This window comes from Cladophialophora psammophila, assembly GCF_000585535.1.
Source record: "Cladophialophora psammophila CBS 110553 chromosome Unknown aczJe-supercont1.12, whole genome shotgun sequence".
Taxonomy (NCBI): Eukaryota; Fungi; Ascomycota; class Eurotiomycetes; order Chaetothyriales; family Herpotrichiellaceae; genus Cladophialophora; species Cladophialophora psammophila.
Window position 1 is genome coordinate 171,162 of NW_006912933.1, and position 230,457 is coordinate 401,618.

The 230,457-nt window shown below is 51.9% G+C and overlaps 75 protein-coding genes across 75 annotated transcripts; 27 read left to right on the top strand and 48 right to left on the bottom strand.

Moving 5' to 3' along the window:
- Window positions 1-225: 225 nt before the first annotated feature.
- On the bottom strand, window positions 226-2,094 carry A1O5_07741 (uncharacterized protein; the record flags this gene model as incomplete). The annotated part of the gene is made up of 2 exons (XM_007748330.1): window positions 226-965; window positions 1,026-2,094. 2 exons carry the CDS (start codon window positions 2,092-2,094, stop codon window positions 226-228), a joined length of 1,809 nt encoding a protein of 602 aa, XP_007746520.1.
- Window positions 2,095-3,083: 989 nt separating this feature from the next.
- Window positions 3,084-5,177, bottom strand: A1O5_07742 (uncharacterized protein; the record flags this gene model as incomplete). Its single annotated transcript, XM_007748331.1, has 7 exons — window positions 3,084-3,199; window positions 3,299-3,593; window positions 3,674-3,811; window positions 3,865-3,914; window positions 3,970-4,509; window positions 4,579-4,810; window positions 4,908-5,177. 7 exons carry the CDS (start codon window positions 5,175-5,177, stop codon window positions 3,084-3,086), a joined length of 1,641 nt encoding a protein of 546 aa, XP_007746521.1.
- A 718-nt stretch (window positions 5,178-5,895) lies between these two features.
- A1O5_07743 (uncharacterized protein) lies at window positions 5,896-7,311 on the bottom strand (the record flags this gene model as incomplete). Its single annotated transcript, XM_007748332.1, has 1 exon — window positions 5,896-7,311. The coding sequence occupies one exon, from the start codon at window positions 7,309-7,311 to the stop codon at window positions 5,896-5,898; it is 1,416 nt and encodes a 471-aa protein (XP_007746522.1).
- A 1,646-nt stretch (window positions 7,312-8,957) lies between these two features.
- A1O5_07744 (uncharacterized protein) lies at window positions 8,958-10,426 on the top strand (the record flags this gene model as incomplete). The annotated part of the gene is made up of 2 exons (XM_007748333.1): window positions 8,958-9,597; window positions 9,663-10,426. The coding sequence occupies 2 exons, from the start codon at window positions 8,958-8,960 to the stop codon at window positions 10,424-10,426; spliced, it is 1,404 nt and encodes a 467-aa protein (XP_007746523.1).
- Window positions 10,427-11,071: 645 nt separating this feature from the next.
- A1O5_07745 (uncharacterized protein) lies at window positions 11,072-12,683 on the bottom strand (the record flags this gene model as incomplete). The annotated part of the gene is made up of 4 exons (XM_007748334.1): window positions 11,072-11,804; window positions 11,871-12,001; window positions 12,052-12,344; window positions 12,401-12,683. The coding sequence occupies 4 exons, from the start codon at window positions 12,681-12,683 to the stop codon at window positions 11,072-11,074; spliced, it is 1,440 nt and encodes a 479-aa protein (XP_007746524.1).
- Window positions 12,684-14,368: 1,685 nt separating this feature from the next.
- On the bottom strand, window positions 14,369-15,795 carry A1O5_07746 (uncharacterized protein; the record flags this gene model as incomplete). Its single annotated transcript, XM_007748335.1, has 5 exons — window positions 14,369-14,391; window positions 14,417-14,731; window positions 14,837-15,106; window positions 15,159-15,373; window positions 15,422-15,795. 5 exons carry the CDS (start codon window positions 15,793-15,795, stop codon window positions 14,369-14,371), a joined length of 1,197 nt encoding a protein of 398 aa, XP_007746525.1.
- A 1,647-nt stretch (window positions 15,796-17,442) lies between these two features.
- Window positions 17,443-19,968, bottom strand: A1O5_07747 (uncharacterized protein; the record flags this gene model as incomplete). Its single annotated transcript, XM_007748336.1, has 3 exons — window positions 17,443-19,278; window positions 19,325-19,799; window positions 19,853-19,968. 3 exons carry the CDS (start codon window positions 19,966-19,968, stop codon window positions 17,443-17,445), a joined length of 2,427 nt encoding a protein of 808 aa, XP_007746526.1.
- A 73-nt stretch (window positions 19,969-20,041) lies between these two features.
- Window positions 20,042-20,368, bottom strand: A1O5_07748 (uncharacterized protein; the record flags this gene model as incomplete). Its single annotated transcript, XM_007748337.1, has 1 exon — window positions 20,042-20,368. One exon carries the CDS (start codon window positions 20,366-20,368, stop codon window positions 20,042-20,044), a length of 327 nt encoding a protein of 108 aa, XP_007746527.1.
- A 5,161-nt stretch (window positions 20,369-25,529) lies between these two features.
- On the bottom strand, window positions 25,530-30,869 carry A1O5_07749 (uncharacterized protein; the record flags this gene model as incomplete). Its single annotated transcript, XM_007748338.1, has 9 exons — window positions 25,530-26,312; window positions 26,369-26,753; window positions 26,835-27,458; window positions 27,511-28,120; window positions 28,174-28,218; window positions 29,022-29,249; window positions 29,317-29,938; window positions 29,989-30,346; window positions 30,397-30,869. The coding sequence occupies 9 exons, from the start codon at window positions 30,867-30,869 to the stop codon at window positions 25,530-25,532; spliced, it is 4,128 nt and encodes a 1,375-aa protein (XP_007746528.1).
- A 1,432-nt stretch (window positions 30,870-32,301) lies between these two features.
- A1O5_07750 (uncharacterized protein) lies at window positions 32,302-33,300 on the top strand (the record flags this gene model as incomplete). Its single annotated transcript, XM_007748339.1, has 1 exon — window positions 32,302-33,300. One exon carries the CDS (start codon window positions 32,302-32,304, stop codon window positions 33,298-33,300), a length of 999 nt encoding a protein of 332 aa, XP_007746529.1.
- A 176-nt stretch (window positions 33,301-33,476) lies between these two features.
- Window positions 33,477-34,589, bottom strand: A1O5_07751 (uncharacterized protein; the record flags this gene model as incomplete). Its single annotated transcript, XM_007748340.1, has 2 exons — window positions 33,477-34,183; window positions 34,244-34,589. 2 exons carry the CDS (start codon window positions 34,587-34,589, stop codon window positions 33,477-33,479), a joined length of 1,053 nt encoding a protein of 350 aa, XP_007746530.1.
- Window positions 34,590-35,476: 887 nt separating this feature from the next.
- A1O5_07752 (carbonate dehydratase) lies at window positions 35,477-36,134 on the bottom strand (the record flags this gene model as incomplete). The annotated part of the gene is made up of 3 exons (XM_007748341.1): window positions 35,477-35,657; window positions 35,706-35,857; window positions 35,955-36,134. 3 exons carry the CDS (start codon window positions 36,132-36,134, stop codon window positions 35,477-35,479), a joined length of 513 nt encoding a protein of 170 aa, XP_007746531.1.
- A 2,876-nt stretch (window positions 36,135-39,010) lies between these two features.
- A1O5_07753 (ATPase) lies at window positions 39,011-43,437 on the bottom strand (the record flags this gene model as incomplete). The annotated part of the gene is made up of 3 exons (XM_007748342.1): window positions 39,011-39,363; window positions 39,453-41,637; window positions 41,710-43,437. The coding sequence occupies 3 exons, from the start codon at window positions 43,435-43,437 to the stop codon at window positions 39,011-39,013; spliced, it is 4,266 nt and encodes a 1,421-aa protein (XP_007746532.1).
- Window positions 43,438-44,922: 1,485 nt separating this feature from the next.
- A1O5_07754 (uncharacterized protein) lies at window positions 44,923-46,429 on the top strand (the record flags this gene model as incomplete). Its single annotated transcript, XM_007748343.1, has 3 exons — window positions 44,923-45,291; window positions 45,350-46,083; window positions 46,165-46,429. 3 exons carry the CDS (start codon window positions 44,923-44,925, stop codon window positions 46,427-46,429), a joined length of 1,368 nt encoding a protein of 455 aa, XP_007746533.1.
- Window positions 46,430-46,707: 278 nt separating this feature from the next.
- A1O5_07755 (uncharacterized protein) lies at window positions 46,708-48,405 on the bottom strand (the record flags this gene model as incomplete). The annotated part of the gene is made up of 2 exons (XM_007748344.1): window positions 46,708-47,870; window positions 47,958-48,405. 2 exons carry the CDS (start codon window positions 48,403-48,405, stop codon window positions 46,708-46,710), a joined length of 1,611 nt encoding a protein of 536 aa, XP_007746534.1.
- A 1,186-nt stretch (window positions 48,406-49,591) lies between these two features.
- On the bottom strand, window positions 49,592-51,149 carry A1O5_07757 (succinyl-CoA ligase [GDP-forming] subunit beta, mitochondrial; the record flags this gene model as incomplete). Its single annotated transcript, XM_007748345.1, has 5 exons — window positions 49,592-49,726; window positions 49,797-50,136; window positions 50,184-50,729; window positions 50,787-50,886; window positions 50,945-51,149. 5 exons carry the CDS (start codon window positions 51,147-51,149, stop codon window positions 49,592-49,594), a joined length of 1,326 nt encoding a protein of 441 aa, XP_007746535.1.
- Window positions 51,150-54,222: 3,073 nt separating this feature from the next.
- Window positions 54,223-57,477, bottom strand: A1O5_07758 (uncharacterized protein; the record flags this gene model as incomplete). The annotated part of the gene is made up of 4 exons (XM_007748346.1): window positions 54,223-54,903; window positions 54,967-55,512; window positions 55,579-56,057; window positions 56,112-57,477. 4 exons carry the CDS (start codon window positions 57,475-57,477, stop codon window positions 54,223-54,225), a joined length of 3,072 nt encoding a protein of 1,023 aa, XP_007746536.1.
- Window positions 57,478-58,102: 625 nt separating this feature from the next.
- A1O5_07759 (uncharacterized protein) lies at window positions 58,103-58,996 on the top strand (the record flags this gene model as incomplete). Its single annotated transcript, XM_007748347.1, has 1 exon — window positions 58,103-58,996. The coding sequence occupies one exon, from the start codon at window positions 58,103-58,105 to the stop codon at window positions 58,994-58,996; it is 894 nt and encodes a 297-aa protein (XP_007746537.1).
- A 1,951-nt stretch (window positions 58,997-60,947) lies between these two features.
- On the top strand, window positions 60,948-65,288 carry A1O5_07760 (uncharacterized protein; the record flags this gene model as incomplete). Its single annotated transcript, XM_007748348.1, has 2 exons — window positions 60,948-64,907; window positions 64,989-65,288. 2 exons carry the CDS (start codon window positions 60,948-60,950, stop codon window positions 65,286-65,288), a joined length of 4,260 nt encoding a protein of 1,419 aa, XP_007746538.1.
- A 1,535-nt stretch (window positions 65,289-66,823) lies between these two features.
- A1O5_07761 (uncharacterized protein) lies at window positions 66,824-69,069 on the bottom strand (the record flags this gene model as incomplete). Its single annotated transcript, XM_007748349.1, has 7 exons — window positions 66,824-67,014; window positions 67,069-67,584; window positions 67,633-67,898; window positions 67,954-68,391; window positions 68,448-68,786; window positions 68,837-68,943; window positions 69,001-69,069. The coding sequence occupies 7 exons, from the start codon at window positions 69,067-69,069 to the stop codon at window positions 66,824-66,826; spliced, it is 1,926 nt and encodes a 641-aa protein (XP_007746539.1).
- A 453-nt stretch (window positions 69,070-69,522) lies between these two features.
- Window positions 69,523-71,322, top strand: A1O5_07762 (uncharacterized protein; the record flags this gene model as incomplete). The annotated part of the gene is made up of 3 exons (XM_007748350.1): window positions 69,523-69,730; window positions 69,781-70,278; window positions 70,325-71,322. 3 exons carry the CDS (start codon window positions 69,523-69,525, stop codon window positions 71,320-71,322), a joined length of 1,704 nt encoding a protein of 567 aa, XP_007746540.1.
- Window positions 71,323-73,279: 1,957 nt separating this feature from the next.
- On the bottom strand, window positions 73,280-75,466 carry A1O5_07763 (uncharacterized protein; the record flags this gene model as incomplete). The annotated part of the gene is made up of 1 exon (XM_007748351.1): window positions 73,280-75,466. The coding sequence occupies one exon, from the start codon at window positions 75,464-75,466 to the stop codon at window positions 73,280-73,282; it is 2,187 nt and encodes a 728-aa protein (XP_007746541.1).
- A 609-nt stretch (window positions 75,467-76,075) lies between these two features.
- A1O5_07764 (uncharacterized protein) lies at window positions 76,076-77,665 on the bottom strand (the record flags this gene model as incomplete). Its single annotated transcript, XM_007748352.1, has 1 exon — window positions 76,076-77,665. One exon carries the CDS (start codon window positions 77,663-77,665, stop codon window positions 76,076-76,078), a length of 1,590 nt encoding a protein of 529 aa, XP_007746542.1.
- A 3,645-nt stretch (window positions 77,666-81,310) lies between these two features.
- Window positions 81,311-83,092, top strand: A1O5_07765 (uncharacterized protein; the record flags this gene model as incomplete). The annotated part of the gene is made up of 1 exon (XM_007748353.1): window positions 81,311-83,092. The coding sequence occupies one exon, from the start codon at window positions 81,311-81,313 to the stop codon at window positions 83,090-83,092; it is 1,782 nt and encodes a 593-aa protein (XP_007746543.1).
- A 581-nt stretch (window positions 83,093-83,673) lies between these two features.
- On the bottom strand, window positions 83,674-84,525 carry A1O5_07766 (uncharacterized protein; the record flags this gene model as incomplete). Its single annotated transcript, XM_007748354.1, has 1 exon — window positions 83,674-84,525. One exon carries the CDS (start codon window positions 84,523-84,525, stop codon window positions 83,674-83,676), a length of 852 nt encoding a protein of 283 aa, XP_007746544.1.
- A 1,450-nt stretch (window positions 84,526-85,975) lies between these two features.
- Window positions 85,976-87,157, top strand: A1O5_07767 (uncharacterized protein; the record flags this gene model as incomplete). The annotated part of the gene is made up of 2 exons (XM_007748355.1): window positions 85,976-86,107; window positions 86,210-87,157. 2 exons carry the CDS (start codon window positions 85,976-85,978, stop codon window positions 87,155-87,157), a joined length of 1,080 nt encoding a protein of 359 aa, XP_007746545.1.
- Window positions 87,158-87,312: 155 nt separating this feature from the next.
- On the bottom strand, window positions 87,313-88,698 carry A1O5_07768 (uncharacterized protein; the record flags this gene model as incomplete). The annotated part of the gene is made up of 1 exon (XM_007748356.1): window positions 87,313-88,698. The coding sequence occupies one exon, from the start codon at window positions 88,696-88,698 to the stop codon at window positions 87,313-87,315; it is 1,386 nt and encodes a 461-aa protein (XP_007746546.1).
- A 2,011-nt stretch (window positions 88,699-90,709) lies between these two features.
- Window positions 90,710-91,489, top strand: A1O5_07769 (uncharacterized protein; the record flags this gene model as incomplete). Its single annotated transcript, XM_007748357.1, has 1 exon — window positions 90,710-91,489. The coding sequence occupies one exon, from the start codon at window positions 90,710-90,712 to the stop codon at window positions 91,487-91,489; it is 780 nt and encodes a 259-aa protein (XP_007746547.1).
- A 1,934-nt stretch (window positions 91,490-93,423) lies between these two features.
- On the bottom strand, window positions 93,424-94,851 carry A1O5_07770 (uncharacterized protein; the record flags this gene model as incomplete). The annotated part of the gene is made up of 1 exon (XM_007748358.1): window positions 93,424-94,851. The coding sequence occupies one exon, from the start codon at window positions 94,849-94,851 to the stop codon at window positions 93,424-93,426; it is 1,428 nt and encodes a 475-aa protein (XP_007746548.1).
- Window positions 94,852-98,903: 4,052 nt separating this feature from the next.
- A1O5_07771 (uncharacterized protein) lies at window positions 98,904-99,503 on the bottom strand (the record flags this gene model as incomplete). The annotated part of the gene is made up of 1 exon (XM_007748359.1): window positions 98,904-99,503. One exon carries the CDS (start codon window positions 99,501-99,503, stop codon window positions 98,904-98,906), a length of 600 nt encoding a protein of 199 aa, XP_007746549.1.
- Window positions 99,504-100,684: 1,181 nt separating this feature from the next.
- Window positions 100,685-104,225, bottom strand: A1O5_07772 (potassium/sodium efflux P-type ATPase, fungal-type; the record flags this gene model as incomplete). Its single annotated transcript, XM_007748360.1, has 5 exons — window positions 100,685-100,957; window positions 101,050-101,817; window positions 101,880-103,370; window positions 103,489-103,681; window positions 103,732-104,225. 5 exons carry the CDS (start codon window positions 104,223-104,225, stop codon window positions 100,685-100,687), a joined length of 3,219 nt encoding a protein of 1,072 aa, XP_007746550.1.
- Window positions 104,226-105,955: 1,730 nt separating this feature from the next.
- A1O5_07773 (uncharacterized protein) lies at window positions 105,956-106,468 on the bottom strand (the record flags this gene model as incomplete). Its single annotated transcript, XM_007748361.1, has 1 exon — window positions 105,956-106,468. One exon carries the CDS (start codon window positions 106,466-106,468, stop codon window positions 105,956-105,958), a length of 513 nt encoding a protein of 170 aa, XP_007746551.1.
- Window positions 106,469-106,618: 150 nt separating this feature from the next.
- On the bottom strand, window positions 106,619-107,193 carry A1O5_07774 (uncharacterized protein; the record flags this gene model as incomplete). The annotated part of the gene is made up of 2 exons (XM_007748362.1): window positions 106,619-107,112; window positions 107,178-107,193. 2 exons carry the CDS (start codon window positions 107,191-107,193, stop codon window positions 106,619-106,621), a joined length of 510 nt encoding a protein of 169 aa, XP_007746552.1.
- Window positions 107,194-108,177: 984 nt separating this feature from the next.
- On the top strand, window positions 108,178-109,949 carry A1O5_07775 (serine/threonine-protein phosphatase 2B catalytic subunit; the record flags this gene model as incomplete). Its single annotated transcript, XM_007748363.1, has 4 exons — window positions 108,178-108,295; window positions 108,345-108,676; window positions 108,732-108,989; window positions 109,044-109,949. The coding sequence occupies 4 exons, from the start codon at window positions 108,178-108,180 to the stop codon at window positions 109,947-109,949; spliced, it is 1,614 nt and encodes a 537-aa protein (XP_007746553.1).
- Window positions 109,950-111,163: 1,214 nt separating this feature from the next.
- A1O5_07776 (uncharacterized protein) lies at window positions 111,164-115,371 on the top strand (the record flags this gene model as incomplete). The annotated part of the gene is made up of 2 exons (XM_007748364.1): window positions 111,164-114,008; window positions 114,116-115,371. The coding sequence occupies 2 exons, from the start codon at window positions 111,164-111,166 to the stop codon at window positions 115,369-115,371; spliced, it is 4,101 nt and encodes a 1,366-aa protein (XP_007746554.1).
- A 3,494-nt stretch (window positions 115,372-118,865) lies between these two features.
- Window positions 118,866-120,302, bottom strand: A1O5_07777 (uncharacterized protein; the record flags this gene model as incomplete). The annotated part of the gene is made up of 1 exon (XM_007748365.1): window positions 118,866-120,302. The coding sequence occupies one exon, from the start codon at window positions 120,300-120,302 to the stop codon at window positions 118,866-118,868; it is 1,437 nt and encodes a 478-aa protein (XP_007746555.1).
- A 386-nt stretch (window positions 120,303-120,688) lies between these two features.
- A1O5_07778 (uncharacterized protein) lies at window positions 120,689-121,587 on the top strand (the record flags this gene model as incomplete). The annotated part of the gene is made up of 2 exons (XM_007748366.1): window positions 120,689-120,706; window positions 120,757-121,587. The coding sequence occupies 2 exons, from the start codon at window positions 120,689-120,691 to the stop codon at window positions 121,585-121,587; spliced, it is 849 nt and encodes a 282-aa protein (XP_007746556.1).
- A 138-nt stretch (window positions 121,588-121,725) lies between these two features.
- Window positions 121,726-122,733, bottom strand: A1O5_07779 (uncharacterized protein; the record flags this gene model as incomplete). Its single annotated transcript, XM_007748367.1, has 2 exons — window positions 121,726-122,389; window positions 122,447-122,733. The coding sequence occupies 2 exons, from the start codon at window positions 122,731-122,733 to the stop codon at window positions 121,726-121,728; spliced, it is 951 nt and encodes a 316-aa protein (XP_007746557.1).
- A 3,820-nt stretch (window positions 122,734-126,553) lies between these two features.
- On the top strand, window positions 126,554-136,137 carry A1O5_07780 (uncharacterized protein; the record flags this gene model as incomplete). The annotated part of the gene is made up of 3 exons (XM_007748368.1): window positions 126,554-126,860; window positions 126,912-134,738; window positions 134,786-136,137. 3 exons carry the CDS (start codon window positions 126,554-126,556, stop codon window positions 136,135-136,137), a joined length of 9,486 nt encoding a protein of 3,161 aa, XP_007746558.1.
- A 331-nt stretch (window positions 136,138-136,468) lies between these two features.
- Window positions 136,469-138,112, top strand: A1O5_07781 (glutamyl-tRNA synthetase; the record flags this gene model as incomplete). The annotated part of the gene is made up of 1 exon (XM_007748369.1): window positions 136,469-138,112. One exon carries the CDS (start codon window positions 136,469-136,471, stop codon window positions 138,110-138,112), a length of 1,644 nt encoding a protein of 547 aa, XP_007746559.1.
- An 842-nt stretch (window positions 138,113-138,954) lies between these two features.
- A1O5_07782 (uncharacterized protein) lies at window positions 138,955-140,844 on the bottom strand (the record flags this gene model as incomplete). The annotated part of the gene is made up of 4 exons (XM_007748370.1): window positions 138,955-140,053; window positions 140,136-140,299; window positions 140,348-140,734; window positions 140,809-140,844. 4 exons carry the CDS (start codon window positions 140,842-140,844, stop codon window positions 138,955-138,957), a joined length of 1,686 nt encoding a protein of 561 aa, XP_007746560.1.
- Window positions 140,845-141,740: 896 nt separating this feature from the next.
- Window positions 141,741-142,945, top strand: A1O5_07783 (cysteine synthase; the record flags this gene model as incomplete). The annotated part of the gene is made up of 2 exons (XM_007748371.1): window positions 141,741-141,873; window positions 141,930-142,945. 2 exons carry the CDS (start codon window positions 141,741-141,743, stop codon window positions 142,943-142,945), a joined length of 1,149 nt encoding a protein of 382 aa, XP_007746561.1.
- Window positions 142,946-143,302: 357 nt separating this feature from the next.
- On the bottom strand, window positions 143,303-143,940 carry A1O5_07784 (uncharacterized protein; the record flags this gene model as incomplete). Its single annotated transcript, XM_007748372.1, has 2 exons — window positions 143,303-143,627; window positions 143,738-143,940. 2 exons carry the CDS (start codon window positions 143,938-143,940, stop codon window positions 143,303-143,305), a joined length of 528 nt encoding a protein of 175 aa, XP_007746562.1.
- A 1,140-nt stretch (window positions 143,941-145,080) lies between these two features.
- On the bottom strand, window positions 145,081-146,153 carry A1O5_07785 (mitochondrial DNA replication protein YHM2; the record flags this gene model as incomplete). The annotated part of the gene is made up of 3 exons (XM_007748373.1): window positions 145,081-145,135; window positions 145,191-145,863; window positions 145,931-146,153. The coding sequence occupies 3 exons, from the start codon at window positions 146,151-146,153 to the stop codon at window positions 145,081-145,083; spliced, it is 951 nt and encodes a 316-aa protein (XP_007746563.1).
- Window positions 146,154-147,102: 949 nt separating this feature from the next.
- On the bottom strand, window positions 147,103-148,620 carry A1O5_07786 (citrate synthase, mitochondrial; the record flags this gene model as incomplete). Its single annotated transcript, XM_007748374.1, has 3 exons — window positions 147,103-147,291; window positions 147,343-148,458; window positions 148,519-148,620. 3 exons carry the CDS (start codon window positions 148,618-148,620, stop codon window positions 147,103-147,105), a joined length of 1,407 nt encoding a protein of 468 aa, XP_007746564.1.
- A 957-nt stretch (window positions 148,621-149,577) lies between these two features.
- A1O5_07787 (uncharacterized protein) lies at window positions 149,578-152,018 on the top strand (the record flags this gene model as incomplete). Its single annotated transcript, XM_007748375.1, has 6 exons — window positions 149,578-149,697; window positions 149,755-150,000; window positions 150,150-150,261; window positions 150,305-151,431; window positions 151,495-151,699; window positions 151,750-152,018. 6 exons carry the CDS (start codon window positions 149,578-149,580, stop codon window positions 152,016-152,018), a joined length of 2,079 nt encoding a protein of 692 aa, XP_007746565.1.
- A 1,103-nt stretch (window positions 152,019-153,121) lies between these two features.
- On the top strand, window positions 153,122-156,174 carry A1O5_07788 (plasma membrane ATPase; the record flags this gene model as incomplete). Its single annotated transcript, XM_007748376.1, has 2 exons — window positions 153,122-153,550; window positions 153,622-156,174. The coding sequence occupies 2 exons, from the start codon at window positions 153,122-153,124 to the stop codon at window positions 156,172-156,174; spliced, it is 2,982 nt and encodes a 993-aa protein (XP_007746566.1).
- A 1,730-nt stretch (window positions 156,175-157,904) lies between these two features.
- Window positions 157,905-159,301, top strand: A1O5_07789 (uncharacterized protein; the record flags this gene model as incomplete). Its single annotated transcript, XM_007748377.1, has 2 exons — window positions 157,905-158,818; window positions 158,881-159,301. The coding sequence occupies 2 exons, from the start codon at window positions 157,905-157,907 to the stop codon at window positions 159,299-159,301; spliced, it is 1,335 nt and encodes a 444-aa protein (XP_007746567.1).
- A 989-nt stretch (window positions 159,302-160,290) lies between these two features.
- A1O5_07790 (uncharacterized protein) lies at window positions 160,291-161,109 on the bottom strand (the record flags this gene model as incomplete). The annotated part of the gene is made up of 1 exon (XM_007748378.1): window positions 160,291-161,109. One exon carries the CDS (start codon window positions 161,107-161,109, stop codon window positions 160,291-160,293), a length of 819 nt encoding a protein of 272 aa, XP_007746568.1.
- Window positions 161,110-161,896: 787 nt separating this feature from the next.
- On the bottom strand, window positions 161,897-163,856 carry A1O5_07791 (uncharacterized protein; the record flags this gene model as incomplete). Its single annotated transcript, XM_007748379.1, has 6 exons — window positions 161,897-162,112; window positions 162,223-162,522; window positions 162,579-162,758; window positions 162,816-163,434; window positions 163,486-163,581; window positions 163,639-163,856. 6 exons carry the CDS (start codon window positions 163,854-163,856, stop codon window positions 161,897-161,899), a joined length of 1,629 nt encoding a protein of 542 aa, XP_007746569.1.
- A 540-nt stretch (window positions 163,857-164,396) lies between these two features.
- On the bottom strand, window positions 164,397-165,461 carry A1O5_07792 (uncharacterized protein; the record flags this gene model as incomplete). Its single annotated transcript, XM_007748380.1, has 5 exons — window positions 164,397-164,508; window positions 164,563-164,998; window positions 165,049-165,091; window positions 165,141-165,218; window positions 165,282-165,461. 5 exons carry the CDS (start codon window positions 165,459-165,461, stop codon window positions 164,397-164,399), a joined length of 849 nt encoding a protein of 282 aa, XP_007746570.1.
- An 829-nt stretch (window positions 165,462-166,290) lies between these two features.
- Window positions 166,291-167,186, top strand: A1O5_07793 (uncharacterized protein; the record flags this gene model as incomplete). Its single annotated transcript, XM_007748381.1, has 2 exons — window positions 166,291-166,701; window positions 166,812-167,186. 2 exons carry the CDS (start codon window positions 166,291-166,293, stop codon window positions 167,184-167,186), a joined length of 786 nt encoding a protein of 261 aa, XP_007746571.1.
- A 1,314-nt stretch (window positions 167,187-168,500) lies between these two features.
- A1O5_07794 (uncharacterized protein) lies at window positions 168,501-169,059 on the top strand (the record flags this gene model as incomplete). The annotated part of the gene is made up of 2 exons (XM_007748382.1): window positions 168,501-168,522; window positions 168,584-169,059. The coding sequence occupies 2 exons, from the start codon at window positions 168,501-168,503 to the stop codon at window positions 169,057-169,059; spliced, it is 498 nt and encodes a 165-aa protein (XP_007746572.1).
- A 1,077-nt stretch (window positions 169,060-170,136) lies between these two features.
- On the bottom strand, window positions 170,137-173,403 carry A1O5_07795 (uncharacterized protein; the record flags this gene model as incomplete). Its single annotated transcript, XM_007748383.1, has 1 exon — window positions 170,137-173,403. One exon carries the CDS (start codon window positions 173,401-173,403, stop codon window positions 170,137-170,139), a length of 3,267 nt encoding a protein of 1,088 aa, XP_007746573.1.
- A 953-nt stretch (window positions 173,404-174,356) lies between these two features.
- A1O5_07796 (uncharacterized protein) lies at window positions 174,357-175,381 on the bottom strand (the record flags this gene model as incomplete). Its single annotated transcript, XM_007748384.1, has 2 exons — window positions 174,357-174,602; window positions 174,674-175,381. The coding sequence occupies 2 exons, from the start codon at window positions 175,379-175,381 to the stop codon at window positions 174,357-174,359; spliced, it is 954 nt and encodes a 317-aa protein (XP_007746574.1).
- A 522-nt stretch (window positions 175,382-175,903) lies between these two features.
- A1O5_07797 (aromatic-L-amino-acid decarboxylase) lies at window positions 175,904-177,558 on the bottom strand (the record flags this gene model as incomplete). The annotated part of the gene is made up of 2 exons (XM_007748385.1): window positions 175,904-177,468; window positions 177,510-177,558. The coding sequence occupies 2 exons, from the start codon at window positions 177,556-177,558 to the stop codon at window positions 175,904-175,906; spliced, it is 1,614 nt and encodes a 537-aa protein (XP_007746575.1).
- A 771-nt stretch (window positions 177,559-178,329) lies between these two features.
- On the bottom strand, window positions 178,330-179,562 carry A1O5_07798 (mitochondrial trans-2-enoyl-CoA reductase; the record flags this gene model as incomplete). Its single annotated transcript, XM_007748386.1, has 1 exon — window positions 178,330-179,562. One exon carries the CDS (start codon window positions 179,560-179,562, stop codon window positions 178,330-178,332), a length of 1,233 nt encoding a protein of 410 aa, XP_007746576.1.
- Window positions 179,563-179,968: 406 nt separating this feature from the next.
- On the top strand, window positions 179,969-181,202 carry A1O5_07799 (uncharacterized protein; the record flags this gene model as incomplete). Its single annotated transcript, XM_007748387.1, has 2 exons — window positions 179,969-179,986; window positions 180,039-181,202. The coding sequence occupies 2 exons, from the start codon at window positions 179,969-179,971 to the stop codon at window positions 181,200-181,202; spliced, it is 1,182 nt and encodes a 393-aa protein (XP_007746577.1).
- A 206-nt stretch (window positions 181,203-181,408) lies between these two features.
- On the top strand, window positions 181,409-183,493 carry A1O5_07800 (uncharacterized protein; the record flags this gene model as incomplete). Its single annotated transcript, XM_007748388.1, has 1 exon — window positions 181,409-183,493. The coding sequence occupies one exon, from the start codon at window positions 181,409-181,411 to the stop codon at window positions 183,491-183,493; it is 2,085 nt and encodes a 694-aa protein (XP_007746578.1).
- A 60-nt stretch (window positions 183,494-183,553) lies between these two features.
- Window positions 183,554-184,623, bottom strand: A1O5_07801 (uncharacterized protein; the record flags this gene model as incomplete). Its single annotated transcript, XM_007748389.1, has 2 exons — window positions 183,554-184,259; window positions 184,355-184,623. 2 exons carry the CDS (start codon window positions 184,621-184,623, stop codon window positions 183,554-183,556), a joined length of 975 nt encoding a protein of 324 aa, XP_007746579.1.
- Window positions 184,624-185,130: 507 nt separating this feature from the next.
- A1O5_07802 (oxidoreductase) lies at window positions 185,131-186,775 on the bottom strand (the record flags this gene model as incomplete). Its single annotated transcript, XM_007748390.1, has 6 exons — window positions 185,131-185,266; window positions 185,365-185,790; window positions 185,899-186,146; window positions 186,255-186,335; window positions 186,502-186,572; window positions 186,664-186,775. 6 exons carry the CDS (start codon window positions 186,773-186,775, stop codon window positions 185,131-185,133), a joined length of 1,074 nt encoding a protein of 357 aa, XP_007746580.1.
- A 780-nt stretch (window positions 186,776-187,555) lies between these two features.
- A1O5_07803 (uncharacterized protein) lies at window positions 187,556-188,359 on the top strand (the record flags this gene model as incomplete). The annotated part of the gene is made up of 1 exon (XM_007748391.1): window positions 187,556-188,359. One exon carries the CDS (start codon window positions 187,556-187,558, stop codon window positions 188,357-188,359), a length of 804 nt encoding a protein of 267 aa, XP_007746581.1.
- A 330-nt stretch (window positions 188,360-188,689) lies between these two features.
- Window positions 188,690-193,538, bottom strand: A1O5_07804 (uncharacterized protein; the record flags this gene model as incomplete). Its single annotated transcript, XM_007748392.1, has 2 exons — window positions 188,690-189,223; window positions 189,291-193,538. The coding sequence occupies 2 exons, from the start codon at window positions 193,536-193,538 to the stop codon at window positions 188,690-188,692; spliced, it is 4,782 nt and encodes a 1,593-aa protein (XP_007746582.1).
- A 4,962-nt stretch (window positions 193,539-198,500) lies between these two features.
- A1O5_07805 (carboxypeptidase D) lies at window positions 198,501-200,497 on the bottom strand (the record flags this gene model as incomplete). The annotated part of the gene is made up of 5 exons (XM_007748393.1): window positions 198,501-199,534; window positions 199,586-199,708; window positions 199,765-199,861; window positions 199,918-200,042; window positions 200,122-200,497. 5 exons carry the CDS (start codon window positions 200,495-200,497, stop codon window positions 198,501-198,503), a joined length of 1,755 nt encoding a protein of 584 aa, XP_007746583.1.
- A 1,711-nt stretch (window positions 200,498-202,208) lies between these two features.
- A1O5_07806 (uncharacterized protein) lies at window positions 202,209-204,790 on the bottom strand (the record flags this gene model as incomplete). Its single annotated transcript, XM_007748394.1, has 2 exons — window positions 202,209-204,322; window positions 204,379-204,790. 2 exons carry the CDS (start codon window positions 204,788-204,790, stop codon window positions 202,209-202,211), a joined length of 2,526 nt encoding a protein of 841 aa, XP_007746584.1.
- A 1,790-nt stretch (window positions 204,791-206,580) lies between these two features.
- On the bottom strand, window positions 206,581-208,006 carry A1O5_07807 (dihydroflavonol-4-reductase; the record flags this gene model as incomplete). The annotated part of the gene is made up of 3 exons (XM_007748395.1): window positions 206,581-207,034; window positions 207,095-207,644; window positions 207,769-208,006. 3 exons carry the CDS (start codon window positions 208,004-208,006, stop codon window positions 206,581-206,583), a joined length of 1,242 nt encoding a protein of 413 aa, XP_007746585.1.
- Window positions 208,007-208,451: 445 nt separating this feature from the next.
- Window positions 208,452-210,379, top strand: A1O5_07808 (uncharacterized protein; the record flags this gene model as incomplete). Its single annotated transcript, XM_007748396.1, has 5 exons — window positions 208,452-208,550; window positions 208,603-208,677; window positions 208,732-209,096; window positions 209,197-209,599; window positions 209,654-210,379. 5 exons carry the CDS (start codon window positions 208,452-208,454, stop codon window positions 210,377-210,379), a joined length of 1,668 nt encoding a protein of 555 aa, XP_007746586.1.
- A 1,190-nt stretch (window positions 210,380-211,569) lies between these two features.
- Window positions 211,570-211,809, top strand: A1O5_07809 (uncharacterized protein; the record flags this gene model as incomplete). Its single annotated transcript, XM_007748397.1, has 1 exon — window positions 211,570-211,809. One exon carries the CDS (start codon window positions 211,570-211,572, stop codon window positions 211,807-211,809), a length of 240 nt encoding a protein of 79 aa, XP_007746587.1.
- Window positions 211,810-212,384: 575 nt separating this feature from the next.
- On the top strand, window positions 212,385-214,601 carry A1O5_07810 (uncharacterized protein; the record flags this gene model as incomplete). The annotated part of the gene is made up of 1 exon (XM_007748398.1): window positions 212,385-214,601. The coding sequence occupies one exon, from the start codon at window positions 212,385-212,387 to the stop codon at window positions 214,599-214,601; it is 2,217 nt and encodes a 738-aa protein (XP_007746588.1).
- A 226-nt stretch (window positions 214,602-214,827) lies between these two features.
- On the bottom strand, window positions 214,828-216,673 carry A1O5_07811 (uncharacterized protein; the record flags this gene model as incomplete). The annotated part of the gene is made up of 3 exons (XM_007748399.1): window positions 214,828-215,578; window positions 215,616-216,462; window positions 216,517-216,673. 3 exons carry the CDS (start codon window positions 216,671-216,673, stop codon window positions 214,828-214,830), a joined length of 1,755 nt encoding a protein of 584 aa, XP_007746589.1.
- Window positions 216,674-217,073: 400 nt separating this feature from the next.
- A1O5_07812 (uncharacterized protein) lies at window positions 217,074-217,728 on the bottom strand (the record flags this gene model as incomplete). Its single annotated transcript, XM_007748400.1, has 2 exons — window positions 217,074-217,365; window positions 217,418-217,728. The coding sequence occupies 2 exons, from the start codon at window positions 217,726-217,728 to the stop codon at window positions 217,074-217,076; spliced, it is 603 nt and encodes a 200-aa protein (XP_007746590.1).
- Window positions 217,729-219,045: 1,317 nt separating this feature from the next.
- A1O5_07813 (uncharacterized protein) lies at window positions 219,046-220,792 on the bottom strand (the record flags this gene model as incomplete). Its single annotated transcript, XM_007748401.1, has 3 exons — window positions 219,046-220,286; window positions 220,342-220,647; window positions 220,720-220,792. The coding sequence occupies 3 exons, from the start codon at window positions 220,790-220,792 to the stop codon at window positions 219,046-219,048; spliced, it is 1,620 nt and encodes a 539-aa protein (XP_007746591.1).
- Window positions 220,793-222,398: 1,606 nt separating this feature from the next.
- Window positions 222,399-223,940, bottom strand: A1O5_07814 (uncharacterized protein; the record flags this gene model as incomplete). The annotated part of the gene is made up of 1 exon (XM_007748402.1): window positions 222,399-223,940. One exon carries the CDS (start codon window positions 223,938-223,940, stop codon window positions 222,399-222,401), a length of 1,542 nt encoding a protein of 513 aa, XP_007746592.1.
- A 454-nt stretch (window positions 223,941-224,394) lies between these two features.
- Window positions 224,395-225,273, top strand: A1O5_07815 (uncharacterized protein; the record flags this gene model as incomplete). Its single annotated transcript, XM_007748403.1, has 2 exons — window positions 224,395-224,776; window positions 224,846-225,273. The coding sequence occupies 2 exons, from the start codon at window positions 224,395-224,397 to the stop codon at window positions 225,271-225,273; spliced, it is 810 nt and encodes a 269-aa protein (XP_007746593.1).
- Window positions 225,274-225,984: 711 nt separating this feature from the next.
- A1O5_07816 (uncharacterized protein) lies at window positions 225,985-227,944 on the bottom strand (the record flags this gene model as incomplete). Its single annotated transcript, XM_007748404.1, has 2 exons — window positions 225,985-227,618; window positions 227,671-227,944. 2 exons carry the CDS (start codon window positions 227,942-227,944, stop codon window positions 225,985-225,987), a joined length of 1,908 nt encoding a protein of 635 aa, XP_007746594.1.
- Window positions 227,945-230,457: the final 2,513 nt, after the last annotated feature.

Here is a 230,457-nt window from a genome sequence, read left to right on the forward strand (position 1 = left end):
AAGAAGAAGAAGAAGAAGAAGAAGAAGAAGAAGAAGAAGAAGAAGAAGAAGAAGAAGAAGAAGAAGAAGAAGAAGAAGAAGAAGAAGAAGAAGAAAACAGAAGAGAAACAAAACAGGGACAGAGGAGAATGAGGAACAACAGGGCAAGCGGTGAGGAGTTTGAAGGCTATCCATACGAGATGGTGACATGTCCGCCATGAGCATCGAACAGCGTGCCAGCCTCCCTCACAGCTTGGCCCTTCCTAGAGCCTCAATCACCTCTTTTGCTCCTCGTTCGCCAGATCGCAACGCACCGTCCATATACCCTTTCCATTCATAGGCAGTCTCGGTCCCCACGAAATGGACTTTCCCATGCGTCGTCCTCAGAGCATGGCTGTACTTTGTCATGATTCCCGGTGGCGCAGCCGGACATGGACAGCCTTGCGCCCACTGATCACTTGCCCACTCGTGTTCTGTGACCGCGACTGGCTCTGGGACGTCGACATAGGGTCCGAAGACACGCTTGATGTGGGCCAAGATCGCGCTGAACCTCTCCTGTTGCGAAAGGAGAGAACCCTTCCGACCGAAATCACCATTGGTAAAGCACGTCAGGGAGAATTGCCCTTTCTCGTCGTTGCTGGAGTCGCGGCAAGTGGTGATAGGACCGATGAAGGACATGATGGCTCCGGACAAGCCTTTCTTGCGCCACCAAGGCTCCGAGTACATGACCAAGACCTTCAGCGTATATCCATGCACGTTGTTGTTTCCGAGCTCGACCTTGGCAGCAGGTAAGGGAGGGTCGAAGGCGATCTCTTTATACAGAACCGTTGGCACAGAGACGATGACTCGTTGGCACCTGAAGTCTCCCCGGCCCGCCGAGACGTAGATTCCATTTGGATTTTGTGATATGCGCCGAACAGGTGAGTTCAGGACGATTGAATCTGGCTCCATCAAACTTGACAGACCGAGTGACAATGACTGGGTTCCTGTCCGCCCAAAATGTAAGTGCATCACTCAACCGATTTCATCACATCGGCTTTGCTCACCTCTCATGAACCGAAGATACTGCCCGCCATGTTTGAAATCGGATCTCATCTGGAGCAAACCACCGCCACTCTTGCAGTAGTCCAAGAAATAGAGCGCACTTAGCTCAGACGGTTCCAGCCCCAGCATTGCCCTCGTCCACAGCGTCACAGTCGCAAGCGCGGTCTCGGATTTGGTCTCCGACTGACACCATTCTTCCAAGGTGACGTTGTCAAACCGTCCGCTTGAACCAACCGGGTCCCGAATATCCACCTGCTGACACAGCTTCTCAAAAAATTCGCGGATGTACACCATGCTCTCAATCCCCTTCGGCTCGGGCGCGTTGGTTGGAGTTCCGCCGTAGGGAAACAGTCCTGTACCGCCGCTGAGATCCTCCTGAATGATATCGCCGACAGTGTTTTGGACCACGAGCTCCAGACCAAGCGACTTTGCCAGAGCGTACGCCTTGGCTTGATTCGTGTCGTTGATCCAAGCGGCACCGACGTCAATGAATTTCTCCTGGCCCAACGGATCGACGGACCAGGTCTTTCCACCGACGCGATCTCGAGCCTCGACAACCACGCACGACACCCCGGCCTTTTGCAGGTCATAGGCTGCCTGCAGACCGCTCAAACCAGCGCCCACGACGACCACTTCCACGGTCCTGAGAGGCTCCTGCCTGACAGCAGCATAGGCCTCAATCTCGAATTTAAAGTCGGGATCCGCCAGGGCGGGGACGGGCACCAGCGTCGTCGCAGGCCGATGCCCGTTCAAGAATGCCTTCAGGTGCTTCGCATGACGACGGTTCGCGGGGTCGTAGTCGACAATGTAGTAGACCAGCTTGAACACGTCCGTGACTTTGGCGCCGGCGGCCTCGAGGCAGCGGCCTAGGTTTTTCATGGCCAGTGCGATCTGCTCGTCGATGTCCTTGGGCACGACCCGGTTGTGGTCGGCGCCGACCTGCCCGGCCGTCGCGACGATGCGGCATGGTCCGCTGGAGGAAGCGACGTGCGAGAAGATCGGGCGAGAATCGAATGTCCTGTGGGGATCGAGTGTTTGCACGCTCGGCGCAGTCTTGGGGTCAGGAGCCATACTCCGCGATTTGATTGACGAGACAGTCCCTTTGCTTCTTTCTCGTTTCGTTTTTCTTCTCTCAGTGGTCCTTGGGATCAACACTTCTTTTATTGGATTGGCTTCTTTCGTTTCCTTTTCTTGCTGCGACAGAAACCCTCCGCTTGAACCGCACCGAGGCCTTGGATATGTATTATATAATTGGTGATCCTCGGATTTCGACGGCCGTCGTGGAGCAGCTTGTTCGACTGCTCTCTGACTTGTTTGCTTGCCCGCTTGTCTGCCTGTGTGTCCGCCCCCAGCAGCAGCTATGTATATGTATGGATGTATGCACGTATATACGCAAGTACGATTCCGGATTCAAGCCCGGCCGTCTTTTCTTTCAGAGTCACATTCACGCGCCCGCTTCACCGCCGGCTGAAGCCCCTCCTGTTACGAGGTACGGGGGAATAATACGCTCGACCTGTGCGGAGATGTGCATCCAAGCCCTATTGTTGACTAGTGAAAAGAGGAGGATGAGGAGGGCGGCCCTCCATCTCCGGTGGAATATCTGCGCGCCCTGGTAATCCTATTGAATCACACGCAAGCGCCTGATCGGGCAAGAGAGTTCGGCGGCGGCGATTGGTCAGCCTGGGCGCATTCAGCTGTACCCAGAAGCGCGGTGATGGGCGGAGGACGACGAAAGTCTGCCGTTTCGGGACGTGTTGCGCGGAACAAAGCGTGATATGCATGCTTAGAGCAGCCGGTGAGCACGTATGCATGTATGTACGTATACGATCTCCGAAATTCATACACTGTGCTTTCTGAGACGGAGGTTCTCCAGAATGGCACACCAGGAGAGGGGGGGCGCCCAATGTCCACTCGAGTTATGGAAAGGTCTAAGCAATTGTAGACGAGGCTAGTATTGCAAATTTTGTATGTCCCATCCGTGACTCTCCACGGATCAGAAATCCGGCACCGGCGAGAATTTAGTGCAATGAAACGGACAGCCTTAGGGATAGTGATCTGTGTCACCCGTTGCAGACTTGGTCGATCGCCTCCGCCACCGCTATGAGTTCTTCGTCGCTGAATTGCGGCCGCACCAGCTGTATCGTGATGGGCTGGTTCTTCCAGCGTTCGGGGTCATCTGTTCAAAGCAAAAAAACAAAAAAAAGAGTCGTGAGAACCGGGAATGCGCATAATCAACCTTTTTCGGGTGAGTTGGGGGTGGGATGTTAAAACTTACAAATTTCCCAGTTCATCCTGTCAAAGACATTGTCCTTCGGCACGTAAGCGGCGTCCTTCTTATCCTTGTCCAGATCGACGCGCATCTTCTTCAATGGGAGGACAATGCTCGGATAGTCGAGGAGGTTCCAGAGGCTGAAGTACCCCCACCAGACCGGAAAGCCGTGTGGGAAGCTCGCAGAGGGGGCACAGGGACAGATCAAGCAGTCGATTGGACGGCCGGTGCTTGTTTCGGACTTTGTGTTGTACCATGCCTCTGCGAACTGGTATTTCCATTCTGCCTGTTGCGTGTTGAGCTGAGGGGGGTTTATTATCAGCTGTGGTTCGGGATGGTTGTAGAGCAATAAATGACCAAAAAATGATGGGTTGATAATACCTTGAACAATTCCGGCACGGTCAAGGCTTTGATATTAAAGGTCTCCAGATACCACTTGAATGTGGGATAAAGTGGTTCCCCAGACGATGCGACCAGATCAATAGTCTCCTTTGCCCCGGTCTGGAACCATAATCGCCACTGTTGACGCGTCAGTGGACAGTATATCGTAGAACACAGACGCAGAAACATACGGTGGCTTGTGCGACTTCCCAGCAATCAAATGGTGGTTTGAATTCGATCACTACCCCCAGTCAGAAGGGCTGGTGTGATATGACAAGACGTCATTGAGTTCATACCTTCGTGGCCGGCGGCTCGCAAGTTTTCCGCAGTCTCTTGTAGCGCTCTTGCAATTGGCGGTTGTGGAGTCACGCACCCATCTGTTGCCAACAATCCAACGCAGAGTCTCTCTTTATTCGCAGGGAGTTGCTTCCAAGGCATTCGCACAGCAGTGGGTTCAAATGGCAGGCCGTAATGAGTGAGTAGGATCTCGGCTGCGAGCTTGACATCAGCCATGCTGTGACAGTTCGGCCCTGAAGAGACCTTGATAGAGATCTGTCCCGGCGCCGCTGTTCCCATGCCCCTTTTTGCTGTCCTTTCGGCAGTGGGTCTCATAGCGTAAAGTCCATTAAAGGTCCCTGGTGCACGAATACTGCCACCGATGTCGGTTGATGGGCAAAACGGCGCTCCTCTCATGGCCACCAGGCTTCCATCCCCGCCGGAAGAGCCGCCAGCAGAGAAATTCCTGTTGAACGGGTTCATTGTGCGACCCCAAAGATTGCTCCATGTTTCCAGGAACATCCCGGTCTGCGGCATCGTCGTCCGAACGAAGAAGACAGCTGTTACAGTTATAGAAAAAAGTATTAGCAGTCATTCACTAATATGTGCAGCTGAGTCGGAATGTTCACCTCCGGCATTCCTTAACATTTGCACAATCGATGCATCAAACGTGCACCTGTTGTCGTTCCATGCCACGTAGCCCATGGTCAGGTTCTTATCTTTCATGTGAAAGATGTCCTTGATGCCCACAGGCAATCCATGCAGAGGCCCAACTGGTGTACCAGTCTTGGCCAGGAGATCGTCCAGTTCTTTTGCTCGTGCTAGAGCCTCTTCGGGGAAGAAAGCTGTCAGGCAGTTTACCTAGAGTAGTCGTCAACAACAGACCTCAAACCGCATCAGCAGCATCAGGCTCGAGATTTAGTCGATCATGTTTGAAGCCAGCCTCCACAGCACTTACACACTGATGCGCAATCGCCGCTCTTGCGCAGAAGGCTTCAGTTACCTCTACAGAGGACAATCGCGCATCTTTCAGTTGGGCTACGAGCTCGCTGGCCGTCTGCTCTGTGATCGAGAGCTGTTTCTCCGTGAGCAGTCCACACGTCCTCGGAATCGCACGAACGTCTGTCACAGAAGGATCGACGGACTCGGGCAGACGCCATCTCGAGGGTATTGAGTTCAAAAGATTTGCCTGGGCATTTGACGCGATGACTTGCCAGTTTTCAGCCATTATGATGTCGGGGGAAGACGGAGTGCTCGCACTTAGGCAAACTGAGTTCAAACCTTTTGAAAGAAGCGCTGATGCGTTGTCTTCAGAACACAGCTCATCTTTTAAGTCCTGTCCGTGCATAGGAGTAGCAGAAAACGACAAATAGCAGGTGTACTTCAATGCGGGGACGCGTTCTAATCAGCCACCGGATATCGATTATCGCGGATATCCGCCTTCGCAAGCGCATCTGCACAGTGGTTGTCGTGCGCAAATGGGGTTGTAGGAGTGTGTGGCCCGTCATCTTGTTGAAAGGGGACAAGTCGCAAGGCCATGAGGGGTGGATGAAGGTCTTGCAGGGGATGGATGATAAAGGGAAACGTCTCGAGGTCTGTTGCCTCGGGTCTGGGCTGGGGGTCGGATCAATATCTATCCGTGTTCGTGATTTCTGTCAAAATACATAGCTACTCCATAATAGATTACTCGTCTCGTCGTGAATAAAAAACTTATCAGCCAAATGCGGCTGAAGCATAGAGGGTGAGCAGAGGCTGCTTTGATCTGAGATTTGATCGAGCCTCATTCAGCATATTTGAAACGCAGGAAGCTAATCTGGTTGCGCTGCATTAGTTGTATCCTCTTTTGGTCAATTCGGAGGTGAAAGGCAAGAGGAGACGATGGCCGCAATGGCTTAATTGGGCCTGTACTGTAAGTCTATCGGGGCATGGAGATACAGGATGACATGTCAAGCACTCCACCTTCGCAATGTCTCGTCCTCCTCCAGTGCCCGCATATCTCGCTCATTCAGCATGATAGCAACCTCGATTCTCTCCATAGCCTGCCTATCTAAAGTATCCTCCGGCCTACGTCTCGGTAAGCCAAGTACCATACCGTCAATATAAGGCAAATATGGGATCCTGGCGAAGCGCGGCTTGCCCCCTAAACTGGGCCCGAAGTCGCAATCGTACATCCCTAAGTTTGCCCAGCTTGTATATCCCAGGTCCAAATGGAACGAGTTCCACCCGGGCCCGACATCTTCAACGTCGGCGAGTTGATCGGCAAACGCCACAACCTCGCCGACATGGGTGGCAGTCACCGCGGATGTCGCTGCGGCAATGGCGCTGATAACTGGTGCCATGAGCGATAGCTCGGCGGCGGCAGGGTTGGCCATGGCATTTCCAGCGATGCTTTCTAGCATGGTAGCAGGAAACTCGACCACCTTGAGCATAGTCACATTGCCCAAGTATGACCTGTTCGACACGGCGGGTCTGACCCTCGAGCGCGCATTAATGGCAAAGCCAAGCTTCGAGGTGGCAGAGCCTGCCACAGTTGCGAGGCCATCGTGGCGCATGCGTTCGAGCCGAATACGCGTGATGGAGAGCCACAGGGCAGCGCCCAAGATATTGTTGACCGTTAGGAACTTGGCCTGGACCGAACTGCTCATGGCCTTCTTCGCCTCCTGCAACTTGGCACTTGAAAAGGCAAAGATCTTCGCGGCACATTTGACTGGGTGGCCAGAGACATTGGTCGGCACAGACGACGGAGCCGAGCTCAGAGATCGAAGGCTATATTCCGGATGTCGAAGGAGAAGCTCCTCAAGTGTAGCTTTCGGCTCGGTCCTGGCGAAATCACCGCTGGCATCCCGTAGCCAGGACTCCCTGTAGTAGAGTTCTCCGGGATCGAACGACGTCTTGTCATCGGCACGTTTCGGCTCGTCTCTCATGCAGTCACCCCAAAGCTTGAGGAACATGCCCATTCCTGCCCCGTCCATGACGACGTGATGAGCGCACAGACATAGTATGAGCCCCCCTCCCAGGCGTGTAGCTCCGATCACGAGGACCGGGGCTCTTGTCCCCGGGATCTGGTAGTTGATGAACGCTGGTACAGGGCTGAGGCGCTCTTGGAAGACCGAGAGCGGCGCATTGTCCATCTTCAGCGCCTCGAAACTTGGTAGGGACTCTGGAGCGGGTGTCTCGACCAGGGCTGGCGGCGGGTCCAGAGACGACCATGATAGCGACAGCTGGTTGCGCGGATGGCCGCCGTCCAGCGACTTATGAACAGAGCCCCTGAGAAATGGAAGGAGGGAGGTGGCCTTGACTAAGCTCTCGTTCAGCTTTCTCACGGCGCTCTCATATTGGTCTGTTTCGTAGACAAGAAACATGGTGGTGTATATCCTTGGCATCAGCTGGTCGACTGGAGACAGCCTGCAGGACCCATCATGATATGACTGCGACATATCAGCGGGATTGTGCAACTGAATGAAATGGGCTTCAAGGTTCAGATGGACTGGTTTGTCAAGGACAATGGAGGCACATTCGATGGACAGGACGCAGTCCGGTCTATTTCTATGTTTTCGACATCCGATATTTGTCGGGACTAATCGCGTTCTGTCCCCATTTGCGGAGTACCTACGTACTCATCCTAGGCTGAAAACGTTGAGCATCACTTGCATCCGGGGCCGAGAAGAAATGATATGGGTCAGAATTCGAGCAGGCAGCAGGAACTAATACTCCCTGGCATAAAAGGCATGAAGCAACGGCGCCTATTCACCTCAGCGTCAGTGCAACAAGGGGCGCCCGTAACCTCGAAAGTCTTATGGACACTGTTTGGAGACATGACGAATTGGTCCAGGCATCATTTATAAATTGGGGGAATGTTTGCGTGGCCGATGTTAGTTAAAGCTTGGCTACCAAGTCCATGGTGAGCGCGGCTGAGCCGAGGGCCGGGACCTAATCTGGCTCCGTTTACCCAAATAATACCTAGATTACTCGAGAGCAAAAAACCTAATTCCTACATCAGTTTGATCCTAGAGGGTGAGCGGAGGCCGCTGTAGCCGGGGCTTCTACTGAGCCATTAGCCGACTGTCCCTGAGTGCTCCCGGAGTGCCCCTCTGAGCACCCTCCCTAAGTACTCTCTAAGTAATACACCGGAGACCAAACCAGGCCCATATTAATGGGTTACACTTACTTCTCGGCGAGGTTTTGTTTCAGACGGGCGTTAGGGAACCCAGGAGACTACCTGCCCTTAACGCTGCTGCCTAAATTCTTGTAAGGACGGGCTATAATTATATAGGATCAAGAATATGTATTGTCATGCAGGGACTGACACAATCCTGTAAGGGCTTTTTTGAGGATCACCATCTGACACTACGCCGCCTTCTAAGTTTGAATGCTACATTAGCTATATAGAGCGGCGGACAATAAATACGGTGGCTCATCTAGCACTACTGGGTAGATAGTAGTGTGTACTGATCGACTTCGATACAGGTTTAATGATGGGGCCAACATTTCCGTTGCAGGTTGGAGGTGCGAAATTACTATTATTATTAATTACCAGGGTTGGGCATTTCGCTTCCGCATTGGGACAGTTACCCAGAACGGCATGGTCTACGCTTCGCAGATCTGTGCCCTTGACAAAGCACATTGCATCCAGATCTGTCCATCCCAACGCAGACATATTGAATTCGCAGCATCAGGCCACGTAAACAGGCTGAAAAGAGTCGGGAATCTCTTGCCCAGTTTGAAATTCGAGCCTCTACGAGCGCGGCGGTGGACTATTTGCCAAGGCCCACTCGCCTACCCTTTCAACGTTGACTTGGTCGCTCCGATCCTTCGAGCGGATTTCGATCCATAAAACCTGAGAGCTACATAAGATGATAAGACGCCCCAACAGCTGGAAGGTTGCAGGTTATCGAAACTCCGTCAACTGCATGTGATACCACTCTCAATGGCGAGTCATATCCGCGATGGCAATCCGGCGCCCCCCACAAACCCGACACCATGCGTCTCTTCTCCGCGCTACCGATCAATGAAAGACATTGATGTGGTGGTGGTAGGTGCAGGGCTCAGTGGTCTGCAGGCTGCCACCGATGTGCAGAATGCTGGCCTTTCCTGCGTCGTGCTTGAAGCCAAAGACCGTGTAGGCGGCAAAACACTCTCGACTACGGTCGAGCATGGTCCTGGCGTGCTGGATCTGGGAGCTGCTTGGATCAATGATCGAACACAGCACAAGATGTACGCTCTTTTCAAGAAATTCGGACTCGACCCAATCATCCAGCGGATGGAAGGAGACGAAGTATTTCGCATGAGCGCCAAGGACCCTTCGTTCAGGACACAATGGCCAGGTTTGCCGGCTGTGGAGGAAGTGCAACGGGCGATGTTCGACAAGATTGCCAATAATATGGACGCGGATTGCAAGTCAATCGACCTCCACGATTCCACTGCAAACAGCCACGTCAAAGACATTTCGCTCGGGGAATACTTCCGTCAAAAAGGCACAGATGGATTTGCCCTTGGATTTTGGACTGCTTGGATTCACGACTTGACCGGCACTGACCCTAACGACATTGGACTGGTCTATTGGCTAGATTATGTTAAGAGCGCCGGCGGCATTGAAAGTCTGTTGAGTGACGGGCCGAATGGTGCGCAGTATATGACGAACAGACACGGTATGCTCATTTTTTTCTGATTAGCGGAAAAGATCATGTACAGAGGCTAACAATAGATGTGACAGGAAACCAAACAATCTCCAAGCGCCTAGCGGAGAATCTCAAACCAAGCAGCGTATATCTGAATTGTCCTGTCAATGGCATCGTCCAGACGAGCACCGGAGCAATCATCGAAACCTTGTTCGGGGAAGCCTTTCGCGCTCGGAAAGTCCTCGTCTCCGTCCCAACACCTTTATATCGCCACATCAAGTTTTCGCCACCTCTACCGGCAGACAAGCAAGAGTACGCGGACTCCGTCCACCTTGGGCCGTATTGCAAATGTATCTTGATCTATTCAAGCCCCTGGTGGCGCGAGGCAGGCTTGAACGGATCGTTCATCGATCTGTCAGGCCCTGTAGTGTTCTCGCGTGACGTGTCGTCAGATGCGGACGAGATGTATGCTATCTCGTGTCTCATCGGTGGCGGGTATGCTCATGAATGGTCGCGGCTGCCCGTGTCCCGTCGGGTCAGCGCTGTCAAGGACCAGTTGGCAACTATGATAGGCCCCGAGCACGGAGAGAGGGTCTACGACACGATCCAAACCATCGAAAAAGCCTGGGCTAAAGAGCCGTTCATCGAGGGAGTCCCGTGCCCGATGCCGGCCCCTGGTGGCATCTGGCCGCGGCTGGGGAACGCACTGCGAAGGCCTTTTGGGAATGTGCATTTTATCGGCACGGAGACCGCCATTGAATGGAAGGGGTATATGGAGGGTGCGGTTCGTGCTGGTGAGCGAGGCGCTATTGAAGTGGTTGCGGATCTCCAGGCTGCAGACGGGAGAAGGCTGCTGTGAGACAGAACGAATACATAGTATCAGGCTTGCGAGATCGCCACCAAGTTAGCCGTCGTCGTCGTGGGTGTCCAGTTTGATTGCCCGCGCCAACGGCGCCATTTGCATCCGCAAATTGCTCAGTTCGCTTTGTACGTTTTGGGCTTGATATCGTAGTTTGGTATCATCTATTTGTTTTGCGTGAAAGACACAAACCACTCCTTGGAGGCAGACGAGATGGTGCCAAAACACGTCGAGGTAAGAGATTCTGGCACATGACTTGGTGGAGCAGCGCATGGAGAATGATGCAGACCTCGAGCCAAGACGTTTGTTACAGGCTGCAGCGGAAGCACGGTGCTGAGAGTGATTGATTGATGGCTAAGGTCTATGAGCTGCTCGGTCCCAGAGTCGAGCGAGCTTTTCACAATTGGAACTTAACTTTTGATATTACTCCTTTCATCAGGATTCCGAGCGCGTAGGGTGAAATACAGACAGGCCGTGCTTTTGCAGCAAAAAATATTGAGATTAGTGACCGTCACCTTCCTCATGAGGCAAGCCACTTTGGCGCCCAAGGCGAGATGTGTATATGATACGTTGGAAGAAGTCTGGACATCCCAAATGTCTGGATGGCGGTACCAGTGCACACAGGATCAGATCAGTATAGAGAGGTTAGCCAAAGCAAATCCGCATCTGGAGCGAGTGCCGCGACTCGGTTGAGCCCTTCTTGTCCACTATTTGGCCCCACCACACATATTCGGGGCCGTGGTCCTTTTGGGCTGTCCAGACTTCTTCGAGCAGTGGAATCATGGCGCCAAACATGTAGTATCGAGTCCGTTCATTCCACAAAGAGCATAGCACTCTGATCTTATTCTGGGCGGAGAGATCTGTCAATTCGCAACCTGCAAAGAAAAGGGGCAGTAGAGCCTGTCTGGCAACAAATTGGTCGTCGCGGCATGCACAGGCGTGATCCATGATGACTCTGGCGCGGTTGATTACCCGCATAGGAGGTGTGTCGCCCGGTTCCCACCGAAAGACACGGTAGATGTAGAGGAGAAGACCATTCCGCCATGCTTCGGAACAATGCATGCAATCCATGTCTTGATGCATACTCTCTTCATTGTCAAACGCTGTGTCGGACGGCGTATGACTCCAAGCTTCGAGCGACTGCTCGATCTCTGAGACGAGGCTGCTGTCGAACACAACCCAGCGCATCGACGCAGATTTCTGCTTTTCTGCTGCCACGTGTGCTAATTGGATTAGCGAGACCACGAGGCTTTGTGGACAGCCGCACAATCCGAAAAACGTCCAGCTTCGATCGTCACAGCAAGCCAGAACTGACTCGAAATATTCGTACGGAAAGACACATGGCGTTCTGTTGACCAAGCTTATCACGGCATCCCACCTGGAGAATCGATCGTCAGCCGCAGTACGACAAGGATGTGGAGGACGCTTAGAGTTTTCAACACACCACGTGAGGAGTGCCACCTGAACCACAGTTCTAGGATTCTTAGTCCACGCTACTGTGCCGCCACCGATTTCCAGAATGCTGTATGCGCCAGTCAGGTGCGCCGTCCAGCTTCCGAGGAGGGAATAGGCTTCCTGCCGTGACTCGTTAGTCTAGCTACTCGGTGCGCAGTAGGGCTACTCACATCCAGCGAGAACAAGATCACAATGGTGTCGAGCAAGGAAGAGCTCATCGGGGCGACGCTGTCACTGTTGAGAGCCCGACGGAACAATTGGAGCGCGATTCGACCGTGATCAAGGACTGTTTCCGAAAGCTGATCTCCGTTGCCACTCGAAGACGAATTGTCGATATGATGACACGACAAGGCTAGCACGGCATGCAGCAAGTATCCAGACCTTTGCACAGCCGCCGTGCGGTAGCGGAACGGATTCAAGGGCAAGTCCAACGTCAATGGGATGACACAGAACTCGTTATTGTCTGGCTCTCGTCAATGTGGATTTAGTAGAATAGCAAGAAGCGCTAGATATACGCACATCGTTCGAATATAGGTTCCAGCCGCTGGAACTGACCGTGGTATAGGACGCTTGGGGGCATGGTGTGAAGGAAATGGGATGACGATGCCTGTAGGTCTCTGTATGTTGAAGTAGATGGGCCACCCGAGAACGGTAGACTCGGGACGCCATCAAAAACGTCAAGCTCGTCTGAAATAACGGGCAGCATGGCCTGATAGCTCAAGTGCTCCTTGGGCGGTGTCGCACAGTGGCTCTGTTCTTCAGCATTGTTGGAACCAGATTGCGACTCCGCGCTTGCATCCATCTTGTTCGGATACCAGGGTGTCTGGTCCACATCGAAGAAAGTTGATTCATCGAGATTTGAAAGCTCTGGTTGGTCCGTGTCGTCGTGGTCTTTACGTGCTCCCTCTTCTGCCGGGCCTGTCCAGCTTTTAATCAGTTTCAACCCGCCACCACCCACGACTATCCTCGGAAGGGGAGGAGAAAGGAGGGAGGAGACTGACTCGGACAGAGGAGGGCGGTTCTGGGCTTTGATGGCAAATAGAGCCCGGCGTTGCTGGCAGCCCGTGCTGGTGGGTGAGATGTCGATGTGAGAGCCGACCCATTATCTTCTGTCAAATCTGCCGGATGCTCGTTGATGAACTCGAACTGACGTGCAACCGACGAGTCTGCGGATGCGTGCCAACGTAACCTGCGCGTGATGGACTTCTTGACGGGCTTTCTGTGAGTAGAGAACCCTGGCTGCCAGGACAGCTGCATTGCAAACCCGCCACAGATCTTGCCTGACCTCTGGCAATTCTCGCAGCGGGGCCATGCTTTGTCGCATTTCCGCCGCCGTGCCACGCATGTATGGCAGTCATTTCTGGCCAGTCTTGGTGGGCGACCTTTGCGAGATGTTGAAGGGCCATAATCCATCACGGTGTCGATCAGCGCAGGAAAGATGAGGTTATCGCGGGCTCTGGAAGCGAAACCTCTCAGGCGCTAGGCAGCGTGTGGCCTTGGCGACGAGCAGCGGGCCAGCGGGCAATCAGGGTCAGAGTCATGCCTACCCAGTACTGGGTACCCAGTGGCCGCTGCACTGAATGACAGTTGGCCGGGGCGACGCGGGCACAGGCACCGAACAGGCCATTACGACGAAAGCTGGGCTTGACTCTCAACAGGAAGCAGCCCTGGGTGAGGACTGATTAATTTGCTTTAGGCTCAAAACTATCGACGTTGACTCGACCTTGGTCGTCGGCAATATTGTGCAATCCCTTTCGATCACCATTGTCGCCAATGGCCAAGGATGTCTAAAAAAAAAAAAAAAAAAGAAAGCTCTTCAAACGAATGAATTCGCTGAGTTCCAGTGTTGTGCAAAGCCCAGGACATCACGGTTGGGGTTTGACACTCAAGTCCGAACATGATTCTCACTCCCTCTTCACCAGTTTGTGGCCCTGTTCGTGGACGGACCCTTCAAGCTCAACCCCCGAAATTGTTGACATATGTTCGGAGTGTCGATGATGGAGAATCTCATGGTGAATTTGATTCTGTAGCTGAAGGTTCACTTTGGGACCTTTATATACATGTCGTTGCCACAAATACCAGGCTATAAGAATATAGGCAGTGATGGCAACGATCACCACGCTTTAGACATGTCAGAAGATCGAATCAACCAGGATTCCTTGTACGCGTCCACCAGGCAATCAAGAGAGAGAATGCTACAGGAAAAGGCCACACTCACCTCACCCAGTTCATGTTCGTAGTCGTGACCGGCCTCGTGATAGGGATGCAGGCTACCACGTCCAGAAAGAGACACCACACACATGCAACTATGTTGACGACGATGCCCCATTTCCCTAGGTTGAGATGCCTTTCGGGGAGAACTACGGCACGCCCTCTCCAGGCAAGGATTCCCTGAGGAATCACGTAGGATGTCATCATGAAGACGATATTGGCGCCCACCATAGATGCAAAGGCGGTTGATGATCCAAGAAAAATTAGGCCGTATAACTAAGATTTCGTCAGCGTCGAATCTAGACGTTAGTCGCCGGGATATACTCGCCATGGTGAAGACAGCGGAGAGAACGGCTGCATTCAGAGGCATCTGGAAGCGAGGGGACACCTGAGACCACCAACGAGATCCAGGAAAGGCATTGTCTCGCGATGCCGCCCAAATCTGACGACTGGAGCCGGCGATATTGGCAGTTGCACAGCCAAACATACACAGTGCGAAGGCCGCCAGAAGCGCAATTGTCGCAGCCTTGCTTCCCGTGGCTTGATAGTAAATCTCGATCAAAGGGAGTCCGCTCGGCGGAGCGATGACTCTTTCCACATCGACAGTGACAAATAGACAAGCAAGCGCAAACGGCCATGCTGGGGAGACGGTCAACCATCAGAAATGTCGGGCAGCATAAGGGAGACTTACTCGTGATTAACCCGATGAACACAGGCATGACCTTTGCTCATTAAGTGGTCAACGTATTTGAGGAAAATAAGAACCACTTACGATGACCTTGGGAACGTTGACCATAGGGTTCGGTATCTCCTCCGCCAGGTGAGCGCCGGCATCAGTGCCCATAAAGCCGTACGCATTGTTCAATAGGCATAATATAAAAAGGAGCCCTTTGTTGTCCCAACCGGTAGAATTGGTGGTGTCTCCGAACACCCAGGAGGCTTTCTGAAAGTTGGGAGCAGCGCAGGCAAGGATTGCGATAATAGTTGCGAGAAGTGATGCCAGTGAAAAGTAGACTGCAACAATCTCAACGGAGCCATCATTTGCTGGGTAGTCACTCGTACTTACGGAAGAATTTAGAAAATAGCGGCACGAATCGACTACCGAATACATTGATTGCCACGGCCAGCCAGAGGACTGCCGTATAAAGAAGCCACTGATGCCATGGGTGAATGGTGTATTCTGGAATGGATATCTTCACCATAGCCAAGATCATTGCCGCGATAAAGTTGGCCACGCTGGCGTTCCCAAGCCACCAGCCAGCTGTACTGACACAGGCAGAACTAAGGGTGTATGAGTGAGGAAATTGACGAATCTGGGGCATAACTCACACATAAGAAGCAAAGGGCGCCCACTCAGGGGCTGCGACGCGAAATGACCAGTAATACTGGGCTCCCGAATTGGGATAAGCAGAAGAGAGCTCTGCCATACCCAGTGACACGATCCAACTCATAGTAGCCGCAATGATGAGCGTCCAAAGTACTCCAGAGGCAGAAAATTCAGCAAGGCCTGTACCAATAGCGCTTCCAAAGCCATTCCAGCTAGCTGTAAGAGCGAAAGAGAGCGAGAGGAGTGATAACAATGAAAATCGTCGCGGCATGGCGCGTTTGTAGCCCTGAGCTTCGAGCTCAAGGTCGTCTGTATTGTTTTCTCTGTGCATGGTGTTTGCTTTGTCCATGCCGTCTTCTGTTGTTATGTTGGACATGGGGGGAGGTAGGACGCCCGCATTGACCTGAAAGTGTCCCTGTTTGAGGAACAAGGAAGTTTCACTGCGCGAGTTGCTACCCCAGATCTTGAGCCCGGAGGACGATTAAGAACATTCTACAGAGAGCTTTTTGGATGAAGATGCATGATGCCAAGTGGTAAACGAATGCTCAACAGAACAATTGGGTGGCAACCCCCATTTCCACAGAACCACCCAAATAGGCAACGGACTAAAAAGGGCAAGTGTGTCAATGCGGTAAGTTAATGATAATAGGGTCTCAAAAGCCAAATGTTTGATCTAGATTGGCATCGCCAGAAGAATGGCCAATCACATTGGGTTATTATTCCCAAGTAGTAGACGATCGAACAGTCGTCCCGATCGTCTCGCATAAAAATTGCACGCCTTCAAAGTTCTACGGTGAACTTTGCGATCCCAATTTCCACTCTTCCCTTGACAATGTCCACCACACCGTCTTCCATGGTGGTTAGTGGTAACCCGGGCATGGATTTGAAGATATTCCAGACGTGTCTTACGTTCAAAACCGAGCTTGACGTGGAAAATTCATTCCTGATGTTATCGGGCTGTGTTCACAGCAGGTAAGCATGTCAAGCTGGGATGGACGGGCGCCTCGTGTGTTGCACACTCATCAACAGAAGATGAGATGAAACAAGGAGTGAATCAGCAGGACGCAAGCAGGTGGAAAGCAGCCGTTGTTACAAGAACGAATATGTTATGCCATCAGCCGGTCTTTCCTAAGCTAGGTTGACTTTGAAAGTCCCATGGCTCTTCGACACCGAAAGGGAAAAGATATTAGACATCCGCTCAAGCCCCGACTGATGATTCAGGCGGACTAACTTGTATCGCGGAGACTGGATATGGTCATTAACCGTTGATTCGTCGGAACATTTGCATCTCTGATCATGGTTACAAGCATTTTCGAATGATTGCCCTTGCTCTTTTTCTCACAGAGTAGAATACCTTCCCAGGAGATAATGAGTAAACGAGTTCACGTCTACAAACTCAATAACTGCGGACTAATACCGGAGTTGGAAAAGAAAGATTTGAAGATCACTAGGAAGAGGCCAGGAGGGTCTTGTTTAAGCTCTATTACAGACGCAGAAGAAGCTGCGGAAGACTCGATCCACTTATACGATCTGCCCAATCTTCCGCACCAGAAGATTTCCTGTCGTGCAAAGATGTTGTCCGAACTCATCTACGAGAATGGACGATTGATTTGAATGTCTCGGCTTTTCGCAATCACATGGAGGCAATTCGAGGCAATTCGAGGCAATTTCGCAAGCTCGATGGATGTTGAGTGTTTCATTTTAAGCTACATATGAGAGTTTGTCCAGCTGTACATTTCCACCAAAAGATAAAGGCATCCTACTCTATGAACCCGATAGAAGACTTATTCATTGTTGGCAATGAAATCGAAGCCGTTATGATCATATCCGACATAATGACTTAGGTCTCCATCAGGAGGAAACAAGGATGGTCCGACTCAGCGTAACAAAATCCACAACTAGAGAGAGCAACCAAAGCAGCCAGTACAATAGAAAATGATCGTCAGCATAGTCAGAGCGCAAGCCCAACCTTGTCAGCACCATGGTAAGCCGTGCATCTCATAAAGACCGAGCACGTCCGAATTCAAATTTCATCTAGTCGACGCTTGCGATTTGTTGGTCCTGTTGCAATGACTTCAATGCCGCTGTCTGACGATGGACGAGCTCGTCTTTCCATGTCATCACCTGCATCATCGATGACTATGACTCGTTGTGGATCGGCGTAATGCTGGACAGTGGATGGTGAGATCGATGCAGAAGAGTCGGCTGGAAGACCTTTCCATGCTGCTACTCGCTCTTTGAGGGGAGCCAGTCTATCCTTGAGCTCAGGGAATTCGTTCTGAGGTGAAAGACCCGTTTGAAAGGCCAAAACAAGGCAACGGAGAGTCTGACCGAAGTCATATGTCTTGCTCAATTTTTTGATGCCGTCAAGTGTCTTGGAAAAGGTATACGGCCACTTGACGTGGGGGTATGCGAGGGCTTTGCATTTCTCTTTAATCCAGTCTGGAACACTGTTGAGACCACCGTTTGTGTCCATTGATTCAATCAACTGATATTGCGTCGAGACATGTTCCAAAATCTCGAGGCCGTGTCGTAACTCTTCAGTCCCCTCACACTTTGTATCACGGAAATTATACTCTTCCAAGCGGACATTGAAGAATGTGCGTAGTGTGTCCCGACAGACTTCCAGTGGAGGAGTATCAAAGAAGAAAAGACAGTACCGGGCCAGGTCATGTTTTTCGCCGTTCTTAGTTTCAGCATCAACTCCCTCCACGAGTACAGCATCGAATTCCCTAATCATTTCCCGGGTTTCTCTCGACCAAGTCACTGGTCCCGAGCGGGTCGCTTTGATTTCGTGCTTAGTGGACTGTTGGGAAACGCGCAGAAAGCTCTCAGCCGGCTCGGCCATCCCAATCTTCAACAGCTTGTACATTTTCCTAGGCAGTATTGCTGGACTCGCACTAGCTGGCCTTTGAAATGTCGTCAAGAATGGAGTAAAGTAGCGGACAACTCCATACTCAGTTTGGCATGCTGGGAAACTGGATACATCGCCTTGTGGCCTCCTTCGAGATCCAGAATACAGCTGAGATCTGGCAATGGCAGCCGCGAAACACTGTCGAACCGATGAGAATCGCAAACTTCTGAGCAGATCCACAACCCGTTCTGTATGTATCTCGGGGCAATTTGCGATGTCCAGATACGGAGGGCGAGGACCGAAATTTGCTCTCACTTGTAGAGCTCGCAACGCATCGTGAGCTATTGCAATGTATGTCAGGGAGTGAACCTGATTCCACAGGTCAAATTTGACCATTCCACGGGTATCGCCATCCGTGAGGTAAGAGTCCACGGCAAAGGATGTTAGAAATCGCTGTTCCGGGTTCTGAAAAGTGTATGGTTCTCGATCCTGGCCCGTCCATAACTTTTCAACAGCGTTAAGACAGTCTGCAGTGACAGACCATGTCCCTATGCCGCTTATCGCCCTCCACAGTTGCCTCGCAAGCTGTCTTGCACTTTCCTTGGTGTTCATTTTGCTTAGAATCTGGTCGAGGTTTTCCAAAGTAACATGTAAAGCCAAGACTTTGTGTGTCATATATCTAGCATCACGGAGCGCAAGATTTCCGTGGTCGAAGAAAGTTAGTAGGTGAGGAACATCGAAAGGCTCAATCTGCTCGATGTAGTTAGCTATTGCAGGTTCATCGATATCGTCACCGAATATGCCAGGAAAATCATTGTAGGTGCTGCCGACATCCGTATCTGCAAGCAGACTTTGGGAGGCATTCGTGGCCAAAGACAGCAATCTATTGATGATGTCTCTGCGGTATACATCGCGCGCCCAATCGAATATGTAATCAATAATTAAAAGTAGGCGAAGTGCTTCTTGTGGCCAGGTGATGTTTCCGTGCCATAATTGCAGTATGCGCTGAACGTAGTTAATCTCAGGTCTTACGGCTTGGGGGACAACTCACGTAGTTTGGTCCAGAATCTTTGTTCGTTTCTTCCACGTAGGCGCCTGAAACGCGCCATTCCTCTCCTTTATATGCCAAGTACCAAACCAGTGGCTTCATCCCGTATTGTTGGTTTTCACTTGTGGCCCGCGCAAGATCGCGCTGGAGCTGAAGCAAGTTACGAATTGCGAATCCAGACTGTAAGTCAATCTTGGAGAACGTGTCTGCACTTTTTTCCGACTTGGCCTCCAGGATTAGGAATGGAAATAGAAGTGGTATGCTTCCTTTAAGCGAAGTCATTCTGGCTGATTCGCCGACCAATTTGCCCATTGGACCTATCGTTTCTTTCAGAATCCTGTCCAATCTTGTCGTGACTCTGAGCCCCATCACACGATCGGGACGTTTCCCTTGCCGGAGGATCTTGTCGATTTTCTCCTCGTATTGAATCTCCACATCTGCTCGATCATCAAACAGGGGATTCAGGCCATTGTCAATTCTGCACTCGGGTTAGGTTACATGTTTGAGATTTCAATCTAGGTGGGCACTTACCTGTCTTCGCCTCGATTGCGCGGCCAGCATGAGCATGCTGTCCGCTTTTTCTGCCTGGTTTCCAGATCTTCTAATATGCCGTCAGGGGTAGTCACAGCGACTTGGATTTCGGACATCCAGAGACGTGCGCGACATTCAGGGCGAAACACACAGTTAGCATTGGGCGTACCCTTTGCGTGACCTTGTTGCTTACCAAGCAACCTCGATGCCGAATCGGGCGATGACAGCCGGTTCAACAAGCAAACGCCAACCAGCCTCGTTTTTATCCTGTTCGAGACATCGACGAGCCTTCGCGCTGAGGAAGTTGGCGTGTTGGAGAATGACTTGTCTCCAGGGTTTTTGGTCGGATTCGATAGTAATGTTTGCGCGATATTCATCAAGATTAGTGCCTCCGAGGGCCCTAATATCCTGAAAATAAGCTTCAGGGCCTGGAGCTTGGGACTGGTTGAGATCGAAGAACACATTAGATTCTCTCAAAAGTTTACGCCTTTCGATTTCCTCAGCAACCTTCGCCATTTGCGTAGTAACAAAGAAGACCGAGGATTCGAGAATTTGGTGAATAAGAGCAGATGATTCATTTTCTCGTTGTTGCAGCGGACGATGAAACGTTCCAACTATTAATAACTCGTAGCTGATACGAATCTGGCTAGTCAGGAGCGCCTGTTGAGCTGGCTCTCATAACTGCGGCGGCCTCTGTCCACTGTCCGAGGTACCCAGTATAGCCCCAGGCCCATAATGGACAACCCTTGGCGTTGAGAAGATGAGTGACAAGGGTTGTCGAGCGAGACTCTGAGGAACTCTAGGTAGATGGTTGAAGGATCAACAACAACAACAACAGCACGCTTATTCACCTCGTCTGTCTTCTATGTATGTAAGTCTCACTAAGAACATTTCATGGCCTCAATACCGAAAGCCGGGTTCCCTTGTGGCGCGGAATAAGCCAACAATCCTGTTGTACACAGAATGAGAATGGATCTCTCTGCTTGATTGTGTTCTGTCCCCCTGGCTATTCAGAGAGACTCTGCCTGTTTATATATACATTGGCCTGTAACCTGAAGAGCATTCCTGAAACCTCCTATTCCGTCGCCATCCTATCACAGGTCTGCGAGAACAACGAGGTTGAGGTAGTTTTCGCAGTTGGTGAAACGCCTAGCGTCTTAGGTAGTTTGCCACAGTGGCGCTCTCGCGACCCTGTCAACAAATCCCGAGTACAATATGCGGCTAAAACTGGATATCTAAGGCCGTGCGAAGTTCCTAGTTCGAAGGCAGGTCCAGAACGACATCAACGCCTCGTGGCTTGTTTGGCAACCATAGGCACGACCTTCGAAATCATTGCTGACAAGTAAGCTAGTTGGCGGAGACGAGGGAAGCCACAGCAGCCAATGTCGGCCCGCTGTCAAAGAGAAATTCCAAGAACAAGCCAACTCCCCAGTCCAGACTCCGGACAGAAGATCGATGGACAAGACACAGATCCTATGGACAGGAGGCCCTAGGATGTTCACACGCGGGAGATGTGGAAGGACGAGGGCGCATGAAAACGCTGAAAGTCATGACTCTCGGATCTCACAGGTCGATGCCGAGAGAACAGGGCTCAATATGTTTGCCTTGAATGAAGATTCCTCTGCGGGGGTGGCAAGGGGTCAGACGCTGGAGATGATTTTGCTGGGGAGGATGGCTCCATCCTGTGCAAAGTCTAGTGGAAGCCATCCTTGATCCTCTACGTCGCTCCTTGCCCCCAGCCCTTCATGCCGACCTGCACTATCTGCTTGGGATCTCATCAATGCTTCATGGCATTTCCCCTCAGTCCACGATGGTGTTGTTCGACCGTATCTATCCAGTGACTTCACATCAAGATCTGCTCTATCGATCAGCAGTTTAACTGATAGTTTATGCCCCATTCTTGCTGCCCATGGTAATGGAGTCTGTCAGTAAGTCACCCTTTGTGGTTGGATGAATGGGCTACAAGGTCTCTTCGGTCGAAATGGGAGAGTGAAAGATTAATATGCGGCAACTCAAGGCGGTGTGGCACGAACCTCGAGCCGTGAACGCGTCCCCCCATGGCAGCTAGCACCGAAGTCGTCAACCTGCTGGTAGTCTCACAGCCCAGGCAAGGTCTCGAGGGGCACCGTGCTGAACTTCCTACTTTGAAAGCGGAACTGGCATGGCGAAAATCTAGCAATCGCACATCTACCGGTCGAAGCTGCCTAAGGGAAAGTATTCGGCGCATCTTCATTACGAGACCGACGAATCGAAGTCAGGCTGTATTGGACTCCTAGCCAGAGCACGTACCAACGCGAGGTGCGACCCTCTGTCACTCTCGATGAAGCAACGAAGTGGGGGTGGTTAGTTCCGCAAAACACCTCCATTGGCTCTGAACACCACAACACATACATCACATAACGGTACGGGTTGACCGCCACGGAGATATATCCACTGGACCTGACACATCGCAGTCATGACTCCACCAGATCTAGCGTCTGTGTCGCAAACCGATTCCAAAGATGGTGGGCATCCTGTAATTCGCATCCTGCGGTCCTTGGAAAACCCGGGGGATTTCCCTTTCGCTTACGTCTCGAAATGTGTCCGATTTCCGCGGTCCCTCCATCCCGTCCGGCATCGACTCTCGCTAACCAACTAGCCAGTACACAACTCCGCTTTTTCAGCTCGTCTCGAGGAAATTCAACCAGGGCCACGTTGGACGAGAAATCGAGTTTCCTTCCGCGGAGGCCTCTCGAGTCACAAGACGGTTTCAAACAACAAACTCAGAAGTCACAAGGAGCGGGGAGGAGGGGGAAAGAATTTGGATTCCACAAGTTCGGGTGGAGGAGTGTGTAATTAGTACGTTGTTGATGGCCACTACATCCCCGGACGTCCAAGAACTGTCTGTGGGAGACAACATTTCCTATTTGCAGCCCATACAAGCTTGTGACCTGAGGCAATTGATCAGGTGGGTAAGTACCGTAGCGGAAATCAACTGGAACTATCCAACGACTTTCCCGCCTCCTTGCGTTTGACCGATAGCAAGAGATCGAGCATAGCAATGCATTGGAAGGAATAGAGGAGGGAATTGTCATCAGGAACCCGTTGATGGAGGAATTGGGTAGGAGATACACTATTTCTTTTCGTCAAGTATCGAGATACATGGACTTTCAAAATGGTTGATGCCTTTGCAAGACAGTACTAGAGACTCGTTGTTCGTAGAATTCGATATCAATCGAGGCCTCCTTTTAAAACACGTCGCTCACTTCCGTAGATGCTGCCATATACACTGGTCGTGAGATTACTACCCCTCTTTGCAATCATTTCGTGGGTTTCGTGTCTTGTCAGATAAAAAATGTGAGCTGAGATGCTGGACTCGTCCTCCTTGTGCTCTGCTTCAATCAAAAATAGTTGACTGCGCTGTTCTCTTGGCGCGAGAGTGGTTTTACCTTTCTCGTTATGGCAAGTAGTATTGATATGCAATGGCGACCTATGCAATATACGGAGGGCAATCTGTTTCGAGAAGTCTTCTGAGCATCTGACGATTGTCTGCGCTGTAGAGTATCTGAACGGGTAAAGTAAGTCGGAAGGTACAACGGTATGGTGCGGCTATGCGGATTTGTAGATCGACTTTGTATCGGCGAGAAACCAAGGAGGATCCGAAACTTGGAATTGGATACCTCAGTGGCGCAAATCTGAGAGTCAACTGGGCTTCTCCTTTCCATCGTGTTGCGATTTCCGAGGCGCCGTTGTCTCCTATGCCACGTATTAGATGGATGAAGGCCAAGTTCTGCTGCTGTGTGCACCCACCACGTAATGTAGAGAGAGCTTTGCTCCATTTTGAGAACTGTACCACAGCTTGAGCCTTATCGCAAACTCCGTAAATGCGACATAGTGTCCTCGAAGATGAGAGGTCTCTCAGTGTCGGAGCACTCTCTCGCGGATCATTGGATATAAAAGTTGAGAAGATCAAAGATCCGGTGCAACGACTGTTGACCTTGGCCCTGGGCTCTTCTCTCAAGCTCCTCGTCGAATCAGCCATCTCCGTCAAGCATAAAGAGGTTGAAAAGACGAGGCCATCTGTAAGCTGACCTAAAACAAGAGGCGCGGGCTGAGCGGCTTCGATCTGTAAACCTCCTGTGCGACAAACGCCCGGAAACCATCGCCGTGGGCTTCTGGACCTTGCCAAACAGTACTCGTCGGGAAAATCTGCAACACAAACGGGCGGCGGGATGTCCAGGGTAGGAATGATCTTGATAGAGCGAGTGCAGCTGGCCAAAACTTTGTCATGGCTGAGAGCCTGTACACGGAGGGTGTAAGAAACATTACATTCCCCTTGACAACGCGGCTGCAGCACTGGATGCCGTTTTCCAGTCTCGAAACGAGGGAGAGAAGCCGGCAGATCTCGAAGGAATCCAAGATTCTGCCCTAAAAGTTCTGATTGGAGGCTCTTGGGTATGTCGAAATGGAAGAAACACTTTGGTGTGCTCTTTCTTTGCTCCTCAGTCCCGATGAAATCTGTGGCTCTCTTGACGTCGTCTAGCTGCAAGAGCTGTGGCCGAGATCAGCACCCGAAGGCGAGGCAATTTTCATGAATGTGCCAACCGTACTTTTTGTGCCCTCTGAAGGATGGTGTCAGAATACCAATCCAAGCAACGGATGGTATTGACCAAGACACCTGGTTCTGTAAGCAGCTCAATGCATTCCCAAGGAGCTTAACCCACCCTCCAGCGAGATTTTGAAAGTTTCGAATCTGACATCTGTCGGCTCCGTCACGGAGATATAGCCATCAATCCCTGCGTCACCCAGAAAGTAGGGATCTTTGCTTGCATTAATGGTGAGCCCGTTGAGAAATGTCACTTCCATAGATAGGGTGATGCCAGTGGGCAGCATTCGCTCCCCAAAGAGTTGTGAGATTGTCGAGAATGTTGCGGACAAGCATAGACATGGACTTCTCCGGTCCATTTGGGCCGTTTATATGGTCCCGGAAAGGATGGCTGAACCTCTGTGCCACAAACTATCTAGTCGTATTCGGCCTTGGGAGCTGTCAGTAAACAGGCTCTCCTCGCGCCTAGATTCGAGCCAGTAGACTTCCTGGGAGAAACCACAAATATGGACCAACTAGATCAGCAGGAGGCTTCCCGCGGCACATCCTCTCCCGAAACCCCAGAATTCCTGCTTTTGGTTCGATCTAAAGGGACCATGAATATGCGGAGAAGAGACTACACAGCTGGCAAGCTACCATCTGCATGGCCCCTTTGCGCGGAACAAACGGGAAGTGGTCATTTTGGAGTGGAGTTGTCCACATCCCCTTGGTGGGCATTTGTATCAGGCCGCGGTTCGTATCTTCAATTATTGCAGCATCATCTCATGTCACTTAGTTTACACTAGTCTTTGTCTCAAGAGTCAGCTAGACCTTGGCACATAAAAATAACGCACCCGAAACAATGTTCCCCGGACACAGCAAATGCTCTGTGCCCAGCGATATCTGGCCCCTCCCTCATTGTATTGCTAAAGTCGATCTACTAGAGTTCCACTAAAACGAACCTGTAACCATCTTCGATGGACAACTGGCTCGGTCAGTCATCTCGGGGAGAATTTCAATATTTGGGTGTGAACTTCGCGGTGGCCGTCCACCATATCTTCCATTATTCCTAGTCTCTCTTCATTTTTGTCACCTTGGAAAGTTATCCGCCGCTCACTCACAGCAACGGAAACCGGTGTCCATTTTATTAACCTGAACGTCTCCCTCAAATTGACATCTCCTCTGCCATGGTGCCCCGGCTTCGCCGAAACCCTGCTCCTCAGCAACGTTAATATCTCGCATCGTTGACTTTTGTCCGATTTGCCCTGTGAACGGCTCTGCGGAGGGCTGCCCAGGAAAGTTGTCCAAGGAAACCTCCCCCCAGCCACTATTTTCGACTCTACTGATGTCGAACGCCGGCCAAGTGGCCGGATTAAGAGAGGGGCCGGAACCGATCGTGAAATCAACTTCCTCTGCGACTGCGCTCTCATCTACCAGAAACGCAGCAGTGGAGTCGGGAAAAAATGGCTGTTTCTGTTCCTGAGTAGAGTAGGGCGTTTGGAGATTCCAATTCGCAGGGTGTGCAAAGCTGCTTCGAGGAGCAGTGGGCATGGGAGAGTCCATGTAAGAGGGTGGGGGTAGCTGAGCGGCCTCAAAGCTGAAGTCTCTTGCTGGCATGAAACTTCTTCCAGGAGTAGTTGCGCCAGCGTCGTATGGATAAAAATTTGAGCTTGATGCGCATTCCTCGTCCCTAAGAGCTCCTGGGCGATATCCTGATTTTAGTTGGCCCGTACCGGTGAAGCCTGTAAACTCTGGTCTTGGAGGATAGTCGTGGACAGCGTTCTCTGTCGCTCCTTCTGGGCCTGTATACATGGTCACCGGCTTTGCAGCTTCACTCGTTCTTCCTCTGTCTTCTCCGTTCTCGCATAGTTTCTTACCAAGGAGCTCAAATAGCACCTGCGGCAGTTACAGTCATTAGAAAATGTGTCTACGAGGGTCTAGTGTAGTCTTACCTCCAGCGCTTTGCTGCATCTTGCAGCCGCTATGCTTCGTTGGCCCAACTCGGATAGAATATCTCGACCAATTTCGGCATCTCTGAGAACCCCAGAAACGCCTTCGTCTCGGGCCCGTTCCCAGGCATAGGAGATCAACGAGATAACGGCGAAGAACGTAGAATAGATTGTAAACCAGTAGGGGCCATTAAGCATATCCGCTTTCTTCATGTTCTTCATACCAATGATCACGTCGTGACTGGCATATAAGCATGCCATTGCATAGGTATAGGCTCGTGCATCCGACTGATTTCTCATTGCATGGTGAGAGAAGCTCAGCAAAAAGGGCCGGTAGAGAATTAGTCGCGCGTGTGCGTAGGCGATGTACAGAAGCTCTCTTTGAATCCTAAATCAATGCATCTTGTACTTTAGCACTGGCCAGTAACCAGAGGACAATATTGTAGAACCCTTGAACTCATGCGCTTACCTGAGAGGCTTCAGAATTCTGTCGTTGTCGTTGGAGAGCTCCCATGGTAGGTTTACCCACCACAGTTTTAGTTCGTACTCAACCTCACACACTCTTCGGTAGCTCACTCGGTATTCACCGGGTCGGTTGGCACCGTTGGCTAAGCCAACACTCCCATGACGCACAGGGTATACATATCTCAAGATCTTAGCCAAAATCTGAACCAGCCTAGTATGTGCATTTACAGCTGTTATTGCCGGCAGTTGCTGGACCTGGCACACCATGATTCCATGCGGAGCTATGCACATGTCGTCGACTTCTTGAGGCATCTCTTGGTCGATGTCTTCTTCGTTGATCGCCGGCGGCAAGCCTAGAATCGCACAGATGTATGTCTCCATGTTTCGCACAGCCCAGAAGACACGTTTACGAGTTTCCTGCTCGACTGGATCGAGAACGCTTGGTAAAGACCGGTGGAGGCCTATTTGTAGAGACGCTGCTACCGCCGCAGCGATGTATGAATGACACGCAGACATCTTTCCTGAACAGTGTAAGAAATATATCACGCACAACAGTGCTTGAAGAGAGTTGAGCTCGCGACAGTCAGAGATGTCAATAAGACCCCTGGCGGCCGCCAAATATTGTGTTCTTCACAGGTAAGCAGCAGCCTCAATATACTGGTCTCGGTCGAGGAGCATACCCTTCATGAATTGCAATTGTAGAATTCAAATCAACAGATTTGCTTCTCAGAAAGAGCCAACCTAAAGCCAGCACTGAGTACACCAGCGCACGAGGCCTCGCGTCTTGGATGCCGTAGTTCTCGGGTTCTGTCTCGTACATCCAGTCAAACAGTTGACTGAATGTGGGTCGGTGGATGAACGAAAGGACCGCACACCCATGACCAAGAGCGCAATCGACAAGTTTTTGTGCCGTTCCCTTCGGCGGCAGTAGAGCGATTCCTGGTTCAAGAGGTGGAGAAGGACTTTTGGGAGACCACGGAACGCTCTGGAGGGGAGTGAACACCGCACCATCTTCAGCGTCTGTGGCACCTTGTTCAACAAAACGCTCTCCAAGGCCTTGGAGAAAGACAGGACCTGATGAGTGACCGTGGTAGCCCCATCCACCCCCGTCATCGAGGCAGAGCCGGCCAGTGGCTGTAAGAATTGTCTCCAGAGAATCTTCATCATCTTGATCGGCTCTTCGAGCTGGATGTTCTGAGAAAGACAGCCCTGTGTCGCCTGATCCCACTGAGCGAGAATTTCCACCAGCCAGAAGCTGGTCTCGTATGGTAACATGAATATTTGGATCGTCTAAATTGTGAGTAGGAAAAAGGAAATGGAAAAGATGCTCTAGCCTCCGAGACTTGATTTGAAGTTCCTCATAGCGATTTCGTCCGGGTATTCTCCATCTGTTCGACGAGTATTCATACGTACACTCTATCAGTTTAGTTCAGTGAGTAAAGCACGCCTTGTGACGGATTCTAGATGGCGCATACCGAGGCCGTCCACTGTACATAGGGAACATGGTTGGTCGCCATTGCATTTTGATTTCCTCCGCCGACACTTGTCGCATGCCCGTGTAACGCGAGTTCTCTTGGTGGTATTCATAGGGAAAGGCTGCTCCAGCTGCTAGTGTGGCAGAGTAATGAAGCATTGCATGTTGGCGGGACGCTCATATTTCTGTGACGGCCGCAGAAGCTCCTCAAGTAGTTCCTTAGGACCATCACGAACGAGATCGATGAGCGATTGGCAAGCTCCCGACCCCGCAAGTTTACCAATATTTTTACCTAAAGGATAGTTCTGCTGCAAGGCCCAGCCCACTGACGACACCATCTTGGTCACCGCCGATTCATTTGCTTTCGTGCCCGTAGGAATTACACACTGACAAGGCATAGTCATCATCGATAGGTGTCGCTTGTGATCCGAAAATTTCTCATCGACTCCCCGGTTAAGTTTGTTTTTATTTCTGGGGCAAGTGGTAATGGCACAAGCTGGCGGGACATTCGCCTGTCGAAGTGCCAGAAACTGCCAAGGCGCGGGAGACCTTTGCAATGAGGAACTACGAAGGACGGTGAGAGTCAAAGTTTGGTTTGCTTAATGTCTCTTCGGCTTTATTGGCTCCTACAGATCATGCCGCCATCCTCGCCGATCCCATCTTGTGTCGGAGAAGCGCCTGTGACATTCCACAGCTCGTTACCTACGCATGGCTTACACCAGAATATGCCCTTGGGATCGTATTGCTTCTTTAGAGCCAAGAGTCGCGGGTAGTTGGAGCCCCAGAAGGTGGTTTGCCAATTGGGCTCGGTTGGGTCAGCTTCGTTGACATATGCACCGGTATACGGATCGAGGACGCGCAGAGCTTCGATGGCGCTGTTGCGTAGTTCGTTCGTTACAGAGGTCTTTTGAGTCTGGTTCAAGGGCGTCCAATTTCGGTACGTAACTTTAGGGGAACACGGACTGTAGTCAGTACGAAGCGCCGGAGTCGTGGAAGGAAATTATGTACTTACCGAAATGAATATAGGTATTGTTTCGCCACGCGGGACATACTGAGTTGTTTCCACCTGGGATTTTAGCATTTCGAACACCTTGGCCGGCAACGAGATGGTTAAGCAGTGTCCAGGTGCCGTTTGAGGCCACGCGTAGAGCATTATTCAGTGATGTTTGGTTGCCAGTAAGAGCGCCACGGGTCAGAAGGCGTGAACCCAAACGTTCTGATGGTCCAACAGCCTCAGGCTGGTTAGTCATCCAGAATTTGGTGAAATCCGAGATTGGGATGGTGTAATTTGAAACAAAGACCTCGTCACTCCAATTTGTAGTGTTGATCTTGGTGATGACCGGGTCCATGACAGTGGTTGCCTGTGCTGGTGTTTTGTTTGGGAAGAAGTATCCACCGAAAATCATGCCGGCTTGATTGGGAGGATTTGAAGCATAATATGGCACGAAATAGTGATAGCCGTTGGCTCCTTTGTCGGATAATTTAGGCACTTGCGATGTGAAATATGTAGAAATCGACCAAAAAGTGTCGCTGTTGCTGGTTGTGTTGAACCAAAATATCGTAAGGCTGCCAGGAAGTGTCGGATATACCTTCATGGTTACGCTGATGAGAACACCGAAAGTCGAGCCTCCTCCCTATGATTTTGGTCAGAATTCTCTCCGGGATATTTCTAAGCCTAGCTTACCCCTCGCATAGCCCAGAACAAATCGGGATGTGAATTTTCATTGACGGTGAGGAACTTGCCGTCCGGAGTGACCACTTCCATTTCAAGAACTTGATCGGCTCCGAGTCCATATGTAGAGCTTATTGGGGAATGGCCACCTCCAAGGACCCATCCACCGATACCAACCGACATGTCACCGCCTGCAATAACTGTAAGGTTATGTTTTGCTACTGCTTGGTAAACTTCAAACATCCTGGATCCAGCGGCAATCTTGACAGAGCCAACTCCACCATAAGGTAGAGCTCGGGTGTCACTAGTGTTCACTGAGATACCCACGATTTTGTGGGTCCAGATGGACAAGGACTGTCCACCAGAGGACCTATATCAGTCAGTATCATGATATTGGAAAGAAAAGTCTTTCATTCTCACCTGGACAGGAGATCATGACCAGTTCCTTTGACTATCAATCGCACGCCTGTGTTTGAGGCAAATTTCACCGCTGCCTGTACATCAGAGGCGTTGGTGGCGTGTACAACATATGACGGGTAAGCAGCTGCTGAGCAAGGTGCCAGAGGTGACGGCAGACATCCATCGTCATTGTAGTCAACGGAGATGGGATTGTTAGCATGAAAGTTCGAGTCCGTCCATTGGGAAAGCACAAAAGCACATGTGGCGTTGTTGAACAATGTATTTTCCGGATGACAGACAGATCCAGGAGGGACGTCCGCAAAAAGCTTGCCAGACACCGTTTTATTCAGTTCTTGCCATGCGGACTGTGCAGGCCAGTTTGTTGACGAAGGAACTGGTTTGCAATATGTAGAAGGGGCAGCAAGGGCTTGCTGCAGTGAGACAAAGAGCAGCAAGAGCGCCATGAGATAAGCCCAAGATAGAGGAGGGCTCATCGTGAAAAGGTACGCTTCAGGCGTAAGATAGACTTATGAGACCAAGAGTTTCAAAGCAAATCATGGCTGTTGCGGGAGTAGGAAGTTTGCCTGAGCTGCGGTTTATATAGTCGACAGAAGTTGTCTTCATCCACAGGGTAAGATGGGCTTTTGACATCGCCAAAAGAAGCGGCCAATCTCAGTCATTCTCTTTAGGGCAAATCCGAATACGTGACGAGATTCTGCCTTGCAGGTTCAAACGACATGGGTGTCGCGAGGAACTCAAGTGCCATGAATCTGGACAAATGGCCGTCGACTCAGCTATTGTTTCCGAACATGGCGATTCCCTCTCATCACCCTGTTGGCCTGCCTTAATTGTGCTGGTGACATTTAGAAGAAAAAGATGATGAAGTTCATCTGTCGATGTTCGCACAATGGGCCGAAAAGCGTAAAGTGCCAATGTCTTAGGCGAGGAAGGATCCTTCCCCTCAAAAGCTCGACGTTTAGAGTTAGATACCTCTGGCCTAGCTAGTATTTAGCATCAATGCGTTAGGTATAACTGGAGTCCAGCCCAGATCAAGGCTGACTCCGATTCTGCCTCGCCACACGTGGAAGGTAGATATTGATCAACTCTAACGTCACCGAAGCACCCATGCATGCATTCCTCAAGTTCGGTATCCCGTTCTCGCGGATGATAGGAACAGGCCTCTGATTTCCTGGCTTTCGATGCGGGTACCATACCCGGGATCATGGGTATCATCCGAACCCGGCAGGACTAGTCACACAAGTGCCGGTCAGCCACTTTCGTGGCCCTGTTGCAGCAATACGGTCTGCTATGAAGCTCATATCAGGGTTGAGGCTGCAGATGTTTCTCTCAAAGCAGGTATAGGTGGTACTAGATAGATATCTGCATTGGGCAGTCCCCTACGAGGTGCCGAGTACTTCGTACTAAGGATGGCATGCCTGGCGAGGCTGGTACCTGGTGAGCCGGATTCAAAAGTAAGTGGCACAGTCTGACAAAGTAGAGTGATGTGTATTGGATCGAAGACACCCTTCATTGACAGCAAGTATATTGTTTACCTTTAATAATGGCGATAACTCTGTCTTTCATCCTACAGTGTTAGTTACATTCTGTATAGAGACCGCTTCAACGTGATCGAGCAGTCTTGAAACATATATTTCGGATCAGGTTCTGGTATCGCCCTCGCCGCCTTTATTTCAGATAGCAGAGCACAGGGTAAAGGCCACGAGGCTGCGCCTTGTTCTCCCCAGGGCTATGGTCACGTGTCAACGGAAAAGGAAAGGAAGCCGATCCCCAATCAAGCCACCAGCCAGACCAGGTTTCTCCGCACCTCCCTCCATCGAGAAATTTGGTAGCCGTGCGCACAATGATCTCTACAGAAATGCTCTTCCTCTGATGTCAAGTCCTTTGCCCCTGAAGGAGACGAGAAAGATGGCTTCTGCGACGCCGGCGTCATTGTCGGCTACGCTGCAGACATCAATTGTCCTTTGCCAGCGATTCGCTGCATCACTCGCCCCAAATTCGCCGTTTGAAGTGCCTGAAAGCGACTCAACCGCACCTTCTCCCTTGATCCTTTTACATGCTGCCGCGACGACTCTCAGGGCGCAAGTGACCAAGTTGTCGCTATTAGCAATTACGCCTCCGTTCACCGCGACCGCCGTGACCACATGTCTCCTCCCATTAAACGAATCAATCCTCACTTCGCTAGTCACAGCCGCACTGCTAACGACACCCGACCAGACTATACCGTCTTTCTCTGCCGAGTGCCGCAATCTGGCTGCCGCAGCACTCCGTGATATGCAAACTCTCCTGCGACTCCTAGAGGCACGGAGTCAAACGGAGAAGCCCACAGCCGAACTTGAGGAAAGAGAAAAGAAAGGCTTTACAGAAGCCGCTGGCAAGATCTGGGACGACTGCGATAAACTCATTCCCTTGGCTACCGAGGGCGTTGCCGGATATGTCGTGCGGAAGTCGAACCAGTGGCTCGACCTCATGAAAGATGCGGTGAAGGAATTGGAAGATTGGGATCCCGAGGATGATATCGATGGCCACGACCCGTTCGGCATCAACCTCAGTGATCACGATGAATCTGATGACGCCAATGACGAAGACCGTCACAACGATCGAGTCGCCATATCTGCAGGCGTCAAAGAACAAGCACTCAAAGTTTTGAACCGCATTCCGCAAAGCATTCACGTCGTCATTAAGCAAAGGCTCGAGAAGATTCCAACGGCCCAAGCCACCACGGCCAGCCGCAGGTCTGACTTGGACACGCTTCTCAGACAATTCCGTAGTATTTCTGAACTTATCGACGAATCTGCCGAAGGCATGTATCTGGGAGACCTTGAATTATGTCTCAAGAAGGCAGGCGAAGCTCGGGCGCTTACCATTGAGGTGGTGGAATCGGTACTGCACCGATCTCAGAGGTGAATAAAACGACAACAGCGGCAATGGAGACCAAGGAAGATAGATACGTCCAACGAGCACTTGAATGGATTCGACAGGTCGACCCCGGTGGATATTCGAAGAATCAAACGTGACGCGTTCTCGTCAACAGTGAAACCGTCATTGCGATCGAATACTATTTCTCGCTACATTTCAATGTTTCATGTCAATCTCTGTGTCAATGGCAACCTTTCTGACGACCAGGTCTTCCTCTCAACCTCCAGTACCCTCCTCGCCCATCCGACCGTGATGCATGTCCAAATGACTGCCCACACCGTGGGAGCGCCCCAGCCAATACCATAGGCAATGTCATCACTCGTGAGGTATATGGCCACAATTAGCACTGCGCCGATAACAATTGCGGGGATGGACCAGAACCAGAGCAAGTGCATCAGCAGCGCTCGAAAACGGGGAGAAGCATGGTATCTAACTAGAGCGGCCGTGCGAAAATCCTTCCCCCCTTTTCCGTCCACAGCACAGATGTCCTCGAACAGGCAGAATGTGAGCGGTGGACAGACTGAGTTCTTCACATGTGAACTGAGCCGGAAGTATCTTAGCGTCCAATGATGGTGAGCGGCCCAGCCGTTGACAACCAGTATCACGCCGGTCACAATCATTCCGACCGGCATGGGAAGCGCTAAAGCTCGGACTGAAGGATAATGCGGAATGCTGAAAATGATCAAAATGATCATCATGACTGTGAAAGGCGTCATCAGAACGTATTGGGTGCTGTCGAATCCCCAAAACCGCGGACTGCCAAACAATGGCCGATATTGATCACTTGATCGTATTAACCGCCAGCTTCGAACTGCAAACTCATAGCCAGTGACGAAGCCAAACAAACTTGTGATGATGGCAAAGTAGATCCCTATTAATGCAGGTCAGTTGCTCCGTCCTCTAGAATGTCGATCACACAATCGCAGCTTACCAGATCTCATGTTGGTGCCTTTACTCAGCCCGTAGTACAGCGCGATCGGAAGAAAACAACATTCTGCAAGGACCAAAACTGTGAAGATTGACACGGACAGTGTATGGTGTCGCACATCGAACGGCAATGGAGGCGGCTCGTCGAGACTTTTCCAGCCGTCCCCACAGATTAGTGCATTGAACTGCTCTAAAGCAAGATGGTCCGGAGGCGTTGTGGTGGTGGTGGTGGTGGTGGTGGTCGAAGTTTCAGAGGTTCGCTGTTCAACAGGTTTCACATCACCACCACAACCGGAAGACTTCTGAGATGGGCGCTCTTCCTGAGTCTTTTCGGTGGTCCTGTTCGCCATCGTTCTACAGTCGGACAAGAGGGCTTTGAGCAACTCGCGCAGGTGCTGTTTATGTTGTAGTCACGTTGCCTTGCGCTTCAACGAGGTAAAGCAGGAAGTCGGTTGAGGAACAGTCAACGATATATCCTTTCGACTTTCGGCTTCGAGCAGACACTGAGCGATGCAAACTCCAGCATCGAGTTTCTTGGTTCGAGGCGCAGCAGGTGTGCTCGCAGGGGTTCGTCATGGACTTGTGGCGGATTTCACGAAGCAATCGAGCGACGGACCAATCGCATCCAGGCTATTGGCGATGGGTAAGCAGCTGGGCAGGAAGACCACGTCAACACTCGCCCGATCGCGCAACACCCTCGTCGCCATTCGCTGCAAATAAAGTGGCCCAATTCGGCATTTGGGCCTAGAATCTGGCGACAACTTGCCACCGGTCTTTGGACCGGAACCACAATTCTCCGTATATATATGCACATGACCTGACCTCGCGTATGCTCCTGGTTGACTTGCCAACACGAGAGCGGAATGCACCGGAAGGACCCGGCCAAGATGGGTTCCAGCGAGGCTGGAACTGCAGGAACGAGGTTCCTGAAGGAATCATTTTACTCCTTGCAGGCGACAACGGAATGAAAGTTGGCCCGACTTTATGTTTCACCGCTCTAAATTCCTTCCTCTCAGAATATTGGCGCCATCCGCATGAAGTTTTTATATTACGCATATCGACATTCTCCCGAAGTCAAGAAGGAGCGTGAGGTTCGCAAGTAAAGCATATTCCTGGAACTATCTCAACCTCGTAGCGATGGCGAGTGTGAGCATTCTCGCCTGATACGTTGCGCAATTCGTCGAAACGACTGTCGTTTCTTCGATTCTGTGGCTTTACTTGTCTGTCAAGACGGACTTCAGGCAACTCTAACAGTCTTGCCGGTCTCTACCTGATAAATCCAACCGCTGATGGTAATGTCGTTTGGCACCAGTTTGCTGTCGCTGAGATACTGCACGTCCTTCTTTACCGCCCCTTCCAGGTCTGAGAAGGGAAGAAAGTCCGGCTGGCGGGATTTGAGCTCGGCCAAGGCATCAGATCTGCATCTTGTGAGTGACGGTTCTCTCTCAGGCTTGTGGTTTCTCTACCCCAGGTTCTTCTCAACCAACCCATAGGCATCTTCATTCGTGAATGTCAGCATCCCGCATCCAGTGTGCTTGACAAGGACAATCTCTCGAGTGCCCAGAAGCTGCTCGGATATGATGATACTCCGCAATGCATCGTGCGCGGACGCTCCTGCCTATCATGAGCATTAGCGCCTATGTTCACCGTCGCCAACTTCATTGTCCGTCTGTTGATGGTACAAGACAGTTATCATTGAACCATGAGTGTCTCACATTCCGAATCACATGAGCATCTCCAAGGTCAATACCGAATGCTTGCGCCGGATCGATTCGAGCATCCATGCAAGTCAACACAAGATATTTCTTGGCTGGTGGAAGCGCGAGGTGCCCCTGCGTGAACAAGGAGGAGTATGCCTCGGAGGCTGATTCGACATTCTTCTGGATCGCGGACATGTTGGCTGTACTCCCTGTAGTGTGCTCTCTTTAATCGGTTACCTGGGACTGGAACACTGCTAGTGGGTGCTGCCAGACCAGAATCTCTGCTCAAGATCCAAGAAAAGCGGAATTCTCATGGATTATATGAAGGATAAGGCCAAAAGATGCCGCGGGAGGGGTAAGGTGCTTCTTGCCTTCGTTCTTGAGCCCATCATCTCAACATGGCGATGACGTGCTCGCTCGAGAGGAAGAACTAGGACCAATCCCAAGGCGCCTGTTTCTTACTTGGATGAAGAACCCATCGGGTACCGGAGGCGCGGGCCTTCGGCCTTCTTCCGTGCTTTCCTCGGGCTACCATTCGTTGCTCAGATGTTTATTTCCCAGAAGGAAATCTTGATGCTGAACATCTCTTCGAACCAATTGGTAACAAGCTCCACATTGGAATCAATTGGGGCCACCATGTTTCCCGCCATCGAAATGCGCTTGGTTTTCAACGTTGGCAGTGCTCAGGCCGACAGGAACGTTGTGGCTGATGCTACAATGGCCGGACATCATATCCTCAACTAGCCACCAACATCCATTCATCTTCTGAAAGTCCTAGGTATGTGCTATCGTGAACACCGACTTCACGATACCAAAAATTACCCACCCGTCGTGCTCAGCGAGACACGTGAGATTCCGAGAACGGATCCTTTGACGTCCAGCCCTTCATACTGAAGGGGTGGACTTGTCCTCGAGCCGGAGAGAGAGTGTTCCCTATGACGCTCCTTGGGTCCATTGTTGGTAAAGTTGTAATGAATCGACTATGCGATGCTTTGGATCGATATCGCTTATAGGCCCAGGATAATCACGCCCCTGGAGAAACAGGCCCTGGCCTCTCCAATGAACCAGTCTATCCGATGAGTATGGGTCAGGCTACCCACACTCGGGCGTCCCCTTTCATGTGGGTTTCAATCATACAATTTCCCCCCGGTGAGTCCAACAGCGGCATTCAAGAGGCAGACAGTGATATTCGTATCGTCAAGCGTGCAGTGCAGATCCCCATCAACGATATGTATATATATATAAATATAAATATCCATCGGAAGATCGAAGGGTTATCCAAGAGCCTCTCCGGTGAAATCTAGATCAAAGATTCAGCCTTATCCGGTTGAAGTAACGGCTTGGCTAGATACGCTGGGTATGAAGCACCTTGGTGGCGTTTGCTCTGAGAAACCGACAACTCGGCTAGACGCGGATTCGAAATCTCGTATTGTGCCAACCGTCCCGGAGTCTAGACCACAGTCAAAGTCTTGGTAGCTCATCCAGCTTGTGACAGGGATAGTACACCCCTTCGAAATCTTTTCGTCCTTTCGTGCGGGTGACCATGTGTGCTGCCGGTCAAACAGTGTTTGATCTGTTTGTCGTCGATGCAGAACCCGCCTGGGAGAGAACATATCAAAGCATTTGCGAGAGGAGCGCTTCACGATGTTGAAACTTTTGGTGGGAAATCAATCGTCGTTGGCCACGCCAGGAGAAGTCGTGTTCATCAGCGCCCCTCGCGAGGTACATTTATTCAACAAGGTCGAAGATCAGCCGAGAGTGGTATAGAGTCTCCATTGCTCCCTTCCTCCTGGCGGGAACACAGGGATTCCGCACAATAAAGAAACTTGTTTACGCAACTCCACCATTTTCTGCCATAGCCAGAGAAATGACAGCTTTTAGCCACCTGGAGAACTAGAACCGATGGGCAATTACAATAGTACAGCATATCTAGCCCAGTTCATGCTTCCTTTCCCCAACATCCTTTCCAAATGCGGCCCGTGATGTTGATTGTGTTTATTGATGACAGCTCCGGCATGCACAGGGCCGCATCTAAAAGGACGGCCAAAAAAAACCCCCTCACCCAATGCGCGAGACAACGTATCTATCGGGCGGTCGCATACGAAGCAGCCTTTTCGTCGAGTTCCTCGGCAGCAGCCCCGGGTCGAAGAGAGGCCTAAGCCCAGGTCTGGGGGCGGTTTTGTGCCCATTTGATTCTATCTCTTTTTGCTCTGCTCTGTTTCTCTATTTCTGCTTCTAAACCGCCAAAGAAGAGCGAAACAGGATTATTGCCGGCATCACTTTTTGGATTTCGAGTTTGGCCAAACACTTCATACCAACGGTAGCAGCATCTGAATCGAAGGAGTGGTATTCACAGTCCCAAAAAAGCAGCATAGCGCCGAGATGGTGCTTCAAATGGCGAGAGAAAAGGAAAGGAGAAGAAAAATGATAAAATGCCCGTAGTAATATCCATCTTCTCACCCTTGTCCGAGCCTAACATCAAGCCCTCCGATTTCTCCGCTTCCGGGTCCAAATTCAAACCCAATGATTGCCCTTTCTTCTAATATACCATACAAGCAAGCGAATTCCTTTTCAGACAGCAGTGAGATTCTTCACGTCTGTCTCTGTCACTGACATAGCTTCGGGGCTGGTGCTTGCTTCGTGCCTAGCGACGAGACCTGGATGAACTTCTTGGTATCACTTCTGTTTTGATCGATAGAGGGCACACGCTTTTGAGAAAATGCGCTCTTGGGCAGGGAAAGAAAATTTTGAAAAAAAAAAAAAAAAAAAAAAAAAGAAATTTTGAAAAAAAAAAAAAAAAAAAAAAAAAAAGGTGTCTCGCAAAAATGAAGAAGAGGGAATATTTTAGGCTGCTCCTCTTGATTCTACATGTTATGCTCAACGGCAATCTAGAAAATTTAGTCCCTCGAATTCCCACGCCGAAACCGATTCTATTTAATCCGGCTGGTCGACTCTCAAAGCTTACCCATCACGCCTGTGAACGGTATTTTATGTAAACAGATTCACACACAACCGTGAACCTGATCAAGCTAAAAACGGCCATCGCAGCATGCAATGGCAGAGATTTCACATTACTCGCCGGCTTTCTTGCTCTGCTTTGTCCTGAGTTTCAGACAAAGGTACACCAACGCGTACGAGCTTATCGCAAATAGAACCACAATGGCAGCGTCTCGCCAACCGTCGTATTCATGTTTCAGGTTGATTGTGTACAGGTAGTCGGCGCCGGTCCGGTACTCGCAAACCTTGCAGTTGTTGCGATCCTCTGGGTTCGTGAGGTTGGCTAGCATTCCGGCCGGGCTTGTCAGATAGTCTGAGAGGTACTCGCCGCAGGTGGCATTGCCGGGCGTGTCAAAGACGGCAAACTCCTTGCCCGTGCAGGATACCCTAGTGTCCCAGACATTGAAAACTAGTAGGCCACCCATCACTATAGTATTTCATAGCCTTCCCGTTAGTCACATGGTGCATTAAAAATAACAAGTGCCTGCCATGGAAAATGAAAGAGTCTGCACTTACAGTAATTGAATAGGTTCAGCCAATAGATCCAATATCTCCAAAAGGCCTGGATTTGGCCATAAGGGACTAGGACGCCACAGAAAGCGACCAGCGTTCCGATCAGGAGAGGGTTGACGAGCGAAGCAAAGACCGCGTTCGGGGCGTAGGCGGCGATAAACTGACCAATTCCCGTATATACAAATTCGTAGAATAACATGATGAAGAAAGTGCCTCCGGCGCTGTTGCTGTTGTTGGGAAAGCCGACCGTGTAGTACCAGCAGACGAAGTAGAGAACCGCACAGATGCAAAGGTAGGGGATCTCTGAAACTATCAACGCAGTAACGAAGGCGATCCAGCTGTACATTTTCGATTTCTTTTCGCGCGTTTCGAAGATGTCCCGCCGCTCAATGAAGAGTGGTTGTAGTTGGTTGATGACTCCTGGCGCCACGAAGATGAAGTTGAAGATGGTGAAGAGCTTGAGTTGAAGGTCTCCGACGCCCTCACCGACCATCCAGAACGAGAAGCCGTTGAATAAAGCAGATCCGATGTGTAGTGCGATCTTGTTGTTCACATAGTCAGTGTTGCGGTACAAGGAAAGATTCAGGCGCTGAGTGACGATTTTGATCTGCGACCACAGCGGAAGGGCAAATTCAAAGCCATCATCCTGTGTTCCGGAAGGTGTGTTGACAGCTTCGCTGATAATGGTTTCTAGTTCCCTTGATACACTCTGATGTTCGGCCGAATCTAGCCAAACTTGGGCCCAGTCGCGGCCCTGGGACAGATGCCCAGAGACGACATCTATCATATGCTCGGCTGGATTGGATTCCGGCGGACAAGGGGCTCCATATCGACGGAAATAGTCTTTGACAATTGCACCATTCTCACCGATGTCTCCAAAGTACACCGTCTTGCCGCCCTTGGCCAATAGGAGAAGTGTATCAAATTGGGCAAACAATTGAGCAGATGGTTGATGAATTGTCACTAAGACGGCTTGCCCAACATCTGCCAGCTTGCGAAGGAATCGAACTGTGTTGTAAGCAGATTGTCCGTCGAGGCCCGACGTAGGCTCGTCCAGAAAGATCAGAATGCTCGGTTTGGCCACGAGTTCGACGCCGATAGTTACTCGTTTTCTTTGCTCGATGGACAGTCCAGCACCAGGGAGCCCGATCAAAGTATTTTCGATATCGTGGAGCTCCAGTAAATCAACAATGATGTCGACATATTTCAACTTTTCCTCCCTGGAAACGTGCCTGGACTGTCGAATCAGAGCCGAAAACTCCAGTGCTTCTCGTACCGTAGCGTAAGGTTCGTGAACATCAAGTTGTTCGCAATAGCCAGCAGATCGCTGAAATGAAACCGGGAGAGGTCTTCCGTCGACAAGAATCGACCCTTCGATGGTGCCTTCGGTTTTACGTTGGGCTAGGACATCGAGCAAGGTAGTTTTGCCAGCACCTGAAGAACCCATCAGCGCTCCAAGCATTCCTGGTTTGACCCAACCTTGTATATTGTCAAGAAGCTTGAGATCTCCGTGGGATGTGTGGACCGTATAAGAGAGATTTCTCCAAGTGAAAATCGAGCTGTTTTGGATCAGGCCCTCGCTTTTTGGTGGTGCGTCTTCCTCTGCAGCTCTGAGAGAGGAGCCGGAGCTGGTTATCTGTTTTTCTGACTTCTGAGACTCTTCATCTTCCAGCAAATGGCGGACTTTGTGGACGTTTTCTCGCGGAATGAGGAAGTTGCTGCCTTGTTCAGAACTTGCTTTCCACCTCATCGTGCAAATAACAGTGATTCCTACGAAGAGCGCCCACCATGCCCAGACAATGCCAAAGTTTCGCCAAAGATGGGTATGATCATAAGAGAGCGAGCGCAGATAAGCATCGCCGGTAACAGACGTATCCCCCCGAGTTGCGCCTCCAACACCAGCACACGACTGGTATTGGCTATTGGCATAGCCCGGACCAGCTGGAACAAGGTTTGTTCCGACGCAAGGGATGATTTTGCCGTGGAATTCATTTCCCAATAGACTCTCGAAGGCATAGGCTAATGGGTCGATCCAGAAAATCCAGACAAACCAAGGGTGCATGTCTGGTTTCACGATCATGTATCCAACATACATTATCAGCGCCGCAACAAGAAATCCGGATACTTTCGAGGCACCATCAAAGGTTCTGAACGCTGCCCCTATCGATCTGAACACGGCAGTCATACACTACAAATAAGTTAGTGGTCTTCGCTTGATGTTTCTTCCTGTCAGAATTGCCAGAAATAGGGGTGTTATTACCATTGTCGCAGAAAATACCACAACCCAGAAAATGAAGAACTTCCCAGCCGAAGCGGAAAGCCCGACCATCCAGTAAAGTATGACAGAAAGTGAAGTCACCTGGAAGATAAGCGGAGGGATGTCTGCAGCAATCTGAGCTATGCAGAAAGCAGCTGGGTGATACAGAGCGAAGTATTTGTGTTTCGCCAGGACCGGTCGCCCAACAAACGAGTCAGTCACTTCGGACATAGCTAACAAGCTATTGTACAGTAGGGCGAAAAATATGGCGCCGCCTTTGAGGAAGAGGCCGGCGGAATTGTCGGGTGCATTGTAGAATAAAGAGCCTGCAATGAGAGCTTGAACAATGGTGGATGCCTGTTTAATGATGAATGTGGCCTTGTCTCCCCACATGTTTTGGTATTGCCGAATTACGCAGGCCTTTACCTGTGTCAGGAAGCCGGTGGTCAAAGGGCTGTTGCGAGCAAGTTGTTTATCTTTTTCGAAGATGACGGACTCCCGGAATGCCAGGGTATCTGCCTCCGCCGTAGATGTCGACGGGTACTCATATTCTGCCGCCATGTGCTCGTACAAAGTAGAAGCCTCATAGTGCTTGAGGAGCTCGTCGGCGTTTCGAGGAAACTTCTCCTCGTAGCCATGGCGGATCTGTCGCTCAGTGGGAACGGTAACGCCTGTCAGGAAATCTGCAACATTCGCTCCTTCTGGGCAGATAAACCCTAGATTTTCCATGAACGGCTTGGCTTCCCTCATCGGCCCATAGAACACCTGCTTTCCTTGATCGAGAACCAAGACTTTGTCGAAGAGATTGTAAATGGCATTTCCTGCTTGGTAGAGGGTGACAATCGAGGTGAGGCCGAGAACGTCCGTCATGGTGCGAATGGCTTTGGTATATTCAAGGGCAGTGCTTGCGTCAAGTCCTCTTGTACTATTGTCCCAGCAGTAGACTGCTGCGCGCGTAGCCAGACATTCGATGATGGACACTCGCTTCCTTTCCCCTCCAGACACACCCCGAACATATTCATTGCCAACTTTGGTGTCTGAGGTATGGGAGATGCTCATGGATTCCAGAAGAAAGTCCTTGAACTGTTTTTGATATTCTTGTCGCGAATGCAGCCCACTCGGGAGGTGGAAGGGGATCTTCAACCGGGTTGCAAAATCAATTGTTTGCCCAACCGTAAGCGTAGGATAGAAGAGTTCCTCTTCGGTGTTGATGACAATCTGACCTCGATATTGCTTGGCGGCCTTATGATCCATGGATCCATACCAGACATCTCCCGAAATGGACTTGTATCCTGCTCTTTTGTTCGCTAGCATCTTGAGCAAGGTTGTACACCCAGAGCCAGGCCGCCCTAGAACGAGAAGCATCTCTCCAGGCTTGACGCAGCCATGGGATCCATGCAGGATGGTCTTGAGCAGTGGTTTTCGGCGAGATTCTTTCAAAGTCTGGAGGACATTGTACTGGGAGAAGGAGTTTTCGTGGATGCTGGCGTCTGAGCTGAGGACTTGTACGTTCAGATTACACCAGGTCACTCCCAATCTCTTCTCTTTGCCACCAGAAGCTAGGTCCCGTTGGTGAAAGTCCTTGACTTGGCTGGCCAGCTCCCAATCCTCGTCAGTAGAGTGGCTGGTACTGGCATCGTCTTCACGTTTTTCAAACTCTGTTAAAGTCAGATTCGAGTCTTTGGGAGCAGCAGCAGCTGGTTTGTCTGAAGTGATGTCGTCGGTGCCCATCTTGGCCAAAATCGGGGCTATAAGAGCATGGCCGCGAGGAAAACATGAAGCTGCGGGCTTTGGTTATATAGGAAATCGCTCCTTTTTCCCATGAGCAGTTGACTCGAGATATTCTCGCAATTACGGCCGGCCTCGCCGCCTGATGACACAATTGAGTTGTGCACAGGGCCCACCGATGGAACAGAGATGCCTTGACTGGAGCCCAGAGCTGGTAGTTGAGACGGAGCATTTTCGAGATAAGGCTGCGGCTGCAGCTGCGGGCATTGACTCGGGAGGTAATGGCATCCAACTCCGGCCGATGGCATTGTATGAGTCTATGGCGGGACAAAGGATATCCGAGGAAATGGACCTATCACCCGCGGTCATGGCGTTGCCAATACTATTGTTGCGTTGCGGATGGACATTTAGCTCTGAAGGCAAGTGGATTGATCATGGAGCCATTTCGGGCTCAATTTCAACCTGGTTCCGAGACGCCGATGACTAAGCGGCAAGGCTGGTGCCAGCGAACCAGGCACCGTCACGGTTTTGATAGGGTTTGTCAGATGTTACATGGTTCAAGACCTTACGATCTGCTTGCGAATCAGGTCCATTGACATGTGCCCTCCATCACCACTCCCCTATTGCGGTCCGAAGTTCTGGATCAGTGTGTCAAGACGTGCGCTGAGTCATTCTACTTACACAGCCAGCCACATACTCTCCCACAAAAAGCGCCGGCTCTGAGCGCAACGAGAAGCTCAGTACACAACATGTCCGAGCTGCAGAGTGTCGAATCTCTATCGTCAGAACCTAGTGCCAGGAGCCAGCGCAGGGTTCGCGCCTGCGACTCGTGCCATATGAAAAAGGTGCTCAGTCCCGCCCATATTCAAAGCCTGTGGATCCCGTTCAGGGAGCTGATCGAAATTCCGGCCAGATCAAATGCGATGGCGCCAAACCCCAGTGCAACTGGTGTATGCACCACGATATACCCTGTGTCTTTGCGAGGATGCATAAGATCAGGCGCCGAACCGAGGCCTCCAGGTACCAGGCTCCCCTTTCCTTGAGCAAGCCACTAAATCATGTCGGCCAGTTTGGCTAATCGACATACGACAGGAGGTTACGCGAGAGAAACCTTGTGCAGCGCATGGAACGAATAGAGAATTTGCTTAACGAGAACATCGCAAGACTCGAAGGTATCCAGTTTCATCATGATGCCACACATATCCTCACTTGCGTACAGGAACGCCATCCCTAGATCCACTACCACCAACAGCAGGCTCAAATTCAGACGACCATGCTGAGGTGAAGCCTCCGAAGAACGTATCCGTCGGTCGAATCTATTCCATTGGTTACAGGCTTGGTGACATCAACCTGTTCCATGGAGTCCCCTTTCTTTCATTGGAGGGTCAGCGCTGGATCGGATTTCGAACTGAGGAGAGCGCTACCGTGCCCGAACTGGGCGATTCTCAACGCCCCCTCTGGCAAAACCAACTAGGAGCGTGGCCTAGCATGAACGGCCGTGATTTTACACTCCATGAACACATGCCAAAACTGCCCCCAAGAACTCATGTTGAGCAATACTTTGACGCTTACCGCAACTCACCCGTTTCTAGCATCTTCCCCATTGCCGATCCTGTCTTGTTTCCGATTGTGGTCGGCAAAGCTTATGGGGAAAACGGCAAAGACCGCGTTGAGGTCGCCACAGCGAAGGCATGCGTATTTTCCTTCTTAGCATTTGTGTCGGCTATTTCCAATCCCGACGATGGCGCATTTCCTGTTATCGACATTGAAGAGTGCTTGATGGGAGCCGAAATACTTTTTCCGGATATTCTAAATGCGAGAGCACGGACTGAGGTAGTGGACGCTATGATCATGCTGGTGCGTTCAGCCTCCACATCCCTGAAGCCTGCGCTGACCGTTTCTTGGGTGTCAACAGGCCGTCTACCAGTTCACGCATGGTCATGTTCAGACAGCAGACATTGTACTGACACTTGCATCGAGATTCCTCTACATGCTGGGGGCGCACCTCTATCCCGGCGAGGAAGTCGATGGCCTTCCGACGAAATCACCAAATCTTGAAATCAGAACAAAACTCCACCAACGTGAGATGTTCTGGCTCTGTTACACCCTCGATAGAGAGATCACATTCAGAACTGGTCGACCTCCGATCATAAGCGACACGTCCTGCGATCTCGTGTTCCCCAAGTACTACTCGAGACAGAATGCAGACGGCTTCAGAGGCCTTACCAGGTTGCCGGGCGATCTCGGCTTAAGCCTCATCAAGTCAAAGGCCTACGAAAAGCTCTATTCGCCACATGCCTTGCGAAAACCCGACGCCGAAATTCTCAAGGACATCCGTGAGCTCGACGACCTGCTTGAAAACTGGAGGCAATCATTGGCTTCGGAAACTCGACCACCGCTCTCGTTTGCCCAGGAGGCCAAACAATTGCCGACCAAGGGCCTGACCATTCCCTCGTTCATGTTGCGACTAGAATACCACCACTGCATCACCACAATCCACCAAGCCAGCAGCCGCTGCCGTAATTGGTCTCACGACCGGTTGATAAACGAAGGGCTGAGTTCGAGTCTAGACCTCGCTTTAGAAGCAAGCCGCTCCTTGCTTTCCTATTTGCATTTTGCAGAACACCTCCTGGTGCCCAATCTTTTCTGGTGAGTATTTGTGTGTGCCACGACTTCGTTTTCCCACTTCTACATATGGCCCCCATTTATTAACAAACAATTCCAACCCAGGATCGTCATATTCTATCCCATTTCGGCGGTGTTGACGCTATTCTGCAACATCCTGCTCAATCCCGCCTCCCGGTCTGCTTCCACCGACGCCCAGAGCTTGCGGGAAGTCCTCGAGTTTGTCGAGACGTTTTTACATCGCGCCCAGGTTTTTGATCGCCATCTCCAGCACATGAAGAGGTTGAACGAATTTATTGCCGAGCTTGTGGAAATGGCCGGAAGCGCCATCGAACAGGCGCGACGGTCGCCAGAATGCAACACGCCATAAATTTCGCAAGTGAGGACGTTCACAAGAATGCCTCCAAGCAGGGTCTGATCCCAATCGACGTGGTCATTACCAGAATGGTTTGCGATGCTTCCCTGGAGATTGATGTCCAGAGTTCTGTCTCATGACGTGAGGTGAGTCTCCAAAGACAATAAAGCGAAGGAAAGCTAACCAATCCACGCAATGAAGGTCGGTCAATGAGCCAATCACTGGTATTTTCGAGATGCCCGTGGGCTGGGATCATGCATTCTCCTCGTCGTCGCATTACCAACACGATATGTCTATTCCCCATCACGATTTTCATCGGCAATCCGAGTCCCCCCGTCGTTCAGCATGGGCGGGATCTCCTTGTTCAGCAGCGTCGTCACACTGGTATCTGAGTCCTCCATCCTAGCTTTGAACCCACCTTCCGACTTATCCTCTCCCCTCTCGGGCCATAAGATCTGTTTATTCACGATTGCCCGTATCATAAACCCAACGACAACAAACCACACAATGATCAACAGGGCCGTCATGACGCAACCAATAACTCGGATAGCGTCGACATCGAATGCCTCGGCCACAGCAAAGGTCGCCGTGGTGAGAGCCGTTTGGGGGAAGATGAAGCTAAACCAGGTCATGGCGAAAGGCATACGGTGCTTTTCTCGCAAACAATCCACATTAGAGACTAGGCTGACAAAGAAGAACCACCATGCCAGACCCCAGAGCCAGAGACACATCCAGGTGGCCACCAACTTCAAGATTTGGGCGGCAAGCACACCTGGCACATCCATAAATGTGGACGTGGGAGAGGAAGCAATAACCCGATGCAGATCGTTGGCCATGCCGATAGTCCCACTGACTGTGAAGGCGGAAGGGCCGACCGAGACGAACATGCCTGGTCGAAGTGGCTCGGCGGGCAGTTTCTGCGTCATAAGCCGGTATACAAAGGCCGAGTAGATAGTTAGCGAGACGAGGAAGCCAATGCCTTGAATCGTGAAACCTCCGACCAGGATGCGAATCGCCTGCTTCGAGCTCAGTGCCTTGGTGGCTATGTTTGCGGCGTGGGGACCGATGATCAGCAAAGGATACGCAGGAAAAATCCATATCGGAGTCATTCTGGCGATGGTAAAGGTCTGAGTGGACCAGAGAACGAGGTAGATGATAATGCTCAAGACAATGGCCAGGCCGCAGTCGAACCAGTACAGGATCAAAACGGTACGGTTGAGCCAGAGTCCGACATAACCAGACCCGTATTGGACGATGTTGATCAAGATGGTGCCAAAGGAGACAGCGAAGGCCGGCACGAAAAGTGATTCGGTGGGATGGGTGAAGCTCGCCCGGAAGGTCCAGGGGTACAGCGTGAATCGCGTGATGATCATGGCCCAAATGACGATGTATAGGACAATGTTGAGTAAGAAGATTGCAACACCGATCGCATAGAGACCGTGAAATCGGTACGGCACTGTTGTTCAGGATCTGCGTCAGAGAAATTGCGTTTCAGGCTAGGTACTGGAAAATTGCGCCAAAAAAAAGGGGGGGGGGACCATACCGGCGTGGAGGACATTGGCGATACCCCCAGTCGCCATTGTAAGGGTGAACCACGCCCAAGTGACATGCTTCATGCGTTGCGACCAGGAGAGGACCTTCGGGTGGTCATCCAGCATACCCTCGGCCTTGCCTTTCTCCGCGTCCTCTCCGTTTGCCGCCGCCGTAGTTTGTGAATCCTTCCATGGTGGCTCACTCGAAGTTTCAGGCGGGGACACATTATTGAAGTAGTTTCTCGATCGATTAGCGCGGTGCTCTGGGTCTTCCACGATAGGTGTCCGCCAACCATCTTGGGCGTAGGGTGACCTTGCCTCTGCTGCGCCTGGATATGTATCATAATCGCCATGATAGCGCTGGTTGATGGGGCGAGCGCGCGGCATCATAGATCCATAAGGCTGGGTTGGTGGAATGGCGACAGAGGAAGGCCGTGAAAGGCGAGGTGAAGGAGACATCTCGACTTTGTTCATGTCTCAGCTGGGTTATACTTTTCCTGCCTGGACCCCACCAGTTGCGCAAGGAAGAGGACGGCGCATCAGGGTGCCAGATAGTCCATGAGCTTGCGGAGAGATCTGCGTTCATCGGCAAACATGGTCGACGACATCCATAACCCAAACGCAGGAGGCAGCAGCACTGAGGCCGCAGCTTCGCTTCGAAACCGAGATATTGAACAGAACGGAAAGAGGATATTGTCGCTTGCCATCTGGGGGAAGTACCGGCTTTAGTAATTCACTGTTTTTTTGGCGTGAAGAGCAAATTGGAATCCTGTTGCCGTGTTTCCGCGTCTTTTGCGGCCACGGTCATCGTTGTGAGCGTGTTGCTGCAGTGTACTGGGTAGATCTTGTGTCGTAGTGCCAAATCTCGGACAGAGCGGCTCGGAAGAGGGCCGATTACGCTATCGTTGCGGTAATCTGTCTGGCGCAAAGCGATTTGAAAATCTATATTGCACTGCGGCAAATTTATTTAGAATTTGAGTGCGAGTGCTCACACTCCATTTCCAGTGAAACAATGCTCGGGCCAATGGTCTAGTTGGTATGATATTCGCTTCGCATCAAACGCCATTTCATTACAAATGGCTGAAAAATGTGACTGTGAAAGGTCCGGGGTTCAATTCCCCGTTGGTCCAGTGAAAATTTTTGGTCTTCTTTCAGTTGGCATTGAAGTAGGCGTAGTGATTTTTTTGGGTACGGTACGGAAGCCTCGGAGAGAATGGAAGGAAAGAAAACTGATTGGCAGAGTCCTCATCCTTGACTACATGCCGACGGAAAGAGCGGACTGGGCCGTTGGTCCGTTGTCATGGCGGAAAATAGACGGATAGAATGGCAATTGAGAAAGGACGTGAGCACAGTGGAATCGGCCAAAAAGAGGTAACCAAAACCCACTAGCTCATCTCGTAATTGAACAGTACCATCTATTTCACAGGGAATGCGTCCCAGGAGGCCACAGTCGAGGGCAAATGGTAGAAAAGAAACCCATCTTGGACGAAAGGGATGATAATACTTGTACAGGTAGGTCGACTGGTGCACAACGGTATATCGTTGAATGGCGCACCAAGGGAGTTACAAACATGTCCCTCCTGCTACGCGCGAAACCCTGAGTGATTATCAACCATTTCGACCACCGAAGCCGACTATTGGGGACTCAGATACCGAGGGTAAACTCCACGCCCACATCAATGTCCCGTGCCATTTTGACAATTTTGGATAGGTCTACTACCTTCTCCGCTGCGCCTTGTAGGTCGGTGATGGAGAAGATCTTGAGGCCTGAATTGTTGACCTGTTTCATGGCGGGTTAGCTGTGGTGACCACACCCCTGAGCGCCCCTGAGCGCCACGGAGACGACTTACCAAATCAGCTGCTTCTTTCATGTTGGTGCCCTGCAAACGACACACGATTGGTAACCTCAAGTTCATCTGTTGTACAACGTGGATCAAGCCCGAGGCGATAGCATCACACCTGACAATACCGCCAAAGATATTGACAAATATGGCTGTCACTTTCGGATCGTTGGTGATCAGCTCGAAAGCAGATCTGATGGCTTCTGGGGTAGCACCACCACCGACATCCAAAAAGTTTGCGGGCGAGCCACCGTTGATCTTGATGATATCCATTGTAGCCATGGCTAGGCCGGCGCCATTTACAAGACACCCAATGTCACCGTCCAGTTTGATGAAGTTCAGACCGTACCTGTGACCATGTAAGCAGACGTTGTGCACTGGGCTAAGATGACATACTCTGCAGCCTTCACCTCATCAGGATCCTCCTGGGATGTATCTCTCCAGCTGAAGATTTCCTTCTGCCTGAATTCGGCGTTGTCATCGAAGCCCAGCTTGGCGTCCATGGCCAACACCTGATGGTCGCTAGTTTCGCTGAGTGGGTTGATTTCAATCTGAGTGGCATCCTTCTCCATGAAAATTTGATACAGCCTTTGAATTGTGTTCTTCGCGTCTTCAATGCACTGTTCGCTGAAACCAAGCTTGGTCGCAATGTTCCGCGCAATGTCGTCTGTCACTCCCTTGTTGATATCAACAGGTGTCGTGATGATGGCATCAGGAGTCTCCTTGGCTACGGTCTCGATGTCCATGCCACCTTGGGATGACGCAACAATGACTGGCGACTGAGTCGAGCGATCCATGAGGATGGCCAGGTAAAATTCCCGGCGGGCAAATTTGCGTTCGCAGATGTAGACAGAGTTGCAAATGCGTCCTCGGGCACCCGTCTGCTTTGTGATGAGCTTGTGCCCAATCATTTGACTTGCGAACATCTTTGCTTCGGTGGGACTGGTTCATGCGTCAGTCAACCCTGATCATGGCTCAATGGCGGTCCGGCGAGCATACGAGTAAATCACCCTCACTCCGCCCTTCAAGCCATTGTCAAAGGTACCTTTACCTCGACCACCTGCGAGGACTTGGGCTTTAATCACCATATCATCTCCATCTGCAAAATCCACGTCAGTGTTGTGCACGCTTCGAAGTCCCCCATTGTTTATGCGAACCGATCTTCTTTGCAATAACCTCGGCTTCTTCTGCTGTTCGAGCGACCTCTCCGTAAGGGACTCCGACGCCATAGGTTCTGAGTAAATTGGCAGCTCGATATTCGTGGATGCTGAGGTGCCTCAACTGTTGTTGTTGGACTGAGGTCCGCACCGGGGTATCCTGCCGCTCCCTGTTAGAACACCTTGTAGCCGCCAATTGAAGCATTGGGGACGTACTCTGACAGCCTTCAAGGCCAGGCCCAAGCTGCGGCGACCCAATCTGTACATCTTGCCCACAAGTTTGGAAAAGAGTGACTCTGGGATGAGGGACGAAGCGAGAAATGGACCAGATACAGCGTTACAGATGTCGCAGCTTCACAATCAGGGTTTCGGAGCTGATTGGTGGCTTGGGAGCAACTCTAGCCGAGCACAGCCACAAATGTGCCACACAGCAATTCCACCCGACCAGCTCTTGGCGGCAAAAGACGAGGTAAGTCGGCACCGAGCGCACCTCGATCCTCACCCGACCCGCGCCGCTTTTAAACACCACTCACCTTCTCACCTTTCGCTCACCTTCCACTCACCCACGACCAGCCTCTTCCCTGCTCGACAATGACTTCTGCTCCTACGCCAGACCAGGATGCCGCGTTGGTGGGCGAGTACAAGTAGGTTCCCTATTTTTTTTGGGCACTCGAAGCGGGTTCGCCGTTCCTGTCCTTTCGACTTGCTTTCCACCCGTTGCGTATCTCCTGCCCCGTTCCCCTCTGTCTGCAAAATGGGCCTTCCTCTCAGTGCGAGATCTTAGGAGGCCTTTCACAGATGTCCGTTTCTTTCCCACTCTACGTTACACCATTTGTCCTTTTACCTCGTTCTTGGACAGTCTCACGGTTACCGGATCTGTATCAACCATCCATTTGCCCTCGCTAGGATGGCTCGTGTACGAAAACCACCTACGGCAGACGAGCTTAGAGCTCGAGCTTCGGCTAGAGGTTACAAAAGAGGTACGCACAAAGAGAAGGACAAGCTTCTGATTTCTTTGCAACGAAGGATCACGGGAAAACAGAAACTCCTGAGTCCAACGCACTGGTCAAGCTTTCACATACACCAGTGTATTCGCACAGTTGACCAGTATGTTCGCGCAGTTGACCAATGTTTTCGCCCGGACCAGTGTATTTGCATTAGTAACAGTTGGCCAGTGTATTTCCACGGTCAACTAGTGTAGCCATAGCATTGTTACTACTTTAAGAAGGCTGGAAGTATATAGTCGTGCTCTGCACCCACTTCTATAGTCTTCGTGGTCAACTTCGTTATCAATTCCATACCTACCTTTGGAATAGTTCGCTCAGTATAATGACCCTTTACGACTGATCCACTGATACTAGTTCCCTCCTCTCGGAACCCTGAGGTCCCGCGGCAAGACATCTTGGAGCGAGCCTAAAAATGTCGTCATCCTTCGGTTGTCGCAGCAATTTAGTCAGGCACTCTTTGCAAAAGCCGTGACCACACATACCCACGACATTTTTGAAGCTGTCCAAGCAGACGTCGCACCGCAGACGGTGGACGTTTTCCAAATGCTCACGCGCAGCTTGGTTGGGCTCAAATCCGCCAGTTCCAAACCCCTTCGTGTTGTTCTCACGAACGCTTCACCAATCCCCCGTGGAAGCGGAGGGTAGACAGTCCAAGTTCTAGACCCCAAGGACAAGAAGCTCAGGCTGGGGCAGCTTGTGCTCACACGTACATAGAGTCATGCACAAACGCGAATATGGTAATGAGGTACTATACTTAGTACGGTGGAAAGCTTGCTGGACTCCGGAGAGTCATATTGTCTACAAGGATTGGATTCCCGCATCGCTGGAAGCGAAGAAGAATCAGCATTGTCGACAGAGCGAACGGTTAGGGGGTTCTTTCGAAGACAGAAAGAAGAAGTATGAGAAGATGATGTTCGTCGTTGATCTTGAATGACGAGAGAGTATGCAGGCACTGCTGTATGCCTTGCTGCAGTCAGACTGAGGGAAGCTTCTGAATCGGCGCGGTATACTTTTCGCGGGCCGTTTGGCGCACCGTGAGAACTCGGATATATGTTGTATGTCTGACGGCAATTCATTCTTTTTTATAGTATGTGATCTAAAGTGAGAGAATTCGTGCAAAGAAGGGAGTCTGTTTGAGCCTGACGGGGCAATTTGTGCACCCACCAGAAGGCGTGGACTTAAGCGGAGCGGAAAATACAAACCCTTCCGCGATGGATATAGACCATAGATCATCCCACGCTTTTCAGAATACAAGGATACATACAGTCACCTATCGGCATGCCGGATGGAAGCGACTCTTTGTGCTCCGTACACTCTATCGAATGTTACCTAGATCTGAATCAATGGAGAACTGTCTCTATACTTCTTGCTCTTACGAGCTAGAATTTTGAAATATTTTTCACATAGAATCAACCGCGACAAACCCATCAAGTAAGATGAGCCTTGAACCAAAAGGGTCAACTTTGAAGTTAAGTAATTAGGTCATTCTGGTATCACAACTGCATACGTACCTACTAGGTAGGTATGTCTACAGGAGGTCATTCCTCATCCTCACACTCAGTCCCGTATTCCTAGTGATACCATATATACCACGTATACACGCACCAGCCACCAAGTTTAAACCCGGTAGTTTCACAATGTCCACGGAAGACTCGGCGGCATGGTCATACTAGCATTCAGATGTTTTAATTGGACACCTCGGAGAAAAGGATCCCTGTCGCGATAGGTTTTAAACATTCGTCGCGAATATTACGTTCTTATACATTCTTAGTGCTCTCTCTCGTTGCCTCTTATCCACTTCCCGCTGGCACTACCTGAATTATGCCACCTTGGAGGGTGGAGGCCCAGTCATATCCTGTAGTCTGCACTCCATACGGGGTACGGAATGTATAAAAGCCGTGCCCGTAAGTTAAAAGGTTATTCTTAGAAAGTTTCTTTGGAATATATCTAGCTTTGTCTCCTAGCCTAGTCTGGCTTGTGCTTATAGCGCCGAGAAGGCACCTACTACCCCACCTACCCCCTGTAACAAGTCAGCCTTGCTCAGCCTCGCGAATTTTCATTGTTCGTGGTGATGTACTCCGTAACATGTGACAATGCTTTGAAAACGCTGTAGTGCTTTTTTGAATCTGGCATCTTTTCTAAGTGTGTAAGAGTCGATAGGTTTTATATCAGATGATTTCCTTTTCTTTCTTTCTCCGGAACTTCACAGCCTACAACAACTACTTATGAAACCTCCCAACCCTGACAACAATCTTGATTCTTGGTGTTTTGTTAGTGTTTATTTATCAAATTCCGAGCCATCGCCGCCACCGCCGACCACTTGACCTTGTTAAAGTGACTGTTTTCAATCTTCTGTGCCGCCGGATCAAACTGGTGCCAAATCTCGATAAAGAACTGGTCGTTTACTCCTATGTTCTCAAACGCATTCTTCATCACCTCGAGAGATTTGAGCTTCTCATAGTCCTTGACCGTCAGGGCTGTGGGTGTCGGCTCCTCCTCGTTCGCGTGCGTACAGATGGCGGCCAGCTGAACGCAATACAAGATCAGTCCCGCTAGTCCAGCAGCCAATGCGGTGGCGATCGAGGACCCATCGAGTATACAGTGACTGTCTTTCATCTGGAGACCGGCACTGACGTAATGTTTGACCTTGACGCCGGGGAGGAGGAAGTCAAAGTCCACGGATTTCCTGTCGCCCACCCACTTGGAGGACCGTTCGGCTGCGTCGGCCGCACCGATACGGATGATCTTGTCGCGGCAATAGTAGCTTGGGTAGCTGTCCTTTTTGGTGTCTCCTGCGTCAGCCGCGGAACAGAACATGAGGATATGGTTGTTGAACGCCTCCCCCACCGCATCTTCGAGACTCTTTCGAGTTTCTTCGTCGTCATCCTTTGGTTGTAGCGACCATGACATTGATATTATGTCAACATGATGAGCGATGGCAAGTTTGATGGCCTACACAAGTCATATGTTACTCATTGATTACCTCACAATGGTGGAAAGAATACTTGCCTCCACAGCGGTTTCGGATTTGATGCTGAGCTTATTTCCGCTTTCAGAGAAGTGAGATTCCAAGCGGAAAATGTAAAGCTTCACGAGGGGAAACACTTGCTGTACCAATGAGGCCATTGCAGTGCCGTGGCCTGAGCTGCTGAACCAATAGGGGTGCTGTCTGTTTTCTTCCTGATATAGCGTTTGTCCACCCACGACATTGCCCCTGAGCTGGAGCTGGGAGATATCGGCTCCGTCGTCGATTATTGCAATTTTGATGTCTTGTTTAAGTTGTGGGGGGATTTTCTTGTCGTCCGTGTTCGGATGAGGCATATTGATAATGACCTCGGCGAACTGCTTCATGGACTCGATCCACCTGTGTGGTTCAGCTTCGGTATCATCTCCAGTTCTACTAGGCGGCATTATTTCTCCCCGTTTCAAATACCGCTGGTCATCAACTACGCGGACCTTGATCTTCTTTTCTCGAGTGTAGGTCTCAAGTCTCTGCTGGAATTTCTTGATATTCTCACTTTGTCGACTCGTCCGTCCATCTTTCTGTTTCATTCGAGGTTTCTGTTAGTGTGTCCACACCGAAACACTGCAAAGCAGAGCCATTACCAGTATAGGATGCAAATAAACATTTGTGAGGTGATCCAAAGCTGCAAGACCACTTTGTTCGCTCCATCCTCGAAGAACGGCGTTACTCCCACCCCAGTAAAGATGCACTTTTTCCAATTGGGTGCCAACACATCCGATGGTTTCGGGGCATAGATCCAACTTTTTCCAGTCAAGCTCTTCCACACCTAATCCGTTCAAGACTTCTTCGATCGTCTCGTCATCATGGGCTGGCAGTGGGCCTGACTGCGGAAGGTCATCAACAATGACCCGGAGGACTTGCTTTACTCCTCTTCCTCTCAGCCAACGGAGGAAGAATACAGCATCTCTTCGTCCCGGGCCAGCGACAGACTTTGCTTCGTTGTCGTCGAGATCGACCTTGATGTGAGGAATGGCGACATACTGCAAGATATTGTTAAAATGCACATGGTTGAAGGTTATTTTGAAATCTTTGGCGACAATCTCCTCCGGGGCTTCAAAATATTCGAAACATATCTGCTTGTCTGCAATCACAGTCAGAGTCTACCCTGATAACTTTGGTGGTGTCCGACTCGTACCGTCAACGTTCCTGCCATAAAGAATCTTGGAAGCTTGTGCAGGACTTCTGTTGCGCAGGCAATAGAGCTCCAGCATCCGTTTCATTTCGTCCGCACTTTCCTCAGTGACCAATGTTGTGCTGGTGATGGAGCCCCTCCTCTCTTTGAATGGAATTGACTGAGATAAAAGCGGATGCGCCTGGATTCCCCCTCCCGTCCTAAGAGCTGTGTCTAACACCTTGGGTCTCAGCAGTAGCTTGTCCATGGATTTCAGCGTGCTACTGCTATCAGCTTGCAGTGAAGCCATAGGACCGGCAGTTGGAACGACCGAGCTTCTAGGTTGGTCAATTTCCAGCGATGGTTGCGTTTTCTTGGGCTGCCCGACATTGTATATGGTTGGCATCTCAAGACTCGGGAGTTTCGATGCGCCCGTACCAGAGTCGATACCCAGAGGGCTCGAAGTCACGTTGTCGATCACGTCGCCTCTAATTGCCAACTTCTGTAGTCCAGTATCTGGCTGAATGTTTCCATGTAGGAAAGGCTGGCTAGCTTGGAACTCATCCTGGGGTTGAGTCGGGAACTCATCCTGGGGTTGAGTCGGGAACTCATCCTGTGCACGTGGCTGGGCCTCGTGCCGAGTCGATACGTGATACTGGTAAGGCGACATTCTTTTCGGACCAGCTGTGACACAATCAAGAGCCTTGCCTTCACGTTCAAGAAGCTTTTGGACGATTTGAACTTGGTCTTTGGTGCAGTTTTTGAATGCAACAGCATGGTGAAGTGGAGTATATCCCCTTTCATCCTGGCTCCTCAGCGTACTTCTCGAGGCGTGATCGACCATTAAGCTGATTGCTTTAACGTAGTATTTCAACTCAGGAGAGGCAAGCTTGAACGCCGCATGCAAACAGTTTCCAGTGTCATCGGAGGTGACACGTAAGAAATTGTCGAGATCCCAGCCTTTTTGAGCACAGATGTAATCGCCGACGTGGAACAACCAGATGTAGTTTTTTCGAGATATTGCAGCATGAAATGGTGTCCTCTTATAGTCATCCTGCCAGGATAGGATATCGGAATCTTCGTTAATAAGCATGAACGAAAGGAGGAGGCAGTCTCTACTGGCGGAACTGTAGGCAAGCAAGTGGAGAAGCGACTTGTTGTCCTCAGCATTCAACAACCATTGGCCGCCATTCTCTTTCCGAAACCTTCGCCGGTTCGCCTCGTCACCAAGATTGAGCTTGTTCGACCTTGCGCGTTCAACAATATCGTCGAATATTGCTCTAATCTCCTTCTGTTCTCCCGGTAAATCGAGGTAGTCTCCGATGACAAACTCACCCTCATCATCTTGATTGTCGTCAATTTGTGAACGTTGTGTCGAAGTGTGCTCCATTTCGATAAACAAGTGAGCCAAGCCTCTTGAATAGATTAGAAATATCAACGGTAATATATATAAGAACGCGGCCACCGTAGGAGACGCGTGTTGGTGATGAGAATGGTGGTCTAAATAAGAGAGGAATTCTTACCGCCCACCCCTCGAGAAGCATTCAGAGAGTTCGCTTCCGGAGTTCTTGTTTCTTCTTGACCTATTCAGCCTCGTCCTCACGCGTGCATGCGATAAAAAACTCTCATGACCATATCAGACGATTCTCACAAGAATGAGCTGTTCCGATGGCCATTGAACCTCTCCCTCCATGTTCATAATGAGCAAACCGTCAGACCATCCACCATGCAAGGGCACTTCGGGAAATAAACAGGCACACGCCAAGTAATAACTGCTGTTTTTACGAGGTTATCGCGTGCGGACACGACTCTGAATCACACCACGGCTAGCAAGCGAGATCCGCTAGACCTTCTATCCTGTGTGACAATAAACGTATGCCGCCCTCATCCACCGGACAATCACAAGCTCTATATCTGGGTTAAACTTGAAAAGTGATCGAAATCCTACCTCGAGGATTGTTTTCTCTATCAACTTACACACAGGGCGATACCACTGCTTTGTTAAATTTTCCAAAATGCCTATAACTAGCGGGATGGATAAAAACACAATACTGCCCAGTTTTTCGGTCGACCTTGTATGGGACACCGATGACAAAGACAACATCTTTCATTCAAAGCATCCTTTGCCGGGTCCAACACAGCCCAAAGAATGGTTTTGCGAACCGGGTCATGTTCAAATGTCTTGCGAATGCATTGATGTCGTCCACGGAGTCCTGGATCCTGAGACAAAAGAGTTGGCAACCCTGATCGTTCTTGACTTCCGCTTTGACGCCCGCAAGCTATCTCGACGAATTGCTGAGGCGGATGTATTCATCGAGTTCTGTGCAAAAGAAGAGGGGGACAACGGACCTGAGGTTTTACGAATAGCACCAGATGGAAACTGGACACTCCTCCCGACCGAAGCAACGAAAGACGTGGACACCTATGTCAATTTAAATCTACCAATACCCCTCTACGCTGCGCACGCAGGTTTTGAGGCCGGATGCAAGCGCTCTATTCACCAGACCCTCACCAGTGGTATGAACGTTATCGGTTCCTGCGAGGTCAGGGATCGGTCCTGGCTTCCTCATAATTGCGCACACTGGACGCTTCTCGAAAATCCGGCAGTCAAATCTGGGATACCAGTGTTCTTGAGATCAGCAATACTGCTGAAAAGAGACCACATGGAGCCTTTCCGGTGCACCGCCCGAGTCAAGGCAAAGGTCGACCTGATCAGCTCCTTCGAGCGACTTTTCGGCGTCATCGGCAAAGCAGGAAACAAACACCCCATTTCTTTCGACCCACGGATCAGAGCAGGCAATAATATGCGGCCGGTTGACATGGAGCACAATCTAGGCGGTCTGAACTTGTTGGATCTGGCAGATGTCACATCAGTGACTGTCTTCGGCAGTGCTCACAAAGATATATAGAGGTGATGGGGGACGGAAAGTCAATGGTCGGAGGACAAATGTGGCTTGCATGGCTTCGCATATTTCATCCAGTGGCTGGCGATTGCGAGGGCTGATTTCAGCCACCAGGTGAAACCCATCACGCGGTGGCGTTCAAGACCTCGTCAGTTCTCGTCGTACCACATCGTAAGAGTAGTTGAATAGTTTCAGGTAGATGTACTGTATTTACAATCTGCTTTCCGCAACATCTAGCCGCCTCATACGTGTGTTCCTCAACACTTCTTATCCTTTCCACCTTCAGCCCATATACTCGGGACTTGAGCTGCGTTAGCATACTTGTTTACGACGATCCACGATGCCGCTTCCATTGGTGATGGTGGATGGGGAGGCCATACCCCGCCCCAATTCTGACTTGACCGGTGTCAAATATGACACGGAGACATTCGATGGCGAGGGCGATCACGATGTCTATGGCCTGAAGATCTTAGAACAGCCGAAATCTCAGGTACCAGAACTCGAGTAAGCGAAATCAGCCTTCTATCTCAGAGAAATAGAAGCATTGTCTTTAACGCTAGTTCTGAAAGCATTATTGCCGTACATGGCCTATGTGCCGGCTCTGAGTCTTCTTGGCTAGAGTCCTCCCAGAATAACGATGAGAGAAAAGGTTGGTTGAACTACAGATTATTCAAGAGGTTCCCACGGTCTAGAATATTCTTCTATCGCTACAATCAAATGGCATTCCGAGACACCACGTCTTTCAATCTCCTTTTAGAGGACTTAGCCCTGAGGCTGCTAAGCGAACTAAATCAGCTCCGGCCTCACAGGGATTCGGTACGTTGACCTTATAGAAGGAAAGTCCGAGTACCGGATTTTGACAGATCTTGTCGGAAGGATGATCATCTGCGACCTATCATATTCATGGGACATGATATTGGTGGCATCATTATCAAGAAAGTAAGCGATATTTACACTCCAAGCACGGGAATATACTGACAAGGAGACAGGCGTTGATCATGGCAACATGCAGACGTCCTTATTTATCCCAATACGGAGGCATCGGGCTCTCTTGTCGGCTTGTCGTAAGTTTCCAGACTAAATTTTTCTCAAATGTCTTTGTAATATTGACCATGCCGACTTGCAAAGGTCTTCTTTGGTTGTCCGCACCGTTGCAAGTCCCCAGAAAGCCTGCAAGAGTCGATAATGAGGCTTCTTTTGGAAGCTGACATACATCAAAATCTGCTTGATCGGTCCAGATTATGGGCACGGGCTATCATCCAGACTAGCGGAGCCTTCAGGGACACCAAGTTAATCCTACGCTCGGGCATTTTCAATATTCACTCTGAGTCCGGAGGAGAGAAGGTGGCGGTAAGTTTGACGTATGCAGAGTACAAGGGGACGCATCAAAGCTACACCGTCATGGTTGTTCCACTTTTTATTGTTGGGATTGATACTAATTTCACCAAGCAGCTCTTCGATAAATACATGAGTACCTGCAGCGTCCCCTTTCACAACCGCATAGGCACCAAAGAGGCACACAAAAGTCTTCCAGCTGTCATGAAAGATGACAAAGCTTTCGCCGAACTGGTGGCAGAAATAGACAAGCATTACTTCAGTGAGTCTATATCCTTTGCTACATGTGTACCCATCTTGACACGATGGGAAAACAGCTCGGAAAATCAATGCATCATCAATTTCTATCTTTCTTCTTTTCAGTTCTGCGAACGAACGAATCCAAATTCCAACGCCACGTAGGGACCGATCACTGTTTTTACCCATTCACAAAAGAGTCGAAGAATGGCAAGTCCGAGGAAACTCGCCAATCTTTCATATCTCTGGTTCTTCGGTTGTTTCTGAATGTACTGACGACCTCTTTTATCATCTGGAGAACCTGGGGGACGACTCCGGCGTCCACCGGGAACCGATATGGTTCAAATTCTATGTTGGCGACTTCCGATACAATAGTACAGTGGCCATGTTGAATTCGTTTGTCGTTCAGCTCTGGTCGCAAATGCAAGACTTAGACAGCAGCCTCAGTGACGCCATCTCATCTGGATCATTGTTCAAGGCCTGGACCAAACATGATCTATGGCGACTATTCCATGTCTTTCTAACACGACAAGGTATGTATCGACACACATTCATCGTCAACCATCTTGAGCAAGCCGAGGATGGCGGGAGGTGGTTTCTTGACAAACTACGGGAGTTGTCGGATACTTCAGAATGGCCGTTCAAGTTTATCATCCTAAGTTCTCCTCATGAATGCCTCGAGGCAGCGCTGAAAGACTATGAGGGTATGAATCTCGACTTGCTCATCCAGGGTTCTGCGATATCAGGTCACCGCGAAAACGGACTCATGGTTGAAGAGCAACACGTGCATGTCCCTTTAGAAACAGAGAATGCAGAGTCGATGCCGTGTAATGATATCGGAATGCAAGACGGCGCCACAAACTATGTGAGATCCCCTCCGGGCCGAGCCACTCCACCACGGGCCGGTTGGTCAACCGAAAAGCTTATTCTATCACGCTCTAAGACCGACACCGCTCAAGCGTATCTGGACTCCATATCTGAGGAATGGCGTGCCTGGACTCGCGACATCCTACACCTCGTTTTGTTTGCACGGAGATCGCTTACCCCTTTGGAGCTCGGCGATGCACTGTCCATTCGTCTCAAGCTCAATAACAACTCGACAAAGACCTACCCTTGCTCCGATCTGGAGAGAAGCCTGGGCGATTATTTCAAGGACATTCTTGTCATCGCCGACGATGAAGTTCACTTCATTCACCAATCCCTCAGAGATTGTCTTACAACCTCACTTACTTCCAGCAACGACAAATGGTACAGTATCAGCCCAAGTGATGCGAATCGGGAGATTTTTGACCTTTGTTTCCATTGTATCGGTACTCGGCCGCATACGCAAATTGATATCAGCTTCAGCGGTTCGTCGGCGGTGAACTATGTCATTCCACCCGACAGGTCAGCTTTTCAGTCATATGCTGCAAAGCATTGGCCGGCACACTTCAATGAAGTCCAAGCTGACCGTCATCCACTCTGGTCCGCTCAAGCAGTTAAGAAAATCATGGATCTCTTTGAAGACATGGAGACCTTTCGATGGCTCTCTCAACATTATTGGCACACTTCAAACCCCTTCCTGAGGCCTGACTGCTCGTTTTTAAGTCCACTGCCGATTGCCTCAGCCCTGGGCTTATGCGTAGTGGTAACTTACATGCTGGAGAGGGAGCGGCAGTCATCATTTTTTGAGACGGACTGCGGCCTGGCTCTCGTGGAAGCGGCAAGGTGCGGCCATATGGATGTAGCTATGCTCCTTGTCAAAGCTTGTGTTCCATCTTTGCCAGTCCTCCAGGAATCTGTTCTGAGAGCCGCATATGGCGACCATGAGACTCTCGCACAATACCTCTTTACGCAAACGAAGATACGTGGGCCGGTTCAATGGAGCCCTGAAATCCTGCAAAGGGTGGCATACCTGGGATTTGCTGAGATGGTGAAGAGTCTTTGCGAGTCTGGGCCAGACATCCACATACCTATCGGCCGTCTAACATCGCCACTATATCTGGCAGCCGTCAACAACCAAGTCGAAGTAATCAATCTTCTGCTAGACCATGGCGCCGATATCGAGGTCGCGGACGAAACCGGCCTAACGCCATTAGGAGGAGCATGTCTTTCCGGTCAAGACGAGGCGGTAAGAGCGCTTCTTGCTCACGGCGCCAGACTAGATGCCAGAGATTCCTCCCACAACCGACCACTTGAAATTGCAAGCATGCTTGGATTCCATAAAGTCGTCCAAACGTTGATCAACAGCGGTGCAGAGCTAGGTCCTGACAGGGAAACCCCCAGACCGGGACTGGTTAGTGCTGCTGCCTACGGATTTGAGAAGTGCGTGCGAGAACTGCTAGACGCCGGTGCGGACCCGAACAGGGAAGGCCCTTACGGAAATGCACTGGTATACGCGGTCGACGATGGCAAAATTAGCTTATGCAAACTCCTGATCGAAAGGGGCGCAAAGGTTAATGGGACTAACCCAAAGTTCCCGATTCTGAATGTTGGGGTGACACAAGACAGCATTGAGATGGTGAGACTTCTGGTGGAATCCGGAGCTGACATTGAAATCGAGGATGACGATGGTGAGTCGCCACTCACTCTTGCAGCCGGATTAGAGTCGAAGACCATCACAGAATACCTGCTGGATCATGGGGCCGACGTTAATCACGCAAATAAGTGGGGAGAGACGGCATTATTTATTGCTGCAAGAGAATGCAGGACGGAGACTGTGCGGGCCCTTCTCAACGTACATGATGTGGATGTCAACACCGCTAGAGTGAAACATTCCTACGCACCCATTCATTCGGGTGTGGACTCGGTGGAAATAATCGACATGTTGCTGGAGAAAAACGCCAACATAAATGCGATGTCTGGAAGTGGGACGCCCTTGTACCTGGCTTCCAAACACGACTTGAAAGAGACCGTGGAATGCCTCTTGTCGCACGGCGCTAACACCGAGATCGAATGCGATCTAGTGGATGATACACTCTGCAGGACGGCATTGTCGATTGCCGTAGAATTTGGAAACACAAGCTCCATTCGGCTTCTTCTCGATGCAGGCGCTAACATAAACAAACCTATGCAAGACGGGGTTTCGGCTCTTGCTGCTGCGATGCACATAGGCAACGAGGACGTCCTGAAAATGTTACTTGAATATCAGCCACGGTTAGATGCTATCGATTTACGGCACAACACAGCACTCATCATGATGAAAGACAGCACCCCCCTGTCAATGGTGAAGCGACTTGTCAGGCGCGGAGCCAACCTAGAAATTGCAAACGACTTTGGGATTACACCACTGAGCAGAGCCATATTTTTAGGCCGAGCCGACATCGTGCGGTATCTACTACTCAAGCACGCAAGGGTTGATGTCCATCTCCCGAACAGCGGAAGCCTACTCCACGTAGCCTGTCGCAGCGGCAACCTGGAGATTGTGAAGATGATGACGGAGCACCGCCTTGATGTCAATGAAATATGTGACGAACGTGGCGGTACGCCACTGCAGTCGGCATTCCTTGGACTTTGGTATAAGCCTGTCGCATCACAAATGGAAATTATCGACTTCCTTGTCCACGAGAAGAAAGTGGACTTGAACGCGAATGGTGGGTTCTACGGTTACGCTTTGAACGTTGCTTGTGCTATTGCCCCTGCAGAGACAATTAACATGCTCCTGGAAAAAGGAGCTCGACTCGATGTGGAGGATTTGATGGGACGCCATCCTATACACTTTGCATCGTTACGTCCATTGGAATTTCTCTTGACACTCATCAGACAAAATGCCGATATATCTGCAATGGACAGAGTGGATAGGACAGCTCTCCATTGGGCAATTATTGGAGGGCACGTCGAGGTCGTTCGCAGTCTACTGGAAATGTCAAATATTGGTGTCAATTCTCGAGATAAGGACAACTGGACACCTCTGCTTTGGGCATTGAAAAATTCGGGTCAGTGGATATTTCATCAAGTGACGGAAACAAAGAGTGAAGCGTCCACCCCGGGTTCCAAGTCAGACGCTGAATCGCAAAGAAGAAAGTATAACGAGGCCCAAGAGGTAATGGAGAGGCTTTGGGTGCTACATAAACCGAACAAGTCAGGATTGCATGTTGGAGAAAACGGCAGCGCTCAAGAGCAGATTGTACGGCTTCTTCTGAGTCATGGGGCCAAGGAATCAGTATATGGCTATTTTCGAGGTCAGAGGTGGTCGGCAGTGGCGATCGCGATGTACCATGGAGCGTCAGACCGAATATTAGGCCTCATTGCTCCAGATCCGACATATACCTCCAAAAAGAAAACGGTCCATTCCAGTGGTTACCGCATCCAACACTCGGCGCGCAAAGCGAAAAAACAGGACATATGGTGTGATTCGTGTCTTCTTGTAAGTGCAACCCCAACATTCCGCGATATATTCTGTTATTGGATTTCCCTCCGGGCAAATGAACTAACTTTTGAACGTTAGGAAGTCTGGGGACATTGGTATCACTGTAACAAATGCTTTGACTTTGATTTGTGCTCCAAGTGTTACGGCTGTCGTAGCGATTTGCATCCCGGTCACACATTTTTGGAAAAAGGCGACGAGTTTGACGAGACTAGCGATGAGGCAGATGAACTTCGAGGCGGTATTGGGGTTGACCAAAAGACTGGAGAGGTGTCGAGTCTGTCGGACGTGGGCGGGGAAGGTGTTGAGGAACTGACAGGGAGTATGATGAAAGCTATAGTAAATTCAGACTCTGTCGCTGATGAGGAAAAGAAGATATAAGAGACGGAACGGAAGGGAGTAAACATAGAAGTGAAAGAAGAATTAAAAGGTCGAAGTGATGGGTAATGGGGGTCCGGAGGCTCGTGCGACCAGCTGTTAGAGCTGCTACCGTATCGCCTCAACTAGTGAGCTAGGAGGAAGGGAAGTTATTTAGTTATATATTGTAACAAGGCGAGGTGGCTGTGCTGTGATGGGCTGTGCTGGGCTGGTAGAGCGGTGGCAGGGAGGAAAAGTTGTCTAGTCACATGTCAAACCTAAATGGGCTGGTAGAGAAGGGGGTGCGGAACAGTTTACAGTGCTGGCAGTGTGCCATTCATTACAGTTTGAGCAGAGTATCATGAATTCTATGGCTTTTTGGCGCCGTCTACCTAATTCCTAAGTGTTTTATCAGTCCTGTCCTGTTCCTCGATGCTGCCGCTGTGCTAGGTGTTCGTAGCCCTAGCCGCTGCCCCTCTGGGTGGTGTTGGTGGTGGTGTTGTTTTGTCAGTATCAACCAGAAACGCGTTCTCGATTCCCGATCTGCTGGACAGGCCTCTGTGCGTTGTTGCACGTGCACGCCGAACCCTGAAGTGCTCTGTTACAATACAGCTCAGAAGCATGGTAGGGATGGATCCCCAGCGTCGTATAACATGTCCCGGGCCATCGGCTGCAAACCTCGAGATTCTGTGAAGCGCCCTTGAGATTCATCGTGGTCAACATGATCTTCAAACATCCGACCGCTTCTGCCCTTTCCAAGACTTGGTCGAAGTCCTCGCCATGCTGTTTCTTGCCTCTGTAGATACCCTGGAATTCATTTGCCGTGTATGTGACTGCAATCTGATTTCGAGGTCTATTAGCTACGTTTTTGAGCCAGGAAATTATCCTTACGTCTGCAAAGCGGTACCTTGTAATCTGCTGAGAGACAGTCTGATTTCGCCCCTAGTCCGTACCGGTATGTGTTAGGAAGGAGAAAGAGACGTCGCCGGCTGGTAAGCAATTGAGGAATCAGGCGGAATGAAAACAGCCCGGTCTGGCAAATGAGTGCCAATGACACTGCAGAGTCCTAATACTGCGACATCTGTACGCCTTTCGACCAAATCAGGGTCTGCTATGACATGTCATTCACTAGTGGCGAGGATCCGTCCCAGTCCTGAAGCTTCATCGAGTTGGAGTAGATCCGATATAAAAATTTTGGCGCCATAGCTGTGAAGCTTCGGCCATTACCGCAGGGCTTAATCACCATTGATGGTTAACCGTCATCCCGAGCGGGACTGGTCCAGGCGCCGCATCCCGGTAGCTCAACCTAAATAACTCGGCTTGACACAGAATGCCCCTTGATTCAGGAGTACGAACGAGGCCGAACGAGACATGGCGCGGTGGATATATATATATATATATATATATATGGGTGTGCGTGCCAGCGAAGTGTCAAAGACATGGTTGAGACGATTCGTTCTTCCGGATGAAGGTTACCATAGCTACTCACCACTCTGCCAGTCGGAAAAGGATTTGTTTGATATTCAATCATTGCTTTCAAGCCAACGACTTCTCATATTTTATTGTGTCATGGTCGGTTCATCATTGCCTCCTCTCATCCAGCCGTCATACAAAAATTCGTCAAAGATCGGCCATTGAAAGTCCTGGAAAACGGTGTCTGGTGACCACCCGATACCCATCATCATGTTAACTGAGTCTGTACCTGGTGAGTTCCAGATGACGGGTTTAGCAGTCGTGTTAGCCTTTTCGTCTTCCAAATCTGTCAGCGATGGGGATCAAAAGCCAGTGACGATATACAATATACCTTCAACTCCCTCATACGGATTTGGCTGGCCTCCGAATTCTTGTCGCCACAACCAGAAACAGTCAAAGGTCACACTCACTCCAAGTCTGTTTCGACAACGGAGCCATAGACTATCGGGGGTGCCATCGGGTTGTTTGATGACCACCTTACTTGTCCATAATTGTGACAAGATCATCGTCGCCCTTGCCGATATATCGTCTGACCTAACACTTTGTCTCTTGTTCAGATTGATGGCGGAGAAATAACACCTTTGCCCTCGCTTTAAGTCTAGCGATTCGCGGACATGAGACTTTCCAATGCGGAGTATAATGAAAGCCGAGAGATTCCAGTTCATGTTGATATTTGTCGAGCCATACTCAGCCATTCCTTGCTCCTGATCGAGTTCTGTAGCGAGCTCGATCAGGGCACAAGCAAATCCGTACATGTTGATAAGGTCCTCGTTTTCGATGTTCGATGAGGGCGCAATCAAGCGGCAGGCTGAGACTTGTAATTCGGCAATTAGGAGCGCGAATTGATCTGGAACAGCTTAGTAGAGGTCACAGATGCAATGGGATGTCAACGAACCAAGTTTTGAAGGACATCCCACACTTAACACAGCCAATTTCGAGAGGCAAGCATTGATCGTAGGTCCAAGCATCATGTTACGCTCATCTGGCCTTTTGGACAAGGCATCCCGATCGATTTGTAAAATGGCCTCACTGACCATCTGGTTTAATTTCCTCTGAAACCGTACCGGCGGAGATAATGTGTCTAGTGGATTTTGTTTGTAGCCTTCATGGCAATAAGTGTCTGCTAATACCAAGGGCGGCAAGCCTCGTGCATTATTGACTCTTAATTCAAGTCGTTAGCTTTTCCCGAGAACTCTGTTCACTTCTTCCTTCTCACCTTTGGCAGGTATATAGACACATCGACCACAGTCTGGTCCGGAAGCTTCTCTGCTGACTGTCATATTTGAGCGGCACTCGAGTAAAGTCCTGAACAGAGCCATAAACGTGAAGGCCAACGTTTATTGCAAGCTGTATCATGGCGCCCGCTAGTTGCGGGGTAATATCCTTCTGCAACGTATCTATAGGCATTTGCCATGTGCAGAGAAGTACAAGAGCCTGTATCGTCGGTAAAACTCTCTCAAGCGAGAAAATTGCTCCTTTTGCTAGGTCCAAGACTTTGGGAGCGAGAAGGAGGATCAAGGTTGGATCCTTCGAATACCTTCTTGAACCAATGACAACTATAGTCCAAAATAGAAATGGGGAAGCTGCATGGCAGTCATTCGGGTGCAGTTTATTGTCAAAAATTGGCAGGTATGGTAAGTTCTTCTCAAAAAACCTAGGTGTCCTGTAAGGGTGCGATTGGTCTAGGGCAAATTTGAGTTATTCACTCACAATCCGAAGCATTCATCAATGTCTTGCGCATCAACAGCCAGATCTTGAATAGTTTGCGACCGGGTGGCGGCGGATTGGGCACTGGCAGATGGGATACCACCACCATTTGTAACTGGCCCTGGAGGAGCGGGGACACTTGTCGAAGCATCTAACGAGTGAGGGTTGAAACTGGAGAGCTGAGCTGTCGCGAGTGCTCCCGTCGATGTTGGTGCGCTTTGGAAACTCAGAAGTCTCCCAGGAAGTAGATTGTCCGTGGATTGCGACTGAACTTTCTGTCCAGGCGTACTAGTCCCGACTTGCTTCTTCAATTGATCTAGCTCGGCTTGCAGTTCGGACTTTCTGTTCGACGAGATCAGCACAAGTCCGTTAGCCGCGCGCAGTTGACATACGTGCGTCGTTTCACCCGTTTGAAGTTCTTGGAGACAACACAATCCAATTTAAACCGTTTGCACCGCGAGCATGGCTGTGTGTAGTCTTTCGAGGCGTCGCATCGAAGCTAGCTGCTAGTTACTCTCAGATCGGCACATAGAGCAGGGTTGAACAAATCGCGGACCTTTTGCTGGCGACATTCCGTGCAGGCTCTGATTCTTGTGCCTTTTATTTCCTCCGAAGCATTGCCCATGTTGTACTCCTTAAGAGAGATGGATATGCAGGTGGGATGGCAATTGAAATGACCTGTCAGCAAATACAGACTTCGCTGCTCGGCCTACCAAGACAACAAGTAAAACCACAGTCTCGGTCATCGAGGTAAAATGGAGTGCCACAAAGGGCTTGAGTAAGGGGTCTAACTCATTGACCTTTTCCTTCAACCATTCCAAGGAGCACAACAACTGCGTGGCGTCAAGACATCGGGTATTGGAGGTCGGCGAGTTCCTTGTTGGTGCCAAAAGCAGCATCAGGAATTCAGGTGTCGTGCCAAGATATTCACGTGACCGATGCCCATGGGGCTAGCTTCCTCGCTTCCACCTGCGGCCTTCTGAACTTCGTTTGCTTCAATCTTCCATCCAACTCACAACCTCGTCAACGGTGGCCGCACGCACGCAGACCGGCCTCCTCTTCCTCAAGCCGACCTCTGATGCGTATCGGTCGGGGCCACCGTGACTATAGGGACATTACCCTCAAAGCACAAGTCCGGGCCATTCTGCGGCGCTCACAGAACTCCGCGCATTTCGGGAACCCGTATATTTCGCTTCACGATCAAATCCGCCTGCAAGATGCCGTCTTCAAGCAGGCAGCGCGGCTAGATAGCCTGCACAAGAGCACAAAAGCCTGGCGAAACTTCTGTGAGTTGGACAAGAAGCTGGCGCAACCAGAGATTTAATACGTGAAAAAGACAGGTTGAAATCTGCAAATCATGGGTTCACGGTAGCTGTCAAAGATAACATAGTCACCGCAACGTTACCGACAACATGTGCGTCCAGAATCCTCAAAGGATTCTGTCCACCGGAAAATGCCACCGTCACCAAGTTACTTGAAAAAGCAGGAATGGTTCTAGTTGCAAAGACCAATATGGACGAGTTTGGCATGGGTTCGCACTCTACCCATTCCGCCTACGGCCCCGTGGTCAACGGTGGGTCGGTAAAGAGGGATCATCTGTCAGTTGGTGGAAGCTCCGGCGGAAGTGCGCTTGCTGTCGCCAAGGATCTGGCTCATATCGGGATCGGTACCGACACTGGAGGCTCCGTCAGACTGCCTGCAGCTTATATGAGCCTTGTCGGATTCAAACCATCGTATGGGATGATATCTCGTACAGGGGTAATCCCCTATGCAAACTCCCTGGATACCGTCGGAATCCTCGCCAAATCAGCCATTGACGTTAGGTTGACATTCGGTCAGTAAGTTTCTGCAACTCGGGTTTCTTTTACTTACTGGTGCAGACCTTCTGCAGCGGTCAGATTTCTCAGATCCAACCTGCTTGGGTTTGTCGTCTCGAGAGCGAGTCAGAGCTGCAAAGCATAAGAGAAGACGAGTCGTTCTTGCTTCCAAACTGTTTGTCACAAGAGTCCCTTCTTCAAGGCGATTGCTGGAAGTACAAGGCCTAGCTTCTGCGGCGTCAAGAAGAAGAAATCTTGCTGTCACGACGTCACAAAAGTACCATACCCGACGAATAGGGGTGCCTCTGGAGTACAATATTGACGAGATGCATCCCCTGGTCCGCTGGGCTTGGACGGCAACTCTGAGCCATTTGCAAAACGTGTACAAGTTCGAAATTGTGCCCATTTCCCTTCCATCTACAAAGCATGCACTTTCAGCTTACTATGTCCTGGCGCCGGCAGAGGCTTCTTCAAACCTCGCAAAATATGATGGTGTCCGTTATGGCCGGAAACGCACTGCCTCTGCAGATGCAGACGGCGGTCCACTTTATTCGGCATATCGATATGACAACTTTGGACCTGAGGTTCGGAGGAGAATCCTGCTAGGAACCTACACCTTGAGCGCGGGGGCAATCGACAATTATTTTATCCAGGCTCAAAAAGTCCGCAGGCTGGTACAACAAGACTTTGACGCGGTTTTCAGAATGCCAAATCCTTTCCGTGACAATACTGAGGCAAACATTCACGGCGTGGATGTGATTATTGTCCCTACCGCTCCAAGTCCACCGCCATATATAGAAAGCCTGAAATCTTCTAGACCTGTGGAACGATATATGAACGACGTTTTCACAGTGCCAGCAAGTCTAGCAGGTCTTCCTGCAATATCGGTTCCTGCCCCAGCTCATCCTGATCATCCTTGGAATCCTGAAGTGGCTGTTGGCATGCAAGTCATTGGGCAATACGGCGACGACTTTGGGGTCATCTACTTCGCACAGAATTTTTTGTCAAACTTCCACCGGAAAGACATGAGACGGACAATGGAAACCAAGATATTGAGCTAGGAATAATGCACGACTGCTACGGTTTTTGGTCGATGCGATGATCACGCGTCCAAGACGAAGTCGCTCAGTTGATCTTAGGTCCCAGCCTTTCACAGCAGCAGGCTTCAATTCGGCCTTTGACATTGTCGACACGCAATTCGTTCAGACTTCAACCCATGATACTTAGATTTACGTGCCATAATCACTGATCTTTTACTACCGACACCTCGCTCAACTCGCCCGCACTAAGACGTCTTCGCAAAATAATGTATATATCATGCTGACTGTGGCTGCACGACATCTCAACCGTTATGGCCTTCCTCGTCTCGACTTGACAGACACAACATGAGACAAAATGGTCTAATCCACCGAGTGTCACCCCTCAATGGTACGCTATCTGCTTAAGCCACGTGTTCTCTGGCGCACATGGATCCCAAACCAGGCACATATCTGTGCCACGGTACAACGCCGTCCACCTAAGCCTGAGCCGAGACATAGAAGAAAGGATCGACCAATTCCAAAGAATGCTTGCGTGGGGCGGCAGATAGCCCGGCTTGAGTCCCCATAAGGAGCCCCCTACCGGTCAGTCAGGGCGAAGTGGATCTTCGAGACATCAGAGAGATCATCAACTTCTCGGCGATCTAAGGTGTCGCGCGGATAGAAAGGCGGCCAAGTTTACCATGGGATGAACTAGGGACCTAGCCTTCCAATGGACAGGTCAGACAGTGGGCCCATGGGCCAGATCCACACCCAACAGCAGAGTCTCAACCACTCACATGCACTTGTCTCCCGCACTTCCTCGTCGGTAAAGGACTCAAACGCTTGATGGCCCTCCGACGGCAGGAACAGTTCACACAATACGCAATCGACTTTTGCATGCCAATCCTGGGCGTGGAAGATCTCATGCTACGTCTCCTCTGCTCTACAGATCCTACACAACGTGCAGCTCTTTACGAGTATTATAAAAGGTATCAAGTCAATCATAACACGGGATGCAGAAATCCTTGCAAAAGATGACTCTGGGAAAAGATGACAAATTAGACATGCACGGATCTCATATCCATGGCAGGGAACACGAGATCCGAACCCGTCCACCTGGCCAAGGTGATAACGATGTGGAAATGGTACCGAGCGTGCGAAGGTAGAAGCTGGTCCGTACACCCGGACTCTGTCACATCGGGGACCTATGATAAGACCGTCTAAGGATCAAAATCTTTCGGTAAAACGCTCTAAGCCAGAGAGGAAGTCGGCATCGGAACGGTGACACCAGGTGAGCATGTCGCAAATCCTGGTGGCGAGGCTACTTTGGAGATCGGTGCTGTGCAGCAGGCGATCAATGACATTATCATGGCTACTACTACTGGACGTGGAGATCTTCTAAAGACCAACACGAAAAAAGACCCCGTTATGTGTCTCAACTCTGGTGTCACTACAAAACAATTGGAAGTTTAATAGACACCGTCGAGCTTTTCGTGAGCAAACTCCTGTCGGAGCTGAAAAATCCCCCGGCGCCGCAACGTCATTCTTTCCACCACAACTCCAAAACGTACAGTGAAACACCTACCCTTTGCTAGGTCAGGAGAGTTAGACGCATAATTCTGGAAGGCAGACGTTGATATCGAAGAAGTTTGCTCAGCCTGTGAGGCAGTTGAAGGCCACAAAATCTAGGAGCCGTGCCAGCTATAGGTATTCATCATAAGGTCAGATCATGCGGACTTACCGACCGAGGACAAGACGAAGAGGGCAGAAATGAGAAGCGGCGTTTCATTCTCAAGAAAACCACCACAACCTGAAGGGGTTAGAAGATAAACACTAAGAGAGAATACGTCCATGGGGAGATGTTGAAAGGGAAAGCAAAGCGCCATATACATGTGTCATGGTATAGATAAAGCCTTTCAAAATGCCCGCCGATATACAATATATACCTCACCCTCCCCCTTGTTCCGGTTCTACATGAGGACAATGATTCCATACGATCTCAACTCCGTCTCAAGACCTCCCAGAGCCCGATGGGATCGACCATGATGGTCCACCCGTCCGGATTCCCATCCATATTATTACTGTCCTCCCCCTGTGCACGGCCAGCGGCGACCGCCACACCGGACCATTTCTCCCCCTGATCACCCCTCTTGCACGCGGGATGGACGCTCGTCTCCTGCAGGCCCTGGTGCGTGCACATCTTGCCCAGCCCCACGAGCGCCAACTGGTTTCCACACCCCGTGGTCCAGGTGCGTCGCGCGATCAGCGTCACGTCCAGCCCCGCGAACTGGCACAGCAAGTCGCCCGGCCGCGCGTCCGTGCAGGCGAACCCGATCCGCGCGGGCTCGATGCCCGCCGAAGGGTTCGATTCGATGATGATTCGCGGCCTGCTCAAGGAGGGGTTGTGGTGCAGGCGCTTGTCGTGCGCGTGCAAGAGGATGTGTGGTATGGCGATAGGGATCGGGATAGGGATGGGGCTTGTGGAGTCTAGTGCGTCGGCGCTAGATTCGGTTCCTGCGACGGGGGCGGGAGGATTTGGAGATGGGGAAGAAGGAGGAGTAGAGGAAGTCGAGTAGTTGTACAAATGTGACATCTCTTCGCTGTGGGAGGCGGCGTGGATGACGTTCTCGATCAGATCCGCAGGGAGAGGCGCGCGGATGTAGGTTGTCCCTACCCCTATCCCCGTTCCCGTGCCTGTCCCGGGTGCCGAGGACGACGAAGTAGTTGTCGTTATCGTTGTCGAACTAGAGCTTTTCTGCGTTCTCCCGGTCGACGGTCTGGACGTCTTCTTCCGCACTTCATGCCCGACGTACTTCGCCCAGTCCACTTGCTCGAGCCGCTGACGCAAGTCGCGGATGCTGGTCCATCCGGGGAGGACTTCGTCGATGAAGTTGACGTAGTCCGGAACCAGCGGGAACGTCAGGTCGCGGAGTCTCCGCGTCAGCAGGCTGGCTCCCTGGTAATGATGGCCGGGCTTCTGTATGGCTTGCAACGCCATGTAGCTCTCCACGTCGGCCTGGGTGATGCCCAGTGCGCGCTGGGCCAGAAAGATGGCCTGCATGGGTGATCTCGACCGCGGCGGCAGTTGTGATGATGTCCGCTGCTGCATTAGATAGCTGAAGACCTCGAAGTAGACCTCAAGGATATGTTTTGAATAGTCCGGTTGCGGACCGCGATAAGAACCCGGCGGTGCCTCGGGATCGTCGCCGCAGTCGCCAGCGATGCCCAAGATGCCGTAGACCTTGTCGCGGCGCTCCGCGCACTTGGAGTCGTAGAACTCCAGAAGCAGGTCCTCGAGCGTCGACGCCGTGTGCGAAATGCGGCGCGACGTGAGCCGGAAGGGGATTGTTTGCGTGAACTGCTGCACGAAGGCCGGTATTGGAGGTGGCGCCGTCTGTGATTGTGAAGTGGTGATCGAGCGCACGGTGCGGACAATGTCCTCAAAGTCGACCCAGTCGAGATTGGCCGTGCCGCAGAGGACTTGGACCCGGCTCGCTCGGACAAACTCCTGAATAATCCAAGTACGCGTCCAGTATGTGCCCTTGCAGAGTTCGAGAAGGTTGGCCCAGCGCTGTTCGTAGGCGTCGACAAAGTACTTTGCGCTGAAAGCGGCTGCCGCCGACGACGCTGACGGGTCCGGCATCTTCTGATGCTGGTGTTTCCTGCAAAATGCGGCCATCTCGCTGATGAACTCCATACTCCGGGCCTGTCTCCTGTCCTCGGACGGCAGGCCCAGCCACACAAAGGTGAGGACGGCCTTCTCGTAGATCTCGGACATGCGCTGGACGTGGAAGTTCCGTTCCTCCAGATTCTCCTGGTCGATACATAGCGCGTCGACCCAGAGGAAGCGCGACTCCCCCCGCTGGCGCAGATGGTACAGCAAGTTCCACAGGTTCACCCGCACACGGAACGGACGCCCGTTGACCCGGATCTGCCGAGTGTATGTCTCCATCACCGCCGCCGCTGGGGGATTTGTGCTGCTGCGGTGGTGTCTAAGGTTGCTGGCATTCGGGTTGGGGCCCCAGGTATATGAGATGGCCGCGTAAGGGGGGCGCCGGTGGATGGCGTACTGGGTGATCCGGAGACTGATCACATCCTTCTTCGTACCGCCCTGGATCTGCAGGAGACGCATGAAGTTGCCGTATAGTTTGAGGCGCTCATGGCGGAACTCGTCAGTGAGGTTCATTTTCTTTTCTCTCTTTTCTTTTTCTTCTCGTTTGGTCCTTTCTTCTTCTTTTTTCCCTGCTTCCTGTCGACTGCTGTCGGTGGCTGTACTGATATTCAGAAACTCGTTAAAGGGTCGAAACCCATAGCATCCGTCTATAGAAACACCCGAAGCGTATGAATACGTCCGGTCAGACAGAAGAGCTGGTCCCAAAGCTCCAGTGGGAGTCCGTAAGCATCAAGGTTGGCAGTCCATTGGGGGCGACTATGCATGTAGATGTGTATAAATGTGATTGAGCGAGCAACATACGCTGATGGCACTGCGAGCAGCGGCGGCGTCTAAATCACCAACAACCAGATTAATGGCCTGGGATTCTATTTCTTCGACAGGTGACAATATTCAAGGGGTTGTATATTTCTCTGAAGGTTTTACAGAAACGTTTCAAGTTGGACGAGAATAAAAACAAGAACCTCGAGGCTCACGTGACCATGTTTGGGGTCTAATAGTTGAGCAATGGCAAGCAGAGAGTGAATCGAAACTCTTTCGGAATGTTTCGGGATTTCATTCATCTTTGTTCATATCTCATTCAAGGGCTCCTGCTGTTCATTTCGTCTCCGAGTCGCATTATCATCAGGCTGTCATGTCCATAGTGTCGTCCCCATCATCTCGCTTCTCGAGGGCATCAACCTGCATCTCGCCATCACCCTGTCCATTTGCACCAGCCCGGTTCCTACCAGCCAGCAACTCGCGCCGGACTTCCGGTCCAATGTCCTTATGGCCTCTGACCAGCAGCAAGTCTAGGAGCGCTTCTCGCTGATCCTCCGTAATTTCATTCCGATATGTCTGCGCAAATATCAAGAGGCTCTGATGCCACAAAACGGGCAATTTGGCTTCTTTGGATCCCAACGCCTCTTGATCCTGTCCTCTTGAGGCTCTAAATCGCAGGAAGTGAAACACTAGGCCGTCCACAACTTTATATGGCAGCGCATATTTCTTCGCAAGCAAGACGCGGATGAAAATGTTCGCGGCACCGGCGGCTTCGCTATTCACGTTTGCTGTTTGTTCAGCCGAGATCTCGCACAGCCGCAACAGCGCGGCGGCAGAATGGAGCACAGGGATCTTTATCTTGGCCAGCACGGACGAGATGATGTGCGCCTCACGCAGCGTACAACCTGACTGGACCAGCGGAAACAAGAACCCCTTGAAGAATGCAGAAGGTCGATAAAAGGCAGCTTTGAGGGCATTGTAGAGATGGACATTGAGTTTCTTGGTTTCTTGAATGTCCTCTCTTACGCGGTCGAGGAGGACAGTTTCGCAAAAGTGCTGTCCCGTGGCCGCCGGGGCCGAGATGAAAATCTTTGTCGCGCGGTAGACAGCGTGTGGAGTCCAATTCTCCGGTCTGGTGATGGAGAGAAGATCTGGCCATTGTGGCAGGGTTGGGAGGACTTTGAAAGGTTTAGGAAGAGGACCGGATTTGTACCGCGACAAGAGTTGGGCGACCTTTGTAAATGTGTCGACGACTTTCATGGGAATTTCCACAGCATCTTCCATGGGGCCGCCGCCTATGAATGGTTGGGGCTGTTCAGCGGAGCGAGGTGCTTCCAACGCCTCTTTCTCAGCGATACGTTGCAGAATCAGGTCCGCAAGATTCGTCGATGGACCTTCGCCTTCCTCTTCTTCCTCCGCTTCCCCATCAGCTCGTGGTGGCTGCTTTCTGTGCCTCTCATTTGATACCAATTTGTCTCCCGTGGTTAGACTTGCTATTGATGGTGCAAAGTCGGCCAGTTCTTCGCCGTCTTGAAGGAACCTTTTGTATACCGCCATCTCCTCCGGATCCATGTCGTCTTCGGGAGCTACTGCGTCGTCGTCTTCCGGTATCCATTCCTCCTCGTCATCAAACCGATTCTGCACTTCCGCTTTTCCGTTCTCTTCCTCGTCGTCTCCAGCAAACCTGGAGTCGAAGCCGAATGCCCCATTCGTGGGGGATGTGAAATTTGAGCCGGTTGCCCGACTTTCTGCTGCGTCTTCATCTGCAAGGTCTTGAGATATTGCTAGAATCTTTCGCGAGGATCGAGAATCAACGTAGCCGTCGCCTTGTGTGTGTTCATCCGACCTTGACTTCCTCTTTCCCGTGATTGATTTGGTTCGAAGTCTACCACCAGAGGCAGTGATGTCGTCTTCGAGAGGAACATGTCGGCGAGTTGTAGCTGATTTGGACATTTTGATGAGCCTCACTGGTGTACCTTCAAAGGGCAGGGATAGGGATTGGCGAGGTCGAAGACGCGGTGCAGACTGTGGTCGGGCACAAATGCACGAAAACAAAAAATTATTTTGATGCTGGCAGATCATGGTGCGGACGGGAAATTTTACGCGGGGTTGCGATTAGTCATCCTCGGTAAATATTGCAGCATTCAGCGTTCCTCTATATCCATACTGGGTACCGAGTACTTCTTGCGCAATACAACCTCACCGCAAGATAGCGAACAGTTCTCGATCATCATAGAGTAAAATCAATTCTTACGGCAGCTTCCGTGCAGTACTAAATGGACAGAAGCCGCAGATGTTGCTATTGTCCTTGGCGCAGTAGGTCGTCCACAACAAAGCTGGTGATGATCTCTCTACGCGAGAATCCATCATGACCGTCTCAGTCTGAGACGAAGTATTCGATCTGGAGATTGTCCCAGAGGCGAGCAGTTTTCTAAGACCAGACAATAGCGGAGACAGTGAGCTCTTTAACGGGCTTTGCTGAGTTGAGACATCAGAGGCTTCAACACGATGGTCCCGACTCGTCTTCAACACAATGAACCAGGCTGCTATTACTTTCAACCCCGGTGAGCCAAAGTGAATCAAGTTTGATCCCGCCATGCCTCCAAGGATTTCGGCGCATCCGGATCTCTCAGCCGGAAAGTCAGATTTCAAGTATGTCTCCCTTCAGCCGTCCTCCGAAGCGAAATCGATATTTGGATGCTTCACAGGGTAAGTATGATCATATGGGATAAAGCAGCAGCTCGGCCAAGTCATTGTAGTCACCCTGACTGTCCAAACAATTGGGCGTCCCACACGGCGGTGAGAACTATCCTTTGGAGGGCGACATCAACCGCATATAACGCACATCCTCTTGGGGAAGTCACGTCCGAGCTTCCAATAACAACGAAGTTCCACCGACCTGTGTAAATGAGTATTGGTTTATACGAAATGTCAGTCACCCAGCAACCAAGGCGATTGACATACAATTTCCACAGGGACTCGACGGCGAGAGGACGGCAATTGGAAGAGGCCCTGGCAACAGAAGAGGTTCGCTCACCGCTAACCCGCTATCGACGCCGTTGGAGGCATGGGTTAAGCGAGAGACTCAGGAGTAACGGTGGTACAAGGTTCGAGGGCACATGGTCAGATTGGCAATGCGGCCAAGCCGAGGATATACCCACGGCTAAGGTGGGATGGGCACAGGCCAGGAGGAGGGGGGAGAGAGCGTGTGGAGGAGGATGTGGGTTCGCACATCGGTCTGTATCGGTTCGTGGTTGACGTGCAGATGGACGGAGATCAGGAGGAAGTGAGATGATGGCGTTCAGACAAATGCCAAATGGCTGAAGAGAGAGATGCCGGCGTCCGCAGTCAGAAGTTCGGCGACTGTCAATCAAACAATGCCAACGAACGACTTGGGATCGACCATGCTTGTGGATCACCGTGGTGTTTGTGTTGTGTTGTGTTGTGTTTTCTTTTTTTTTTTTCTTCCCTCCTATCCTTTTATTTTTCATGTGCAGAAGAAGGATGCACGGTGCCGTACCTCGCTCGGTTTCAGGTCTAAGATCGCTCTGCAGGGTCGAGAGATGATTGGTGACATGCAAGAGCTGGGAGGAACGGGAACGGTTGATCTGAAGAAGGTCTGGATTTGGCCAGAGGCCTTTTTATCTCGGGGGCGCGTGGACGCAGCAGCAATAGCAGTCACCGGAGCGCGAACTAGCCCCAACGGCCTTTTGACTAAGCTTAACCTTAACTACCTAGGTACCTACTTGTTAGACTCCAGGGGGGGGGCTAGCGCTGTCTGGCTACTCTCTTAACTAACCCGGCAAACTCCGGGCCTGTGTGGTGCCTGTAGGGTGTCTTCCCATTGCACGCGGCGCAGCTTCCTCCAGCGCCGATTCACTGGCTTGAGGCTTAATAATTTGTTAGTCGTGGTTATCAAGTCGTGCAATTGACTTGTTTCCCTCCAACCAGCCGCCGCCATTTGCGGTTTCCCTGCGAAATGCGCTTTTGGCAGGTCTTTTCCCTTCGCCCTTTCGCATTGCATATTCGCGTCTGCGTTTGCAACCCTAATCAATGATGGATGATTAATTACCTAACGAGCTATGTACCTACCTCGTACCTAGTAGCTTTTTCTTGCTCCCTGGCTGCTCTGGAAAACAGATCCCCTCTCCCCCCCTGTCCAACAGATCTCCCATACGAGTACAGTACCGAGTATAGAACCCCGTATTCGTTGTGAGGAGGAGAGGAATAATAAGGATCATCATCTGATGCCTGCATCAACCATCAACTATCAGCCATCAAGTATCCTCTTGGCCCCTTCGATTCCTCCGTCTTGTCTCCTTCTCTTTCTCCTTTTCCTTTTCCTTTCCCCTCTTTACTCGTAAGCGCCATTACTTGCATCCTTCATTGCCTATCAACCACCCGAGTACGAGGTACCGCGTCTTCATTCCTGTCGCCGCCACCGCCGCCGTCCTTCTCCCATCTGCCATCCTCGTCCCATCTCACCCCCTGGTCACCCGCAATCCCTGCCTGACACAAATCCGGCCCCTCCGTATCCAGCAAGGAAACGAAACTCTGATCAAATCCACATTATTCATCCCTCTGTTGCCTCCTCGTCGGATACCGAGCATTGTCCACTGCTGCTCTGGAATCGATCACTTCTCCCCTCCCTCCTCCTCCTCCTCCTCCTCCACCACCACCATCTCTCGCCAATCCCACCCCGATCTCTAGGTTAAATCCTCTTAAACCCTTGGTGCTGTCAGTTTTACCGGCAGTCCCGTCCTCGCCGTGATCGTCCGGTCTCAAAAGGCGCATTCGCAATCATCCCAAAAAGAAAAAGCATATCTCACCAATTAATTTCCAGGCCCGTGTCGTGGCCAACCCTTCTTTTCTCACAGTTCCGCTCTCCTTCCTCTTCCTCGTTGTCGCAACGTTTCAAAGTCGACTGCGAACACCCCCTGGCTCTATATAACACACTCAACCGAGTCGACCATCTCACAGCTAAATGCGCTTTAGTCGCGGTTACCTTAACAACCCTTGTACGCCCCCCGCGATCGCATTTTCTTCTGCCGGCAGTCCGCGAAGCCCCCTAAACAGCGCTGTGAACCTCCTCCCTTTTTCAGACATCTCTTCTAGAAAGCGCATCCTCCGTTCCCGAGAGCCGCAATCATCTTCCCATCCATCTTGCCATCTCCAACTTCAGACCTTCCCACCTCCAACTCTTGTCCACCCTCCATCCTGCAAAACACCCCCCCCCCCTTTGGCAGCCATACATTCCGATCCGACATCCCAACCAGCTCACGTCAATAACTGTTTATCGACTCGGCAACCCTTCGTGAAACATCCCCTGGCTCCCGAAATTCACCTGTGCCCATCTGCTAGACCGCCAGCCTCGAGAGAGTATCGACCCACGGCCACCACCACAGCCAGCGCCCTCCCATTACCTTCTCTACCTCCTCCCCCTCCTCCTCCTCCAATGTGTGGACCGCTCCACACTCGGTGCAAGATATTGATGCCTTGCATGACTTCAAAATAGGACCTCCGTCAACGTCCACACGCGCGCCGCCTTTTCCACTCGGCCTCTCGACGCCACGGAAGACCGGTGCTTAAAGAAGCATCATGAGTACCCTTTTTCAACCCGCTCTCAGAAATCCTTTCGGCTCTCCTATCGAACCTTCACCGAGACCTCGATCAATGGCTATTCTGCCTCAAAGCGCCACTAATAATCACCCCTCGCCGAAGTCGACCCAGGAAGACTCCATCATGACCTCTCCCGCACCCCCGAACATGGGACCTCCAGGGGCAGGAGGGAGTCCCGAGGTGGAACAAGGACAGAGCAACAGTATCTCGAATGGGAATCGGGAACATGTCTCCCTGGGTGCAAATAGCAGTACCGCGGCGGGCGCTGTGGGAGCTTCTCAGGGACCAAAAGTGGTGCAAACAGCTTTCATCCACAAGCTATACAGTATGCTGGAGGATAAGAGCATTCAACACCTCATTTCCTGGTCCAACACCAACGAGAGTTTTGTCATGTCCCCGTCGAACGAATTTTCAAAGGTCCTGGCCCAGTACTTTAAACACACAAACATCTCCTCCTTTGTCCGGCAGTTGAACATGTATGGCTTTCACAAGGTCAGCGATGTTTTCCACACCGGATCTCCCGAATCCGCCCTTTGGGAGTTCAAGCACGGAAACGGCAACTTCAAGAAAGGCGACCTGATGGGACTGCGGGAAATCAAAAGGCGCGCTTCGCGACACACATTGATACATCGAGACTCATTCTCCAATGCCAAACCAGGCGTGTCTCAACCCGGGACCCCAGCCGAGGTCATGCCGGACGCGGACCAGCGTCTTGCGGGCCTCGAACAGGCCTTCTATGATGTGCACGCCAGATTACAAAGGACCGAAGACAACTACGCACTGATGAGCTCGAGATGTCAAGCACTGACCGAAGGACTGGTTCGATGCCATCAATGGATCCACAATCTCACGAGCGCCGTCCAGACAATGTCATCCCCTGAATCAGCACTGTATGCCGATATCGCCGGGTTGCAAAAGGAGATCGCCCGCCAGCTCGAATACGTACGCGCTCTGGAGGCTCCCCAAGACTCATTGCAAAATGGGAGACAGCCGTTCTATCCCGGCGGTTCCACGCTGGAACCGCCGCTTTCTCCACGGGGATTTAATTATCCAGACAGCCGAAGATCCTCCATCCAGATCGAGTCGCAACATGTGGGATTACGTCCTCCTGTCCCGCCGATACCACCTCAATTTTCTTCCTCCTCCCCGCGGCGCTTTGGGTCGATCAGCATCCCACATGTCTCTCCCGGATTCAGTCGTCCGGCCCTCCCAACACAGCCGCCGCCGGGCGTGCATCCATTGGCATCGGTGGTGACACCGCCACCGCTGAACTTGGCCCGGAGGCACACGTCAGCTGATATTCGAGAACACGGCTGGCCGCCTGCCAATGGCAATGGGAATGGGAATGGTTCCCCTTATGCTTCTGGACAATCATCTGTACAGTGGCAGCCGTCTTCACCACAGCAGCCCCCTCAGGCTGCCGGGGACCAACAAATTCGTGATCAACTGGCTCAATACGAGATCAACGGTCCGAAAAGGACCCCCGCGGTGAACCAGCCGAGCCAGCCGACACCGCCACTCACCTCCAGCTCCGAGGCTCCGCCTACGGGCCTCGGGGTCGAAAACGTGCCATGGCCATTGGGAGGGAGCAAATTTCCGCGCCCAAACTTCGAGCTGCATTCCGCCCCGGCCACGCGGAGAGGCAGTATGGCGACCTTGCACTCGTTGCTGAACCCCGCTGAGACCGCAGAGCAAGAGAACGAAGATGAAGGGCCTGGTCAAGGTCGAGATGACGACCGGAAACGGAAACGACTGACATGACTTGAAAAAAAGTTGCCATTTTCTTTCACTCGCCTGGATCACTCTCTATCGGAGCTCGGGGTTAAAAAAATTCGGCTGGACAATTGAATGAAAGGCGATATGTTCACATACCGGGTCCTTACGCTGTACATACCGACCAGGAAAATGGATGGTAATTGATCGGAGTCCATATTTGACCGGGAGTTTGGAAAGACGCTCGTTTGGCTTAGCGAGATGGTTGTGGAATACATTCTGGCGGCCTTTTCATCGGCGCTGCACATTTCAAACAGTAGAGATCGGGAGCTTGAAATAGTTTCTGAGGCACGGACGATTGAGAGCGTGACAAGCAGCTTCAGGATCTCAAGTCATTTTTATCAGATGGTCGAAAGTTGTCTGGGAGCGCTCTCAACCAGTTCGCTGGTGTGCTTTCGGCTGAGCGCCCGGAAGCTCTCCAGGGCTGGTGAAGCACAATGAGACTGCCCCGGATATCTGCTCGCATTTGCAGGGGGGGACGTCGACGTTGGAACTGAGGTGATATACTAAAGTCCGAATCCGGGGCTTCACAATGCAGATACGATCTCTCGAGCGCTTGTCGTATTTCGTTACCCCGGTTTGGTCTCAACCAGGCCCGTTCCTTTTCCCTTATTCTTGTTTTTCTTCTTTTGTTTCTTCGCGGCTCGAGAGGCGAGGAGCTCGTCTAGGTAACTGCCAGTTCCACGTTTTTTGTTTGCTTTCGATTGCGCCACATGGACCATATCGGGTTCAGTAACAGGGTCAGCGCGATCAGGTTCTGCAACTGCTACGTGCGACCCATTGGGAGCAGAGTTGGCGCCAACCTCTCCATGCGAATGTGCTGTTTTCCCCGCGTGGTCTATTTGCCGTTGCGCTTTCATAGCCTCGCCACTCCTGGACGCTACTTGCCGCAGATTTGTGGCATTCCTCTTCCCCTTGCCGAGGCCCGAGCGGGATTCTTCCTCGTCCGAATCTCCCTCGCGATTTACACGTCTCGGTGCCCGTAGCGGTGGTCTCGGTCGGGCGGTCGTTGCACTGTGAGTACCTGCATTGCCATTGGCGACTCGCCCACGATGGTGACTGGGGAGCAACTGCCTCCTCAAAAAAGCCACCGCTGGATCGGTGGCGGCGGATCCGGGCGTTGAGGTCGATTCTGTGGTGGTGGCGGCGCGATATCCCACCCCCGCTGTCTCGGAGTACACGTCTTTATTCCGCAAAAACTCCCTTTCGAGATCTTGTTCTTCTTTGTCCTTGTCGTAGTCTTCGTCTTCATCTTGCCCATCGTCATTTGCGGGCGCGGCGCGGAGCCATGATTTCGCCAGCTGCGCGGCCTCGGCGTGCAAGAGGAGGGCCGTGTTTGTAGCGATATCAGCTTCCGATGCACCTGTTGTTGCTTTGGCTTTCATTCTCGACGGTGCGGCGGCGCCTTTCGAAAGGGCCATTGGGGCGTCTCTCTCTCTCTCTCTCTCTCTCTCTCTGTGTGTGTGTGTGTGTGTGTGTGTGCCGTCGGTGTCGGATGTTTATACACTAGGTGAAATGTTAGCTTTGCGGATGGCGGATGCGGGATGTTGGAGAGGGCGCAGAACGCGGAAGGTGAACCGATGTGTTTTGGGGGAATCAGCCTTGTCAACCTTGTCAACTTTGCGCCTTCTCTTTTGAAGCTAACAGTACCTCGAATTCAGGCTCAACTGCAAATACTATGAAATATATCGTTCGGTGGTACAATGACTATCGCAGTGAAAGAAAGGATTCTCCTGGATCTGAGACAGTGGCAAGCTCTAGATTTCAACAGGCTAGGCTGCGGAGGCACCAGAGTGCTCTTCCTCGGTCACGGATGACCATGTCGACTCGCTTGACCTGGCTAAGCTTCGTATGGTGATCCAGGAGGCAGATCTTTTTGGCTAGGAGCTGCTCCCTTGGAACCAAGAAAGGATTGGAGAGAATATTCGTCGGTCAGCGAATGCCTCCGGGTGGATGTCACCTTCGCTGCGAGGACAACATATATCATTCCGGCCGCGATGAAAGCAATGGACATCGTGCAACTCCGCGAAGTGACAGTTGAGTACCGGAGTTTGTTTCCCTTCTGTGGTCCAACAGTTAATCCATGTCAACACTGATCGATGAGGCAATCTCGTGGTCGGATAGGAAATGATATCGAGTTCCTCTTAACGACAAACATCCCCCAGCAAGACCGGACCACCCATCCAACTACCTCGTAACCTTGAGCCCAACTTCGACAACCTCGCACTGAATCTCATAATACCTTCTCACAGCCTCCATAGCGCAATCACCGAGTCTTATTAGATCGTCTGTAGCTGCTCTGACAACTCTGACGACTCTCGCGTTCTGGTTTGGCAAGCTGCTGAACATCAAGCAGCCGTACATGATCGAGATAGGCATGCCATCGGACTAACTAGCTTAAAGAGAGAGCTTAATAAGAAGGAAGCAAGAAGAGTCGACGTTTGACCATGTGTCTCGACAAACCTGCCTCAACCAGAAAGGAGGCGGACAAAAGGCCCAATATGGGTGATCGGTGTGGGTGGGAAAGACAAACCCCAGGCACGCCCGTTGAAGCTGAAATGCCATTGGCGCGTGTTGGACCGACAGGCTTGATCATTGCTCTCAATCTAGCTCCTGGCAGGTCGACCACGGCAGGCACAGCAACGCTGAGGTAGCATTGGCTAATGCACAAGATGACATGGTACTCATGGACCCTATGAGAGCCTGGGGATCCTTCCTACAACCCAGGGTCAGGGACCCAGGTACCGCGGGAACAGACCTGTGAGAAGAGATACCGGCAGACAACATAAAAGGAACCAAAGGTACAAGTCAAGCACCCCACTGGACGTACTTCCGTCTCTGCCTACATTCTTGTCTGTTCGATCCGCCAATATGGTTTGCCTGGCAACCCCTTTGCTGCTCAGCAGCGCTTTCACTGCTGTCTCGGCCTACATCCAATATTCAACTGTGACCGGCTACTTCCTCCAAGATGACAATTCGACCAATGCCACCACCTTTGACTATGTAAGTGGAGAGCAAAGATAGCAACGTCTGAAAGAAATGGAAGAGAGAGAGAGAGAGAGAGAAACAAAGAAACAAGTCCTCCTAATACTCGTTCCTGTCTAGACTGCCACCAACTTCGGCCTCATCAACCAGAGCTACCCAACCGACCCCTCCAACGCCGCCTCGCTGACCCAGTGGCAAAGGTTTGCCCTGGTCATTGCTAATCTGACCAAGTCTGCTCCCTCAAATGTCCAATTTAAGCTGCTTTTCATGGGCCGACACGGCGAGGGCTGGCATAATGCCGCCGAATCTTACTACGGTACTCCCGCTTGGAACTGCTACTGGTCCCTTCTCGACGGCAATGCGACAGCCACATGGTCCGACGCCCACTTGACCAACAATGGGATTGCTCAGGCCCTTGTCGCCAACAAGTTCTGGCTGTCTCGTATTCAGGAACAGAAGATCCCGACGCCGCAAAAGTACTACGTCTCGCCCTTGTACCGATGCCTGTCCACGGCGAACCTCACATTCTCCGGCCTCCCGTTACCTCCAAACGAACCGTTCATCCCCACGGTCAAGGCACTACTCAGAGAGTCCATCTCCGAACACACTTGCGACCGCCGCTCCAACAAGACATACATCCACTCTCAGTTTCCCACGTACAAATTCGAGCCTGGTTTCCCAGAGACCGATCAACTCTGGACCGGCGTCACCGCCGAGACCAACTCCGCTCAAGACGCAAGATCAAAGACATTGCTCGACAACATCTTCTCAACTGACGACTCTACTTACCTGTCCTTTACCTCGCACTCCGGAGAGATTGGCTCCATTCTGAGAGTCCTCGGGCATAGGACCTTCTCGCTGAATACTGGCGCCGTGATTCCTGTGCTGGTGAAGGCCCAGAAAGTTGCCGGACTCAGCACGATTTCGACGCAGGCTTGGACCCCCAGCCCACACTGCACCGTGCCGCCTGTCACCAGTGTCAGCACGGGCACCAATGGCGGCTGTGTGTGTCCGAACAGTGCGGCGCCAGTGACGACGACGTTGCCCCCATTTGCGGTGAGCACTTGATTTGGGCATCCTGCAAGGCTTACACGCCATCTGAAGCGCTGCTTAATTGGATTCAGCGAGTTGCTATAGACGGTGGTCTAGAAGACAGATCAGACAGGGACAGAGAGACCGCACGCGAGGAGTAGCACCACCAGTCCATGTTGTGTAGTAGATAATTATCCGATTAGGAGTCCTAATATATCTGCACTCGGCTTCTGCCCTGATATCAATTCGCTCGTGACCAGCCCCGTCCCCAGACTCAAACTGATTCCCCACGGGCCGTGCCCAGATGCTAGCCAGACGCCGCCACCGCCGGGCCGCACGCCGAGGTAGTGCTCCGGTATCTTTCCGAGCACTGGGGTCCCTCTCTTACTGACGGGGCGGAAACAGAGTCCTTCCCTGACCGTCTCGAGATCGTCGTGGTTGGCTTGGTCGCCTTCCTTCGCCAGGCCCGCCAGCTGCACGGTCATCTTGCGAAGGGACTTGATGCTCTCCGGATCGATCATGGCTTTTACGTCGCTCGCCAGTTCCGGCAGCGGGAGCGAACTGTCGTTCAGCCCGCCCAGCCAGATCTCCGTCTCGCCGTTGCGCGCCAGTCGCGCGAATGCTTCCGGCGCATACGACCAGTGGCGGCCGGGGGCGCAGTATATCGAGTAGCAGCGCCAGTCGTCGCTGGCTCCGCCTATGCGGCGCTTTGTAGGATTGACGAAGGGCGTCTTGTACCGCGGCGACCGGACCACAATGCTGTGCCCGGCCAACGGCTCGACGGGAATCAGCAGCTTGCTTTGGGGGAAGAGCGCCTTGAAGACCCTCGGTGTCCATGCGCCCGCGGATATGAGGACGTCCTTGCACTCGAGCTCGAGTTCTCCGGCCCCGGCCTCACCGGCGTTGTTTGTGGACTGCAATCGGAGCCCCTTCAGAACCCCGTTGTCGTCGGTGATGATTCCGGTTGCCTTGGTCGAGAGATGGACCTCGACTCCTCGCTTCGTGCACTCGTCAAGGAGGAACTCGCACAGCTCTCGCGGCTCGACCTGCGCGCAGTTTTCCGGGCCTGAAATCGTCTCGAGCGTCCCGCCCGCCTGCGGAGTCCATACAGCAGGGGATCCATCAGGATTGAGCACCTCGCCCTCCCCACCACCATCCCCACCACCGGCGTCGCGACGCCCGTTCGCTTCAGGGTTCGACCCCGCCGACTCGGCCCGACTCGTCCCTTCACGCAACCAGTCATCCTTCCTCTCTTGCTTGCCTGTCGACTTCCCCGCGACGCCACGCTCATCGATGCTCAGGTTGTACGTGTGGCTCCCCGCGTACCCCCACCTGCGCGGGCCATTATGCTTCTCGGCCAGCTCGCGATGCAAGCGGAACGAGAGCGCGCCCAGCGATGCCACGGACGGGCTGAACCAGTCTGCCGCGAGGAATCCTCCGGCGAAACCACTCGCCGAGGCGAGCAGTGCGGGCGCGGAGTCGACGATGTGGATTGCTGGTGACGGGCCTCGCGCCAGCGAGAGGTAATAGGCCGTCGAGAGGCCGATGATGCCTCCGCCCAGAATTACAGTGGACATTTTGTCTTGATAGCCCAGTATTGTATATCGGATGGGTCTCTCTATATCGGATATAGGACGCAATAATGGAAGGAGGGAGAGGAAGAGGATGGAGTTTGCAACAACAGCGGTGATATCATGTTGTTTGTCCCATGTGCTGCTGCTACACGAATCCTATCCGTTGCCGTGTATTATCGCAGTTCTCCGCGTCCTTCGTGGCGGGCCATGCCACTTCGGACATGGCATTTTCTAAACTGGCCGCTTCTATTGGATGCAAGCAGCAAAGATTTCTGAGAGATGTTGTTCGCCTCTGCACTCTCCACACATCGCACCGTCTATCAGTAGCCGTCAGGGAAACAGGGGGAAAGAGATTGTGGGCTGGAGGTTCAAAGCGTGGAGATGTAGCTACATCAAGCTAATGGATAATGTGTGTCTACACAGAATTGTGATGTCCAAGCGACATGAGCTTAAAGAATGCGAGCAACAAGCAACAACCTCGACCGGTAACGATACATACTGTACAGTGCTGTTCAACGGTATCTCAGACATCGTACAGTATTGATTACTGGAATCGTTGGCGGTATAGTCTGCGAGTCTCACGAAATAGTGGTTCACAATACTGTTTCGCGCCTTGTTGGGCTTCTCCATCTGACTGGGTTCTAACCATGTCTCTACCGCAAAAGACTTTCAATGCATGGCCTTTGCCGGTGGACACCTGACAGGTACAACGTACAGGCCATGTAACCCTGCTTAGATGGTTCACTTCTCAGTCCCTGTCTAGGGCCACCCGAGCTCTCTCCTGTAGAGACAGTGGGACCAGCTTTGATGGAGAGTCAGGCGCTTCTCCATGGATAAGGAGCTTGAGCCTTGAGCTGCACTGTTTTGGATTTGTCGGGTGAGTGATACCGGTTACAACCACTATGTGCCTTGGCCCCCGGCCTTCAGTTTTCCTCCCTTCGCTCCTCCGTCCGCACTCAGGCACTGCCATCTGTACCAGTCGCACATCCAGCAATTGCTCACATCAGCGACAGCAAGAACAGCTGCGTTGCTCGTGGGCCATTAATTTGGCCACTATACACCTGTCGTCACGCGCCACAGTATATATGGGAGCGGTACTATCATGGCAAACTCGAAAATTCGCGGCAACAGGAGGGTACAGGAGGGTACAGGAGGGCGCATTTAGCCAAGGACAGATTCATACCCGCGCCTTCTTGCGCTGGTACAGACGACTGCACCGACTTCATCTCTTTTTTTTTCCAAGCTCTGAGACTTCTTCCGATGTTGTCATACCCATCATTTGTCTGAACTTCTTGAGCGATCCCAGAGTTAGGGGCTTCGTCAATCCGCCGGCGATCATTCCTGTTGTTGGCACAAATGATTAACGAATTGTCCCGTTCACATTCGCAAGCACCGCAGTAATGTCACGGGAATGTGGCACGTAATATCGCAAAGCCTTGTTATTCGCTGCTGCTGTCTTGACCATATACCGAGATGAGGTGCTTAAAGAGAGCGACACGAGCTAGTTCTATTTAATTGCGACAAAAGAACGTTGTAGCTCGCGGATGGAATTCAACACCCGCCTCGTGTTCATCAGCTCCACCCCAAAGAGTTCTTCCAAGCAGAGCAGCAGGTGCGAGTAGCCAAGACATCGATACCTTTTGGCTCATGCGGCTCGGCCTGGTCCTCGGATAAAGAACAGAAATAGACATCTTTGCAGAAGGAAGAAAAGGCTGCGGGGACCGTTGTTTAGTCAACACACTGGCTGTAGCGCGGGGAAAGTTGACCTAGCCAGAGTTGGCGGTCTATACCGAGTATACCCACCATTCCACACCAATACATCATGAACGTGCCTTCAAACCGCTGAGATCATCTCCTCAAGTTGCTGTCCGGGAGAACATCTGGGAGATACCGAGGCCCGGTTTCTGGATTTGTTCCCGTCGACCTTTAACAATGCGTCTAGTCCTCATTCTTGAAACTGGAAACTTCAACAACAATTCAATTTTAAACCCAACCAGTCTTATATCTTCCCACAATGTCACCTGCATCTCGACCCAAAGCCCTTCTCTTTGACATTGGGGGTGTTTGTGTCGCATCTCCTCTCAAAGCGATTCTCGACTTTGAACAGTCTCAGCGCATACCTGTTGGCTGGATCAATTACGCAATCGGGGCAAAGTCGCCATCGGGCCCTTGGCAGACCATTGAGCGGGGAGAGGCACCGCTAGATGCTGCCTGGTTTGCATGGTTCAAGAACGACCTTGAGGATCCTTTGCTATGGGAAGAATTCCATACGAAGTTGAATCGTGGATCAGGGTCTGTCCCACCCGTCCCGAGCATTGACGCCCAGACTCTGTTCTGGTATATGATGGGAATTGTACGCAATCGAGATGAGCAAATGTTTTCGGCGCTGCAGAGGCTGAGGGCGTCTCAAAAATTCGTTCTGGCGGCGCTGTCCAATAATGTCACCTTTCCTAAAAGTCACCCGTACAACGATCTCACACCTGCGCTGGCGGATCTGATGTCACAATTCGATGCTGTCATCTTGTCTGCGACTGTCGGTCTGAGAAAGCCAGAGCCGAAAATTTTCGAGATTGCAGTACAGCAAATAGACGCAATTGATAAGGAAAGGAGCGGAAAGGGTGTGAGTCCGGAAGAGATCTTGTTTTTGGACGACATCGGAGAGAATTTGAAGACTGCGACGCAACTTGGATTTAAGACGATCAAAGTTCGGCCGGGAAAGATCGAGAATGCAGTGAAGGAGCTGGAGGAAGCTACGGGAGAGAGTCTTGTGGATAAAAAACAGGCAAAGCTATAGACAATTGAATTTCTATGCAAACAGATGTGAACGTCGAGTAGAGATCCAGAACGCAGCGATTCAACGTGCAGTTGATATAAACCCTCATTGATACCTACTTTGGTGGTGCATTCTGTAGGAATGGGATTCAACAGGTGGAATTGGCTCTGAGGGGCACTCTAGGGAATGCCTCCGTTCTGAGGATCTATATTGCTATCTGATGTAGAATATTTACGGCAGGCAACAGAATGTTGCCTGTTGCAATGCTGTTGATACCGGTTCGTGGCGCAGGCATTGCTAGGCATTGGTTCCATAGCACGACTGTTCCTGAGGCACAAGGCTTTACAAGATGGACGTGCCGATGAGGTGCCTAAGAGTGGGAAAAGCGATTAGGAAGACTAAAGCGCTAAGTGGGCTGCCCAGTAACACTTTCTCTTGCAATACGGCAAAGTCGGGTGCAGACAAGCCGTTATGCGCTAGCCAAGTTAACGTCCTCACCGCCTTGATACCGACTTTTCAATAATGGCCGCCGTGATAGTCATGGCACAGGCAACAACTATGACCGGTCTCTTAACCGGTAAGGTATCTATTGTCAGTGTTCTTATCGTGTTGAAATAGCTTAGCCTTCTATAGAGGAATACGTCAAAGTTTTGGGTCTTGTCATCTTCTTTGAAAACTCGAAGTTTCAGCAAAAACCTCAGCAGGGGGTGTTGAGACGAAAGTATCCGGCCGCGGTCCACCGATGTCGATCGAAGCAAACTCTGAGGGAAAGAACGTACCGCCGTCCCCAAAGCCAATGATGATATTGATGATGGAAGAGGAAAGAGAGGGCCCCCAGGGGGCTTTGGACCAAATTGATGACCTATTTGAAGAGACTCGACCATGGTGGACTGATATTGTGATTCAAACAAATCTTTGACGCCCACTTCGATAGTCCCGGACGCTGCGAACGTATCAGCGAGTCATGTTTTCATCGACACCACTTCTCCTGGTTTACGGTGCATGAGAAGATGACCAGCGACGATGGGGTGTGCGCCGACCAATCCCCCGCAAAATGCTCCCGACGAGGTGATGCGTTGCAAAAATATCCAGTGTGGTACGTTATACCTAGCTACTATAAGTATTGTTAATCTCATTACCCTGTGCGGAAAAAGAAAAAAATGAAGAGGAATCGTATTGGGCAGAAGTGGAAGAAAATACAATAACCGGAGGACCAGAATTTCGAGAACCAGGAGAGCCCCACATTCATTGATATCGTGAATTGCCCATAAGTATACAGCTAATTTCCAAGGCCAAGTGGGGTTTCACGATTCGGCAAATTCTAGGATTGGTTAGTTGGCTGTGCCTTACCCACATGCATATTGTGTAAGGGGTCTTTAACTCTTGGGACAGGCACTAGGTCATATGGTCTATTTTCTGGAGGAGCTAGGTATGTAATCACGGAGTTAACACAAGCTCAAAGTCAAGAGGAGGGGTTAAAATCTCCCTTGGCCCGAGGGACGTTCAATTAACGAAGCCAGGGGCGCGCACAGGGCCCTTAACTGGCCGGGTTCCTGGCATCTTTCAGCCCGGGGGGGTGCTGTCGCGGCTGCTAACCTAAGTCGTGCACGTAGCCAGGCCAGCTCCTTTTTGCTTCGGCCCGTCAAAGCGTGATAGGCGCTCATTGCTGGCGACGTGAAGAAGAAGAAGAAGAAAAAGAAGAAGAAGAAGAAGAAGAAGAAGAAGAAGAAGAAGAAGAAGAAGAAGAAGAAGAAGAAGAAGAAGAAGAAGAAGAAGAGAGACTTAGCAGTAGCGATGTGTTGGAAGACTAGTCATTCCAACCAGTACGACTTGTACATTGTCCTTTGATGGTGCAATCTGCATATATACTGGGTACTACCGATATTTTCTCAAATATACTTTTCGGATTACCCTACTACAACCAGAGTATCTGTGCTTGCTTCTTCCCCTGGAAGCTATTTCGCGGCAAAGGCGAGCACCATAGCATCGCGGGCGGCGTCCAGATCTTGCACTGGAGCCTTGTTTGATAGGTCCAAGATGGATGCCACGGACGCCCGTAGCTCTGCTCGGACCTTGGGCCAGTCTACATTCGTCAATTTACCTTGAGACTTGACGATTTCTCCGTTGACGAAGACCGTGTCGATATCGGAGCCATTGGCGTAAAGCACCAGCGCCCCTACGGGATCGAGGACTGGAACCAGTCTGGTCGAGTCGCATCTGACGATCAACACATCTGCCCTCTTGCCCGGAGTAATGCTGCCGATATACTTCTCCAGCCCGACCGCTCTGGCGCCGCCCATGGTAGCCATTTCCAGGACCTCCGCACATTTCCGTGTCATTCGTAGAGGAGGCCCGGAGACTTTCTCCTGGTCAACGCATCTTTGGGCCTGAAGCAAGAGGCGCATTTGCTGGAACATGTCGGCGGGACAGTTCGAGCAGATGTCCACCCCAAGAGCAGCTGAACATCCAAATTCCCGCGCTTTGAATGCAATGGGATGGCCGCCTCCCATCTGCATCTCGATATCTGGCGTCGTGGACAGTCCCATGCCATTCCTTTGCACGGCCTGCAACTCGTCATCCTGCAAGGAATTGGCATGACTCCATAGCAGATCTGGGCCGAGCAGGCCTCTCCGGTCGAGCTGGCGGGTTGTGAAATGGCCCGAGTCGTATTTCCCAAGAGCGACATGGGCGGTAATTACCGCGGCGCCTAGAGATCTTGCCACTTCGATCTCGTGCACCAGTTGGTCGAACGGGACTACTTCAGCCTCTGCCGGCGCGACACCAAAGCGTAAGAGCTCTTGAGGTCCGTTTGATGGGAAGTGCATTTGTCGAACGCGTTTAGCATCCTCCAATCTCCACTCAGGCGTCGTCTCTTCTCTCGTTTTGTCCGTGTTAGAACCCTCCCAAGCTGGGTTTGGATAAAAGCCATAGCAGAAGGTTCCTCGGATTCTGGCATCTTTGAGGCCTTTGACCGCCGCATCTGCATGCTCGGGCGTGTTCATGATGTGGGAGTGGTCAACCAAATAAGTGATTTCGTTGTCGATTGACTCGAGAGCTCCGCAATAGTTCCCAATATAAGCGTCATGGGGCGAGTAGCACGAGCCGTAGATATGTCTCAGGGTCAGGAGATAATCGGCCAAGACGAAGTCGGTACAGAGGGTTCTGAGTTGGGTTTGCCAGGTATGTCTGTGAGTGTCGATGAAACCCGGCGAGATGATGGCGTCGGTCCCATCTATGATGATATGGTCTGAAGAATGTGGCAAACCTGGGGCGACCGCCTTGATGATTCCATTTTCTATCAATACGTCGCAATTAGAGACGTTTCCAATGTTTTCATCCATGGAGACGACTGTTGCGTTCTTGATTATGTACTTGGCTGCCATGTCTGGTATTTCACAGCGATCCTAAACAGCCGTTGCGGAGAAAAGGGAAGATCAAAGTGCCGGTAACAAGGTAGTGAATATAACTAGTCTTGCTGTCGAGCATGCCGAAGGCTATTCTGCATCTTATAAGTTTATATACTTGCATCTCCCAGAAATCTCCGCTAGCCAAGGAGAGCTAAGAGGAAGTACGGGAAATTAATTACCTAGGCACGCTCCAGCATCTCCTGCATCTCCAGCATGGCCCTGATACACCCACTTCAGACACTTGCCTCAAATCCATCCAAGACAGCTACCGATTCGTTCCATGGGCACTGGGCTTGGCATAGTTTACCGACTCACGGGTTATTGATACGCCATTTTCCTTTGGCGCAGGTTGCCCGCAGTGTAGAAATTTTATTGGACGTTGAGGTTGCCAAAACGATGAATGTGGGGTGTATGTCAATATAACCTCTTGTCGATGAAATTCAATTCTCGATATTTTTTTTATCCTCCTTTCCGGAGCAGTGCAGACGTTCTCGGAGGCTTTGCACGCGCACTCACACCAGAGCGTCTATGTATTATGTGGCTTGGTGGTTCCTGCAAGGCTGAGCGAGGCTGAGCGAGGCTGAGCAAGGCTGGATTCCAGGGGCTTTTCGTCGCGACCATGTCACCATGCTGGCCAAATCTTCAGCCTTGAGCCACCCTTCAGGCTAATCACGATTTTTCATCACACGTTCTTCACTTTCGCCTAGACGGCTCTGGCCGTGCGGACGTTGTTGTTCGGGAAAGCCTTACCTGCAGATGTGCGAGTTCCCAACAGCGAGTACCATCTTTTGCACTCAGGCGAGCAGGCACACCTCAACCTCAAAGAACATTCTTATCGTGATCACCAGATCAATTCGTACCACCGTTCCTCATAGCCTCCATCATTTTACGAAACACATTGGAAACCCTGGTCAATGGTAAACAGCCAATAGTGTCAGAAAGGATGCTTCCACTGGTGTTCAGAATGGTGGTACAGACCGCCCAGCCAAGCATGGGAATGGAACGTAGAGGCTCTCTCGGGCTCTTTATGCCATATGGGTGATTGGATGCAGGTGATGTCCCCAACTAAATTGCCACTGCAATCCGAGTTCGTATCTGCAAAAAGAGCGGCTGACTGCTGTTTCGCAATTAACGGTTGGACAAAACCAATGGCCCCAAAATATTGGAGAATGATGCGGGAGGAAGAGACCAGTCAATCCCATCTCTGCATGTGCTGATGTGACGCCTTGCATTTGAGGGGCCACGAAATCAGTCTTCGCAAGTGCGACAGCCTGATTGTTGTGAGAGCATTAAATATCTCCCGAGTCCCCATCCGGATTTCTATCCTCCAGAGCCTCCATGGCCAACCCTAGACCACTTCGGTGGGAAGGCTAAGGAGCAGCCTTGATGGACGAAGGGCGCTGACAACTTGACTGATTGAATGCGGAAGAGAAGTCGATCCAGTGGCAGAAGAGCTTTTTGAAGGAGAGAATTTTGCAGTGCCAAGACATACGCGCAAACAGCACACGTGATCGGGAAACCTACCCTCTAGGGTTTGGCTTTATCTATCGAGCCATCAAGCATCTTGGTTTGTGCTGCCTATCGCATCATCTCGAACTGCTGGCCTCGATTTTCTCCGCGACTTGATCCGTGTATCCAGAGCCGCCTCGGGTAAAGCTACTCTTTCTCTAACGATGGAAACCTGCCGCTGATTCTGCGCCTATAGCTCTGTTTAACATCTCTAGAAAGTGGTACCGTCGCGCGAAGACACGACTACGTCTTCGCGTCCTTGCCATTCAGACCAACCAGCGTCACGACTGGCACTGTTGCGACTGCTATCCACTTCGCCCAAGATGTGATGACCAATCTCTGGCCTGCGACAGGCTCATTGAGCCGACACGACACGACCAATGTGATGACTTTAAGTTTTTGAGCTGTGATTCAGCTCGGGATGTATTACGAGATGATGGCAATTACCTCCCCAGCGGCTGGATCGTTGGACCAACACAACCTGAAAACTCCGGGCTCTTGACTCTGGACGCAAATATATTACCTATCTCGACGGCCGCATTTGAAACTCTGAACTTGCTTTGCGATTCAACCTTTGCGCCATTGCAAAGGACTGGCCAAGAGAATTCAAGTGCGGACCGTGGCTTCGCTAAAACACCCTTTTGTGGCACCGTGTACTTTCCCAACTCGGTTGGCTACTTGCTTAGCTTGGAGGAAGACTCCTTCGGTGCTTTCAATTTCCACTATGCGTTTGGGAAATACGACGATACTGCCAACTCGGAACTTTCTCCGACTTCTTCCACCGGCAGCCACCCGCTGTCGTCGCCTCCACCTGACTTGGATGTTCTCCCCGGGACAGCGCCCGTGAGCTATAACACTTGGGATACGTTTCTCAGACAAAATGAAGACCCGTGGCTGAAGTTCACCAAAGAAGAGAGGGAAGAGACCTTACGTGAGCTATCACAAGAGATGCATATGGATATGCCGCAGCAGTCTTCCAGTCTGATGTCAACGATTGCACAGGATCAAGAGCAGCAGCTTCCCTCTGTCAACCGTTTACCTCTTGTGCAATGCCCGTATCCGCACTGTTCAACGACATTCGGGGCCCGGGGTTCCCTGTATAGGTATGGTTTCGTCGACATAGCTCCGTAGAGCTTCCGTTAACATATGAAAGGTCACACATCAAGGAACATCGAGAGCAGCCAATCCTTTTCTGCAATATCTGCGGGAATGGCCAGAAAGGCCGTCGAAATCTACAACGTCACAGGAAGACGGTACACGAGAGCACTGAGGAAAGAAGTTCCGAGGCTGCAGTGTCAAGCAAGTGCCCTCGCTGTAACTACACTTCGCCGAGGAACGACCAACCCCGGCGACATGTTCGCAGATGCGAGAGAAAACGCACAGAACTGAAGCTGGTTTGACCTTCTACCGCGGGATCTTAACACACGAAAAGATTAGAAATCGATCCTTGAGGTATCACTCGCAATTGGAGCTCTTTGCTTACATTGAGTTTGCCTCCTTCTTGCCGGTTAATTCTGGAAGGAATATGTCGCGTGTTTGACCACCCACCGAACATGGCGCTGATACCTGAATGATCGATGCGATGTCGGCAAGGACATGTACGCCTCGCAACAGCCTCGGCTGAGCTACATATCGCCGTGTGTTCAATACCATTCACCACCATAATATCACCATATACCGTCACAGTACCTACCTAGGCTTCATGGATCTGATTTAATAATCTTGGATTGACACTTGAAATATGACGCCCTGTTGAAGCTCTTTGCTTGCGATGGATGTGCGACCTCAGAAGAAGAGAAACTAAGTTAATACTATAATTAATACGTGCACGTTCGACCCTTCATCGAACGTGATATTATCACATGAATGATCAAAGCACAGTTACTCCGATTGGCATTCCGTCGGGCTCTCTCACGGGGAGAAATATTTACGTCGTTTTCCTTGCTAATGTGATACCATCTGGCCTCGTGGCGGGCTTCCACATTCTAATGCCTTATAAGGCAGTCAAGAAAGGAAACAAGAGGCCGATTTCCATATATCCGTGGCTTTTACACTTGTCACTACCCCTGAAAGCTTGAATGCGCTGTTGAACAGATCCCCAAATATAGCATATCTCTAATGAAATACCAGAATCTCTGTCGTAGTCAGCGGCCAAACCAGTGCAAACGGCAGAGGACTGGTTCTTTGAAACTACGAGCATCCCAGCAGTAGGGGCGGCTGGAAGGCGGGCCTACCCAGGCCCGGTATAGCAAACCAGGGAAGGCATGAATCGTGGCAAAGAAGGGAACAGCGCGGAAGAAAGGGAGACTCGCAATAAGCGCAATGAAGCATAGCGGGCGCGGTGAGCCTCACCACCTCAGGCGACCCTAATCTTCAACCCTCGATGGCGACTGTGTTCCGGGGGGGGCAAGACATGGTGCCTTGAAACGTGGCGTCGATAGTTGGGCAGTTCCCACTCATTCGCGGCCTGTCTGACGGGCTTTACATGAATTACTCCGTACACACATGTATGTACCCTCTTACCAACCACCCTGCGTCTGCACATGCCGCTTGTTGCCTTCACTGTCGGAGGGGATGCTCCTCAGATCCTCAATATGGGCGTTGAGGAAATATCCTCTCAGCTGTTCGCTGGTCAGATCCTTGGCCCCGCTGATGCGCCCTTTACAGCTCCGTGTCCCACAATGGCATTGGAAGGGCTGGTCCATTTCCCACTCGGTGCTGGGGTAGAAGAAGGTCAACACATCGCCGACAGACACACCCTTTGGATTTCCGTGCTCGTCCCGGCGCCTGGCGACTCTGATTTCGATGACGGGCTCCTCGGAGTCCGGAACCACGTGGAACTCCAAGCTCGGCTCGCAGCTGTGGTTTATGTAGAGGAAGTCGCAGTTCAACTCGACGTGCTTGTTCTCCGACACCTGGACGCTTGACCAGCGCTTCTTGTCCGTAAAAGTCAGCGGCGGACTCGTGAGTCGGGCCATCAGTGCTCCTGGCGGAAGGGACGTGGTTGACACGCTGTAGGAGCTAAAGTCGCCCGGACGGTACACCACGTTGATGACGGAAGGATGTGTTGGTTGGCGCGGAGGCGAGGCTGAAGGAGGAGGGGATCCCGCTGAAGCCATCGTTGCGTCCATGGATTGAGCGTTTCGACCTGTGTGGGGGGGATAGTCGAGCAGAGAGGGTGCAAAAGAAAGAAAACGCTCGCCTGGGCTTCTGTGCACTTGAAAAAGAGAGAACAGTGGATTTCTTCCTGTTTCTCTTCTCGACTGAGCCTGTCAAGTGGAGAGCACCAAGAAGCCGGCCGACGCCTCGCATGCATATCAGAACAGCACCACGGAGACAAAGTTTTTCAGAGCTCGGCAACTTGCAGATTGGGCTGGTCCATCTCGTCACCCCAAATTATGTGTGCTGCAAACCCTTGAGGCGCTCATGGGCCCGAAGATGCTCAGCTGCAGCGGAGGCCGCGGCTCGCTGGCCCAACTGTGTCCGCAGACAAGCCCTCGAAGCCCGCCTCGAAGCAATGACGCTCTGGGGTTTCCGAGTGGTGACGCCTTCGTGTACCCCACAGTTCTCGACTGTGGAGTTGTTTTTGCTTCTTTTATGCGAGGCGCACTCGGCGCCAGTTGAACCGCCAGAGCCTCGAGTTGGTCTCTGTCTTGGACGCATGTGCCTTTTGTCCGCAGCCGGGCCACGGGAGGGAAAACCCACGTGCCACGCTCAGCATATTGGATCCAGCCGGGTCACAAGAATCAATTGTCCTGCCTGCAGGTCGGTGTCTATCCAGCTGTGCCCCAGTTTGTTGTCCGAGGAAGAACCAAAATTGAAAGAAAGAAAAAAAAAAAACACTGGCAACTGGTTCCGAATCCTCCCGCTCGGGGCAACTGCTCTGGGCCGAGGAGTATCAACCGCGTCTCAGCCGAAGCTGTCGTCGACCCATGGAAAGAGAAGAGCCCCTCGGGGGCAAACGAGGCGGCTCTTAGGGCTGTTCATGGTTGCACAACTTACAAGGTATGGCCATTTCGTCACCCTAAACCATCTCCATCGCCCCCTCTATATATCCACTAAACAACAAGCTCCGTATTCGCCTCCGATTCATTCCTGGTTTCTTTGAAAGTTGGAAATGCCCTCGGTCCTTATGGATCCAGTTGTTCGATATTGATTCACCGATGAGAACTAACTGGGCTTGCGATTTTGTTACTGTGAGCAGTAAAATGTGAATCTCGTCCTGTCATCCATTCTTTGTATATATTCTTTTCCGTATGATTTTGCACACGTGTGCGAAACTTCGCAAAATAACTTCATTTCACCGTTCGCATCTTGGCCCTTCCGTTTGTACCTTCTCGTGAGAGCAGCTGCCTGCTACGCTGTCCGAGTCTCCGAAGGCAGCGGACTCGGAGGATGCAGGTCTCTCCAAGTCGCTAGGAGCCGAGCCGTGTCGGGCTTGCCATCGACGGAAGAATACTCTCTTGGCCCATTTCCATGTCTCACAGCCCAAGAAGAAGAGCACGGCTTCGACAAAGACTATACCCCATTCCCATGAGATACCGGTATGCTTGAAGACTTTGTGGTTGATGACCTATAGAAGATTGTCAGCCATCCTCTTTTTCTCTCTTGGTGTGTAGGGTCTGTTCATCGTTTGGGGACAAAATCCAAGGAAAGTCTACTCACAGGAATGTATATTGTCGGAAATATGGTCACGAAGCCTGCAACGATGGCCCAGAACAGAAACTGATTCCGCCATACGTCGTGGAACCATTGCGTGAAGTACCTCTTACTGCCAGGCTGCATGCGGAAGAAGCTCCGACGCATATCCACCATTTCCCAGGCGAGGAACAGGGCGAACCAGGTAAGGCTGACAAAGGTGGTGGCTCGAGCCCGGAAGACAGTGTCACATTGTTGGGAATATGACTGGTTGCAGTTGAGACCGAGATCTCCATCTCCGAAGCCGTATACCACGAGAAGGAAGGATGATAAGCACAGAGCAGACATCCACAAACCATATGCAAGCATATCAAAGCAAAGTTCCCAGGTAAAGACGCCGGCTTTCTGCGAAATTGGTGGCCGTTCCAGAATATCGGGCGCGGCGATCTCCAGGCCCAGGCCCATGTCGGGCAGGCCAGACGTAATCATAATAACCCACATGATTTGGACCGGTGCTAGAGGAAAGACGGAGAGGCCCGAACTGTCTTTAAATGCCAGGCCGATAAGTAGCGTGCAAGCTTGGGCGATATTCTCCGCCAAGAGGTGGAGAATGAACTTTTGGATATTATCGAACATTCGGCGCCCTTCTTCGACGGCATTGAGAATCGAAGCAAAGTTGTCATCCGTTAGGACAATGTCAGAAGCATCCTTGGCCACGTCGGAACCTCCTTGTCCCATGGCGATGCCAACATCGGCGATTTTCAGTGAAGGAGAGTCATTCACCCCGTCACCAGTCTGCCCGAAGTCAGCGACAATAACCACAAAGCGGGGGAGAGAACGAAGATTCTTGAACTCACCATGGCCATAAAAGCACCTCGTCGGCGAAGGGCCTCAATCATCCGTACTTTGGTGTTTGGCGCACATCGGGCCACGACCAAGGGCAAGTCTGGAAGCTCGTCTAGCTCTTTGTCACTGAGGCGATCGAATTCTTTGGCTGTCATGACCATAGTTTGAGAGGTTCGTTGGGAGATTAAAGACAGGTCAGATGGGAGAATGCCGACTTGTGCAGCAATAGCACGAGCCGTGCCGGGATGGTCTCCTGTCAACATGTGGACCTTCACTCCTGCGCGGTGGGAGCTCTTTACCGCACCCGCAGATTCCGGCCGCGGAGGGTCATAGAGACCGATCAAGCCGTGGAAAGTGAGATCACGTTCGACGTCCTCCCGAGGAGGAGGGCCTTCTCGACTGGCACGGCGACCGTATCGGGGATTATACGGCCGACTCGCAAGGGCGAGGACACGCAAACCTTGAGCAGCAAGTGCTTCCATATTTTCTAGAATGGCTGCCTTCATTTCGTCCGATAGGACGACGGGGTCTGGCCCATCCCATTGAATGGTAGTGCAAGCGTCGAGGACTCGTTCGACTGCACCCTTGGTATAAATCATTTGCTCCTCTGTCTGAAGATCCTCGAAGATAGTGGACATCTTTTTCGCATCGGAATCAAACGGGTATTCACTAACTTCTTTCAGTTTGGCATTCTTCGGGTCGAGAAACTTTTGCCTGTTGAGTCCAAATCGGTATGCAAAAACCTGGATCGCAATTTCTGTTGGATCACCAATGGCAACCCAGGTTCCTTCCTTGTTAGGGTGAACGCGTGCAAGGTTGCAAAGTGAAGCCACAAGTAAAAAGTCCCTCAATTCGTCATTGTCTTCCAGCAGCTTGGAGGGCTCAGCTGTAGGACCGTCTTCAAGGCGCTTCTCGTTGCTTGCTGCTGGAGCGGCTTCGGTGTGCATCAAATCCCCAATAGTGGGATTGAAAGGTTCATTAGAGGTTTGGACTGTGTAGGTGCCACGGGCGGGGATCCAACACTTTTTGGCAACCATTTTTCCCTGAGTAAGGGTTCCGGTCTTGTCCGAGCAAATATCTGTGACAGCACCGAGGGCTTCCAATGACTTTAAATTTCGTACGATGACGTTTCGTTGGACCATTCTCTTCGTAGCCACAGCCATTGTGATAGTAAGGACAACAATCAGCGATGCCGGAATCATGGAGAGGCCGGTCGCGACAGCATAGATGATGACCTCGGATCGATCAGAGAATTCATTGGCGGCAAGAACAATGATAGCACAGACAACAGCAATTCCGAAAAGTAAGATCGCTAGGCGAGAGAGTTTCTTTTGAAGCGGCGTCCCGACGTTGACCCCGAGGAAGCGGCCAACAGTATCGCTAAATGTGAGCGTCCAGGACTCGACGTAGCGTAAGGGGTGTGCAGTGCCGTCCTCTCGTCGCTTGACAGGGCGAATTTTTGAGTCTTTCTGACGGAGGGCGGTCGCTATCGACCCAATTTCCTGCGAGTATATATCAGAGAATCATCTCATAGTACGGCGAACGGAGACCAAGAGCGACAACGGAATTCAGAAACAGACGTCCTGGTATTTGTCGTCGACTGCATGTTAAGTCACTTACTGTGTACATACCAGTCGCAAAGACTATTCCTCTGGCTCGACCTTTTGTGACTGTGGAAGAACTGAACGCAATATTCAGCCGATCTCCGGGTCCCGTCTCTTCGTCGAATACAGCTTCCTCATCCTTAGCAACAGGTAAAGACTCTCCAGTGAGGAGCGCTTCATCGGTCTCGAAGTTGATAGATTCGAGTAGTCTATCGACTATGAGTAAATTCACATCACCGAAGACTTGCCTAAAACTTACCGAATGTCGGCAGGGACTGTGTCTCCCACTTTAAGCTCGACAAGGTCACCAATAGTGAGCTCTGCTGTAGGAATGGTGATGTTGCTACCGTCACGGACAACACTGGCGGTCGGTGAAGAAAGTGAGCGCAGCGAGTCCATCGTTTTCTCAGCCTGAAATTCTTGCAAGAAGCCGACCACAATATTTAGAATGACCACTGCCGTAACAACGCCTCCCTCAATCCAGGACTGAATCCCGAAGGAAACTGCCATAGCCAGGATCAAAACCAGCATCATCGCGTTGGCAATCTGACGCAAGAGAATCTTCAATGGCTGGACACCTGGGCCATCATCCAATTCATTGCGGCCATAGTCCTGCAATCTCTGTTGTGCCTCTGCCGCAGTCAAGCCGTTCTGGGTATCACTGTCCAGTTGCCGGACAAGATCATCTCGTTCGAGAGCATGTGCTGGCTTAGACAAGGGTCTGTTGCTCTGGCCTGAAGTGTGATTTTCCATTGTTGAGGCCTAATACCTACCTGCACTTTGTAAGGCAGAACTTATCACGCCCCAACAATGATGGACGGTATGCGCCATTGATATATTCCTGAGAGCCCAAAATGGTGGGAAATGATTTGACAGGTATGTTACTCGGGAGCGCCGCATCAAGCTTGGCTGTGGGTCTTGCAGGGGCAAAATACGTAGCATGATGGAAGCCCAAGGTATGTCTCTATCATTGTCCGGGTCACTACCTTCTTGGCAGTGTTTTCCCAGGGAGCCGTGGCCATGTTTGATGGAAACTTGGGTGGAACAAAGATATCAGGGCCTGCTTTTTGGAAACACAGCAAAGAAAAGAGATTCTGAGACGCCATGAAGCACCATGCTCCGGAACGTTTTCATCAAATGTTCGCTCGCAGAACAATTCTCTCGTGGCCGTGGAGATGTTGGGCGCGAGGAACAATGAGCATTCCGAGGAGGCCAGCGGCGTGCGGTACTCTTGGCAACTGAAGACTGCCAAGCAAATACCGAGCCAGCGGAGTCATGGCATTGTCACAGTATTGGACGGGACGGCAAGCCAAGCGTCTTGGGGGGAGGAACTTCCACTTCGTCCAGGTCCGTCTTGCCGTCGAGCGCAAAAACCTTTGGATCAGTCCTCATAGATGTTCCGTCTAGCCGGCGATTACACATTGCTCACGGGTAGTAGACTCAGTAAGGAATGATCACACCAGACGGGCTCTCACTGACGTAACGGCTTTGAAAACATCGCCGAGACCATCGAGATGTTCTATTGGCAGTCTCGAACATTGCCAGGCGGCCCTGGCGGCCCTGGTGATGAAAAGCAAGCTCACTGAGCCGTCCTTTCCGTATGAAGTGATATTTTCGTCCTTGGTATTCCATAAGTGGTTTGGGCCGGGGATTGCTGGTGGCACTACGGAGCAAACAGTGACAGGAGGTTGCGAACCAGGAGTCATGATGGAACTTGGTATATTTGCCACGACTAGTGATGGTCCTCTATCGCCGAGTGTTGAGACTTGCGCAAGTCGCTCCAGCTGATTACCAACAACCGGCTGGGTATTTTCTGTCGCACATGTAACGACTCTGAAGTTAATGGACCCATAATTGACCGGGAGCTGGAGTATTACCGAAACGACACAGAAATTGATGTCGATGGGGTGGTCTATCTGGTGGAAACGGCGGGGAGAATCTGGCGAGAATAAGAAAAGAACAAGTTGAAAAGTGTCATGGAAAATTCATTCCAAGGCCGAGTGTGTCCGGACACAGCGCCAACATTCCACGATCACGAACGGTCCAGGAAACCGCAAAGGCCAATGTCAAGCACATGTGCCAATGTCTGGCCATGGAGTGAGTTCAATTTACTCGAGCAAACAGCGTTGCCCTTAGCTGCATTGTGACCGAGATAAGCCAATTTTGACGGGCGGGACGCGAAGAGTCATGGGTCAAAAAAGAGCCAAACAAACTGGCGAGTGTACTCCGTACAGCGTATTTGAATTTGATTAGTGAATTAGTGATGCTAGTTCCCACATGATGGGAGACTTGGTTTGCTATTCGATAAAGGATTCAGTGTGGCGTGAAGGTAGGCTGCATTTCGGAATTTTGAGACAAAAGGTCGATTGAACGAGAATCGTTGTTGTCCATGGCCTTTTCGAACCAAGGCGATCTCATGATTGTAATATCTGCCTAGGATCGTACCATGGACATCGCTTTTTTGACAATATCGGCTGACTCTCTTAGGTCTGCACGGGCTGCAATTCCAGGCGGCCGGGTACATTCGTGTTTGTTCCAGCGCCCGTAAGCAATGACGCTCTTCTCTGCGCTATCTTCCCTTCTCGAACTTGTCCAATCGCAACGAAGTTAGGCCGAATATTTGCGGCTCCGGGTCGTCGTCTGAGGTTGACCTGGTCGTCGTCTTGCAACCGGCTGGCTTGACTTATTGGTGACTCAGCGAACAGATATGCCGTGACTTCCCCTCGATTGGCCGAGCGCTTCGGTTGTCGCCCCTCGAGAGTCAATGGAAGTGTGTCGTAGTTGTAGGTGTTGAATCTGAGTACCTCCGCGTAGCGAGTGCCCAGAAAGATCACACAAATGCCCAAGGCGATGAGCAGGACAATGAAGAGGAAGGTTGTTTGCCATGTCCCAAACGGATCTTCTAGGAACTTCGTCATTGCGCCCGGCGTAGAGGCTGGTTCTGCAGAAAGCGTGGAGATGAACCGAGTATCTCGTCTTGTGGTGAGATGGAACATCATCAGGCTCAAGGGATAGCTCTAGATGGTTGCCAGCAGGACAGTCGAAAGTTTTAGCAATTCCATTGCTTGGACACTGGCCCTCTGACAGCGGCAATTTGCAGAGGACCGAGGGGTTCTTCAGGGTGTGGCACAATCACTCAAATCCTTTCACTTGAGACCGAGGCCTCCAAAAGCTCGATCTAGTTCCTCACCTTCGCGACTGGGTGACATTGCAGGTGCGGATATGACAGTTACAGGCTGTCCATCCAGCAGATTCTGCTCTTGCCCTGTCTTCAGCACCTTTGTGGGCTCCAGGATCTTCTCTTCACGGTCCAGCCAACCTGGCGCCACCCTTCGCTTCTCCGCAAGATCTCGGTCTTTGATATCTCGCTCCCACTCTTTAATGGCCTTGTCCGCAGCATCTGAAGTCTTTTTGAGGTGGTCTTGAAGGGCTTTACAGGAGTTTATAATATCATCCGGGTGAGCAGAATGGCCGGAGGAGGACGTGACATATTTAGGCTGCCCCGGGCCATTTTCAGCGATGATGGAAGGGGGAAGAGACGTGGGCACAGATCGAAATGTGTAGGGAAGAGTCACAGCGGTCGGCAAGGACAGAAAAGGTGAGACCGTCAAGGGGACCTGCGCGAGCAGCGGATGAGGCTCTGGTCAAGGGGTCAGAGTCTCGAACTATTTGCTTTGAGGGGGGGATCCATGGCCAGGCACATACTGTGGGTGTCAAACATGGCTGTGTGGAACTTCTACTTCTGTTCGAGAAGCTCTTTGGATAGCAGGGAGCTTGTCTTGAGGGTGAGATGAGTGACGACTCTGGCAATGGAAACAGCTTCAAGGTCCGGCTGCAAGCTGGCTGCAGTCTGATTGGGGAATGAGGTCTTTGGTAATACCCAAGTGCTGTCAAGGTACCAGGAACTTTGATGATGACAAGTAACCAGGTATTAATGGTTGGAGGCGTGAAGGTGATACGGTCAGGACCGCGAACGGAGCTGAGGCGCGTGCCTCGCTTCCATCTCGGACTCCATATTATATACTGGGTACGAGGTAGCCTAGAAGCCCAATGCTTCCTCCTCCCACTTTGCCCCTCTTTGAATTGAAGCAAGCCACGCCCTCCTCCACCGTTCAAGTTTGCCCATGGAAATGATGTCTTTTTAGTTCTCGGAACTTGCTCATGTCCAATCCCATGGTCCAAGCTTTCCCTTGGAGTTGACTGAATCCATCACTCAGCATTTAGCTCTTCGCAGGTTGGGTGCGGTCTTGGGGGGATTTTCAGCCCTGGCCTGAACTGGATCTGGATCTGGACCCCAAAAATCCCAATCCTCCTGAAACTGGTCGACAATCCGACTCTCGATTGACTCTTACAGCTTCAGCCGCCCCCGATTTTCAACTGCCCACTGCCCACTTTTATTTTTCAGCTCTTGGACGCCGACACACCGCATTCTAATCTTCTTCGCGACAGCTTCTGAGAAGTCCGTCACTCTTCTTGATCATCTACCTTGAGTCGTCTCCCAAAAGACCGATCCAACCCCTCCTCCTGAACGAGCAGCACCACCGACAATTATTCCTCCCGGCGCTAGCATTGCCACCATCCATTGTGCTGACCCTTTTCCGCCTCGAACTCGCCGATATCTTTGCTTCCTCTATCAAGATTCAACGCTGAGACACTTCAAACGTCGTAAAGACCCTTCGCGCCAGGAGCGCACCCCACAATCAAGATGGACGGTCCGTTACACAGAGCAGTGGTGGACAAGAAGCCCGTACCGGAGATCGACTTCACGCTGCATATCATGGAGGACGGCTCCCAAGTGAGCACTCAGGAGCGAGTATGCAAGGGTAGGCCGTCCAAGAGTCTCTTCCCGAACCCTATCTGATTCTGTGGCAGATGTTCAGGCTCCCGCCATGCAACCTCCCACGAACGAGCAGTTCTGGTCATCAGCCGATCGATCCAAGCCGAATCTGTCCTTCTTGAAACAACACTTTTACCGAGAGGGTCGATTGACGGAAGAGCAAGCTTTGTGGATCATCACCGAGGGCACCAAGCTGTTAAAAGCGGAACCAAACCTTCTGGAAATGGATGCACCTATCACCGTGTGTGGCGACGTCCATGGACAATATTTTGACCTTATGAAGCTGTTTGAGGTGGGCGGGGACCCTGCTGAGACCAGATATCTCTTCTTGGGCGACTACGTCGATCGCGGATACTTCAGCATTGAGGTGCGGCTCGATTGGAATTTGGTTCAAAGACTTTTCCGCTGACAATCTATTTTAGTGCGTCCTTTACCTATGGTCCCTCAAGATCTGGTATCCGAATACCTTGTGGCTTCTCCGCGGAAATCACGAGTGCAGGCATCTGACAGACTATTTCACCTTCAAACTCGAATGCAAACACAAATACTCGGAAAAGGTCTACGACGCATGCATGGAATCATTCTGTTCCTTGCCTTTGGCTGCCGTCATGAACAAGCAGTTTCTGTGTATACACGGTGGCCTAAGCCCGGAATTACACACTCTGGAGGACATCAAGAGCGTAAGCCGTGTGAAACCCCCGATTTGGCGGCCACGGTCGTGCTAATCCTATCAGATTGACCGTTTCCGCGAGCCCCCCACCCATGGCCTAATGTGTGACATCCTCTGGGCTGATCCTTTGGAGGAATTCGGTCAAGAAAAGACTGGAGAATACTACGTGCATAACCATGTCAGAGGTTGCTCCTATTTCTTCTCCTACCCGGCCGCCTGCAATTTCCTCGAGAAAAACAATCTGCTCTCTATTATCCGTGCACACGAAGCGCAAGATGCTGGATACCGCATGTATCGCAAGACGCGTACCACTGGCTTCCCAAGTGTCATGACCATCTTCAGCGCGCCGAATTACCTGGACGTCTACAACAACAAAGCTGCAGTGCTCAAGTATGAGAATAATGTTATGAACATCCGACAATTCAACTGCACTCCTCATCCATACTGGCTTCCAAATTTCATGGACGTCTTTACCTGGTCTCTGCCTTTTGTGGGTGAAAAGATTACAGACATGCTCATTGCCATCCTCAACACCTGCTCCAAGGAAGAATTGGAGGAAGACACGCAGAGTTCGAGCATGGAGCCAGAGACGCCACCATTTGGCGCCGATCCGGAATCCACAGAAGCCAAGCGGCGCGCTATCAAGAACAAGATTCTGGCCATCGGGCGACTCTCCAGAGTCTTCCAGGTCTTACGTGAAGAATCCGAACGCGTCACCGAACTCAAGACTCAGTCCGGAGGTCGCCTGCCGGCAGGGACTCTGATGCTGGGTGCCGAGGGTATCAAGCAAGCCATCCACAACTTTGAGGACGCCCGTAAAGTTGATCTCCAAAATGAGCGCCTCCCACCGTCGCCTGAGGAAATTGAGAAACGCAGTGCGGAGGACAGGCGAGCCGCTCTGGAGAGAGCTGCCACTGAAGCGGAGAATGACACCAACCTGCAGGGCGTGGCAAGGAGAATCAGCTTGTAAGTAATTCGCGGCAGTTTGATCGATTGTGTTTGGCTAACACGGCGCAGTGGCTCCTCCAACCCACGTGGCCATCGTCGAAAGGAGTGAGAATCTGACTACGAGGGAGCGAGAACGCGGAAATGATGCCCTCTTGATGACGATGGAACGAATCCACGACTCTGGCCCGCTCTCTCAGGTCGACGAGTGGCGAGGCATACCATTATATAGGCGGTTTGCAGAAACAGAGTTTGGCGACATAACGCACTTGGAGTCTTGTGCGGAGTGGACTGAAGGAAAGCGGATTGTGGCTCGACAAACTACGTGTGGTTGTAAGCATTGGTTGGCTGGTAGGGCGCGATGGACGAGTCTGGTCCCCAATACGGAGAACCTGAGGCAATGTTGTGTTGTCGGTCTGGGTCAAGTGCCAATGCTTTGACTAGGATGGTGCTTGAACTTTACCCGTGGAGCAGAGATAAAAGGCTCATACAGTACCCTGCCCTGAACCCTTGCCCTTTTTCTTTTGCTGTTCTCTTTCCGTGGCTTGCTTTCCGGTATTTTCATGTCTCTGTCCACAGTGGAGAATCGCCGATAGTGAAAGCGAGAAACACACAGGTAGGAGGAGGAACAAGGCTAACAAGCAGGACTACGGGACCACCCTGAAGAGGAGGTGAAATCAGCCCGGTGCGCCTCTGCGTTCACTCGTATCTGTCCCCCCTAGCCCCCCCTCCCCCTCCTGTGATAGCCCCCGCTGCCCCTGTTGGGCTGACTCAGTCAAGCCACTTTACGCGTGTCAGTGGCGTGGGACGCGGTGTCGGTGTCGAGATGCGCGAAGACGAATTCGCACGGGGCAACGGCGCCAGAATGGATGCCACCAGCGCCAGGGTCGAGCCGCTCCTTGTCCGGGCGTCTGTTTCTGCTCACCCACCTTCACCCTACAACCAATCTCCTTCTCCCAATTGTGAACCCTTTCTTATGCCTCAGGCACTGATATATACTTCCTGAATGCTCATGGAGGGAGCCTAACGAACATCCAAGCCCTGCTGTGCCGTTCTCTTCAGCGGCCTTGGGCGTTCATGCGAGCAGAATCAGCGCCTTATCTGTGTATCAGAGAGTCGCCAGCCCCTCCGTCCGAAAGGCAACTGCTCAGGAGCTGAAGTGCGATCAACAATTTCTTGCCGTTTGCGAGGCACAAGAGCAACTCGCTGGATGATTGTCTAATTGACGTCAAGGTCGCCATGCCTCCCACGCCCAAGGAAATTAGCAACAACATCGACGGGGCTATCGACCACCTCAATGCACAGTGGGATCTCGGGCTTCCAAGGCTCCATGGTATTGAAGCCGACCAGGCTGATGAAACCGATCGCCTGGCTCGCCAATGCTCGAAGTTGATCAGATTCCTCTGCTTTAAAACCGACGATACCAAAACCGCCCTCCCCGATTTCGAACAGAGGGCAAGGCACATTCACTCTCAGTGGGTCTTCAAACCCTCTCAGGAACCGGGAACTCTGCCTGTGTTGCCTGTAACCAAGAGCCTGGTCACCCGGAAGAATGGCTTAGTCCGCCTTAGCGACACCCAACGGCGGGAACTTCTACAACTTTTGTACAAGATATTGAAGGAGAAGAAGGAGAACTATGAGCTGGCACGATTGTCGGATGCGTTTTCGAACGAGCCAGCGTCTACCTTGACGGCATCGTTTGCCACAGCTCCAACATCTCCAGTAACAGAGACAGAGCCCCGAAGGCAAGAGCTCTCTACGCCGTCCCGCAAGCTCTCGAAACCCGAATCTCCAAAGAATGAGCCAGATGAGCCGCAGCTGAAGCACCCTGCGACATTGTCCTCAAAGAGAACATTGGGCTCGTCCAATGGGGTCAGTCAAACATCTATATTTGAGTTTCCATCTGCTCACCTTTCACCGCAGCGAAGTAAGCGACAGCAAACGCTGTCGGAGTTCCAACAATTTCAGCACGTACCACCACCCCGTCCTCTCCATGTCCCTGATCCGATCAGCTTTGGTACTGTAGTATCTACCGCGGCGACCTCCGTCTTCTCGGGCGTCGACGAAGAGAACGAAGGAGCAATGTCAAATAATACGTCCATGATCAGTTCCCATGCCGAAGACTCCCAGGATCTTTTTCCAACCCAAGATTACAACGAAATATTTAGTGACGAGCAATTCTCCACCTCGTTTAATGAACTAAGCAAGGTTTCAGGCCCGTCCGACCAAGCTGATCATGATTTAGACAACACTTTTACGGTACATGCGCTGCTCCCGCCACATGTACCCTTCTGGTACTGTTGGGAATTACATCGACTTGCACCTCTTCTAGATCTGAAACCAATTGAGCTTTATCAGAGACTCGAAGAGATTAATAAGAAGAAATCCGTCACTTTGGAGGACGTGTGGGGCACGATTAAGGAACTTTGCCGTGCAAGAGGCCGGCGCATGCTGCCTCAGAAGTCTGGGCTCCCGGATTGGGTGGTGCGACAAGGAAATTACATGGATGACAATACAAACAAGGTCGTGCACTTCACCGCCACCTTGGATTGGAACGATGATCCCTCCCAGGGATTGCTTCAACTTCAACTCAATCCGATTCACCTTGAGCAGTCATGCCGCTTCGAGAGGAAATTTGGTGCTGACAGATTCCTTACGCTCTCCGGTCCCTCCTTCACACCACCAAAGCCTTCCGACAAATCAAGACAACCAAAAAACAAGGATCCGCCGTCGTACGACGAGGTCGTTGAATTCCTCGCGACGAATTCGCATTTTATTGCAGGTCGGCACTGGCGAATATGCTTCGTCGAAAAGGAGAATGCTAAAGGACGCGCTAACAAGGCGCGGTCGCAACGTTCAAGGATCATCCTGTTTGCAGAGAGCGGATTCGACATAATCCCACGACCTCTCTTGAAAATCAACATACCAATTCTCAAGGGCCAGGGTCAACACCGCAATATTATGCGGCAAGATCTAATGCAATGGCATATGCCTCTCGATGCCAACACAAATTCGACGGATCTCAGACTATTCTCTAGATGGAGCCTTGGGTTTTCGAGGACAACTCCAACGGTAGAGCTCAAACGACATGAGTTCCTGAAGAGGCCTGACGAACTTGGTGATGAGCCTGACGACGGTACAGAACGCAAAGTAATGAATGACGGATGTGCATTGATATCCTACCCACTCGCCGAAGCTATTTGGGCAGCATGCGGCGGCGAAGGAGAGCCACCCTCTGCTGTCCAAGGACGCATATCAGGCGGAAAAGGCCTTTGGCTAGTTGATTATCAAAACAAATATCCCAACGTCAGTGAAAGAAACTACTGGATCGAGGTTTCAGAATCACAGCTCAAAATAAAGCCACACCCTCGCGACCGTGTCGATGCAGACTCGGATGCGACTTTACGCACGTTTGAGGTATTGAAGTTTGCAAGCGAATGTAAGCCAGCACGCTTGAACATCCAACTTATCAATATCCTCGAAAACGGGGGTGTTCCGCGCTCAGTTCTTCAAGAAGCATTACAATCGGATGTGCAATCGTTTTCCAACACTCTTACAGAAGCAATGAAAGATCCGAGACATCTTCGGCTCTGGATGCAAGAACATGCCCGTTCGTCACGCCTCGAGGCTAACAAAGTGCTGGGCTCATTTCCTTCCGACCGCAAAGAACAAATCAAACTTCTTCTCGAATCCGGTTTTCATCCGCAGACATGCAGAGTGCTTATCGACAATGCTTATATTCTGCTCAGTCATTGGATGACAAACTATGTGGACAAAATGCGGATTTTGATACCACATTCTACATCAGTTTTCTGTGCGCCGGACCCGTTAGGGGTGCTTGCGCCCGGTGAAGTCTATCTCGGTTCTTCGAACCCGGTTACGCACCCCGTTACTGGGATCAGAGAAAACACGCTTGAAGACGTTGAATTTCTCGTGGCTCGGAACCCAGCACTTCTAGCATCCGACATGCAGAAATGTAGGTCTGTCTATAAACACGAGCTCCGTCACTATAAGAACGTCATCTTGTTCCCTCAGCGGGGTGCTATTCCTCTGGCGTCTTTATTATCTGGCGGCGACTACGATGGTAGGTTTCTGGTTTACATACAATTACATTTCCGCAAACTTCATAATCTGCTCTTCTCTTTTCTCAAGATATAGATGTGCTGACACGATTTTTTGCGAGGATTTTAGGTGATGTTGTGACTTGCGTCTGGGATCCGAAGATTGTTCCCCCCTTTCGCAATACGAATATGCCACTTATGCCAAATCAGATCGATTGTGGCATGATTCAGCGCTCGAAACCAGTGTCTGGGATATTCAATGGAAGACTTTCTCCTGATCAAGCTTTCAACGACTATTTCCGCAAATGTATTGCATTTAATGCTCGGCCCAACCTGCTTGGTACGTGCACCTCGGAGCATGAAAGACTCGTTTATGTCCTTGGCCAAAGACGACACGGCAATAGACTTTCGCACCCTGGTGCCGTGCAACTAGCAGCGCTTGCAGGCTTTCTGGTTGACAGTAATAAGCAGGGCTGGGACCTTCCCGAGGATGTCTGGTATAAAGTCCGCAAAAACGCGAGTGGTTTAGACAGCTTACCACAACCCGCCTACAAAAATGAGACTGCCCCAAGGAAATTTTCTTCAGACACTAACTTGAACGTGGTGGACTTTCTCAAGTTCGACGTTGCCGAGACTCTCAAAGAGCAAGTATTGCGAGAGTTTGTGAAGCTAGGACAGGACGAAAAGGTCCTCAACTACGACAGAGATCTAAGTCGTCCTTGGCTTTACTGGTGCTCACTGGTAGAAGGGCACAAAGAGAAGAAGCGAGCCAGTGGGCATCGGTTTGAAGGGGGTGCTTACGGGACAACGGCTGCCTCGCCAGGTGCTCCAGACTTGGAGATACTCGCCGACTTGCTGGAAGGCGAGCAAGGTCTGCTTGACCACATTACCGAGGTAAAGGAACAGTGGAGCAAATTGTCCTCCTCTAACCGAGCCGGCTTTGAATCGACATTGAATGAACTCAAGGACTGGGGAGATTCGAAGGATTTCCGTCTTGCTGTTCAAACTGTTTACGAAAAGTTCCGAGCTATCAAACCGAAGCGACTTGATCATGAGATAGGTCGTCGATTCGAGGCAGAAAAGGACCGCCTGCTCTCTGACTGGGACCTCCTAAAAGCAGCTTGCCTGCATAAAGCTGTCTGCTCGAAAGGAGCTTCTTTCCGCATCTGGGTGTGGTTTTTGGCTGGTCGAGAATTGTGTCAATTGAAGGCTTTGCAACACTCGGGCGATATCAGAATCGTTGTATCGGACATACATGACCTTTACAAGGTGGACACGAAGTACGCCAGAGCTCTATTGGAAGGTGAGTTTGACGAGGAAAGTGAGGATAATGCTGTTGATGAAGAAGACTTGATGGACGATGATGTCGGATTGGAAATGGATTGATGGTTGGATTGCACTCGGTGATACCCCCTTTGGTTCTTGCTTTGTTGGAAATAGGAAGGGAATGGTAGGGCAAATTCCTGCCGGAGGAGTTCAGGATTTTGGACAAAGAAATAGAAAAAAGGGGGCCACCAGGACTTCTTCCTTGAGTGCACGGCCCTTCGCTGCCACCAACTTTCATCCCAGCCGCCGACTCCCCCTTTCGACCACATTCATCTCGATTCTCGCCCTTGCCTGCCCTCCACTGCGAGCATTCTTGCAAATGGCGAAAATGAAATTTTCACGGTCTCCTCTGGAGCTCTCGAGACTTCAAGATGGCTATTCTCTTTCCCAACTCGACGGCGCAACATTATGCCTTCTTTCCAAAAGCGCACCAGCATGGTCAGCCAGAGCAATAACTCCGCAATGGTAAACAGGATCATCAATATCTGCGTCATCCTGACACTTGCCTACAGCATACTATGCATGGCCGTGTTTCTGAGAGCCAAAGGAGCTGTTTGCCCGACAACATCTTCGGGAGTTGACCTCTCAATTGCTTTTGTGAGTCTCGGGCAGGACAAATCAATGCCGGCCACACCATTATCGATCAGAGCTCCTAACGCTTACCTAGTCTTTGCCTACCATTGTCATCGTGGGGATCCGGGGTTACCTCATCGTCCGCCAGAGAACTAGGGTCTTGCAGACTATATCACCCTCAACAGCATCACCAAAGTTGGAGAGGGCCTGTACTACCTGCGTCCAAGTCCTGGTGTTTTTGTGGATGATCCTGGGATGCCTCAATCTCCTCGTCGCGCTCCGAGCACCCATGTGTCTGAAAACGCCGTTAGAGCAATGGCGGAATGATTTAGAGGAGCAGAACTGGAGATATGGTCTCTCTTGCCGGCTCCATCGTGCTCTGGTCGCCTTGTCGGTTCTGATAGCGTACGTTACATCTACGGGAGCCTTGCAGATGAAGTTCACTGACCTGTCTACGACCCCCATTAGCATCTTCATGGCCTCCCTCTCGTTCTTGGACCAACAACAGCCATCTCGCCGCAGAGCGAGCCTTTTGAATTGTTACTGTACCTGTCTGTCTCGCAAGGCTCCCGAAACCCACGGCCCAGCGCTTTCCGCGTCCAGCAGCCGTTCTGGTTTCTCGATCGATAAGAACGACCATCCCTCCCTCGCCCCCGGCCGCCGCGCAAACCGACTCGAGCACGAGCAATGGCTACAGCGACGCAACAGCTTATCCTCTCAAAAGGCCATCTATCCACACAAATACTACTACCATGACCAGCGATCTAGGCACCACCCCTATACCTTTGCTCAGAGCAGCCGATACTCGAGGACCCTCCGGTCAGTCTCCGAGGGTCAATGTTTGCACTTGGATGACCGCAATTTGTCTTTATGTTCTTCGCAGTCCTCGTCTTCGTTCGGCACGAGACCTTCAACCCATCTGCCAACACCCCGAGGTTCGCGAAGTCGAGCAAATAGCAATCCAGAAAGGGGAGGCCTGCGCCGAGATCCTGCAGCAATATCGGCAGCTGAAAATACTGCTGCACCCGATCTGCCACCGCTTCCCACAGCTCCGCCTCCGACCTGGTCCCCAGCTCTGCATCACACGCCTCTGAGTGCAGATCCTACCATTCGGGCATTGAGCACGGGTTCGGCTTTGACGCTGTCAATGTCACAGTCAAAGTCATCTCCGGATTTACTTGCTGCCCAGACTGGAAGCCTCACCACGTCAAATGTAGTGGCGAGGACACCCCCAGCCAAGCGCGAGGCCTCTGGCCGGTCATCGTCTACGCTATCCGCATCGACAAAGCGTGCAAAGAAGACCATGGTGGAATCAATATCGCTGAGAAAAGCAGCGACGCCAATGCCCTGTGTACCGCCGCCGCCACTTCCTTCGGCCCGCCCTCCAGCGCTTCCAGCAGGTCCTGCTTTACCAGCCCGTGCACCGGGCCACTCAAAAACACCTTCCACGGCAAGGCCACAAGGCAGCACAACCACTGGCACTAGCACTGTAGCCCGTTCAAGGTCAGCCTCAACATCAACCGCTCCGTCGCGCTCGAATCTCCGCCGGCCCAGCCCCATCCGCTATCGTCAATACCACCACCCTCCTCAACATCACCCCCAGCATCACGTCCACGGTCTGGGCTCAAGCCAGACTCATTTGCCCCTGCAGCAATACCAACATCAAAGAGTCTGGCGGCACGAACATAGCACCAATCCTGCGAGCATCTACTCGGCGAGCAGCTACGGGTCCGACTGGGCCACATCGGTCGTGACCAGAGGGAGCACGAGCACCGCGCATGCGCCTAATCCGAGTCCAAGATCTGGTGCCGCCGCCACGACAATGCGACAGTGAGTCTATCAAGACACGTCAAATCGACTGGGAGGGGACAGAAAGGAAATTTGTAACTCTAAGAGAGGGGAGGACCAGTCACTCATCACTCATCTATCTATCTCTCCATTCATTCAATTCATCCGTCCGTTCGTCCGTTCGTCCGTTCGTTCGCTTCTCTCGCCTATTCTTAGAATCAGGCTTTGAGGAAGGTGCTCAGGGCGGGTAGGAAATCAAGGGCGCAGAAGGGTGCCGAAGGGGGCAGGGCAGAACGGGGCAAAAAAGGGGGCGCGTCTCCAAAGGGGTGGGTGGATATTGAAACGCAGGTATTGGAATCTCTTGCTGGACCCTAGCTAGGATCTGGATATCAATCAGGGTGATTGGTCCTTGGGCTTATATAGACGACTGATGACTGTCGGGATAAGATGGATGGTAGATGTTCTATGTATGAAAGGGGATGGAAGGGATACAAGGACCAGGGCCGAGTGTGTAAGTTCTTCTTCATTCCCTGGAACGAGGAGGAGAAAGAGAAGGACGAAGGGGAATTGATCAAGGATCAAGGACCAAGAACGGAGCGAGATGAAATGAATATTACAATTAGATGATGAAGAGGGAGATGGACAGGTGCCGCTCTCTCTTTCCCTTCATTTCCCATTTCGTTTCCCTTCCATTCCCCCCTTCCCGCCTTGAACCTTTGCGCGCCCCGTTGCATCTGCATTGACATTGCATTGACATTGCATCGCGTTATACGGTACTAACAATGGAATCCCCTGCAGCTCACTCCTCTGTCAAGGGCACATGTCGGGCATTCCGAACACTCATTCCCGCCTCCTCGGTCTCAATTTCTTTCTCTCCTCCATTCCCCACCCCCTTTTTTTTTGTGTGTTGTGCTGCTGCTGTTGCTGTTCTGTTGGTCCTGATACGCGCATTGATTCATTGATTCATTCAATTCATTCGTTGGTTTCATTCATTCAGCATGCGTGTCGATTTCCATGTTTTCCCCCAGGCATCTTTCCTCAGCACGCCGCCAACTTCTCTGCTCAACTTCTTCATACCATCCCATGATTGCTACGCGGGGAAACATGTCCATCTCTTCTTTCATCCCATTGCATCTCCCTGTGTTGAACTGGACAATCGCACACCCCACCACCATCCACGCTCCCCGATATTCTCAATCCTGGGAACTCTTGACCGGGTCGATCTTCTTCGACCCGACTTCCTTCCAATTCGTGCTCAAAGCGGTCCCTTGACTCTCGTAGAAGCTCTTCTGCATCGCCCGACGCGTGTCATCGTCCGCTGAGGCGTAGAGCTTCTTGAAGAATCCATCGACGGGGTCGCCGGTGTCGAAGTCCGAGTCTTCTTCGCCGCCGCCTTCGTCTACATCGGAACCGAGGGGGCTGGACTGGTTTTCTTTGGAAGCATCGTCAGAGGTTGACTTGCTCTTGTCTTTAGGCATAATTTTAGCTTTGGATTTGCTTTGCACGTGGAAGTCGTTGGCGAGTTTATCCCAGTTCTTTGGGCCGGTGCGGGAGGAGGTTGGGTACGATGGGGGAATATCTTTGACTACGCCTGGTTGTGGTACAGCCATAGGCGGCGAGGGCGAATCGGTCAACGTGGGCAACGTAGCTGCCTTGGAATCCTGTTCCTCTTTCGCATCATTTGATTTTGATAATGGTGCCATGAGAGGCGCAGCACCTTCCAAGTCATGCCACTTCCGACCAGCTTGCGCCTTTTTCAGCGTCAACTCGATCTTCGTGGAGAGGACGGCAGATCTGCTTTGGGATGGATCGATAAGTGCGAAAAGTGGGTCGAGGGTGAATGTGGACGTGGAGGACGGGTTGGAAGGGTGAGGGAAGGAGATGGCCACGGAGTCTTCTTGGATGTCGATCTCACAGGCGTCTTTGGGGACATTCTTTGCGTAGAGTGTCAGAGTGACGGTTTGGGGAGATTGGTACCATTCGTGTCGGATCTTAGACGGAGCTGATGTCGGCATGTTGCTGGATGGAGTTGAGCCTGTCATCGTCTCATCTCTGTTTGTCTTGTTTACACCAGTGGCACCTGCAGCTGTGTCGGGAGGAGCCGTCTCGACAACTATGTCTTCGTAAAATTTATACGACCCATCTGGTCTCAATTGTGCTTTGAGCCACGCCTTCATTTGTGCGTCATTTGGCAGGTCGATCTTTGGATATTCCGTCGCAGACGACGCTCTCTCCGACTCGGGAACGTTCTTCAACTTTGCTTCGACCTTGGTCAGCCACATGTCACCTTCCATCTTCGCGGGCTTGCTGGATCTCCATTTCTCCATCGGCCGCAGAACCGCTTTAGCATCTGCGAAACGTCCCAGTCCGTGAAGAGCCACAACTCGTCGCTGTTGTGCCGCCTGGATCTTCTCTCTCTTTGCACGTTTCTGTGCGAGGAGGACTGCATACTCTGCGTCCTTGAGAGCAAGGTCATAGCGGGGAGGTGAGAGGCGCGCAAATGCGAGTGATCGCTGGATGAAGTAGTCGGGGGAGGAAGGGTGGTCGATCAGCGCCTGGGTGTAGAGGGACACAGCCTGGGGAAAGTCTTTAGACTCGACCGCCGCGGCACCTCGTGCAGCTAGATCCATGGCGTAAATCTTGTTAACATGTACGGAGCAGAAAGATACGTCGTGTGAACCCGTGGTACTGCAAAGTTCTCTACCCTAATACAAAGAGAGAAGGCTCGAGAACGCCGTCTCTTCATTTGTGCCACTGCAAGATTAAATCCGGATATTTGTCCTTAAGTCCGATGCAGGCCCCTGTCCCCTCCACTCCCCAATTTATGTGTGGAAGTGGCACAAAGAAAGACAGACGGCGACTGTAGGAGCCAATATTACCGACAATTACCAATGATGTCCTTCATGCTGGAGTACTCATGCTTAAAAGACCACGAAGAATAACAGACTCTTGAACGAAGAATGGCAAGAAGTGAAATTTGGAACAGGATCCCGCCTAGGATCTCACGAGAGTCACCATGAGCAGTCGCTTCTATGTGCGTAAATCCCACGCCCAAATCTGGACCAAGACTAACAATTCCATCAGTTTGGCGGGTCTGACTCGGGCTCGGGCTCAGACGTCGACGACAATGATGCCTCACTTCCCTTCCCCAAACCATTGGAGCGATCTGCGTTCCTCGCCCCCGACTTTGACGCCACAGCCTTTTTATCCAGTCTGTCGAACCGTTTCCAGACACTTGAAGACCTGCAGGCCGAGCTGCGCGAATTGAGCCAGACCCTCAACAAGGAGCTCGTCGACCTCGTCAATGACAACTATCAGGATTTCCTGTCACTAGGAAGCACGCTGTATGGGGGCGAAGAGAAGATCGAGGATATCCGACTGGGGCTGTTGGGATTTGGAAGGGATATCAAAGCAGTTAGAGACAATGTCGACGCAAGAAGGAACGAGGTCGCGGAATTATTGAGACAGAAAAGAGCTCTGAGGCAAGAAGCGAGTGTGGGGCAGGCATTACTCGAAGTCGCCGAGCGTCTAGATCTGCTGGAAGAGAAGCTCAACATCTCAACACCTACGGGATCCGCGATCAAGATCAAAGGCCAACTCCAAGACGGCAGTGGTGAGCGGTGGAGTGACGAATGGATCGGGAAGACGGCCACCAACGAAAGTGATGAGGAATACAACTCGGACAGGGTTACTGGGGTCACCTCAAGACTGAGGCGAAGGACCGAAGAATTTCTCATCTTGAAACATCTGGCGAGCAAACACAGCCCGCAGCACCCTTTCCTCTTGGCCCAAGAAGGGCGAATGCGCAAGATCCAGGAAGTCTTACTGTTCGACCTCGAAATGACCATCAAACAGCAAACCGAGGTCAAGAACAAGCAACAATTGTTGCAAATACGTGGGGCAATTGAAGAGTGATTGTTGTTCCGACAGGGCCCATGCCATCGGGAGAACATCTCTATTTCCATTTTTTGACTTTGACCCCTGTACGCCGTGGCTGAGCGAGATATACCCAGACAGGTTGAACAATACAAGTCGAAGAACCAAAAAGCCCTTTCAAATCACTGCCAGTTGCTGAGGAGTAGCAGCTCCCGGCGCCGGTTTGTAGAAGTCCCCAGTCAAAGAAAAGCCAGGAGAATTCGTGGAGCTCAAAACCACCTCATAGATCTCCTTGACAATCTGGTCGCTCAGCGCAGCCGAATCCTTCTTCACCGCGTTAACATACGCCTTCACATTATCCCTCAGCTGCTCCGGCGTAAAGCTCAGTCTTCCCACCGCCATCCGCACCACACCCTGCCTTTCTCTGTATGTACTTCCGCCCATCATATTCCTCACAGCAGGTCCTGGATTCGTCACGACTGAGCCCATCTTGATACTCGGCATCAGACCCCTTGGGCCCAATATTCTGGGAATTCCCTCTTTATTCATCTTCTGCAAGGATTCGGGTACAGCGATGCATCGGTCAAAGTCGATTTTCCCAGCCTTGATTCGTTCAAAGAGCTCGTCTTCACCAACCAGATGGGCGCCGGCTTCGCGTGCTCGTTGCGCCGCCGTGGAATTCGGCGGACAGATGACCGCGACTTTTATGTCCGTCTTGACCGGGTAGGGGAGGCGGATCGAATTGCGAACCACGGGGCCGTCTTTTTTGGTGCGCAGTTTGATGTGGATGTCATATTTCGGCGAGTCGGGCTCGCGACCGACTTCGAAGGCTTTGATGTACCTGCGAACGCAATTAGCTATGCTTGAATGATTTTTTGGCCGGATTGTTTCGAGGTACCTCATTGCTTCGCACAACGTAAACTGCTCCATGTCCTTGAGGTTATATTGCTTATAGGCTCGGTGCTTCTTCCTTCTTCTCTTGATCTTCTCCCTCGCAGCCTTTTCTTTGTCTGACAAGGGTCGGGAACCACCTGCTGCAAATAGGGTCGGGGCGGAGGAGAAGCATCGAGCAGCGGTTGTTATGCGCGGCGTCGATGCGCGTGTTAAGAAGGGAGCGAGAAATGAAGATGTCGTGAGTCGGCAGAGTCGTGTTGTAGCCATCGAGAGGCCTCGAGAGACATCCATGGTTGAAAACAGGGAACCAAGCCAAATTAATGGCTCAATGCATTGTACCGAGTACAGAATACAAAAGTCCAGCAAGTGTTTGCAGCTATGTACCATCGCTTGGGTAGGAAGGCTGGCGAATAGAAGAACAGAGTAAAATCTGCTCCGAGCTCACGTGGCCACTCACCCAGCCTTGTCCAGCCTCCATAGGCCACGCCGCTTTAAGACCGCCGCCCAGCACCCAACCTTCTCAACTTCATCCTGAACTTCTGAAGACTTCTCTACCCAGCACCGTTTGCAGCGCCAACGAACTACCCAATATCCAAAATTAGCGACATACTAGCCGTTCCCTCCTTGACGCTTTTTCGACTTTCACATCCTCATCTCTTCACAGGTATTTTACTGTTTCTACAACTAGTCTCCATCCTCATCACAACCTCCCCTAGCTTCTAAAGCAGTAGGAATGATACCGGTTCAAGCGATTGACATTCCAAAACCCGCGGGTTGGTTCCCACGTTGTCAAATGAGTCCCTATTCGCGCATCTTTCTCAGGATGACTCGTCATTTCCACAGGCCATAAGGTGTTACACTGCTGAAGATAGCGGTTTCGTGGCGGATCGACATTAGGATCGAATGTTTGACGGGGAGTGAATAGGAACTTGTCCTTAATGAACGGCTGGGTTTCGAAGAACGCATATGTCGATTGAAGAGATAATGTATCCGCGGAGCCTGGGTGGGAGGTTGGCGGCACCACTAGTTGCCATGTGTCAAGTTTGCCTTTACCATGGATAATGGATTGTATGATCCAGAACTGTGGTCCGCTCTGGCCGGGCCGGCTGCCTTACAAGTGCATATGCGTTCGGAAGCCTTCAAAGTCCATTGTGTGAATTAGCCGTCTCTGAGAAGGGACATTGCGCGGGTCGACATCGGTTTCCTCAGCGGTGGTCCTGGAACTCTCCCATGACCGCCTGCATATCCCATCAGATATAAGCAGGGGCTCCCAAAGGCTCTCTGCAAAGAATTTGGCTTCCTTGTCACTCAACAGGGCTTGTGTGATGTCCCAGCAGTAATCCTGCAGGACCTTCGCATCTCCGATGCGGCAGCAGTCGTGGAGGTAGCGATCCATAAAGTCTCTGTTCATCGCAAAATTCGTGCTATATTTGTTGGCAGGATCGAATCCCCATCTTTATATGGATGACGGCCTGAAGCCAACCACTGAGTACCCTCGATTTAGTGTAGATATCTAGAGGTATCATCAATCTCGGAGCCGACGAAAAGTCCAAGGGGGCCCTCATGCCGATCCTCCGCGGGATGTTCCCCCCAATACCTGAACTTGAAAAGAGACTACACTTCGCAAATGCCGTTCCAGCTGGAGATACTGCCAACATCTTCAGGGAGTCTGGTGAGTGATGAATCTTTGTTGAGGAAGGCCAGGCGCATGACACACCCACCTAGATTGTAGCTCAATTTATCGAGCTGGCTAGAGTTGGACATATATCATAACGGCACAAACTAGACATTGATTGACGCACCAGGGTTTGAAAATGCATTCGCCTTGAGTTATACGATTTGATTCAATTACCGTAACTCTCCCTGACAGCCTGTTGGGCTTCCCACGAAGTATTTTGCGCCTGGGGATCCTCCTTGACTTCATGCAGCCATTCCCAAACTCCTGCGGGAGTGGTAAGCTCTTGTCGCATGGAATGAACACCATCGTGTCATATGCTATGGTGCCCTCTTCGAATGTCTAGCTCCTGGGAGAAAAATTAGAGCGTCACGCGAGACCCAAGCGAAAATACGGCCGACTCACCTGAGAAACCAGGGGTCTTCCACAATGAGGTCGATTAGGTCACATACTTCCTCCATGGAGACCTCTCGCATTATGTCACTGAGCGGGTGGTTGTATTGGGATCTATCTGGATGTAGCACCTGGTCGACCGAAATTCTGAGGGCATTGACCTGCTTTTGCATTGTGATAGGCACACGCACGATGGGCCATCAGTCTCAACAGTGTAGATACAGATATCGGGATTGAGAAGACGCCTGAGTAGGGCAGGATAGCGTCTTTGTGATATTTCCAAGGAAAATGGAATGCTCGTTACCAACAAAGGACACCTCCATGCTAATAGCGAAGGGCTTCAACTTGAATATGCTACTTATTTCTCAATTCGGCTTGCTAGGTATATCCGAGGAAAGATCGACAAACCGACACCTATGGCGCCCACAAGGGAGCTAATATCAGCGGCATATTTTTCATTTCCTCTTTTACGCCTTTTCGACTTTGGACCACTTTCCGATCTCCTTCGTTCGACCGACTGTTGACTTCCGCCCCCCCCTCCCCCAAGCAGAGACCGAGCCCACGTGATACCTCTAGAGCCGCCCCAATTCCACTGTTAACAACCGTGCCAAAGAGTCACTTTTCAATTGTAGAGGCACTTCATACTGATCGTCATAGCCAGGCTCTAGCCAGTGCCGTGGGATGTCGTAACTTTCATGGATCTGGATGTAGCATCCGCTCTTCCACATTTGTACAGGCCAAAATCCGTCTTGTGTCCTTCCAACCGAACGGAGATACATCTGAGCCCGCGATGTACCCTTCGGAGTTGGTGCTATAGGCAAGGCCCATGAGCAATCAATGGGACTAGATGTGATCTGAATGGGATGGTCAACTCTACGATCAGCTAGCTTTATGCGGGACGAACATACCGTCATACACCTGTAAGTGCCTATTTGCCCTCGTCCGACAACGACAACAGGGTGATATGTGACAGCCTTCGGAACGCCATATTCTGCGACGCAGCGCTCTTTGTAATCGCTTCGCAGCGTGCATACTCGTCCCCACATGTCCTTGTCACTATAGCGTCTTGTCGTTTGATATGGGTCATCCATGATCCTTTCTGGCTTTTCGCCGTGAGCGAGCAGCGTGAAAATTCGCCTTTGACGGCCGACTCTGGTTGAGTAGTTGACGTTTTGCAACTTGAGCTCTTCGGGGTTGATTTTGTCGGTTCCCAACACTGTTAAATACTGCACATGGCACGGCCATGGCGATAAGTTTCGCGGGGCAAGTCACGACTCGCTGCACTGGCCAAAAATCTAGGCGGCAAGGGCCTGCACAGGCCTGCACGGGCCCGTTTATGGATTAGCCTGAGCAAGGTCCAGGGTAACCCTCCAGCTCGGCAATGGTGGCAGTCCATCAGTCCGCTGTGTATATTGGCCTGGCCCCATGCGATGTCCGACGTGGTGGGCCACAGCCGCTCGTCCCAATCAAAGGTTGGCACGCTAACGGTAAGGCAACCTTACTACTCCATAGCTAAGTTTTCCAGAATCCAAGCTCTATCTGAACTTCACCTGTCATTTGATCTACCATCATGCAGATAACCATGGTCGCTGACGACACCAGGAATCTCATGGCATGCGGCCAACGGTGGGTGAACCCACCATCCTCGGGAATGCCAGGCCTGGTGCAGTGGTTGTTTCGCAAGTCATCCAGCCCCGACTTTGCTGGCTGGCTGGATACGAGGATTGCCTACAAGGCTGCGAGGCAGTCCGTGGAGGCGCTCGCGGGACCCGGTGGCGGCCATGCACTCGCCAATCAGCACATTACCGCGGAGGCAGCAAGGCACCCACGTCTGCACATGGCCTGATTGATTGATGGAGAAAAGCGAAGACGCTTCTCCTACAGGTCTGAGTCTTTGGAGACGACCTACATGTAGCGCCCAGGCGCCTCGTCCTGGTAGTCAACCTGGATTTGGAGATCCCCAGGAGACTTTGTCCTTCCAACAAGCCATCTTCACTTCGTCTCTACTTCTACTTGAAATTGCTGTTTGGCATGGCTTTTGCAATGGACCGAGCATTGGCTAATCGGTTCTCACCTGGTGCACTTACATATTTGATTCATCACATCTTTCTCCCACCCAAACTCCCGCAGGAAGACGACCATGATCCAGAGTACGAATCAGTGTTGCTGAACGTCGTACTCGACGCCCTTGGTAGATTCCGAAACTGCGTCATTGGTGACCAGAATGAGACTATTGGTTCTGTCATTGCTATGATCAGCGGCATGATATCGCTACGCGACTCCTCTGCTTCTGCAGATGCTGTTAGCGAAAGAAAGCTGGAAAGTGCTCTAAGAGCCTTGTGCAAGAAAGGTAAACACACGCAACACTATTCTTCCTGCTCGTCTTGCTGAGTTGACCTAGTCGGGAGCGGAACAATTCTACTTCACATACGAGCCCAGAATACCGGTGTCATGGTTAGCAGGGTTGACCAGTCAATTCACGTTGAGGTGTTTGAGCTCTCCCCCCTCAATGAGCCAGTAGTTACCACCAAGGGAAGACTCCGACGCTCCTTTCCAGGACTAGCTCTCTCTCTGAGCATCGATAACTTCGAACAACCTGGCTTCCAATCGACGATCGCACGCACGCTTGCCAAAATGAGTCACCAGCTTGCCGCTGGAACAAAACCAAAAGCAAGAAAAGCAGGCCGTCTGCACGATGAGGACCGGGATACAATACACCCACAGGTAGTCACTGAGCTCTTTATGGGGTTCTTAGCTCCTGCTGCCGAGCCAGTTGATGTGTCATGTCTCTGGAAAAATACTCGAGAAGAAGTAATGTGGCTTGACAGCCTACTACCGTGGCGAAGATCCCCTACGTGGCTACTCGTCCGCGTTGCCATGCAGCTCGTCATTTCAAGGTCGTGCAGTTCATCTGCGTCTCGAGGGTACCTCTACAAGAGGTTTATGGTGTTTCTCATGAGCCATATTCTAGAGCTTTCACACCGCCATTCTCTTCCCAGCGATCTGTTGTACACGGTGAATGCCAAACTTACTCGACGCCTACTCAAACTCGATCCACATGTCGGCACACCTGTCCTCAGCTTCGCTCAAAATGTCATGCAGAACACTTACGATCAAATTTCTACGAGGTGGTCACACATTCTGAAACAAGCCAGCCCTTGCCGCCATCTATCATGTCTTGAACACCTAAGCTTTGACCGGGATATCTTCCACACTCTTGTCGGCCTAGATGAATATGTTAAGTCGTTGGCTAAACGTGGGCACCACAAAGTGCCTCTTTCCTTTCAGCCGGCTTCCCAGGTTACCAAATTTCAAATCCAAGAACTTCCGACACACCTGGATTCCTCGATACCGGAGCATACGGTCTACAATCTAAGGGCTTTCGAAGACTGGGTCACCTCTAACCTCCCCCAGTGGCTGGAACACCAAAAGGGGAGCGCCGGCACCTGCGGCAAAATAGGCGAGTCGATTCGGAATTACTATAGAGCTGCATCTCCATTTTATGCAGGAAATCCAGAGGCCAATTCCATCATGCTGCTGACCATCCTTGAACTCTGGATTGCCTGCGACAAATCTGCGATCAGCGCTTGCGAATTTCTTAGGGATTATGACCCGGGCATCCCCCTAGGGCTTCTCCAATCCCTACTGCTCCCTTTGGCGTGCCAGATGGAACGTGTGCTTCATGTGGAGCGTTATCTCGAGCAACGTCAAGTGCACGCCGTACATCCATCCCCGAGTATCTTTCGAGACTATGGACTTCAAAATTGCTTCTCGGTTAGATACTTCAGCCAGTCTCCAGAGCACCGGACCTTACTTCGTGATATTGAATGCGAAGCAACTCAGGCCAAACAGGAGAAACTCAGGGAATTCTCCCAGAAGAAGGAGGAGTATAGGTCCCTCATGCGGCGCGTCGATCAGAGCGAATGCGAATATGAAGTAAGGGCCGACTATTACAATGGCATCTACGAACGACGCTACCACAGTGACGGTTGCCAAAAGTGTAAGTATAGGTCCCAAGCTGATTCACTTACTATTCGGATTCATGAATGGCCGCTACCCGACGACGCGCTAGAAGCCAAGTCAGTGGTATTTGAACTCAAAGTCCCTCCTTTTTTTGGTCACTGGCGGGATACAACGCTATTTCTCCTTCTCACCGTTCTGAATGCTCGCTTGTCGGCAGACGGGCCCCGAGCACATTACCATCTGAGGGGCTATCAGGGTCTTTCGTCCTTCTTTGCATCATTCAGCACAACACAGCGGCTCGGTCTCCTGTCGGAAAACAAACCTCATGAAGTTACACACCGCTGGCCAAAGAATATCGCCACCACCACCCCAGACGATGTCTGCCTCAACAGTGGGCTCTGGTACAAATATCATGATGAAGCAACGGGCACTTTTGTCGGCGACTTCTGTTTCGATGATGACCTCCTGAAGCCTTTTATCTATACATTGCCAACGCCATCAGCATCCATTCAACGATTCCTCTTTCGTCCAGCAACAGCGCCCAATGGGCCGTCGCCAAATACTGTCATAGCCAGCCAATCCGACTGTCCCGATTGCATGTCGTTGGACGAGTACAAGGCGCTGTGTACCATTCCCCTTGGTACCCGAATTCAATGGCAGAATATATTACTACAACTCTGCGCGCCATCGGTTGATTTCAAGAAGGTCGAAACCACTTTTGTGGTTCTCCAGTCAATCTATCAAGCCGGACCTCCGAGTGGGAGTGCAGGCCTACGAGAAAGCCACAATATTGTGGGCGATGCGGACTTCTGCCACGCTCTTTTAGAGAGCCTCCATGAGGCTTTGCAGAGAATTAAGGAGAACTGGGAGTCTTCCCAGGCACTCAGTATCTTCACTTCCTTAGCTGCGCGGTTGCTGTCGCTGTCAACCGCCGATCAGGTCAAGACCCGGTGCCTGATTTATCTGGCTAATGTTCGAGATGTTGCTTTTGCTTGGGTCAATCTTCTCAAGGATAGGGTGCACAAGACAACCGTGGATTGCCACAGAACAGACTTAATTTCCAAGGCTGTCGAGATTGCTTTGATTTGCATCGATTCGTTCAATGTTGACGACATGCATCTAGTCCACGCACTGTCCTCCTCCAAAGATGCATCAGTCTTCATCCAATGTTCCATTATCATCCATGAAGGCATCAATACCATTTTGAAAACCTCTGACCCTATGATTCCCATACTTCACCGGCGTTGGAGATGGCTTTCATATCGCGCTTATCCCATCCTTATGAAAGAAATATCCAATGCTCGAAGTCAGTCCTTGGACGACGCCATAAGGAAGTCTTGGTCTGCCTACCAGGTAGGAGGCTGCTGGCAAGTGGTTTCAGAGCAAGCAAATTATTGGGTTGTCAGCCAAACACCACCTCGAAACAACTGTGAACAACTCTGGGTCCATTTCAATATCTTAACCGGCGAATTGCTCGTGAATGGCCTTCCCTTGAACCGTCTACCTTCTGAGTTCGAACGTCACGCGACCTATCGAACGTTATTTGGCCATTCGACACTGGAAGTTATGCCTTCCGCAGCCCATGGCATGCAGTTCTCTGGGAAAAAGGAGTATGCTGGGTACACCCTTCATTTCGGCATTAGCCCCGTTCCTGGAACCTCCAAGCTGCTTGAACACGATCTTTTGGTTCAAGCCGAAAAGAATAATTGCAAATACGAACTCATCCCTTGCAGGGTCCTTCGTGGGGAGTTCCCCGACGCTTTCGTCGAGGAGTTTGTTCATTGGTACGACGTAAATGATGGCTCCTTGGAATTTCGTCCTGTTGGGGATCCTTGGCTTTCGTCTCCAAATAACTGGAGATTGACCCGAGCTAGAGGCGTCACTCACTGGCTTATGAGGAAGGGTGCGATGTCATCGGTCAGCGTGAAGAGTGAGACCGCCGTAAGGCTCTCGGACATCCTTTCTCCGTTAGAGGATCCGCTCAAGATACACATCGCCTTGCACCACTCTTCATCATCGTTAGAGATTGAGCTTCCCAGACTACAGCTAGGATTCGATCTCAGATCAGGGGAATCCTCAATCCAATCAAAGCAGTTTCGGGGAATGCCAGTTGATCCCTATCAGTCACTCGGTACCCTGGTGGGCCTTCGCAACAAGCTCTTGCTAAAACACAAGACAAACGACGGTCGTCTCGTTATCTTGCCAGAGGGAGGCGTATCGTGGGAAAAGGATGGTGACCATGTTTGTGTCATCATCGACAAAAACTCTGCTGCCAAAGCTCACGCATACTACGTGGACACCCAGATTGGCAGATTGGTCGACAATGGAAGTTTACAGAGCAAGTTGTTCCTATGTTACCTCCACGCGCTCACGTCTTTTTGCCTGCCTGATCCCCATATACAGAGAACTGGTACCGAGGAGGCTCTTTCGATCCTAAACTCTGCTGCTGTGAGATCATTCGATCGATTGACACAGGAGAACATTGACATCCTCCGTCGGATAGCTTATCTAACCCCAGGAAGAGGTTACTATCCGGCTAATGAACGCGTCATGCAGACTGTGGAGTGGGTACAGGAACTCAGTTTTCTAGCTCAGCACGGCGGATTTTACGAGAATGTCACATCCATATTCAATCAAGCTGACAAGGCGAAGATGTTCTACCCAGAATCATATGTCCCGTCACCAGATCTTGATCACGTTGACCCGTTCTTATCGAAGCGCGACTCTATTCGGTCATCGACCTTTCGCGTCTCGGGCTTCGGTGCTGAGGATCACACCAGCGAGCACGATGCCACTTATTCGGCAAGGGATCGGGATAACCGCTCAGCGCGGAGGCTCAAAGCTCTTGCCATGTCGGATATAGTGTACCATGGACGCACGAAACTCCATTATAATGTTCCATCCGATTTGGCATTCCATCTCTGGAATTTCCTCTCGCGATCAGACTCCCCAATATTAGGTGCAAGCCATCCAATACCATCCGAGCTGGACTATGACGGCGAGTTGCTCCAAGATTCGCCAGAGATTGTCTCCAAATATTGGTGCACTCTTCACCAAACAATCAGTCGTGACCATCCACGTTGGAACAAGTTCCGTCTGATGATCTGGCTTTCAACATTAGCTTTTGCTGAAAAGAGCGATATGCAGATTGTCCAGACACTGGCCTCGTTCTTCGTGGTGCCAGAGATGGTTCAGATCTCCGCCCCGCCCATCACTTCCTTTCGCCTATCTTATGGTGCGGCGGTGAACACGCGGGAACTACATACCAGCTTCCGGTCGGCTCTTCTCCCTTTCCATCGCTGTCCGGAGGGACAACTCTCCCGCGGGGCCAGAGAATCTAGTTCTAATTTCAACAGACGCCAACAACGCCAGTTTCAGAGCAACCAAGACCGTACCGTGAACAAACTTGTCAATGCAATGCAGGCCCAGTGGCCTTGTGAGACTCCGACTCCCCCAAACGATGCCGAGTTCTCATTGTACATGGACATGGATAAAGTCATAGAAGCTGCAATGCCAAAGTTCAAGGTTTGGTTCGACAATTATCGATTCTACGATTATCTCTGTCAAATTAGAGATACACTGTCACTCCAACTGGTTAATCCAGTAGAGGTGCCCTCATCTTCACTGACCACCCCAACATGGAACCTCCAGAGGACAAAAGGCTTCATTGGCATCGATGATGTTTTCTCTTGCTCGCCTCCATCCGAATTGACCTGTGGATCCAGAGACTTGAATGATCTTCTGCTGCCTTCGAATGTGGAGAAATCGACACCTCGTCTGGCATCCCTTCTAGACCGACTTGAAACGCAACTGAACTCCAATTATGAAAGGAAGTATGTCGAGGACCTGCGAGTGAGCCTGTGCTCTTTGCGTGGCTGGAGGGCTGAATATCACTTATGGTCGCAGGGAAATGGCGTTGAAGGAATTCTCCGCGACCACTTAAACCGTTGCAGTGAACGGGTTCGCAAGATCTATTCTGCCATCATGTCTGCTGTGACTGAAATTCATGCATTCGAAGGGTCATCGACTACGCAACGAAATAACCCGCTCTCAGTTGCTGTTGCCATCAGGCAAATTCCGCGGCTGTGCCCGGTCCTCTTCCTCCAACAGCTCGCTCGCAGTCGATGGCAGATAATCACGACCGAATGGAAGCGTTGCATTGTTCAATATGCGCTGGCTCTCACCGAACTCCAAAGAGCGGAGCGACTCGTAAACCTCTCTGACTGTCATGCTGACCTTATCAAAGAAATCCGCAATTCCGGCCATAGAAACTGGGATCCCATCGATTATCCCGAGTCTTTACTGCTGGAAGCTGAGACCGGAATCATAATTCGAGATGTCCAGGAAGAGATTGCCAGAGAGATGAGAGGTCCCCAACACGGTAACAATGCGGTTATGCAATTGAATATGGGCGAGGGCAAGTCATCTGTAATTGTGCCTATCGTAGCAGTTGCTCTCGCGGATACTTCTCGGTTAGTTCGCGTCATCGTGGCTAAGCCCCAATCCAAGCAGATGTTTCAAATGCTGGTCTCCAAGCTGGGAGGCTTGCTAAATCGGCGGGTCTATCACATGCCATTCTCTCGTTCATTGAAACTCGGAATAGCGGAGGCAAATACAATCGCCAGCATCTGCCTTGAATGCATGACCAATGGAGGCATCCTCCTCGTTCAGCCCGAACATATTCTATCCTTCAAGCTGATGGGCCTCGAGTGCCTCCTTACAGGCAAGGACGCAATTGGCCGCTCGCTGCTGGACACGCAGAAATACTTCGACACATCGACCCGCGATATTGTGGATGAGAGCGACGAAAACTTCAGCGTCAAGTTCGAGCTGATCTACACCATGGGCATGCAGCAACCAGTTGAATTAAGTCCAGAGCGGTGGATATGCGTCCAACAAATGTTGGAGCTTGTTAAAATGTTTGCTCCGGAGGTGCTCAAGGAGCATCCGCTTTCCATGGAAGTCCACGAGCGTTGCCCAGGAAGTTTCCCCAGGACTCGGATTCTTGGGTACGAGGCACAGGAACGGATTTTAGGTAACATCGCTGAACGCCTCTGTGAGACCGGACTCAACGGTTTTCCAATTGCCCGGCAACCCGAAGCTGTTCGGAAAGCTGTGTACAAATACATCACCAAGACCAATCTCACTGCAAACGAAGTAGATCAAGTGGAAAGCCAGTATCCAGGAGGCTTCTGGACCGAGTCGACAAGCAAGACACTACTTCTCTTCCGAGGTCTCATAGGGGGAGGAGTTTTAGCTTTCGCATTCGGGCAGAAACGTTGGCGAGTCAATTATGGGCTTGACGCGACCAGGAATCCCCGGACGAGGCTCGCAGTACCGTACCGGGCCAAAGACAGTCCTACCCCTCGATCTGAATTCAGCCACCCCGACGTCGTCATTATCCTAACGTTACTTAGCCACTACTATAGTGGGCTAGGTGACGATGACCTATTCCTGGCATTTGGCCATCTTCTAAAATCGGATCAAGCCGACATCGAATACCAAGTATGGGTCAAAGATGCCCCCAGTCTACCCCCAGCTTTCCGCCAGTTAGCTGGTGTCAATCTCAAGGACCGTTTCCAGTGCGTGGAACAAGTGTTCCCTCCCCTGCGCTATGCTAAGAGCGTCGTTGACTACTTTTTGGCGCACATCGTCTTTCCGAAAGAGATGAAGGAGTTCCCGCACAAACTGTCCGCGTCCGGTTGGGACATTGGCCAGATTAAGACTCATCCAACGACTGGCTTCATTGGGACAAACGATTCACGGATGACGCTCCCTCTCCCTGTAAAGCATCTCGATCTTCAGGAACAAAAACACACCAATGCTCTGGTCTTGGAGCACCTCCTTCAACCTGAAAATTCCGTCGTACTTATGCCACAACGGGGAAAGCCCCACAGTTCGGACGCAGAAATCCTCCTAACTATGGTGACGAAGATGGACCCAGCACCCCAAGTGATTCTTGACGTCGGGGCCCAGATTCTCGAATTGAAAAACTTGGAACTTGCGAGACAGTGGTTGGAGATGACGCCGGACCTGCGAGGAGTGCAAGCTGTTGTCTTCTTTGACGACAGTGATGAGCTCTCCGATCTCGACCGCAAAGGGAAGATCGAGGCATTACAAACATCAACTTTTGCAAAACAGCTTGATGTATGTCTCATATTCCTGGATGAGGCCCACACGAGAGGAACCGATTTGAGATTGCCAGAATACTACAAGGCGGCCGTAACCCTAGGAGCAAATTTGACCAAGGATCGATTAGTGCAAGGTGAATCTACACAATCGCTAGAGTGATCGAAACTGACGCCTCCGTAGCATGCATGAGAATGAGAAAGCTCGGTGAAGGCCAGTCAGTCGTCTTCTGCGTTCCAGAAGAGATCGAAATAAAGATTCAGAAACACGCCGCCAACCCTGAGAACGCGGTCATTGACGTTTCAGACGTTCTTTGTTGGGCCATGTCGGAAACATGGACCGATATGCGTCGGAGCATGCCTCTATGGGCGGCGCAAGGCAAGCGGTTTGAACACCAGAACGCGCTTTGGGCTGAGGCCCGCTGTGACGGCGAGGTGCGAATGTCCCAAACTCACGCGGAACGATTCCTTGAGAAGGAGTCTCGCTCTCTAGATGACATGTACCGACCTTGCACCCACACTGACATGACCTCGGCCTTGCAAGTCGGCGGAAAAGCGAATCTTGGACTTATCTGGGAGCGTTGCCGTGAATTCGACGCCCTTGAATTCAACCTCGCTGAACTCCAGGAGGAGCAGGAGCGTGAATTGTCGCCGGAGATCGAGGAAGAACGACAGATCCAGAAGCCGCAACCTGCTGATCCCGCCGATCATCATCTCCATCCCGACTTGATTACATTTACGACTACGGGCACGCTCATCAGTGGTTCCAAAGCCTACATGCCCGCATTCGAAGCATTACGCGACACGAGTGCCGCCGCACATCTCGACGTCTCACAATTCCCCGACGATCTCTTCGTAACCGCTGATTTTTCCAGAACGGTCCAGATACGTGGCAACTCCTATATCTCGGATGTTTACCAGAGGCCGGTGCAGTGGATTCTGACCAGCACAGGGAGCGACTGCCCAGGAGACAATGCTGTCAAATACATGGTCATCATCAGCCCATATGAGGCCCAGGAGCTACAGTCAACAGTCGGACAATCTAAGACCGTGGTACTCCATCTCTACGCACCGCGGCTGAACTTGGGATTCCGTGCACTGGATGGGCTGGACTTATTCACAGTACCCAAGGCACGGGGTCGAGTTCTACCACGTCGCTTGGTCATGCTGTTAAATATATTCGCTGGACAACTGCACCTCTCCTCATTCAAGGAGTACGTCGAGATATGTGCCTTACTGGAACTCGCATCAGAGAAGACTAAAGTGGGTTGCGTCGTTGCTGCCGACGGTTTCATCATCCGAGATTGCATTGGAACAGGGGAGCCGGAGTCCGGGTCGGCTTTCAGGCGTAGCCCTGTCCCTTTCCTGAAGGTTCTCATGTCGAAAATACGGAGAAATTGTCAGAGCATTGACAAGACACATATGGGGACGATATTGGATGGCCGGTTGCTTCGTCCATCAGACTTTGGCGTACTAGAAGCCGGACAGGATGTGGCCAAGGAGGGCGACCACGGACGCAGTATCATTCTGAGCTAGCTTTTGAATGTTCGAAATGACCAACTGTCAGCGATATTGTATGGAAAGTAGTGACTTATTGCTGAACTTGTTTGAATTCTGTTACCCAGTACATACTCCAACGAGAAAAATATGTGGGTCCGTTCAACATTCGCGCCAAGCGCGCTGGTGAGTCTTGGCATATTTGCCGAGTTTGTCGCAAGGCTGTGGCGGTCCCCCCGCTGAAGGCTTCTTAAGAAATATTCAAATGCCGCAGGTGAAATGACTCAATATTTGCCATAAGACAGTCACTCTTGTCCCTTCCACCTCTTCTACTAGGCTTCCTCCCCTTCAACCAAAGAAGCTCGTCACTATGGCGACAAAGAATGCACCCAAGGCCAAAAAGGCCCCAAAAGTCAAGCAGATGGAACTGCCCAATGCCGCCGCAGGCGTGGTTACACGTTTTCCTCCAGAGCCCTCTGGATACCTTCACATAGGGCACTCGAAAGCTGCTCTCCTTAACGACTACTTTGCACACACTCAATACCCCGGTGGCAAGATGATTTTGCGGTTCGATGACACAAACATTGAGAAAGAGAATACCGAGTACCAAGACGCAATCCGCGAGGACGTCGCCCTCTTGGGGATTCAACCGGACATGATCTCTTACACGAGCGACTACTTTGACCAGATCGATGAATATTGTGTCAAGATTATAAAAGCCGGAAAGGCCTACGCAGACGACACCCCTGCCGACGTAATGAGCGCGCAGAGACTGGCACGTGAGCCTAGCGTTCACAGAGACGACAGCGTTGAGGATAACCTGGCAAGATACGAGGAGATGAAGAAAGGCACTGAAGAGGGAAAACGATGGTGTATCCGAGCAAAGATCTCCTATGCCAACGACAATGCCGCACTGAGAGATCCGGTGATCTTTCGATGTCCCAAAAACCACACCCATCACCATCGGACAGGTGACAAATACAACGCTTACCCTACCTATCAATTTGCTTGTCCGATCGTGGATTCTATCGAGGGTGTCACTCATGCTCTGAGAACTACCGAGTACAATGATCAAGATGCGCAATACAAGTGGATTCTCAAGGCCATCGATTTGCGATGCCCTTATATCTGGACTTTCTCCAAGATTCAGTTCGTGCGCACGCTGATGTCGAAGCGGAAACTGACAAAGCTGGTCAATGCCGGTGTTGTGTCGGGTTGGGATGATCCCCGTTTCCCCACCGTGAGAGGTATCCGACGGCGGGGCATGACAGTGGAAGGTTTGAGGGATTTCATGGTCAGCCAGGGACCAAGCAAGAATGTGGTCAATATGGACTGGCACACCATCTGGACCATGAACAAGAAAGTCATTGATCTGAAAAGTGCGCGGTACACGGCAATTGACGACAGCCACGTCGTATGCAAAATCAAAGGCCTCCCCCAGGAAGAACCCTACTCGGAGATGAAACCCAAACACGCCAAATACGATCTTGGAGAGAAGAAGGTTTGGTACAGCTCTAACATCATCATCGAGCAAGAGGACGCGCGGACATTCGCCAAAGACGAAGAAATTACACTTATGAACTGGGGAAACGTCTACGTCCGTGACGTCCAGTATGAGAAAACTGCCGATAAACCAGACATCACCGACGGGGTCAATGCACTAGGCAACGTTGCTTCCCTCGAACTCGAACTCCACCTCGACGGCGACTTCAAAGCCACCAAAAAGAAGATCACGTGGCTCTCCAAGGACCAGGACCTGTGCCCCGTCCAGCTGGAAGATTTCGACCACTTGCTCTCCAAGGACAAACTCAACGAGGAGGAAGAATCTCACTGGGAAGATTTCCTGACCACCAAGTCCGAGTTCAGCTCTACAGCATTGGCCGATTGCAACGTGTGGGACGTCAAAGAGGATGATATCATTCAGTTTGACCGCAAGGGCTACTTTAGATGTGACAAGGCTCCCACCAAAGAGTCGCGGGGCGTCTTTTTCAAGATACCGACGGGGAAAGAATAGAATAAACAGGGGGGGGGGAGCAGGGCAAAAAGCTACACCGGAAAAATTCGTCATGAGTCATGAGTGATGGATGGCTTTGAGGCTGGGAACGGCCCGACCACGATACGCAAAGACACCCTGAGCCATAGGGCCATAGAACCATAGAGCCGACGAAGCTTTGCTGTGACCCCTACGGGACATGCTATGGCATCTTCTCGAGCTTGATCATACAAGATAGACAGACATTGTGCTTGCTGTCAAACCCTCTATGCGCGTTCATGAGAGACTTCATGCTATGATGAGAAGAGAGGACGACACACATCCACAAAGATGGCGAAGAAAATAAACAAGAACCTATTACGATGTGTTTCCGACTGGCGCTGTTTCCCGCGCCCTAGCAGCCTCCCTGTGTTCCCCCGTATACATAGTGAAGCATCGGGAACAGAGAGTCATGGATTCGCAGGCAGCTTGCTAATAGCCATCTGGTATCTGATATCTGTCTTTATACCCCGTATCTCGCCCAACACGAGCACGAATAGCCTGATTTCTCGACGTGTTAACTTTTTTTGGGCTTCGCCTTCTGAAGGTGTGAGCCCTCTCCCCTCTCTTGGACACGGCTTCGTATCTGCTTACTTACCTGGTTTATACGGAGCGACCCTGCTCGATGATATGTTTTGACGGCAAAAGAAACAAACCCACCTTCCACCCCGGTCTGTAATGACACCAACTTCGCCCAGACCTCCGTGGTCGCGTCTTTTCTCTCTGACCAAAGCTGCTTACAAAGGAGTGGATGTAGGTATCTCCATAGCAATGCATCTCTCCTCTGGCTGGGCTTCTCTATCTAAAAAAAATTGGCAATAAATTTACATCCAAGCGCTCCTCTCCCCATCCCTCATGCCCGCGGGCTCTCTCCCCATCCCGCTCCGGCCAACGAGTACCTCGCCTTTGCCTCTCCTCAAGAACTTCCCATCGCCAGGTTTTCCCAGGATTCCTGCACCGGGTCCCTGGCGCACTTCGATATCGCGGTTCCACTTGAGCTCGCCCCGCAATAGGACGTATCTGGGCCAGTTGCACACTTGGAAGCCTTCAAAGGGGGTGTAGTCGATACTGTGGTGCAGCATGTCGTTTGCGATTTTGATTTTGATTTTGTCGTCTGACAACGAGGCGGCGGCGGCGGCGGGGTCATGTGGAGGGGAGGGATACCAGATGACTAGGTCTGCGTCGTAGCCTGGGGCGATGCTCCCCTTTTTGCCCGAGAGACCGTACATTTTGGCCGGGTTCGTCGAGGTCAGTTCCACGAACTTCGGCAGCGTCAGTCGCCTTGCGGGCGAGATTGATGGGTCAGGGTCCGTGGCAGCGGAGAACAGGATTGGCAGACGGGTCTCGATGCCGGGGAGGCCGTTGGGGATTTGGGCGAACGTTGGCGTTGAATTATTCTTTTGTGCCTCCACGAGGGGCTTTCGTTTCCCTTGGGGATTGTTGTATTGTGTGGGGGCATGGTCAGAGGAAATCACCGTGATAGTCCCGTTGTTCACGCTGTCCCAGACACTCTGCAGGTCGGCTTCGGCGTGGCGGAGAGGAGGGGCGCAGACGTGTCGTGCGCCTGCCCATTCATCTTCTGCACCATCACCACCCTCCTCGCCGTGAACTCCATGCTCGTGACTATGGCCACGATTGGCATCATCAACGACGGGAAATCTGGTCACAGCCAGCCTCTCCGATAGCAAATACATATAATGCGGACATGTCTCCGCATGGATCGGCAGCATTGACTTTGATTGTGCTTTCCTTGCATGGGAAAGGGCGATGGGACTGGACATGTGTACAATCAGGATTGGCGTGGATGTGAGGGTGGACAGCGAGATGGCGCGATGGGTGGCTTCCGACTCGGCGATCTGAGGGCGCGCGAGGGCGTGGAATTTCGGAAGTGTATGAGAGTTTTGCAGGAGACGAGTCGTTATCCTGATACTGTAGTCAGTGTGGTCCACGCTCAACATTTACTACCAGTCTTTGACCGGAACCAATCCAGAAACATGGAACGTACATATCAATCATATCCGCATTCTCGGCATGCACCATGACCGTCATGCCTACTTCTCTGCACCTCATCAACACCTCCAGCATCTCTTTATCCCCCAATCTGAAGGCCGGGTAGGTCATGTACAACTTGACGCTCGTGACGCCTTCCTCCTCAACCATTCTTTTCAACTCTCCTTCATTCTCAGGGTCGAGCTCACCATCGGCCTTTACCTTGACTGCTCGACCCAAGATTTCAGGACTTGGTCTGGTGAGGATCAAATGGAATCCGTAGTCCACAAAACTCCGACCGCTTGCGCGAGAATGATAGTCCTCTAGCACAGGAAATAGACTCTCATCTGTTCGCTTTTGAGTCGCAAATGCAAGAATCGTGGTATTTCCGCCACAGAGCGCCGAGCGGGATCCAGAGAGCCATTTGTCGCCTGTAGGAGCATTGTCTTGGTGTAAATGCACATGAGAGTCGACGCCGCCAGGAGTCACGTATGCGCCCTCAGCGTCGATGATTTGGGTATCTGCGTCCACTGGAAGAGAAAAGGCAATGGCGACGATCTGGCCTGATTTTATTCCGATGCTGAGACCTGGTTGAAGGATCTCGGTGGCTGTGACCTTTCAATCCAGGGGTCTCAGCCTTGTACAGAAGTTGGATGGGGTTAGCTCTTGGTCATGAGGGCGGGACTTACGATGGTGGCGTTTTTGATGATGAGGTCAAGATCCATGATCTGTAAGCCCACCAAGCTAGGATATACCGAGTATATGGAAGCCGGTTTTGCTTTGCTTTGGATCAGGACTAAGCTACTTGTAACCCGGGCCCGGTTGTTCTCGTGAATACGCTCCGGAGTGCTAGACAAGCACGCAAATGGGCTCGCAGTAACAGCCAAGCAGCCAAGGCTGAGGGTACCTTGACAGGACGATAGCCAGAGGTGTAGGACTCACCAATTCATACAAATACAAGACAACATTGTGGGTTGAGCTTTGGACCATCTGCAGAGTCATGGATCGCAGTTTGAAGACGGACATCGAGCGGATAAGTCCGAGATGCAGTGGTGTTTTCCGGTCGAACAAGGTTGCCGACGGAGGCTGCTGGTTTCTTCATAACACCGCACACGGTAGAGAAACTTTGCTTAGATGGATGGAGGGAGGCCCATTGCATGGTTGAGTGCGTATCCCTCTGAGCTCTTTGTGTCGGGCATTGCTTGAAGGACTCGAAGGCGTAGACATCCCATTCATCAATCCGAGGGCGTTCAGATCCACGAGCTCGAGGCAGACAATCTGCTATTCTTCAGAGTATTGTAGAGTGGAGCATGTGGCCCTGTGCTACAGTATTCAATGCTTGAGAGAAGGAGTTCAAGGTGTTGAAAAAAGGAGTTGCACGTGTCCCGAGCATTATGTCAGCAGCCTCGGACAATTTGGGTGACTCGGTGGGATGATCAGAATGATGCAATTGGAGATTTTTTTCCCTCTTCGCAACTGCTCGTCTTTCTGATCTTCCCTCTTCTTTTCAGTTTTGGGGGGCATGCAGCATCTAGACACACGTGCCCCTTGGAAGACTCGTGCTGACCCGTGTTAATCGCCTGCATTCTGATCCCTTTTTGCCGGCGCCCTTCTCTCAGTCATGGCCAACGCTTTGAAGACGTCAATACGACGCTTTGCCACTACAGCTGTCCGTGCAGCAACTGCCGAGTCGCCCAATCCTTACCATATCCGCGTCTCCAAAGCTCAAGGAGTGGTTGACACGTTAACAGGAGGTTTGTCCCAATACATATCTTTCAAGACACCAATGTCAATTCTGACTGGACTCCAGCCATTGGCAATACTCCTCTCATAAGACTGCATAAGCTCTCCGCCGAAACGGGTTGCAACATCCTGGGTAAGGCCGAGTTCCAAAACCCGGGCGGTAGCGTGAAGGACCGCGCAGCTCTATATGTTGTGAAAGATGCAGAAGAGCGAGGTCTGCTGAAACCTGGAGGCACTGTCGTCGAAGGAACTGCCGGCAATACCGGCATTGGGTTGGCACATGTCTGCCGAGCGAGAGGATACAAACTGGTCATTTATATGCCAAACACCCAGTCTCAAGGCAAGATCGACCTCCTGAGGTTGCTGGGCGCAGAAGTATACCCTGTTCCAGCTGTTGCATGGGAAAACCCGGAGAACTATAACTGGCAGGCAAAAAGACATGCCGAGAGGCTGCGGAAGGAAGATCCCGAGCACGGTGCTGTGTGGACGAATCAGTTCGATAATGTCGCCAATCGACGAGCGCATATTGTAACCACAGGTCCAGAGATCTGGGCCCAGACCGACGGCAAAATTGACGCTTTCACCTGTTCTACTGGAACTGGTGGGACCCTTGCCGGCGTTACTCGGTACCTTAAGGACGTTAGCAACCATTCCGTCAAGTGCTTCCTGGCAGATCCCCCTGGCTCGGTTCTCTTTTCCTACATCAGTTCCGGCGGCAAGCTCAAAGACAGAACGGGGAGCAGCATCACAGAAGGCATTGGTCAAGGTCGCGTGACGGACAACCTAAAGCAAGAGGTCAACGAGCTTGACGGTGCAGTGTATATCTCTGATGAGAAATCTATTGCTATGGTATACCGCTGCCTGGACGAAGAGGGACTTTACCTGGGAGCCAGCAGTGCATTGAATGTGGTCGCCGCGAAAGAGGTTGCCGAGAAGCTGGGGCCTAATCATACCGTTGTCACCGTCTTATGCGACGGAGCCTACAGATATGCGGAACGGCTGTTCAGCGACAAGTGGCTAAAGAGTAAGAATCTGAGAGAAGCTATACCGCAACATTTACAGAAATACATTGTGTTGCCATAGAAGAATCGGATACAGTGCCAAGCAAGCCCAAAGACATTCGGCGATCAGCATTCCTTCAACATCCGGTCCTCGAAATAAGGCATCGCGGATTCGAGTTCTAATGAGTTTTCCATGGAGAGCGGCCATGATCGCCAAGTCCCTAAGAGACGAGCTCTGGCCTCTAACTATCTTGGTCACCCTCACGGCCCCAAGTATTAGGGGAGAGAAGCTTGCTTCAAGAACTCACCAGTTCAATTCCTGCGAACTTGGAGAGACGATTCGATGGTTTCAACTCGGAGACACGGCATCGGCTGCCACCTCTGGTCGTGATGACTTTCTCGTTCATGACCACGACCCACGCACCACGCTGCATGCGCCCTATCTGTTCAACCCCCTCGCCCTCGCGATAGCCAACTGCTTCTGCTCGTCACTTTCATAGCACTGAATTGCCCCGATCCAATACTGCGTATGATGGCAGACATCCTTGGTGTTGTCGATGCTCCAGCTATCTTCACCGGTACAGTCGTGATTCTTCCAGAGCATGCACTCAACAAATGAGCCAGTGCACTCGGTGATCCAGACGTTGTTCATGTCGATCAAGAGAGAGTGGCAGTTGTAATCGTTGAGGACGTACTCTTCGACGGAATGTTGACCGCAGCCGGCGTCGTTGAACTCGAAGATGCAGCACTCGGCGCAAGTGGAGCTGTTTCCAAGTCAGATTCACATTCGCCAAAACAAGATCATCCTTTGAGTGAGGGGAAGACGGAGTTTTTGTGCGAGAGACAGGGCCAGAAAAGCGAAGTTGCGACTGACCAGCCAGCTTGGTTTGGGGGTTGTCCTGGTGGGCAACCAGCCTGTTGGGTGATGTTGCGCGGAGCCAGACGAAGTCGAGCAGGGCTCGCGACAGAGAGGTCTGTTGACAGCATGGCCGCGGCGAGGTTCACATTCACCAGCATCGCGACAGCTAGCACGGCGAGGAAGACGGCGAAGTTCTTGATAGCGAAAGCGAAAGCCATGATGAGAACGTTTGCGTCTGTTGTTGATGACGGTGGTTTGTTTGGTTCAGAGCACGACCGCGATTGTGTGATGAGGACAAGGTCAAAGTGAGAGAGAGAGAGAGAGAGAGAGAGAGAGAGAGAGAGAGAGAGAGAGAGAAAGACTCAAAGAGACGTGATCACAGTGACAGGAATCCAACGAGCCTCTCTTCCACGTGCCTGAGCAGCACTTCACGCAGTGAAATCCACGCATCTGGTCGTTGTCAATCTCATCACCACCCCTCGTCGTCACTGCCCAATCCTCCCTGTCACGGGACAGGCGTCCTAACAAGACATAGAAAGCGTGAGGCGTGAAGACTGAAGCTCAGAGTCAACAGACACGCTGCGTACTCACCTGACCGCTCCCTACCTTACTTACCACAATCTCCCTACATAGATATCGACTGTATGAGGCAGTAGTGAATGCTGAACTACAACGGCATGCAGGTAGGGCATGCAGGTAGTCAGGAGACAGTTTGTAGCACTGGGATCCCAGGACCTCTTCCACCTCCCTCTTTTCTGAGGTTCGCCTCAAAAGAGGAGAAACCAAAGAATTTTTCAAAGAAACCGATAAAATAAAAAGGGTTGTGGGCAAGAGTCCCCAGCAAAAGCTCATTTTTGTTGCAGTACTTTGTATGCACTCGGTATAGAACAAGCCCTGGTGCCCCTGGACCCCAAAGGAGTGAGTGCCCGATCTCAGCTGCCCAAGACCCTCATGATGAACCAACCACCTTCTATACCCCGTTCCCGTTGCATAACATCTCACAGTGGCTGGTGCTGTGCGTGTCCAGACGATCAATAACATAACAAACAATAAGAAGAAGAAGAAGAAGAAGAAAAAACCCCCAAAAAACCGGCAAAAGATTTTATGTCGTTCAGGGCAGAAGAGCAACGCCAGTACACGCCATAACCGAAACTTCTATCAGTCATCTTCCACGTGCAAAGCGCAAACACATCCACGCGAAATGCCCCAAGAGAAGGATGAATCATGGTGCTTGAGACAGGGGTCCCAGTCTGTCATCAAAGACAATATCAGCCCAAGCTCATCCCCGTCCGACTCGATTGGATCCACCCGAGCGATTATGGATGGATCCGTCCAATCCAGAACGCTAGATATGTCACCTAGTGCTTTGCGGTGACTGTTTCGCCAGTGAGTTTCTCGACGGCCTCCTTAGCACTGTTCAAATGTTAGTACATGCTCGTAGAAAAAAGAGACAAGGGAAAGAGCATACATATCACCCAAGGCAACCATGCAAATTGTCTGCCAGATGCCCAAGCCGATGCGGGGAGTGACACCACGGTAGAGACCCTTGAGGCCGTTGGTGCTGTAGATGTAGTTCAGAGTCTTCCCGACTGTCAGGTTCTTTGGTCGGTTGGGGTCATTGGACTTGCTTTGCATCTCGACTCGGATGACTTCAATCGGCTGGTTCCACGCAGACAGACCACCGCCGAGACCGCTGGCAAGAATCTTCTCTCCTGCGTTCAACTTCTCGCCATTCTCCTTGCCGGTGACCCTTCGAATACCAGTCTCTGCCAGTCTGGAAAGACCAAAGCGTGAGCCCCAATTGGTGACTTGACGGATCGCGACAGCATTGACTCCTTTGTTGATGCCCCTGATACCCTCTTTCCGGTAGATGTTCGCGAAAGTCGTGAATGTGGAGGGGGGTTTCACACCCTGCGCGGCGAGTTTGTGCTGGGTGATTTCCACGGTTTTCATGCACGTGCAGAAACCCATGGTGGCATAGGCTTGGGCCATGCCGCCGACCATGCCGCCTGTGATGCCTGCCACGAAGGTATTGGCACCAAAGGTCTTTGCGTAGTACTCGGCCTCGGAGGCGACGAAGAGCAAGACGGCGCCCTTGGTGGAGGCTTCGATCCAGGCCCATGGAATGAGACCTTGATAGACTGTGCATTGTGAGGAATCAATCAGCCGAGGTCTTCTCACGAGGAAACTGTGTGCGCTTTGTCTTACATCCAAAAACACCACCGCGCCCCCATATCCTTGACATTGCCCCAGCGAACGTGTCAGTTCGGTGGGCGGCCATGGTGGTCTTGACAACTTCCAGCGGTTGTCCCAGGGTGGTGACCTCGAACATGTTGAGACCTGCGCCGAGCAGCAGGTTGCTGAACTTCACGGGTTTCTTCTCTATCTTCGGCGCCGGGGGAGCAGGTGCCAGGACTGCTTCAGCGGACATCGTTGGCAGATCTGCGAGGTTGTCTGCCCTGACCAAGGGAGGAGGTCGGCTTCGTCGCCTTGAGGATCAGAGAATAGCAGAGAGGACAGAGGAATTACTCTTGGGCGACAGGGGTTTCGTAGGTCTGAATGCTGCAAAAGATACAGGCACGAAATGGCTACCGTGGTATGGTCTGGTATAGGAGACAAAAAGCAGGAGCGGAGATTAAGAATACGGAGTACAGAGAGTAGCGATCAAGCTGACAGTGATGGCAGTCAAAAAGTCCGAATTCGTTTGTTCAGCTCCCTCGGCGAAGAAGGACGAGATGGCCTTCGTAGAATATCGGCGCAGGCGCCTCGACAAAACCCCCATTGGGGCCAGAAGCAGATTAGTGGCTGTGGCCTCGGCGTGTTGAGCGGACTTTGTTGTTGTAGCTGAAGTGGCCGGAGCCCTAGGATGTCCCCCGTCACCACCCTTTCTCCCCCAAGCTTCGTCACGACCCATGCAGCTCCTTTGGACTTCGCACGCCGCCTCCCCTAACTGTGGGTCGGTTGGCCTAGTGAGCCTCTTTTTAGCTTGCCTAGGGCCACCCAACGCCGCCAACGTTCTCCTCAACATCCGAAAATAAAAAAATTCAAGAAATTTACGTCGCACGGCCCATGCAACCATGTCTCGCAGAGCCACCGCGGCCCCCATGCCTCCTGAATCTTGGGTTTCTACGGTGCGTACTCCGGCTCGGTGTACAGCATTCAAGCATGGTGAATGTGGTCATGGGTAGAGCAGGCAATGGGAACAGAGTAAAATATGGCATTCGCATCCAACAACGCTCGTCAATTAAATAATGGCGTAATTGAACCACGAAACAGATCCTCCCCCAACCAGAACCGACCTCGTATTGCCCACGACCTTCTCCCTTTTTAGACACACAAGTATGATTTGCATTGTACAGCTCCTGCTCTTCTCATCCCAATCACAACGTAGCACCAACAAGTTTGGCATATGCTTCGGTGCTGAAGGACTTCGGTCGCTCAATGGGGGCACCAAGTGCACGGTCGATGATGAGTTGGGGCAGGACACCGAGGGCACGCGAGACACCAAAGAGGACAGTGTAGTAGTTTGCTTCGGTCAGTCCGTAGTATTGCAGGAGGACACCGGAGTGCTAGATGTTCGGTCAGCGCAGCCATGATACTTTTCAAATCGAGAAACTTACAGCATCTACGTTGGGGTATGGGTTCTTGGTCTTGCCGTGCTTGGTCAAGACACCAGGGGCGATCTTGTAAACCTGGCTGACCAGCTTGAACATAGGGTCTTCCGGGAGCTTGCGGAGAGCGAACTCGCGCTGAGACACGTAGCGAGGATCGGTCTTGCGGAGAACAGCATGGCCATAGCCAGGAACGACACGGCCAGCATTGAGGGTCTCCCAGAGATAGTCAGTGATTTTCTGGTCGCTGAGATCATCACCGATGCTCTCCTTCATCTTGGTGAGCCAATTCAAGACTTCTTGGTTGGCCAAACCGTGGAGAGGTCCGGCTAGACCGTTCAAACCGGCAGCAAGGGACAGCATGGGAGAGCTCAAGGCGCTTCCGACCAGATGAGTGGTGTGAGCACTGACATTTCCACCCTCATGGTCAGAGTGGATGGTGAGGTACAGACGCATGAGCTCAACAAAATCAGGCTTATCACCATAGCCGAGCTGGTTGGCCAAGTTGAAGCCGTAGTCCTTGTCTTTCTGGATAGCAGCAACCTTGCCGTCTTTGTATGCGTTGCGGTAGATCTTCGCCGCAATCGTGGGCAGCTTAGCAATGAGGTTCATCGAGTCCTCAAAAGTGTATGTCCAATAGTCCTTCTTGTTGATGCCCTTGGCGTACGCTTTGGCAAATTCGGAGGTGTGCTCGAGCGCGACGACGGCGATGGAGAACTGGGCCATAGGGTGCATGTCACTAGGGCAGCGGTCGATGAGCTCTTCGACGAACTTGGGAAGATCGGATCGAGCAGCCCAGTCGGCAGACAGGTCTCGGACCTGCTGCTCGCTGGGAACCTCGCCAGTGAGTAGAAGCCAGAACAGGCCCTCGGGCAGAGGCTCCTCGCCGCCAGGAGCCTTGGGGAGGACTTCCTGGCATTCCGGAATAGTCCTTCCACGGAATCTGATTCCCTCTTCCGCATCAAGTACGGAGCCTTCCCAGACTAGCGATTTGATACCTCGAGCACCACCGTAGACTTGGTCCAGGGTGACCTCACCAATGACTTTAGAGCCATAGTCCTTTCTCAGCTTCTTAACTTTCTCGACCTCTCCAGGGAGCTTGGCTGCGAAGACCTCTTTCAAAGACTAAAGAAGTAGACATCCGTTAGCAGAGCAGCTACCAACACACCAGCTCGGAAAGCTCACTTGGGTGCTTGCGCAGCGGACACCGTTGTAGGCAGCTTTTTGAACCAGAGGCCTGGTAGAGGAACGGAGCAGGGAGCTCCCCAAGCGAAGAGAAGAGGCCATGATAGTAACGACACGAGGAAGTCGAAGCAAAGAAAGCAAAGAAGAAAGTTACGGCAAGGGAGGATTTGGAAGGAGTGCGGGAAAGAAAAAAAAAAGGTGCAGATAGGAAAGTTAGGGAGGAGGAAGCTGTCCCTGCTCGATGATGAAAAAGGTTCAATGTCCAATTGGGGCTGCCCGGCGAGGCTTCGGCTTCGCGGACGACCTTTCCCTTCAAAGAAGTCAAGTGTGCCGATTGGGAATCAACAACCCGCCAACAGCGGCACAGGCGGGCCTCTGACAAGCCACAGGAGGCCCAGTTCGCAGTCCGAAGAAAATTAGATGGCACCTAACAGGGCTCCCAGCCCCCCCCAGGCGGCCAAAGGCGAACCCCCAAGGTTAAATCAGGTACCTCCGGCAGTAATGTTCTTCCGGCCGGCTGCTGTGGCTGACATATTTTGTCTAACCTCCGCTTTTCCTGGCTGCAACATCTTCGACTCTTGATTAAATCTTCTCTTCACTCCACCATTATTTCATCACTCATCCATCACCCATCACCCATCACCCATCGACGCACAATCCATCGCGTTCGATTCCCCTTTCTTCGTCCTTGTCACGCACATAGTGTCATCAACTTGTAAAGCACGTCTACCAGTATTCTCTCTGCACACGGCCGCTAGTTCCTCAGTACTGCCGCTGCCAGGCCGCAGTTGCCACGTCGCTGTAGAAAGTCTTGTGGGCGCAATCTACACTTAGCAGGAAAGGAAAGAATCGGGAGAAAGACTACACTCTTGCACAGCGCGTCATCCTTCACTTCACCTGTACCTCGAGTCTGTAAGACGTCTTTCTCGTTCGAAGACTTCGTATGCGTTGAACGGCTCATCTCATCTCCATCCTTGTCGCCATCGTCCAGCTAGCTAGGACCAGTTCCTCCAACACCCTGTTATCAACGACAGTTGTAGGAAAGTTCGCCGGGCTATCATGTCTTCTGCAGTAGCGGAGCTGGACTCCATCCTGCAGTCCATGCTCAACCTCAAACCGCCAGGAGTTTCAGGCTCAAAGATCACTGCCATCACCTCCCTTTGCACAGCAAACATTCAAGTATGTCAATCTCTCATGGCAGCTGATCGCGTCTCCAGTAACTGACGTGGCCTTTAGTCCGAATCAGTCCTCATCCAGAAGATCTATACCCATTTCAAGAAGACGCCAGGAACACACAAATTGGGAGTACTCTACGTTATAGATTCTGTGACGAGACAATGGGTAGATCAAGCCAGAAAATCAGGTCAACAGTTGGGTAGCGGAGCTCCTGATGGAACCTTTGCCGCTGGTGTGACTCGAGTGACTGAACTGCTTCCCGTACTCATGAACGACATTATTGCTACCGCCCCAGAAGACCAGAAGGTATGCCATTCTATGCCCGTCGTATTCTCCTAAACATTTGGAGTGCAACATTCTACTCCACGCGACCAGACCACTTGTACACGCCAACCTAAGTCATATTATTACCAGTCTGCTTTGATTGAGACTCACGTGTATCCGCTTTTGTTTAGGTCAAAATCAGAAAACTCCTGGAAATCTGGGAACGATCAAACACGTTTCCAGCCCCCCTGCTTGCTTCACTCAAAGAAAAACTTGATGCGCCAAAAGGTACATTGAATATCTGTCTTTTCTTCCGCGCAATTGGAAAATTCTGACTGTTGTGTAGTCTCAACCACACCGGAAGGATCTCCCTCACCCGGTTTTGTGCCATTGGGTAAAGCGGCGCCCACTGACAATATGACAGCAAAACCTCCACAGCAGCAAGACACCTCAGCCATCCTGGAAGCCCTCAAGAATATGGCAAAGCAGAATACTACAGCGGCACCCGCCATTCCAGCACCCGCTCAAACTAGTTTGAATAATCTATTAGGCGCGCAGAATGGGATCCCTCTGACGAGCAGTACCGTAAACCCCAGCCCTGCTGCCGCTGCCGCCAGTGGGCAGGCTGTAAATCAGCTTGGAGCGCTGTTCGCTGGACTGAGTAATGGTGCGCAAAGCCAGAGTCCTGCAAATGTACCTGCAAATCCACTTGCTGCTTTTCTTCCGCAACAGGCTCCGGCTCCAGCGGTGCCTCAAAACCCTCCTCTAAGTCAAGATGCTCAGGCTCAAGCTCAAGTCCAATTGCAACTCTTGCAACTCTTGGCTAGTCAAGGCGTTCCCCCAGACCAGTGGGCCACTGCTCTACAATTGTTGAACATGCAAGGTGCAGCAGGTGGTGGTGGTGGCGGTGCGAGTGCCAGTGGCCTTCCTTTTCCGCCTCCTGTACCAACAAGCAATTGGGCTGGCCAGGTTCAAGTGCCCGGGGCGTCACGTGATGCCCAAACCCGTTCTCCTCCGGGCCAATTTCGACGCCGCTCACGCTCTCCTGGCTATGATAGACGTCGAGACCTGTCTCCAAGACGCCGACGAGATAGTCCAGGGGCTGATGGATATCGTAATGATCGCGATGGCAGGCGAGGCGAATACCGTCAACGCAGCCCGATGGGTAGGAAACGACGAAGCCCAACACCGCCCGGTGACTACAAGCTCCCACCACCGGGCCCGAAGAACGTGCAATGGGATCCAACCCTTCCGAAAGGTCACATCAAGGTGTTCAGCCGGACCCTTTTCGTGGGAGGCGTCACCTCATCCGAAGCACATTTGAGAAGCTTATTCGGTAAATTCGGTGTGGTTCAGACCTGCATTGTCAACATTGACAAACGACACGCTTTCATCAAAATGATTAATCGCCAAGATGCAGAAAGCGCGCGTGAAGGCATGGAAGAGTACAAGGTGGGCGATATGCAACTCCGCGTAAGTGAATTGCACGGCAGCAAATTGGACAAGGACATGCAACTGACAGGCATTTTCTGGCAGACCAAATGGGGTGTGGGTTTTGGACCACGTGACTGCAGCGACTATCAAACGGGAATTAGCGTCATCCCCATCGAACGCCTCACGGATGCCGACCGCAAGTGGCTACTCACCGCCGAATACGGGGGTACTGGTGGTGCGCCGATCCAAGAAGGGATGGTTGTGGAAGAGCCTGACATCGAGATTGGTGCTGGGGTTTCCTCGAAAGGTACGAGCGGTTTCTTCTGACATGGCAAATATCTTCTAACTCGTATGCAGCCATGAGTCGACGTATTGCGACTGATCAGGGTGGACGACGGGGGCCGCAATCGTCTCGCCAGCATGTGGGACGTGACGACACCAGATACAGAGACAGTGATCGCCGAATGGATCGAGACGACCGGCAAGCCTCGGGCAACCCGAACGACATTGGTGTCATGCCGTCAATGGCTTTCCCCATGAACTTCGGCAACATGCCAAACGCAATGCCCGGCTTCCCACCTGGATTCCAAATGCCTGCCTTCCAGCCGCAAAGCAAGCAGGACTAGAGGCATGTGTTCAGGTTGACGAGCAAAATCGAAAAGGCGTTATGTTGTTACTGGTCTAAAGAGTTCATGGCCCCGGGATGATACCCAATTTACATGTTCGATACAAGCATATTGAGGAGTTGGTCACCAGGACGGAACGGCCTTAATTGGAGGGGGTTGCGATTGAATCAAGTCAATTTTCGTTGGTCAGTCTTTCTCCTGCATTGGGAATGCGGGAGCTCGTGGAGCTTTGATGCCTGGACAGCATGACCGAGAGGCAGGAAAAGATTCACATAGGGCAGAGTCAACGACAGGGTGCACGTAAGCTTTTACAAGGACATCGGCTTGTGTTGCTCACCGCCTGCTATTGATCCTGATGAGTTTCCCAACATGTTTTTTTTTTTTTTTTCCCACGTGCTGCGACACGTGGATCAGACAGTATTACCGAGTATGCTGTACTGTACTTGTAGAGAAATCCATCCGACGTCGGACCAGCCGCCCCACCTCCACAGCTTCTATCTCGTGAGGCCAGGTCGTGGATTCTCTGTCTTGTCCATCTTATCGTTGGATTATCCACCGCCCACGGCGAGGCTAGGCTTCCGTGGCCAGCACCGCCTCAGTCACCCGACATTTCTGCGGTCTTGGAAGGCGCACGCCAAGTGTAGAGGAACAAACTCTGACTATAGATGACACGGGCGATTGGTTGTGGTGCTCAAAGAGATCTTGGTCTTACCCGATCAGCGTATGAGAGACTGCCGTCGTCAGTGCAGTCATCATTGTTGGTGAACAGATTGGCGCGAAATTGCGGGGGTGAACATCGGAACCATGATCCTTTCCCGCTCCCAAACTTTCTCTTACCACCTCCTTCTCTGTCTTGTTGCTCATTGTGCTTTCCCACTATTATTTTCACTGCCTGCACACGCCCGTCATTGTATCCTTCTTCTCCATCTCGCGCGACCCAAGATTGAAGGGAGCGACCCAGCCTAACGCCTTCCTCACCTTGCCCTCCGATCGATGCTCATCCCGCAATTATTTCTCCCGGGCGCCCGTATCCTTACGCCGTGTTCTTCTCCCAATGGAGTCGATATAGCACGCACCGTTAACCTCTCCTTATCTTATTCAACATGGTAGACATCCCTTCCGACGCTAGTTCCTCGGGTTCAACCCATTCCGCCCGCGATAAACCTCACCCCCATCTCCAGGTCAGCGTCAGCGATGTTGTTCCGGACGAGAAGCCCGACGTCATGTTCACGCCCCGAAAGGCTTCGAGGATGGACAAAGACGACGATGACGAGGAGGAAGATCTAGACGCGCTCATTGAAGAGTTGGAGTCCCTCGACCCAGATGCTGAGATTGAAGCCGAGATCGAGACAGCGGGAGCTCGAAATGTGCCCGAGGAAATGCTGCAGACCGACACGCGCGTCGGCTTAATAGAGCCTGAAGTCGTAGCCAGACGAAAGAAGTATGGGCTCAATCAAATGAAGGAAGAAAAGGAGAATCTGCTGTTGAAATTCCTCGGATACTTTGTTGGTCCCATTCAATTTGTCATGGAGGTATGGCTGCCCACCACGACACACGCCGATACCCATCTCGGCGATGCTTATACTGATGTCTTGTCCCACAGGCTGCTGCAATCCTTGCCGCCGGTCTCGAAGACTGGGTCGACTTCGGCGTCATTTGTGCCTTGCTCTTGCTGAATGCCAGTGTTGGCTTTATCCAGGAGTTTCAAGCTGGCTCAATTGTCGAGGAGCTGAAAAAGACCCTGGCTTTGAAGGCTGTCGTCCTCAGAGAAGGACACCTTATCGAGATCGAGGCCCCTATGGTAGTCCCCGGAGATATTCTACAGCTTGAAGAGGGCACAATCATACCTGCTGACGGCCGGCTTGTTACTGAAGGCGCCTTTTTACAGGTCGACCAATCCTCCATCACGGGCGAGTCCCTTGCAGCGGACAAGCATCTAGGCGATACCTGCTACGCCTCGTCTGCCGTAAAGCGAGGGACGGCCTTCATGATTGTCACGGCAACAGGAGATAATACTTTTGTCGGTCGCGCCGCCGCTTTGGTCAATGCCGCATCAGGTGGTGCAGGCCATTTCACTGAGGTCCTCAACGGAATCGGCACAGTCTTGCTCGCGCTCGTGGTCTTCACGCTGCTCGTGGTCTGGATATCATCTTTCTATCGGTCCAATGACATTGTCACCATCCTTAGGTTCACGTTGGCGATAACCATCATTGGTGTTCCTGTCGGTCTGCCCGCCGTTGTCACCACTACCATGGCTGTCGGTGCCGCGTATCTGGCAAAGAAGAAGGCCATTGTCCAGAAATTGTCGGCCATCGAGTCGCTCGCTGGTGTGGAGATACTCTGCTCAGACAAGACCGGCACCTTGACCAAGAACAAACTTTCTCTGCACGAACCATACACCGTGCATGGTGTTGATCCTGAAGATATGATGCTCACAGCCTGTCTGGCCGCATCCCGGAAGAAAAAGGGAATGGATGCCATCGACAAAGCCTTTCTCAAAGCTTTGCGTTACTATCCTCGAGCCAAGCAAGCCTTATCCAAATACAAAGTGGTCCAGTTCTATCCATTCGACCCGGTTTCCAAAAAGGTCAGCACCGTTGTTGAATCACCTCAGGGGGAGCGTATAATCTGCGTCAAAGGCTCACCTCTATTTGTCCTTCGGACGGTGGAGGATGATCATCCGATCCCCGAAGAGATTGACATTGCATACAAGAACAAGGTGGCCGAGTTCGCAGCTAGAGGCTTTCGATCTCTGGGCGTTGCAAGAAAGCGAGGCGACAACTCCTGGGAGATCCTGGGGATCATGCCGTGCGCGGACCCGCCTCGACATGACACTGCAAAGACAATCAACGAAGCCAAATCTCTAGGTCTGTCTATTAAGATGTTGACTGGTGACGCCGTCGGTATCGCGCGAGAAATGTCTCGACAGCTAGGACTTGGAACCAATGTGTTCAACGCGGAGCGTCTGGGCCTCGCTGGCGGCGGCACGATGCCAGGTTCAGAAGTTTACGACTTTGTTGAGGCTGCCGATGGGTTCGCCGAAGTGTTCCCACAACACAAGTACAACGTCGTGGAGATCCTACAACAACGAGGGTATCTGGTGGCAATGACTGGCGACGGTGTCAATGATGCGCCCTCGCTGAAGAAAGCAGACACTGGTATCGCGGTACAAGGCGCAACTGATGCGGCACGGTCAGCGGCCGACATCGTCTTCCTCGCTCCCGGTCTGTCCGCCATCATCGACGCCCTAAAGACTTCCCGTCAAATCTTCCACCGCATGTACGCATACGTCGTCTATCGCATCGCCCTGTCACTTCACCTGGAGATCTTCCTGGGTCTGTGGATCGCGATTCTGAACCAGTCTCTCAACCTGAAACTGGTTGTTTTCATTGCCATATTTGCCGACATTGCCACACTGGCCATTGCCTATGACAATGCCCCTTACTCGAAGACGCCAGTCAAATGGAACCTGCCTAAACTATGGGGTATGTCCATTTTGTTGGGGATCGTCCTAGCTGCAGGAACATGGATTGCACTGACGACCATGATTGTTGGCGGCCATGACGGAGGCATCGTTCAGAATTTTGGTCACACCGACGCTGTCTTGTTCCTTCAGATCTGCCTCTCGGAAAACTGGCTAATTTTCATCACCCGCGCTAATGGCCCTTTCTGGTCCAGTATCCCCTCGTGGCAGTTAGTGGGCGCCATCTTACTTGTCGACATTCTCGCGACATTCTTCTGTCTTTTTGGTTGGTTCGTTGGTGGACAACAAACCAGCATTGTCGGTGTGGTAAGGATTTGGCTGTATTCATTCGGGGTCTTCTGCGTCATGGCTGGCGTATATTACCTCTTGCAAGACAGTGTCACATTCGATGACATTGTTCATGGGCGGAAGACACGGAGCAATAAGGTGCTCAAGAAGAGAGATATGGAGGATTTTCGTGAGTTTGACCTTGATGACATGCACAGCGCATCCGTGTCTCGACTAACCTGCACTCCCAGTTGTATCGTTGAACCGCGTGTCCACCCAGCACGAGAAGGTTGCATAACAAGCGACCGGTATGCTACAGGCTGGCTACGCGCGGTCACCATCGGCAGGAACACCGCAGAGTTGGCCACGGCCGCACCTCAACCATGCTCTACTCCTCAGAAATAATTTTTGCACCAATTCGGCCAGGTCGGGTGCCCGATTGATGGAACAAGTCCTGAATGCTCCTGGGAAACAGAAAGAGGTGTCAAGGACGTTAGCGAATCCGGACTTCTCCAAGACATCATCATTGGAACAAGAGGTCATGTCAGCATATTTGGACGGCAGGATCGGCTCTGAAACTTCTTCATCCCCAATCAACCAACAGGCGACATTCGTACCGCGACACAGTGCATAAGAAGCGAGAACTGATAGACTGGGGGCCCTTGGGAGGACAACTGCTGCAACGCGAGACACGATAATTGATACCCTTTTTACTTGTTATAATCTGGATTCGACATAGGGACGAGCGATACCCGAGACGAAGTATTGACCTTGAGCGACGGCGCTGTTTATAGGTGTTCTTTTCCTGTTTGCCATTGTTGTTGGAATATTGAGGCAGGTTGACAGAGCTCTTCGGCCGAGATGAGCAGGCATGGGGTTGTGGTGAGGACGTTAGAGGGAGCGGGGATCCTCGAGTGGCCGCATTCGACGGACTTGGCTTGTCAGCTGCAGTCGGTGGGGACGATGATGAGGATGATGAGGATGATGAGGATGATGGCTGAACCAGGAAACAAGGAGTATTGCTGAGAGGAGGAGGACCGCTGTTCACCTAAACAATCAGGACTATGCACCGTGATGGGTTATAGACGGCTGTGCGTCCCTCGCCAAATTTGGCCACGGCCATCAATCTCCCTCGTTTACATAATGCTATTACATTGACGCCTTGTCGAGCCAGGTGTTTCTGCTCCTTGTCTGACTCGGTCTCTTCCACGAGATGGTGGCTCTGCTGCCAACATATTCTTGCTCAGACTGCAAGAGTACCTGAGGCACCAAAGGTGTTCACTGTCTTCCTGGCAGTTAGTTGCCCAGAAGCGCAGAATGTTACTTCGCTCGGGTCGGTCGATGGAGGCCACTGGGCCGCGCCATCTACCAAGAAACTCGCCCGATCGGGCTTTGGAACTGGTCCAGCTCCTGTTCTCCCGAGACGTCGGATCAGGAAGCTCGGTGTTCGGAGGGTCATCGTGACCTGTTACCCATCAATCTCACTTCGTTTTGGTCATTGCGGAAAGGCCACAATGCCCACGGAAGCGCAAACGATGATCAGCTTGTTTCAGCCTTGGGTCGCCATCCACCAGCCCGAAGGGTTGTGCCTTGACCCCGCAGACCTTGTTACTTGCCGAGGGGTTGAACAGCAGTGGCCGGATGGGGGAGGTGGGATGATCTGGGATGGCTTGGATGGCTTGGATGGAGCGGTTGGAGCTTGTCGCTGGTCGCTTGTCACTTGTCACTTTGCTCCATTTGAAGAAAACATGCGCATTTCCATACCGTCCTATCTCATGCCGTCATGCTATCTGTCGCAGGTTTCGTCGACCTATCATCCCCTTGCATCCCCCTGGGCCTCAAATGCTTACAATTGGGCAACTTGCTTGGTACTTGTCTTCTGGCACTGGCGCCGTTCCCATGTCGGCGAATCGAATCATGGCGTCCATCTCAGAAGGATTCTAGGTCGAGGGTGCGAAGTGTGACCACAACCTTTGCGACGGACAATCACGGGATGGATGGACTCGATCCACGAGGTTCAAGATAACCATCTTCTTAACCAGCGCCTCCTCGCTGCAACCTGGATCTCCCGACCTTCAATTCCGACGACGCTGGCCTTTGGGATCTTGGATTCTGGACTCGATATACATCACATGATGCTCCGACAATGGCTTCCCCTTGCTCTACTGGTATGTCTTGGTCTCGTCACGGCGCAAGATGGAGGCATCATCGAGACCCTCAATGGCGTGGCGGAACTCTCGGAGCTTGTAACCTATCTGGACAGGTACCCTGATCTTACCCTGTGGCTTCAAGGACTATCAGATATCACATTCCTGGCCCCAAACAATGATGCATTTGCAGCACTGGCCGACTCGTCGACCGTCCCAAGTATCCCACTCGACGAGGCCGACGCAGAGGCTTTGGTGAGCTACCATGTGCTCAACGGGACCTTTTATGACTTCAGCTCCGGCGAATATACCCTCGTTCCCACGGCGCTGTCGGGTCCGCAGTATGCGAATGTCAGTGGAGGCCAGATTGTCGCTGCCAAGGGGTCGCCATGGTCCAATGCGATGACTTTTACGTCTGGGAAACTCCATATGTCTGAATCCGAGGACGAGCCGTTGAACTTTACAGGTGGCGTCATCCACATCATCGACTCGTTCCTGACTCTTCCCCAGACCTTCAAAGCGACCGCCGAGGCAGAGGATATGCTTGGAGGACCTGCATTCGCCGCGGCCGCAATCACCGTGCCGCAAACAGGTCAGAACGTGAGCATCGACCAACTGTCCGACGTCACGGTCTTTCTGCCCATGAACTACTCGCTTCAGGAGGTTGGCAACGTGATTCAGAATATGACGTGGGCAGAGCTGGACCGCCTGGTGGCGTACCACATTATCGACCAGGTGCTGGACATTGACCCCAACGCACCACCTCACGGACAATATACAACATACGAGGGCTCCGATGTGTCCATCTTCAGCCAAAATGGCTTTGTCTTTGTCAACAATGCCCGGATCGTCGGATCTCCTAATTGGTTTTTCAGCGGAGGCATGATTTACACCATTTACGGGTAAATTCAGAACCACCCCCTCTCCCGATGCCATATATCCATTTGCTGACCTGTATTTCCAGTGTGCTCAACCCGGACAATACGACTGTTGATCCTAACATCAATGACGCCGAAATCGCATTTGCCGGAGCGTCATTCACTCCAGACTTCACATTCCCCACGCCAGCTTCCCAGACATCGCCATCGGATCCGTCCGCAGCAAGTTCAAGCGGTGGTCTCTCGGGCGGGGCGAACGCAGGCATAGGCGCCGCCACCGCCGTGGCCGTGGTCGCCTTAGTCGGTGTCTTCTTGTTCCTCCGCAAGAGACGTCGCACGGCGAGAGAACTGGGTCCACGCAAGTCCTATCAGTATCCCCTTCAATATCCGATGAAGGACTTCGAGGTGTCGATTTCACACACCGAGCTCGTTGCAAACGCGGCGGCGCCGGCCCGCGGGCCGATCAAGGAATTCACGCCCGCTGTGAGCGTCTACTCGTTGCACTAACCACTCTGGATGGAGCTGTACCTGTGGCCGTAGCTAGGACGGGCAAGACGGGGCACCTCGACCTGCTCATCATTTGCGGGGCATTATGGAATCGGTGATTGGTGATTGATATGAGCTGTCGGAGGGAAGCGAACGGAGAAGGGGGGGCATCACTGCGCACTTTCCCCTTCATGTCATCTGTTTCAACGAGCAACACGCAACATTTTACGACCGAGCGAGCATATCTAGACACTCCCACGAGGAGCCGAGCTGAATCCCAGGCTCGTTATTTCAATATCAGCAAGATCCAGAAAGGGAGGCGCCTGGTTGAGTGGTCAGTCAGTCAGCCAGCCCAGCTCGGTACATAGAGAGACCCGCCGCTCGCCTCCTCTAGGGGGTGCTGGGATTGGCATATGTAATACTCGGTATTTCTATAGCGTCATCTTAGGAGAAAGAGAAGGAGAAGGAGAAGGAGAAGGAGAAGGAGACGGTCCCCATCCCCATGGCGACCCTACATACGCCCTCACGCCCGAGAGAGCTGAATTGCTCCGCCCGGGTTTATTTTAATGTCATGCTCACTTTCCAATAGTCCACTTTGATCTTGTAAGGTAATATCTCCGTCCGGGATCTCAGCCTTGCATTATGTCCATGCTCCTTCCGTTTCGTGGATGCAATTTGCATCCGACGGAATTTCGGCTCAGCCTCGATCCTATTCATGTATCTACACATCGAGTATGTGAACCCAGGACGGAGGATACGGGGTATACGGAGTACGTTGGACTCTTTGACCATTGGAACTGCCGACGATAGCTCTCTACCGTTGTCCTTCCTGGATAAGACCTCCCTCCTTGTCGCAACCACCTCTCCATCCTTAGCACCTTTTGGAGGTATTTCGAAAGGAGCCATGGAGGGCGGGGGAGAGACAGAGAATATGCGAGAGTGTGGTGAGGATACCGACTCCCGGTATTAGAGAAGCGGCCAGCACATCTACCAAACTCTCGCATCTAGCTCTACCTCTCTGTGTATCCACCGTCGACAAACAGCGCCGTGCCGGTGACAAACGAGCTCCTCCCACCAGAAAGGTAGACGACGCCGTCTGCGATCTCCTGGGGCGAGCCCATGCGCTGCATGGGGACGGCGTTGGCGACCCTTTCGGCCATGACCTGGCGCACGAGCGCGTCCTGCGTGGTCATGGGCGTCTCGATGTAGCCGGGACAGATGGCGTTGATGCGCAGGCCCTGCGCGGCGTAGTCTTCAGAGGCCGTGCGCGTGAGGCCCAGCACGCCGTGCTTCGAGGCCGTGTACGCCGTCGACATGGACACGCCGACGGCGCCCAAGATGGAGCCGAAGTTGACGATGACGCCGCGCGAGAGCTCGCGGCCGTCGATCGACGAGAGAAGTCGTGGCTGGTTCAGCATGATGCGCGCCGAAGCTCGCAGCACGAAGAAGGTGCCGGTCAGATTGACGTCGAGCACGCGCTGCCAGTCGTCCGTCGCCGCGAAGGCCGCGCCGCCCTCGTGCTTCTTCGCGACACCAGCCGCGTTGACCACGTAGTCGAGCCGGCCGAACGTGCGCGCCACCTCGGCCACCGTCGTGTTGACTTGGTCCTCGTTCCGCACGTCCACCACGAACACTTCCACCCTGCAGCTGTTGTCCTTGGCGAGATTCCGCTGCTGTTCCTCAATCTCCGCCTTGACGGCGAGGAGCCCGTCGTGGTTCAAGTCCAGCAATGCCACGCCCGCGGCGCCGTCGCGCGCAAATGTCTTTGCGCACGCCCTGCCGATGCCCGATCCTCCTCCCGTGATCAGCGCGAAACCAGGCACGTCCATTGCTTTGCAAGATAAAACAGGAAAAAAGGCCTAAAAGAGAGGAGAAAGAAGAAGAAGAAGAAGAAGAAGAAGAAGAAGAAGAAGAAGAAGAAGAGAGGTCCCTACGAACGTAAAGGTTGTATGTCGTAGTGTGCGATGCGGAGACGATGCCTGGAAGCCCGCTTTGTCTCCCTGTACCAAAGGCCCTGCCTTCAGCATAATAATATATGGACAGAACGTTCTCTCCGCAGAAGACAATGAATGGCCCGACATAGTTACCTCGGGTCTCTCCGCGCGTGCGGACAACACAGTTGGGCCTCGCCAGAATGGGAAAGCGAGCAAATAAATATTCTGCACGTTACGGAAACTCCACTGGCTTCCCCTCTGCCGCTGGTTGGTGGATGGGTGGGTGGGTGGGTGAGTAGAGTTAACTGTTCTGTCTTTGTAGTAGTGAACTGTAGAATGGGGTCCAAGGCGCAAGGGTTCACGTGATGTATTCGCGCCCGCAGGGTGCCATGCATGCATGCATGCACAGATGCCCCGTCCATCATCAATGCCCACAGCTTGAAAGAGTTGACGAGGCTTGGGGTGCGGAGCGGCGCATAGATAGGACTTTGCAGCCATGTACAGCCGTGAGCTCCTTCTCGTGTGATGAGCTCTGCCCCTACCTACAACGTCACGGGCGCGAGCTTTCATAGAGTGTGGAAATCACCTCGAGGTGCGAGGAGAAATTTGATCAAAGTAAGTTGCATAACGATGATATACGCCTGCTGATCGCGCAAAATATCCGCCTTCCATTCCAACCTACTTAGTCTTCATATCTGCGCAGAAACTCCTGGGCTTCGCGGTGGTCCCGCTCGAGCACCTCGCGATGCTTCTGCGACCTGACGGTCAAGATGGCGGGAAACGCATGGGGCCCTCCCACAAAGCTATCAGAGTATGTCGCGCGGGCATCGAGATCCGGAGGAGAGTCAGGGTCCGCTTTCATGTCGAAAGCCCACGCCATCTTTGCCATGTTTATCATCTGCAGGGGGTGGTTCCACGTCAGCTTCGTGCCCAAGATGTGCACAACGTGTGCGTTGCGCGCGCCATAGACTCCTTTCAGGAGCGAGCTACTCGAGACGGACGACTTACCAATGAGTTCTCACCCATCTCTTGACCTGGGCAGACTCTCCTGCTCGCACCAAAGGCATAGGTAACCCGTCGGTTGTCCCCGTCGACCGTGTCACCCCCCGCCGTGGTACCGAATTTGTTGTTCAACCACCGCTCGGGGATGAAGTCCGCGGGCTTGTCGTACTCTGACTCGTCGTGGTGGATCGACCAGGTATTTGCAAAGACTATTGTGCCTTTTGGCAGGAAGTAGCCGTCGTACCAATCATCTTGGGTCAACATGTGAGGCGGCCCTTCTGGAGCAAGCGGTCTCCATCTGAAAATCTGCCGGGGTTCCCTGTTGAATGTTAATTCCCAGTGTAAATTCGTTCAATACTTACTTCGGTCATTATTGCTCGCATATAAGGAAGGTCTTTGATGTGTCTCGCCGAAGGCGAAACAGAGTCGCCGCAGAGGTCGTCCACCTCTTTCTGAGCCTTTTTCAGCACCTCAGGGTGAGATATCATGGCCAAGACAAAGAGATGCAAATTGGACGCGGAGGTTTCCGAGCCGGCTTCTAGCTGAGACAAATATTCAGTCCTTGGGGTCATTTGGGAATATGGCAATGACAGTCGTACCAGTATTCCACCGACATAGACGAGTTGGTCATGGCTCAAACCGCTCTGCTGACTTCCCTCCAAGAGCTTTTGCATGTAACATGGAGCTGTGTCTCCTCGATTCATCCTTGCTTTTGTGTTGTCAAACAGGGCATTGTAGAATGCTTTCTGCTTGTTCCCCACTGCCACGGCCAGAGACTTGTAGTGGGTAAGAAAGCTCGCTATGTGCTTGAGAAAAGGAAATGCGTCGACGGGTGGAGTAGCCCCGGCGGCCATGATCTCCGCGAATGCCATTTCTATCTCGAAGAATCCTGTAATTTTCGGGTCGTCGTACGTGGCACCTCTCTGGCCGTAGACAGCTTCCAAGACGACGGCTGCCGCGTAGCGGCGTAGATGTTCGAACCACTGCTCGGGAGTCTGCATTATGTCGTACATGGTCTGAGACGATTCTGCCTGCTGAAGGGGAATTATAGATTCGATGGATGGACCGTTCAAAAGTCCTACCGCCGCTTTTCGAAGTGCCCTCCATGTTGGACCATATGGTTGAAAGAGAATGTGAACCTCGTTGGGGCAGATGAGGTTGTTGCCGACATAATGGTCGGGCCGACTAGAGTAGATATTACCTCTCTTATCGTAGAGCCTGGTCCACGTTAACACTGACCATGATGACCCAGCCTCCGCGGGAACTCACTCCCTGACAGGTTTGTAATTGCTTAGAACGACGACGTTCAAAGGGCCCAGTTTCAACCCGACAACTGGGCCGTACTGTTTCTGCCACTCGTGGAACCTGGCTCGTTCAGCTCTTGTGATTCACTATTCCCCTAGCCAAACAGAAAGGACTGACTTGAGGAAAAGTTTTTTCACAGGCATTTGGTGCAGATTCCCAAGGACCGGCAGTCCTGGCGGCCCTGGAGGGAAGTTTCGAGGGCGACGACTTGCAGGCACATAATACACAAGGAGAGAGGCAAATGCAAATGCAAGTGCTGCAACCACAAACTTCCAAACGTAGGCCAAACCGGTTAGCATCATGTTAGTCGCGAAGAAGATATGTCCAAAGGCCATAGCCGCAGGGTCACAATACCTTTGTATGCTTTGTACAAGTTGAATGCGCGTCAGCCACGCACACCCTTGGAAATCGCTGTCAACGAGGCTTTCCACAGACGTCCAATCCAAACAAGGCTGCCATTACTCAGATCGTGCAACACTCAATTGGACATAGGGCTTCCACCCGCTAAGCGGAGACAGACGAGTCAATACAGCGAACTCGAGGTGGCATTTGCGGATGACGTGATATCCTTGGCTGTATAAAGAATAAGAGCTCGACACGACAGGTCATACAGACCCAACCTATTAGTCAGGTATTAGGAGGAGAAGGTCAATTTTGTATAGATGGATCTTCGTAATCAGCAGTTTTGGTAATCGAAACCTGCCAAATCCGCTGATGTCGTTTGGAGAGGGGGCCAGACGGACAGTTCGTGAAAGCATAAATATATAACCAGTTTTTGGAGTTCGCTGTTAATAGCAATTCAGGTTAGAATGACATGCCCGTGAGCATCGACCACCTTTGCCTGAGCTCTTCATACTCGGCCTGAGTTCTATTGATCAGTTTGCAAAGACCATCTTATTCGAGATTTTGCCGATACGCTCAATCTCTATTGTTACCGTGTCGCCATCGCGCAACCATGCTGCCGGCTTCATGAAAGCAGCCACGCCACTAGCACATGTCAGTCTAGGGACACATCAAGCATGTCTGTTTGTAAACACTTACCTAGGAGTCCCTGTCATGATAACCGTGCCCTTTCTGATCGTAGTGCCTCTGGCCAGATGGCGGATGAGATCGCTGATGCCGAAGATCAAATCATCAGTCTTGCCGTCTTGTCTCAATTCACCATTAACCCATGTGCGGAGTCTGAGGCCCTCGGGATTAACGACGGCCTGGCGAGAAGCAATGACGGGGCCAATTGGAGCAAACTTGTCGAAGGATTTGGCAGGGCCATGCTGACCGCCTGACCTTGGTGCGACTTGCCAATATCGGGACGAAACGTCGTTGCCCACGGCAAAGCCGAAGACGTAATCCATGGGATCCTCTCCCTCGGAGATGTTCTTTGCATCCTTTCCGATGACAACTGATAACTCGCCCTCGTAATCCAGGTCTTTTGCTTCCGGATGAATGGGGATGTCTTCGAATGGGCCAGCTAGAGTGTCTGTAGACGATTTACTGGTGATGCCCGTCATAATGCGCGGACGTGCCTACCTGCATATTTGGTAAAAACGACTGGGAAACTTGGAATGGGAAACTGAACCCGTCAGACGAAACTGTCTTCAAAAGTGTCTTTAGTTACTTACCCCCGCTTCCTCAGCATGTTTCCTGTAATTTAACCCAATACCTAGAACGATTGGCACCTTCTCCAGAGGGCACAAGACCTGCAGTGCGTCAGTATCCACCTGGGAATCATAGGGTGCCTTTTTTTGCGGGACATTGCTCACCTCGGAAACGACGGCTTTTTTCTCCAAGAGTCGAAAATCACTGTCGAACGGGTCAGGACCCGAAAAGATTTGGACTTCCTTTCCCGTGAGATCAGACTCCCAGTCTGAGCCGGCTTCGCCATAGTAGATTTGTCCGTCCGAGGCTCTGAACCTTACGAGCCTTTGGAATTTTGTGGCCATAACGAGGGGCTCCCTGGAAGGTTTGATGATATTTCCCGTTGCTCAGTCGGATCAGTCGGATCAGTCGGATCAGTCGAATCAGTTCGTAGTGCCTCTGAAGCTATATCAATGTGGCCTGTGAGACTTAAATAGAGAATCGGCCAGCGCTGACAAACACTTCTCGGTCGAAAGTCACCTTGTATTTGTAGGGCCTAAATTCAATGAGGAGACTCGTCACACCGGCACTTGAACGTACCCCAGGAAACCCGTCCCCGCTTTTCGGATTTCGGAGCGTTCATGTTCGCCGTCATCGGGGACAGGGCTCAGCTGTTGCGGTGACGAGGCTGAATGGTGCTGTAGAGACATGATTGGACTCTTGCCGTCGATGCTCTTCCGGTACCGCTGACTGCCACGTGTGGACAGTGAAGGGTGGATACAAGGAAGGGGGGACCAAAAGAATTTGCAGTTTCTAAAGAGCTCGGGTCTCGAGAGGAATTGACGTCATTCGTGGGATGGATGGACACAAATCGTCTTGCAAAAGTAGTCTAATAAGTGCCTTATCTACTCGGTAGACCAGGCGACGAATACTGGTACATACATATGTATACCTCGTACCAGGTCGTACCCGACGAGAAACCCGGCCAGTTACACACATTTCGCTCTCGACGTCTTTGGTGGTTTCGCTTTAACACTGTCAGCGCCTGGAAAATCCACAGGCAGGTTCTGAGACCAGCATCAACCGTCAAGATGGGCACTGAAAAATCTTATTTCGGAACTTCACCAGATTACATATCTACGCACCGAGTATGTGTCTCACCACGCCCTCCCCAAGCCTCCTCTACAAGCCAACATGCAGACCCTTGGCAATACTCATCCTCTAACCGCCCTCGCGCCCCTGCAGGCTCAATACCCTTCGTCACGCACCATCCTCGTGTCTGGAGCGACGGCAGGCATCGGGCTCGCCGTCGCCAACCGCCTTCTATCCTCACCCGACCAGCATCTACTGATTCTGGCCGGCCGCAAAGTCAGCGTCCTCGACAATTTCCAATCAACCCACCCAGACCGCGTCATCACGAGGGCTGGCGATATGGCCGACCTCGAATTTGTGAAAGGAATGTTGCAGGGTGTCCAGTTCGACGGACGACTCGATGCGCTCGTGCTGAACCACGGCACCTTAGGCAGGTGTTTGAGGCTAGGGCAGATGGAAGCCGATGAGTGGGAGCGAACATTTAGGATTAACGTAACTAGTTGCGTCGTCTTGGTAAGTTCAATCTTCTTATGGTCTTGATATTGGCCTCGAGGGATATTCTACGTTTGCAGAACGAGCAAAGTGCTGTAGTCTAACTCATCATTGCTACATACAACCATCAGATCAAGGAAACACTCCCGCTTCTCCGCAAAGCAAAGGGTCGCATCGTCTTCACATCATCAGGCGCTGCTTTGAACGCGTATCCCTCGTGGGGGGTTTATGGCGCCACAAAAGCAGCCATCAACCACTTGACCATGACACTGAACAACGAAGAGCCTGATGTAACCACCCTATCGATTCGTCCCGGTGTCGTTGACACGGCCATGCAAATGGAGATCCGGGAGAAATATCTTCACAACATGGACGAGAAGGACCAACAGAAGTTTTTGAGCGCGAAAAGGGACGGAAAACTATTGCCGCCCGAAAAGCCTGGAAACGTGATTGCAGAATTGGCCGTGAGGGCAAAGAAGGAGTTGTCGGGGTCTTTTTTGAGGTGAGAGCCTGTGGGCCCGACAATTCACGCAGAATCCATATTGACATACCTCCAGCTGGGATGACGCTCAGTTAGCCGAGTACCAGCTTGAGTAAGCGTCGAGGGATGCGGGATCGATGAATGCGTGGGCTTCATCAAGCGATGACGAGGTTTCCGGTCGAGATAAGTATGCATGATGTCGGTAGAAGCTTATGCTCTGCGCAGATTCCCAAGGTTACAAGGGGAACTGTATTGCAAAGCCCCTGTTCTCGCGTATCAGCAGCCATCGCGCAAGATGAGGACAAGACATATTGTGGTAAGAAACTCCGAATCAGGCGAAAGATGAAAAATGAATACACAAGCTTAAGCATTAGAATCCAGCGGACCTTCATACTTAGCATGGAAGAGTGGTGTGTTCATCAGGAAAAGGGGTCTTGGGAGAGAGGGCTTAGACTTACCATCACGAAGTTGCAAGACAGTGTAGCTACAATCAATCTCGCTAATTTCTGAAACCATAGTTAGGTCATATCCCAGAAGATAAATGAAGGTGTGCAATATTGTCTTGATGTTGGGTCGCGTTCAGCTAATCGAACCGATGTATTCGTCAATTTGCATTTCCGAATTTGATAGTACATAGTGTTGATCATCATTTGGAAATGGATATGGAAATGATAAGACGAGGGTGGACATACACCCTACAATTTTCAAGCTGCTAGCAAGAGGTGCGGATAGATATTCTGTAATGCGTCAGTGACTGCGTGCATCGTGTGGTAGCAAAGGGTCATATGGGAGATGTAGGCATGTTCAGGAAGTCCGGTTTGGGTTTGGACAGGTAATCACCACAATTTGGTATGATAGGGGCGACACGAATGTTCATCATGAAGGATGCTTCAAGGCGAGCGAGGAAGGAGTCACTCACAGGGCATGAAGTGTCGTGTTCAGACTTGGTCGGGGCTGTCGGTGAGCACAGAGGTCTTCATTCTGTATCAAGCTTCATCAGTGATAGATATCGACCGTGACAAGCAGAGAGGTATTCAAGCAAGCTGCATGAAGGAGCCAAGTCCGCAATCTCAATCGTGCGGGACTTTGATGGCAGTAACGAAGAGAAGTCAAGGATAATAATAAAAGACAGAAACTTCAGGAAAAGAATTTACCTTCCGCCAAGACAAGACTGCGCGATGCCTGTTTCGGAAGCTGCTTGCCTGGCCTGGTCGCGCATCACGTCGCCACGACTATTTAACACCCTCATTCCTCCCCGCGCTCCCCTGGGCTGGACCCATGAGCCTCTAAGAGCCTGGACGCATCTCACTACTGCACCAAATACATACACTCTGTCATCATGTCGGACAAAGAATTTGGCAGTATGTTCGCGACCCCAAAGCCTGAGAAACCATAATGCAGCTGCTAACAATCTATGTACAGACAGTGACGACCTGTCTCTCCCCAAAGCCACTGTCCAAAAGATTATCTCTGAAATCCTACCTCAGCTGCCTCATGACAACACCGGCGCCGGCAAGGAAGGTGAAATGACATTCACCCGCCCGGCCCGCGATCTTCTCATTTCCTGTTCGCTCGAGTTCCTCCGCATGGTCTCCTCCGAATCCAACGAGATATCCGAGAAGGAGTCCAAGAAGACAATCAGTGTGGAACATGTCGAACAAGCGCTCACAGATTTGGGTTTTGGAAGTTACATTGAGGGCTGTCGCGGTGTCGTGGGCGAATGGCAAGAGGTCCAAAAGAAAAGAATTGGACGCGGCGAGAAAATGCGCAACTTCGGTGGCTTTGACAAGATGGGAGAAGAGGAGCTGAGAAAGATGCAAGAAGCATTGCTGGGGGAGGCGAGGGGGAGGATGGAAGGCAGTGGTGCCGGACAAAACGACATGCAGCATGGGCAGTAGGCTAACACTCCCAAGGCCGCTGAACGAATCGCGGGCCGGCGTGGTACCGCTGGGCTAATCGTCTCACCTCCCGGAAGAAATGCAGAGATAATTACTACGGCACAACGGTCTGACGGTGCCGTGGGGTTTATCCATTATATGCGTTCAGAGAACCGGCAATATCCCTCCCATATACCTGGCTGAGGAGCTTAACAGCGTGCGACACATATCCGGGTCGCCAAGTTCATCGAGTACCGGCTTTTGTATCGCTCGAGCAACAAACCACGTCACAACATGTACAAATATTTGTATGATCAGGCTTCCTTTACAAAGCAACCTACCGTGAATGGCCCAAGGCGGCAAGACCCGGTAAGTCATAACTTGGTTGCCGTAATGCGATATGTTATGACGTCCGACTACAAACAGATCCTCGAAGAGCCCCAACACTACGAGCAACGCAGATGATTACATCGAGAATACGCCATAATATCGACAAATTTTCCGAGTCGACCGCCAGAAGCGTGAGCGAGACTCTCTCACCCTCCGTACTTTCGACTCCGAAGGGAAAAGCACTTGTGTCATGTTCTCAGAGGGAGTAATGTTCGCTTTCCCCTTTAATATCTTTCTCGGCCTCTTTTCTTCCCGCTGTTATACGGCGCGAGCATTGAAGCCGCTTCGGTCTGGCCCCCGAACATAAACAGGGCGCGAGCATCAAGCCCCAGGACGGCCGTGGCGGAGACCGAGTCTGTGGATTTTCCATCATGGTTACCTCGACGGAAGGAAACAGGTGATGAAAGACTACAGAGACGTGTTATGTGACCAGTAAATGAAAAGGCGAACGAAAAAGAACGGAGTGGTTGGGCAGATGCACACGCCCCATGACGGATTATTTGGAGCGCAACATGACGGCAACGTAGGGTTTGCGTTAAATAGAGGAATCAATTACTTGCGCATCGGGACTTTTTCTCAATTATTGAACCCTCTTGTTCGTCAGGCCACCTGCCTACCGCCCTCTGGACATCTCCTGTCTCCTTCTGTCTCCTGGACGAGAGTTTCCCATCGCTTTCCTGCCACGCGGCTTCCAGATACATTCCTTCCTCATCTCCCTGGCATCTTGCGTCCCTCCCTATTCGCATACCTCGCGACATGGCCCAGCTTCATCAACAGATCGGCGTCGAGACGACTCATATCGCCTCTGGCTTTTAGGTTCCCGCCCAGATCTCTCGTCCTCCTGACGGGTCCTCCAGCAGTCGTAGCGTTGGGACTCTGCAGTCCCTCCACCAGGATGCTCCACTCGGCGACCGTGGCGCCGTCGCCGGACATGTTGCGTGCGGTGACGCTGGCATTGTACAGCGAGCCCCAGATGCGCAGCGTAGCGAAGCTCGCTGTGTACACGGGCGGGGTAGTCGAGGGGATGTCAAACGTGGTGATGTTGTCTTGCACGGCCTCGATCGAGTTCAGCGCCGTCAGGTTGTACCTGTCGGTGATGTTCACGCGCTGGTTCGACGCGACTTCAAGGACGCCATCGGGGTTGGTGATGGTGGCAGCGGACGGGTCCGCGAGGGATCGATTGTGGAACAGGACGGAGTAATTGTACGGCGGTATTTGTCCCCAGTTGAGCTCCATCCCGGTCACCTTGTATCCCACTGGCAGCGCCACTGTGATGGAACTTGTCTTATTTGCTGACACGGGCTGCCATTTCGTACTCGTTGCACCATCGACTGCCGAAAGCGGGAACTGGCCTGGCAAGTAGTCGTCGGGGGACGAGACAGGGAGACATTGCGCGACATTGTTTTCAGTCGTAGGGATAAGACCAATTTGTCTGTTGGGGACTGTTATGCTGGAGTTCGGCATCAAGGAGTAGGTCGCAAGGGGGGGCGAGCCGATGGGCCCAACCACGACGGGAATGGCAGAGGTTGCATAGGTAGCGTTCGGGACCGCGCCCTCACTAGGAGCAAGGCCACCGTTCCTCGTCAGGACCGTATGTGTCTGGTTCGAGAAGGCAGAGATCGGCCAACCATACCAGTGGAAGGTGCGGTATCTGATTTGTGGGATCTGAGGCGGTAAACTGGGGTCAATGTGCAGATTGAAATCTGGAATCAGACGTAAACCTAGATATCCAAATAGCACGACTTGTAACGCGCCTCCATGGCCTGTCAGGAAGGGATATGCTGGGTGCGTCCCGCCATTCTCGTTCCAGTTGTCGACCAACTGTTCAGAGAGTTGGAACCACGGCCCTCGGAGGTACGGTTGCGAGCTATATTGTTGATAGGTATAGGAAGAGCATCCGGATGGCGAGATCTGGTTTGCGATGATGGAGAAGATCGCGTATGTCATGGCGGGACCGTCCACGGATTGCTGGGCAGCATAATAGTCGAGATCGCTGAGCGAGTCGTTGGACGTATAATTCTGCCCGGTAAAGGAGAGCGGGTAAGTGTTGAGAATGACATCCGCCTGTTTTACGACAGTCGTGCCGTTCATGCCAGTGTATTCCAGTGTGACGTCCGCGTCTTCATCCCGGCCTATCAGCACGTTTTGAGACATACCCGCCCACTTTGCATTGGGCGTGGCATTGAACATGGAGCGGAACTGATTGGCGTAGGTGAGATGGGTAGAGATCAAAGCCATGGTGAAGCCACCATTGTCGACGTGGTTGGCATACTCGTCTGGATCAGTCATGTTGAGGAGAACCCAATGAGAGCCGTTTCGCTCAAGGATTTCTGAGTACATTGTGGCAACGGAGTCATAGATGGGCCAGAGAGACTCCTGAAATAATGCCGTGTCGCCCGACGCGATCCATAAATTGATGAACTCCAGGCCAATGTCCCCGTTCAGGTGATACTCATAATCCCAACATGGACCAGTGGCTGTACAGTTCCCAAAGCGTCCACTCGTCCAGGGAAAGATGGCTGCAGCAGAACTAAACGTGGTATTTTTCTTGGAGGAGGCGAACGCAGTGCCAATATTTTGCTTCGCCTGCTGATACCTCTCCACTCGATAGTTTGCAATACCCTTGGCCGCTGATGGAAATGCTGCTACCAGACCGGGTTGCATCCACACCTCAGCATCCCAAAAGATTTGTCCAGCGTATGAATCTGAACCCAGTCCTCCCACGGCAATGCTATGACTGTTAATTGAATTGGCGGCATTGGCCGTTGCATCAATTGCATTCTGCGAAATGGTGTTTTGAAGGAGATGGTATGGGTTTGTCACCGCTGTAATTGCTGCTTCGAGTATAAATTGATCGTTTGGCAATGTACCATTTTCTGGGAATGAGAAATCGTCGACAGACGTAGTAGGAAACTGTTGTGCCCATTCTGCAGCGTGGGTCTGCAATGAGGCAGCATAACCAGCCTGTCTCGCGGCAAGCGCGGCATTTCTTGCAACAGCACGGGGACTCAGGAATCCATCAGTTGAGGCGATTCCGACGAATTTGGTGAAGGTAGCAACCTGCCCAGCCTGAAGGGTGACATTCACCGCAGAGGCCACTGATGATGCATTATTGCCCACATACGGCCGCTGCCATGTCGCTTGCTCGACAGAGCGAACTGAAGCCCCGGTGCTCGTCATACCAGCGTATACGAACGCCGTCACATTATGAATGCCATTCGGCTGAACAGAAGTAAAAATGAGACCAGAGTCAATACCATTCTGTCCAGGAGTTGTGCGGACAGCGCAGTCTCCATTGAGCACATTCGCTATTGTAATGTTTGTGGCTTTGGCCGCAGTGATATTCATGGTAACAAAGCCCTGATTGATATTGAGCTTATGTGCGAACATTTGGTAGGACACATTGAATGACGCATGGCCATTTGGCGACCACGTAAAAGCCCAGTTCATAAGACCACGCTTCATGTCGAGGTTTGATCTGAAACTGCTGATGGTCGAGCCGTCGGTGGCAGCAGCCAGGTAGTTGCTTCCTCCCAAATCTGGAACGATGCCACTCCAGTGAGGAATGCCACTGATGGCAGTATCCCAGCCATATTGATACAGCCAGGGAAAATTGGAGCCGTTGGTCTTTGGTTGAGAGTCCCAGAGGCCTCCAACAGTGGCGAAGGTTTGTCGTCGATCGAACAGAGGCCATCCATTGATATTGTCCCCGTCGACAGGAGTATCGACCTCGAAGAATGGGCCTAGGGATGCTACGTTGATTCCATGATAGCCATTCGCAACCACCATTCGAGATTGATAATGTCCTTGATCCAGATTGGTGGTGGTGAGCACCCAGTTGGCAGCGTCCCAGGTGACCCCGTCAAATCGAGTCTTGTATATCGTCGATGCATTACCAGATTGAGCTGATGTGAAGGAGGATAAGGAGAGAGTGAGAAGCAGGCCAAAGAGCGACAAGAGCCATGTCGAAGCCATCTGTTGCAATTAGTTCGGCCTTGATTCCATCTGAGCATCGATATTAGCATCACGTACCCTGGGTTCTTTCGTAGCTGTTCTTCTATCCTGGCACGGTGTAAGTGAATTAAGAATGCTTACTTTTGTTTGAAATTGAGGTCAGAGGAAGAGAAGCTCCAGCTTTTGGTGCTCCTGGGCTACTGGTTACCTCATGGATGAAAGTAGGCCTACCGACCATGTGACAGCAAGAGGAGCTTCAGTTGCAGGTACGGGAGGTTACTGCTGGCTAAGTGATTGTCCACATCCAACATGTAATGCAGACAGGGCGCGGAAGACCGGTAGAATTCCTGCTCGCAGACGGTTACATTTGACCAAGCAGGACCTTGCTTGATTTGTAGGTGTCTGTGGTCACATCAACGAGGATCGTCGGTGGCTATCGCCATCATAGGTCAATTGACGAGCGGTTGATGGACCGAATACGACGTCATTTGTGGGATAGACGTAAAAGGATGCGGAGGCAAGGCAAGGGCGCCCTCCTCGCCGCAATGGATTGAGCGGCGTCACCCAAGCTCATAGAACTGCTAGATTGAGTTTCGTGGCAGCTCGCTTCCTTGTGTGGGGAAGGGGGAATGGCGGGTTCCTGTGCCTGGGAGGGCGTCATTGGAGGGCTCGGTTGCATTTCCTGGGGCGCCTGGGCGCCATGGACCGCCGCCGCTGTTGTAGCCCAGTCGATGGCACCATTGCCACCCACTTCCATGGTTGGGGATTCGTGGTCGTCGCGTGCCTGGTGGAGCAACCTTTGCAATGTGCCTGCCGAGTCGATCAGAGGTTGGACTTGCTTCGAACATCAAGGAATCGCTGCTCATCCGAGTCATCGCCCGGCTTCGGCTCCCGAAAAGTCCTGGAGAGGTCGAGCGGCCGCTCATCGTCTGACATCGTATCTTGAGGATTCACAAGCATCGAGCGCCGGCTTTTCATTCTACATCATCTTCCTCGTTATTGGCATGGGCACTGGGTCTCCGCCTGTTGTATGCACCGCTCCTCCTCTTTCCTGTCTGATAGCTTTCCGACGTTGTGATAGACTTTTCTCCCACAAAGCATTCGCCATCCCATTCAGTTCTGCATAGTGGACATCTCGTCGATCGCTGTATTCGAAAAAAATTCTGGGTACATATATCGTGCACCCGGCAAGGGCATTCACGTCGAGGACACCGTTGGCCCTGGCGATTAATCAGTCCGTCAGCTTTGGAATACGCGGAAAACAAAAGTATTTATCGGAGCGCTGTCTTACTACCGTGATAATCTCCTTGCAAGCATGGCAGAACTTGATCTTCTCTCTCTTGTTGCCGTCTTCATCCTCGTCATTGTAGGTGTCCACTAACCAGCCCTTGAGCTCCATCAGCGCTCGAGGGCTCAAATTGTAAAATCCAGCCCGACTCTTTTCTAGCCATCCCTCATCCAGCAATTTGTGAAGCATGTTCTCTGAATCCATAGCACTGAGCACACCTGCTGCTGCTACCTGGGCCTCATTCTCTTCATTGGCCTGGCGCCGAAGGGCGGCTCTGCCGACTTGAATGGCGTCAATACCACTTATGCACATGGCCTCTCTTTTGCCCTGGTTGTTCTGTCCATCAAACATTGCGTCGAGAAGTTTCCTCACGTAGACGATTTCGTCGGCTGTGTAGCTTGTGGCAAGTTGCATGAGTGGGTCGCTCGTGGTGTTCACCAGGGCATACACCCGTTCTCGAGTCTGCTGGTGCAAGGTACTTCGGATCTCGAAGTCGAGAGGGGATAGTCTGCGGTTTGCGTCTGCAATGTAGTCATTCAAGTCTTCGACCGTGACATCTTGCGGTAGGACTTCGCGTTGTTCTCTAAATGTCGAACACGCCGCGATGATGGGTTTGGCCGTCTCTAGAGTGAGGACGCTGCGGGCGAGGAAGGCCTGCAGGAAGGCTCTATTGGCATCATTGTAGCCCGGGCCGTCTCCAAAGATATCCATTTTGTGTAGGCTATTCTGCGATGATCGAGCCAACTCGTCGGTTGTGGGGAGGATGGAAATTGCTGGTCTTGGAGGGAGAACTCACCACTTTACACGTAGTTTGTGGCAGACGCGTCGAGACGTCTTGTGCCAAGCCAGCGCCAGACTGTACGGCCTGCCCGAGTACCCAGTACACGAGGAGAATCCCTCACCACCAAACTTCCTCTCCACATCCCCAGCAGCACTCTTTATGCATAGTCTTAGATTTCAATAGAAGAGCAAAAGTTTGCAGACTTGAGGTCACAAACAGCAGCTGACGGTGTCATCAAAACATCTCTCCCCTTTATCCGATTGACAGACAACTCAACCCTCCACAAGCAAACACGGTGTTTCTTGATTCCCCTTGAGATGCTATGCTCGTGATCTATTTATCTATCAAGTTTGCCTCCTTGAGCGTGTGCCCAAGAGGCCCATGGATCGCTCAGAGAGCGGGTTAGCTCAAGGATGAGGGTATGTTTGTACATACAGGATGCTCCTCGTCTATCAATTCATCCCGTTCACCGACTTCCTCGACGCAATGACCTCCTCCGTCGTTTTGACGATGATCTCAAATGCCCCTCTTATATACTTCTCTTCTGCATGCGGATTGCCACTAACAACTCGCATGAAAGATTTGCCCGCCGTGCTGCTACAGGTTATGAAAATCTCTCCTCGCTCATTGATCAACTCTCCAATATGCTTCGTCACCTCATTCGCGTCCTGTTCTCTTTGCCGATCTGCTGCAGTCTGTGGCACAAAGTCTGCATTCGTTTTTGCCGAATTTGCTTGCTCTGGTAGGGCAGATGGCTTGACCCGAAAACACGTCAACCCAAATCGCGGCTCTGCGACCAACTCGAACAGATTCCTTCTCCTACGGACAAGATCAGCAAAGATCTCGCCTCTCTCCACCGTCTTTCTGATGTGTTCCCTCATTCCTTCCAGGCCGTAACTCCGCATAACGAACCAGATTTTCAGTGCGCGGAATCGTCTTCCCAATGGAATCTGCCAGTCCCGATAATCCGTGACCAGGCCACTGTCCGAGTGTTTATTCGTATAATAAGCTGCAGAGATAGACAATGCACGTGTCAGGTGGTTCCGGTTTTGGACGAACAAGCAAGATGCGTCAAAGTTGACGAGCAGCCATTTGTGCATGTTCATGTTAAACGAGTCGGCGATGATCATGAGTGGTGAGTACTTGGAGGAGTATTCCGGACAGACCAGAGCGGCACCAGCGTAGGCCGCATCGATGTGAACCCAAAGATTTGGATGGGCTTTGAGAACTGGCGCGAGGCCTGCAAAGTCGTCGACTGCACACGTCGAAGTCGTTCCCAGCGTTAGGGTGATATAGTAAGGTTCAAGACCTTCGGCCTTGCATTGCTCCAGAGCGGCTTCCAGCTCTTCGCTCTTCAAAGACAACTCATTCTCGAGTTTTGTCGGAATAGATCGATACCGAGTACCAGCGATTAGAGCTCCCTTTTGCGTCGAGGAATGAGCTTGATCACTCGACAGGGCAACCAGCCTTCCTCTCAGGAAGGCAATGCGATCCTCCCTCTCTGGCGTCCCAGGTTTCAACCCCTCAGTGTCACACTTACTGTGCAAATACCTCTCTCGCGCAGCAACCATGCAGGTCACGACCGCTTCACTTGCGCTGCCCTGAATGGTCCCTCCACCGCCACTTGCACTTGTGCTCAAAAACTCCTTGGGCAGCTGAAAAGCCTGGGCCAGCCAGTTCATCACCACAGTCTCCAGTTCCGTGCACGCGGGGCTGCAAAGCCAATTGAACGCTGGAGCTGTGAACGCGGCAGAATACATCTCTCCGAGCATGGACGGGTACGTGACGCCCGCGGGGAAAAAGGCCATGAAGTTAGGCGACTGCCAGTGCGTGATCCCGGGAACGATTTTCGACGCAATATCCGGCTGGATCTCCGACCATGCTTGGGGTTTCTCCGGTGCTGATGCTGGGAGCTGTGGCGCGAGAAAGCCCGGTTTGATGGTCGGCAACACAGGGCAGTTGGGGAGATCTTGGTTGTATGCAATGACTTGAGGCGGACTATGTGTAAGCTGTCGTTCTTTTCACATGGGACAGTCGCAAATTGGGAATGGAGCATACTTTCTTCAATGGCCGCGTGGGCAGCTTTCCTGAATTGATCCGCGTCCATGTCTAATCTTCTCGAGGAGCTGAGATTTCGGACTCGTGGGTGGAAAGATTTGAATGAAGATGCTGAGGCCGTCCGCAATCTCAGGGCTTTTTCCAAGAAGGTCCTGCACATAGAATATTATATGCAGACCCAGAGAGCGATGAATGATAGCACGAGGCAACTCAGGGCTTTCCGAATAGACAGATGAGACAGATGGGCAGCAGAGAAACAGCAGAAATACCACCAACCCCCGACAGGCAATCTAATGCACGCCCTTTGTGTCGATGAGTGCGTTTTCCCTACCTGTGATTACGATTTGCCATTTTTCAATGGGCGGAATTCATTGCGCACAGGCGAGTGACGAAAGTGATTGGCGGAAATGCGGAGCCTTGCGGCTCATTGCTTCCGCCTCTGGTGTTTTGTGTATATATACTTTGACGCTTCGCCTCCACGAGGAGTTAGCACGTCAGCAAATGTAATTCTGATGCCCTTATCCCCATCACCCCGTCGAGGCATTGCTGGATAAAGCTGCCGCCTTCAGCGCTTTGAGTAAGCGTCTCGGGCATTATGGTTGCTACTAACTTGTGCAACACTCGCCACCGCCACCCGAGGGACTGTTTATAAGTTTATATGGCAATTCGAGTGATATACACAGAATGTACATCTTCAGCTGCATTCGATGCTGAAGGGCGTAGCTTACATAGAGATTGCACACCCGGGAATCCATTCCGCTTGGCCATGTAACAGCAGAACGGAGCCCATCTCATATGGAACGGGTCATATCGAGTTCGATCACGTCTCCTCAAAGACAAAGACGCCCTTGCCAGCTCGGAATCCCCCAAGAGTCCCCTGCACAGCTTGCTTCAGGATATCGATATCCGTCTTCCATCCCCATTTGCATTCTTGCACTGGTATATCCTTGAATCGCCCTTCTCTGGTGAGCCGAAGGACGTCGTCTACCGTCTGTTTCTTTTGGTCAGGGTGTCGATCACTCCACTTGCTCACCCAGAATCCGTTGAAGGTTATCTCCTTAAAGATCAGGAGTGAGGCGGGTAATATGACAGGCTGCTTGCTCATTGCTCCGTACGTCACCATGGTTGCTCCGGGGCTGAGGAATTTTGCCAATGCAGTGGCGGGTTTCCCGCCCACGCAATTGAGTCCAACTTTGATTTGTTCTCGTCCGCCATTTGTCCACTCTTTGATCTGGTCTCTGATCTCGCGACCTTGTAGCTCTTCTTCAGTAATGACTTTGGTGGCGCCAATATCAAGAAGTTCTTGGCGGAGTTTCTGCTCCTCCTCCTTGTTCTCCCGGCCTCGGATCACATTGATACTCTTGAATCCCCACTCGTGTCCAAGTTGTATGGCAGCTCGTCCCACGCCGCTGTTGGCTCCGTTTTGGATGAACCATTCGTCTCCCCGGAAGCTCCACTTTGCCGAGTCGAGAAGCATGCGGTAGGCTGTGCAGGGATTGACTGACACTGTCCCGACTTGAAGAGGGGTCAATCCCTCCTTGTTGTCAATTTTGATTAGTTTGCTCTCGTCTATGGCCATGTGTGTCCGCCAGGTACCCATCCCTGTACTCTTCATGATGACCCAATCTCCTTTACTCAGGCTCTTTACTCCAGAACCGACGCTGATAACCTCCGCCGCACCTTCATTTCCAGCTACCGCGGAGGGTTCTGAGGTACCGAGAGCTGTTGTCATCTCTGGTTTCGCGGGATAGACACCCTGAATCTGGTTGACGTCGGCAGGGTTGATGGGAGCCACGAGCATGCGGAGAGCCACGTTGGTCCCAGATGCGGGTGATATGGAGTGACCATGTAGTGAGAGGACATCTTGTGGCTCCCCGTATTTAGAGTACACCAGGGCTTTAGCTTGCGTGTAGCCATAGCTGCTAATCTTTCGTCTTTGGTCGACGCGAGATCTGAGGGGTTGTTGACAGTCCCAACATGTCAACCGACTTGCTGAAAGCAGGCTTCGTGACGTGTCTCCGAGACATTTTCGAACATAGCGAGGAGATGCCATGACGGCTGTTGCAACGAACTCAAGACGGAAGCAGACCAGACAGACCAGAAATTGAAGCGCAAGCCAACTAGGAATTATATCATGTTGCATGGCCCAAGCATAGCCGTCGCGCTCCCCGCATTCCCGGAAAATGCTCTCCAAGCGCAGGCGGCATACAGCAACTTGGCTCGCTGGGTCTCACCTGCATGTTTGCGCCGACTCGCCGATCGCGGTGGCAACACGTTTCGCCAAATCCTCGTGACGCAGGCATTCATCATTCATTGTCAACGATTATTGCTTGCCCTTGCGCTGGATTCGGCGCATGATGCTGCTATCAAGGGCGATGACCGTTCGATGGCACGCTATTGCTCATAAATAAACTGTTCTCTGGCTGTCGATCTCAGCTCCGACAATGAGACGAGCCAGCATGTCGTGGCTCTGGAAGGTGAGCACGCGGCCACCAGAAGTCTCGGGCAGTTACTTACTTACCTTGTCAGGGAGATGCCAACTCCCCTGCATCTTTCGAGAAAGCGCTCTCCAAGCTGTCCTCACAAATCACTGCCGCGAACCTGGCCCTTGACATCAATCGCAGTCGAGATCGCCGAATCAAAGCCCTGTGGACTCTTTACACAACCCTCACATACCTTCTCTACACTTTGATCATTGTTCTCGTCCTTGGACCGCGGAATTGGTCCATCTATCACTATGCCGGCCTCATTGGAGCACCGATCACCATCTACGTGGTCCGAATGGTCATTGCTGCTTTTTTCGATTGGAGGATAAGCCGTCAGCAAGCATACTTGGATCATTTGCAGAAGCAACGGGAACAAAAGATTGCAGATCTCAAGAAAGCCACAAAGTATGACAGTACTCAAGAACTACTCCAGAAGTACGGCGGTGCTCCACCGACAAAGTCACCCTCGAAGCAGCCTCAGCAAGGGACGAAAAGAAAGCCCGGTCCTCCCACAGAGAAACTCCCTATGCAAAGGACTGGAATTGCACCTCCACCAACAGCAAATATTCCAGGAAGACAGAACCCCAACCCACTTGCGCAGAAACCGAATATACAACCAGGCGCTACACCTATGTCGCCAACTCATGGCCCATCAGCACTTGCCGGTCCTATGATGGCACACAGCCCCGTGGATTTAACGCCGGATTCGCCAGGTTTTGCTCCCAACGCCTTTGCGAGCATACCACCCCCTTCCAGCACCACATATGAGCAGCCGCCCCACTGGTACGACCGCATACTAGATGTCCTTCTTGGCGAGGATGAAACCGCCGCGAAGAACCGATTGGTGTTGCTGTGCTCCAGGTGTCGTCTGGTCAACGGTCAAGCCCCTCCTGGTGTTAGGGCACTGGAGGAATTAGGGCGTTGGAGATGCAGTGGCTGCGGTGCTTGGAACGGAGTCGAAAGTGAAAGTGCGAAAGCTGTCACCGAAAATACTGCTGGCTCGAAGGCAGAGGATGTGGAGGGCTGGGAGAGGGTGCCTCGAGCTGCGGACATTCGAGAAGAAACTCCCGAAGACTCCAAGTCCGAAGAAATATCTGATATCAGCAATCAGGGAGGGACAGGACGAGAAGTTGATGATGACGGCGGCCTCGTCAAGCGAGTCACCCGTAGTGCAGGCAAGCAAGATTCCCCCGAGCCTTTGGAATGAATTATGCCTATCTCATATGTCAAATATATCTCCTATCAGTCGATCGAACCACAAAGTCAACCAGGCACCCCTTTTTTGCGTGCGCTTATCACGTGAACAAGTTTGCCAAGACGTGAAGAGATTGATATTCCCCATCATTCAACTTCATAGTATTCCCGTTGCCAAATCATAGTCATAACCATGCCAAGAGAAGCGATCTTAGAAACATGTCAATCTTCACTGTACGTCCGGCCAGTACGGACAAGGATCCTTTTAGAATCGGGTTGACGGCCGTGTCTATGCTGTCGCTGAAGTTGAAATCTGGGGACATCTGTGAGCTCCGGGGAGCCGATGACAACAATGGCAAAAGGAAGCTCGCTGTCGCTTGGCAAGGGCTTGGGCCTGGAATGAAAGATTCGATCGTTCAGACGTCAAGGCTCCTCCAAGAAGCCTACGGGTTCAAACTAGGAGAGAAGATCACTATTTCGCGCTGGTCACATCCCTTACAGAGTGCCGTCTCTGTGACGCTTCAGAAGGTTGGGGCTCCGCCAGATGTTGACGCTGACTTGAAATCCTGGTCGAAGCAGATTGCCTCGACTATATCCCCTACAGGGGAACATATGGTTGTGTCACAGAGGTTACGCTGTACGCTGTCATCAAATGGAGTGGAAGCAGTCGAGTTCGTCGTAAAGGACATGGGTTTGCAAGACTCCTTGTTCGCGCGCGTAACAAGGGACACGGCCTTCAGGATTGTCAGCTCAGAGACGCTAGATCAGCCTCTAGCCATCACTTTCCGGCCAAAGCATCTCGGTGGGATGCAGGATCAAATTGCTCAAGTGCAAGACATCGTAAGCGATATCTGTTACCCAATTGCCAAACAGCATTTTCAAGCATACGAGCCAGTGCAAGGGCTTCTTCTGTACGGCGCTAAAGGAACAGGAAAATCGTCATTGATTGCCGCCTTGGCCGATTGCGAATGGCCGACAGTCCTACATTGGAAACCAGGGGCAGAGATTTTCGCCTCGCCAGAGCCCTCCTTGGTTATTGTAGGGCCAGAATATCTTACCAGAAACCCCAGTACCTCGTCAAATCTGACCAGCGAGTTGGACTCCATGTTTCAGCGGATTCAGGGAAGCCCTACCCTTGTGGTTGCGGAAGCGCGGCACCCAAATGATATCGACGAAAGGCTGCGAACAGAAGGCAGGTTTGCCGTTGAGATCGAGTTGCCTATCCCGTCAGCGCTTCAAAGGAAAGACATTTTGCTTGCGTTACGAGACAAGGACAGTGTCCCTACAGATGACCTTCTGCAGGAAATTTCAGATAGGACACATGGATATGTAGGTGTTGATCTGAAAGCTCTTCTTCGGGTAATGATTCACCTTGCATCTAAGCACCCGCCGCCTTATGGAGCAAATGATGGTGAAGGAACTCGGTTGGTTGTACAATCCGCCGATCTCGAGAACGCTCTGCAACAGGTCCGGCCGTCTGCGCTACAAGAGATCTTTCTCGAGACCCCAAATGTCCGATGGTCTGATATCGGTGGCCAGCATGAAATCAAACGTCAGCTACACAATGCTGTTGAGCGACCGTTGAAGTTTGCGGATCGCATGAAGAAGTTGCGCTTGCAGCCAAAGAAAGGCGTCCTTCTCTATGGTCCTCCTGGTTGTTCAAAGACTTTGCTTGTCCGAGCCCTGGCAACGGAAGCCGGCCTCAACTTCCTGGCTGTCAAAGGGGCAGAACTGATCTCCATGTATGTTGGTGAGAGCGAAAGAGCCACCCGCGAGGTGTTCCGCAAAGCCAGAGCGGCCAGCCCAAGCATCATCTTCTTCGACGAGATTGACGCCATCGCCTCTCGCGGGAGAAGCGGCAGCGATCTCAATGTTCTGACCACCTTGCTCAATGAGATGGATGGGTTTGAGGAGCTTCGAAATGTATTTGTGGTCGCTGCGACCAACAAGCCGCAAAATATCGATCCTGCTTTGATGCGTCCGGGCAGGTTTGACAACGTTGTCTACATTGGTCCGCCAGATGTTGAAGCGAGAAAGGAGATCTTCCACAAACGGCTCGAAGGGGTGTATGAAAGTCAAGATAGTCTCGGTGAGGCCGTACAAGAGTTTGCCAGTTCAACAGAAGGGTTTTCAGGGGCCGAGATCGTTGCCATTTGCCAGACTGCCGGAGAAAATGCCTTTGACGCTGACCGCGAAACAATCATATCCGATGACATCAGGAAAGCAATCGGGACGACTCCAAAGAGTATCACCAAAGAGATGTTACTAGAATTCGAAACGTGGAATGCCGCACGAATGCGGTAGGAGTGGCGTGGGTGCAGAGCGCAAGCGTCTGACCCACGATGATGTCTTGTCGAGCGATTATCATGCATTGCCATTTGGCCTTCCGTTTGTTTCAATAGCCAAATCCTGGATTGTCTTCCAGACAAAATGTTTCTGGCCCGGATTAACGACATGGTTATCGTTTCCCAGCCCGCCTGCGTCTTTGAGCCTGTAATCCGCTCTCCCGTCGCCCATGATGAACCTGAGGCAGACGATGGGACCGCGATCCTCGTACTGGCGACCTAGAGCTCTCCTTCTGAAGCCCTCCAGTTCCACACTCTTCAAGTCGATGTCCCCAGCACCCGCGGCGGTCATGACTTGGGCGATTTGCCGGAAACTTGCGTGCGTTCCCGCAATCCTTAGTTGTTCAGGCAGCTTCTCCCCGCGCATCCTTCGCTCCGCCAGGATACACAGAACTCTTGCAATGTCACCGATATCTGTGTAGCTAATCACCTGGTCCAAGCTTCCAACAGCCTGATACACGTCTTTGGAAGTGTGAAAGCCGTACCAAGGGCCGATTCCGCTGTGGAGGAAGAGTCCGTTGAATAGCCTACAGACCTGAACGTCGGTGTCTTTGACCATGTTCTTGGTCAGGTTGTAATGCTGCTTCTTTCCATCCCACTCGGGGACGTCGAAGTCGTGGAGCGTGTGGTCGACCCCGAATTCCGACGGAAAATACAGCTTCACGGCCGTCTTGGGCAACGTCCTGGCAATATTGTCTCGAAGCTGGGCTCCTGCCATTGATATGCTAAGAGGTCATGCACGATACGATTTCAGTTGATTGTTTCTGTGCTTTCGGTTGCATGGTAATATATATATATATATATGCATGTATGTACTCACGCGTTGATGAGGACGTCGATCCCGTCCAGCGCCATGACCAGGTCATTCTCGTCGTAGGCGTCCTCCTCGATGATTCGGATCTCGGCGCCTCTCTCCGCCCATCTTTGCGTGCTGGCCTTGTGTCGACGAGCGATCAACACGAACCCGGAAAGCCTTGTGCGCAGCTCATCTGAGAGAAAAGTGCCAGTCAGACGTGTTCCCAGGTCACCCGTGGCGCCGACGACTGCGACGACCGGTTTGGCTGGAGACGGCGAAAAGGGGGGTTTCATGACAACAATGGCTTTTTCCTAAATCCTGAGACCCGTCTGGGGGAGGAATTGGACTTGTGTTGTCCCAGTACTAGGTAGTCAGGTCTGAAATTTTTTCTTTTTTTTCCAAGTATGGTACATAGGCCTTACTACTACCATACGCTGACAGCCTCACTAGCCGTGTCTGCCACGCGCCCCACAGAGCATTTTATGCATCTCGGATCTATATAATAAGCCCCCTTCCCTCTTTCCTGCGCGGTGTGGTCTTCCCCGACTCGGACTCGACCTCCTCACTCCCACTGCGCCGGGACTGACAAAATACGGGAGAAGGGCAAGTTCTGGGGAGAAGGCGGAGCGCTACTGCTACGAGGAATACAACGGCAAGTCGGAAGCATTTTACATCGGCTTCTAAGGGCGGTTAGGGAAGACGGTCTCGGAGACGCGGTGAAAATGACAGCGATGTCGCCGAGGTTAGAAAACTATTTTGCTCCCGTCGAAAAGACTCAAACCCTTCCAGTAGACCCTCGATCAGAGTTTGGCGCTCGGCCTCAGATACGCCCCAGCACCGCTCAGCACCTTGACTGCACCGTCCATCATCTCCGCCACGATCTCCGCTGCGGTCTGATTTGGCGTGTTTACGAGTCCAGCGACTTGTCCCATGGGCCTTTTTGCAAAAACAAGTGTCAGCAAAAATAAAGTCGTACGACGATTCTTGTAATGAGCAGTAATAAAAAAAAAAAAGATCCCAAGAAACACACATACCTGAGAGTGGATTGATCCTCAATCTCCTCGGTGATGCCTCCGATCTTCTCCAGCCGTTCCATTTCATGGTGCAGTGCGATGATCCCTTTACTTTGCAGGTCCAAGATCTCGTCCCGCCTATTCGTCTCCCAGTTCCGCACATAGGGCGTGGCCAGGGCGCGCAGCGGGCGACCGGTCCAAATGGTCGATTTGATCGTGCTGTCAAAGTCGGCGGCGATAATGGCCCTCTTTGCAACCTCTGGGGCGCCGGACTCTTTCGCTGTGACGAAGCGTGTGCCAACCCAGACGGCTGAGGCGCCGAGCATCAGCGCCGCTGCGATCCCGCGGCCGTCGTAGATGCCGCCTGCTGCTACGAGTTGGACGGGTTGGCCTGTTAAGGGGGAGGTGTAGTTCTTGACGATGTCGGCGCAGGCCGGGATCAAGACACTTCAGCGGAGAGATACAGACGTTAGCCAGTCCTTTCTGACATTGACATGCATGAGGTGGCAATCTTCCGCAAGCATGGCCTCTCTCGCAATGCCAAGTTCAACTCACCTCGTCGGCGTATCGCCCGTATGTCCACCGGCCTCTCCTCCCTGGGCACAGATAATGTCCGCACCAGCCTGGCATGCTTTGTGCACATGCTTGGGGTGTCCGATCATGTTCATATACAGCACGCCGTTTTTGTGGAGTTTATCCACGACGTGTCTAGGGGCGACTCCCACGGCGGAAACGAAGAGTTTGGCGCCGCCGGCGATGATGATGTCCACGAGTTCGTTGAGGGTGCCTTTTGTGTAGTCCAGCTGTTCATGTGGAAATTAGAAGAGCGTCGATTAGTTCCGTCCGCGAAAGGGGTGAAGCCTGGAAGTAAGAGGGCAGCGCGAGTCAAAATAAAGAAAAAGAAAACTCACATTAGTCTTGCGCGCATTGCCGCCGACTTGTGGAATCAATAGATCGACGCCAAAGGGAAGAGATGGGTCCTTTAGACCGGCCTGTGCTCAAGAAGAGTTTCACAACAGTCAGCCGCTGCCAGTTCCGCGCCACGTTCTGTGCCTCCAGCTTCGTGCTGCTGGGCATCGTCGGGCATCGTCTCGCCCGGGTCTGAGAGGCGAAAATCAGGGTGGCAGAATTCAGGTAGATGGCTCTCTCTTTACTCACTTTCAGTTCATCGATCATCTCCTGTAGCATCTTTGGCGTATATCCGACTCCGCCGATCACACCGAGGCCGCCTCTCATAGGGTTTAGCACGCAGATTGAAAGAAAAGAGGGAAGTCGGATATATCGATTGTATATATCCCATCTTGTATTGTATATACGTACCGGCATTTGACACGGCGGCTGCGAGAGGAGCACCCGACGTCTGGCCCATGCCTGCCAGGAGGATGGGATGCTGGATGCCCAGCAGCTGGGTAACGGGCGTAGTTATCGACATTTTATTGGGTTTGGCTTTGCTTTGGGGGTGATTCTGCCAGACAGATAGACGCAGACACAGCGAAGACGACAAACAGGGGCCGCAAAAGGGATACGATCAAGAGAAGAGAATAATGGCCCCGAGAGATGTATGTAATATGTACCAAGCAGGTAGTTTTTAATGTCCTTTCCGAGGTCCGGGTGGTGGTGTCAGCAATTAGTATGTAGTGGATCTTGCTACTGCAATGGATGGAACAGCGGAGCTCAAGTTATTATGTGTATGTAACCAAAGTATTATATCACAGATTCTCACAGTGGCTCGGCTATTAATTGCGCATAGTTGTTGGTTACAAGACATTGAAGTTTCTCACCCGGACAAGATCAGGATGTGCCTAGAGCCTTCAGCCGAGTCGAAGATGCGGGATGCCGAGGTCTGCGACTAGACCACTTTCCAGGGGAGGAGATACCCCATATTGCCCATACCCAGTACATACTCAACTAAATACTATGGAGATAGCTATCAGCTAATGTAGCTCTGTCGCGGGAACAACAGTCGGCTCGTGGCCGGTGTGGACGAGTTCCTACATCATTCTATTTTCCGAGGCCCAAGCCTTGCCTTGTCTTGCCCTGCACGGCATCAGGCTGAACATCTCACTTCCGATCTCCGGAATCCTTCTCTTCTCTTCTCCTTGGAGCCCACCACCCAATATTAATGCAGCTGACCGACCCCCTCTCCCTCTCCCTGGACCATGCAGACGGCATTGTGTCAGATCTGGCCAGCATCAGACAATCATCCCTGACCATGACTCCGCTGGGCCAGCTCAGATACGGCGCCGTCCTTGCTGCCGAGGCCCGCAAGTGGCTGGAGTCGTGTGTTCGACTCGAGCTCAACAGCGAGCTGGCCACCTATCCCCGGATCGCTGGTTTTGAGACCGACGGCCGGGGCCAGAATGTATCGCGTATGGAACACCTCGTCATCCGGGATCTGGATCTCGAGTCGTTGGCCGTGGGCCAGACTCTCCAGAACGACGAGGAAGCGCGTCCTCCTCCCGGCCGTGTTGTCGCGTTTGCAGAGTTCAGATATCACCCTCACCCACACCCACACCCACACCCACACCCATTGAACGAAGCCGGGGCGGGAAACCTAGGGCCAACACAGAGCTCAGAGCAGGAAGACCCTGCCTCAGCCGAGTCAGAGACAAAGACAGAGCCACCAATCGATCTCCCACCTTCGGCTCACCGCGCACTGCACGAACACTGGGACAAGGCCGTCGAAGCCGCCCTGTCGGCGCAGTTCGGCGGGATGCACTGCTTCGAGGTGCGCGGCATCGGGACACTCTCGCCATCACACCTGCGCAGAGGCATCGCCAGCAGGCTTCTGCGTTGGATCTTTCCCTGGGCAGACAAGTTGGGCGTCCCCGTCGTCCTGGCTGCCACGCCGCCGGGGTACCCTTTCTACATCCAACATGGGTTCGTGGAAGTGGACGACGGCGGCCCGCGGAGTTTTGTCCAGTGCAACATGACGGAGTGGGGAGGTGAGGGTGTCCATCGGCATGTTCTTATGATAAGATGGCCGACAACACGGTCGGATCCAAGTGCTAGCTAGCTAGCTGAAGCTGAGACGCCGCCCGTGCCCGCTGTCAGAGACATCTTCTATTGCTGCCATTTGGCCGAGTGAGTAAGTCTTCAAGACAGCGATCTCAGTCCTCACAAACGACCTGGTTACGATGGCCTGTTTTTGGGTCTCGAGCCATGTTGACATATTTTGAGACCTTTTCGGTCATCGCTACAGAATTCAACTTAGTGACTCGTCATTAACCAACCAGCGCATCCCAACAACGTCAATATGAGACGAAATCCCCAAGAGATAAGATCCAATACCCAGAGACCCAAGAAAAAGGTAATGTTACAGATCTCCCAATATCACATCGCTTGCTCACTTCTTCTTCTTACCGCTACCAAGCCCCATGGCTTCTGCCAGGCTTCCCAGACCCAGACCACCCAGCAGCTTGTCAACACCCAGACCTCCCAGAAGACCACTCACCAAGCCGCCCAAGCCCAAGCCATTAAGCAACTTGCCCACCAACCCGAGCACGCCACTCAGCAACAAACCGACGGCGGCAATGATCTGGAATAAGGGCTCGGTCAACAGCGCCCACAGTGGATTCAGCTTCTTCTTCGCATGAGGCATGTCCGCAATTCTCTTCTTGGCATTGTCGATAGTTTTGACAACCTGAGTGGTAAGTTCCTTCAGCCCTTCGGCGACGCGATATTCTTCCGGCGAAGCCTCGCCGCTGGCTGCTTTTGCTTTCGCGTTGGCGGCGATATGGCCGTCGGGATCGAGGCCGCGGATCGCACCGTTGCATTCGCCGAGGATACGAGATCCCTCTTCAATAAGCGGCTTGACATCTTGCACGAGTTTTTCCTCGTCCAATTCATCCTTGGGCGTGCGGTCCGCTCTTTCAACAAGCTGTCATCCACCGTTAGCATAGCTCGGACAATCTCGGAGCCAAGGGCCATGGGCGTGCTGTGCTTACCTCTGTGATCTGCTTGCAGATAGGTTCCATCCTCTCCAGTGTTTGATTGATGATATTGGAGATCTTCTTGGCAACCTCACGCTCCTCTTCCTCTTTCATTTGTTCAGGCGTCGGGCCCTCTTCAACTTCCTCCGGCTCTGGAATGTTCTCTAACAATGTACACTCTCCAATCTTGTTGCCGTCTTGATCCACCACATATCCATTGTCGTTGACCTCCTTGCCAATGCAAGCAAGCAAATTGCCATCTGTCAATCGTCCAATGACATCTCCGTTGCGGTCACGAACTTCACCCTCCTTGTTCACGCGTAGGCCGGACATAGGTGAGACTTCTCGTTCCTTCTTTTCTGGTTCCCATCGTTCAGCATGGCCAATGACATTACCGTTCTTATCGACAATATCACCGTCATCATCCACGTGGCGACCCACCAGTTTCTTAATATCGCCTTCGGTGACGCGCCCAATGATCTCTCCGCTGGCGTCCTTGACCAAGCCGTCTTTGTCGATGGCTGTGGATTCGAAATTGGAGAAGGGTCCTTCAGCACGACCATCATCACCGCCGGCAATCAGTCTTGCACGGCCGATGACTCTACCGTCATTGGACCAGATTTGTCCTTTTCCGTCCACCTTGCATCCAACAAGACGCTTGACATCGCCCTCTGCGACTTCACCAAAGATGGTTCCATGTTCGTCCACAATCTTGCCTTGCTTGTTGACAGTCTTACCAGCGAGGCTAGAGAGGTCTTCCTCGACAACTTCTTCCTCGGGAACTTCATATGGCTCCACGTGACCCTTGACATTTCCGTATTTGTCAATGATATCACCCTCTTCGTCAACACCGCGACCAAGCAGTTTCTTCCAATCTCCCTCAACCACTTTGCCGACAACGTTGCCTTCGTGGTCCTCGACGAACCCATCTTTGACAACAATTAGACCCTCAAGACCGGCGAAGGGTCCTTCAGGTTTAGCTTCACGCTCATTAAATGGAATGAGTTCGCAGCGTCCGACGACCTGACCTTGATCATTCCAGATCTGGCCGTTCTCGTCGATCTTGCGGCCGGCAAGCTCCTTAGGATTTCCTTCAACCAGGCGACCGATGGGGACGCCATCAGGTCCAATGACGTTACCTTGCTTGTTACATGTCAAGCCCTTCAATTCAGAGAGATCGACTTTCTCTTCTGGCTCTGGCTCCGGTTCGGGTTCCTCATATCTCTCAGCGTGACCGACGACGTTGCCTCGTTTATCAATGATATCACCATCTTCGTCGACTGCACGGCCGACAAGTTTCTTCGCGTCACCTTCAACGATGCGGCCGACTCTGTTGCCGTTCTCGTCTTCGACCCAACCATCAGCCACAACAACGAGACCTTCAAGACCTGCAAACTCTGCTTCCTCCTCCTTATCCTCCTGAGGTAGAGTCTTTGCACGGCCAATAACATGGCCTTTGTTGTCCCAGAATTGTCCTTGGTCATCGCAGGTGACACCGGCCTTCCAGATTTTCTTGGCGTCACCTTCAACCAATTCGCCGACAATGTTGCCGTTACTGTCAACGATCTTGCCCGACTTGTTGACCTTGAGGCCTTCGAGGATGGATAGAGGAGGCGAGCCATCATCGATCTCTTCGCCTGCCTCTTCGACTGCCTCGTCGGCTTCCTGAACAATCATCTCGACTTTGCCGATGACATTACCATTCTTGTCCAAAACCTCTCCCTTGTCGTTTAGCTTCTTGCCAGCAACGGCGGCAAGGTCACCCTCGACAAGTCTCGCAATCTCGTCACCGTCCTCATTGAGCACCAGACCCTTCTTGTTGACCTTAAGGCCTTCGAGGATAGAAGTGTCCGGAACGCCTTCAGCGGCTTCTTCGACCGTCTCAACAATGCCCTCTTCAACAGCTTCAGGGATGAATTCAACCTTTCCAATCACGTTCCCATCCTTGTCTAGAATTTCTCCCTTTTCATTGATCTTCTTGCCACGGACCGCATCAAGGTCATATCCTTCGGATAGTTTGGCGATAGGATCGCCATCCTCATTGACAACTTCGCCCTTCTTGTTGACCTTGAGACCCTCAAGTTGAGAGAAGTCTGGTTTGGCGGCCTTTTCAGCTGCTTCTTGAGCCTGTCCTGCTGCTCCTTCGGCTGTGTCGGCAGCACCTTCTGCAATATCTGCGGACTTGTCGGCGACCTCGGCCTGATCACCGGCTTCCTCTGCCTGCTTCTCAGCCTCTTCCGCAGCCTGCTGTGCGTCTTGGAGCTCTTCAACTAGTTCGGGGTGGAGTTCTTTCATGGCTTCTTCAGCAGCGTCGCCCTGGACGACCTCGACGCGGCCAATAACCTTGCCATTTTTATCGACAATCTCCCCATTCTCGTTAGGCACTTTGCCGGCGCAAGCCTTTAGATCGCCTTCCACAAGCTTGGCCAGGACTTCACCCTCGTCGTCGAGGATAGTGCCTTTCTTGTTAAGCTTGCGGCCTTCCACGATCGTGAGGTCGGGCTTCAATTGGTCTTGCAGCTCTTCGACTTTGCCAATGGCCTCTTGGACAGCTTCTGGTTTGGCTTCCTCGTGGACACCATTGACCTTTTCTTGCAGGGCTTCGCCGGCTTCCGGAACGATTTCTGCACGGCCTATGACATCCCCGTCTTCGTCCAGAACTTCTCCTTCGGCGTTCAGAGTTCTTCCGACTAAATCGGCCGGTTCACCTTCGGTGATCTTGCCCAAGATCTTGCCAGATTGATCCTTGATCGCGCCATCTTCTTGAACCTCCAAACCTTCAAGTGCTTCGAGACCGGGAAGTTCGCCGGCAGCCTCTTCGACGGCATGCTTAACTGGCTGAGGGAGAGTCTCCGCACGACCTACCGCATCGCCATCCTCATCCAAAACTTCACCATCGGCATTCACTGTCATGCCAACCAAGTCTGCGGGATCGCCTTCGATGATTCGGCCGAGGACGTTACCTTCTTTGTCGAGAAGGTCTCCATCCTCTTGGACTTCCAGACCGTCGAGGACGTTTAAGTCGGGAAGATATGTCTCCACAGCTTCTTCTGCGGTGTCCTTGACACCGTTGACTGCCTCCTCCGCTTGCTCCTCGGCGCCCTCTGCAGCTTCATGGACGCCGTTAGCTTTGCCTTCGACGTCGGCCTTCTCAGAAACCTGGCCGGCGAGCTCTTGAGCTTTTTCTGGGATGACGCTTGCTCGACCGACGACATCGCCGTCTTCATCGAGGATTTCACCATCATCGCCAATCTCATAACCTTCGAGATCGGCTGGATCACCCTCGTCAAGTCTACCGATCACATTGCCGGCCTTGTCCTTGATGTCTCCGTTCTCGCTGACCTTGAGACCCTTCAGGACGGACAGGTCAAGAGGCAGTTCCTCAGTAGTGCCTTCGGCAGTCTCCTGAACATTGTCGGCCACCTTTTCGGCGTGACCCTTGACACCATTTGTGGTCTCTTTGACATCAGGCACATCCCCAGCACCCTTCGGCGCTTCCTCGGCGGCCTCCTCTGCGGCCTCCGCCGTCTCTTCAACTGTGTCTTTGACACCGCCAGTAGTATCTTCTGCAGCGCCCTGCACATCAGCTTGTGAGACTTTGCCGGCCGCGCCATTGGCAGTGTCTTTGGCACCACCCACGCGGCCTGCAACCTTCTTGCCAGCACCACTGACAGCCTTTCCGAGTCCGCCTAGGGCACCCTTTCCTTGGCCTTCAGCTTCGTCCTCGGCCTCTTCGGCAGCATCGCCTCCTTCCGTGACCTCCTCCTCCTCTTCTTCTTCTCCTTCATCGCCTTCTTCAGTGCCTTCATCTTTGGCAGCGTCTCTGCCGCCACGCACTGTTTCCCCTCCTTCTTCTTCCCCCTCGTCTTCCTCCTCGTCGTCTTCAGGGATGGGCTCGGGGTTGGCTTCGGAGAGCTCACTAGTTTCGGCACCAGTGTCATCGCCGGGTTGACTAATTTTGCCGCCAGGCTCTTCAGTGTCTTTCATGCTGATTGCTCCTCGGGCTTCCTCCTCGACATCCTCGGGCTTTTCTTCCACGACCTTAGGAGTCTCCTCGGTGGGTTTTGGTTGAGAGGGAAGGCTTGGCGACCCTGAGCCTGTCGGTTTCTTTGGCGTGGCCCTCGATGTGCCTAGCTTGGGTGGTTTCCGACCGGGTGTGCCTTCACCAGTAAGCTTGGAAGTAGATGATGAAGCAGGACTCTTGCCGGTCTTTGTGGGTGTCTCGGGGACATTTGTGGATCTGCCTGCCGCAGGAGAGGGCATTGTGCTTTTGTAACTTCTGACTGTCTCTGGGGTCGACCTTTTGGACTGAGGCGACTCCCTGCTTGGGGTGGGTGGGAAGCTGTAGTAGGCGTATGAGGCGGAAGATAGTCGGTTACTGGTCATCAGCTGCTTCAGACTATTGCCTGCATTGATTCTGCGCTGCTGTTCCGTTCAGCCAGCGCACCTTCTGGTCGATTGTGGGAATTAGATGGATGATTGAATGGTTATAATACACGAGCTAGGCAAACATGAAGATTCAAAAGCAGAAACCCCGCGACGGACGAGGGAGGAGAACAGCTCATCAAGTACGCTGGAAAATCTGCTACGTCACCGGCCATCATTCTCACGTTGTAGAGCTGGTCGTCTACGGTGCCTGAACAGAGACCTGTCAACATGAGGTGAAGTGGGGAACTTTCTCAAAGAAAAACCGGCTTCTTGCTTCAACTGCGGCGGTGCAGTTCAACTCAGTTGCCCTCGACCGTCAACCATCACCACGACCACTACCATCATCACCGCCTCCACCTCCACCAGGTCTTCGAGGTCTTCCCGCATCTCAAGCCACACCATCCAAAAATCTTGCGAATAGGCGACGTCTCGCTTCTCCACTCTGCCTCCACTAACGACCCCAAACGCTAAATCCCTGCAGCAGCCCGAGCGCATTTGGTCAAATCCCATGTTCAAGATGCCGGCACCGGTGGCGCCGTGAGTGGTTCTACCCATACCTACAAGAAGAGCAGGTGTTGGTCTCCCAAACAAACCAGGAGCAGGAGCTCTTTCACACACGTTATCGGAGAAGCCTGTCAACCTGTGTTCCTTCTCACAAGGCCGGCGAGCTGAAATCCTCCCAATGCAGATTGTACCATGCGCAGGGCGACTGACATCAGTGTCTCCATCAGCTACTAGAGGTGTCCCGGGTGAATCCTTGTCGGATTGCCCTTGAACCACATCTTTGCCTTCCACCCTCATTCGCCACCGTCTCCCACCAGCCTTGATCACCATTTCAATGCTGACTTGGGTTTCCCTGTAGGGTCCTTGTCCATCCTCCTGCGCTCCTCTTTTCCTCCATTCGATGGAAATTTCAAGTTCCTGTGCCACATTCCTACTCTATTCCGACGCGGCCAACCGCTCTGACGCAATGAGATTAACCAAACAAGTCGGGGGTCAGCCACAACCAGTCCAAAGTATCTGGATGCTGCCCATTGTGTCGTCATAGAGAGGAGGAGATGATTTTCAAATAGGTACCTATTCAGTGCCTATGTGCGCAGCAGGTTAAGTAGCCAGCCGGCGATTTGCAAAGAGTGTTTCGGATAGCAGCTTGGTCGTCGAGAATGTTGAAATAGTGCGCAGCCATCGTCTCCGACTACTTAGGCCGTGGCTAACTGCACCTGCAACGGTCCTGTGCCAGCTCACGTCTCAACACTCGACCATCGGCGTGACAAAAAGTGAGGCGGAATACTGTACCCGTGGTCGACTTGCCTAACCTTACTTTCCATGAATCGCTGAGTCGCTGAGAAAGCAGATCATCGACCGATGAGACTGAGCAGGTTGACTCACCAGCCACAGCATCCTCGACAAGCGGGACAATAAGTGGGAGAGGGCAACGCGTGGCTGGCTGCCGATTCGCGCGGACAAAGTTCTTGGGCGTCCGGGGTATCTGTGATCGGCGGCGCACGTTTGGCCCCAAGGCCATGGATGCTGGCCAACTTTTGCGTGGCAGCCCCCGCTGCATGGGCGACATTGGTGCCCGTCTTGACGTCTTGACATCTTGACATTGGGTGACATCACCACCCCCAAGGGGTCGCTTTGCTCTCCCATGGCTGGAGTACTGGGTAGTGCTCACCCAATTGCCATACCTAGGTAGAGCTCGAGCTGGATGTTTGCCACACAAACCCCCGTCTCTACCCATGCATTTCTGGGTCGCCGATCGCTGACCCCTTTCGCCAGAGAAGGACCGATCGAGCGATGTCACAGTGGGATCGATCCTGGAGCCTCGTTGACAGCCGCTGACGTTTGAAACGGAAGGCTCACTCTAGTCAGGAAAGGGAGGTCCTCATTGTTCCTTGGTCCACCCGAAATCGCATGCACCATGGATTTGCACGCGCAAAGCAAGACCAACTGCCCTGCTCGCCAGTCATGTAAAGCCGATCGCTTTGAACGTGGCCGTGGGCCGACTAGCGCGCCACCAGCTCCAAGCGCCGCGTATCTCATCCCCTTTCCTGTCTCAGCCTCTACATACGGAGTACGGATTTGAATCACCGATTTATCTTGAGGAATCACAACCTGCGCCCGGCCGCTGTATCGCCTTTCAAGAAATAGCTCCAATGGTGCCTTCCCTCGCCGTATCCTGCTGAGGCATAAGGATGTAGGTAATGTCCCACACACTTGGAGAAGATGGGAATTATTGCTCGTCACCGCGGAAATTCAATCTCTTCAACAATACCGCCATGTCCGAGGATGGGGTGCCATGAGTTACCTGGATGGAAAAGGGAACAGCCCAAGTGTCAACACTGTGGTGCACGCCTTGAACCAAGTGCGGCATGATCAATCAATGAGGCTGCTGTTGCTGGCCCAATGCCCATGAGCAAATGCTATCATCTGATGCTCAGACTGTGGGAAGGACTGCCAAAAATGGGAAATCCAAAACGAGTTGGTTTTTTTACGAGGCCGAAAAGCCCCCGTTTTCCTCCTCCCCGCCACTCCCTTCTTACTCCTGCCCATCCTCGTAAGAACATTCATCAAATCCGGCACACCTCTCGTCAGCCACTGTGGCCACTAGTCACGCTAAGAAGGGGTACCTTCTGATGTTGGGCTTGAAGAAACCAGAGTTGGAGCAGCTTGCGAACATATTATTATAACCTGCCCTTAGGATTGATGGCATCACACTTTCCCCCTTGATTCGCGTCTCCATTATTTCTCTCCCTTGGCTCAGGAGACTGCTCATGGTGATCGTGATGGAATCATGTACATACATATACCTTTAGAGATGTACGGGGTAATCGACTACACACCTGTTCATTCACATTTGCTTCATGGGCGATGATTGATTGAGTGCTTGCTCCGAGAGGAATCAAACCAGACAAATCATGATATATATGAAGGAGAAATGACCTTCGTCAAGTATGTTTCCTCGCCTTTTATGAGCCTACAACCGATGCTAATGGTTTGCTCTTATCATCACGGTAAACTCGTTCCGGCCATCTTTTCCTTTTTGCTGCTGGTCTCTCTGCTCCAGTCTCACCCGACCGAGATTCTCAAGGGAATGGACACGCTTTCCGGGAGTTACGAGACTGTCATTTTCAACGAGACGACGAATGTCGATATAGGCGCGACAACACGAGCGCGGCCTCGTTGATTCACTCGGTGCAGCAACCAATAGTGCTCGACTATTGGAATTAACCTCTCAACGAACACAGAACAGACCCCGAATATGACAGCACGATCCATCGCGCCGTTTCTGTCGCTTGCATGGTCGCCCTGATTTGCTACTAGGTCCACATTCGCGTCGCAGGGTATAAGCTCAGTCTTTATCGGCGGCGCTTGACGGATGTCAAGATGTGGCTAGTCATGCTCGAGATTCCCTGGCCTGGTGGCTCCTGGTTGTACTGCTAACCAACACCCCAGACGAAGGACCAAGCGACCTGCGCCAAGGTTGAAAGCGTAAACCAGTCTTCTCGGTCGCGAGCTTGCTGTGGCCCTGATGCATTGCGAGACCCTTGTTTTTCGACGACGAGGGGCTCTATTAGCAGAGAATCGACAAAGGCTCTGGGACCTGAGAAGCCAGAAATATATCGGGGTTGGAGATTGTTCTTCGTCAGGGCATGCTCAACGGGCCCGCGGTGACGCTCTAGGGCGCAAAGGCCTCAAACAGGCCATTGCGCAGTTCGATAATAAGATTCTCTTCCAAGAGCGTGCTAAAGGGAAGGAGGGCGACGCACAGCAATGGCTGCAACAAGACTTTCTCTGCCAAATAGTTGCAGAGCAAAGTCCGACGAGATCAATCTCGGGCACTACGTCATGCCTTGTGGGACAAGTGCTGGCAAGTCAAACCGACCACATTCAGTGCGTTATACCTTGTCACCACCGCGTGGTACATTGACAATGGAAACATGGATGGTTATCACGTCGCTCCCGTGGCAATCAAAAGCTCCGCCTGCCGACTCTGCGTATCCCACCGAATGGACAATGCGGCGAAGGCATATCTGACCCATGGTCATGGTCTGCCAAACCCTGGCAAAGGCCCCCGACGCTTACCAACAATTTCACCAATCTGGCTGGCTCAGTGGTTGTCGTGTAATAGCTGAAATAAGTGGCCGAGGTTGTTAGCAACGGCGTACACAGATAGATAGATCTAGATCTCCTGTGCTATGTAACGAGAGCAACATAATTGAGGAAAACAAAGGGGTTTGGTTTCCCCCCCAACAGTCTTTGGTGTCTTCAAGTCTCACGAGAAGGGAAGGTAATCAATGGATCTAACAAGTCTTGCAAGTATTATGTCTGGAATGGCGCGGGATGCGCGGGGGAAAGTAGGCTTTAGCCGCACTCTCCGCAATCTGAAACATTTCATTGGCGGAAACCGTGTGTCGGAGGTTACTTGAAGCCTTTACGGGACGCCTCGAAGCGAATAATTGATACTGTAGCTGTAGGGAGATTTCTCCGAGCGGTTCTCCAGGGAGAATGGTATTGAATACGCGTTGATTATTCTTTCTGTGTTTGACATGCAGAGTGTTGACGAATCCGTATCACTCATTCGCTCAATATGTAGTTGAGTTTCCATTTCTCGGGCACCTGTGGACTGTGCCATGGCAGTAGGTCTTTGGGTCTGCGGCACCTACTTGCGCAAGTGAAGTGCCAAATGACCCAAGCCCCATCTTCTGCTTCAGTTTCTGGTTCTATCGTCACCTCATCTCGTCATCGTCATCTTCACTGCCTTGTCTTCGTTTCCAACAGGGTCAATGTTCACCATCAATACCCGCGTCTCGCAAATCGACCGGGAATAACTGGCCCTCGCGGCACCGACGACGGCGCCGATGCTGCAGAACGTGACGAAGTCGGCAGAGGCACGAAGCTCTCCGTATGCGTAGCACTCGGCTTGCCCTTGGTTCCTCCTTGTGTCCCGTTCACATGCATTGTGCCCGTGGCAATGTCCAAGCCATTGATTGCGCGGGTAAAGAAGCCCAGCGCCGCAACGGGCTGGTAGTAGGGGACCTCGTGGCCCGACTCGTAAATTCGGGTGAAGGAGAAGTTGCCATACTCACGGGTCTCGCCGTATTCGACGCCGTCGACCACGAAGGGCACATACCCCGAGGCCTTGAACTGAGCGGCGTGAGGCCACTTAGCGGCAAGGGATACAGCCTGCCCGCCATACCAATTGCAGATGTAATCTGCGTCGCCATACACAAGAGTCACGCGTACAGAGGAGGAGTTGAGGATCTGCTCCAAGTCTTCGATGAAGTTGAGGTAGATGAAATCGCCCGTCTGTTGGAAGGCGTAGTAGACCTCGTCGTTGGCGTCGGTGGTGTAATTGGTATCAACGCCCAGGGCTTGTTGTGTCGAGGGCAAGTTGAGGAAGTCGATGAAGTAGGTGGGTGGGGTAGGGTCAACGTACGGGTGTCGAATGTCATAAACGCCGCGATTGCCGTAATAGTAGTATGGGGACTCAACGTTGTCGCGGCACATGTCTTCAGCCTCGGTGCACGCGGCCTGACCCTCAAGAGTCGAAGTGTCGGCGATGGCGCAGAAGGAGATCTGGTCCAGGCAGCCGCCGTCCATGTGGCAAGCGAAGGTCATATAGTCATAAACGGTATCGTTCACGGCTTTGATTCCGTAGGTATTGTTGTTGGCGAAGATGGGGTAATACGGAGCTTGGACGTATTCATCCACGATCCCATTCATAATCCCCAGATTCACGAACTCGAAGAATTTACCGGTTTGACTACCGTTGGCAATGGCTTCGTTTTGCTGGTAGAAGTAGTTGAAGAAGGCGGGTCCATAATGTCCTATGTAACCTGTCAGCGGCGCCGCCCGAATGGAAGTGGTCCACATCTAACCTCCGTAAGATTCTGTCCACAGGTTGAACTGGGTTGATTGGACCTTGGAATCAAGCTGCGGTAACGCTGCGTAGAATCCTTGGAGCACCTCCCAGGCAGCGACTGCGGCGAGGTCCGTGGTATCTACAACACCGTCATGAGCACATGCGCATTCGCGCCACAAGTTCTGTTGGACTCACCGATCGCAGTCGCATTGATGATGGGATATCTGCCGGTTACATTTGCCTCTGATGGCGGTACGAAGTTTCCAAAGTTTGGATCGAGCGAGCCCGGGCCCTGGAGCCAAGTATCAGTTCCATCTCTTATGGTCAGTTTCACCTCGGTATTCTCACCTTTGAGCCATACGAGAACCCCACCCCTAATGGTTGACTGAGGAAGATCATGTTTGAAGCCTCATTCCATGCGTACGGGTTGAGGTGAGTGGTCAAGTTTTTGGTGACATTACACGGACCGAGCTCTGTAACAGGCTGTCAGCCACAGACTCGGAACAGGCAAAGAACCACCCATTTGTTTTGCCGGTGCCCAAGTCCACTTACCTTGAAACATCCCGATCAGAGAGTCACTTCCGGGCCCTCCATTGAGCCATAGTGTGATCGGATCGTTGGCAGGGTCGTTTCTCGACTCAAAAAACCAGAAGAAGCTGTGGACATCCGGAGCAAGGTTGATGAAGCCTGCGTATGAATTGACGCCCGGGGTCGTCTCACAGATGCCCTCCTTTCCCGGTTCCTTGTAGGTGATATTGACCCCATTGGGAGTGACGATTGTTTGAACGCCAGTGGGCTCGGCTGGTAGCTGTCGTGGCAAGACTTGAAGCTTTGGCCCCGGACCTCTTCTGTTGTGGACGACAGGTCCCTTGACTGCGGAAGCGCCAGCGGCAAGCGCTCCGAGGAAAGAGAGTATTGAGGGGCGCATTGCGAGACGTGCTCAAGGCGCCAAATGTGAAGGAGGGATGTGTAAACGGGAGGCGGGAAGAGGTAGAAAAACACTTCACTTTGGCTCAAAGCGAGCAGCTGTACCGAGTAGTGTAACTGTGTAACCGCCTGAGAGACACGGACAGCTGCGCACGGGAAAGAGAGGGGGATACGCGAGACGGGGTTCGCGCAGACAACATTAAGTAGTAGAGGGTTTTCTGACCTCTGCTCACGATTCAGCCGCTATCTGCACCAAATCGACGCTCCTGGTGAGCAGCATCCATCCTAGTGCCTTCACTAGCTTGAGAGTGAGTGTAACTGATTGCTGGCTAAAGAACCGAGGTGTCATCTTCTCGATGCATAGTTCGCCAGCAAGCCATTTGCCAGGAACACAGCGACCATATTCAATGACGTTTTGCCAGGACAAGAAGTAGTATCGCGACAGGGATCCTAGCTATAACCAACCCTTGACCTGTGGAGTTAGAATTCGGTTAGAGAAGCTTGAGCCTTCGGCATTCTGGTAAATGGGATTAGCCCATAGGGCGAGCATCCATCCCCCGATGCTTTCCAGTCCCCATGAGGAAGGTCCTCAAGTGAATGGTACGCCAAATGCATGAATAGAAGCTTCCTCTTCGTAGGTAAAAGGTTGTGATAAGATTGCGCCTCTCGGAGGATTCAGCTGGATGCGGCAAGTCGTAGATCCCGTGCCTGTGACTTGGTCAATTTGCCCAGGTACGACGAGGAACAGCCAGTGAGGTGTCATGCAAGCAATTTTCATCGCCAAAGCTTCAAGGCAGCCGACCTCCAATCACTCGGCTTTATTCCCTGCGTTCGCTGTTTGCCCATCCATTTTCCAGAAACAATTGGAAGCCCGTCCAAAGCTGCTGAATGGCGGTGTTACGCAGTGAAACAATTTCCAGCACGCGGGTGCCCGAGACTGCGGTCTCGGCAGCTTCTTGGGTAATCCGATTCAAACGGCCAACAAGGGGACAAGCATCATCAGGCAAAGCTTCTGAAGCTTCAGAGACTTGGCGGTGATTACAGCGGATAGTGACGGACACTGGAGGAAGTGGGCTGGTCGTGGGCGCATGCAGCCGCCGTCCCTTCAAGGCACGAGCCTGTTTCTGTGTGATTTGAGCGTTTGTCCGGGCGATGGATCGGCTGGCGGCGGAAGAGGCCGAGTCCGCAGGATTGTGCCAGGAGAGGTTTCCTTATCGGTCTCGCCACTGGACATGATTTCGAGGTGACATTGCAGGGGAGTCGTTGACAGGGTTGACCAGGCCACCGCCGCCGATCAACTGGCGGGGTTGAATCCTGTGAGCTCAAGGTGGGGTGAAGGAGGGCCAGAAGGACTGCTGTGCGGTGTTCCGCGCGGAGGGAGCAAAAGACCCATGGGCCTAGGCATGTGTTGGCAAGGCCACTTGACAATTCGTTCTTCTTCTTTGAACGAGAAGAATGGTATGAAGGATGGAAGGAGAAAAGGGGAGATATTGAGAGAAACTTGGTCCGCCACCAATGAAGCTGCGGATCTGCAAGCCACTTCCGCACATCTTCGGTCTCTGCCAACATGACACCAACCGGCAACATCTAGCCTCGCCCATATATTCTCATGAAAGGCATTCCACGCGTGACTAATAGGCTTGAATTTACCCCGAGACAGAGACAAAGAGTCAGACCTTAAGACATATATCATTTCTAGTTCGTTTCAAATCTCAGGCATCCCCTTGGATGGCCAGACCCAGAACCAGCTCGTCAGTGGCATCCAGTTCCTGTTCTACATAACCACATTGCTCTCGCTGCTCATCCACTTCTTCAATCGTCTCCAAGGGAAACTCTACAGAGTTGGGAGTGTGGTTATCCGCATCAAAGCCCTGGAGCCACTGCATGTTCAAATCTAGGCCGTCTTCAACAGTTGAAAACAAATCAGTCCCTCCTTCTAAATCAACCAGCGTCTCAAAATCTGGGTGTGTGGCCTCCTCCAGTGCACCACTGATTCCTCGGTTGTGCTTGACGTCGACTCCTGCCGATGTAGCTAGCGCTTCTTCCGTTGTCTGGGAATTCAGGCTCATCTCCGACTCGGGCGGTGTGTACGCGGCAATGAGATTTCGCTCTTCCGGCGCCAGCGTCGAGTTCATGAGCAGTAAACTTGCCGTCTGCATGGCTTCGGGCGGGGGAGTGAGCAACAACGGTCCTGGATGGAACTTCTTCTGCTCCATCCCAGACACGCTGGGCGAGTATGGCCCCTTCATCCCCGACGTGACCGCGGCAGCAGCATAGACCTGAGCATTGGTCTTGCGAACAGCTGCGTCGAGGAACGAGAAAGCAAAATCGGCCGAAGCATACATTTCTCGCAGTCTCTGCAGGGCCTGCATGCAGAATTGAAATTTCCGAATGCTGGCTTGTCGCGTGTTCGAGTCGCTCGATTTGATATCCAGGAGATGAATGATGATGGCGGGAAGCAGGCATGTCACTCCGGTATTCGGGAGGTAACGTATCAAATCGTGCGCAAAGAGTTCCTTGTACATCTCGGTAATATCATTGGCCGCCTCGCGGACCTTCCTTCTCGACAATTCCCGAAGCTCCGGGGCAACAACAACATTGGGAGCCGATGGTAGGATTTGCGGCCGATGTAAAGCACTGATCGCCGTAAGGTAGATTCCAGTCAGCAGAGCGCGGTGTAGATTGATCACCTCTCCGTCGTTGGTGCTTGTCCGCTCACGGGAATCGGGGGCAAAGTAATGGAGCTCATGCGGGAGGTCTTTGTGCCACTGATCCAGGGCGCGATCACACCGAATCACGTCGCACGGGTCAGCCGCTGACTTCTTCGGAACCAGCCTCATGGTCGTCTCTTGAGTGGCGCCAATCTTGTGGCCGAGCGTGGAGTACTGGACCGCGAGAACTTGGGTGATGCGGACGCAGAGATCGGCCAGACCGATACACATCTTCGCCAGAGTGACGCGCTTCGAAGTGTCTCTCACCGCAGGACAACCTCCAAGCATTCTACTGAGTTCGGCCGGAAGGGCCTCGGTTTCAAAATCGGATACCTCCAGCATTGGCACGTCAAAATCTCCGCTGTTTATGCGCATTGGACGCCGCATACCAATGGCGATCAATCGGTCTCGCATGTAGCAAGACCACCAGATGCGCTTCCAGAGACGGCGTTGTTGCAAGCTCATGAGTGAAGCATTTGAAGTGTCACAATTTAGGCCAATAGTTCGGGCAACCGAGATGGCCACACCCAGCCAGTGCCAGACATCCTTTGGGTCGTCAGGATTCTCATACCAGTATGTCATCAGCAAGACTGCCTGGACGACTGTGACCCGATCAACTTCGTAGTCAAAATCATACAGCAGCTTGACTCGCTGGAAGAAGGATTTCCTGGCTGCTTTCCGGGTCATGTATCCTTGCGCAATGAGATATCGCATGTCTATGTATGCAGTTGCCGCAAACATGATGGCCTGGAAGAGCAAGAGGCTCACTGTGTTGGTGGGCTGGTTCTTTTCGACGGTAGTCAAGAAGTCGCGCAGGTCGATGATGGGGAGGAAAGGGTGCACGTATTGGACGTAGCACCGGAGCAACTCGTTACGGAAGCCTGTCTCCGGGATCAAAAACGCCCCCTTTTTCTGCAGATACTCCAGATCTTCCGTCATGATCCTAGGAGATATTGGCTGCAAATACGGGGGAAGGACAATGTTCAGCCGGCCGGAATGCTGGAGGAAATAGGACATGGCCGGGGAAAGGATGGGTGTAGAAATTTGGGTGATGCCGATTGTTGGCATTCTTCGGAAACGCTCCTCCTGGCTCAAGCGGTGACCTTGTGTCTGGTCTAGAGGCATGTCCGTTAGCATGAGCTTCCAGACCACAGCCACGAACAGGACTTACACAGCATATGCGGCTTGTGATGGACCATCTCGTCCTCCAGGGCGTGCTGGGGATGGCTTGGCTCAGCGGTGGGCAATGTAGGGACAAAATTGTTCAGTTCATCAATGTCGTCAAAGATGGGAAACTGTGGAATTTCCTTCTCCTCTTCTATAGAATTGCAGGGCGAGTGATGGAACAGCTCTCCCTCAGCATAGGACTTTCTCCGTCGTTTTCCTTCGGTGACTACGCACTCGACCTCATCCAGTCGACAATTCGTGCATGGAATTCCACTCTCGACCACGTCACAACGCACTTTCCTGCCACGGCAACAGTGGCAGGCTTTGGAAGCCCTCCGCTTGACCGTCCTACCACCGGCGGGAAGCCCAGCCGCCGTTGACTTTCTCTTGGGCTGGGTATGGGTAGTTGTCGCCATGGTGAGTATGGTCAGTGGAGGTGAAGTTTGCAGAAGAGAACACAGAGGTCTTTGGACCGCTTCAGGGGAGAAAGTCTTAGAGAACCCTTCAGCGATTCACGGGGCACAGAGAAGAGGAGAGTGAAAGAGCGTGAGAAGATATCGAGGGGCAACGAAGTTCACGCGAGGGTCTTGGGAACTGATATGGGGAAAATGTCAACGGATCCGACATGACCCTAGGTCCACCAGCTGGGGTCCAATTATGGGGCAAACCAAACTGAGCAAGACCGAGTCAACTGAACCCTCAGAGCCATGTCCTCACCCAGTACCCCGGACTACCCCGGTTCGACGGAAGAAGCTGAGTGACGATCAGCGATTGGACGCGCAAGCGATCTCGACTGGGGGGGTCGAGACCTTGGGGTAGCTGGTACTCTAATCGCCCTACTAACCCCTTGCCCCCGTCGCCCACATGAAGAGCGAAGAGCGAACCGTGGCTTTGACGAGCCGCGGTTGGAGGCTGCAGCTGGTGAGAAGATTTTCCGCATCTCCGTCTCATAGGCTAGGGGATCCAGACGGTTGAGCACAATCCTTCACTAGGCCACACGTGGAGCAAGAGACAAGGAATTTCCCCACTCGCAAAGGAGGCCAGGCTGGACGAAAGAGGTTGGAAGAGTCAATGTAGCGTGGGCGAGAGTGAAGCTAGGGAATGTTCCGTTTAATGACCAAGGTCCGCTCTTCATCCGTGCCGATTTATCCTGGCCGGGACCGTTTCAAGAGAAGTACATGGCTGGGCGGCTTTGTGCCGGTGGAATATGCATACTCGGCTATTCAAGCTGTTGTGCCCTCTTGGCTCTCGAGCTGCCATTGATCACGCTTACCGAGTCGGCAGCATCGACAAGAACTCGAGACAATCAAGACGCCAGGGGAGGGCCTTGGATGAGCCTCAGAGCCAGTCTCGTTGGCCAATAGAAAAAATTTTCTTTGATGGTTGCGAAGTTGTGGAGAACCCGGAGTAGGCTTTGTGCCCCGGGGGGTGGGTTGTGGAAGAGCACGAGGACTGAGGAGAGAAGGAGATAGAAAGCAAGGCCGCAGACGCGGTTCTCGAGAAGCGCTAGCGTGCTGCAGCAATCCCGAGAGCTGTTCTCGAGACAGACGCTAGTTCTCTCGAAGGTTTGCAAGATGGAGCTGGGCTGACACGGTGGCCACTGAGACAGCGGCAAGGGAAACGAATTCCATGGGGCTTGCGAAGGGCTTGGAAGGGTCCAAGGTCAGGTGAGTGGGATGTGGTGACTCGGTGGCGGGGAGGAGGAGATTGTTGAAGAGGGAGCGAGCACCCACGAGGAGGGGAGCAGAGAGGTACAAGGCACTTCGTAGAGAGGGCGGAGGAAAGCAGCAGAGCGCGGATACATCGGGCACGAGACAAAGAGTCAGGGGAGTCAGGAGAGACTGACTCGCGTCTGACTCGCTCTTGTCTACGTCGGCCATCATTCTCCGGCTGGAGCGGCTGCTGCTTGCTTGACTTTGACTCGCCCATTCCGAGTCAAACTCCACTTTCACTTCACTTTCACTTCACTTTCACTTCACTTTCATTTCACTTTCACGTCACTTTCACTTTGACTTTCACCCCCCAACTCACTTGCCCTGTTTAGGACACGAGGATGGAGGATTATTATATGGGCACATGCGATCATCTCTGATGTACGTGCCTACCGAGTAGTCGCACTGAATGGACTCCGACCCAATTCACCCACAGCCTCCCTCCTCCATCTGAGCCAGCCTCTACCTTCCATGTAGTCACTTTCACGCAGTACCTATATACCAGAACGCTCTCCACCCTTTTGAGATGCCTCCAAGCCGACAGCTTGTATGACAAAATCAACAACAGATTGTTGAAAAGATCTATATGTGATGCCCAACTCCCTTGCTGCGGTTGCTCCATCGAGATCATATGACTTGTCGATCTCTTGCTTTGCGTTAGACTGACAGACCCTTGATTTGCCCCAATCAAACTCTCTGACGATGATCTCGGCTGCCTTCTGATAGGAGAATCTTTCTGGTGAGGCCACAGTGAAACGGCGATTACCTACTTGTGGCCTCAACAGCGCTTCGACATGCGCCTGAGCAAGATCCCTGACATCAACCCAAAGAGGCACTCGAGCAACGGGCATTGGATCGGCGCCAGAAGCCACTTCCCACACTTTGGCCGCGCTGTCGTTCAAGTCTTCGAGTCTGGCCATCGGGTGGACAAATGGCCCAAACACCATTCTGCGAGTCGCTTGGTCAGTAAATTCTACATGCCACGGCTACAAGGAGGATGAGTCTCACGGCGGACAAAGCGTTACAAGGTCAAAGGTAGGGTTCTCTTTTTCCATGAACTCCCAGGCCGCAAGCTCTGCAAACTTTTTGGAGCCCCGGTAAGCAACCACGCCGGATGTTTTGCTGTCTGCCGCTTCTTCATATGTCAGAGGATTCCAGTCTGCTGCAGTGTAGGTAAAGTGTGGAGGTGCCCTTCGGTTGACATCAATGACGGATGCAAACGACGAAGTGATGACAATTCGTCGGATTTGCGGGGCGTTGGCCGCTGCTTTCAACACCGATTTCACTCCATTTATGGCAGGTAAGATGATATCTTTCTCATTGTCTTGGACGCAGTAGGTCAATGGACTGGCCACATGGACGATGCCATCGACACCCGCCACAGCTTCTTCCAAAGAAGTGGCTTCTGCAAAGTCGGCGATCAGGACACAGTCGAGCTTGGAGGCATAGTGTGGTCTCGCATCACGCAGTGCAGCCCCTTTGGCGAGGTTCCGAACAGCAACACGTACTCTCAACCCGCGTGCCAGAAGGTTGTCAACCACGTGAGCTCCAATAAACCCTGCCTTGGCACTTAGCAAGCTCCCCCTTGTGGCTGTTACTGGCAGTTGAGTTGCTTGCCTGTTCCTCCAGTCACTAGCACTTTTGAGATTGGTGTCGCAGCCATGGCACAACTCCAACCTCACTTGCTAAAAGGAGCTGGGTTGGAAATCTCCAATAATGCACGAAAGTATATCCAGGAATTTTTATCAAGGATGGGCTTCGAACAAAGACGTGGCCCTCATTTGTCGCATAGACATTAGTATTCTTACCCCAACATGCTTGCATGTCCCGGTCCTTCCCCTCATCGGCGTACAGTTGCCGGCCACGCGTCTTGAGAGTTCCGGTGGAACAGAAGAGAAGCACGACATCTTCACTCCGCATGTGGTTCGCTCCATTTCTCATACTAAAGGATATAGATTGACACGAGGTTTGTGCTACTGACAAAAAGAAAATCCATCAGAGGTGCCAGTAGGTGGCAACTACCCTACCTCACCAGTTTTCCGTGGATTTAGGGCATACATGGAGGTAGCACAACTGTATGCACGGCATAATAGATAGAAGAGACGGCAACTTTGGGAAAGGCCATCTAGTTGAACTGCATATGTAGGATGACAAGGATGAAGATTCGAGATTGCTGTTCTCAATGAACGCGCGGGGTAACTGGCATGTTCGTTGTCAGCCTCGTCGCCCCAAGTTTCAGCCTTGCGGTGACGTACTGTTTCCGCCGCATGGTTCAAAATACTACCGAGTTCACGGTGAATCTCCGACCAAGTCAAATGTAAGAATCCAGCAACCGCCAGCCCTCTTGACCTGCGCATCTCCTCTCATGGAGGCCGAACCGAGAGGAGGCTCCGCGGATTTGTCAAAGTCGGCCAAGACAGACCTCAGTGCAGAAGAGTATAAAAAGGCGGCGGTCTTAATTCAGGTCCCGAACCGGCGATCTCTTGTCCCAATTGCCAACGATTGACCAGTCCCAGAAAACTTACCGAGGACATCGCACGCGTCGCCAGCTAAATGGATTCGGCTTAGATGCTTCGACACGGTGGTACGAGGTCAGGTGTGACACAACATTTGTGCTGCGGTCTTGACTGAAACAATCGTGACAGGCGGTGCGAGATGCCCAATTCAAAGAACATACGTTACCCAGACCTCCTATTGCTCCCCATGATCACTCAAATGCGAATGAGACGACGACATCCCCTGCATGGCTGAAATGGAGTCGCGCGACCGAGGTTGCTCGCAGGGCTGGCGCCGACGACCGTTCTCCTTCAATCTCCGACTTTTCCTCAGATGAAGATGTTGAGGATGCTGAGGGCTCATCCAGCGCCCTGACTCAAGAAGAGATGGAAGAGGCAAGAAGAAAAAGAGCCGAAGGCAACGTCATGAGAAAAAAGGCCGCAAAGATGATGGATTTGCAATACTTTCTCGAGATGGTTGACCAAAAACACCGATATGGGAGTAACCTACGCAAGTGAGTGCCCCTTCGGCTCAAACAGATGGATCATCTTCGAAAGAAACATTCGTCGGAAGAGCCTAGCACCTTTCGGCAGAGGCTCATGACGATTGATCAGATACCACAATTATTGGAAAACACAAGACACCGATCAGAACTTCTTCTATTGGCTTGATCAAGGTGACGGCAAGAACGTGGACCTCCCAGAGTGCAGTCGAACCCGCCTAGATAAAGAGCAAGTCCGATACTTGTCACGAGAAGAACGTCTGAACTATCTAGTCAAGGTCAACGAAAGTGGCTTATTGGTCTGGGCTAAGAGTGGTGAACTTGTCTGGACCAAGGATGAGCTTTTCAAGGACAGCGTCAACGGAATCGTCCCCATAGACGACTCGGCGCCAAAATGGAAATACAATGTGCCACCGCAGGGCGAGAGTGATTCCGACACCAGTACTTCGGATGAATCAGAAGATGAGGATGCAAACACGGTGGGCGACGAAGGGGGAAGATATGTCAATGAAGAAGTACGTGCTACCTTCGACAACACTGCCCGGTGAAGATCATTGATCAGACACCAGTTCCATAGAGCCCGAGGGCTGTCCAAGGTCAAGTATGTTAGTGCCGCAGTTCTGTTCAACCACATGATCAGAACAAGCTTGAAGAAAGGACACAAGTGGATATTCGTGTGCGATACCTCGTTTCGACTGTACATTGGGTACAAGCAATCAGGGGCATTTCAACACTCGTCGTTCTTGCACGGCGCACGCATCCTGGCAGCAGGGTTGATCAAAGTCAAGCATGGCCAATTAAGAAGGCTATCACCTCTAAGCGGACACTATCGGCCACCAGCAGCGAATTTTCGAGCCTTTGTGCGTAGCCTACGTGATGAAGGTGTCGACATGTCCCACGTGTCGATCTCTCGAAGCTATGCGGTATTGGTTGGTCTGGAGAGCTACACCAAAACACGCAAGCGCATCAAGGCCGCCGGTGAAACCGTCATGCACGAGAAGGACAAGCTGCTGAACCCGGAGAAGGTCAAAATGGAGGAAGAGGCGAAGCGGGACAAATCGCAAAGCGCCGAGAAGGAGAGGCTGTACCTGGAACGGCAACGGGAGGCTCAGCAGCGAGAAGCACACGAGCGCAAGGCTCAGCGCAGCTTGACTGGCAAATTATCGAGTGCGCTTGGGAAACTCAGGTTTCGGAAAGACAGCACTGGCGATGCTCCCGTCGGAGAGGAACAGGCGAGGCGAGTCCTGGGGACGGGGCCGGAGGACGGCGTGCCTCCACCAGAAGGTCAGCGCTGAAATTCATAGTAGGAAGTCCGCTTGCTTGCAGTTTGGAGGTGGGCGTGGAATACTAAGCTCTTTCAAGGCATTTGTGCCCTTGTTGCATGAAGTCATACTCCATCCTCCGTACTCTTACTCCGTACACGGTGGTGGCGGTGGGAGGGAACTGGACCCTGCTGTCGTCAGCCTCGCCTCGCCTCGCCGTTACGATTGCATGCGATGTATCATGACGTGGGTTACCTATTCTTTGTACTTTACTCTTAGCCGCTAGTCCTCCGTACGTTCCGTAAAAAAAAAAACCACCGCAAACCCAGCAAGCACCCTGACCACTTCAACAAGTATTAATAGTTTTTCAAATCAAATGCCGTGTCTGGTTAGTGTTAGTTATTATGGCGCCTTTCGCCTCCAAGTCAAACAATGCCTTGCTGGGTTAGAGCCTTGTTAGTCATATCACAGCCGCAGCGTGCTCTGTGCTGGCATATGCCTCAGAGGGCGAGTTGGTTTCTCAGGCAGGTCTATGGGTAGCATAAATACCACAGATGATGACCGCGTGGGTAGGTAGGCAGCCCATATATGCAAGATTTTCTTTCGCGTCTTTGCCCGATACAACAGTCGCCGAACGAAAGATCAAAGGTCATCTTAGATTCCACCGCATTCACCTCGCTCGAGTCCTGCTGCGTATTCTTTCATCTTCGCGATCCAAAAACTGTGTTTCCCAAAGCATTCTCGTTTGGACCGCCAACACCCTGGAATGTGCCGACCGGCGACTGCTATTGCGGAAACATCAGGATCGAATATACCGGCGAGCTCGTACGGACCGTAAAGTCTGAAGTGCATATCGTCCATTTCCTCGGCCACGGCCATCAGAAGGGCAGATTGGGTCTACCAGCCCAATAGAAAGGGTGGAGCTGAAAAGAATAGTGACCGTGACCATTTTGAAGGCCCTTTGTCACTGTGACAATTATCGCCGCTACACCAGAAGCATGTACAGCAACAGCTTCGTCATGCCTAGTGCCAATTTCAGAGGAATCTCAGGTACCCCAAAAGAGATCTCGAAGACTGCAGACAGTGGAAAGACAATCACCAGTTGCTTTTGTCCTGATTGTGGTGAGTGCCGGTCAATTCTTTTCTCTTCGCTATTCGCTGCTGCACAAACATAAAGTCTGGTAATGTCGAAGTTTTGGTCGAGTCGGGTGATGGGTACCACAATGTGGCGATACGGTGACGCCTTTGGAGAGATTGACGGGATGCGAGTGATTCAGGCAGGCATTGTGGACGACATCGATGTCATCGACAACATCCAAGGTGAAAATGAATTCTTCGTTCCGAAACGCGCCACATGGATCAATGCCCTCGATGGTGTTCGTCAGATAATGGAATGTCTCTGCGTGTTGCGGCGCACACTCGCTGGGGAACGCTTCGGATGGTGCGGCGATCTACACTGCTGAGCTCTAGATTATGTGGGTGTTGATGAATGAGTTCTAGGCGCATGTTGACTCGAGAGGCATGTGGCTTAGGTTAGACAAGTTAGAACGGAGGTGGTATTGGAGATTGTTGGACTGTCGACTCGTTGGTCAGGATGCTGCCAGGTCTTGTTATCCTTCCATATTCGTCCTAGCTCAATATCAAATCGTCCAGTCCTAATTCGGCTAGTGCGATATCTCGGAATCCGACGTATTCTTCGCCGTGGCTTCGCCCTTCACCAATCACACTCATTCCATCCAGGCATCAACGATTGCTCTTTGTCGCTCCTTTTCAAGACACCTGCCTATCAATTGCTATTGCTTCTTGAGAGTCAAACTTCGGGGTTGGTGCTGTGCGCTGCACCATCTAGCGCATGGCGTTACGTTTTACCTTCACAAGACATAGGCACCGGCATTTTCGAATTCCCCCTTAGATTGCAAGACCTGGCCGGGCAAAATGTCTATATAATGTATCCATGGCTTCAGCAAACCTCGACTGTTGACATGCAGGTAGGTGTCTCTTCATCCCCTGTGTCTTCGCTCACAACCCCCATCAAGCCATGGCCAGGATCATCATCATCGGTGCCGGCATCTCAGGTCTCAGCACCTATCTTTTCCTGCGTAAACATCTGCTCCTCTCCAACCCAACTCTCTCATCCCAAGAAGAACGGTATGAGATCAAAATCTACGAAGCATACGACATCCGCCAATCCAGCTTCAGTGGCTCGCTGACGAATCCCACCACCGGTGACAACGTGGACGGATCAACCACCGACCCGCTCCCCGCTTCTGAGACCGAACCAATCTTCACCCCTCAAGCAATTGGGTCCGCCATTGGTATTTCGCGCAATGGATTGAATGTCCTGGCTCGCCTGGGCGAACCCGTGGATTATCAAGGGGACGTCCGGAGTGCGCGGTCGAGCATGGTCGAGCAAATGGCTACTCACGGCCATCCCATTGAGCGATGGGAAATCAGCACAGCAAGAGGATTCACTCTTGTCGAGGTCAATCTCGCACGAGTTGCTGAAAGGCCAGCCCCACGCAAACATGGACAGTCAGAAGGTCCGATGACCGCAGCTCAAGATCCGTGTCGATACCACGCCATCATGATCGCGCGCCAATCGTGCTGGGAGATCCTGCGCGATCATGTCCTGAGAGACTCTCCCGACGTGGTCGTCCACAAAAAAGTCGTCGACGTGGTTATCGGCGATGGAAAGACACGCAATGTCGTCAAGTTCGAAGATGGCTCCCGAGAAGAAGCCGACCTTGTCATTGGAGCGGATGGACTGAGAAGTGTTTTGAGGCGGGCGATGTTTGGCACGGGCGAGGGCAAGACGAATGCGGATGCACAGAATCGCAAGAGGCGATCTACTACTAGCCAGACAAGAGAAGGAACCCCGAGCTGGCTGCGAACCGTCGTCTCATACTTCCGTATCCCGATCTTCAAGTCCGGACGCTCCGCAGACGCAAAAGCCACCCAGACGGACTACATATCGCCACACTACGAAGGCCTCGTCGGCGTCGGCGGCTTTGTGCCTTCGTCCGTGCTGGAAGCTACAGGCCACAAGCCAGGCACCATGGCCGTCGTGTTCGGACCGAATGGATTCTTCGGGTACGGATATTTGACATCATCCACATCGCCGATCTCGTTGTCCAACAATGACACAGCGACGAGAAGCGCAGAGACCACTTCATCAATAAACCTGCCTCCGCCGCTCTCCGCACCGGGGCCCCTGGCAGGATGGTGGTCGACATTCTCCAGCCCGACGCCATTTCCATACTCGGCCTCGGCTTCCTCATCTCCGTCTCCATCTCCAGCAGCCGGGGTCTTGAACACAACCTCGGCCACAGACATGAGCACGGTCCCGAGCACGAACGTAACCCGCAAACCCACGGAGTTCAACAAGCCGCTCGCCCTGGCCGCCCTGCTCGGCCGCCACGCGAAATGGCACAACCCGACGATCCAGGCGATCTTGTCCTTTGTGGAACAGGACACCGCCACCGCCGCAAAGCAACAGCAGCAACAAGAGAAGAAGAAGAAGAAACACAACCCCGCAGCCGCCACCGCCACCGCCACCGCCGCCGACGATGACAACCTCCTATTGAACGGAAAAGGAAAAGGAAAAGGAAAAGGTCTCGACGCAGCATACCCGACCTGGACGACCCCGGAGCTGCCCTCGTGGTCATCGCGCGGCCGCGCCGTGCTGGTCGGCGACGCCGCGCACGCGCTGCAGCCGTCGAGCGGGCAGGGCGCGTGCCAGGCGCTCGAGGACGCAGAGGCCCTGGCCCTGTTTCTAGGACATTACTTGTCGGCGGCGTCGTCACCGTCATCCCCGGACTCGTCCTCGTCGGCGCCGGGGGTTGGTGCTGGTGCTGGTGCTGGTGCAGGTGCTGTGGCACGTAGTAGCGCTGGGCCCCCTGCTACCGCCGGGCCGGACGCAGACCCAGTCGCAGACGCAGACATGCGCAAAGGCAAAAGGAAAGGCAAAGACCAAGACGCCGACACTGACGCCGACACTCACGTCCACGCGTCGCTCCAGCGCGCCCTCGACGCCTTCGAAACCTTGCGCAAGCCCCGCGTCCACGCCATCTACACGCGCTCGCAGAAAATGTCCCGTATGAAAGGCGACATGGGCGTCGTTGCCGAGTGGGCCATGTACCTCGTCATCTACCTCATGACGTGGTTCCGCGATAGCTACAATGAGGAGTTGCTCGCGTACGATTTGCCACGGGAGGTGGAGAAAGCTTTGGAGCGGGAACGAAGTGATGCGCGCTAGGAACAAGGACATGGAACTAAGGAACAAATATGTAGGAGTAAGGAAGCAGGAAAGTCCCACTCTTCCGAGCAATCTTGATTGTATGCTGCTTATAAGTGTGAGTCCAACGGCCGCCGCCAGCACGAAATATACAGTCTAACCGTCATCTTGTCCTTGGAGGCATTGCCATTCTTGGTACAAGTCAATCTCTCTGAGCACCAGGATTCATCGTCTGAATCCCACACATTCATAGAATGCGTTCCTCACTTGCTGCCTCCCACTCGGTGGCAAAGAGCCCGATCCTTTCATCCACATCCTCCTCAAAATCCCACTCCCAATTGGCCCAGTCCTCCTCGCAGAGGGTTTCGTCCAGGAAGCCGACCTCCGAATAACGTTCATCGTCAGTGAAGAATCCTCCATCGTATCTTCCTGAGTCTGCTTGTTCGACCAACAGCGCGCCGTGACACTCTATTGGGACAGTAGAGACTGGACTCGAGGTAGCTTCCGGGGTGAAAAGATCGGTGCTCGAGTCGGATTCATGTCCATCAGGTCGCAGCGAGGGAGCAGATAGACCCGGCTTGCCACCAGCATGCGGTTTCAGCATATCCAATTCGTCCAGCCAGTCTATCGCTTTGAGGACGGCAGAAATGTCATCGAGTTTCTCGGTGATATTGGCAGCGGAGATTGACGGGGGCCACGCGACGAATTGATGTTGGTACAGTCGTGCTGGGACCAAATCCGTGCACGGCAAAAATGCGACCTTGGCTGTTGCACCAGACTGTGCATCGCCGGAGGTGGATCTGTCTTCTTTGCGACTTGGAGACGGTCGAGTTGCCTGCGCCTCACGGCTCCTGCGGACTGCACGAATTGCTGCCACTACTGCGTCTGGAATAGACCGCGGCGGAGGTTTGTCAATCAGCTCGGGAGATGACAGTAAACATTCCCGCGTTTGCTCCCAATTGCTGCTAGCTTGATTTGCCTCAGACTGAACGGTGTTTCTGTTGATGCTGCCATCGACTGCCAACTCATCTTGACGGCAGGGCGGAGTCGGCAGCGTAGAGGCCAACATCACGAGGCACATTTGCTTCTTTCCGTCGCGAGTTCCGCCGTTTTAGATAATCATGATACCAGAAGGGCTCAGGGCCATCGGAGGTGAATAACTGGGCATTGTCGACGTCGCCCGTACTTGAGTGATATTGGATATTCCCTGTTGCTCCTCGAGAGTCGGGGCAATCCACCGGTGAAGAAGGAAGATCCCCATGGGTTGATGAATCATGACTCTCGTCTGAGATGTGACTTGCTTCTGGTTTGTGTCTGGATGATGCTGCCGTGCAAAGAGCAAAGCCTAAACTTTCGCGACGTGGGAGACCTGCACGTTCAGCCTGAATAGAGCCGCCCGCAGTAGGGCGGTAACTAGTGAAGTCGGGTTCTAGCTTTTGTTGACCGTAGGCAAATTCGAAGCACGGATTACTCCAGTTTGGCCGAGCATCATCGGATGGAGGAACGTACTGGAGCTGTGAGTTGTGGTACAGCAGAGGACTCGGAATCCCGACATCATTCAGGTAGTCTGAGTAGTATTCTGGGAGGTGTCTGTTCATTGAAGACTCCAAATGACAGCCCGGGATCTTGATTATGGGTGTCGCATTCGTGGTAGCCGGGATGGAAGGCAGCAGAGAGGAGACAGAATCTGTGAGTAAGTCGATTTGAGGAGGGCGTCGAGTTTCCTTTCTCGTGAAGATGCCGCTTGTTTTCCACGTTGCCGGTAATGTTGGGAGCTCCGGACTTTCAATCGTTCCAGCAGAGTAGTATTCGAGCCACGGAAATAGCTCTTCTTCGCTTGCCGTAGGATCGGTAAGTTCGCCTTCTGGAAGCCAATAACGGTCTGTTGATATGCAGAGTTAGCTAGGAGTTAACACTATAGAAGAATCAATCATACCGTCGTGGGGGGCTTCAAGGCCGACGCGAACGTCGGGATCAAGATGGTATCCTCGATCCTCACAATCATAGTAGCAGTTGCCAAGGCTCAACGAGTCGTGGTCACGCAGCTTTCTTCTTTTCGGGCCTCGCTGATTGTGTGCCTCCAGCGGTGGCATTTGGGACTCACGCCGTCGAGGCCCACGTCTGGCTCGACGGTCTCGACGTGCAGCGCTGCGGACTGTAGACTTGGTTATAGAGGTTGCCATTCTAGTCATAGGTTCGATGTGTGTAGTGATATGCTGAACGAAAGATGCTAGGGATGCGTGAGAGACGGCAAAAAGGTGGTTAGGGAACGAAGGTTAATAATGAAGGGAGATGAAGAGTGGTAAGTGAAAGGATTGAGAGATTGGGCTTCTTCCGCCTTGCCAGTCTGAAGGAAAGAACGAGGAAGACTGGCACATTTTGGGTCAGTTGCGATAGAATTAGTAGTGGTAAGGTGCAATCAAGGGGAGCGCTGGCTTTGAGAGCATCGGACTCTGCTAAGATGGGCATTAGGATCCAAGAGACGATCTGACATCAAACCACGCTGCCGGGCTGCAATGGAGGCTCATGAGCCTTTCTTTTCACCTTTTGAACCAGCGTCTCGTCCTCGTGCTGAGCGTTGAGGCCCATTTCTCTCTCATGCACCTTCTGGACCCTGCGCAATATCCAGAAATTGTAGCAGCCGAAAAGGAGACCCGCAACGCCAACGCAAGACCCCGTCACAATGGCGGTGATCTTTGCCGTCACACTCCATACACCGTGCTGGGCCGTGTAGACGTTAACGAGAGTGGTGATCAAACCGGCGACAGAGTTCATCGTGACTGGTCTGTCATCAACCTGTCAGTCAGTGTTCCTTTGACCGAGAATGAGGATCTCACAAAAAGATGCGGTTTATCAGCCAGACGTAGTTTTTGCGCCAGCGAAACCACAGCCAGAGACATCCCAAAGTGCCGCCGACACAAAACGCTCCAGCAAGCCACAGCAGGCCGATATTGGCAATCGAATGAACAATTGCATGTGTGACTTCATTGTCGCTGTCGTTGTCAGCATCCTGAAACGCCTTGGACTCTTTGAAAGTGGTGAAGGTGCCAGGAACAACCAGAAAGCCGGCAAGAATAATCCAAGTGAAGAGGCTCGCCATGATATTGTATAGCCGAGGGATTCGGTCTAGGTGTAACAGCATCTCCATGTATCGTGTTTGGATGGAGGGTACACGGGTAAGGGTAGGTTTGGACGATAGTGGTTTGGACCGGCTTAAGGCTAGGCGTTTGCTTTGATCCTTGCGTTCAAGGGAGTGTGAACTTCGCGTTGTGGCATGAACCGGCTCCGCTGGCCTCGTTGGTACCGTATCATTCCGTTCTTGGCTCTCCGCAGAATGGATAGTCGAGAGTGAAGGACGAGCAGTCCGCTCGCCCTCCGTCCTCCTTCTATCGAACATGCTTGTTTGAATACAATATAGAGCTCACACCGACAAGAAATGGCAATAGGGTTCTCTGAAATCGAGAGCTGCGATGCTGAAAGAAGCAAAGAAAGCGATGGTCTCGGATCAAATAACGGGGAAAAGGGACTGCATTCAAGATCCCAAAAAAAAATTAAAAAAAATGGAAGAAACAGGGGGGGAGGGGGGGGGGGAGAAATACATTGGAAACAAGATTGACCTAAAGCCATCACAGTTGATACTTGCCTGATAAGACGTCTCTTTGATCAAGGTGTCTGGCGATGCGATATCAAGGAAGCAGCTCGCATGGGTAGCCAGTTGCGGCGCAGGCGGCAAGATACGGTACCATTGTACCCTGTAAACTGCAGGGTGACGATGATGCATTGTTGCAGAATGAATCCCAGCGAGAGACTTGATTGACAGTGGACTGCGCGTCGCTTGTTCAGCGGATCGACAGGTCGTCGAGCGAGCGGCTCGCTAGCAAGACGCTTGGTTGTTGTTGATGTTTGGTGGCGGTGGGGAATGAAACTCGAAATTCGAAACTTGAAACTTGAAACTTGGATAGAATCCCGGCGCATCACAGACGCTAAATTTGGCAACAACAAGCGAGGAACAATAAGAAAAATGTCGGCGTCTGACAAGATTTATCCATACAGCTTTTCACAACTTTGAAGCGTTGTCGGGGAGGAACTCGACCTGTCAGACGGACACTAGAAAGCGGGCAAGTCGACATGGGCGCCAACGAGGCTCTGACGGTTTGGATTGTTGTTACAATTGTCGCCAATATCTCTCTCCCATGCGCCTGATCTGGTTATCATTCTACTTGTATGGCTGTCCTGTATCCCACGCCGTATCCGTCATGTTCCCATGTACCGCACAAGCCATTGCTCCAGGTGAATTGTTCCGGCCAGCTTCATCCGCAAACGCCACAGTCAGGGTTCGGCCAAAACCCTTGGTTAACTCCCCTGTCCCGTTATTCCCGACCAGAACCTCGTACTGTACCTGCCCGTCCAACACCCTCTGCCAGTCTCAAATTCAGTGGTATCTTTCTAACACAAAAACTTCAAGTTAGGCACATTCTTCGTCGCCAACCACAGTAACATCAACCACGTCCGAGACGCGTTCTCCGGTCGAGTTCTCCATACATGGGACAATTGACTTGACCACAGCCGACTCGTTCCTCTCCCTTGGAACGAACCACAACTGGAAAACGCCAATGATAGCAACAAAACCCGCGCACCACCACGCCAGACCAGTAAACCCGATATTCGAGCCCCATTCATACAATAAACCCGCAATAGGCGGTGCCACAGTCCTGCAAGCGGCACCAGCCGAAGCGGCTAGGCCATTGATGCGTCCCAGACAGGCAGGAGACGGACTCGCCTGTTTGAGTAAAATCAAAATTACCGGATAATCGAGAAGGGAGAGGAAGTTTCGGATCGTCAGGCAGGTGTAAATACCTGGGTAGAGCAGGTTTGAGGGAAGGAGTGCCAAATATGGGACGATGAAAAACGCCACTGGATGCAAGATGGTGACAAGAACAAAAACTCGCCAAACACCAAGAAGCTCGGCGGCGAAGGGGAAAGTAACAGCTTGAATGAACAAAGCGATCACGCCGTTGACCGACATGATGACTCCCACGTCTCTAGTGGACAGCCCGAGGCCGCCCGGGATGTCCACCAGGCCGCTAGCCGCAATGGAGATTTGGTTGACGGCCTTATCCTGATAGAAGATGGGAAGGAGATGATCATAGCACATCGAATGGTACGTGTAGATCGAGAGAGCCAACGTCAGCATCACGATCTTCTTGGTAAGCCATTTTTGGGATGCTTTCTCGCTTATGGAGGGTTCGCGAGAGGTTCCATCAGTGTGGAGCTGCCATTGATCATTTTTGGGGACATCGATTTCGTTGAATGTCCCGTATGATTCCTGCCTTAGATCAACAGCATTGTCAGCAGTAGCGCCCGCGGCGGTGATCACGCGGGTCCGTTCGGCAATGTTCTGGCAGAGGCAGGAATCGTCGGCCCCGCCGAGATCGGGATGGGTCTCTTTCAGGTAGAAATAGCCGTTGAGGATGCTAATGAGCATGAGCGAAGCGCAGATGAGGTTCGGGAGAAGCCAAGGGAAATGACCAAAAAGCCCCTGTTTAGAAAAGGCATCTGGGAAAGAAGCTGCAGGGTCTGCAAAAATCCCGCCGATTGCAGGTCCAATAATGGTACCAATGGCCCATACGAACGGCATGATGGCATATGCCTTGGGCTCCCACTCTGGCTTGGTGGTGAGTTCCCCGACCACGGTTTGTATCACGCCTACCAGCGCGTCAGCCCCCGACCGTCCTGGAGGCAAAGATGTGGATTGACATACCAATATTCCCATTGAGCGCCCCGCCAAGGACTCTTCCCGCAAGAGCCATGGTAAAGTTTGTGGAAAAGCCAACAACCAAAAGTGATATCATGGTCCCAAAGCAGCCGAACAGTAAAACCGGCCTTCTGCCTATGCGATCCGAGAGCCCTCCCCATAGCAAAGAGCAGAGAGCTTCGGTGAGGGAGAAGGAGGCAATGAGGACGCCTGCCCAGAAGGAGGGGTCAGCCATTCCGAACTGCTTGACCATAAGCCAGGCATAGGGGAAAATGGAGGTGATGGCGACGGGCTCGGCTAGACGACATATTGCTGTCATGAGTGGTCAGCCAAGTAGTCACGGAATCCGCCGCGGGGGGGTCAAAAGCGAGGCTGTGAACTTACCTAGAACGAGAAATTGACCTGTAGGGAAGGCGTCGGCGGAGGGAGATTGATTCTTTGACCGTGTAAGTCGCATCATCCTTGAATTTGCCCAAAGTCTTACGACCTGTCCTCCCGTCCGCGACCTTTTGAGTCGCAGCACCGGTCAGTCAATGGAGAATGTTGGCTAATGGCGAACCTGCACAGACGCTACCATCGAAGCAAGACAGTAGGTGCACGACACAGCAGTTGAAGCGGTAGATGGTGGAGCAGAGGGAGAAGAGAGAAGCGAGTAGAGAGGCGAGAAGAGCAGCGGGAATGATCAAGTAAATCAAGAAGGAATATGAAGGGAAGGAAAGAGAAAAGCAAAGACGGTGAGGTGGAGGCGTGACAGACTGGCAGCCACCGCAGTTGACTGGGACTCTTGGGCGGAGGTCCCTTCCGTAGGGTTGACCAAGGCGTGAAAGGGTTCAATATTCAACATTTATGTGGGACAACAGTCGAGATGCGGCAGGCCTTTTTGCTGCCAACGAGTCATACGAGACAACATCACCTTACTCGGTACACAAGACACTCTTGATCGCTGGTGAACATTCAGGCAGTGGCGAGACCGGGCGGTTTCTGCGGTTTGTGTGCAAGCAACCAGATGGATCTGATGGGGAAATGGATACAGGACGAGGTAATACTTCTTTAGGCTTCTTTAGGTACCGAGTAGATGCCGCCAAGCCCCGCATTAGCTGGATTGCTGGGGGGCAATTCGCTCACCGCCCGCACTTTTCCGGGCGGTGAGCAGCAAGACGCTGTCTGATTGGCGGGACGGCCACAGATCGGCTGAGATAGCGGCAACCCGGAGCTGAATCCCGTATCGTGATTTGCCCGGGCATCGACAGTTTTCTGCGCCTCACGCGCCGCTAGTCTGAGAAAAAAAATGCAAGGCCCAGGTGACACTACAAGTATTAGGAAGTGGTAATGCTAATGTAGGGAAATCAATCGACAGATCGGCCTATCCAGCAGCCATCGTTCGACGGCCATCAACAGCAGGGATCGTAGAGCAGGTACGGAGTACAAGTGCACAGTGCCAAAGGGCTCCCTGTGCTAGACACCCATTCGGTGAGATATGGAGTCTTTTCCAGGGCTCTATCGACATGAGCAAGTTTTTTAAGTGGGTGCCTCCCAATGTAGGTCCATTCAAGTGGGTAGCCGGCGAGTCGGGTTGGGAGGGTTGAGATTGTTGATGCTGGCAAGTGCCTTGCACCAGTCATGGATGTCCCAGAGGCGCCGACCACCCCGTTCCATATGATAGACTCTCGTACCTTGTTTTGATGCTTCCTGGATGCTGTCCCTGTACAACCAGCGAAAATGGCACCAGAGGGGTCTCGACTGGATGGCGGGGGTCATCATGACACGACTGCCGGCAGTATCTTGCTGGGTCACAGCTTGTGGAGGTTGTCCCAAGGTTGTCGTCGAGGCACTGACGCAAGAGCCCACTCCGACTCCCGAAACTAACTCGTCTCAAAAACAACCCAAGTCGCCGAAAGCGCCGCCGGGGAATGATAATATTGGCTAGACTTTGCCCGATGCGGTATAGAAGCAGAGGTCCCTGGCAGCCTTGTCTACAAGTACTTGTCCTTGGTGCTGGGTACATCGTCCAGCCTTGTCACGCTGTCATTAGGAGAAAATCACTTTATCATCGCCTTCGTCCGTCATCGTGCCTTCTCCTTTTTCTTCCGTAGCCCAAGCTCAGCCTCTCCCCTCAGCACCTTGATCAACATCATCGCTCGATCCTGCCCCGCTGCAGTCTCTTTCCCCAAATCATATATCACATTGACAAGTGCCAACGAGGCAACAAACACGCACACGTCGCCTCCTCGAATGCCCTTCCACCATCGGCGTTTGACCCCCACTTTCCATAGGGAATCAACACTTGTTCGCGCAGCATATAAAGAATTGGCATGCCCGGCTCCCGTTTGGTCAAAAACTTGGAACATGCCGCCCAAAAATCCCCCGAGGAAGAATCGGAGTTGTGGTAGAAATGAGCGAGGTAAGATGGCCTGGAACAAACAAATGCTTCCCCAGGCTGCCCCAATCGACCCCGACACAGCTATTGTGGACCTCAAAACAGCTTCGGATAACGCGTTGAGCGACGCCAGTGGTGCTTTGATCATCTTCCTCAGCCGCAGCAATGCCAGCGCTCCGTAGTACTCGGTAAAGAACTTCGCCAGTTGCGGGAATGAAATCAGCATGTGCCGAATGTATGCCATGAAGCATGACGGGTCCGAAGGGTGGATGAGTGCACACGACAAATGCTGGATGCCCGGGTGTGCTCGTGAGGTGATGGGTGAAACGACGGGATCAATGCCCGCTGGCAGCGTCTTTGGGTCGTTCGGATGCAGGATTGGCGAAACAAAGCTGGGCCATCTTAATCGTGCCATGCGTGCAAGGGCATCCAGGATGTTACCCGGTGTTGGCCATATAACCTTGGGTGAGAGGTTCGCCGGTCGACGCTGAATATATTCCGGAGTGTATCCAAGAATGAATGAACCGTATGCCTCGGGGAAACAATCGCGATCGAACACAAACGCGTGGAACAGTTGGCCCTGCGCGAGAGCAAATAACAGCCAACTCCCCAGCCACGACGGTTTGTTCTTGATCAATGCCGTCTGCTCAATGGCCGTGTATCCGATTTCGAGTGCTCGACAGCCCACATAGATTGCAATCGTGATTCGGAGCTGGTCCGCGGGACAGATGCCCAGAGCGAAACCCGACAAACTGGCTCCAAGAGCTGGGGTGATTCGGGAGGTAAGTGTCGCGTAGATCCGTGGATACCGCTCTCGGATCCCCCGCACCTTCTCATGCAGGAGCTGAAGCCTTAGTCTGGCAAAGATGCGATAAAGTGTTGCGTGAAAGAACAGGAGTGATGACAATGACAGAGCCATTCTCGAATGTGACGCCACGATGGGTTTTCTCGAGCCAGTCGCGGTTGGCGATCTGCGTGCGGCAAGCCGGTCTAAGATCGCGCCGAGGAGTTTGAGAGAGCCATAGGTGACAATAAACACTCGCGATGCAGAGCGAAAAGCAGCTGCTCTGTGGTTGTCCTGGAAAGAAACGGGATTTGAACCGCCCTCGTCCAATTCGCCCTTTCTGATGCCCCGTGCTCTTGACGACTGTCTCGCCAGGAGTCCGCCCAGCAACTCATACTCTCGCTCATTCACCACAAGGCGGATGGGAAGTTGATCAACTGCCATAGTATGCTATCTTGTCAGCCCTCAGAGTCTGGGATGTTCTTCAAGGCTGACGCGACCACAGCATTCCAATCGTGGCGAATGGAGCTTCGAGAGCCTTCAGCACCAATCGTACCCTCTTCTGGGCCCCTATCGGAGCGTGTTGCGATGGGAAACGGGACGATAGAGTTGACCGCTAATGATAGCAAGAGCACAAAGACGATCAAGGAAAGAGTGATCCGAGTGACATGGCTGAGGTTTCGTCAATCGAAATGCCTCGGCTCAATGTTGATGATACACGTGGATACTGTAAGTACCCAGTACGTGAGGCGCTCTCCTGCTGCGCCCTATCTATACGTTCGACCGTATCTGAACTAAGATGCAATCTCGAGTTACTGTACACCTCAATTAACCTCGACATTGCCTTACGTGTATCCACGACGAACAATGCTTGCCGACTTCCTGAGGCCCATAAACCATGAACCTCTTAAATCTCTTTCTTTCCCTCATCAGCCTCTCCCTCGTCCAGGTTGGCCCAGCGCTCGGCGCCAAATCCACAGCAACATCCTTCTGCAAATGCATCTGCTTCAACAATAGCACAATCATTGCGTTGAACCCACCTCCTTCTTCAACGAGCGCCTCCGCAATCCATAATCTCGACATGAGATCTCCGCGCGCACTGGCGGCGGGTGGGGGATCTGATTCCAACCGCGAATCCGGAAAAGAGAAGGAGCCCGCGGCACCCTCACGACCACACCACAAACTCACCTGCGCGGACTGCACGCGGGCCTTCTGCCTAGATTATAACCTGCCGATCTGCAAGAATGCGCGGGACGAAGATGTCTTCACGACATGTTTCCGTACGTTGTCTTCTCTGCCCCATTCAATGTTTCCATACATTCCCCACTAATCAAGTTCACTTTCTAAAGAGCGGGACTCCCTCAAAGACGAAACCGTCGTCGTGATATTCATCTTCGCCACAGCCGGACTGTTGGCCTGGGCAATCGTAAAGCCCTGGATCGACCGATTGAGGGAGAAGAATACATTTACGCCATTGCTGCAACACGACCGAGGGGATCGGCAACATTACACTTCCAATGCACGAGCACAGAATGTGCAAAGGAACTCCAAAGGGCCCCGTCGCGCTGGCTTCGGGAACGTTGGCGGAGGAGAGGACGAAACTGGAAGTGGAATTAGAAGCGGCAATGGAAATGGAAATGGAAATGGAAATGGGATGGGATCACGCAGGGGAGGACAAAATTCTGCCAATGTTCCATATGATGAAGATATGCATGCAGACCAAGATGCCATGGACATAGTCTCCGGCACGCCGTCGGGATCAGGCTCTCGTCCTTGACGTTCAGGAGGCAGTGTTTGAAATGTTATACTTGGATGGAAAAGAGCTTGTCCGTCCGTCCCACTGTCGATCCTGTTGTCGCCGTGAGTAATGATTGCCAACCCCGTTGTACATCGCTCAATCTTCTGGTCCTGGTACTCCCTTGCTCGCCGGAAGTGAAGAGCTGTGTACCGTCCGAACAGCATGCTCAAGCATACATCGATGTCCTCGTCTCACCCATTCTACTCACCGGTGCACTTCAAAGTGACAATTATGTATTTGAGGGCCTGTCTGCTTTTTCATATGATTACAAGCCGTCGAGTGCGATTCATTGTTCCATCCCAACAGTCGCGAGATCTGACTAGATCTTCCCTCTGTGGCACTTACCCAGGCTCGTAAGCAGCATGAAGGAGAAGGAACAATAGACTCGATATCCCACCGTACTAACATTGACCAGCAGCTCACATTTCTTTTTCCTTTTTCTTCTCCGTGGTCTCATCCAAAGCACGCCCAGCTCAAGCTCCATTTCGAAAGACATTGCGGTGCCGTACATGTTTTCTAACCAGCCCATTATGCCCATCCAAGGTCCACCATTTTGTAGATCCCCTGTGCTATGCTGTAAAAGAACAACGCACATACACACATGAAAGAATCCCGCCTGCTGTAACGCTGTCATAGCCATTTCCATGCAATTTTTCATTATTTTGCGTCTGCTGCTCATTTTTTCCCACCTCATTTGGAAGAAATCAGGAATCCCACACGTTCCCGGTTTAGCACGTTCCCCTCGATGATGGACTCCTTCAACCCAACAGCTTCCCAAGCGGCGGAGTTTGCCATGCGCTCCTTATTCGAAACGCGGGAGCTGTACGTCTTCTGACGACGGCCTTCGCGTTCGTTCACAATATCGGCCATGAGTTTCGTGGTAGCGGCGTCTCGAATTGTGGGTGCTTGGATGAAGTTGTTGAAGACATTGAGATTCTCAAAGTCTACATTCAAAAGAATGTTGGAGGCCACAGTGTCTTTAAAGGTGGATGCGGTGGGTAGGATCTCTGACTGTGGAGACGATGGCGACATGTCTGCTGACGAAGGCATGGAGCCAAACACCATAGAAGCCAGTGCCGGATTGTGTTTAGGGCGGCCATCGTCCAGTTGAGGTAGGCGAGATGGGATAACATTGCTCGTGGTGGACGTGCTGTCAAGTTTGAAATTCTTGATGTCAATATGAGTGGCCAGGAACTGAAGGATGAGCTTGATGATGGAGCTGCTGGCGATGAGATAGTCTGATCCATTCATGTTCTTGCCGTGGGATGACATAGGTGAGTTAGCAAGCTCCACAGCATACTTGTAGGTGATCTCCAGAATGTCCCAGTCAAGGTAGCTGGCTAGGAGCCTCTCCGCGCATATCGAGACAGGTTCAACACCAAGCTCAAGGCCAGACACCCAGTATGACAGGAGATACTCAAGATTGTGCACTCTCACAGCCTGAAAATCAGCTCCGGGATGTGGTTGGACGAAAAAATCCTTTCCCAAGACCGTGTCCGAGTAAAGGAAGCGCAATGCAGCTTCAAAGGCGTGGGCCATAACAGGACGAGCGGGATAAAGGCTAACGACATTGCTGGGATAATTGTTGCTGACCTGCTGTTGACGAGTCGCCAATCTTCGCATGCGCAGGCTGCGGAAGAGAATGACAGAATGACAGTAGCTGACAAATGGCTGTGCGTTGGTTGGATTGACTTGAATAAGGATATCAACTCCTTCTTTTGTTGCGTTGAGAAGAAGCAGGTGTTCCTGAAGTGAAGGGAGAGTATTGAACGATCTTGGCACAGTCACAGGCGGGGCGTAGGCTGGGGTCGGGAACTGATGGTAGCCATTGACAGTTGCGTCACGAACAGTGTCTTTGAAAGAGACAGAAGGTTGCGCTTTTTGATATCCAAGGGTAGTCTCTTCTGGCTGCAGCGCAAAGGTACCATTCTCGTCCAATGTCGATTGTGACGAACCAGTCCCGTTCGCGTAGCTGGACGTGGTGGTTGGCTCAGTTCTTTCTGAGAGCGCTGGAGGTGGGACATCAGAATCTGGTTGACGGTTGTCATCCTCTCCAGCTGGGCCTCCGAAAATTTCGGGCAACTTGACATTTGGTCTAGTGACGGTTTCATGTCCATAGTCCGAGTCGGTTGCTGGCAGTTCGATGGTAGGTTCGTTGAGCGCCATTTTCGCTGTTTCAGTCACTGATCTGACATCCCCTCCAGCTTGTCCATCGTTATCGCAAGTGTCTACCTCTTTCTCATCGTCCCCAGTATTAACATGTGCTTCTGCAGTGGGTTCTTGCGCAGGAGAGTGAGAGGGCTGAGGAGTGACAGGTTCTGAGCCTGATGTAACGAGTCAGCGGAGACTGAGTAAAGTCTGGGGGACTCTGCTGACCTGTGAATGGAGACACTTCTTTCTCTCTAGTGAATCCATTCTGAGATACGTCGGAATGGGCCACATTTGCTACAGACTCTGTGTCTTTCTGAAACTTTTCACGGTCGGTAAGTGACTGGGTTGCTGGTCCTGGGTCTACCTTCTCGGGTTCACGCTCGACTGTGATCGCCTTTGCCTTCTGAGGCTTCAGGCTCAGAATCAAGGGTAGTGCCGGCTGAACTATGCGAGCGTATGGCTTCCTGAGCGGTTTGTTAGCTGCGGAATTAGAAGCCATTTTGACGGAGAAGTAAAGGTCCAGGTGACGACCCCCAAGATGCGACCATGGAGATTGACTGAGTGCAACAAGGAGGAGCAGGGGAGCTAGGGAACGAGCAAGGGGGGCTCTGTGGCCTCTGCTGGAGAGAATGAGGAACTTGCACTGTAGCAAGAGCGACAGTGGACAAGAGTGGTGATGGGTTGTCTTTCCAAAACGAAAGCCTCGGAGGGGCAGCAACAGCGAACTTTGGCTTTTTGGCGATGACTTTCGTAAGTCGGGGTGCATCAACTCCGCACTTGCTGGCCAAGACCATCGGAATCGGATTATCTATATCACCGGAGGACCGAGAGGGACGGAACGGCTCCGTACTTGTCATTCAACTGATTCAACGCAGCAGGTCTTAAGCGACTCAGGACTATTCATTGCATCACGAAGACAAGTCTTCACACACCAGGGACAGTGAGCAGGCACGATTCTCTCCCTTCTACTTGTGCCCTAACAACGGCAGGATCAGAGGAACCTTCCTCTCACAATGCTCGTGCGATCTAAATGTGCAGAGCAGTTCTTCCAAAGGGGCCCTTCGGAGAACAAGCAAGCAAAGTGGCGACAACAATTTTCACAGCCGCTGGAGCGCCATGTGGACTACTACCCAGTACTCGTAAATTCGATACATCAGACTTGTGTCAACGGTTTCCCCAAGGACATTTGTCTCAAAACTCGACGACGACGAATATCTCAGTTCCGACCTGTGATGATACTTTGCTCGACTGGCTCATGATACTCGGTATTAATCACACAATCGATATCTACGGGTCAGTCATGCAGACATAGAGGCCATGGTGTCGGGCCAGGCCGCTGTTATCATTGAGAATTCAAGCCTTGAGTAATGAACACGCGACAACTCCCAAAGCTGGAAGGAAGGTGCAATGTGTTCTCGTCCGGAGTACGAGTACATATGTTGGAGGGATCCACAAGAAGAGCGACCGAAAATACTTACCTAGTCCAATTTTTCTGAACTTGATTTCCCATATGTTGAATCTTCATTGGGTATACATGCCAACTGACCAAGTCGCTGGGACAGCATACTTAGGAGCGGGCGCACACTCACCAAGTCCACCCATACGGCGAGATCAAGATATATCTGACGGCATTACAGACAGGATGAGGCCACAAGCGGGTGGAGAAGACCATCTAATCGGAAATTGCATGCTTATGTACGGAATACTTGTTGGAAGTCTTATGTGAGTCTTTCTTCTGTCAGACTGGAGCCCGGAGGGGTCTCCCGAAGTCGAATGTCGCAACCAACAGAGGGCAACTCTTCCCGACAAGGACGGTAGTGATGCTGCTTGAAGAAAAACGAATCGGTGAAAGAGGTGCAAGATGGACGAAAAAGGCGGCTATCTCAGGCGTCGGGTCGCTTGAACCATGTGGCAGAAGACGAAATTACTGTACCAGCACACAGATAAGTGGGCCAATAGCCGAATGTGACGGCAGCGGATGCTGCGTATCATCGCTGATCAAGGCTCCTTGATATCTCTCAATTGCAGTACGGAATTACTCTGGTGCTGGCCAAAATAGAGCACCGAGGTTGAAGAGACTGCGGCGAGCCCTGCACGCTTCTATTGTTGAGCCTGGGGCTATTATGGTTATGACGTCTGGCAACAATTTGCCGGCAGATTAGGCGGCGTCAGGCCAGAAGCTGGAGGCGGGGACTCTGGAAGAAAATCCAGACGCGCTAGACACACCAAAAAAACACGACAGTGGAGAGACGGGCCAGTCTTGGAAAACAACAATTCCATATGGGAGACGCGTCCGTGCGAAATGATTGTTTACATGTTACCCTGTTCATGGGAAGCAGGGCTCAAAGTCAAACGGAGATTTGGAGATAACAACTGGGGCCTCCAAAACATATGGGAAAGATATACAGAGTACTGGGTACATGGTACTTCAAGTATAAGGTATATACACTACCGATACAGGATAGAAAAGGAGCCTCTTCAGCACACAAGTGGAATTCTCACTGGAGGAGAATGATGGCGTTTCAGACAACGCCATTGGCGGTGTGTTGAGTCTATGGAATGACCAAGAATACCACAAATATAACCAAGGGACAACTGGATTTATTTAAAAAGTGAAAAAAGCACTCCAGGGGCCAGACCACCATTGGTGTGAATGGGAAAAGCATGGTGATGGGCAGTGGAGCTTGACAATTTCGCAGTCAGGGGCAAGGCCCATGTATTCCCTTTTCATTGGGCCTCAGAACGAGCTTTATTGAGCCTTGAAGCAGCCATAAGGTTGTTCCCGACAGCCCCCAGAGGCCCCTCCCCATGTGGCTTATGTTGGGGGCAATGTCGGTGCTCACTAGCAGGGGGCGGTCCAACAAGGGTTCCCTAGGCGGCTCTCTTCAGGTGGCCCAATGGCATCGACCAAGGCCCCGAATGCTCTTTGCTCACACCAGCACAACGCCAAAACGACAAGCTGCTTCCATATTCCGGCGGGCCAACTACTGTATGTTACTGTGTGATCCGAAG